General features: G+C 51.5%; 7 protein-coding genes, 1 long non-coding RNA gene and 1 pseudogene across 41 annotated transcripts in view; 2 read left to right on the forward strand and 7 right to left on the reverse strand.

The window, feature by feature from the left end:
- Positions 1-5,852: 5,852 nt before the first annotated feature.
- On the forward strand, positions 5,853-162,011 carry Macrod1 (mono-ADP ribosylhydrolase 1). Of its 9 annotated transcripts, none has more exons than XR_010063054.1 (11): positions 5,853-6,291; positions 13,685-13,786; positions 14,482-14,598; positions 133,231-133,260; positions 144,956-145,072; positions 145,425-145,546; positions 145,629-145,659; positions 145,775-145,848; positions 146,129-146,210; positions 146,493-155,763; positions 158,906-162,011. XR_010063054.1 is itself a non-coding variant. In NM_139337.2 (11 exons), the coding sequence occupies exons 1-10, from the start codon at positions 6,000-6,002 to the stop codon at positions 146,289-146,291; spliced, it is 972 nt and encodes a 323-aa protein (NP_647553.2). In that variant the 5' UTR covers positions 5,917-5,999; the 3' UTR covers positions 146,292-146,321; positions 146,493-146,651. The 9 variants fall into 9 exon arrangements, 8 of the variants coding, with proteins under 8 accessions (XP_006230739.1, XP_063137030.1, XP_038955867.1 ...); NM_139337.2 differs by lacking the exon at positions 158,906-162,011 and adding an exon at positions 146,287-146,321 and having other exon boundaries at positions 5,917-6,291; positions 146,493-146,651; XM_006230677.5 differs by having other exon boundaries at positions 146,493-162,011.
- Flrt1 (fibronectin leucine rich transmembrane protein 1) lies at positions 35,423-113,398 on the reverse strand. 5 transcript variants are annotated; one of them, XR_010056414.1, is made up of 5 exons: positions 112,727-113,398; positions 52,343-53,245; positions 41,064-45,164; positions 38,257-38,355; positions 35,423-37,352 (listed from the first exon to the last, which is right to left on the reverse strand). XR_010056414.1 is itself a non-coding variant. In XM_063271593.1 (3 exons), exon 3 carries the CDS (start codon positions 45,113-45,115, stop codon positions 43,091-43,093), a length of 2,025 nt encoding a protein of 674 aa, XP_063127663.1. In that variant the 5' UTR covers positions 45,116-45,164; positions 52,343-53,245; positions 112,727-113,398; the 3' UTR covers positions 35,423-43,090. The 5 variants fall into 5 exon arrangements, 2 of the variants coding, with proteins under 2 accessions (XP_063127663.1, NP_001102630.1); XR_010056413.1 differs by having other exon boundaries at positions 35,423-38,355; XR_005490962.2 differs by having other exon boundaries at positions 38,257-45,164.
- Positions 126,951-132,684, reverse strand: LOC108349688 (uncharacterized). Its single transcript, XR_001836076.3, has 4 exons — positions 130,652-132,684; positions 128,585-128,683; positions 127,469-127,554; positions 126,951-127,120 (listed from the first exon to the last, which is right to left on the reverse strand). It is a non-coding gene; the product is annotated as an uncharacterized LOC108349688 (long non-coding RNA).
- Positions 146,840-155,119, reverse strand: Otub1 (OTU deubiquitinase, ubiquitin aldehyde binding 1). Its single transcript, NM_001106332.1, has 7 exons — positions 155,037-155,119; positions 153,211-153,272; positions 152,908-153,006; positions 148,612-148,730; positions 148,329-148,413; positions 148,014-148,208; positions 146,840-147,883 (listed from the first exon to the last, which is right to left on the reverse strand). Exons 1-7 carry the CDS (start codon positions 155,092-155,094, stop codon positions 147,686-147,688), a joined length of 816 nt encoding a protein of 271 aa, NP_001099802.1. The 5' UTR covers positions 155,095-155,119; the 3' UTR covers positions 146,840-147,685.
- Cox8a (cytochrome c oxidase subunit 8A) lies at positions 161,742-164,063 on the reverse strand. Its single transcript, NM_134345.1, has 2 exons — positions 163,891-164,063; positions 161,742-162,063 (listed from the first exon to the last, which is right to left on the reverse strand). The coding sequence occupies exons 1-2, from the start codon at positions 164,002-164,004 to the stop codon at positions 161,968-161,970; spliced, it is 210 nt and encodes a 69-aa protein (NP_599172.1). The 5' UTR covers positions 164,005-164,063; the 3' UTR covers positions 161,742-161,967.
- A 9,062-nt stretch (positions 164,064-173,125) lies between these two features.
- Naa40 (N(alpha)-acetyltransferase 40, NatD catalytic subunit) lies at positions 173,126-190,519 on the reverse strand. 3 transcript variants are annotated; one of them, NM_001108518.1, is made up of 8 exons: positions 190,240-190,487; positions 184,589-184,684; positions 183,667-183,719; positions 177,469-177,564; positions 177,227-177,385; positions 177,002-177,085; positions 175,734-175,811; positions 173,126-175,494 (listed from the first exon to the last, which is right to left on the reverse strand). In NM_001108518.1, the coding sequence occupies exons 1-8, from the start codon at positions 190,243-190,245 to the stop codon at positions 175,353-175,355; spliced, it is 714 nt and encodes a 237-aa protein (NP_001101988.1). In that variant the 5' UTR covers positions 190,246-190,487; the 3' UTR covers positions 173,126-175,352. The 3 variants fall into 3 exon arrangements, with proteins under 3 accessions (NP_001101988.1, XP_038940000.1, XP_038940010.1); XM_039084072.2 differs by lacking the exon at positions 177,227-177,385 and having other exon boundaries at positions 173,129-175,494; positions 190,240-190,515; XM_039084082.2 differs by lacking the exons at positions 177,002-177,085; positions 177,227-177,385; positions 177,469-177,564 and having other exon boundaries at positions 173,129-175,494; positions 190,240-190,519.
- Hnrnpr-ps2 (heterogeneous nuclear ribonucleoprotein R, pseudogene 2) lies at positions 178,280-180,554 on the reverse strand (annotated as a pseudogene).
- A 22,505-nt stretch (positions 190,520-213,024) lies between the features above and the next one.
- On the forward strand, positions 213,025-220,462 carry Rcor2 (REST corepressor 2). 8 transcript variants are annotated; one of them, XM_063288027.1, is made up of 14 exons: positions 213,025-213,183; positions 214,610-214,847; positions 215,488-215,571; positions 215,828-215,908; positions 216,137-216,189; positions 216,280-216,441; positions 216,556-216,680; positions 216,767-216,839; positions 216,922-217,137; positions 217,801-217,929; positions 218,368-218,445; positions 219,076-219,133; positions 219,261-219,490; positions 219,571-220,462. In XM_063288027.1, exons 2-14 carry the CDS (start codon positions 214,721-214,723, stop codon positions 219,883-219,885), a joined length of 1,731 nt encoding a protein of 576 aa, XP_063144097.1. In that variant the 5' UTR covers positions 213,025-213,183; positions 214,610-214,720; the 3' UTR covers positions 219,886-220,462. The 8 variants fall into 8 exon arrangements, with proteins under 8 accessions (XP_063144097.1, XP_063144126.1, NP_001014016.1 ...); XM_063288056.1 differs by lacking the exon at positions 217,801-217,929 and having other exon boundaries at positions 215,515-215,571; positions 216,770-216,839; XM_063288035.1 differs by lacking the exon at positions 213,025-213,183 and having other exon boundaries at positions 214,718-214,847; positions 215,515-215,571.
- Positions 220,463-220,652: 190 nt separating this feature from the next.
- Mark2 (microtubule affinity regulating kinase 2) overlaps positions 220,653-280,201 on the reverse strand; it is a 65,205-nt gene continuing 5,656 nt past the window's right edge. For 2 of the 13 annotated variants that reach the window (XM_006230881.5, XM_006230879.4), the window contains exons 2-20: positions 235,596-235,775; positions 235,315-235,368; positions 232,527-232,575; positions 232,198-232,263; positions 232,009-232,079; positions 231,738-231,794; positions 230,894-231,130; positions 230,158-230,277; positions 229,949-230,048; positions 229,752-229,864; positions 228,748-228,880; positions 228,340-228,512; positions 228,034-228,131; positions 227,084-227,245; positions 226,299-226,556; positions 225,301-225,327; positions 224,405-224,572; positions 223,351-223,395; positions 220,653-222,756 (exon numbers count right to left, since the gene is read on the reverse strand). In XM_006230881.5, the coding sequence (XP_006230943.1) occupies positions 222,396-222,756; positions 223,351-223,395; positions 224,405-224,572; positions 225,301-225,327; positions 226,299-226,556; positions 227,084-227,245; positions 228,034-228,131; positions 228,340-228,512; positions 228,748-228,880; positions 229,752-229,864; positions 229,949-230,048; positions 230,158-230,277; positions 230,894-231,130; positions 231,738-231,794; positions 232,009-232,079; positions 232,198-232,263; positions 232,527-232,575; positions 235,315-235,368; positions 235,596-235,730 (2,427 nt within the window). In that variant the 5' untranslated portion in view covers positions 235,731-235,775 and the 3' untranslated portion in view covers positions 220,653-222,395. Of the gene's footprint in view, positions 222,757-223,350; positions 223,396-224,404; positions 224,573-225,300; positions 225,328-226,298; positions 226,557-227,083; positions 227,246-228,033; positions 228,132-228,339; positions 228,513-228,747; positions 228,881-229,751; positions 229,865-229,948; positions 230,049-230,157; positions 230,278-230,893; positions 231,131-231,737; positions 231,795-232,008; positions 232,080-232,197; positions 232,264-232,526; positions 232,576-235,314; positions 235,369-235,595; positions 235,776-239,964; positions 240,422-242,371; positions 263,541-280,201 lie in introns of those variants that run through there. The other 11 variants (XM_039088950.2, XM_006230880.5, XM_006230883.5 and 8 more) reach the window with 11 other exon arrangements.

Here is a 280,201-nt window from a genome sequence, read left to right on the forward strand (position 1 = left end):
AGTTTATTATGAGCTCCCTATGTGGAGTGAGTAGTCCTGTGTGTACCATCTCCCCAGGAAAGGTTTTGTCACATAACACGTGTGTCCCTGGCTGTCCTGGAACTTGCTCTCTAGACCAGGCTGGCCAAAAACACCCAGAGATTCACCACCTCTGCTTCCTTGTGTGGGGGTGCAAAATGTGCCAAGATACCAGCTTCCATCTACTGCATTTCAATTCGGTGAAATGTAGTTAAAAAACATCTATTGGGGAATTTAATTACCTATGTTTATAATTGGCATCCATTTTTTTAAAAGGAGCGAATCTGCAGAATTTATGAGTTAATTAAATATTAATCAAAGAATAGTAAAGCAATTGTTATTTTTACAAATATTGGTGGATTTATAAGTAGAAAACTAGCTTTGCAAGATGCATTTGGCTGTTTAAGGAAGCCTAGTTCCTTTTAGATGTCTACATTATAATAAACAGCATTAATTTAAACACAGTGGTAGGAGCAGTGGTAGGAGGCGCTCTGCATGAAAGCCTCTTTCTAATGTTAAACCCACAGTAGACAACGCCCCACTGGAGGACTCAGTATTCCGGAGACTTCCATGCCTTTGCTTCTTCTCCTAACAAATATCTATTTCCCTAATCCCAGTAGCTGGGAGGTAGAGGAGGGAGGGTCATGGGTTCAAGGTCATCCTTGGCTACCTCTATAGAGAGTTCCAGACCAGGGATTAGGGGTGTGATTCAGTAGAGTGTTGGCCCACCTCATAGAAAACCTTGGGTTTCACCCCAAGTACAGCATAAATCTGATGTGGGGCTCCCACGTGTTATCTCAGCACCAGAAGTGGGACAAGGAGATCAGAGTTCAAGGTCATCCTCTGCTAAACATCCACTTGGAAGCCATCTGAGCCAATGTGACCCTGTCTCAAAAAGCAAAAGATAAACTATGGAGAGCTTTTGGGGCTGCTTCTTGAAACTTGGCAGGAGCTTGACATTGGGCTAGGCTAAGGAAGTAAGCTCAGGCGAGAATTTGACTTTGGGCCAGGACAGGGAAGTAGGCTCAGATAAGGATATTTACATTTGGGTTAATCCAGAGCTCAAGGTAAACTCAGCAGTGGCATTTCTTTAATATTGGCCATCCTGATGAGCCCCTAGAAACAGTGACCACGGGACTTTGTGTATTGCCTTGTTTGTTCCTTGACCATGACCTGATCTTATTTTGCATGTACTTAGGTATAAAAGCAGACCCCAGAGAAATAAATGCACTTCAGCCTCAGCACTGGTTGGAGTCATGTCATAACGTTGTTTTTTTTTTTCTTTTCAATCCTCCCTCCTTCCCTGGAGACCCAGTTGATCAACTGAGCTGGCTTGGTCAATAAGTGACAAAAGGCCCGGCTCAGATTCTGTGAGGGCTCCCTCCTAGCATCAAGCCCTGCCTCTGCCCAGAATCCCAAGTCTTTGGCCCAGGAAGCTGGCAGGTGAGATGTTGGCTGAGGCCTTCATGAGGCTGCAGTGTGGGAGCAGCCCTGAGTCCCAGCAGAAAGAATGAGGGTTGTCAGCTTTAAATCCTTCGGTTCTCCAACTGGGACCTGTTTGCAAGGTATGCTGGTGTAACTGGCAGAAAGCCTGTGGGGATAACCAACCGACTGATTGGGTTTAAGGTCTCCTCCAGGAGATGAAGCCCATCCCTGACACTGCTCAGGTGACTAAGAACGGGAGACTAGATAGGTGACGAGTCTAGTGCAGAAGGAAATGCTACTAAAGTTATTTCTCCTGTGGTGAAATGAGCCAATTCAAACAGGTTAGAGTACCTACATAAAGGCAGGTATATTGTGAAACCATTCACTGGTCCCAAAGGACAAGGTCAAAAAAGTACCCATGGGGGGCTGGAGAGATGGCTCAGTGGTTAAGAGCACCAACTACTCTTCTAGAGGTCCTGAGTTCAATTCCCAGCAACCACATGGTGGCTCACAGCCATCTGTAAAGAGGTCTGATGCCCTCTTCTGGTGTATCTGAAGACAGCTACAGTGTACAGTGTATAAATGAATAAATCTTTAAAAAAAAAAAAGTAGCCATGGGAGGGAGGCAGGGGAGGGAAGAGAAAATGTGCACACAGAGAGAAGGGGAGAGATAATCCAAAATGTCTGGATTACACGGGAAAGAGCATCCTGGGGAGGGGAAGCCCAGCCCCTGGGCTGGGAAGTTCAGGGTAGAAGGGCATGCTCTATGTGGTAGGGACCAAGGGATGCTGGGAGAACCTGGAGGCCAGATACACTTTGGTATGTTAAGTATGTACCTCGGCTGCTAGTCTTGGGTCTGACTCTCAATATTCTGTTCTTCTAAAGGAATTTAGCAATAACACAACTTCTCATTCTCCACATTCTGCTATACTAATAGAAGGGTATCTTACTCCTGTAGTAGATGGGATCAGCAACAGGCCCCACAGCTGGACAGTGTGCAGTGAGTAAGAGAACATGAAACACTCAGCCTGAAATGCGGTATCTCCATCAAATCCCTCCCCCAGGGCTCAGGAGCCTTGTGAAAGAGGAGGCAGAATGACTGTAAAAGCCACCAGAGTGGAAGAGGGACACCAAGGAAACCAGGCCTACTAAAGATGGCAGGACTGATACACATGATATACAGAGTGTGGAGAGTTTTGGGGGCTGCTTCTAGAAACTTGGCAGGAATTTAACATTGGGCCAGGACACAGAAGTAACTCAAGCAGTAATCTGATTTGGGGCTGGAATTTGACTTTGGGCTAGCCAGGGAAGTAGGCTCAGTTATTTGGCCATCCTGATGAGCCCCTAGAAACAGTGATCACAGGACTTTGTTTATTTGTTTATTGCCTTGTTTGTTCCTTGACCTGGAACTGACCTCATTCTTCGCATGTACTTAGAATGGTATAAAAGCAGGCTGGAGAGAAATAAACCCACTTCAGCCTCAGCACTGGCTGAAGTCATGTTATAGTGTTGTCTAGTTGTCTTTTTCTTTTCAATTCCCTTCCTTGAGACCCGGTTGACTGAGCTGGCTTGGTCAACAGAGGTTGCAGTATGCACAGGGCCTACATGAGTCTGGATGGATCCCAGCACTGAGGGGGAAATGGACGCAAGCCCCAGCCCTCAGCCCAGATACTATCTCCAGTACACAATTGCTTGTAAAGGAAAAAATTATTTTCTCCAATGGAGTCTCCTTACAAGCCACTGCTAGGGCTCCATCATGGACTGCCAACACAAAACAAACCCAATAATCTTTTAGGAGGTCCCTTGTCTCATAATGCTTTGTCTCAGCATCAACTTTATCTTTCTATTTCTTCCTTACAGATACTCTCTCAGCGAGTTTATGGGATCTCTCTGTGTATGAACGAGAGCCTCTCTGCATCTACATGCTCTTCCTGTACATTTTCTTTGGCTTTTTCTTTTTTCCTTTTCTTTTTTTTCAGAGCTGGGGACAGAACTCAGGGCCTTGCGCTTGCTAGGCAAGCGCTCTACCACTGAGCTAAATCCCCAACCCCTTCTTTGGCTTTTTCTCTCCTGGTCATTTCTTTGCTTGTCCCTTCTCTTTTCTTTTCTTTTTTTTTTCTTTTTTTTTTTTTGGGGGGGGGCGGGGGAGCTGGGGACCGAACCCAGGGCCTTGCGCTTGCTAGGCAAGCGCTCTACCACTGAGCTAAATCCCCAACCCCCGCTTGTCTCTTTTCTAGTTTGTTTGGTTTTATTTTATTATGTTTTTAGATGCCTGTTTGTATTCTAATGAGAGTAATGAGAGAGGGGGGGGGGATATGGGTGTATAGAGAGTCAGTGAGGATCTGGGAGGAGTTGGAGAAAGGGAGGAGAGAGGGAAATGTAATAAGATTTTATTGTATGAAAAATATCCTTTTGGGGGGCATTCTAGACAGGATTATCTGTGTAGCCCTGGCTGGCATTGACTTGTTCTGTAGACCAGGCTTGTACTGGTCTGTCCGCCTCTGCCTCCTGAGTGCTGGGATTAAAAGGTATGTCACCACACCTAACTATCAATTAAGGGGGGGGGGATGAGGGCTGTATCTAGTGTGGACTAGGTGGCAGGGGTTCTGGGTATCCAGAGTCCAGGAGCTGAGCCCCAAGGGCATGGATTTCAGGCCATCAGTGGAAGGCAGCCTTCTTCTTAGGGGTCAAAATGTCTTTTGGGTGGGACCTTTGTCTTTTCCCAGAGTCCCCTCCCAAGTCTTTGGAAGGATGGAAGGCAAAGTGAAGGCCCTTCAAGCTGTCCACACTAAATCCTGGAACCTGTGAATATGGCCTCAGGGAAAGGGAAACTGAGGAAGCATAAACCAGCTAGCTGATTGTGGGCAACTACTGACTTTTTCCTGGATCCTGATTGGGCCAGTGTAAGCACAGCCTGGAAAATGGTAGATGGAGAAGCCAAGAGCAAAGTCCCCACCACATAAAAGATGTGAGAAGCCTGAACCATTGTCAGACTGCAGGAAGGAACTATTGGAAGGGCCACATGACCTCTGGCCACTGGGAAATCCTGGGACAAGCTCTCTTAGAGTTTCCAGGAAGGAATGAAGCCAGAGACATGTAATTCTGGTGACTTACCCCAGAGTCTTGTCTCACAAGAACTTAAACTGAGAAGTCTGCATTGTTTACGTTGCCAGGTTTGTGCTGAGGATTCAATAGGAGGGTCATTCACTTCGCTCTCTTTCCTTTTTGTTTTGTTTTCCAGGAGCTAAATCTTTATTTGAAAAGTTTTGGGAACAAGGTCTGGAGAGATGGCTCAACCATTAAGGCTGGCAAGAACAATTTGTAAGAAATCTTATGTTCGGGTGTTTTCCTGCCTGTGTGTTTGTGCACTACTTCCATGCCTGGTGTCTGGCAAGGCCAGAAGAGGGCGTGGCATCCCTTGGAACTGGAGTTACAGATGTTTGTGAGCCACCATGTGAGCTCTGGACCTAGAATTCTGGTCCTCGGGAACTGCATCAAGGGCTCTTAATTGCTGAGTCATTTCTCCAGTCCCAGGATTTAAATCCCGCCCCATCTCTCTCCTCTTTCTTTTGAAATAAAAAGTAGGGTCTCCCTGGGTTGTGGAACTGAGTATGAATAGTGGCTAACCTGGAACTCCTGACCAACCTCTCTGCCTTTAGAATGTTAGCGTTACAGGCATATGTCATTAAGGAATACGAGAAAAAAAAATGATCCTATTTAGTTCACCGGAGTGTTCCTATACACCCAGATTCATATTTTCTGTGTGTCTCTGTCCCTCTCTCCTTAATATTGTTAGATTGACCTGTTGACTGAAACAGGGTCTTACGATGTGGCTGCCCTGTTAAGTCAGGCTGACCCTAAACTTTCCTACGATCCTCGGCCCTCACCCTCCCGAATGCTGGGATTGTATGCCCCACAACGCCGGTTTGGCACCTAGGTTTCTTCCTTTCAAATCTCACTAATGTCTTGCTGGCTACTGTGGAATTCAGTAGGAGCCGCTTGGCCCTTGGAGCTTATGGAAGGTCTAGCTCTTCCGGCCATCTCTGCTAGGCGAAGTCGCCCCAACCTGACACATAGGTCCACTGCACATATTACCTCCCCTTGGCAGGCTGGAACCTGCAGCTGCTGTGGACCAGACGCAGAGCTGGGTGATGTGTAGGGAGCCAACACAAGTCCAGGTCTCTCTATGCTTGAAAAACACGCGATAGGGACCAAGCTGCGTTTTGAGCTACGGCAACTAGGCGAAAAGACCCAGGAGCCGAGGTAGGCGGAAAAACCCAGGCGCGGAGTGCCTTGAAGGTTGACTGCAGCCACCCTCGAGAAGACAGACAGGCTGGGTGCGCACGTGTGTGTACGAGTGCGTGAGCGCAGTGGGCCCGACTGGGACTACAAGTTCCAGAGTGCCCAGCGGCGCGCCGCCCGCGGTCTCTAAGCAGGTCGCCACGGGCTGGCACGCGCCACTCTCGTCCCAGAGTAAATAAGGGACCGAGCGCGACTCTCCAGAGCACCGTAAATAGAGTCCGAGTGGGCGGGGAGCAGCCCGGCACCGCCTGCTCATGTCGCTGCAGAGCCAAGTGTCCGGCCGCCTGGCACAGCTGCGCGTGGCGGGGCAGCTGCTGGTCTCCCCGCGCCCCTGGCCCGGCCGCTCGGCGGGTGGCCCGCGGCCCCGTGGCAGTGCGTACGGTCCCCTGGTGGCGCTGGGCCAGCACGGCTACTGCGCGTGGCCTTCGGCGGGAGTTGGGGCGTGGGGGGCGGCAGGGCGTGGAGCCTGGGTGCGCACCTGGGCCCCCCTGGCCATGGCCGCGAAGGTGGACCTGAGCACCTCCACCGACTGGAAGGAGGCCAAATGTAAGTGTGAGAGCAGGGCGTGGGTCTCCCCGGCCGAACGGCACTCCACGAGCACCTGAGACACTTGGGAACCCCCTCAGCCCACATCCATACCCAGCTCCCACATCAGGTTACCCCTTGACTGAACGAGTGGGGAAGGCGGTCTCACCTCAGCAGTGGTCCCCAGGAGCCCACCCCCCGACCCTCCCCCCGTCCCCACCCTCCCACCCCCGAGATCCTTTGGGACCTGCCGCCCTCCTTCATGCATGCACAGGAGGAAAACTGAGGCCCAGGGCCAGAGTCCACTTCCCCAAGGTCAGGCTGGGAGTGTGCAAAGGCAAAGTGTGGGAGCTTGGCCTATCAGGTAGGGTCAGATAGCCCCAAGAGTGGCAGCTCGGGTGTCGGCTTCTCTGGTAGTATGGTAGGTGCCCGTTTTGCCCTCCTGCTGGCTTCTGGCCCCTTGCCAGCAATCTGCCCCTTCTTGAGGGACTGGCCTCATAGAACTTGGGAGAGCAGGCTGACATCGGGCGTGAGCTGTTGAGAATCACTAACTCCCCAAAGAATGAAAGTATTTCCCCTCCTGGACGGGCATGCCAGGAAGGGGCCATGGGTCCTGGACGACCTAGTCTCTAGCAGGAATGCAAAGTGCAGAGTCCCAAATAGCCCTGAGTGGCAGTCCAGCTGCCCCTGCCTTTCAGCGCCAGTCCCTCCTCTATTACTCTGAGCGGATCCTCCTCCCAATGAGCGGCTAATGCGCCTGCCTTATTGGCTGGGCCACTGGTGGGCGTGACCACGGGGGCTGGGCCACCTGGGTCTCAAGCAGGGTTAAAGGTAACCTCAGATTGGTTTTAGAAAAGAGAAACTCCCTCTTGTTGCACGTCCGCACAGGATCCTGAAGCACTTGGCGGTCCTCTTTGGAAGCAGTCAGAACTTACCACTCTCTCACCCTTGGCCGGGAGGGAGTTGCGGTGCTGGTCCAGAATTCCAGCAGAGGGAGTTAGTGTTCCTCCTTAGAGTCCCGCTTAACCACAGGGAGCAGCAACCGAGGGAGATGGGGCAGTACCAAACCCAGTGTAGGGTCTGCCTCTATTTCTAGTCCAGCCCTTCTCCCCTTAGCTCCCCTTTCCTTGGTGACCCTGAAAACCAGCCTAATCTGGGAAAGCTGATAGGACCTGAGGTTCCTCAACTGCTGGACTGATGCAGTTTTCTCCCCTTCTCTGCCAAGCTGGGTCTGTGTAAGTCAGGTGAGCTGGTCCTTGAAGCTCTGGAGAATCTGAGCGCTACTTGCCATTTCCGGTGGGTTTATCGGGACTACAGAAGCCAGCGCTACTGTGTCTAGCTTTTAGGCTTTTGCATGGGTTCTGGGGATCAAATTCTGGTGTCTAGGCTTACATAGCAGGTGCGTTTACCCACCCACTAAGCCATCTATCTCCTCGGCCCTCATTCAATAAACTTTTACCTATTGGGGCCAGCCGTAGGATTCAGCAGTGAGTGGCCAGGCAACAGTCTGTGGAGAAACACTATGGTGGCATAGTCCTCTGTGCACATGAAGAAACTGTGGTGGCTGGGGCCACCTGAGCTGGGAAGGTCAGAGGTGGCCTATCTGGGACCTGAGGTAAAGCAACCAGCTGGGGGAGGGCATTCTAGGTTCAGGCAATAGGGCTAGACTTGGAGGAGGTCGTCCCATTGTGACCAAATGCAGTCCAGAGGCGCTGGTGACAGGGGCTGGGTGGTGAGACGAGGCCTCTCAAGTTTCAGGTACCTAGTGTGTGGAAGCAGGTGCTCCAAGCTTCCATGGCCTGGGACAGCAGGCTCTGAGCGTGGAAATGTGGGGTGGTCTGGTCTAAATCTTCCTTTTATTTGTTTTATTTATTTATTTGTATATTTGTTTGTTTGTTTGTTTATTTTGAAAGAGAATCTCTATAAGTCCTGGATGTTCTGGACCTTGTTATGTCAACCAGGCTGGCCTCAAACTCAGAGCTCTACCTGCTTCAAAGACTTTGGTTTTTTGTAAAGAAAAAAAAAAAAAAAAAAGGTTAGGGTTGATGCCACACACCTTTAATCCCAGCACTTGCTTGGTAGAGGCAGGCAGGTCATTCTGGTCTACCAAGTGAGTTCTGGGCCAGCCAGGGCTACAGAGTGAGCCCCTGTGTCTGAAAACAAAACAATAATCAAAGTCGTCCTCCATAGCCCAGGATGGGCTGGACCTCACTCTGTGGTGCACATGGACACATTATGACCTCTGTATAGTATGCTGTCTTCATGTACCATGTTTGGATATCCATTCTTCTGCAGACGGGCATTTGGGCTTCTCGTGCATTAAGTTACTCAGACGGTTCTGACACGAGTCTCTAATGGAATGTGTGCTCAGGGATATAACTAGATGAGGACTACATCTAGATGATTGCTTTCCTAGGTGATTTTCTGTCAAAGACTGGCACACAGAGTCACACGAGATTGATGTGTAGGCAGTTAAGGGTGGAAAAAAAATATAACAGCAGGGGGTGTGGAAACTCCTGGGCCTTTGGGTGGGGGCTCCTCACTTTTTGGGAAAGTCAAGGTACAGTCTTGGGGGTTGCTCAGTGGGACACACTCTCATCCAGAGCAGCAGTGCGTTAGTTTCTGCTTGTTGGTGACCACACTAATCCCAAGTAAGGGAAGAAAGACGAAGGCAGAAGGTCCCCATGCACAAGGCATGGTGAAGTAGCTCAGATCAGGGTGGTGCATATCTGTGCTCCTAGTACTCTGAAGCAGAGGCAGGAGGATTGCTGTGAGTTGGAGACTGGTTAAGCTATATAGCAAAGGGAAAGTAGGACCGTGGTGGCTGGAGTGGTGACCGATGAGAGGCCTAGAGCGAGGCAGGAGTGAGGCCTGACTTGCAATGACCAGTGCCTGGTCCTGCCAGCCAACTCCCACCTCTGGACCAGCCTTTCGAATGTGACCCGAGGCTGTGGGGTGTTCAGATTCAGAGTGTAGTCTCAGGCAGCTGGAGGCAGGTGCAGGCTGCAGGCAGCCAGCAGGAGGGTAGGTGGGAGGCAGGAGGGCAAGCAGAGGTGCGGTGCTTCAGAAGGGTTCGACCCTTCCAGCAGAATCTCCGTATGGGGTGCTGCTCTGTGCCATGCCCATTGCCTGCTGTGGTTCAGCTGGAGAGGTCTTGCCCACGGCTCAGCTTCTTCTTTACCTCTGTGTTGGCTGCCGGCTTCTCTAGATTCGTTACTGTTCCACATCAGGACAGCCACCAGGCCAGGTCCCCTCATCAGGAGACATGTAGGCCTTTGGGTTGGCCTTGTTTTTGAGACAGTATCTCCTATAGCCTAGGCTGACCCCTAACTCCCTATAGATGATTGGGAACTTCCGATCCTCCTGCCTATACATTATTCCAAACGCTGAGGTTACAGGTGTACACCACCAAGCCTGGTTTATAGAATCCTGGGGAACAAACCAAGGGCGGAGCCATGAAGTTTTGTCAGGGCAGATTTCTGCCAGGTCTGTTTTTACTGATTAGTTAACCTAATGCCCTTGGCTCTTGGGTACCACGGGCCCTCTCTCTAACTAGGACCTGTTTAGAAGACTGGAAATAGGGACTGTAGAAATGGCTCTGATTGCTCTTTTGAAGGACCTGGGTTCAATTTTTCACACCTACATTGAGCCTCACAATCTCTCTGAATTCTCCCGATCCAGGGATTAATCCTCTCTTCTGGCCTCTGAAGGTGCTAGGCTTGTAGGTGACGCACATACACACACGCAGGCAAAACACTCAGAGAATATAGTACAGTAAATGAATCTAAAAAAGAGTTACCTAAAAGGAAGACCAGACACCTTTAATTCCAGTAACCCGGAGGCAAAGGCAGGCAGATCTCAGCCTGGTCTACAGAGCGAGTTCCAGGACAGCTAGGTCTACACAGAGAAACCCTGTCTCAAAAAAGCAGAGGACTGGAAATATTTACAATGGAAGGCAGTTGGCTTAAGGGGACTTAAGCAGGGGCTATCAGGAATGTCTATCTAGGGCTTCTGTTCTAGCCTTGACTTCTTGTCTCATGCTGGGTCAGAATGCTGTACTGAAAAAGAGAAGGAATGTTGGTGCTATCAGAGTCCAGCAAGCCCCAGGGTCACTGCTGCATGCTCCCCGAGCCTCTATTTCCTTATCCATGAAATGGGACCAATAGCTCCTGCTGCTGTGTTGCAGTCACATTAGGGTGCCAGCCTAGAGAGCATCCCCTTGCCCATCTCTTCCCAGGCTCCTGTCCTCTCTGTGCTGGGCTCTAACAGTCCGGTCTGCATTCTCTCCCCCTGGTACCTTGGTATGATCTCAGTGCCTCAGCAGCAAATACTGTTGCAGGGGCCAGGACTCACTGAAGACCTGGGGGGGCCTCAGCTTAGTGTCTCTGATGGAGCTGTTGAGCCAGCATACTGTCCAGGCACACCTGAGAATCTCTTCCATGTTGGGGTGCAGCCTTGGCCCACTCCAGTGTGTACGGAGGCAGGTCCAGAGCCGCAGTGGGTTTTGTACTCTGTTCTCCGCTGCTCGTGCCATAGGCTTGGATGAGTCGCTGCTCCCAGGGGCTGGTGAGCACAGGTGATTAATGCCACAGAAGCCGCGCACTGCTGCGTTCAGGTGCCCAGCCTTATCAGCTGTGCCCACCTGGAGTTCTGCAGACTCAGCCTCCCGCCTCCCCCCCACCCCGCCCAGCCTGCCTCATCTCTCTGAACGATGTCTTGCAAAGTGCCATAAAGACACTTCTTAAAACACATCATTGAATTCCCGTTTGCCTGGCACGCTTTATGGCTCTGGCAGAGTTTGCTTCCTCCTGCCCAGCTTTCATGCCCACGAGCCTCTGGAAGCTTAGTCTGGGGTCAGGCTTCCCCATCAAAATTTACTGCGAACATCTTTTTACAACACCTGTCTCAGTGAGCCGTGAAATACTCTTCGCCTCTTCAAAAATGAAAGAAAATGAAAATGCATGTTTTACATCTTTTATAAAAAAAAAAAAACCTACTTGTGCTTTTTAAGTGTGCATCTGACTTGATGGAAGGAGGCAGGCAGTGACTGCTGTGTGTGGCAGAGCGGGCCTGGGAGGTGACCCTGAAAGATGGGACTGAGCTGAAGAATGAGTGCTTGGGCCTTGGGGCAGAGAAGCGTCTCAGGCGGCACCAAAGGAACCTGCCATGGCCAGGACCCTGTTTGGAGATGGGGACACAGCACTGGTGTGCTGGCCTTTCGTTTGTGTCTAATGTAGCCGGGGCTGGCCTTGGATTCCTGATCCTTTTGCCTCTACCTGACAAATGCTGGGATAACAGCCACCATACCTGGCCGATGTTGGCTTTTTGAAGTTGTGTATTTAGGGATGGGTGCTGACAGGGAAAGGCTGGCAGATGTCTCTGAGATCGGTGTAGTGGTTGGAGGCAGAGACAGGGTGCAGTGTCTGGGAAACAGTGCTGTGTTTGGACTCCATTGGAGCAAGTGGACCTTGTGAACTGTGGCCATCGAAGTCAAGGAGAAGGACGGGTCCACCCCAGGTTTCTTTCACCCGGGTGTGGTGAGGGCTGGATCATTCTGTCTCTCTGCTAAGGGGGTGGCATCATCAGATGTGTCTGCTAGGGGTCCAGGTGTCCTTGGGCAGTGGAACTCATGTGGTGCCAGGTTGGTTCCAGCCCTATCACATCAGCAGCTTCTGTAGCTGGTCTACAGTGGCTGGCAAGCACTTGGTCACCATGGCATCCCGGTGCCAGCCCCAGCTCTAGCCAGCTGGAAACGTCCACGCTTGATGGTGCCAAGGTTCAGGGTGTCTTTGGGCATGATAGCACACGATAACTAGTTTGTGGGGCTAAATAATGGCTAAGGCTACCTTGCTCTCCACCTGAGAAAGGCTTTCAGGGGGAGCTTGTGACGCTACAAGGGGACCACGCTGCAGTCCTGCTTTCTTTTTCTAAAGCTGTAACTGGTGATTGAACCTAGGACTCATGCATGCTAGCTAAGCACATTACCATTGTGCCAGTGTTCTTGGCCCACACACAGGGTCTTGATCATGGACCTTCAGCATCTTGGTAGACCTTGTCTCTGACCTAGAGAAGGAAACTGAGGCTCAGCCTTGCCCTTGAGTATAGTGGGAGCCAAAGGGGAATGGAAGCACCATGCGGCTTTTCTCTCCCCTCTGTTCCCCTTCCCTTTCTGCCCAGGCTGTTTCAGCTTCCCCTCATCACCCCCAGATGCTGGCTCTTGCCCCAGTGCTTTGTACAGGACTAGCCAAGGTCCAGGAAGGCATGTACCTACGTAAGCCAAGGCAGACTCTCGAGATTCTTGGTGGGAAGCCGAGAAGGAAATGGAGGGGGTAATGAGAAGAGGACTTGAGAGAAAACTGTCATTCCAGGCAGAACAGATGCAAAGACCGGAGGCAGGGAATCATCAAGATGTTTAAGGAATGGACGGGTAAACTGCAGGTCAGTGGGTGCAGGTACAGTTAGGAGGATAGGTTTGGAAATGGGGTGTGTTTTAAAGGGTCAGCTTGGGTCAGGTTTGGAACCCAGGACTTGGTGTTAGCATTCTACCAGCTGGTCTACATCCCCAGACTCAACTCTTACCTGTGTTCTGGTGCCATTTGTGTTCATTCATGTGACTTTGCTGTGTGTTGTCCCCTCTCTGGTGATGGTGAGGGCCAGCCACTCCATTCTGCTTGTCTCTGTTCGAGGGACCTTGGTTGGGCTGAGCCTAAGTGTATAGATGGCCTTGTGCCAGCAGGGGGAGCCTGTGAGCCATGAGCCTGGACTAAGCTGTTCTCCAGAAGCTCTATCCTGGTTCAAGGGTAGGTCTGACAGGGCAGAGGGACCAAGTTGGTGCACATAGAGTCTGTGAGCATGTGGGGGCCTGGGTCCTCTCTCACCATCTAAGTGACCTCAGGTTGCCTCCCAAGTCTCTGCTGCCTCATCTATGAAAATAGGAGCATTTGCCTGTAGGCTGCATAGGAACCATAGCCAGTGCAGGCAGGATGCTAACACTAGCCACTAGATCTGCCAGAGTCTATCGTTCAGCTAGTGACACTGTGACTGACAAGGGACAGAGCATCATCAACCTGCCTGGCTTAGTGTGTTCGAGTTTGCAATTGTTCTCCAAGGGACATATTATCCCCCTACAAATAAATGAGGGATCTAGAGAGATGTTTAAGGTATCAGGAAGTGGCCAGGTTGAATTCTAAACTGGGTTCTTGATGGCTGAGTGAATCAGTCCCTCGGTCTCCCTGGGCCTCAGTTTCCCTTCTTGAACAAAGACAGCAGGACAAAATGTTATGGAGTTGGCCGTGGTTCTGTCCCTGAGGGCTGCAGGAAGCACGGCTGCTAGATCAAATTATACCCTTGGACTCAGCAGAAGTCCTCAGGAGGAAGAGACCTAGCCTGACCACTCTCTGTCCTGCCCCTGCAGCCTTTCTGAAGGGCCTGAGTGACAAGCAGAGGGAGGAACATTACTTCTGCAAGGATTTCATTAAGCTGAAGAAGATCCCCATGTGGAAGGAGACAGCAAAAGGTACACGCCATTCCCTGGGCATGGACGACGCCCCCACCGCCTCCCCTTCCTACCCCCCTATTGCAGAACAGCTTGGGAGGATCTTCCAGCATCCAGGAGCACCAATTGAGTGCTCCTTACATCCAGGCTCTCTGCAAGTGTCACCTCATTTAATTACTAGCACTGCCTGAGGCCAGTTTGGTTTGCAATCCCATGACAGCATTAGGAAGCCAGCTCCAGGCCACATAAGCCATCCACCTTGGCTAACTCATTTACTGGGAATTAGGGTTTGATGCTGTGATGCACTTGCTTACAGGGGCATGCTGGGGAACTTCTGAGCCCCGAGAGTGCAGACCCGATAACCCATCCGTTCTCCCATCGCAGACTCTCAGAGATACCCATGAAATGGAGTGTGTGAGAGCAGGCATGGTGAGCATTCTGATAATCCCAGATGAAGAGTTGAAGATCAGTCTTGGCTGTGTAGTAAGTTTGAGGCCAGACTGTCTCAAAAAATTAGGAACAAGGTGGGGGCGGTGTATGTGATATCACTAAAGCCTTCTGGAGCATTGTTGTAAAGGCCTTATGTACACACAGTAGGTGTCATCCACAGTAGGATGTCATCATTAGCATCACTAGGATGGTCACTAGAACTCCGGCTCTTCAGTGACTCTTCCGTGAAGGTCTTCTGTGTGATTCCCTGACCCTACCTGTTCCAGGGCTGGCTGGGAAGGTGGAGAACCCCAAGTATAAGAAGGACAAGCAGCTGAATGAGAAAATCTCCCTGTTCCGTGGGGACATCACCAAGCTGGAGGTGGATGCCATTGTCAATGCTGGTGAGTGACTGGCCTGAGTTAGAGGCCTGGGGGGGGGGGCACTTCGTCACCTTAGGCCTGGTTGGTATGCCATAAATGGGTGGGCGCCACCTGGCTCCAGAGAGGCTCCTAGTTGCTGGTGTGGATGGCCTGCTGGCGCCACCGGAGACCAGCGTGGCTGCCACTTGGGCTCGTCTTCTCTTGAAGCCCTGACCTGCCTTCTGGGGGCACCTCCCTCTGCCAAGCTGTCTTGAAGCTCTGAGGCCCATTAGCAGTGGGGATGGGGGAGAGCAGGCTGGAATGGTGCCACAGTTCCCTGCCTCCAAGAGACCAGAGTCAACTCTCTTCATCCTAGGGCAGGGGTGGGGACTGTGACTTGACTGCCTCCCCACCTCCACCAGTCCTGCCTCACTCACTCCACACCTGGCCAGGTGAGGGAGCTCACAGAGGGAAGGGAGAGCCCAGAGAGGAGCCCTCAACCCTCTGGCAGCTCTCCAGTGCCTGGGCTGGGAGCTGCTCAGCTTCTGCACGTGATCTCTTCTTGCTGGCTTGGCGGTTTATTGTGATGAGCAGAGTAGAGGCAGCTGCTTCTGTGGGGGAGGGAAGGAGGTGGTGTTTGTCTGGTGGAGGTCTAGAGACTCTGGGAGGGGCTCTGGAGTCATCAAGAACTGGTTTCTAGGGTTAGTAAATCTAGCACGTGTGTAGGAACTTCCTGGAACAAGGTCAGGTGGCTTCCCTCCCTCCCTCATACAAGAGGAACAAATCTTCACAGGAACTATAGCAGGCAGTAGAGGTATCTTTTCCTATGATTCTGTGAATATCAGGGCAGAGCTCCTAGCACAGTGCTCCAACTCACAGGAAAAACTCCCTCATATCAGCCCCTCCCCTGTGCAGCCCAGGGCACCCCAGCCCCCTCCCCTGTGCAGCCCAGGGCACCCCAGTCCCCTCCCTGTGCAGCCCAGGGCACCCCAGTCCCCTCCCCTGTGCAGCCCAGGGCACCCCAGTCCCTCCCCTGTGCAGCCCAGGGCACCCCAGTCCCCTCCCCTGTGCAGCCCAGGGCACCCCAGTCCCCTCCCCTGTGCAGCCCAGGGCACCCCAGTCCCCTCCCCTGTGCAGCCCAGGGCACCCCAGGTGCTTCTAGACCTCCTGTCACCTGGCTTGCTCTGCCATACCTGGGTCTTGACAAGGGAGTAGGTTCCTCCAGGACAATAGAACAGGGAGCTGCTGATGCTGCCCACACCTCCTCGGCCTCCTTAGGTAACCAGGCACCCAACACAGGTGGCTGCTCCCTGGTCCTTTCCCTTAGTGATCTGGGTGGCATTTCTGGCAGAGTTCTAGGCTGATGCTTGTAGAGGACCAGCACTGGAACCCCCCCAACCCCCACACCTGTCTCAGGCACACAAGTGACGGCTGGCATTCAGTGCCAGAGAGAGCCTGGGTTATCTTTGCGTTTCTGCTATTGCCTCTGTGTGTCTCCCTGGAGAACCTGACAGGGTTGGTAGGTGGTAGGGAGTTCGACAAATCTATCCGACTGAAGACAGCCTTACCTGGTTTGCATACGCTGCACCAGTCCCTCGGGGAGAATGTTGTTACTCACCCCAGAGGTCCTCAGGAAGTCTCTTGGCTCTGCCCTGGCACCTGACCCTGCTGGTCACTGATGAAGGTGTGGGAGGCACCCAGTGGCTCTTTTCCTGTCCAGCTGTAAAATGGACAGTGGAAAAGTAGGTACCTTGTTTTGTGATTTCCTGGGCAGTCTGGCTGGTTTACAAGTGTGGGTTCAGGGACCAGAGTGTGTGCTAAAGGAGCAGGCGAGGACTCTGGAGGCTGCTGTATGGTACATGGATCTGCCTGCCAGCTCTTTCCTGAGGAGCTCTCCAGCGCTAGCTGAGCTGCCTGCCCTGGGCTAGGGCCCTGCCCGCCATGATGCCCCCAGGACGTTGCCTCCTGGGAGGTGCACCTGCCAGGCTTCTTTCTGTCTGCACAATGGGGATGATGGAAAGTGATCTGTCGGGTTGTCGGGGACACAAGGTGGGAATGACACTCATTTACCACCTGCACAGGAGCCAAGGGTTCAACACCTGCACTGGTGACACCATTAGCATCACGCTGAGTGCCAATTCAACAAGGCCAAGGACTTGCTGCCTCCCGGAGATGACCAGCCATCCCTTTTCTTGCTTGCTGTAGTGGACCCAATACCTCTTAGTGTGTTCTCTTGAGATGTTTTCTTGAAAGACCAGGGTCAGTCAGGATCCAGAATGCCAAGCAGTGACTGCAGCAGATGTTGGGCATGGGTTTCCCATGCAGAGTCTGCATCTCCAGTGTTTGATGCAGGTTTTGGCACTGGTCAGCGAAGTCCTCAGTGGCCTGGGTTCTCTCCCCAAACCCCTGGGATCTTTTGGGCCCTGGCTTCAGCCTGTCAGTGTCACCCACCAGGGGGCAGCAGAGATCGCGTTTCTGAGGAGCCCATAAATCAGCCTTTATTAGTGAAATAAAAGTCGCAGGCAATGTGGGGCTTTTCAGGGCTGCATAAATCTGCGTCCGAGCCTCGTGAAACCCATATGTGCTTAATTCATATGTAAAGTTTCAAGCAGGAAGAGAATGCGTGTCCATTAAATTCTATTTGACTTGATTATAATCATTAGCCGTGAATAATTGCTTCTCATTGCCGACCGCAGAGCCACCACAATAGGCGAGAGGAGAGAGCAATTATCTCGGGGTGGGAATTTTTAAATTTTTATTTTTGAAGCCAGGGGTAGCATTGGCCTGTGGGCATATGATAGCCTGTGGAGCACAGTGTGGGCTGGGAGTGGCTGGGTCTTGAAGTTCCACCAGGGCTTCCTGTGTGTGTGTGTGTGTGTGTGTGTGTGTGTGTGTGTGTGTGTGTGTATGTGTGTGTGTGACTGTCTGTCTGTCCATCCTCATTTCATTCTCACTTTGTCTTTTCCAGATGGGGAGGAATGTCCCCCTGGGCCTCAGTCCAGCTTCAAGAATGTGGAGGAGAGGGATGTAGGGGGAGGCAGAGAGGGCCTGTGAGGAAATGGGGAGACTTGCCGTGCGTGTGTGTGTGTGTGTGTGTGTGTGTGTGTGTGTGTGTGTGTATGATGTGGATGTGTGCTATGTGGCAGAGGTGGGATGCTGCGTGGGGCAGGGAGAGGAGGAATGCCGGGCTAGTGAGTGACAGGGCTGGCTTAAGGTCACAGGGGCAAGCCAAATTTACTAAACTTTCCCCACGGCTGCCTCATGGGCTGATGGCCAAGGCCATCAGGGCCGTGCCCAAGAGAGCCCCAAGCTCTTGCCATCTGTGCTGGCTATGGCTCCTGCTCACAGGGGTATGCCACATCCATCTTAATTAAATCGACCGCCACGCTGGCAAGATGACCTAGGGAGCCCCCTGTGGCCGTCCCCTCTCCAGGCATGGGAACCGCCTCTGTCTCTAGCTCTTCCTTTGACCCCTGGGACTGCGTCTGGGTTTCTCCACTTGGGGTGGGAGGTGTTGTGGCCTTTACAGTGCTTGCTCTTCTCTCTGCCTCGGGCAGTGGATGTGTCCTTAACCCCACGTCTGGGGTCTATGGGCGGGCCCTGGTCAGGAAGTCTGAACACAAAGACCCTCATTCTTGGCCAGCCCAGGGGTCCAGTGGCCCAGCTTTGGCCTTCGAGCCGTCTTGGGGCAGAGCATACATGAATGTCACATTTTGTGCAGAGACACAGGCGCTTTTCTCTCCAGAGCAGTCTCAGGCTTGGCCTGTGTGTCGGAGCACTGAGGCCTTTGGAGTGGAATCTGGGGGCTCCTGCCAGCGCCTCCCATCCCTCAGGTCCTCATCTGAGAGCCACTACCATGCTCAGGCCCCAGCCTGTGTGAGAGGGAGGATGACACATGCTTAGGCCTGACACACAGAGGGCCCCAGTAAATTAGTCCTGGGGAAGTCAGGAGCAAGAGCAGCTAAGTAGAATATAATGTGACACGGCGCCCGGGAGGGAGGGTTGAATAAAGTGTGCGCGAAGCCGCAGGGACCAATTAATTCTGCGAGGAGGTGGCGGGAGGTGAGTGGGTCACGGAGGCCTTTGAGGGGCCTGGGTTCTGGGGCCTGGCCTTAAAGAATGGGTGGGAAGCCATGTCTCACAGCGACAAGCTGGCCTCACAGGGAGACTTTTAAGCTGCTTATTTATTTAAAATAAGGCTTGAGTGGCACTCAGCTTAAGTCCTGGGGCTTTGATTTCTGAGAGCCTACCCGCCTCTTATCCCCACACCCCCACCCCACCGTCCCCAAGCCCATGTTTCATCCCTCCGTGCCGCCCTGAAGGGTACTGAGTGTGTAGAACAGCAGGCCTGACTCTGAGCATCTGGCCACCAGTGAGCAGCCACAGAGGGCCCCGCCCTGCTCGGGCTGTCCCCCAGCCCTGCCTGGGCTGGACTGGAGCGGGTGATTTAGAGACCGCCTTGATGGACTAGCAAGCAGGGGGCCGCAGGGACAGCGACTGCCTAGTGGGAAGTGATCTGACGCTAAACTGTCGCCGTAAATCGCTTTATCTGTCACTTCAGATTTAAATGTGTTTGCTGAGGCTTGCCGGCCGCCGACAGCAAAAAAAAAAAAAAAAAAAAAAAAGAAAAGAAAAGAAAAGGCTCCCCATCAGTATAGGCAGGGGCAGGGGCAGGGGCAGCGCTGGCCAGAGCAGAGCCCAGCCAGAGAGGCCACTATGGTTGCCTCTGCATAGGCTGCTTAGCTTAGAACTGTGGGGCTTGGCCCTGGGCAGCTCACCCTCTTTCTTCCTTTATCTTTCTCCAGCTCCTTCCCCTTCTTTTTCATCTTCTGTCCTTCCCTGTCTCCTCCTCTTCTCTTCTCATCTCTCGTCTCTTCTCTCCCCTTTCCCTCCTCCCCCCTTTCCCCATTCTTCTCCTTCCCCCAACCCTTGTCAAATTTCCACTTAGTCTCCACTGCAGCTCAAGGCCTCTTCTCCAGGCCAACCCTCTCCCCCACCCTTCCATGGCTCCATCCCATTTACAAGTCATACCCCCTGTTTGGCACTCAGCTTAAGTCACCCCACCCCAGCACTCAGTTGGTGACAGGTTCTATTCAGTGTCATGGCTGGCTGGTAGGAAGCAGTGTGAGTGGACAGTGAGCTTGCTCCTGAGGCCACTGGCCCCATGAGCCCTGGGGGTGGGGAGCTTCCTGCTGTCCAGTTGTCTTGGGTTCTGAGTCCCAGCCCCCAATACTTCAAGGACTGCCCACCCAGGGTTGCCTTGACTGGACGCTAAGACTTCCTGAGCAGGGAGGGCCCTCACTTTACAGAGTAAGAGACTAGGGCTCTCATGAGATCACAGAACCAGGTTAGAGTAGGGGCCCCAAGCCAGGAGTGATGGCACACGCCTTTAATCCTATCGCTCTGGAGGTGGAGGTGGAAACAGGCTGATCTCCATGAGTTCGAGGCCAGCCTGGGCTACATAGTGAATCCCTGTCTCAAAATCAGACAGACAAACAAGCGAACGAACGAACAAACGAACCCAAACCCCTTGTCTTTGACACTGGGATTTAAAGGGATGCAGCCAGCTTGAATTTTTTTTTTATACCAACTCTCGCTGGGTATACCCTGGCGTGGGAGCAGCATGGAGCAGGGAGGCCAGTCAGCAGACTTGAGGTCCAGCAGCCACCCTCCCTGTGTAAAGAAGCACCAAGAGGCCTGATGCCTCCAGAAGAGTGTGGCTCCTTTCCACAAGGTTGAGCCATGTTATATAAATTCATAAATGATGGATCCCTTCTGAATTATTGACGCCCCCTCCAGGGCTTAGTCCACTGAGGTGAGCCTGACTGGTGGGTAACAGGCAGAGGAGTCCTGTAAGTCCCTTCTGCCTCCAGATCATCTGCTGATATCCCACTGTGGGTCAGAACCCACCAGTCTGCTGTCTTCACGGGAAGTGAGGGGAGGGGCTCCCAGTGTCCTGAGCTGTGGTTGACTTTTGGTGAATAAAAGTGACCCAGTGCTGTTGAGAGCCAGCTCTGGGATCCCTCTCTCTGATCCAGCAGTAGCCCCACCCTGCCTCTCTGGGCCTCAGCGGAATCTCTTGGTTTCATAGATATGGACAGTGGTTACCATTCCTGGGAATTCTCCTGGATTTCCTGGCAGTGTGGGGGCCTCTCAAAGTGAGGAGAGAAGCACAGGACTCAATGTGCCCACATGCACGGTATGTGTAAACTCTGTAGTGGAAGATGATGAATAACTAGAGCTCAGAAAGGGATAGTGACCTGCTCAGGGTCACACAGCAGGAAAGTGGCAGAGTGGTGTGTCTCAAAGCCAGGCCCCCAGCCTCCCATCTCTAGGTTGCTATCACCAAACTGTCAGAAAACCCCCGTCAGAGGGCTGTAACTTGCCTGTATGGAGCGGTGGCTGGGGTACATTCTGTCCTGGGCTTCCTGACCTTGAGGCCACCTGGCCTCGGCTCCCACACCTGTGCAGCTGCCCGTGTCCCTGATGCTGTCCCAAGCACTGAGCTTATGGGAATGTGTGTGTTTTGAAATTAATGGCGACTATTAAGTTGGCGGAGCATGAAAAGGGCTGGAGCTGCAGCTCTTGGCTCACTCTCCTGGAATGATCCAGCAGGGACTGGGCACAGGCTGCCTGAAGCGACGGACCCCTGTATCCCTAGAGGACCAAGGCTCTGGCCTCAGTATCTGTCGTGAGGCAGACATGGGTGCCCCTCCTTTAGGGGGTACCATTCTCTGTCCTTCCTCCCAACACCCAGTCAGTGAAGACAGTAATGTTCAGGACTATATTGAAATGAATCTTCTCTCCAGACCTCCAGGGTCAGCTCCCATACACACTCCAGGTCTGGATCTGGCCTTCCTGGGCAGGACAGAGGACATGCCCCCAAGGAAGCCACATGACTGAAGTGGGTCCTATCAGGACTTACATCCAAGGTCAGAGCTGGCAGAGAAGCCACCTAAGGCCCCCTCTGCAGTCCTCAGGGATGCCTACCTCAGAGGCTCACCTTGGAAGTGCCTTTGTTGATTTTTGCAAATCCCCTGTCCTGCTGACACTCTAATTGGCCACTGTATGGTCCCCTCCTGTAGCCTGCAGTTGACATCTATCAAAGGGTGCAGTTTCTGGGGATGCTGAATTTAGGCCTGAGCTGGGTATAGGGACCCTGGGGTGGGAGAGGGAACACTGACTGCCACAGAGGGGTCTGCTTCCTCCACCATCTCCTGCAAGCTTTTCTACCTGTGGACATGCTTTTCCACAGGGTTTATGAAGGGAGCTCAGAGAAGAGAAGAGACTCCAGCCAGGGTGGTGGGGCCTGGAGGGTCCACCCATAATAACTAGTGCTATGTTGAAGGGTTCATTTTCCACAGGACGCACTGGGAGCTCCCCAGTGGTAAGTGCAAGTCTGAGAACTGTGTATCTGGTCTGTGAGGCTGTCCTGGGGGTGCTCAGGCTGTTTGTACAGTAGGTCACAGTAAAGATGCAGCAGTGCAGGGTCTAATGAGTCCCCAGAGCCGGGGACCTTGGGTGGAGGTGGCAGCCCTGTAAGGATGCTAGTCTCCTTGTCTGCAGTGGGAAGGTTAGGGATATGCTAGTTTGGGTCCAGGTGATTGAACTCAGGGCCTCGCTCTACCACTGAACGATACCCCCTACCTGACTTTGTCTTAGTTTTAGTTTGAGATAGAGACTATCAATAAGCTGCCTAGGCGGGCCTTGAACTCACTTTGTAGTGCCTCGAACTTATGATCTTCCTGTCTCAGCTCTTCTGGGTGCTGGGATTCCAGGCGAGCACCAAACCCATCTTGGAGCATGCTATTTATATCTGTGTGGAGGTGTCAGGAGAGGACAGCAGGGGAGGATGGTATAGAGCCATTCCGGGAGGGTGGATGGGGTTAAGCTGAAGCCTCCCCCCCCATAACATCCCATAACTATTGCCCCCCCCAGGGGCAACAAGTGGTCCATGAATAGCATCTCCACAAACTCCCCCATCTCGCCTCCTCCCCTTTTAGACATTATAATTGCCATCAAATGGGAGCGTTGGGGTGGCTCGTGGGAGAGAGTGCTGGCTGTCAGCTGTCCCCTGCCAGCAGGGCCGAGACTGTTTGATTATTGCCGGCTGGCTGTATCTCACACACGGTTTAAACACCATCAAACACTACATCCCTTTCGAGAAGTGAGGGCTCCCTCGCTGTGGATGTTGAAGAGAAACAGGGACATTAAAATCCACGAAGCAAATGGCCTAGAATTGACATTTGCGGCGGTGGGGAGCTCTGCTCTCCCTGTCAGAGAAGCTAAATCCCAATGCTGTCAGGCAGCAGGGAGCGTTCCCCACAAGGCTGGTAGGGAGCAGGTGGATTCAGCCAGAAGGGGACCAGGAAGAGCCAAGGAGGGAATTATATGGTCAATTGGCCACCTGTCAGTGCCCTTCTGGCCTTGACCTCTGTCTGTTCAGCCTTACTCTCTTCTGGAATGCTCCCCTCCTCCAGACAGCAGGGTGCTGGGCCCATGGATCTGGGCCAGGGTGTGGTGTGGCATGACTATGCCTAACAGAGCTTTGTTCAGTTTCTGCTGTTGCCTCTGAGGAGCTTTGTGTGCTCCATCGTGGTATAGTAACCCTCACGCTCTGCTTCTTCACCCGTAGACCCCAGAGAGATGTCCCCTAACAGGGAGACCTCAAGGGTCAAGGTGAACCACGCAGGTGCCTGGCAGGGAAGAGCTTGATGGATGGTGACAGCCACCATCAAGGAAGTGGATATGGAAGCTCGAGGTGACTTCTTTTTAAAGATTTATTTTTACTTTTAGTGTATGTGTAGGTAGGTGTGCGTATCTGTGTTTGTAGGTCACTTGTGTGTAAGTGTCTTGAGAGGCCAGAGAGGAAAAGTGTCAGATCTCTTGGAGTTGGGTTTCAAGCGGTATAAAAATGGGTGCTGGGAACAGAACCTGTTGCTAGAAGAGCGACCCTGGAACCTGCTCTGTGACCAGACAGGCCTTGTATTCAGAACTCAGAGACGCAACTGCCCCTGCCTCCCGTACTGGGATTAAGGGCCACCACTCACTGCCTAGCTCACAAGAGCTCTAAACTATCTCTCTAGCCCTAAACCTACTGAAAAACAAGTGCAATAAATCCAGGACCAGAGCCGACCCTGTAGTGAGCCTTGCATACAGCTTGCTGTCCCAGTATTGTGTGGGACAGAGCCACAGTGTGTGTGATCTTAACCCTCGAGAGGCAGAAGCAGGTAGATTTTTGCAGTTTAAAGCCAGCCTTGTCTACTTAGTGAGTTCTAGGACAGCCAGGGCAACATAGTGAGATCCTCACCCCCTGAAGGCAACCCCCACCCAATCGTCCTAGAAACAGTATAACAGTGACAGAAGAATCAACGGCCACTGGGGCGACAGCTCAATGAGTAACATTGCTTGCTACAGAGGCAGGGGACCCTGTACCCATGTTAAAAAGCTAGGGGGTGGCATATACCTGTAATCTCAGCTCTGTGAGATGGAGCTAGAGACATCCCTGGGGTTTGTTGGCTAGCTAGTCTAGCGAACTGGGTGAGCTCTGGGTCTAGTGAGAGACTGACTCAAAAAATAAGCTGGGAGACAGCTGATATCCACCTCTGGCTGGCACCTGTGAGCATGAGAACACACACACGCGCGCACACACACACACATGCAGGTGCACACATGTACACATACATGCATATAACACACAGGCACACACACAGCTGAGGAAGGCAGGGTTGAGGTTTGGAAGTGTAGCTCAGTGGTAGAGAGCTTGCTTACCATAAGTGATACCCTGGGTTCCATCCCCAAAACTGAGAAAGGAGGGAAGGAAGGGAGGGAGGGAGGAAGAGAAAGAAACTAAGCCTCAAGAGAGGGCTCTGTCCTAACATCTCCTTAGAGTATGACCCTTGCTCTTGGCACAGGTTCTTTCTGGTTCTTGCCTGGTTCCTTGAGGCCTTCTTTCACACCTGGCACCTTCCACTCATGCTGACCCGTGGTCTCGTCCACTAGGGTTCGGGACTTCCTTGCAGTCTGCTTGATTGCTGACATCTCACCATGGCTCCAGCACAGATGGCCCCTCAGAAGCGTCTTTATGCCAACCACTCTTTCTCCTTACAGTGTTTGCAGAACTCAGCTGGTCTTTTGTTTTGTTTCTGAATTGTTTTTATTTTGAGACAGGCCTTACTATGTAACCCCATGTAGTGGTTTGAATGAGAACGTCCCCCATGGGCTCTGGCATTTGAATACTTGGTCCTCATTTGTGGTGCTATTTGGTGAGGCTTGGAAGCTGTGGCCTTGGAGGAAGTGTGTCACTGGAGATAGTCTTAAGGTTCCAAAGCCTTGTGACAGTCCCAGTCTGTGCTCTCTGCCTCCTGCTTGTGGTTGGAGATGCGGGTTCCTGTCCCCACGCCTGCCACCTGCGGACACAATTACCTGCTATAATGAACTCTTCTGGAACCCTAAGGCCAAGCAAACCCTTTCTTATATAAGGGGATCAGGATGCTTTATCACAGCAATAGGAAAATAACTAATGCATCCTGTGTACACTCGCTCTGCAGGCCAGGCTGGCCTCAAACTCAGAGAGCCTGCTGCCTCTGCCTCCCAAGTGTAGGGATAGAAGGCATGTGCTGCCAGGAAACACCTATCTCCCTGCTTTTGGAGACAGGGTATTTCGTGTAGTGCTGGCTGTCCTGGAACTTAGAGATCCATCTTCTGTTCCCTGACTGCTGAGAGTAAGGAAAGCTGTGTGCGTGGCCTGTCCTCTTCTTTTGAAATGAGAGCCTAGGTTTTGTTTTTCATTGGGGCTCACCTTCACAATGGAGTGGAAGACGACCTTGAACTCCTGGTCCTCTCAGGCCTGGGATTACGGGGTGAGCTGGCACGCTCAGTTTCTGCGGGGATTGAATTGAGGACTCACAAATGAAGTAAGTGCTGTACCGACAGAGCCGCCATCGCTCAGCTGTTCTTTCCCCCACAGATGGCTTGCTCAGGGTACCAGAGCCCCATCTCACGGTTCACCTTCCCTCCTGATCCAGGAAGCCCTCTGCTTCCTGTTTGCTGCTGTGATTCCTGCCTCTCCGCCCCTGGTGACCTGGCCTCTGGGCCTCTTGTCTTGCCTAGGTCCACTGAGTCTGCCACTGTGATTTCCCTCACATGAGCTTGTGACTAATAAGGGTCCCCCCCAGGGGGCCTTCAAAACCTTCCCCTCCTTAACATCAGAGTTTAAAAATGTGTCACCATCGATTTGAAGGAGAGACTTGTTCCTGCTGAGAAAAGCGGCCTGGAGATTCGTCTCGCCTTAGGAACCGCACGGGCGGGCGGGCGGACGGCTGCATAAATTCCAGCAGGCCACCAAGGGCTCCATGCAAATGTGCACTGGAGCCCCTCTGGCAGCATGAGGTCCTGCCAGCTTCCATGTTGCTCTCAAGGGCTGCTCCCAACTCTCCCAGACTGACCTTCTGGAAGGCCTAGTATGGGAGGTGTGTGTGTGTGTGTGGGGGTGCAAATCCTCTCGTCCCTTCTCTCCAACTCTTCATTCACACTAACTATACACTGATGTAGTTACATTTCAAAAGTGGGGGATGAGTGACAAGGGACTCTGGGAGTGGGACTAGGCCACCTTGATGTCCCCTCCTGGTGTGGGACTAGGCCTCCCTGGCTTGGGAGACACCACCATCCTTGGTAAAATGGTATGTGTCCTGAAGGGTGGAGCTTGTGTGTGTGTGTGTGTGTGTGTGTGTGTGTGTATGTGTTTATGCAGGCCAGAGGACAGACACCCTCAGACATTGTTCCTTTGGAACCACCTATCTTATTTAAAAATTTAAAAGTCTCTTTACTTAGGTGCACACATGCGTGTGCATGCATATGCATGTGTGAACAGTCACACCACGATTTGCAGTGCATACGGAGGCCAGAGGATGACCTTTATGACTCATATCTCTTCTTCCACTGTGTGAGTCCTGGGGTTCAAACTCAGGTTGTGAGGATTGGCAGCAAGCATCCTTACTCACTGAGCCATCTGGGTTCTTGACAGTGTCTCTCACTGGCTTGAAGCTCACCCATCAGATGGGGTCGTTTGACCACTGAGTCCTGGAGACTCCCCTCTGTTTCCCTGAGACCTAGGTGCTGGGATCACAAGTGTACTCTACATATTGGGCTTTAAAAAAAGGTTCTGGTGACCTGAAGGTCTTGTTTTTAAAATACCCACTGCATTGAGACATGGTTTTCAGGGAGCCCAGGATGACTTTGAACTGCTCATCCCAACATCTCTGCTTCCCTGGTGCTGGGCTGACAGGCACATATCGTCACATCAGCTTGGTGGGAAGACTTCTGTCCTGGAATCCCAGTGTCTTTGTAATTCCTAGGCAGGGGCTGCTGAGGGCTTTGGGGTTACTCTGCCTCCAGGCACCTCTTCCCCACTCTGGTTGCTTATCTGTATCTTGCCTGCCCTCACAGCTCCAGCTTCCCCTAGCAACTTCTGAGTCCAGACCTACCCAGTAAAGATCCCACAGGGGAACGCATTAATGTAGGGACATGAAGTGACTTTTCTGGGGTCCTTATGCCTCCCTGGGAGCCCTGAGTGGACCTATCACTGAGGTAATGAGGAGGAGGCATGGAGAGGGCCATAGCAGGCAGTCGTTTGTGCTGGGTACCACTTGGTGAATGTCTGGAGGAGAGATGGGATCTGGAAGTACACAATAATCCAGGCCCACTGGGGAACCACCCTGTGCCACTGAAAGCTGTGAGCATGCACCCCAGTGCCTCTCTTTGCCCAGGAATTAAAGAACTTGTGCTAGGTCTGCTACTGGGCCAGCCTCAGCCTCAGTGGAGAGCTCAGTGGGAGACAGGGTGCGGGGGTCACCCAGGGTGCCAGGCAGCTTCTGATGGTTCTTGGGGAAGACAGAGCCAGAGAAGAAGGAAGCAGGAACTCGGAGGCTCTGTGGCTGCTGTGGGCCTAGGAGCATGTGTGAGCCTCCATTTGCCAACTGGGCAGGGACTTCTGCAGCCCAGCCTGAGCGCCTGCAGCTGCAGGATGTCCTCTGAGGACTCCCAGCAGTCATTACTCGGAGAAGGGAGGAGGCTTAATTTTCCTGTCTCCCTAAATGTTATTGCCTTTACGGGCTTTGGAAATCAGTTTTATGGTCTGCGTTATTTGTCCACTGAAATATAGGAAGCACTGGAGGGAAAATAAACAGCAGAGGTGCGTCAGGGCCTGAAGGGTCAGGAGGCTAAGGATGGGGCAGGGCTTATGCGTAAGTCCCCCTGGCAAGGGTCACTTTTCAGGAACTGCTGCAGCTGACAGAGGGGTTGGAAAGGTGTGCTCCGGACTACAGAGAGGTGTCTGGTCTAGTGTTCATTTGCCTGAGTCCTTGGGACCTGGCCCCTTTTGTCAGTGGGTCCCTGGAGCCATGCAGACCTCTCTTTCCCTAATGGCCAGCCTTTCTGCTGCTCCCATTGAGTGCCACCCAGGGTACCCAGCCAGCTGCTGGCAGGGAGCCTTTTCAGTGCATAACAAATAAGTCCGTTGGGGTTTGCCATGCAGACGTAGGCCTGTCGGGGGCTCCACCTGCAGAGAGCTCCTGCCAGAGTTAGGAGCTGGCCAGAGACGAGATTCCAGGACTGTCCCAGAGAGGTCCCCATGTTCTCCCCTTCCTAGGAGAAGGCTGCTTCTCCATGCCTCTCTGAATATGCAAACGGTAACTTGGAGTCCAGAAGAAAAATGTGTGGAGGACGGGCAGAGATGGTTCCCGGTAGGAGGAAAACAAATGGCCAGTAAACAAGGGAAGAGAGGCAGACTTTCGCTTGCAATCAAGAAAAGGCTAATTGAAAAAAGAGCATCATCCTTTACCCACCAAGGAGATGGCTGTGGGAGCACCCACTTAAGCAGGCGTGGCACAGTCTTAGGGAGTGGCTGTTTCTTTCGTGCCTCATGTCTCACACCAGCACATAGTAGGTGCTCACTAATGCTTGCTTTATGTCTGAAAACAAATGATTTGCTTCTGTGTGTATCAGCGCTACAGCTGCTTTATCCCTGTCTTCCCCACCCCCACCCCCTACACCCCACACTGGCTACTTCCAGCATCCCACCCCAGCTCCCACCCCAGCTCCCACCCCAACTCCTACCCCAGCTCCCACCCCAGCTTCCACCCCAGCTCCCACCCCAGCTCCTATGTGCTTCCTGGGCTGTGGCCAGTGTCCTTCTGGGCCAGGACTTACCTCAAGGGCATGGCTGCTGCTTCTGGGTTTTGCCTTCCCAGGGTACACTGCTAACACAGGGACATGGGATGGCAGACCTTGAGTTGGATGAGTCTGGTTCTTTTGCTGTTCTGTTTGTGAGACAAGTCTCACAGTGCGTTCTGGCTGGCCTAGAGCTCATTAGACCGGGCCAGGTTGGCCTCCAACTAACCAACATCCTCCTGCTTCTGCTCCCCCAGGGCTGGGATTAAAGGTTTGCCACTACGTGTTGGTCTGTGGTGTTCTTGGTTTTTGAGAAAGGCTCTGGCTCTGTAGCCCACTAGGCCTGGATTTACTGGGTAGCTCATGTTGGCTTCAAACGTGCAGCAATTCCCAAGTCTTCCAGTTGCTGGGATTGTAGCTATAAGCCATCCCCAGCCTTCCTGCTTCTTTCTGTTTTTCTCCTCTCCACTATAGCTAGAGATTCACCTTTCCTCCCTCCCTCCCTCCCTCCTTCTCTTCCTCCCTCTCTTCTTCCCTTCCTCCTTCCCTCCCTCCTTCCTTCTTTTTTAAGGACAAGGTCTCATGTAGCCAAGTTGGCTTAGAACTCACGATGATGACCGTGAACGTCTGATCTTGTTGCTTCCTGAGGTCAGGGACTATAGGTATGCCACACCCTCATGGTTTTATGACTGCATTCTCTCTCACCTCCTAGCTTTGACATGGGCCATTCCCGTGGTTGAGCGCACTCTCGTAGCTACTTCCTTTCTGGTGTACTCTGAAGGTCTCCTAGGACCTCTAAGAACTTCCCTCAACCTGAGTCAGATGTTCTCTTGTGAGTTGCATATTCAGCTATGACCTGTTTCTCCAGCAGCTCTGTGGGGGTGCCGGGGCTACAATGGAGGATCATGGGAAAGAAGATCTATACAGCTGGCATATGGCATACCCCAGAGTGTGACATAGTCATATGTCGTGTGTGTGGGTAGTCTGCTGGAGTGGCTTATCCCTCTGTATCACACTAGTATAGAAAGCTGGTAGCAGGTGGCAGTGCCTTTTCTTGCCAGCCCATCCTACGGAGTCCTCTGCAGAGCCTAGTGTGGCCTGGTCACAGTGGAGCTACTCTTGACGGGGAGCTCGTACTTCCCATGGGCAGTCCTGGGGAAATCTGGATCAGTTGTGCTTGAATCATCTTCCACCTACCCACCTGGTGTGTGGTACACCTCCTTAAAAAGGAGCCAGTGGGAGAGTTGCAGCCTGGGAGCTGCCAGCCTGGAGCTCAGACAGCCTGGGACCCCCTCTCAATCCTCTTCTCTTAGCTCACCCGTGCCGGTGCCCCTAGCCTCCACCCAGCCTTCTCAGTGCCTCAGACTGAGGCAGATGCCAGCTTTCTCTCTCACATGGAGGGCATGGGGCAACTTAAACCCATCTACCTCTAACTGGTACCCAGCTCTAACTTCTGCCTGGACCATAACACAGGCACTAAGTTATGGTGGATGGAAGGTTTCCCACAGGCCATACATCGTTCAGGGCAGTGGGAGACACCTGCTTCCACAGCTGGCTCCCGAGTCAACATCAGTCACTGAGGCCTTGAGCAAGCTGCGGAACTTGAGGCTAATAATAATAATAATAATAATAATAATAATAAAAACATTAATTGTGTTTTTTAGATAGGACTGGCCTAGCACTCTGTATGTAGCTGAGGGTGACCCTGCACCTCTGATTCCCCTGCTCCTCCCTGCTGAGGAGATCACAGACAGACACCTCCACTCCTGGTCTCTCCAGGGCTGAGGACGGAACTGCACCCCCTTTGGAACAGGAATAGGGATAAGGCTATAGTTCAGTTGGTAGAGTGCTTACCTAGCGTAGGTTAAGTCCTGAGTTTGGTCCTTAGCACTGCAAGGATAAATTAGGCATGGCAGTGCACCCCTGTGACCTCAGTACCTGGAAAGATGGGGGAAGCTTAAGGTCAGCCTCTGCTACATACATCATGAGTTTGAGGCCAGCCAGGGGTATGTGAGACTCCATCTTAAAAACAAAACAAATCAACAACTTGAAAGGTACTTGCTTATAGTGAAAGTAAGCAAGGCAACTGTGTCATGCTGCCTTGAGGGTGTAATGTGGTGACACATGGTGACAGATGCCTGGCGCCTGGCACCATCAGGCCTGCTGCCTTGCCTCTCACAGATGGGTGCCCCTTTAGGAAATCCCCTCTAATTATGAAGTTAGAAATCTGAATGGTCACATGGGGAAGAGGTACACACTCATTAGGAGGCTCAGGCACACAGCCTGGGCTACGTCAGGAGTCTCTCACAACCAGCTTCCTAAAGACAGCAGGGCTCAAGCAAGAACATCTCCATCCTCCTGCTGGCTGCTTCGCCTCCCAACTCTCCGGGAGTTGCTGTCTGGGGAGGGCCCACTCGGGAGCCCTCCTGTCCCCAGAGACTGCCCCCCTGGGGGTCCTTCACCCCAGGCTTGTAATCTTGGCTTTAAAGAGGACTCAGATCCCTTCCTCCTGCCCCCCACCATGACTAATCCATTCGCCAGGGCCCCAGTCCAAGAGAAAGCTAATTAAAGAATTTCTGCTCTTGGCTCAGTCTGGACTTTGAAGATTCCCCTTGGTCTTCTTGGAGTATATGAAAACAGGTGGAGAAAGGGGGCGTTGGAAAAGGCATTGGACAAACCTCCAGAGCCTCTGTGATAGGCCTAATCCCCCACAGCCTGAGAGCATCAAATCGTCCTTTCCCTGCTGAGGAAGGGGACATGGGCTGCTTCCCCCAAACACCCAGACTGTAGCTCCTTTGATCCCTGTTCTCCTGCATTTCCTAACAGTGTGGGGGAGCCATTAGGGGCCGAGGCCCTCCTGTACCTTCAGCTCTGGCCTAGAGAGGCCCACTGTGATGATGGGAGGGAGCAGGCGACTGTGAGGTTGGGTTCTGCCTCCTACTCTCTTGTTCAGAGGCTCCACAGGAAGATTGCCTGACACTTAATGGCATTTTCCTTTCACTGGGGACTGAACCCAGGGCTTTGCACATTTAGACAAATGCCTTACCGTGGAGCATCTCCGGCCCAGGAATATTTATTTAAATTATTATTACTTCTGAGGCAGGATCTCATGTAGTCTATCTAGGGTAGCCTAGAACTCTGTATGTGGCTGAGAAGGCCCTTGAACTCCAGACTCTTCTCCTTCCACCTCCCGAGTGGGATCATCTCCACTCTCAGTTTATGCAGTACTGGGAACTGAACCCAGGGCTTTGTAGATGCTGGGCAAGCCCTCTACCAACTGAGCCACATCCGCAGCCCAGAGGAGTTCACTAACCATCAGGGATATTTATTGGATACTTATGGGTAGTGACCTCTATGTGACATGGGGGCCCCTTGGCAGCTATGTGCTCTGTCCGAGCAAAGCCTGACATACACAGTTGCTCAACGAAGACCAGCTGATCATGTGGCTGGCTTAAGACAGACAGGGCTAATGCAACTAATGCTTCTGCTGCCTTCAGAAAACCTCCTGCAGGCTCTCTGGGAATGGATGGACCTGAGGTGCTCTTAGATGCTCCCTCCCCTTCCAGTAATGCCAAACCTTGGTGATACCCGGGGAAGGTAGGGGTATCTGATGCCACTGTGGTCATCTTCTCACCCCACTTCCCACTGGTGTGCCAGGGGGACGGAGGTAGGAGGGACACTAAGCAAGGGTCTCTTGGGGTGTCTGCCTGCATCATGGAAATAAAAATGATAAAAACCTGTCACTGAATTCTGGGTGGCAGTAAATTACTTAACACCTGAAACAGGTTGAAATGTGGCCACCGTGGCTTTTAATAAGCCCATCTCTGATGCAGCAGCTTCCGTGAGGAACCGGCCGGGTCTCTTCTCGAGGCATAATTTCATCGCGGCCCCGGCTTGGCAGCGGTGCAAATAAGATTTCACTTCCCCTGTAAATCTCTGAGGGGGGGAACGCAGGATTTCATTTGCGCTGTCAGTTAGCGCGGAGAGAGCCTATTTACTTTACTGCAGGAATAGAGGGTCCTTTGGAGAGGCAGGACACAGAGGCCAAGGGGAGTTGGCTGTGTCAGCACTGAGAATTGACGTGGGTGGAAGAGGGCAAGGAGGTGGCCAGTGTGTGGCTTGGGGAGCACAGATTGTCTGGAGTGCTTGAAGTAGACCAGCAGTACCACAAACACCTACACTGTTTCATGAATAGGAGACCGACTTCCGATGGGTCAGGGCTTTCCTAAACAGGGTGTTAGGAGTCCACCACAGGACATGGCTGTGGGGCTGGGGGTTGTGGCTTGGGGAGATGGGCCTTTCATAGGTTTGGATGCCACATGTCCAGGGAAACAGGTAGGTCTCCCTGTCTAGGAGGTAGGAGCAGGGGAAGGTTCTAGAATCCAGTGTTAGGAGAATGAGGACAGGAGACTTGGAAAGAGAGCTTTTAGTTTAAAGTCCAACTAAACAGTTGAGCAGGGGCCCAGGACCTTAGGGTACCCTTGGCTGCATTCTGGTTCTGGTTCTCCTCCTCTTCCTCCTCCTCCTCCTCTTCCTCTTCCTCCTTTTTTTTTTTTTTTTTAAGGTTTATGTACATGGGTGTACTGTAGCTGTTTTCACTGTTTTCAGACACACCAGAAGAGGGCATTGAATCCCATTACAGATGGTTGTGAGCCACCATGTGGTTGCAGGGAATTGAACTCAGGACCTCTGGAAGAACAGCCAGTGCTCTTAACCGCTGAGCCATCTCTCCAACCCTCCTCCTCTTCTTTTTTTTCTTTTTTTTTCTTTTCTTTTTTTTTTCTGGAGCTGGGGACTGAACCCAGGGCCTTGCGCTTCCTAGGCAAGCGCTCTACCACTGAGCTAAATCCCCAAATCCCCTCCTCTTCTTTTTTGAGACAGGGTTTCTCTGTGCAGCTCTGGCTTTCCTGAAACTCACCCTGTAGACCAGGCCGTCTTCGAACTCAGAGATCCACCTGCTCTGTGTGCCATTCTGGTTCTTACTGGACACCTGCCCCCATCCTAGAGTCATAAGTGGTTCTGCAACTTGTGTGGGAAAGATGAGGCCTTGGGCTGATTGGCTGGTGGTACCAGCAGCCCTTTTCTTGAGTGTCTGTTAACTGTTGGTCTGGGAGCCGCTTGAGAACATACCCATCTTCCCTGGCTTGGGGAGCTTTGGGCCCCTTTAGGTGTTGGTGTTGTCCCAGTGTCACTGTGTTGTGATGTAGTCAGCAGACTGTGGAGTGGGCTGGGATTTGGGGGCTCGAGATAAGGTAGAACCTGCCAGGGAATTCTCCAAGGAGCAGCCAGGGGCAGCTCTGGCAAGGCCAGCACCTTTCAGAAGAGACTGGAACTAATCTTGTCTCCTGTTCTTGCCTCAGGTGGTGAACGGGGCCAAACTCTGCATGTTCATCTGCAGAAACACTTTCAATGGGAACCTACCTCCTTAGAGGACTCCCAGCCCCAGCCACCACAGCCCCCTACCTCACTCCTGGAGAATCCTCACCACACTGCTTCTAGGAAGGGAACACTGCACCCCTAGCCTTAGCACATAGTAGGCCCTCAATAACTTTCTGCCTAACTGGCTGGCTAGCCATTTTCTAGAAATTCCTATAGCAGCCTTAGAAAAGACCTCAGGAGAGAAAGGGAGGCAGCTCTCCTGAACGCCCAAGCGTCTTAGAACTCAGAATCCTTGTTCTGGTCCCTAATGGTCATGTTGAAAGCTGCCTGGTTGAATGGTCCCCCTTGATCGGTTCCTGCACCCAGCACAATGGGAGGTGAGGTCGATGGGAGGGCTGGGAGCGGTATCTGTGGGGCCAGAGTACCCAAGGTCATCTCTGCAGGGGCTTCCAGCCACCAAGGCCTGTGGAGAAATAACAGCTTCCTTGGAATATAAGGGGAAACTCATTAACCCCCGCCGAGATGTGAGAGCAGATCTAAGGAGGAGTAATGAGTTCTTGCTTTATCTTAAACTTCGAAGGAACTGCTGTTGTTTTCATGAAAATAATTTTTTCCCTCTCCCCACCCAGGTGAGAGACCCTGGCATTGTGGATGTGGTGGGCATGTGCAGGGAACAAGGGACATCTTGAGGAGCTGAACCCTAGGGCCATCGGTGGGACAAGCACAAGCTCCTAAACGCCAGGGCAGTTCTGCTCTTATCTGGGTGCCCACATGGTTGCCGGAGCCTCTTAGGGGCTAATCCTCAGCACCTATTAATAACTCCCAAGTGAAGACCCTCTCCACGTTTGCATGTGTCACGGGGCTGCCCTGCATGGCTGACTTACCTTCTGCTGCCAGTTGTCCTCCCTCTTCCCAGCTCCTTTTCCTGGTCATTACAGAATCTTTTCAGTTGGCTTGTTTTGGCTTTTTCCCCATGCTGTGACAAGGTCTCAAGTAGTTCAGGCTGTGCACCAACTCATTCTGTAGCTACGGGTGGCCTTGAACTCCTGACCCTCCTGCCTCCACTTCCCAAGAGCCCGGACTACAGGTGCCGCCCTATCTGGCTCTTCAGCAGACATCAAATGCTTGATTCTGCCTAGGAAATACATTATACCCAAGAGTCTCTGCTCAGGCTGCTACCCCACCTGCCAGTGAACCCCAACAGCAGAGCCCCCCCACCCCATGACTGGAAACCAGGCCTTCGATGTTCAGGAGGAGCACGGAGACAGCTCCTGATGAGCTGGGCTGCTGAGCCCACAGTCGGCAGCAGAGAGGACTGTAAAAGTTAAATCTTTCTATTTATTTCAAGAAAGGACAAGGCAGGTGGACTTGGACATTTTATATGAAACAGACAAACAGAAAATAGGACCAAGTAATTAGTCACATTCATCTCAACATTGAAGTTTCAAGGCACCTACATTGAAGGAGGCCAAAGGGCGGTTCGGAGTGCACTTTGGTTTGTGTTGTTGTCGTGGTGGTGGGGTGTTCGTGTCGCCATTTTCTGAAAAACCCTCGTGTAGTGGTAGAGTCGGAGTGAAGCAGGTGGGCCATGAGGCTGGGCATAGCCAGGCCTTCCGGGGAGCAGGGCCTCCTCTGCCTGCCAGTTCCCAGCTGCAGCTGCTGCCCAAAGTGGGGGAGGGGGGTCCTAGCAGTCAGACCCCTCCCCCCACACTGTTCTGAGTCGCCCAAAAAGAAAAGAGAGGGACGAGCATCCAAGGAGCTCCAGGGTTCTGGTTTGGCTGAAGCAGAGCAGGGGCTTGGAACATTGGTAGTTCAGGGCCTGCCTCATTACCTTGGCTGGGCAGGCACCCCACCTTTAGCAAAGTGCCTGTCCATTCCCCAGAGGTTGGCCATGGCCCACCCCAGAACTGGGGACCAGGCTACACCTCCCATACCTGTCCTCACTTACTTGGCAATACCAGCAAGCACTCTTTGCACACTGGGAGGTCGGCTCTGCCAACATCTCCACTCTGCGGTCCTTTCGTGGGAATAGGGGTCCTTTGAGGTGACCTGGCTCTGCCGTCCTTGCTCACACCTGCTGGTGGTACTAGCCAGCACAAGCACAGGTCTCCAGAGCCTGATTGGTTGACTCCCAGCCTCCAGTACCATCTCTCCCCTTCTCTCTCAGATGACAAGCCTCCTATACTGGGCCTGTGGTTTCCTCCTCACAACCCTCAGCCTCACTGGAGGGGCTGGAGGACACTGGGACCTCACTTTTACACTGTACCCTAGATACCCAAGAGGCTTATAGGTTAAAGCCATCCTCAGGTGGCCATGCTGGGCTGGGGGAAAATACCTAAGGCTACTTTGGGGTTTTGTGTGTAGGGCTTACCCACGTTGTACCCAGAACCTTCAGAGATGGGACTGGTCACAGGGGGGGTAGGGGTGGGGACCTGCTACCTCGACTTCCATCCAAGGCAGGTTGAGAGCTGTTTGGAGCCATGGGCCCCTGGGGGAATGAGCAGCAGCAGCTCAGGGCCTGCTGCGGCTTTGATTGTCGGTTCATGTCGTGCTTGTTTTTCTGTCTTGAAGAGAAAGTCTGATTAGTTCCTCCAGGCGGGTGGCTGGGGTGCGGGGACTCTGCAGGGGTGGCAGGCTGTTGCCTTGGATCTTGTGTCTTATACCACCCTCCAGGTCTCTCTAGTTTTCTGCCAACCCCCCCTCACCCACTTGATGCAAATCCTGGAGAAGGGAAACTGAGTCACCCATTCAGCTTGGGGGGCTGCCAGATCTTGATGAATCTTCATTTCCCATCTGCTGGAGATACACCAATCCCAAGGCAAAGCCGGGTGGGCGGCTTCTGGGAGGAATTTCCCAGGTGAGCCCCTCTCCTGGCCAGGCCACCAGACAGGTGCAGGACAGAAGGCCCCTCACTGCCAGTCCTCAGGTCTTTCCCAGGAGCGGACAGATGGCAGGTGGGAAGAGGAAGTGGTAAGGTGTTCCAGGTCCCCTGCTGTCCTCAGTCCCCAGGTGTGTGGGCAGGGAAACCAAACAGCTGCTGAGTTGACTGTGATGGTGGCAGTGTCCTGGGAGTGGGACTGTGTGAAGCGGGGGCTGAGCCACTCGCCCGCTGGGCACACTGCCCACCACATACCCACAATTCCCTCCTGGCACAAGCGGACAATTCAGCAGCAAGGAGTCCTGATAGTGGTTTCAGAGAGCCCAGGGTGGCTTCCAGAAGCAGGAGCAGGCCCAGGCTAGAGAGTTGTCTGCACAAAGGTCAGGAGAGATATGCAGAGAGCTGATGCCCTCCCCTGTGTGGCACACTCTGCAGCCCCTTGTGATGGGAGTGTTGGAATAGCCCCAGGGACAATGGAATCCCCAGAATCAGGGGAAAAACATACATTAAAATCTGAGAGAGGTAGGGAGGATCAGAAATTTATGGTATTCTCAGCTACATAATGGGTTCGTAGCCAACCTGGGCTATGTGAGACCCTGTCTTCAAAGAAAAAAAAAATCAAAGGAGGTAGCCTGGGAGTATCAGAAGTCCAGTGCCAGACTCAAATCATCAGGGGTGGGGTTGGGTGAGAAAAAGAAGAAAAATGAAAGGTGGGAAGAGAGAAAGGGAGCCTTTTTGTCAGTTGTTTTTAAAGAAGCCAATACGGATATTTCACACAAATGATCGGGACACTTCAAAAGAATCCGTAAATGCTTAAAAAATGGTGAGCATCCCAACAGAGCCCCGGGCGCTGTCAGCTGGCTGGGATGGCTGGCTGGCAGTGTTGAAACTGCTGGTTACTCCTGGGTGTGAGGCAGCCGGGCTTGAGGGAACAGGTCCAGGGACATCCTGGGGCGTGCAGTACTGAGCCCAGCATGTGTCCTGTCAGTATCCCTCAGTACCTGCTGAGCACAGACTGCGGAAGGATGTCTTTGTACATCCTGTCCTTGAGGTTGTGATTAAAGCAAGTGTGGGAACCAGAATCTTCTAGACTAAGACCTAGACCTCAGCTCAGGCTGGAGAGCTATCAGTCACGTCCTCAGGTAACGCTAGGATGCAAAGGTCTTCCTTTGCTGGGCCCAAGCTTCTCTCTCCTGATCTTTAGTTTTCCCTTTACAGCTGACCTCACTCTTTCTCTGGCCCCAGAGAGCAGCAGGTCCCCAGCATAAGGATACAGGAAGTCTTGTGGCTCTGGAGTCTTACTCTCCAAATGATGGCACAGGCTGCTTCCTCTGATCCAGATGTGGCTTGCCATCTCTCAAGGCAGATTGACCCTAGATGACAGGATTAGAGACTACCCAGGGACTGACACAGCTGCTGTATGACTTGTCCCGGCAACAGTGACCCTTCCTGTTCCCAGGGCCCTGGTCCCAGCTATTCAATTTGAGCAGTCCTTAGAGATGCGAGCTCCTCAGGGAGCTAGGTAGGAACAGCTGCTACTCCCTCCCATACAGACCCGGAAAATGCCTGCTGTGTGGGCTGCCACTTGGGGCAGGTTCCTAACCCACAAAAAAATTCCCCTTTCCCTTCACCTCCAAGGAGTTTAATCTCTTCTAATCAATTTAGCAGACTCGCTTGGTTGTAAACGGTAATGATTTGCATTTTTGAGCCTTTTTATCCTCCTTACAAAAAAAAAAAAAAAAAAAAAAAAGCCTCCTTGCTCTGCTCTCTGGGAAGCCTGTGAATTGCTTGTTAGTGCTCACCCTGGCACCCATCCAGCCTCAGCATCAGCTGCTGTCACCTGCACCACTGTCTCTGTGAGTAGGGAACGTGGCTCATGAGAGGCCTGCAGCTCTGACCCTGGCTGTGACATGTCATCTGGCTCTTGGGGGACTCAGGCCACCATGCCCACTGGAGCCTGTCCCTGCTGCCTCTGCATAGCTCCCGGGCTGCTGCACCCAATTTCCCTTGTTGTATTTTTCATAAGCAAGAGGCTCCGAAGCCTGGCCTCCTCCCCGATGTGCTCAGTGGAAAGCAGATGTCTGAAGAGGGCTGGCTTCAGGACTCAACTGACTTAGGGAGCCGGGGTGGGTTGGGTGGGAAGGGTCCTAAGTGGCTCTGACTTTTGTTTCTTACTTGCCAGGGGCAGTGAGGGAGGAAGCTCAGGCTGGGAGGCCATTCCAGACACACTGCCCATCCCTTCTGTGGACTCAGTCCATAATGGCTCTTCCTACCCAGCATGGGTTCCCTCACTGCCCTGAGCCCATCAGAACTTTCCAGACTCAGCATGGAGAGGTTGCTCTCACAGGATCTTCATGAAGCAAGACTCTGCCCCAGACAACCTCCACCCTCACTGTAGAGATGGAAACTCACATTTGTATAACATGCTCCTTCTCCTCCTTGGGGCTGAGCTGGGCGGCTGATATACTGGAAACTCTGGGAAAGGGGTTCTGAGAAACCCCATGCCCACTGAGAAAGAAGAGTGGCACGGAGCAGGGGCAGGGATGGACTTCTAACCCCAGGAAGGGAAGGCTGGACTCCTAGCCACAATTGTCTTCCCAAGGCTGTCCTCCCTGCTAGCATTGCCCAGGGTAGGACGGTGCAGTGTCCCCCAACCTGTTCTCCAGGTCAGCATCCCCAACACAGGGCCAGGGCTGAGCTCCACGGAGGAGGAGGCAGGCCAGGAGGCAGCCTTTCAGGGAAGATGGAGGCTTCCTCAGGAAGAGGATGCAGATGAGGGAAGAAAGGGAGCTTTTGATTCACGTCATGTCTGCGGAATTGAGTATGACTAATTAATAGATTTTATTCTTAGTAATCTCTTAAGCATTCCATACGTTGGGCCGCACGCCTGAGCTGAGTCTACCAGAGGCTTCATTCGCAAAATGCAAATGCCCCGGCCCTGATGCCTCTCTCCTTCCTTGCCTTTTCTTCCCTTTTTTTTTTTAAAGAGGAAATTTAAAGTAAAATTGCCATGTAATAGAAAAAGAGATTCCAATCGCTGCGTCTAATTACCACGAAGGGTAAACCACTTAACCAAAGAAGTGTCACTGGCTTTCTTTTTTAGTTTAAACTTGCCTTAAATGCCACAAAATACACTCCCTGGAGCTGAGGCCACGGAGGTTGTTCTGGCTGGTTAGAAACCGTGAGGGTCAGGCTAGCCGGCCACGGACTCCCTATGGAAATGTCAGCTGCACACAGAGAGGATCCCATTGGCCTTCCAGTGTCAACCTGGCTTCCCTCACTTCTGAGGGTAGAGGAGGCTGGGTCCCCTGAACTCCTTCCACTGTATGTGAGGCCAAGAGCCAGGTTCTCCTGTCTCCTTTGGAGAACTGGGACAAAGGTCACACTTGGGGGCTTTCTGAAAGGACGCGCCCAAATGTGGTGCTGGGAACATAGCATGGTGTTGGGGTGTTTACCTTGCACAGTAGACCCTGGATTTAGTCTCCAGTATTCCTCCATCCCCAACACACACAGAATATAGGGTACTGGGAAAATGTTAAGATGAGAAGAGGTAAAAGGACACAGGAAGGACTCTTGGAGGGCCATGGCTGGGCAGTGTTCACTCTGATCAGCATTTAGTGCTCTTTAAGGGACAGTGCCAGCCTTGGGCTCTCCAACTGGGTATAATATGGAGCGAGCCCCTTAGAGCAGGAGGCAGATTTGGTCCTCAATCTTTGACATTCTGCCTGTGACTGCCCAGGCTCCTGGGGGTCAGGCTTACTGTGTGGTGGGGAAAGGAATTTACCATGGCCCTGGTGTTTCAAGCATTTGGCCCACAGGCTCCTGAATCTCCAGAAAGGGCCTCCCAGGCCCTAGGCCACCTGCTGTTCCTAAATGTCATCTTGACCACCAAACCCTTCCTGGGGTAGGAACTAGGGAAGGGGCCATGAGTAAGTCTATGGTACAGGGCAAGTTATAGGTCAAGGTAGGGGTGATAACACGCCCTCAACATACCTGTCCCTTACAGATGGTCTCCTCTGAGCCTGCCAGGACTAGGGTACCATTAGTGTCACTGGGGACCAGGGCGCATGTTTATACAGACCTGAATTTGAGGCTCAGGAACATTTCTCTCTTGACCTCATTATGTGGGGAAAATGACTTGGGATGAAGAGGAAGAAAGGTCTCCTTTGGAGTGATCCATGGCCCCTTGACCACTCCCTGGGGCTGGTGGGTTGGGGTCTCCGTTTGGTGTGATGATCCCTTGGGCTATGATCAGGAGCTCGTGCCTCTTTCCACTCTTCTGAGGCACCTGCCGGGTCTGTTTCTTTCTACCTCATCTCTTCACTGAAGGGCTAGTTGGCTCTTTAATGTCCAGCAGGTGGATGCCCCACCAGGTACACTTTGGGCAGCTGCCTGGCCTCTTCTTTCTGCCTTTTCTTTGGATGGAGTGGCAGAGGTCTTTTGAAAACATCAGTGTCAGGAGCTGGACCCCTTCTCATCCAGCTGCCCTCAGACCAGCATCTTCCCTTTGATGATTTTTTTTTCCCCCAGTGCAAGGCAAAGCGATGCAATGACAGATGGTGACCCGGGCTCCCCGAGTACAGGACGAAGCAGACATCAGAACCCCAGGCACCGCTCTTCCCTCCTTTCCGGATCTGCTGTCATTATTTTATCATCGTTTTAATCTCATGGCTCACCACACTGTGGTGTCAGTTGATAAATGATAACGACATTGATTCCACAGGGGGGAATAAAATCCTAGCTCTCTTGAGGGCCCTGGTCAGTACCCTTTGGGAGGCTGATTTTTTTTTTTTAACAAAGAAATCTGATTTTTTTCCTCTTGAGAACAGAGCCCCTGGTGTGAACATGGCTGAGATTCTGTGTGTGTGTGTGTGTGTGTGTGTGTGTGTGTGTGTGTGTGTGTGTGTGTGTGTGTGTGTACGCTGATGTTTCCCAGCGATTTTCTGAAATTTTTTTCTGGGCTTTGTTTGGGCAGCCATGGAAACCCAATAGGTCTAGCCAGCTGATGTGTGTGTGCACACATATATTTATAAAGAGTCCCTGTTTATAAATTACCTGTCCCAGGAGAAAGAGTAAACACTATTGTAAGCATGACATCTATTGGGGGAGGGACAGATGAGGGCACTGGTCATCAAGGGAAGCTTTTCTCGATATCAGAGAGGGGAATGGCCTGGCCTGGCTCTGTGCTAGCCGACATAGGATCTCCTACCACTGGACTGAGGCACCTCCCCTCCACCTACACACGGTCTACTTACTTATTCAATGATTTCTAGGAGAAAGCAAGATTTTTGCAATTCTATTGTCTGAGCAAATGTCACGGACTGAGCCAAGAAGTGCTGACAGACACGCAGCTCTATCTACCCATCCGTACTGAGACACAGGACTCGGCCGTAGGTGGGCAGACAGATGCACCTCCACGTGGCACGGAAACCACAGCTTTCCTCAGAGCTTCTAAGAAGCTCCGTGAGTGGGGCCGCAGTGCTCAGCATCGGAAGGAAAAGCTGGACTTTTTCTCTTTTAACTGACTATGGTATTGTTGAGAGACTATCCCGGAGAACGCCATATATCTGGAAAGGAACAGCATGGAAAAGACCAGGGAAGAGATTTCAGGACACTGTCTCCATAGCAAAAAGTCTTTTCCTCCCCTGGCTCTTTTGTGAGGAAGCTGAAAACCTTTCATTGAGTTGTCACCCGTGAGCAGCCAGAAGGACGGCTGCTTGGGGGAGGGGGGCGCTCCGTGGCTTCTGCTTCTCTCTGACAGCCCTGAATGGAGCTCGAGGTGTATACAAATGTTGTACAGGTAGTATAGTATCAATCTGGTTCAGGAAAAAAAAAATCCCAATCCAACCCAACCCTTCCTGCAAGATTATTTTTAGTCTTTAACTCTCATGATCTGGTATAAATTACATCTCCAACAATGCTGAATCCCCCTCCTGCCTTCTATGTATTTAATTTTTTTTTAAACCGCACTGTTGTGTTCTGCAAAATCACCAACCCTCCCCAAACTTTGCTTTCTACTTGGAAAGTCACGGTGGAGTTCCTCTTCCTGGCTCCTGGTGTAGCAGGGGGCTAGACAGAGCCACGTGATCACACCGGGGGCGGCTAGCTTCATGTGTAGGAGTAGTCCACATCAGGGATGCCACCTTCCCGGTAGCCTCGTGTGGTGCCATAGCCAATAGTGTGGGCTCCCTTGCAGAGGCTGCTGCCATTGGAGGGAAATATGGTGTGTACCACGTACTCCTCTTTGGAGCGGTACGGGTTGATGGGGAGCATCTGCAGTCCTGGGCCTCGGATTTCTAGGATGGAGTTATCCTTCTTGGTCCCCGATTCCATGTAGTCATCCTTTTTCCTGCTGCCCCTGTTGTAGACCCTCTCTCGGGTCAGCAGCTCACCGGCCCGGTGCACATACCAGCAAATGGCTCCCAGGACCAGGAAGAGAAATACAAGAGCCACGGCACCACCAATAATGCCAGCCAGGGGCAGCCCCGCCATAGGGCCAGCATTCTGTTCCTGATTGAGTGTGGTGGTAGGGCCATAGCTATCAGCTGTCTCTGCTTTGGCACACACAGGTGTCTCATCAGCCACATAGGTGTTGCCAGTCTCCATGGTGACCATACAGATGATGTAGGTGGACTTGGGCTCCAGGGCTGTCAGCAAGTATTCTGTCTTGTCCCCCTGCACCAGTGTCTCTGTGATAGAGCCCACAGCCGGGCTATGGCCCAGGCGCAGCCAACTGAGCCGAAAAGAAGAGGCAGGTAGCATAGCCTTCCACGTGATTCGGATAGAGTCTGCTGTCAGTGGCTTCACCTGGATGACCAATGTCTTGGCGCCATCTCCAGTGGCCATGGGGTAGTCAATGTTGGAGTCAGGGAGGCGCAGTCCTGGCCTCTTGGCCTTGAGGGTAAACAGAGAGCCCTGGGGTGTGGTGGCAGAAGCATGGTTGCTGGCTGTGGTCTTGGCAGCTGCATTAGCTGCACTGCCCTGTGACCCTGCCTCAAAGCACTCATCCATCTCACTGGTGATATCTTTGATGGCCATGCCCCGGACCTTCTCAGGGCCCTGGCACATGAGGCCCCGCACATTGACCACTGCGGCCCGTGCCTTCACCCAGTCCCGCAGCCACATGAGGTTACAGCCACAGAACCAGGGGTTGTTCCTGAGGAGCAGCTGTGCCAGGTTCCCCAGGTCATCAAACAGGCCTCGAGGCAGCGTGGTGAGGTTGTTGTTGGACAGGTCCAGCCTCTCCAGCTCCCGCATCTTGGCCAGTGTGTTGTAGGGAATGTGACTGATGGCATTGTCCTGCAGGTAGAGCTTCTGCAGGTGGGCACTGGGCAGGTTAAGGGGCGGGGCGGCCAGCGAGTTGCGTACTAGCGACAGCTCTGTGAGGTTCTGCAGGCGGCTGAAGGTGTCATCAGCGATGCGCTGGTTGGCCAGCAAGTTGCCATCCAGAACGAGGCGTCGCAGGCTGTTGAGCCCCTTGAATGCGTGCAGGGGGATGGTAGAAATGCGGTTGTCATCGAGCCTCAGTTCCTCCAGGGTGTGCGGCAGCCCCGATGGAATGCTGCTCAGGTGGTTGCGGCTCAGGAAAAGCAGCTTGAGCTGCTTGCTGTCAGCGAAAGCGTCCTCCTCGATGCTCACAGTGGACACGGAGTTGTCATCCAGGTGCAGCTTCTCCAGCAGCGGGATGCGAGCCAAGGAGTCCCTGGCAATGGTGCGCACATTGTTGTCCTGCAGATGCAGCTCTCGCAGGGAGCGGGGGAGATTGATAGGGAACTCATCCAGGTCATTCTCATATAGGTAGATGACCTGCACCTTGACCTTGGTCTTGAGGTCCTGAGGGATGCCTGCATTGTTGATCTGGTTGTTCTGTAAGTAGAGGGTGGTGGCGTCATCAGGGATGTCTGAGGGGATGGATGTGAGCCCCCGGTCATTGCAGTAGATGAAGCCATTGTCACAGCGGCACACTGATGGGCAGGTGGTGCTGTCGATGACCTCCGTGAGGAAGGCAATAAGCCCATAGCAGAGAAACAGCCAGTCCCGCAGGTCCATGGTGGCTGTGGTCATCACGACAGTGGCTGTGACAGTGGCAGCAGGTGTGGTGGTAGCGGTGGCAGCAGGGTGTGCCACCACCATGGTGGATGGCTGGTGGAGGCCTGACCCACCTAACCTGGAGCCTCAATACCTGCAAAGAGCACAAGATAAGTGTGCAGAGTGTGAGACAGTGTCGGGGCCTGGGGAGGGAATCATTAAGGTTAGGTCTTGCAGGGCTGAGGCCAGGCTGCAAGGGAGGCCTGTTCTGGAGACAGGTAAGCGGCCTGGCCAGGGTGACGCTAATGACTGTTGTTCACTGTGAGCCTCATCAGGAAGGTCTGGTTCTTGAGGGGAGCATTTACCGTGAGCTCACAGCCTGGCGATGAACCACCTGTAAGGGTCACCCGGACAGCGATTTAGGGTGAATTTCACAGATGAGCCATCATTTTCCACAGGCCCAACTCTGGCATGGAATTAGGGTCTGAAAGGAAAGCTTGCTTCTGGGAGGCTGTGAGCTCAGGAGGCGTGTCGCCAGAACCTTCAGGAAAGACACAGCCAGCGCTGTCACTGGTGGGCAGTGGAGAGCACTGAGCTCATTGTCTGGTGGTGAAACACCACGTCCTGTTTGTCACCCATGTGTTTCATACACAGCAGAATGAGGTGTCAACAGATCTGACTCCTGGCTCTGGGTTCTGGGTTTTCTTGTCTCTTTCCATACCTTGTCTTTCTCCAGTGGAAACAGCTTTCAGCTATTTATTTCAGGGCACACACACACACACACACACACACACACACACACGCATGCACACATGCACACACACGCATGCACACGCGCACACACATGCACGCACACGCACGCACGCACACACACGCGCACACATGCACACACGCACACACACACATGTTCTCCACTTACACATCAGTTTTCTTGATTTAAAGACATGAGACAAATAAAAGGTGGGAGGTGTTGTCGGCACGCTGAGGAAATTTTTCTGCAAGGTATAATTTCAGTTTTCACAAATAGAAAGATTGCAGCATAGAGGTTTTCGTTATTTTACTGTTCACAGTGGTAAAAAAATCAATTAAAGAGAAATTATCTTTCAATCTCGGTTTAAAAAAAAAAAGGTGCCTTCATACAGCTCACAAAGGTCTGCAGTAAAACTCAGGGTCAAGGAGGCTTTCGGGACACGGTGTAATAGCTTCTCAGACCCAATCCAAGGGCCTGACATGTGAGGACAGCTCTGAAGTGTGGCGTACGACCAGCTCCTGCTGAGTGGCTAATGGGGACCCACGCTCTAGGAACCAGGTGTCCTCAACTGCACCAAACGCTCCACCCCGCGCCTGGTCTTCTCTGTCTTTGGCAGTTGTTCCCACATGGCCACAGCCTGCTCACCCTACCCCACACAGCTCCCTGCACACCTAGCCCTTCGCCCCACTTTCTACCTTGCCCTGGGGTTCATTGTGGGGTCTTGTTTCACTGGTCACCCTCACCAGTCTGGGCGTCACTGCAGGCTCAGGCTAGGGCTTGCTTGTCTCCATCAGCCTCCTGTTGCTCTGTGTGAGGTACTGGCATCCCAAGCTGCCCTAGGCCTGACCTAATCCTCCTGCCCCTCATCACCTTGGAATTCAAAGCTGAAAACAGCATTACGTGCCCAGCGCTGGACTGACCCCTGGAGCCAGACCCTGCAGTCTGCGCTCACAGGCAGCCTGTGCAGCCTACTGTCAGCGTGTTCCTTCTGTGTCAGGCAGTCACATATATTATCTCACAACTTGAGGCCTGCAGTTCAGAAGGACAAGGGGCCTCAGCATCCTAAGGTCCCAGACACCCAGACCTCCAGCTGCACTCCAGTCTCCTCTTAATGGAGCCTGAAGGACCCATCACAAGTCACTTTGTGAGCAGAGACCAGGAGTGGGCAGAGGGCTTAGGCTTTTCCTTTTCCTTTTTTTTCTTTTTCTTTCTTTCTTTCTTTTTTTTTTTTTTTTCGGAGCTGGGGACCGAACCCAGGGCCTTGCGGTTGCTAGGCAAGCGCTCTACCACTGAGCTAAATCCCCAACCCCGGCTTAGGCTTTTCCTAAGCGGTTTCATTCTGTCTCGGAGTCTGGCTGGAGGACACACCTGCTCCTGGCCAGCTAATGGGTACTATCTGAGGGGCATAGGCAGCCTCTGCCCTTAGCTGTTCTGGGCCAGTGCCCTGAGCAGGACCAGACTTGTTAAGGCCAAAACCAAGGCTGCCACAACAGTCCCTGGTGTGGGCATCTGTTCTCCTCCTGTTTAGCTCATGGCCACAGTCCCCAGCCTCCCGAGGCTCTGCATCATAATAGAGTCTAAATTGCACCTCTCAGAGATGTTTGATGGATAATGGAGCAGCAGTGAGAGGCAGGGACCCAAGGCCTTTCCACTCCTCTATCTGATGCCCATCCATCTTGCCCAAGCGTCCCTGGCCACCCTGCTTCCCCAAGGCCAACTCCGGTCTCAGCCTGTGGCAGTTTCAGGCACAGGACAGACCAGGCTGGGGAGGGAGACTATAGCCTCTCTGGAATAGCCCTTAAACTGCCTGGATGCTTGGTGGCCTTTTCATCCCCTTGTTGTGTTTCATAGTTTATGTGGCCGTCAAATTAAACCTGGTAAATTGCCCGTCTTTTACGGGATCACTGGTCATCATTGTGTGATCACGCACACAAGTGTGGTTTGAGTTACGATGTGCCAGGTCTGTGACTGACAGCATGGTCCTCGTACTGCACTGGAGGGGTGCAGAGAGATGGCTCAGGCTGGTGGTCTCCGTTAGCTGAGGGGCTTAGGGGCGGGGGCTGGGGCAGTTACTGGCTCCTGACAATGGCCAGGACAAACTGCAGTAGGCTCGAGTCCTGCCCACACCACTTCAGGCAGTGTCCTCTCTGGGCTTCAGTTTCCCCATCTATGTATGTGGATGACAGTTGCCTGTATGTGAGGACTTAGGTGACATGAAGAGATCATGTGTGCAGAGTATCCCATGTGCAGAATGCCCTTTCTAAGTCTAGCCTATGTCCCATGGCTAACCACTTCTTCCTATACATGGGCATAGCCTCTGTGTTAACTGTCATTCTCTATCTGTCCTTCATGCTCTGTGCCAAGTGTGTCTCCTGTACCTGCACCCTGTTCTAGCCACTGAGAAATCAAAGCCTTAGAGAAGGAGAAATGGTGGGGCTGCAACTCAGCTTTCAGAATCTCAGGGCCCTTTATCACCCTAACATGCTGCACATAGTGTCATGCTTCCCCAGGGCCTTTGCACGTGCTATTCTTGCCATGGTGACCAGTATGGGCTTGCCTTCAGCCTCACAGGCCAGTATGCACTCCGCCTCCGGGCCTCAGCTCTCCTGCCTCCTCCTGGAAGCTTTCTCTGACCCTGGTCCTGCAGAGTCGAGCTCTGCTCTCACTCTACCTGACAAGGGGGGCTGAGCAGCATCTGGAAACGACCACCAGCTAGGGAGACTCAACTCCTAGCTGCACCCCTGTGGCCTTCCAGTGCCCTGACTGGATGTATCCCTCCAGTTTTGCAAGGGATAACTGGCTGAGACCACATGCTGGGGCAGCTCAAGGCCTGCCATGGACATACTATGGGGAGGTGACAGGTACTTCATGGCCGTTAGGGGACTGAGCTGGTTGGCCACATTCCCATAGGAAGCCAGGCTGGGAGGAGATGGAGGACTAGACAGACCACCCCTGCTTCCTAGCTGGCCCCTCTGCCCCTCTTTTTGTTTGTCAATGAAGACAGTTTTGATGCTAGGTATCAGACATGGTCTCAGCTCCCATTAGAAGCAGATATCCAGATGACCCTGGGCCTAAGGAGGAAGACCATGCAGACAGGGCCAGAGGCTCACAGGCTGCAACCCTGTGGCCTTCCCAGCCCTAACCCATGCCCTGGGCCTATTTTCTCTGGGGAGAAGGCCTAGCTGAATGGGAGGAGCCATCCCATTCTGCCCTGTGTCCTCACAAGCCAACCTGCACTCTGCCTACACCGGCTTCTCATCTTGAAAGCCAGGTGTCTGTCCTGTACTGTCCCCAGCCAGCCTTCTCTCAGTCTTGATCTATGTAGAAGGGTAGCTTCAGAACTAGGGCTTCATCTGTGAAAGAGACCAAGCATGGTTTACTCCTTGGGTTCTTTTTTTTTTTTTTTTTTTTTTTTTTGGTTCTTTTTTTCGGAGCTGGGGACCGAACCCAGGGCCTTGCGCTTCCTAGGTAAGCGCTCTACCACTGAGCTAAATCCCCAGCCCCATACTCCTTGGGTTCTTGTGAGGATGAAATAGGCGGCTTTTAGCTTGGCTGAGCACTCCCTGGCCACAGGGCGGGAGAGGTTACTTCATTAGCCATGTTACTTCACTGGCCCAGATATGTAAGTTATAGACAAGGCCCAGGAACGTGAAGCTTGTCCCAGCAGATGCCATGCGGGCACCTCCTGCACACCCTGACTCTCTAGCACCTTCTTGTCTTGGCTGCTCTGGGGTACCAGCCAGACTCACCCATCACCCCGAACAGCTCAGCCCCCAGGCCTTGTCCAGCAGTAGCTCTCAGCATTTCTACCGCCAGGGAGAGTCGGGGGCGGGGATTCTTTTCAAATCTAAAGTTAATTATTTTTCTAATTTCATGCCGCATGCATTATGTATCAGCTGTTATCGCTGGCAGTAATTGCAGACAGGTATGCAAATCCACCAGAGATGAACTGCGAGTTCACCTATGCGTGTGGGCCACTGGGTGGGGCTGGGCAGGAGGATGTCCTCCTTGGCTTCAGAGAAAGTGAATCGCTTTAAAAAACAAGACTTTCAAATTGTGTCTTAGGAGGTTAATTATATTGATAGCAGTGTTCGATATTAAACTATGCAGGGCCAGGAGTGGGGAGAGGATGAAAGAAGACACATGTAACTTTGTTTCTGTCTGTCTCACCATCACTTAATGAAATGCTCCTCCACCTTAGACTGCCGCCTGGGTCCCTTTGGAGTAAAGCTGGCTCCCATGGGACATAATTCCTCTGGGGAAGGGAAGAAAAAACAGAAGCAGATGTAACACCAGTGAGAGGGAGAATGAAGAGGGGACAGTGCTAGGAGGGCAAGTGAGTCCTCTAGACAGGGCTGGGTCTGGGTCTTTGCTGCTCAGCTCCTTGATTACCTGCAGGAGCCTAGAAAAGAGGAAGGAGCAAGTGTGGAGGAAGGGCTGACCAGAGAGAATCCCAGGCAGGCATGGAGACCAACCAAGCAGCCCTGCTCTCAGTGAGGATGTTATCTGTGATCTCCAGTTTCCTGGACTCCCATTAAGTGTCTGGCCCTCTCCACTGGACCTAAACACCTGCTCTTAAGGTGTGGTCCATCCTGTGCCCAGCAATAAACCTGGTTCAGAGAGGCTACATTAAAGATGCTTTGTGTCTGTGTGTGGGGACAGAGGTTGCTATGGGTGTATTTCTCTATTGCTCTGCACCTATTGGCCGACTGGCTGGCCAGGGACCTCCAGCGATCCAACTGTCTCTACCCTGCTCCAAGTGCCAGGGTTACAGACATGCACCACCATGCCTGGCTTCTGTGCGGGCGGGCACTGGGGACCAGACAGATCCTTATGGGTATGCAGCAGGTGGCACTTTACTGATGGAATCATTTCCCCAGCCCACACACTCTTTTGAGTCGACGAGGCAGGCTCTACAATCTAAAGCCTGGCACTAGACAGCTACAGACTTTGCCATCAGCACCACCCCAGAGGCCATGATGACTCGGGCGTTCCCACTACAGCTGTCCTGAGAGGCAAAAAGTTCTGTCTGAACTATGAAGAGCTGCCCATTCACCCGGCCCTCACGCTCACTGTCCAGCGCTCAAACTCAGCTGCTCTGGAGAAGCAGGCCTGAGAAGGCCTGGCTATGCCCCAGCTTGGTGGCCAGCTGCAGGTATATCACCAGAAGTGCCTATGTCATGAATGCATGCAAGAGTGGAAAACCTATAGACCCTGGGGGCAGGAGGAAGAGGAGGATTCTGAGCCCATCCATCTGCCCTTTATAGCCATGGAGGACCCTTCCCCACAGGGTTGTAAGAACAGACGATGGGACACGCCCTAGCTCACCAATATCTCTTGCCAGCCATCAGTAAATTGTGGCTTCTTTAAGGGTTGGGGGGTGGTGCAGGGGTGTCTCTTAGGAGTAGCTGGCCTTGTATACAGAGAGGCACATTCAAGGAGGGGACCTGCCCTAGTTTACACCACTCAACCAGAACTCCCAAGCCTATCCCCAGGTACCTCTGCCCCCAAAGCCCAGTGAGGCTGCACAGAGCCTGCTGAGCAGATTTTCCATCAGTTCTTTGAGCAACAGGATTGCTGGGAGGTGGTTCCTGTTTCCCTCTGGTTGGGTCTGGCCCCAGGAATCATCCCCTAGCTCCTCCTAGGGGCTGGAGGAAGTTGAAGAAGCAGAGAGGAGGCCCACAGGCAGGCGGGGCCCAGCTGTGAGCTTACGGCCCTGCTGCTAGGTTGTCGCGCCTTTATAATAAATAACAGCAAATAGCCCATCCGCAGGGCATCCTTCACGCCAGTGGCTAATAACACGGCTATTAATGCCCCCGCAGACGGCGTGCGCAGCGCACGGCTCTGACGGATGTCCCAGGCCCTGGCGCAGTCATAAATCAGCCCCTCTCCTGGGGCAAAGCGTGGGGAAGTGTCATTTTCATCTTGGTAATGAATTGGGGCTTCCCTGCCCTGCCCAGGGCGCTGAGGGGTTCTGAAGTTGCCAGGATTACTGTTTGCAGAGGTACTGCCCCTCCCTTCTTCACCCTTGGGAGTCTAGGCCTGGCCAGCCACTTGCTGTGTAGCCTCAGGAACTCACCCCACCACTCTGGACCTGCCTGTCTCCTCTAGCCAACAAAAGGGCGGTACTGGAGGCCAGTACAGATGTCGCCAGGTGGGACCCCTGACCCCGCCCACCCTGGATCTCTCTGGCCACAGCAGGGCAGGGTAGGTCCAAACAGAAGGGATCTTGCTAGTTTGAGGGTAACAGGTATCAAGGCTGGGGTTCTTGGTCCCCTAAGTTCTTGCCTAACACATCACAAGGCCTCGCTGTTGTCCTCTATGTCCAGAGCAGGTGGCCAGCAGCCTGGTAGGGAAAGCCCAGGAGGAGATAACTCTCCCTGCTGTGGCTCATTCCCGAGTGGTCCCCCTCATGCCTGAGAGAGTCCTACCCCAGCAAGCAGAAGGCTCCTGTTGGGGGGCCTTCAAAGGGCAAGACTCAGTTGTCCCCTCATGTGCCGTGCCCCCTCCAGGTGGAAGAAGGAGACCTGTCACCTTTCTGGGCCACCCGTGGCCCTTTTTCCCTTGCCCCAGACTCTTACCTCCTCTGCTGCTGCTCCCTGGAGCCACTGGGTCCCACTGTCCCACTGGTCACTGCTTCAAAGTTCCAGGCAGGCCACACTCACATCCTTGGCCCCATGTCACTGTCAGGCTCCAAACCACAGACTGCAACCCTGGGGCAGAAGGAGCACAGAGGCACAGAGAGGATGGAAGTCTTGTAGCCTTCCTTGTGGCCAGGCCTCAGATATGGCTGCAGGTCCCAAGCTGCATCTTTCCACCCTAGGCCACAGGTACTGATGGCTCGGCTTTCTGGAGTGAGGGTTGTGTGTCCGGGGTGCAGAGAGCACCCCCGGGGACTCCTGAGCAGGGCATGCCCTACAGTCCAGCACCAGTCCCCGGGGGGTGTGGCCTCTCACTGGCCACCAAGTCCACCACAGCTCTTTGTAACTTGGTCTTTTGTCCACAGGCTGCACCTCTCCTGAAATGCCCCTGCCGGGACTGCTGCCCTCTTTTCTTTACCAAGGTTTTTTTGTTTTTGTTTTTGTTTTTTTTTTTTTAAATCCCTTTAAGTCACTTGGCAGAATGGCTCAGTGCAGAGAGCGCTCTTGCGTGACAGAGCTGAGAGGGAGCCACTCTCCAAAGAATCAGTCTTCCTGCCACTCAGGCTGCATCTGTGTGTGTGTGGGTCTGTTACCCCTCTGAGGAGTTCAGATGTTCGCCTCAGGCTGCAGCCACCTCGCCTTGCCTCGCACTGCTGAGCTGTCAGGCCTCTGTGCTCCGCTTTGGGAAGCCACTTTGGGGGCAGGGGCTGGTCTGCTTGGCTGCTCCTGTTTGTAGAGAAGCTTCTGGAGTGGGTGAGGCAGAAGGGTAGGTTATTCCTGCTTCAGCCCTGGGGCTCAGCTGTCCAGAGTGGGGCCTTTCTCACCTCCTCCCTGGTTCTTCACCTGCCAAAGACAACACAAGTGATCAACCCCAAGGAAATCAAGAGCCACAGAGACAAGAACCACAGGCATCTATGGCCACAGCCCCATTGCTCTCATCCCTTCCCAGTCTGGGATTTGAGGGTTATTTTGTTTGTTTGTTTGTTTGTTTGTTTGTTTGTTTGTTTGAAACAGGATCTCATTATGTAGCCCTGGCTAGCCCAGAATATAGATCAGGCTAGCTACAAATTCACACATCCTCAGGTCTGGTTTTGGTTTGCAGTGCTGCAGATCAAAGCCAGGGCTCAGCTCACTAGGGAAGCGCTTTGCTGCAGAGCATATTCCTAGATCTGCATCCTTAAACAGGTACCACTTCCCTCCAAGCCAGGCAAGGGTCCGAGATTACTGTCTCCACCACTCATCCCTTTCTCAATCCAGGGAGTGTGTAGAGCCCTTCTGTGTAACTACTTGAAAGGACTGGGCAGGCAAGAATGAAGTTTAGGGGCTTGGCTAGATGGCTTAGTGGGTAAAGACACCTAGCACTGAGCCTGAAGACCTGAGTTCAATCCCCAGCAACCCACATGGTAGAAGGAGAGAACTGACTCTCACAGGATGTCCTTTGACCGCACACACAAAGTAAACAAGTAAATGTTGTAACAACAACAAACAACATTTGGGGAGTATCTGCCCGTGCAGAGCCACCCACCCAGCCTAGAAGCAGCCTCTGTCTCCCCAGCACATGCTCCCCTGACCAAATATCATTCGAAGGCTCCAACTGGGCCATTCAGGACTTGGCTTCCAGAAGAAGCTCCGCTTTTCTGGCTCCCTGAGGGCCGGTGAGGTAGGGTCTCCACTGTCCCTGACCTCTGTCCTTCAGCTGCCTGTCTCCTGTGGGTCAGACTTTCCACACCCTGCTGCCCTTTCTTTTGTAGAGACCTGAGGTGCTGCAGGCTGCCCCTAGAAATCCAAAACAGGACAAAGCTATCCCCTCCTGATTAGTAGCCAGCCAAGAAGGCCCAACTCTGATATCTGCACTCCTCTGCAGGTGCCCTGTTTGGACAGGGGCTTTGATGACAGATCTGAGGGCATAGGCTCAGCTGCCACCAGGGCACTTTCCTTTGTAGGACCAAAGGTGGCTGGTTCAAGGCCCGCTTAGTGCCTGCAGCGGGCACATCTATGGTGTGCCGAGCAGAGGTGGCTGTCCATGGCTGCAACCCGCAGGGAAGAACAGGGCATAAACATGGTCAGCGTAAAAGAAACGATGGGGTTGGGGGCACTCTCAGGAGCCTTTCCCAGGAAGCCAGATAGCAACACAGAATAACGAGGACCAGTCAGGGCTGCAGGTGCCAGGAGGCAGTGGGCACGGCCCCAGGCAGGCACGGCGTGAGGTTGAGCAAGAGAGAAGCCTGTTCCTGCAGAGGGGGCAGTGGTAGCTGCAGCCTAAGCCATTATTGCTATTACCACCCGCGTGATTTCATCCAATTATAAGCCATAATTTCTCTCTGAAAGCGAGGGATGGAAAGAGTCCAGTGAGGTCATCTGCCTTCCTGGACAGGACAAGGAAACTGTTTTATACTGCTAGAGGTGGGAGGTGGCAGCTAGACCACTGCACGCACACAGGATGGGGGCTGTGTCCTAGGAGCCTGCTATCCCAGCTTCCTCTCCTTAACAGACACAAACCAGAGTTCTTCTCTTGAAATCACAGGTTCAGAAGGAAGGCAGATTCATCCCACTAGATGTGTGCTTGACTCAGGCTCCTCCAGCCCTCAGGAGCTAATTGGTGTTAGGGTCCTTAAGGTCCCTGGGCCTGGTCAGCCTGGCTCACCATTGCAACCTCCGCCTTCCATATGGCCTTGCAATGCCCCCCTCCGCCAGTGAGACTACTTCATACAGCCCTGCATGCACTGACATCCACACAAGCATATGAACACACACATCACATGCAAAGACCCAACACAAACAGAAGGTGTACACAGACACCTGTATGCATCCCTGTACACATTTAAATCCATGCACATGTGCAAAAATGAACATGTGCACACATGTGGATGATTGCGTAGTTAAGATTTTCACACATTTGCACCCAGGAAAGCATGTAACACACTCCCCCGGGCATGCATGCACACTCATGAACACACATGACAGGACTGTGCATGTACCCACATTTGGAACAGTGCACACATGTGGCATGGGGGCCTATCCTTGCTCTGTCACCCTCCTATGAGAATTCTCATATGCCATCCCTCCCTCCCCGCATTAGGAACCCTCTCCCTGAATATATGGTCTCACAGTTATGTAACAAGGTAAAATGGGAGAACGTGAAGGCCTAGGGTCTAGCTCCGTGCCATGAACACAATAGGTATTTAATAAATGCACCCTGGGGATGGAAAGATGGCTCAGTGGTTAAGAGCACTGACTGTTCTTCCAGAGGTCCTGAGTTCAATTCCCAGCAACCACATGGTGGCTCACAACCATCTGTAATGGGATCCAATGTCCCCTTCTGGTGTGAAGACAGCTTCAGTGTACTTATATTAAATAAATAAATAAATAAATAAATAAATAAATAAATAAATAAATCTTTAATAAATGCACCCAGCATACTTCTCATGTTGCCTTCTCACTGGAGAAGAGTCTGAGTCAGGCTCTCCTGGGCCTGCTCGCTCCCTGACCCACTCTGCTGCCTCCCCTGAGTCCTCAGAGCCTCATAGGAACCTTTAGTGTGTAGACAGAAAGTTTAGCTAGGGTCTTGTTTCTGAAAGGGCCTCTCACGTATCAGAGATATGCTGGTTTTCCAAGCCAGCTTGGCAGTGCTGTGAGCCCAAGGCATTGTTAGGGCTCCTCTCACCTGTGAGTGCTTAGTTATGGCCACCTGCAGCCACTGCACCAAATGCATGTGGCCTGGAAGAAATGTGGAAATGTGCCTACAGGCAAGCACCTGACCCAGAACCCTGCTAGATTGAAAGGAACCAGGCCCCTGAGTGACTCAGTGCTATCACAGTTGTTAGCCAAGAAATCTGCTGGGCCCTAAGAGATCAGGAATGAATGGATTCTCCCCAGCCCCACAGGCTGCTGAGCCCCTCTCTCCTGGACTTTCCCTGTGCCCATATTCTGCTCTAGTCTCTGTACCAGCAAACCTCTTTTTTTTTTTAAGTCTATTGAGTAAAATCTTCCATCTGTCAGCTCTTGTCACACATGGTTCCTTTTGTTACCAACAACCCTGGTAGCAGTATTGGCAAGCGCTGGGTCCCTAGCTCCACTGTGTCCTTGGCATTTTGATCTGATGGGGCCATTCATACTATCATCCAGCAGGGAGCATGAGCTCTATCCTTTCCTTGTGTCTGTGTGGCCACCTCCCCTAAGCCTGGACTAGGCTGGTGGGTCAGGGAGGGACAGCCATTCACAAGCTGAGAAGGTGGTGGTGGGCTTTACAAAATTACTCAATCTGCAGGAGAGTCAGGGCTCCAAATTCTAGGCATCCCTCTTCCTATATCACACCAAGACCCAGTGAAGCAGGACTGTGTCACTAGACAAACAGGACTTTCAGGCCCCAGGTTTCTACCAAGGCTTTCTCGTGACATCCATCTCTCCATTTCCCCCTCCATCCCTCATCTCCTTCCCATCCACCCACCCATCCATCCAACCTTCCAATCATCTAACCTCCTCCATGTCGTCTACCTGCCTACCCACACTTATCAATCCACCCAAGATCCATCCATCCAGTCACCCACTTTCCTCCTACCCATCTCTCTGACCATCTATCCCGATAATGCATTCAACCATCCACACACCTCACCTAACAAACTCAGTCCCGTCATGCTATAGGCACTGTACAATACACTGGGGATCCGAGGACCCCAGTGCTCCAGGAGGTCTCAGCCTTGCGGGGAAGCCAGTGGCTAGCAGAAACTAGAGTGTGATACATAACAGCAGGCACAGCTCAGGAGAAAACGATGGATGTCGTGTGGCAGCTTCCTGAAGAAGATAGCACTGTCCTATGATTGTGGCACTCTATAGTCTCTCCTGACAGACACATGAGAGCTTGGTGGCAGCAGCATAGCCCACGTCTGTCCCTCAGGGCTTATTGCAGAATTCAATGGGTCTTTAGTTTTTCTGTTCATGCTGCCTTCCAGATCTATGCTTGCCGATATTAATTCCTGTATTAGCAATTAGCCTACCTGTTTTGCTTCAACCTCTGGCTCTTAGGGACAGGGTTTCATGTGCATGGTATTAATCAGATGCCTGGTGTGTTCTGTGCAAACCCAGGTGGGCTCTGCGGCTAGCCCATTTAGCCAATCACATTTGAAATGAAAGAGTGTTGCTGCCTTCTTGGGCAGAGCTGCCCTGTAGCTCAGAAGGCAGAGTTCCCATCACAGCCAGCAGGCTGGAGATGGAGTGAGCTGGGAAAGGGGGATTTGCTTTCGTTCGGACTACAGGCTGCAGGCAACATCTGTATCATATTTTTCTAGATGAAGGGGCTGTGATCAAACAGACTTTGTTCTGAGGCTGCTTACTGCCCCTAAGGATGGCCAGACACAGGGCCTGCTCCTTCTTCACCACAAAGGGTGGTCACTCCTCTTAGGCTGGTAGAGTCACCACAGTGACAGAACAGAGTGACAAGGACCAGAGGCTGCAGGCCAAGAAAGGGGCCGAACTGCTCTTAAAACAAGGCTAGCTCAGTTGAGAGCTGAGTAGGAAGAGTAATTGAGGCAGAGGGACAGCATGTGCAAAGGCTCAGAGAGGGAGGAACTGCACCCTCCGAGGGCTGACACCAAAGCTGGGTCAGTGGATGGCAGTGAAGCCAGTGTGGGGAAGGGGAACCTGGCTTGAGAGGAGCCTTGATCTATGCTGAGGGACCTGGTCTTCATACCAAGAGTGACAGGGAGCCTGCTGGGAGTGTCCAGGCAGGGACGAGGAGGACCCCACTTGCAATTTAGGCAAATCAGTTTTTCTTGTGTGAACAACTGGGGATACTAGGAGAAAGGGCTGGGCTAGGCACAGTAGGCAACAGGGTCCTGGGAAAGGAGCTGGCTCGGGAAGCCTCCGGGTTCTGCTCTTTGAAGCCATGCCTGCTATTCCGTGGGAATCAACCATTTTCCTTGCTGGAGAGCAGCTGAGTGCTCCTGGTAGCACCGTAGCGGGCCAGTCTCCAAATGGTTCCCCAGCCTCAGCCCTCGACAGTGGGTAGCACAACATGGGCTCCAGATGCTGTGGTTTGGCAGCTGGAGCCCAGCTCCTTTTCCTGCTCTGGAAGTAGGGCTCCTCCCTCTGCCTCTTCTTATGCTGCAGGCAAGGCCTGGCCCGGCATGGCACCCGAGGAGCAGTGGGCTGAGAGGGGTAGAGGTGAGAGTCTGCTTAGCAGTGTGAACCTTCCAGCCTGCACTCTGCTAGGACGATTACCTGACAAAAGGCAGGGTTTAAGGGACTGGTACGTGGTGCCAGCCAGGTCGAGGGTGCCAGCCCGGGAGTTTCCAGTCTGGACCATTGCCAGTCCCCACCTGTAAACACAGACACATCCGGAGCAGGGAGGCTAGCAGCAGTGGAATCTCATAGGTGCATGTTTTTCGCTGTATGCACACACAAGTGCATGTGTGTAGGCCAGATGGCAACCTCAGGTGTCATTCTTTGGATGCTGTGTGGGACAGACCTACTCTGGAGGTAAGCCCAGGACCTCTGCTGCAGAAGCCTCTCCCTTCACTCATAGGCAGCTGTGGTGACAGGTGCCCCGTGACTTTATTCCCACTCCCTGGTGCTGGGTGGCCATACAGAGCATGCATGGACAGACGCCACCTGAAGGGGTTGTTCTCTCTTGGATGATCCTGCTTCTGTAGGTGCCCAGGGTTAGGAAGAAAGGGGCCCCCAGATTCCTAGGATATGGCTCCCCAATGTAACCTCTCAGTGGGAGCGACTAGAGCTGCTACCTGGAAGGACAAGAACAGGGAGGAGCCAAAGAGGCCCTGGTTGCACAGAGTGGGCCTCTGACATTGAAAACCCGGAACAAGGGTAACGGAACTCTGGGGCTGCAGAGCCGTGAATGGGCACCAAGCAGGGCAGGCCAAGGGTGGCCGGGCTCCTGGACGGACAGATGGCTGTCCTAAGTCTCTGCAAGGAGAGTTCACCAAGGTGGCTGGGTCCATTAACTTGGGAGTTGGTCATGGAGGCCGTGGCCAGACATGCTTTGTGGCTCTGGGCCCCAGGGAAGGCCCGTGGGAAGCTGCTGGTCCTCTGTCCACCAGTGCCCAGTTAGGAGGTTTCTCTGACCCCCACACCCAGGAGGGCCTTGACAGGCCTGGGGAGCCATGATGATGAGTCTGGTGCCAGTAGCTAAGGTCAGAACCTCTTCCAGGAAATTGGCCCACTTTTGCCAGCAACATTAGTGGCTTCTTGACCCTGTCTACCCCAGCACAGTGCCCTCAACTGGACCCTTAGACTCTCTGGTCCCGCCTGTTCCCACCTTCATCTCTGAGCACTCGCACATGTCCCAGTGATGGACCACACACTGTAGGGGTGTGTGTGTGTGTGTGTGTGTGTGTGTGTGTGTGTGTGTTCGGTGGCTTTTGTTTTCTGGTGTAGGGTCTCACTGTGAAGCCTGAGCCCTGCCCCAATCTTCCTGCCTCCCTGATACCGAGGTTACAGGTGTGTACCACCATGCCTGGCTCACACACTGTCACCCTTCTCACTTATTTGTATGTGGGTAGATAGGCATATGCTGGTGTGTGAGAGTGAACGTGTGTGCATGTAGACGTACATGTGTGCATACATATGTGGTGGATGTAACCCAACCTGAGGTGTCACCCCTCAGAAGCTGCCCATCTTAGTTCTGGGTTTGAGACAAGGATCTCATCAGGATCCACACCCTCACCCATGAGGCAAGGCTAGCCAGTCAGCAAACCCCACAAATCCTCCTGTCTTCATCTCCTCAGTATTGGGATCACAAGGGGCACACTTCTGCACATGGCTTTATTTGTGCACGCTGGGGCTCAAACCTAGGGCCTCGTGTGTGTGTGTGTGTGTGTGTGTGTGTGTGTGTGTGTGTGTGTAGAGCATTTCCCAGCTCTCAGTAGATTCTGAAGCAGTGCTTTACTGGCCCTGTGTCTCAGTGGCTCGTGGGTACATGGTGGGTAATCCCTCATGGATGCCTTCCAGGGGAAAAGGCAATGGTGTGACAGGGATCCCAGGAGTCTGTTAGTACCTCCTCCAGCTGTTCCCAGCACGCAGAGGGAGAGGTAGGAGGATCAGAAGTTCAAGGCCCAGTCATCTTGGGCTACATGAGATCCTGTCTCAAAAAAAAAAAAAAAAGTTTAAGAAAGAAAGAATAAACAAAAGTTAGAAAGAAAAAAACCTTAAATCCTGCCTGCTGTGCCTACCAGGGACAAGTACCCTCTGCCCCCTCCATTTCCCCCCACACCAGAGGCACCTGAGCCAGGGATCTTTGTATGCTGGAGCCTCCTACCCTTCCTTCCTGTAAGCTGGCTCTGGGCTGGGAAGGCGGCTGGGAGCTCAGGCTGGGCCGCCAGACTGTTAATATTTACAGCCAGGCTCAGGAAGCCATTAGCTTCCTTTTCTTGTTGTTAATTGAAAGAGGAGAAAGTGGTTGTAACACTTCAAAAGGACTTAAAGCGCAGCCTGAGAGACCTGCTGAACTGGGAAGAAGGAGAAGGAGAGAGTGTTTCATAAATGCGGGCAGCGCCAGCCTCCCCTGAGGGTAGATGCGTCTTCCTCTTTGCAGCAAGGCAGTGCCTTCCCTCCAGGCTTCCTTACCGCCCCGCATTATGCGTTCCCTTTTCATTTGGGAGACTGCCTTAAGGAGAGAGGGAAGGAGGGAAAGGATCCCCGCATACTCTTGTTAATAACAAGCCTCTGTACAGCTATAGCTTAATGAGGCCCCTGGCACCACAGATCCAGGAGCAGCGGGGCCTGGCAGCTGCAAGCCACCTCCCTCCCAACCTGCAGCCCAGACTCAGGAGCATGGTAGAAGCCATGACTGGGCCCCCACCACCACCACCTGTGACCTTGGATATGCTTAGACCCACTGTGGACCCCGGCTGGCCAAGAAGGCTGTGGTTTGGTGGCAAATGGAGGATGCTGAGACATCTGGTAGACAATCCAGCAGGGAGATGCCTCTGGCCTCTGTGCTTGGCTCTCTCCAGTTGCTTGCTTTCCCCTGCACAAATGATCTTGCTGCTGACCCTGAATGCTGGGCTGTGGGAGGCTATGTAGATCTAAGCACTGTGAACAGCGAGGCTCTGCCCCAACCAGGCTGGAAGGGAGACTCTAAAGGGTTCCAGGTCACAATGTACACCATGGTAAAGGGCCTGCCTCGCATGTCAAGCCCTGGATTCCATCCCTACCACAAAAAAATGGGAGAGCCCGGGGAACTAGCTCAGTTTGTAAAAACGTGTTGTGGGTCAAGCATGAGGACCTGAGTTTGGTGACAGAAGCCACATCAAAAAGCCAGGTGTAGTGTGGCTGCTCCTGACCTCAGTGCCGGGGAAGTGGCCAGCCAACCTGAGGTTGTTCGAAGGTCCCCACTTGAACATAAGTGGGCACACACCAAGAACTCCAAAACCCTGACATTCAGGTCCAGCTGGTACCTGTCCCTCTTCCTGGCAGCCTTCTCTAGTCCTTCCTTGTTTCTGGTCTCCTTGACTTTGTCCACTCAGGCTCCCTTGCAACCTGATTCCTCTGTGCCTGGGCTCTGTCAGCCTCTGGGGTTGACTGTACCAGACCTGGGGTGAGAGGCCTGTTCCTTGCCCCAGTTCCTAGCTGCTGAGCGGGCTGCATCGAAGGAGGGAGGCACACTGAAGAAGGTGTACCACTCTGGTCACTCTGAGCTCCACCCGATGTGTAGCCACTATGCAGAGCAGGCATCCCAAGGAGATGAGGGATGAGTAGGCTGGGCAGTCCAAGGAAGAGGGCAAACCCTGCCTTGTATCTTCGGCCTGAGAGAAGACCAACATGTCTAGAAGCCCAAAGAACTCCAAAGGCAGAGGGAAAGAATAGCCTTTCTAGTGGCCAGTTATGAAAGGTCTGTCCTCAACCAGCAGAGGCTGCAGAATCATGGTGGGGGGAGGGGGCTGGAGTGAGGAGGGGGATATTAGCAATTAAGAGCTGCAGCAAAGACAGCAACTGAAGTTGTCTTGTTGGTGGCTGCTATCAGACCCTGCCTCTGTAACACCTGTTAGCCCCCGGGGTTCTAATAACCTTCAAAACAAATGCTCCGGGGGAGGGGGAATAAGGCCTGCTTCCAGCAAGGTTGCACCCCACATCCTCCGCATCCTTAGCTCACACCCAGCACAAAGCTGCCTGCTTACTCACAAGGGAGGGCTCTCTGAAAGGAAACATGGGGTCTGGACTGGGGCACAGGAAGCCACTCATTCTGGCCAGACACAGGCGCTGTCTTCAGCTGTCCCCTTTCTCTTCCTCCCTGTCCTGGATTCCAAGCCAGGCAGGCCCTCCAGCCACCCGGGCCTCCACACCCCCCTAGCATCTAGGAAGCCTAGAGCCTGTGCCTTTTGTGGCAGGGTTAGCACCTCTGCCCACTTGGCCCCTCCCCCCAGCGCCTGCCAGGCCCTGCTCCTTTGCTTAGCTTGACGGTCTGTTTGCATCTCCCCACCCCCAACCCCCTACCCTGACTGGAATACTGATTTTACCCAGTGCTATTTTTTTTTTCCAGAGCCAGGCAGAAGGAAAAAGCCAGTTCGTGGGTAGAAGCAAGTTAGAGGCCTCCATGAAACTCCTTCCACAACCAAGATCCCACTGGGCCACCCCAGAATGCCACCCATGCCCTAATGTAGGCCAAGGATGGCACCAGTCAAGAGTGCAGCCTTTTTAACACTCCGGGCATGTTGTTGGCCCCGGCTTGGGATAGCTGTTTTGGGGGGGGGGTCTCCTCAATTTTTAAATCAGCTTCTGATTAGCAGAAATTGGTGCCCCTGGGCCTCCACATAGAGCTAGTGTTCGGTGGTACAGTGACCCCCACAACCCCTAAAGCAACCAGAGTCTTGGGGATTCTGTTTTTCTTTCTGACATCCCTGAGAGAGACCTGGAGCCTCGCAAACAATTGGCAGAATGAAGGGTCAGCCCCAGATCACTGCATGACTTGAGCAATCCCTTGATCCCCTGGGCCTTCTGAACAAGTCAGAACAGCCTCACTTGCTGGGCTCCTTGAGATAAGCATATTCATATCCATGAATGCCAGTTTTCCTCATCAGCGATGAACAAGGCATTCCAGAGTCATGGAGGGTTTACAGAGCAGGCCCAGGCTCCACATTTCGAGCCACCAGTGCCACCCTAGGAGCAAGTGCTAGGGAGGCCAAGCAGTCTGACCCCCATCTCAGCCCCGAGAGGCTTTGCCCCAGCTTTCACATGTCACCCACTCCAAGCCCCAGTGCAGCATCCTAGCATCCCCAAAGTGGAGAATGAAATTATAGTGGCAAGAGACCTGGCAATACACAGACCACGACAAAATCAGCATCTTGGCAGAATCTCACAAGGTACAGTGTCTGCTGTCACACAGTGGGCTATCCCTACTCCCACTCAGTTCCATTCCTAGCCCCTCATGGTCCTGAGAGCAAGCTACAGCCTAGAACCAGCTGACTAGACTGCCCCGCCCTGAGGTGCTGAGTCCCAGGCCTGGAGCAATGTCCTTCTGCTTTGCTTCCTCTTCCAGGCTTTCCCAAGAACTCAGTTGCTAAACTTTGTCTCAGGCTCTGCTTCTGCCAACCCTACCCAAGATGAACCCAAACCATTTGCTGGGGACTCAGTGGTGCATCCCCACCCCTATTTCAGTCTGGTGATGGTGCCTCTACCACTGAATAGGGATTACTTCCTGGCCAGGCATGAGGCCTGGGCTGCCCAAGTGCTTGGGCTACTGGCAGCCCCGCCTCTAGCAATGCTCCCTGCTGTGTATCACCTTTCCCCTCCTGCCAGGCTTCCCTGCCCAGTCCCTGGTGCCTTAGCCACCTGTGAGCCACCTGTGAGCCACCTGCAAGCAGGCACAGGTGTCCAGGTTGGGTGATGAGCGGCAGGCAAGGTGGTTATTTTGCCGCCTTCCCTCCCTCAGGGGCCTCGTCATAAATTACCATCGATCCGCCGTGGGCTGGGCTGGGAAATAAAGCACTGGGCTCAATAATTGTACCCTGCTGCCCGAATTTACTTATTTGTGGCTTTCCTACCCACTAGGAAACGTAAGATAAACAACCGCTGACGATTAGGCTCCCAGACAGGAAAAAAACACACTCACTTCCAGGGACCATGGGGGCTCAGCACTCACTTCAAGGGACCACAGGGGCTCAGGTTCCACGTGGCAGAAATGCTAGCTTGGATTTAGTTTGCATTTTCTCGGCTCCTATCCGGGCCTCCAGAGCTAACTGGGACATGAAACCCCCCGGGGTGGGCGGGCGTGAGAAGTCAGGCAGGGAAGGAGCCTCAGCCCCCAGTAGGGCTCGGGTGGCAGGACTGCTGGGCCCCAGGCGTGCTGTTGTCTCTCCTTTTCCTTGCCCAGGAAGACAGTAAACTTTACCACACCCCTGGGGGACTGGTGGGCAGGGGTTAGAGTGTTTGCCTAACACGGCTCTGGAACTACACAAAGCCCGTGTGGTGGCAAGTCTGTGACCTCAGCATCTGGGACCTGGAGACAGGAGGAGCAGGAATTTAATCTAGAATCATCCACAGCAAGTTTAAGACCAGCCTAGGCTACTCGAGACCTTGTTTCAAAAAACAAAAAGAGATGTCAGGCAGTGGTGGCTCAACACCTTTGATCCCAGCACTTGGGAGGAAGAGGCAGGCAGATCTCGGAGTTCAAGGCCAGGTTCCAGTGTTAGGACAACCAGGACAGTATAGAGAAGCTCTGTCTCAAAAACAAACAAACAAACAAACAAAAAACCCCAAAATAAACAAAAAACAAAACAAAACACCTAAAGCCAGTCAGTGCCTGGTTTAAGTTTTCTGTTTCATAGAGGAGCAGAACCAGGCTCAGAAAGGTTTTAAGTATGTGTCCCGCCCCAGGTCACACAGCGCAGGGTTGATCCTTATCATTTGTCCCTCAGTAAGGGGGTACAGAGACCTGGGCTCATCCCCTGTCTCAGCAGCATCCTCATGACCACTTCAGGCTCCATGCCCCCACTACCTTGTGCCAGTGGCCAGGCACTCAGGGTGCCTGGGCTCACAACCCCCGGAGTGGGCAGCTGGACTAGGGGTTGGTATGAGTGAGAGATGTCGAGATGTCCTGGGAGCCCTAGCAGTCAGGGGAGAGGCTTGCCCTGCCTAGGGCCACATCCGTCTTGAAGCCCTATTTTAGAGCTTGGTGACTTCTCCGTTACAGATAGGGAAAGCAGCAGCTGGGGTGCCCTGTAGGCTGGAGCCAGGGGGTTTCTATGGGGCAATGCTGGAGAAGTGTTTACATCCTGGGGCTACGTGAAGCCTGCAATAGCAGGTATCATTCCTCAAGACACATCCACTTTTTCTTTTTGAGGTGGGCTCCCTCACTGGAATTCTCAGTGCTTTTGCTAGACTCCTGGCCGACCTCAGCCATCCACCTGTCTCTGCCTCTCCAGCCCCACGGTACTGTGTTCATTAGTTTCTGTTGTGGTTGTTCTTATGTGGGTTCTGGGGATGAAATTCAGTTCCGTGAGTCTCCAGTCCCTTTGTCCCCACAGCTCAGGCACAAATCAGTGCCTTGTCACACAGCCTTGCTGGGAAAACTCACATGAGGCAGGTGGAACAGAGTACCCACGGCCAGGACTGACCTGTTGTGGAGGTTTGTGATGGCCATGTTGGAAGCCCAGCAAGGGCAGGTGAGGTTCAGGTTACCGACTCCCAGAAAACCTGAAGCTCCAAGGACAGCGGTGCCCAAGGTCCCTCTGTCCTGAGGCTGTCCCTTTCCCCACCCTGCACCCCAACCCCACTTAGCAGCTGAGCCTTGTCAAGTGACGCACGCACATCTCTCCATCTCCTGGTTACTGTTCCCCCAGGTACCCACCTGGTTTCTCTCTGGGGAAGGTGGTGGTGACTTTTTATCCACTCACCTGAGCCACTTGGTCCCCAGGCAGCTCAACTTAATTTGTGCCAAGCACTTTCTGAGTAACAGAGTCCCCAGGGCCATGGAGTGAGGGAAGGACAGAGCAAGTGGTGGGAGACAGGATGAGGACATGTGCTGTGCTCTGGCTCTGGATCTCTCAAGCCTCTCACTCCTGAGGGACTGTCACATTGTACCCAGCCACCAGCATCGCTCTTGACCCAATCCAACCCAGTCTAGTCTCACTACCTCTGCCATCTCCAGAAACAGGGGTCTAAAGACTACCAGGATATAGAGCAGGCAGCCCTGGGTGGGTGTCCAGCTAACCACTGTCAATTAGGTATTTGTACCCCGCAGCCAAGTCAGGGCGTCCAAGAACGGGGACCATAAAGGGGGTCCTGGTCAAGCTCTTCAGAGCTTATGGCCTCTGAGGGCAGATATCAGATAGTTGTCAGGTAATGGAGCCCACAGAAGAGGAGCAAATGACAGCAGCAGGAGTCCCTGGCATGCTCTTCAAGGTGGCTGGAGTGAGCAGAGAGTGATGCTAGCAAGAGCTATGTCCACTTCATGACCTCCAAGGCCCGAAGGACAGCGCATCTGAGAGCTGGGTCCCAGCCTAGCACTCTGGATGCGAGTGGGGACTATGGGGCGTGGGGGTGTGTGTGGAAGGATGCTAAGGTGATAAGTGCTAAGGTGAGAAGTGATGGAGTACGATGGGAGGTGCAAGCCCCACCAGCACCTCTGAACTCCCAGGAAACGTGATCTTTACAGTTAAAGACAAGGCCCAGGTTGGGGCTCCCTCCTTTGTCCTGACCAGGAGCTCTGAGGTGCGGGGTGGTTTGTGAGTACAGCTCAGGCTGGGGGGTAGGCAGTAGCAGGGCAGAAGGCACAGTGATGAGCCTTGACCCAGGCAGGCACCATCAGGGAACAGCAGTGAATGTGGGGGAGGCTATGGGGCACATGGGGTGCAGGTGCCTCTGCCAAACAGCAAATCCCAGGCCCGGCTTAACTGCACCATTGTTTATTTTAATGTCTTTGTGGTCCACGTTAGGGCGCAGGTGAAATGTGGCTGTACCGTTTACTAGTGGGGACGTTAATTGCACACCACAGAGAACAACAAACCCACATTTGAGGTATAGATGACTATGGCAGCCCGGCTGACTGTGTGGGGAAGGTAGGTGGCTGAAGGAAGTGCTCTGTGAGAAGCTCGGCAGAGGGGAGGATGGGGATCAGCAGGAAATGTGGATGTCAGGGGAAGGGTCTCCTCCCAGCATGAGTGTCTCTCTTTGTATATTGTCAACTAAAATAAAGAACATCATAGCCTCTCTTGAGGGTCAGATAGGGCTGGTGACTACCTCTGTCCTTAGTACACACAGAGGAGCCACGGTGTACCAGAGGCAATGAAAATGGATTAGCATTGGCTGTCCTCCCAGTTGCCTGGGTTGATCTGGGTGTTGAAACCTCAAAACTATGGGTGTGATAACCTTCCTCCCTCCTTAAACATGGACGCACACACTCTATCTCCCTGGGGCAGGAGCGGAGTCAGCAAGGGAAAGTAAGGCAGACAGGAGAGGACAAAACACCCCAAATGCAACAGTAGCTGCACATGCAAAGGCCCTGGGGCGGGAGGGAGTCTAAACTCAGTGTCTATGAACAGTAGCCCAGTATGTCATGTAGAAGCAGTCTAGACTTCATCCAGAGGACAGGAGGGTGTCACTGGAGAGTGGAAAGCCGCAAGGGAGGATGGGGGGTGGGAGGGAGAGGTAGCAGTACCCCACACCATAGTGACTGATTGTAATCATGAGGCCACACACTATGTAAAAGGTCCTAGAAGGGAGTATATCAATGTGTGTATGTGTGAGTGAGTGTGTATGTGAGTGTGTGTGTGTGAATGTGAGTATGAGTGTGTATGTGAATGTGAATGTGAGTGTGTGTGTGAGACAGTGTGTGTGAGTGTGTAAGTGTGTGTGCGAATGTGTGTGAGAGTGTGTGTGTGAGGGAGTGTGTGTGTGTGTGAGAGAGTGTATATGTGTGAGCGAGTGTGTGTATGTGAGTGTGTGTGTGTGTGTGTGTGTGTGTGTGTGTGTACCTCCAACACTCCACTCTTGCCCCTGTATAGAGAACCCAGTCTCTTGGGGTATGTATGGCTGAGTCCTGGGGTACACATGGCCCACACTAGCTCAGCACAGACCTAGCAGGAGACAGAGTGCCAACCCCCAATCCTAGCACCCAGAGGGGTCCTTCACTACTGTCCTCTAGCAGACAGGTCACAAGGTCACTCACCATGTCCAGGACAGAAGAGGCTGCTGCCTCCAGTACAGAGACAACTTCTAGGGCCCCAGGGCTTTACCTCACTCTCCTCACTCTCCCTGTATCCCAACTATGTGCACTGCAGAGTAAACTGAGGCCCAGCGATGTCATTAGACCTTAGGCTTAGCAGAAAGGGCTTCCCTGTCTGAATTAGGACCTCAGCATTAGGATCTGAGTTTGATCCCCTGACTTAAAAAAGCAGGGCGTGGTAGGAGATCTTTCTTATGCCTGTGCTTGGAGGTGAAGAAAAGAGGGTCCCCTTGGGCTCACTGGTCAGTGTAGTCTAATTGGTGAGTCCCAAGTCAGCGGAAGACTGTCTCAAAGGGCGAGGGCGTCTGAGGACTGACACTCAAGGTTGACCCCTGGCCTTCATATATGTACAGTCATACACATTAGCAAACCCCAATTGCTGGGCGTGGCCCCACTGAATCCACTCCATAACTGAGTTCCTACTCTGCACATCCAGGCCAAGCCCTTTGCTGGCCCCTGTGGTCAGTGGCCTGTGAGTCTCAGAGCCTGTCTGTAGGCCACAGTCTCACTCCCCTAAACAGGCAGGCCCTTCAGCCCAACAGCCACTGGGGATGAGGGGACAGCACAGTCCCTGATCCCAGTGAGGCCATGCAACAGCTAGTGATGGGGGAGGGACTTGGAGGAAGATTTATGAGCTGGGTTAAAATTTAATTTGGGTGGAAGATCCCAGCCAGCCAAGCCGGCTGCCCCAGACAAATGGCCTCGTCCCTGCTGGCTCTCACACCCCATGCCAGCCTCCCCATTCCTCTCCGGAAGGCTGCCCGCCGCCCGCAGAGAAATCATAGCACCAATTTGATTTGGGCGAGAGCGTCGGGTACTGGGGCTTGTTTGCACTTCGGTTTACAATTGAACAGGACAGGTCAGCACCGGCTTCTCCCCGGGCCTCCCAGCCTTCCCAGGTGGCTTCTCTGCTGCTAGTGGGGCCCCTGCTCAGTCCACCTGCTCCCTACACTAGTCCCCAGCAATCTTGGAGGCTCCATCTGACCTCCCAGCTTCTGTCTGCCAAGTACCCCCAATTCTCCCCATGGCCTGATAAGCTAGAAGCTTGAATCCCATTACCATGCCAGGGAACTCAAGCAAGAGATAGAAACTCTGAGCCTCCATGTTCCCGTCTGCATAATGGGAACAGTGTCCCCATGGAAGCAGGCTGGATAGGGGGAGCTGGGACTCAAACATGGAGTACTCTGACACGAATGGCCATGACTCTCCAACAATCCTCTGGGCTTGCTCCCTGCCAGGGCTTCTCCTTTGTGGGCACGGTTTAGCAGCCTTTGTTCTTCCCAAAGGGCTGATTGGAACACTGCTAGGTCCCTAAGGATGAGGAGTAGGGTAAGAGCTCTCATACACAGCTATTTTAACTGAACAAGCTACTCTCCTTTGCCATGTGTTGGGTCCCTTCTAGTACTTTCCAAGTGGGCACCTGTATTACAGATATAAAGAGTGAAGCTCAGGGACAGGGGGGCAGGTGTACAGCCCTCTACCTCCCCAGCTCCGGTCCAGGGTGAGGGGACTGGAGGAGGCAGAGGCCCGACTCAGCAGCACCTTCCCCGATGCCCTGTCACTCACTCTCCTGCTACTGTTGGCAGAGATCCAGGCCCAGAAATAGCCATGTCACCTTCGGAGCCTGAGTCCTGGGCTGCTCTGCCCCAGGCCTGCGAGGGTGGAGAGCAGCAGGCAATGCAATGGGAAGCACACAAAGTCAAGTGCACACAACATGCACACTCCAGCATGCCAGACAGGGGAGGCTCTGGCCTCCTCCATCTGGCCTTACCTCCTCCACCAGCTCTATAAACAAGGCTCTGGGCAGGGGCTGACAGAGCGGGGTGGGGTGGGGCGGGGGCTGCTTCCCACTGGCCAGCACTGCCCCCCCCCACACCACACAGGATGAAGCCATCATGGCCAAGACACCCTTTTCTTTGATCTCTAACCATCCCCCAAGACCTTCAAGGTCCTTTCTTCAGTCACCCTGAGTCTCAGAGCCTGGTTTCATCCCTCGTTCATGCCATGCTCTGTGCCCATCAAGGCTGATGGGTCCTACTTGCTCTAGGCTGGGAGGGAGGTGTGGAGAGGCTGGGCCTGTCCCTTACAAGTGCAAAGCTAATCCCGCTGGTGTGGTGTGCTCAGAAGGGTGGAGAGATTAATGTGTCAACACATTTGCATTGAAGCAGGAACAGAGAAATGAGAAGCTAGCTCACAGTGAGGAGCTGGCTGAGGCTCTGCCAGCCAGCTGAGCTGGCCACCCACACCTCAACTCAGCCAGTACCCCCACCCCCACCCCACCCCACCCCCCAGACCGTGCCTTCCCAGCATCACATCAGTGTTTGGTAGCTCCTGCTGCCCCAGCCCTGACCTAGCATGGCAAGCGGGTGTGCCACGCCCTAAACTGTCTCCCACTCGGATCAGGACAGCGGGTCCCAGCAATGACCCCGTGTCAGCATCTCCCGGCAGCCTCTCAGTATTTACTTATGTGTGTATTTATTTATTCCCGGCTCGACTCTGAAGGATTTGCAGCACTTACAGAAATATAACAGGTGGATTCGGAAGGGAGTGGGAAACTCAGGCGGCTGGAGTCAAATCCTGATACTCACTTGGCCCCCCTTTTGCCCATGTTGTCCCCTCACCTCTCTGAGTGCAATTTGCTTTCCATAGAGCTGGGTGATCCCATACAGTGGGGTGATGCTCTAAGCAGGGTAATCCAGACCGTGGAGGGAAGGCCAAGGACACATGCTAATTATGGGGCCCTCCAGAGCGGAAGAGGATGAGGCTGGAGTGAGGAGACGCCACCCTGCATCTCTGCATCCAGCCCGAGGTGGTCACATCAGCTGAGAACAGTAGGTCTGCGGTCAGTAGCATGTACCTCTAGGGGTCTCAACTGTCTCATATGCCTGGTACAGAAATGCCTCAGGTTCCCTGTGGAGAGAGGCTCTGTGTGTCCCCACACAGGGTAGAGGAGGGCAGCACACTGGAGTCTTGTCATGTATAGCACCAAGAAGTAGACGTCCATCCACCTCAGCCTCACCCCAGTTTCCAACCTCGGAAGTTCACATCCAACTCCTAGTTCACAGTGACCCAAGCCCCTGGTGGTTAAGCTGTCTGAGCCTCCTTAAGCCAGACTCCTAGCTTCTCATCTTGCCTAAGGATTCCCCAAACTACCCTCTCCCGTGTCTCCTGGCTGAGAAGGACTCTCCCCAACCCCAGGGCGCAGCTACCCTCTTCCTGTCAGTAGTACCCCCATGGGGGCATCACGATCCTCGTGGGCCAGTCCCTGGTCCAGTCCTCCTGCATGCTCCAGCCTGCCATCTGTCTCAGCTCAACACAGAAGCCTCACACTTCTTAATCTAACTGTGTGAGCCACACATGACCAATTTATTGACCCAGCTGTGGGGACAGTGCAACCATTTGGAAGGCAGCAGGTGGAAACGCCAGTACAGAGGTGCAGAATGCTGCAAAACACTGACCACCAAGTGCCCGGTGCTTACCTCCTTGCCTTTCCCTGACCACCCTGAAACTCTACAAGGCAGCTGTTATGGGGAGGGCCTAATTGGCTGGGGACTTTGGTGTGTGGGATGCCATGTGGTTGATCTCCCAGAACCAGCTCTTGCCTCACCTCACCTGCTCAGGCCGAGTGGAGAAGCATTTATGAGTGCCAGCTGAACACAGTCTACTCCCGTTCTGTCTCCACCTGCCTTGTCCTCTTTGGCCAGGAACCACAACCACCTGCTCTGACAATACCCATGGCTTTGAGTTAGTCACATCCGTGCTCACAGAACCCCAGGTATCAAGCAGAGGCCTTGGAAGGCCAACGGCGTCCTGGGCTATTCTTGACACTCTGCCAACCCTGTCAGGAAAGTCTGGTGAGGCTAGGCCAGGCTACAGAACCACAGTAGGGTGATGTCACCAAGTGCCCCAACCATTGTGCAACTAGGGATCAAATAGCTCTTGGTGACTTCATTCTTTGTATGTTTATTTGTGTGGTGTGTGGACAGAGCCTGTGTCTCTGCACATGCTAGGATCTATCACTGAGCCACATCTCCATCCATGATTGACTTTAAATGATAAAGAAGGGTGCTTGGGCTTAATCCCAGCACTCAGGAAAAAGAAGGTGGATCTCTGTGACTTCGAGGCCAGCATGGTCTATGTAGCAAGTTCCAGGGCAGCCAAGGCTACACAGAGAGACCTTATGGGAAAGGGAAGGAGGAGTGAGTACACGGGAGAAAGACAGACCTTGAACCTTGGCAATATCACCTAATTGTGACCCAGTGCAGGGGCTTCAGGGTTGTTGGGGGTCGCTTTAAAGTGCCCCAGTCCTCATGAGTCCAGAATTTGCCTGCTGTGGCCACCTATCTTGTCCCCTGAGTAGCAGCTGGATCTCAAAGCCATATTGGACCCATCAGAGGCCTTCTTCTGTTCCTGCCTCCTCTTTCCCAACACCTGCTCCTAGGGTCCTTAGTGGTATAGATCTGTAGAATGGGCACTTAAGGACAGGGCATCCTGGATGGTCATACAGGCAAGAGCTGTGGTGCAAGCACTGTGTTACTGTATCTTAAACTTGGCTCTCTTTCTCAACACCGGCCGTATGCCACACATCACACATGCGTCGGTCAGGTGGCTTTCCCATGGCCCTTTGACTCAATTGCTTTTTTTTTTTTTTAGAAATATTTATTTATTTATTTATTTTTTAGTTCTTTTTTTCGGAGCTGGGGACCGAACCCAGGGCCTTGCGCTTCCTAGGCAAGCACTTTACCACTGAGCTAAATCCCCAACCCCCTAAATATTTATTTATTATATATAAGTACATTGTAGCTGTCTTCAGACACACTAGAAGAGGGCATCAGATCTTATTACAGATGGTTGTGAGCCACCATGTGGTTTCTGGGATTTGAACTCAGGACCTTTGGTAGAGCAGTCAGTGCTCTTGACCGCTGAGCCACCTCTCCAGCCCCCACGTGCTTATTTTTGTCCTCATTTATAGTAACAAAGCTGGTGCTGCTTCTTGGTATGACAGAAACACTCTAGGGTGTAGCTTAATAGATAGAGCACTTGTCTGTAATAGTCTAAAATCAGGCATAATATTTTTTACAATCTATGAATACATATGAATCTACTGAAATCTAGAGTTGAAGGGGCGCACGCGCGTGTGTGCATCATGTCTGTCTGTCTCTGTGCATTGCCACGTAAGTGCAGATACCTGGGGAAACCAGATGAGGGTGTCAGCTTCCCTGAACTTGGAGTTACAGAGATTGTGAGCCACTGGAATGGGTGCTGGGAACTGAACTCCAGTCCTCTGAATCAGCAATGGCCACTACCAGTCATTGAGCCATCCCTCCGGCCCCTAAGGGGTGAGTGTGATGGATGCTCTCTGGATTATAGCCAGCCCTCCATACCCATAGGTTTTATATCTGCAGATTCAAACCAGGCCTGGGTCAAAAGTACATGGGTGGGGCTGTCTACAGGCTGTGAGCAATAAAACTGCCTGTGCCTAACAAGCAAGGACCTTTTTCTTGTCATTATTCCATAAACAATACAGAGTGACAGGCATTTGCATAGCATTTACATTGTATTAGGAATTAGAACGAATCCAAACACAGTTTAAAGTATACAGAAGAGTACCGGTGGGTCGAGTGCAGATACCTTGACAGTCTACACAAAGCTCTGGCATCTGCAGCATCTGGTACCTCAGGAAAGGGGGCGCCCTAGAACCATTCATTCCCTGTGGATGCTAGGGGCTGGTGAAGCATTTTTCGTTTTCAAATGGCTTTAATGGCTAAGCGGCATTTGCCAGACCTGCAGGAGGCTCGGGGTCCCATCCCCAGCTCCACAAACATTTTTAAAAGATGGAGTTAGTAAGACAGTTCAGCAAGTAAACACATTGTCATCAAAACTGACTCATGGTGAAGGAGCATGATCACATGCTGTCCTGAACCTCCACACCAGCAAATAAGTAAATACATACATACATACAAACATACATACATACATACATACATACATACATACATGTATGTAGCGGTGGTCTGTTTTTAAGGCTTAAAATATGAAATTGAACCTAATCCTGTGCTCAGAGTAGGGAATTGGATTGCTCAGGGACGTCTACAGATGTGGGCCACCCAGGCCAGTTTAGCTCTTCCCAGAAAAACTGTTCCCCTCTCTCCTGACACACTGTCTACTGCTCCTTCCTAGGCCCTGGTAGTCCTCAGGCCTGGCTTCACCTCCAAAGGGAAGAACTCCTTCCTCCCTCTCCATCTCCACTCTACCGCCCAACCCGACTCCACCATCCATCCCTCTTCTCCAGAGATGTCAGGTGCACCTGGGCCCCACTGTCTAGTCCATCTCCCCTCCAACCCCAGTCCACCCTCTCACTGTATGCTGTAGTATCTTATCTCCACCGTCTGCTGTCCTACGCACGCACGCACAGCTTAACTCCCCCTCCCATCAGCCCCTCCTTACCAAGGACCTAAAAGCCTAGCCTTCCCTGTCTAACTCTCAGAGGTACCAGCAGCAGAATTGTGCACCATGTCAGGTCCATGAGTAGGTTACTGGGTTGTGGTGCAAGTCAAGGCCTCTCCCCTACTCTCCCACCTCCAACCAGCACACACACAGTGGTCTGCAAGGTTTTATTACAGAAAGGAAGGACCCAGTCCTGCTCCCACCCTGCTCTGGATTCTCCTGCCTGAAGACAGCAGAAGCCTGCACTGCTCAAGGCTGTCTACACAGCACAGCACGCATTAGTTGGCCTCTAGAAACCTAAATCAAATCCCACTTCACCCTTACCTTAGAACAAACCCATGGTCTTTGCCAGGGTCCTCCATTTGGTTACCACCCCCACTCCACACCTTGGCTTTCTTTTTTTATGTTCTGGAACTTGCCCACATCTGTCCCCACTGGGTGCCTGCCGGTCCTTCCACCAGGACACTCCCCAGCCATCCAGCACCTTGTCCTCAAGCTGGTCTCTGCCCAAAGTCACCATCTGCTGCCTCCTCGGCCTCAGTCGCCTATCTGAACCAGCCCCTTCAGATTAACTCTGGCATCCCTGAATGTGGAGCTGTCTCCCTGCCCTGTGAGGTCCCTGTGAACTAGGGACTGGGCACCAACACCCCAGCAGTGGTCTCTGCGTAAAACAAAGTGTGCCTACCTCTGTGACTCTGAGTGGTCCAGACCCCCTAGCCTGTGCCCACCCAGGCAGCTCCCCTCTGGGTCTCTCTGAGGCTTGGAGGACTAGCCAGGGCGGAATAACCAGATTAGCCTAAGCGGCTCCTCTTGTTTCCTCCAGTAATTGGATCGAGGCTGTGTTTCAGTGTGGCTGCATTTAATATTGTAATTCTGTAGCTGTCTCTCCGCTGAGCACAGCCACCAGGCACGGCCACGCAGGGCTGTGGGCAGGGAGCTCTATGCTAACACGGTCAAAAGGGCAGGAAGCAGAGACACTCTGTGCCCACAGCCACCACTGCTGGGCATGGCTGTGGAAGGACCCTGGGACTCAAAGGGCCCTTCTACTTCCCATGCCTGATATCAGGCCTGAGATGCAGGGAGAGTCCAGCCTCAGGAAGGCCTGGGAAAGGGACATCGTTGAGGTGCATAGAGCAGCAGGCCATAGTCCCCAGGAATCCAAACATGTGTTCTGTCATCACTTTTCTTGGAACACAGCTAAGGAGGCCTGCCTGTGGCCACAGCAGTCAAGAGCCCAGCCAGGTCTTGTATTTGTGGATACTCCCTGGGCTGTCACGTTGCTAGGTGACCCTAGAGACCTAAGCTTGGATGTTGAAAGAGCATCCAGGGACTAAAGGGAAAAGACATGGAGTAGTGTATATATGTCCCTTTGTGAATGTGACGACTACTGAGCGTGCCCATTGGTCTGCTGCTCTCGGTGAACAGATATCTGTCCCGAGATGGTGAGTCCACCCTGTGAACAACGCTGCTTACCCTCAGCCTGAAGTGCTGGGTCTTGGCTCCTCAGAGCCTGGATCATCAGTGTAGCTCAGTTGGTAAAGCGCTTGCCTGGTGTGCACAAGGCCCTGGGTCTGACCCCCCCAGAGCCACACAAACAAACAGGGACCAGTGCCACACGATCTCAAGACATAGGAGGTAGGAGCAAGAGGATCAGAAGTTCAGAGTCACCCTTGGCTACATGTGAGTCTGAGGCCAACCCAGGCTACATGAGACCCTGTATCAGAAAAGAAATGGGGCTTAGGGGGTTCTGAGAGCAGCGCCCAGCTGAGGAGCAACATGGTGGCTCTGTTCTTAGATGCCCCTCCAACAAGGATGGCTTCTGACGCTGATGCACTTAGGCCCTGTCCAGACGCCTGGTGGCAAAGACATGGCCCGCCCACTCGGTTGGTGGTTCCAGGTGGTTCTGAGCATGTCAAAGGCCTGGGGACCGTCGAAGGCCTGGGGACCGACCAGCTTCTTACACCCAAAGTGTGGTCCAGGCCCTGCAGGTCTCATTGTCACCCCAGATTATGGGCACTGGGACTTTGGGTCCCCCACCCCGCCACCCCTGCTTCCCACCCGCTCCACGTGACTGCAGTTGGCGACGGCTCCCATCCATCACTCAGCCCTATTTTTAGGAGGTGATAACCCAGCTGTGAAAATTCACTCCCTGTGAGGAAGTGAGCCTCAAGAGGGTGGTGAGGGAGGGTGGCAGGGTACAGGGCAGCCCACCGCAGACAGGGACAGAGGCTGGGGGAGCGCGCCTCGAGACCCGCACCGACACACAGAGGCCACATGGCTGTGTCCTGCCAGTGCCCACCGGCTCTGAGCCTTGGCTTCCCCAGATGTATAGTACACCTTCACCCTTGTCACAAACTGGCTCTTACCTCCCGGGTTCCTTGTGGATTCGAAAGATTAAAATACAGAAATGTGTTTACATGAATATTTCAGACAAACAACAAATGCTTTTTAGCCAAACCTGTCCTACACATTACTTGAGGTAAACTTATGCCACCAAAAAAAAAAAAAAAAAAAAAAAAATTTTTTTTTCCTCCCTGAAATTTCACTGTTTGGGCGCCTGGTATTTTATTTATGCCGTCTGCTGACCCTGCTTCCTTGGAGCAAGCCCCTCTCCACCCACTGTCAAACATGATCCTGCCCTCAGAGTGGCCAACAGGTGTGCAGCCGGCTGTCCCTCCCCACAGCTGCCATTCCCTCTGCTTTTACACAATAAACCACCCACCAGCATCCCAGACTGCCTGGGTCAGACTTCCAGCCCCCGAAGGTGGGGAGGCCAGCATTTTCCTGGGCTAGGTAAACTTGCATGCCTTGCCCTCCTCTCTGAGCCTCAGCTTTCCCCTCTGGAAAATGGGATAGTAAGTGTCTACCAGGAGATGCTGTTGAGTACGTGATCAGCTGAACCAATGAATTAAAGCTGCCCACAGACCACCACCACCACCCCCGCCGTGCCTGCTTCGCCCATTCAGCAGGACCTGGAGCCAGTCTGCAGTGTGTGGCTGCGGGTGCTGGAAGAGGTGAGGGAGATGCTCTGGGCGAGGTGAACCGCAGCACCTGCCATGCAGGGAAGGGCCCTGAGGCATCTGGGGAGGGTCCCAGGTCCTCCCTTGAGGTTGTGGAAGGCTGAAGCAGGAGGTGAGGAGGCCAGGATGCTGTGGGACAGAGGGGAGTAGTCTGTTGCTGGGGGTGGGGGACGGGGGGTGGGGGAGCAGGCCAGGAGAGAGCAGGGGGTTGGGGGGATTGCTCCCCTCCAATCTTACACCAGATTCAGGATGTCCCCTGTGTGTTACCACAGCTGTGTGAGATCTTTCACATCTGGTGGAGTGGGCTAAGAACCCGGAGTCAGAGTGGAGGAGGCAAGGACCAAACACCCCCTCCCCACTGCACCTTCGGTTTGCACCTGTCTGGCCCCTGCCAGCTAGAAGCTGAGTAGCTTTGGATTAGTTGCTTGACCTCTCTGAGCACTCGGTTCTCTGCTATGAAATGGGAAAAGAAAGCTGGTGATGCCTGTCATGTACCAAGCTGAGATGGTGCCCATGGAGTGGCTTAGACCCAAAGTGGGGTCCTGAGAAGATGGAAGGACCTCAGCAATCAAAAGAAGGCAGGGAGCCCCCCGTCACATGGGGCATTTCGAGGGTAGGGCTAGGTCTGGGGGGGCCAGGTCACCAGCATCTAGACATGACCCAGGACTCCCTGGGAGGACAAGACTGACATGTACTGATCATGGCCTTGAACCACTGTGAGCTGCCCCGTGGAGTTAGCCTCAACCCCTGGCTTCCCCAATGGAACCATAATGCCCAGAGAGGGTAAGGTGCTCCCTGGAGTCACAATGGCATCCAAGTTTGCCCAAGGCCAAGGGATCCCTATGCCCACACCTTCCCTCAGTTATGAACCCCCAAGTATCCTTTCAAACCCTAAGGTGCAGTGGTCAGGAGCCACCTGTCCTGGGTAGCCGAGATCTCTGATCAGCTGCAGGAGAGGCTCCCAGCCAGAAGTAGAGCCAGAGTCCGCCCAGCGATCACCAAATAAGTCTCTACCTCAAGCTTGGGACCTGCAAATGAGGCCAACAAACCCTGCTGGTTCACAGTGGGACAGCACCAGGCAAAGGGGCCTCTGAGAACTAGGGCATGCTGGGAGTGCACAGGCCCCTGGAGGAGACCCTAGTTCAGCAATGGACTGAGGTCTATAATGGGGGGGCTGCAAAAGGAAGTGAGGGACAAGGGTGACATGAGGATTATTTATCCCTTACTTTACTGTGTGACGGTGGGCCAGAAACTTAACCTCTCTGAGCTTCTTTACTTATCACACATGCCTGCTCCATGCAGGGCACTTGGGTCTTCAAAGCAACCCTTGGAGGCAGAGCCCCAGTACCTCCTTAGCCAGTCAGTTCTCCATCATCACCCAGCTCAGAGGTAGGCAAGTCAGATCAGGGTCCAGGAAGAGCTGTTGGGACTGTATGGCTTTGGTAGGCAAAGCTTTGGGTTTCGAGGCTGTGGGACTTGGAGATTATATGGTCTGGGAGCTACAGGGTCTTGGGGCTGTGAGAGTCTAGGGATGAGAGTGTAGGAGCTGCAGTGTCAGAGGCTGTGGGAAAGGCAGTGTCTGGTACTTCAGGGAGCTTAGTGAGGTGTGGGATGTGTGGTCTAAGATTGCAGGGGATTGTGGGCTCTGAGAGATCTGGGACCTGCAGGGGTCTGGGGTCTTCAGAGTCTGGGCCTATTGGGCTTGAATCAGTCTGGGAGTTGCTGACCATGGAGAGGGCCGCAGAGGGGCTGTACCACACGAAGTTAGAGTTTCTGGAACTGTGGATCATGGGGTTTTGGTCCCCTCCCAGAGCTAGAACTGAGTAGGCCTTACCTCCTTGGGAAACTGCAGTGTATACCCCATTGAGGCCCAGCTTTTACTCCCCAGGAACATATTTAGGAGGCGAGAACTCCCTCCCACACACACTTGCTTACCATCATCTGACGCGCCAGACCGCTCAGGCTGGCAGCCGGCACAGCTGTGCAGCTCCAGTGCCTGTCTTCTGGCCCTCGCCTCATACCTGTACCTGGGCCAGAACAGGCAGCCCCAACTCAGCAGGCGTCTGGCACTAATTGTGAATTAATAAGTTAATTAATAAATGCCACATCCGACCTCAGCAAATCCTTCCAAAACCCTCCAGTTTCATTCTGCCCATCTTAAGTATGCCAAAGTGAGACTTTTTTTTTTTTAAGCCGGAAGAAAAGCCAGGCAGGTCAAGTAGGGCTCAAAGGCAGATTTCTGAGACCTCAAGTCCACCCTGGGCTGCCTTAGGAAATAGGATGGGTCTAAGAGCAGGAGGACACAGTTGGAAGTATGGGTCACAGCCTCCAGATCACACACCTAGTTCACACAGCACATAGCAGGATCCTAAGAAGTGTTTCTGAATCAATGGGAATGTGGGAATATGGGGGAAACCCAGACAGAAGCAGGCAACAGGGGTCTGTGCCAGGTGCCCAATGGCTGTCAGAAAGCTGGATCTGCTTCTGACCCTTGTGGCTAAGTTTTAGCCCTTTCCTGGGCCACAGAACTGACTTGTCTACCCTGGAAAAGCTCACTGTGGGGACATGACCCTTACCCTAGAAAATGGCACCATCACCTGATACACAGGTGTGCAAGGAAGTGTCAGAGTTCACCAGTCGGTTCCCAAGTACTCAGGTTAGGGACCTCTGGGTCATACATGAGAAGCCCCAGCCCCAGCCAAGGCTCACACTCCCCAATTCTGAGAGCATCCCTAGTTAATGTGCTCTGGCACTTTGCAGATCTAAGCTGAGGCTGACCATGAATCCAGGGCACCAGGTGCAGGGTGCCTCATTATCTCTGCCCCAGAGCACTGGAGACAGATGACCTACACTGGGTTTCATTTGCATATAGGGGTCATAGGCATTTGGTTCATAACTGAGAGACAGCATATGTATTCTTTGCTATTTAGCAAATGTTATGTAATTATTTAAAAAAAAAAAACAGATCAGCTGGACCTAATTTTAGCTGCTGGGATTCCTGCCTTCGGGCATCCATGGCCTCTCCCGGCCCCTCCCAGGGCCGCTGAGGCTGCTGTTCCCGCTGCTCCCCAGACTGACGCCTAGTCTGTGCACCGGGTCAGCGTTGGTCCCAGCCCCACTTTAGGCCCAGCTGCAGCTCTCCTCACCCCTCCCCTGGAGCTGGGGGTGGGGTTGGGAGGGGCGATTTGAGTTCTGAGTCCATTCTATTTGGGCTCACATCAGCTTGTCTGCCGGGAGGATTTAGTGAGCGGCGGCTGCGGTCAATAGTGCGTTTGTTTTGCTATCGACCTGCCAGGCAGCTCCCAAACTGCCTGTCCCCCTGCCTCAGCTGAGGCCTCTCCAGGCTGCGGGAGCCGGGACCTTGGAATCATTGGAAGGACCAATCTAAAGAGGCTTCCAACCTCTTGGCACTGCCAGTCTCTGCCCACAGCCTGGCCTGGGTGACTCTCGGTTCACAGCCCCTTCATGGTCTGAGAGAGGAGGGGTACTGCAGTCACTGGCTCTGTCCGACTCTGGGACCTCCTGTTTGACAGAGAACCCCCACAACTACCAGGCTGGAGACTCTGGGACCTACTCTGTGGAAAGCACAGCCTGAGAAGATGGAGTGACATACCTCCATCTCTGGGGCGGAGCCCTGAGGCCCCTACCCTAGTTCAGCAGTCCTTCAGGTCTGGGACCAGCTCAGTTAAGAGCAGAGGCCATGTGGAGAGCCAGCCAAGGGGACTTGGCTTCTGCCCAGACAGCTCCCTCCCCTCCCACCTCCCACCCCACTACACACACACTCCTGTCAGAGGAAAGTTGACAGACTCCAAGTCTCTGACTTGCACTCATTCATTCATTCATTCATTCATTCATTCAAACATTACCAGGAAGCTGCTCTGGGTGGGGGCCCAGAGGTGAAGTCCACAGGCTGATATCTGGGAGCCAAGCACCCCACACAGCTGTGCACAGACAGAGTAGAAAAGGATGTGGGTTCCCAGAGAGGTCTGGGGGGGCTGCCGAAGCTGGGAAGGGCTGCTGCCAGGGACTGCGGGGGAGGGGGCGGGAGGGGGACCCATGGGAGCCTTGGTGGAGCCCTTTCTGCAAACAGTTCTGAGGGATGAGTGGAATTTTGACAGGGGAGGAAAGCACAGCAGGAGGAGGGCCCAGCGGGGGCAGAGGCCTGGTGCACAGCCGGGTGCACAGGGAAACAAGAGATGCACGCGGCCCCTCCGTGAACCATTGAGGTCTCTGGAGCGTGGAGCACAGCCAGCCCCTCCTTGTCTACTTAGCCAATCTCTGGAGGGCTCAGTCCCACACACCCCCTTCCCCAACTGTCCCAAAGGGGGTCCTCATCCCCTCCTCTTCTTCCCCTCCCCCTCCAAAATGAGAAAGAGGGGAAAAAAACTATTATTGTTCACGCCTCATCTCCCCCCAAAGTTATTAAATTTCATTCCACGAACAAATAAATCCATTTTTATTGCAGCAGGAGGAGCGGGCAGTGGTTTGACTGTTTTACCTTTTTTATTTTTCAAAGTCCTGTTAAATCTGCTAGGATCAGCTGGGAGGCCTCCTCTGCCCCGGCTCGCTCCTCCCTCCAGCTTCTCCTCCTCCTCTCGGCATAGCCTGCAGGGCCGGGTCCCACCTGACCTGCTCCTGTGCTCTCGTGAGGCCTCCCAGTCCCCAGCCTGCCTACCAGGCAGGAGGAAACGCCCTGCCAGCCTCCTGTTTGTTTGGCATTTTATAGTTTTCCTAACACTTCCCGCGCACACCTCCCGCAGAGCCCCTGATGGGAGGCATTGCCTGCTCCATTTTGCAAAGAGAGAAAATAAGCCGGGAAGCCAGTGGCTCCCAACCGTCCTGGTAGTTCTGAGAGCCCCAGGCAACCCCCCCCCACCCCCGCACCCAGGCTCTGACCCTCTCCTCAAGCCTGGCCTGCTTGGCATCTCAGACACTCTACTCAGTGCAACAGGGGGTCACACCTCCCATTTCTGCCACCTAAAAGCTATCGATCTCTGCACCCATGGCAGAAGCATCATAACAGCACCCCCATCAAGTCACCACGGGGAAGAGAGGCTGTAGGGACACAGCCAGTGGGTACCTTCGCCTCTCGCCATGCTGCTCCTGCCCAGACCTCACCTGCCCGCCCACTGCTCTGCAGTCCAGTAGCCGGTCATGGATGGGCTGGGCAAGGGTGTGCGGGAAACCTCCGAAACCGGATCTGTGCTAGACTCCCAAGATCTGCACTAAATTCCCTTCAAGGTTATATCCCCCCTCAACCATTTGCTAAAGACTTAATGACTGTCAATAAGATGCCTGTTGCACCAGCAGAGCCGGCAGCTAGCGGCTCCCAGTGAAACATTAGTGACTCCACTGCCCAAGCCGGACCTGAGTGTCACCACGCACAGCTGAGTGTGTACCCTTTAAGGAAGTGGCAAGGAAACATCCTCCCTGTGTCCGGTGTCAGGCCGATGCAGGTTGCAAGGGTGAACTGGTTCCTACATCAGGGGAACTCCACCTCCCCAGCTGGGACTCCCTGTGCTCACCCTACCCAATCCTGGAGTCAGCAGCAGACTCCAGAGTAGGCATCAAGACCTGGCTCTGACTCCACCTGTAGGAGTGGTCTGACTGTCCCTCTACAATCTGTCTATCTTGAGCCACTTGCTTTTTCAGGCAAAGTCTGGAGAAGAGCCTTAGGGCTCTTCTGTCCCAGGAGTGCCCCCACCCCTACCCAGGTGCTGACAGCTGACAGCTCTGTGCATAGCTAGGCTTAGCAGCGCCTTCCCCTCCAGGATGGGAGCTGTCTCCGGTGTCACATGGCACTGTGGCTCCAGGTGAAAGTGTCCATTACCTGCCACATACACCCCCATCCCTTCCTGATGCTTTTCCTGTTCCTGCCTCCCTACCCAAGGTCAGGGGAGGGACTGCCACAACACCCCACCTGTAATTCTAGGCTTCTAGCTCCTGTCCCCAACACACCCTGCATGGCTGGATGCTAAGGACTCCCTCTTTTTTTTTCCCTCCCCCTCTGATTAGCACAGGACACTATCAGACCAGACAGCATCAGGTAATCTTCCCTAGGGCTGTCTGTTGGCACCTGAGGCTACTCTAAGTAGGGGAGACGGGGCAGGGAAGCCCAGATGCCCATCACTTCAGAGAACCTCCGAGGCTGCCCTGGCTAAGGTAGGAGTGTTGCTGGAGGAACAGGCTTGTGACTGGCAGGACAAGGAGCAGGTCTGAAGTTACTGTCTAGGTAGACAGGCTAGCTGCCTGCAGCTTGAAGGGACAGGAGAGGCGAGGCCAGAAAATGCAGAAGCAAAGAATCCTGAGTACACAGAGTCCAGAGAGGGCTGCTGGTCTCAGTCTGCCTGTCAATTAGATGGGAGTGCTAGACTGGCAGCTTTATGGGGAGACGTGATTCCTTCTGTGGGAACTGGTCATCCCAGGACCTCATGCTTACAGCACGCTGTTTTGTGTCAACTTTCACTGTGCCCATTCCCCCTCACGGTCTTCACCCACCCCACCCACCCCTGCAGAGGAAGTTGCTGCAGGGCCCCCTCGTTTATAACTTCCAAGCCTGCCTGGGATGGTAGGTGGAAGTGTGGGACAGGCAGCCACATCTTCTAGTTTCCAGTTACCTGGACTAAAGGGGTCTCTGGCACAGCCTGGTGGGGGCATGGCACGTGAACAGAAGGCAGAAGAATCATCCACATCCCCCAGAGTGGTGCCTGCCAACTCAAACGCATCTCGACGCCATTAATTTACATTTTGATTCGACTTTCTTAATTTTACTTCAACTTGGTATGACTCTGGTTTGAGAATCATTTTAATGTATTTATCTGTGAGGCAATTTGTTAAATAACCCCCAAGACTCGGCGGTTTTCCGTCCTGAGCTTTTATTGCAAGGCTGTTTTAAATTAAATTAGTCGTCAGGGTCCCTGAGTGCATTGTAACGGGATGAGTTCACCGCCAGCCCACTCGTAAAAGTTGTGCAAACCTCTGGCTAAAAGTACACACATAGGAAAGCAGGAAGCAGTTGCTCTGCTGCTCAATGGCCCTGGGGGCCCTCAGGAGGGATGTGGCAGTGGCATAGCCACCCACCCCTTGTCTGTGAGACAGACTGCTCTGAGGGGCACCCCCAGGTCACAAGCTGGGGCTGTAGCCAGCCAGTCATCTCAAGAACAACTGTGAGATCTGTGCAGGCTGAGACAGTACCTTCCCCTGCTGGCTCAAGCCTCAGGCCACCAGCTCTGGAGATCCAGCAGGTGTGTGCTGGGGGGCGGTTAAGGGCTTGGTAAACTGTGCCATCACCCCCTTGAAGATAGCTGGGCAACTGAACCTGCATCCTGGTCTCTGTTTTAGGTCCCTAGCCACAGAGAAAACTGCTAGGAGCGAGGCCTGGCCCCCATTCCCTGGCTGTCCCCTCCCTCCTATGATCTGAGATGGCATCTGTGCCGGCTGTCACCTGTGTTGGGGGCACGGTTTGTGAGCCGAAAGGCGCAGGTATTGAATCTATATTTCATTTTCACGTCTGCAGCTGCTATTTTGTGCGATAATGGATTCCCTCTCCGCATCCTCCAGGAGAGCCGGGCAGAGGGGAGGGCTGAGTGCTGTTAATGAGGCCCCTGTCCTCTCCTGGGGTGCCTGCAGGGCCTCTCTCCCCACCATTCTACACCCATCTGTGTCTCCCAGGAACTGAGCTATCCTCCTCCCCACTACCCACCTGGCCACACTTCCTTCTGTCACAGCCTAGTTTACCTCTCCTTGAAGCCTCTCATTCCTCAGGAAGCCATCCAGCCCTGGGAAACTAGGGCTTTGGCCACAGGGAGTCATTTGATACATCATGCAAGTCTCATAATGGCCACCAGTAAGGCAGGGGGTCAAGGCACAGGGGACTCTGCAGTGTGTGGGGGACTTAGTAGGTGGACATCAGGGCTGTAAGTATAGAAGAGACATTAGGGCAAAAACCAGGCTTTATCTGCCAATTCTGGACCTTGAACCATATGATTCTGTGCTTCAAGTCACCCCTCTGTAACGTGTTCTCATGGATTCACATTGGGTTCGGTCTGGTGTTCAGAGTACCTCACACTCACGCCGTGGGCCCACTGGGGAGGCAAAGCACGTCCCTAGCAGCATGACTATCTTGATGTTTCTGTTGTTTGTTTCGAGACAGGGTCTCACTGTATATCCCTGGCTGGCCTGGAACTCCCTATGTACACTAGGCTAGCCCTGAACTAAAAAAAGATTCATCTGCCTCTGCCTCCAGAGTGCTGGGATTAAAGGTGTGTGTACTCTGTGCATGGTCTTTTTTTTGTTCTATATACAGTCCTGAGGACTGGATGCAGGGTCTTGCACATGCCAGACAAGCACTGTGCCACTGAGCTGCACACATCCCCAGCTCCAGAGTGCCTATCTAAATTCATCTTTCTAGGCCCTTGGCAAGGTCCTGTGCGTGCACTCAGATCAGGATGCCTCCCCTGGGATGTTCCCTGGTACCTCAGCCAAGGGCTCTGCTTTGGAGGGGAGGGAATCCTTAAGTGGCAAATCTGACCAGGTAAAGACATGGCAGACAGGGATATTCTCCAAAGTGGAGTGTCAGGTATACTCACAGGTGTCCAAGACTCCCTGTTCTAACCTCGGTCCAAACAAAAGCAAGCGAAACCTTCCAGGCCTAGTACCTTCAGAAGCAAACCCAGCCTGCTGAAAGTGCAGGGACAGGCCTGCCCCCCATCCCTGCTCACACTGCACCCACTCTCCATCTCTACACCTTGCTCTCGGAGCTGCCTGGATCCTAGGCCCAGCCCTTGTATTTCCCCTTAGACTCTGCTCCAGGGGGACCAGTTACAAGCATCACGGGTGGGCTCTGGAAGCAATCACCAAATGAAAGCTCGAACAAACAATGATCCAGGTCCGTGTGGACTTAGCTTTTGGCCTCTGAGTGCCTGAGGTGTTAGCCAGCAGCTCCCCTCTGGCAGCCTTTGCCAGGCCCGGCTGGGGCAGCTGGGGAGGGCAGTGGAGAAGCCAGAGAAAGGCCCTACCTTGCCAGAGGCCCAGAGCTTTTCGTCTTACTCTGATCTTGTAGGGATGCATTCTGGGTTTTAACAAGGCTAGAGAAGAGAAGCTAAGCCTTGGCAGCTGGCAGCCAGGCCTCAGGAGAGGGGCTGTCAGGCACACATGAAGCCCCCTGAAGGCCCACCCAAGGCAGGCCCAGGGCTTCTGGCTGTTGAGCCAAGAGGAAAAAAAAAAAAAACCAGAATGCCTGCCCCAGGGTCCAGAGGCAGGGGTCAGGCCCAGCCCTGACCTTGCTTCCCATCTATGGTTCATCAGGAAGTAGGGCCTTCCTTGGAGCAGGTCAGCACAATCAGTGCTGCCTGTGGAAGCTGCAGAATGGCTCCATTGCTTTCTGTCCCCAAGCCCATGGGCTGTGCAGTTTGGGATCCACCCCCCTCACTGATGTTTTATTCATGTAAACTCAGCCTGCATCTATGCTTAGAAGAGAAAATATGGAGACAGCGACAGAGACAGAGACCAAGGCCTCTGGGGGCGTGGGTGGGTGCTGCCCTTCCAAAGGGCATTCTAGAAAGATCTAGATGAGTTCTTTCCCTGAGGATGCCTGACAACCAGGGAGCTGGCATTCCATTCGATGGCACTCATTGTCACCTTTAGTCTCTCACCGGTTCCTTTCAAACCTCTCTGCAGCTCATAGCTCACTAGGGAGGGCCTGCATCCCCCGCCCTCACCCTCAGAAGCCACACTGGCTGGGGCCCGGGAGAAAGCGGGAGGCATTGTCTGTGCTAATTGCATTGTTAGACCGAAGGTGCTCGTGTTCGCCTGTCTAATTTGGGGCCTTTATTTAACATGATTGCTGGCTGACAGCCGGGCGAGGATCAGCCGCTGCTGCCCACGCTGCTGCGTCCCCACCACCCCTACTCCTCTGTCCCAACTTGCCACCCTCCACACTCCCGTCAGTCACTATCTTGCCTGCACCAGTTTCAGACAGCAGAGATGAGGGAGGACGGCTCAGGGTGAAGCCTCCCGACCCCCAAGACTGGCCTGGACTCCCCCCACACCCTGACAACTCTACCCTTGAAGAAAAGCACAAGGCCGTTCGCCCAGAAGTTCCCCACCTCCTGTGCAGCCCTACTCTACTGTTCTAAGGAGAAACAGATACATGGAGCCTGCCCCATACAAGGTTCCTCAAGCCAGTGTTGCTCCTGGGAGGAACACACACACACTACTCACAGTGGTTCTTCCGCTCAGCAAGGAGAGTGAGACCCAGAGAGGTTAAGTGACCAGCCCAAGGGCACACAGAGCTGTGGTGGCCTTTGTGCTGTTGCTCCTTGAAGGCTCCATGGAGATAAGCTTTTACCAGCTAAGGTCTGCCTCAAGTGACCTCACTGAATCCCTCACACCAAAAAACAGTGCCAAAGCCAGCCCCTAGCACATCCAATGCCCAAGCCCTGGATCAGGCCAGAGTACAGAAGAACCAGGCAGAGCTAGGTTGGAGGTGGCCCTCCTGGCCTACTTTGTGGTGGCCATATAGAGCCTTGTCCTGGTCAGGCCCTAGGAGGTGGACACCACAAAGCAGTTATTTCCCAAGAGGCTTCACTAGTGCCTGTGCCCTCTGTGGATCCTAAGATAGTTCCTCTACTCTGCGGCTCTGTGAACCTCCCCAGGGTGGGTACCAGAGGACACGGCCCCACTGGGCCTGACCTGTTGAGGTCTGTGAAGTTTCACTGAGAGGCATTTCATTGGGTCCCCTATTCCCTGCCCTCCCAGTCAGCTGCCCAGCTAATCCCAGGGTGTGGATTGAATATAAAATCCTAGACAAGCCCAGTCACTTCGGCACTTACCTACTGATTCATACACCTTGCACTTACGAAGCAACTACTGTGTGCTGGGCATCATACAAGGCTCAGGGCCTACTGCAAGGAGTGAAGGAAGACAGTTGTGATGTCCAGCTGTGGGAACCTCTGCTCAGTGAAGTCCAGGAGAGCATCAGAGCACAGGATGTACTGGCACACAGCCAAGAGGCCATCTCCCGAGGGGGGAGGGGCATAAAAGCACACCAGGCAGGGAATTGGAGAGTGTCTCAAAGGAATGAACAGAGCCAGATTTGTTTGGGAAAGAAGCCAATATATGAGGGAGAGAAAGCTGTGTGTGTGTGTGTGTGTGTGTGTGTGTGTGTGTGTGTGTGTGTGTGTGTGTGTGTGTGTGTGCCACACACACACACAAAGTCCAAGAGCATCTGATTTATTCCTCTGAACCATGGTGCTTCCAGAAGTCCCCTGTGGACATAGGTGGTTTGCGTTGATTGGCTGGTTAGTTGGTGTTTGTGAGACAGGGTTTCTTCTCTCTGTAGCCCTAGCTAGTCTGGAATTCACTATGTAGATCAGGCTAGCCTCTGCTATGGAGTACTGGGATTATGGGTCTGCATCCTCACACATGGCTGAGGGAGGGTATTTTAAAATGCAGATTCTGGGACCAGCAAGGTGTCTCAGTGGGTAGGTAAAGGTGCTTTCTTGCTAGGAAACTCTGATGGCCTGAGTTCAAAACCAGGACTCACAGGAAGGAGAGAAAGCAACCCCTGTGTGTGTCTAGACACACAAATAAAATAATTTTAACTTAAAAATAAATGCAAAAAACGAACAAATCAAGTAAAATTCAGATTTTGAGCCCCAGCTACAGATAATGTAGCAAACTGAAGCAGTGCCCAGGACCCTGCTTGGTCTGTTTTTGCTTCTAGACAGGATCTCACCGTACCTCAAGCCTGCATGGAACTCAGTATGTGTGGCCGGAGGGGAACAATGAATTCTGACCCTCTGGCCTCCATTCCCAAGTACTGGGGTTATGGATACACACCACCATGCCAAGTATATATGGTGCTGGGAATGAAATCCCAGGCTTTGGACATGCTAGGCTAATGTCCTACCAACTCAGCCACGGCTCCCTGCATTTTGAACCAGGCTTTGGTGATTCCTTACAGAGAGGTTGAGGGCACTGTGGGTCACGGGCGAGTGACTTGGAAACATGCTTGGTGTAAGAAGAACCACTGAGGTGCAAGCAGGCCAGGTCCATTCCTGTTCCCAAGCAAATGCTCCTCAACTACAGGCGAGGGGCTGAAGACCCAGTGGTGGCACGGCGTGAAGGAAGGGCAGACAGCGGTAAAGTCAGCGCGGGAGCATCCATCTGCCCTGACAGCCAGCAATTACACCGCGTGATCGCCAGATTACTCCAAATGCATTTATTACAGGGGTTAGAAGCGGGGGACTTATTTACTGGCAAATCCATACTCATTACAAGACTCAGCCTAGCCTAGACTGAAAACAGCTCAACTGAAACAAATAATTACCAAAGTCCTTCCAGCGCGAGGTTCTCAGGTGGTTGTGTGTAGGGGGGACACCAGGCCCTTCCTTGAAGCGAAGGGAGGCGGCGGCTGGTGGAGGATGCCGGGGTCGGCAAGGGGAGATGCTGCTGTCCTGCTGCGGGGCGGGCCGCCCTTGAGCCTGGCACTGCAGTGCGCATGCTTGTCAAGGTCATGAATATGCAAACGAATTCTAGGGCGGCGGCGGCCACGCCCTGCCTGGAGGGAAAAAGGAGACTTGGGAGCTGTAGGACGCTGAGGTTGAGCCTGGGGCATAGTGCAGGAGTTGCATTTTTCCGGAAAAATACAGAAAACCACCGTCAAGTTGTAGAATGAGTGAGTGAATGAATGAACGAATGAACAATAAACAAACTAACTAAATGTAAGCGGAGACAGCCCATGTCCCAGGTCTCTCAGTCTTAAGAAGCCAGTTTCTGGCACCCAGGAAAACCTGCCACACACAGCATTAGTTGTCAGGTGCTAGGTACTCTGGGAGGATGTGGTGTTGTGGGGTACAAGCAGCACAGTGGAGTTCCCATGCCCCAAATGCTTTCTGTACCCAACTTGAGTTAAAATCTTTCCGTTTTCTAGAGGGGAAAAGTGTTGAGGCACAAGCTCACTTCGCCCTTGACCTCCATATGTAACTGAAGATGACCTTGAACTCCTTTATACTCCTGCCTCCACCCTCCCAAATCCTGGGGATACTAGAGTTATAGACATGTACTTCCAAACCCAGCTATTCTGATGTCTTTCTAGGAAAGGCAAAACGAGCATTGGGCTGAAGTCCATCCTCCCATTTTACAGACAAAGACATTGAGGCACAGACCTGGCCGATCCTTCAAGTGGGCCCATGTAGAACAAGCACCCCCTGTACTCTGGGGCCCTGAACCATGGTGGCAGTGATCAATGCCTGCGTGAGGAGCTGTCAGGTCGATTGAAATGTGGGCCCAGCCTCTGCCCGCTGGGCAGATGCTGGCACCACCACCCAAGCCTTAAATATTCATTCACTTGACAGAACACTAATTAAACAAAGTAAGGTGCATTATTACTTGATTAAATTTTTTATTGGCAGCTTAATTGGTCTGTTAGTTGCCCCTTAGGGAGATGTTTCTGCTCTACCCCACCTCACCCCTGCTGTGTGGGAGGGAGCCCCCGGTCTCCTGCACTGTCCTTTCCCACATGCAATGACCGGGGCACCCCAGACACATCTTCCTCTGTGCCCCTGCCCACTGTCCCACACAGCTGACCCCACCCCTTGGCATCAAGGGCCCTTTCCTGTTGGATCATCTACAACCAATTTGCACCTGGAAGGGAGCTTGTCCTGCCAAGACCCCCGAGGTTCTCAAAATGAGTATCTGAGACCCTTTGGAGATGGGATAGATCCAGATTTCAGGGGACAGGCTAGCATGCACAGGATCCTAAAGTTTGGTCCCCAGAGCACCATTATCTGGGCAGAGTAATACAAGTCCATAGTCACTACAGTTGGGAGGCTGAGGATCGGAAGTCAAAGATAAGCCTTGGCTGTATAGCCCAGGCTACATAAGGTCTTGTATCCAAAAACAAACAACAAAAACCGGGCTTGTGGGGACAACCCAGGCTTGACTCAGCGCAGTGAGGTTGGCTGGCTTGGCCCTCTCTGTGCCATTTCCCCTATGGTCACACCCGAGTAAGGGTGGAAGTTCCAGGCCAGGAATGCAGCTCAGTGGTAGGGCTCCTGTCTGCTCTGCACAAAGCCCTGGGTTCACTTTCCTAATGTTGGGTGACGGGGAGCATAAGTAGTTTGTCAGGGGAGGCCTAGGGTCTCTGAGTACTCGGGGTTGGCCTGCGGAAAGGCCTGGGATGGCCCCACAAAGCAGGTGAGACCACCCTGCCCTGTGTAGCCTCCTTCCTTGGGACAGCTCCATCTACATTCCCTACAGAGAGCGAAAAGCCCAGCTGCTTAGCTACACCCCATCTTCCCAATATGCGTACCTCATACAAGCTGGGGACACAGTCATCCACCTTCAGTGGAGCTGAGACTGGCAAGATACCTCTGCACTAGGTAGCACCCTTACCACCATCTCCCATGACCCTCAGGCGCCAGGTGACCCAATCCCCCAACCTACCCTCTGGCACAGCAGAACAGAAGAGCCACAAGTTAACCTTAATAGCAGCTATGCACTGTGAACCTCCGTTTGCCCCGCTGCAAAACAGGTGCTTGTCCGAAGCCAGGGGAAGAGGTGGGAAAAGCAGGGCACAGCAGTGGAAGGCCAGCTTCTCAGCCACTTAGCAAACGGGAAACCCTTCTTTGGGTAGAAGAGGCAGGTAAGAAAATGGGGTCTTCCCAGAGTTGTCTTAGGTCCACGCATAACCCACCACTCCATTGTGGGTCCTGCCCACCCCAGCTGTCTTCTCCGCATCCTCCCACCCTCCAGAGAGGACCCAAGCCCCACTGAGGAATCATCTGGCTGCTCCAGAAGCCACTGCTGGCAAGCAGGAGGCAGGGTAATTGGCATCATGGGCTGAGTGCAGGAAATGAGTGGCCGCAACGGCATGGAGCGGGAAGCTCCTCGGTGTCGCTGGCCTCGTCTAGGACAGGCTGCCCAATTACAGGGCCGTGGCCGCTACACCAAGCAGCTGCCCGCTCCTCCGCTGCCCCTCCCCAGTGCCCTTACTGTATCTCCAGGCTGAGGAGAGGTCGGGGGCAACTCTCCAGGAAAGGCTTCCTGCCCTGACACTGTCCTCTCCCAGGTGTGCAGCCACAGGTGTCCTCTGAAGGCGGCAGGAATGGGGCACCCTGTTCACAGGCCTGCTCAGCTCTCCCGGCAGCAGAGGGAAAGGACTGATAGTAATTTTGTGCGTGGACAAGACTCCGGCATCTATCTGGGAAATGCAGTCACTGGGGGATGCGATAGGGTGTCATATATTAGGAAAATAGGACCGTAATGGGTTTTCAATTGTACACAACGCAGTCAGTATTACAAGATTACACTGTGCAGTACTTGGTGGCTCACAGATGGCTGAGGGACTCAAGTCCCAGAAGTGCTGAGCCTAGGGTGTGTCTGGATGGGGCTGGGGGACTGACTGGTAGCACTGACTTCTGAGCTCTGCTCAGACAATGGCAGGCACTGTGCTTCAGGGTTGGCCCTGTCTAAGTTCAAATCCCATGACTTCTCTCATATGTGTTCTGGTTTCCACGTCTGTAAAAGGAGGGGTGCACACACCTGCCTATAGGAGTGTGAGAATTAGCTGAGCTGTAGAGAACACGTGCTCAACAATTCACGCTCCCTGTCTGTCTCCTGTCCCTGTCCTGCACTCCTTTATGGGGAAATCTCCTTCTGGGTGCACAGAGGGTAGAGTGGAGTCCCTGAAGACCTCGAAGCCCAGTCTTCTGAACTTGACCTCCCAGGAGACGCAAGCCCTTGGTTTTGGGTCCAGGGTGCCTCAGGATGTCACCCCTCCTTCTTCTGCACAGAGCCACCATGACCTGTTCAGCTTATGGAGTCCTGGTATATCTTGTTCTTGTCGCTCAGCTTCCTTCGCAGCCAGGGCTTCTGAGGGCTAGATCTGTCCTGGCATCCCATGCCCTTGAAAAGGGACAAACATGGCACAGTGCCACTGACTCTCACTGGTTTTCAGTCTACCTGAGCAGCTTTGGCTGTCCCAAGCAGGAGCTATGCATGGACAGGGTAGATGAGAGGCCCTCCCTACCATCCCCACAGCCTGCTTACCTGTTCCTGGACTGCTGCCCCATGCCTGAATTTAGCACCCCAAAGCTACCCTTTCTCCTAACCCTATAAGCTACAGGACCAGGGTAGCCTTAGACTGAGGGTACGCTTCAATGGTCTATCCTTGTCACCACAAAAGAAAACAAATTATTCAGGGTGGCTTAGAGCCCCACCAGAGCCATCTGGAACTCAAATGCCACAGTAACACTCTGGAGATCTGTGGGTGGCCATGTTACAGCTGGCCCCTGAGGTCACAGGACAGGGCTGGGCTAGGATGTTGGGTAAGGAGAAGTGTCCTCCCAGAGTGTCTATCAAGTGAAGACCAGCCAGCCCAGAGACTAGGGCCTGAAGTCTGTTCTGTTTAATAGTGGAGGGAACAGTGTGTGAGGGGGGCAGTCCTGACACCTGTCAGACCCCTTACTTTTTTCCAGAGTTTATACTACCCCACCCCATACCACAGAGCCTCCAGCTGGATTCTCAGCTGTCCCTGGTGAGTGCCAGCCAGAGCTGTCTGGTATCACCCAGGCTCTGGCCCTCTAGGGCACGGGGTTGGAGTGCACCAGGGACTGGACTGGCTACCCACCTGGGCCCTGAGCTGTCATCTCCAGATGGAGCGCCGGGTTCTGTCTATCCATCCTTCTGTCCCTCTCTAGCAGAGCCTCCTGTTCCCACAGCTGCTCCCCCATCCCCACCAGCCTCATCCCACAGACAGCTTGGTGAGGACGTGGGTGTGAATTTCCATGAGAAGAGAGGCCTCCCCCCATTCCAACAAAGAATCATAGCTGTGCAGGGAAGCAAGGAGGGACAGTAGCACTCAAGGGAGATGCCCAGGCAATGAGGACCCCTGGTACGTTTGCCAGACAGCCTCAAAGGCAGGAAGCAGCATTTGCTGAGGTCCAACCACACGGCCCCATATTGCTGCGGGGGCTGAGTTAGACTCTGGATCCCAATCTCAGCTCCCTGCCAACCCATCCCACAGCCAGGACAAATCCGACAAATTGTGCTCCAGTTCCAGAGACACCCTGGGGACCAGAGGCCTGGGCCAGAGGTCTGACAGCAGATCCCTCATCAGAGCCTCCGAGAGCTTTGCATGCACAGCTGTTATCAAATGCCAACATGGCCCCAGTCCCACCCTGCCGTGCCAGCCTGCCTCAGTGACCCTGAGAGACTGTGGCACACTCAACAGTTACTAGCGAGGACTAGTGCTAAGAGCTGTACTCCAGAGAGGCCTGCGCATCTCCTGTTCTCTCTCTGCCCAGGGGAAATGGAGGCGGTGTGGAGGAGCCAGACATCCAACTGGCTCTCCATCTGCGACCATCATCTGTCCATGTGTCCTTCCACATACAGATGGGTGCTTTAGTTTAACGAGCCAGGCCCTGGAGAATGGCAGCCAGGGATGAAGCCTTTTCAGAGCTCACTGCCTCGAGGGGGTGAAGGAGACAAGGGACAGCCAAAGCTTCACACGCCCAGTGCCCTAACCCCTGCTCTCACTAGCCCCTTGGGGCCAGAAGCTGCCCCTCTCTCGCACACACCCAACTCCTAACAGACGTGTGTCAGGGGGCGTCAGGGGATGCCTGCTTGATGAACGGCAACTCCACCCACCCAGAACCCAGCTGCTTCCAGCTGGTATTTAAAGAAGTGTCCCAGGGTGACTGGCGCTCATTCCACCCACCCTGCAGGGTCCCTCTCAAGGTAAATCAAAGGCAAAGCTGCCAGCTACCCTTCACCCACGCACACGCTCTGCCCTGAGAGTGCCTGGGCTCTCAGGCAGACTCCGTGATGGGAACAGTAGACTTGGGGTCAGTGAAGCCCCACAGGTCAGCGTGAGGCTGACACTGGCTGGCGGATACAGGGAAACCTTCCCAGACGAAGGGGTGGGTACAGTAGCCAAAGTTTAGCAGGTTATTTTAGGGGATGCTGAGAATCACAGCCTGATACCTGCTAAGCCCACGCTCTCCCACTAAGCAGCGACCTCAGGTGAAGGAGGGCTATTACCTCTTTTAATAAGGAATACTAGAAGGCCCTAGAAACTGGTTGGACAATGCCACTCAAAGTGGTGGCCACATCAGAGGGAGGAAGGTCGCTGACAAAATGATTCTGTCATGGCGAGGAGGGGCAGGCTTTGTGGGGGTACAAGCAAGGAACAAGACAGCTGGTCAGAGTGGCAGCAAGAGAAGGGGGCTGGCCTGTTGAGAGGTGCAATTCTCTCTACCCAAGGAATGCTGAACCCATTTATCACATGAGGAAACTGGGGCTTGCACTGGTGTAGACAGAGCCCACCAACTGCCTGCATCCTGCCAGGTGTCTGGAGCACAGAGGAAATTCAAAGGGGTGAGGGCTGCTGGCAGCATGTTCCGGGGAACCCCACCCCCACCCTGTTGATATTTACTGGAAGCGTAGCTTGGATTTATAGAACTTGTGTTTCCAAAGAGCCCAGAGGCTCATCACAGGCCAGCGCTTGCTGTCCTGGGGGAGGGACACATCCTGCCTTCGCAAACTTGTTAATAATCCTCTTGTCAGGCAGTTCCTCCTTCGTCTAACCTAAATCTCTTCTGTCGTGGCCTGAGCCAACTGTCTCTGCCATGGCTTAGTGCATCCTGGAGCGGGCTCTGATCTGTCCTCTGCACCCCAGGGAAACATAAAGGCGTCTCTGAGGGTGGCATGCGTGGCCTTCTTTCCTGGTCCAGGCTAATAGTGGGCTCCCCTGTCCTTGGGGTGGAGGGGGAAGCACTCAGAAATGTGGAGCTGGTCTCCCATTTACATTCACAGACTAAGGTGACAGCTCCTTTTTGTCACAAGGATGCAGGTCTCCCTTCCTAAACCTGAACCCACTGGAGAGAAGTCAACTGTGTCTCAGGACCACAGAGCAGGGCGCTCCACAGAGCGGGGTGCTCCACAGAGCATCTGGCACAGAGAAAACCCTGGGTGGAGGTGGAACCGCCTGGTTCTGCTGGAGGGAAGCCGACTGTGCCAGCAGAGGTGGGTGGAAGGAAAACAGAGATAGGAACATAGTCTTGTACCTCAGCTCTGTCATAGAACCCAAGTGACCTTGAACAAACCCCTGCCTCTACAGGCAGGCAAGGGGCTCTGGTTGCCTTGGCCACAGGGTGACAGACCTCCCCCTGTCCCTGCTGGGCTATCCCAGAACAAGGAAAAGAGGAGAAAGTGGGGACCTGAGTCACTTACCTGGGCAACTGCCCTTGCTGAGGCCCCCACTGAGCCAGCTCTGTAGAGTTTCCTCTTCCTCTTGCTCCCAGCTCCAGCCAAAGTGTCTGAACTGCACTTAACCCTGCAGTCTCAGGCCCTCCTTTACTCCCCTGCCCAGGTCTGGGTTTCTAGCCACACTCCATGGGGGACACAGCCATCCTTGGCCAACGCTGGCTTCAAACAGTCCGAAGGAGGCTTGGCTTAGCAGCTGCCTCCCAACCAGCACCTTCGAAAAAGTACAGGCTGCAACAACTCCCCACTCCCACCCCATTTGCAGAGCCTGGCCTGGTTAATCTGCTTCATTAAAGGCACTAATTAATTGGCTTAATTAAAAGGGTAACCTCCAAGCCAGCAGATCTCCTCTTGATGAACGGAAGAGTGACTGAGGAAGCCAGAGTTGAATAGGTGCATCGCACCAACCCGGCTACAGCTCTTGGTGTCTGGCCTGGGAAACCCCAAGGAGACCTCAGTGTCCTAACCATTTGGCTGGACCCCCTCCCTCCCCTCAGTCAGCAGAATTGGAAACCCACCTTGAGCTGCTCAACTGCAGTTAGGAGCCCAGAACAGGCAGGTTGCAGGCAGTGACACTTAACAGGCCAGGAGGGACCACCAACTGCCATAGGAGGCCAGAACTAACCACGCTCTGCCTGTCTGGCAGGCAGCTGGGCCAAGTTATGGTAAGCTCTAGCAGGAATACTACTGGTGCTGTAGGAGGATCCCAGGGGGAACAGGGAAGGACCTCTGGAGTCCCAGCTTCCATTATCTTTAGTCAAAAGAACTGAGCTCAAATCTCAGCTCAATCCCAGGAACTGGAAGGTTGTGTGGCAAACTTCACCTCTCCCAGTTCCCCAAACACAGAACACCTGCCAGGGAGACCCAGTCTATTCCCTTTCCAAGAAGAGCCTACCAGGCTCAGCAGGAAACAGAGCTGGGATTGATTAGTCATTCCTGCCATGGGTGATGGTTAAGAAGTACAGGCTTGTGTATAAGAAGTACAGGCTTGTGTACCATTCTCATTCAGCCCATTCTGCCAGGCTCAAAAGGGCTAAGCGTGCAATCAGCTGAACATTTTCTGCTGTCACACGGAATCAGTCTCACAATACTTCAAGCCTTTACAGAGGACTCAGCTCAGCTCTTCCCTAGACAGAACTCACCTAGTTGTCTTCAACTTTCAAGAGAATAAGGCATTCCCAGTTAACACTGAGGTTCTGAGCTGGGCACTAGTAACCCTAGTATGTGGAAGGTAGAGGCTGAAGGATGGGGAATTCAAGGCTATCCTCTGCTATCAAAGTCAAGGCCAGCCTGGAACTCCATGTAAAGAGAGAGAGAGAGAAAGACAAAAAGAAAGACTAGGGCCTTCTGCCATGGAGTCACTGCTAGAATCATCTTTTGCTCTGAATCTACTCTTTCTCAGGGGAGGGAAATGGGCGTGGCAGGGCTTCCTCTAAAGATCTGTCACCTTCCCTAACCTGAGACCTTCTTTCTTCCCTAAATGTCACCCTTCTCTGACCTGAACAGCCTCTTTAATAGGTGGCAGTGTTGAAAAGATACCACACAGTGCCCAGGGACCACTAGTGGCATTGGAACAGTCACTCGCGGCCTCTTTCATGGATCCCCAAAGGGAAAGACTAGACCTCAAGTTGAGATAGGGTGCTTTACAGTATCCAGAGGAGTTCAGCCAACTCCTCTGTGGCTCCTCTGTGTGTGTGGGGGGGGGGGGTCATGTAGACAGAAGTCCAAGTGCACCCCAAGCCCTGGCTCATCTGATAAACCAGCCTCGGGCAGTTTGGCCCCTGCTAAGAGTAGCCTGGGCCAGCACTCTATTGTCAGCTTGCAGCTTCTCCATGCTGAGCCCACAGCAGAGGCGCAAGGCTGCCTGTCAGATCCGGACAGATTCTGTCTCTGCACAAACAGCTGTTCGCCTGCTCGACAGCTCTGCCACCCAGGAGAGGTTCCAGCAAGGGGCCCCGCCCTGTAATGATGAGACTCAATAGAGGCTGCCCTGAGGAGGGCGGGGCCACTGGGCGGCTGTCACCACCGCTTTCAGGCTGCCAGTGAAGAACAGGAACGGCCTCAGAGCCTCTAAAAAGCAAGGCTACTGTAAGAACCTCCAGGCTCAGAGGTTGGGCCTTGGGTCAGGACCTGCCTGGCATCTCTTCACGGGGACCTGTTTCCTATCATAGAGCTCAGGGCCTGATCCAGCAGATCCTAGCACCATACAGGGCATGGCATGTAATCAGGAAACATCTACTCTGGATAATGGTTACCACTGCGGGGTCCTCCTCAGCCTGGTCAGACTACAAGCCATGTAGATGGGGACCTGTCCACACCAGGGGATCATGGGGACAGATCTAGTCGGGAAGAGGAAGGGCCAGGACCAGAATCCAGACACTGGAAATCACTACTGTCATCAAGCTGAAGGCTGCAAAAGATACCCACCCAGGCCCACGAGCATCTGCCACAAAGCAGGACCCATGTGAGTTTACAAAGCTGCCCATGGAAGGCCTGAACACATCCAGACAGGCCAAGGGGAGCTCTAGATGTGGATCTCAGATCTGAAGCTCAACTAGATCTCTTGGTAGTCAAGTCCCTCAGGTCCCTGCTGTGGAAACAAGTTGCTAGTTTGCAACTACCTTCTGAGGTTGGAAGTCGAGGGGGTGGGAGGAAGTGCCAGGGTTGGAAAGGGGCCCCAGAGCCTGCACCTGTCTGCCCAAGAGCCTCACTTCCCACCTCCAGGAAGAGCCCCAGAAGGAGCAGGCCCTCACACCCACCCTTGCTATAAGAGCTGCTGAGTATTCATATGAGAAGCATTAACTATGTATCATCTGGCATCCAGACTAGGGAGGCTGAGAACAATCCTGCAGCCCAAGGATTGGCCCTTCCCTCAGGGTGTGGGGCTTTCAGCCTGGAGCAAGCTTTCCCAGGGAAGATACAAGAAGCCTGCAGGGAGAGAGAGCTAGACCGCAGTTCGCCCTCTCTACAGAGGACTTTACCCATGGGTCTCATACAGGCTCAGCATCAGTTCATAGATGGAGAAACTGATCCTGCACAGGCTATGAAGGCAAGCTGGTTTGCAGCCTGTCATATATAAGACCCCTAAGATGGGGCTGGAGAGATGGCTCAGTGGCTAAGAGCACTGGTTGCTCTTCCAGAGGTCTTGAGTTCAAATCCCAGCAACCACATGGTGGCTCACAACCATCTATAATGGGATCCGATGCCCTCTTCTGGTGTGTCTGAAGACAGCTACAGTGTACTCACATGCATAAAATAATAAATAAATAAATCTATTTTTTTAAAGACCCCTAAGATATCTTCATCCCCACAAGTCCCATACTCTGGCATCAACAGGCCCACCTTCTACCCTGAAGGCCTTGACACACAATAGGTTCTGGGGTCCTTCCAAGAGTAGGACTGACCTCAGTCCACCTAGTTCTCCATAATTCCCTCCATTCCCCCACCCAGCGCTTTACCCACAGAGTTCAGACAAGATACCATGATGTCAGGGGTTCAAACACAATCTACCCATCACATCCAGACAGGGGCACAGGCGACCTGGCCCATTCCTGAACAGAGGATCAGAAGTTCAAGGTCTAGGGGTTGAGGATTTAGCTCAGTGGTAGAGCGCTTGCCTAGGAAGTGCAAGGCCCTGGGTTCCGTCCCCAGCTCCGAAAAAAAAGAACCAAAAAAAAAAAAAAAAAAGAAGTTCAAGGTCTAGGACACACGAGACTCTGTCTCAAAAATCTGGAGGAGGGTTTCAAGAAGGACCAGGTCTAAGCCCCAGCCCTGGAGTGCTACAGTGCTACAACCTGTGCAAGCTCCCTAACCTTTGAGCCTCTCAGCTTGTTCAGCTCTGAATGAACAGGAGAGCTGTGTCACCCCATGGAATCTGAAAACAACAACAAATGCCTTCCAGAGCCAAACATGGCAGCGCCCCCTGCGTGGCAGGAAATCTTCCCTCACCATCAGTGCCACAACTAACCATTTCATCCTCTATATTGTCCCCATCCCCACCTGTGCCAAGTCTGGGCTCTGCTTCCACAGCTAGATCTGTGAGCAGGGTGCTCCTGGGTCCCCGCCTGGTAACACAAACCACACCCATCCCAGACTTAGGACAGATGGGGCAGGAGGTCCCCAGCCTCCCACAGATAAGGGCCCCAGTCCTGTTGACCTCTAGGGTCAGGGCAGGGGCAACATGCTGGCACAAAGGCTGAGCTGTCTGTGCCTCTGGCCTGGCAGCTGCCCGTGGCTAGCCCTTTCGCCACAAAGAGGCCTTTGAGCAGCGGCTGGCGGGAGCAGTGCTCTCCTTGAAGGCCCCCGGCTCTCACAAGCCCTGACTGTCTGGGAGTCCATCCACCAGGGAGACAGCTGCGGTGGGGGCAGGGTCCAGGCCCTGCCCTGCTCCTGGGCACATTGTCACCTCAGCCTCTTCAGCATCATCCTAGGATGCCCTGCCAGGGCAGGCAGCAGGCCTGAGATCTGGGCTTGGCCTCGGGCTGGCAGGACAGGACTTGACCCCCACAACTGTGGGCCTCCAGAGAGGCACAGGAAGTGTCTGTGGGGTTGGGACTCTGCCTTCCTGCTTCCCTTCCTGTTCTTGGCCTCAGCTTTCCCACCTGTAAAATGGAACCTCCAATTTAACTTGGACATTTCAGAGACCAAAGAGACCCTCACTTAACACTCCACTCCAGACAATGCATATAGTGAGATCTCAGAGAATGCCAGCCCAGCTGCTACCCCACCAGCCCCACAGCTGCTAGAGGTGAAAGTGGTACAGGAAGGGGTCCCAAGGCAGAGACCTGTCTGTCGTCCCCAGTACCCCTCACTCTGAGTCTCAGGTTTCTCCTCCATAAAATGGGCTGATGGGTATGGTGGCGCACACCTATATTTCAAGTACTTGGGAGACTGAAACAGGAACTGCCATGAATCCTAGGTCAGATGGGCTACAGAGCAAGTCCCAGATCAGCCTAGGCTACAGTCAGACTCAACCTCAAAACAAGCAAACAAGGGCCAATGAGACAGCTCAATGGGCACTCGCTGAGTAAGCCTGGTGGCCTGAGCTCAATCCCTGGAGCCCATGTAAATCTGCACACACACGGACACACAGGCACACACACACATTTTTAAAATATAATTAAAAAGTAGGGGTTGGGGATTTAGCTCAGCGGTAGAGCGCTTGCCTAGCGAGCGCAAGGCCCTGGGTTTGGTCCCCAGCTCAGAAAAAAAGAAAAAAGAAAAAAAAAAAAGTAAAGGGAGCAGTTTAAGATGAGCTAACGAGGGGTTGGGGATTTAGCTCAGTGGTAGAGCGCTTGCCTAGGAAGCGCAAGGCCCTGGGTTCGGTCCCCAGCTGGGGGGGGGGGGGACAGAAGTTCTAGTTTTTCATGGATCAGTCAGGTAGGGCTTCCTGTAGGCGGTGGTGTGTGTGGCTAGCTGTGGCAGGAAGCACACGGTTAAATGCAGGTAGATGACAGCCATACTTGAGCAAAGGTGTAAGAAGAGGAGGTAAGGCTCGGGGACAAGCCAGGTCTAGGCTGGGTAGGCCCGAAAGGCCAGGCTCAAGGTTTTGGACTCAATTCCTCTAACTAGAGAGCTACTGATGCTCTCAGAGCCAGCAAGTGATCGGATTGAGCTAGACATTTTTGAAAACATCTGGCTGTGGCTGAGAGGAGGAATAAGCGGCCGTCTGCAGGGGGCCAGGCCCTCACACACTAGTGCAGCCTGAGCCTGCTAGGCCTGTGAAGGGCACGTGGGAGAGAGGAAGGTTGTAGTCCAACCCCTCCTCCTGCCCTTCTACACCCGCCATGCCTAGCAGCCCCAGGGCACTGTCACACCTAGTCCAGGGGACACTTTGGGCTGGATCTAGCCATCTTTATGCTGTCTGTTTTCTCAGCTGTCAGGAAGGGAGGGGCCTTGGCGTCTGTTTCCATAAAGCCATTCTGCCAGCTCTGTGTGTTTGGTTTTGCTTCGGTTTGCTTTTCATATAAAGGGGACAGAACCCAGAGTCTCACCTTTATCACTGACCCCGACCCCGACCCCGACCCCTACAGCCTGACGACAAGCTGCTAACTAGAAGGTTGTGCAGGAAATGACCCTGCCCTGGGCTTCCTCACTGTGGCAGGGAGTGCTGAAAAGGAAGAGAAGGTGTGCCTTTGGGGACCAGAGGTAGAAGCCATACCAAGGGGAGTGACCCATGCTGCCCCTGTCACTTGGATGCTGAGCCTAAGTTTAACTGAGGTTGGGAGGGTTAAGTGAGACTTGGGACCGACCCACAGAGCCACTGCAGCCCACAGGAAATGGTCACCTGGGCAAAGGACTACTATTGCACTGTTAGCCTTGAATTCCTTCCCACCATTTACAGAGGGATGCCTGAATTTTGGTGCTCAGGATGATGACCAGAGACCCTAGTCTGTCCCCTCAGAAGCCAACAGGGCTGCTGCTACCCAGCTCCTATGTGTGAGTCCCAGGAATGAAGCTCCCAGGGGCGCCGCACGCCACAGCTGAGGATTAGCTTGCCAACAGTGAGGGTCCTAGTGCCATCAGCTCTCCAAAGACTCAGCTCCACCCCCCACTGTGTCCACCCAGCTGCCCCTCCATGGACCCTCCCTCCCTACTCTGGGACTGGGTCTGAGAGAGATCCAGCAGCCAGAGCGAGTGTGGCACATCCTCAGGAGAGCTGCCCAGCAGCCCAGCTCGGGCTGCAGAAACTGGCGGAGTAAATAATGACATTTCCCCCTCTCCTCGCTCTTCGCCCCTTTCCCTTCCACAAATAAATTATCAACATGCCCAGGTCCCGGCGGAGTGGAGCATATCTTGGGGAACAATGAAAAAGCTTTTAATAGGATTCCAGGAGCTGCAGCCACTCGTTCGCCACCCTAATGGAGATTGCTCTGTGACCGCAGGCCACTAGCGCCCTCCCAGGACCCTTGCTGCCCAGCTCCTCCCCAGGGCACCAGCAGCGAGTGGCACAGCCCAGTCGAGCCACCTGCTGACGTCACAGGCCAGTGGTGTCCTCAGCAGAGTGAAATACCACCCATTGTCCCTCTTCCTCAGTGTTACCTTTGCAGCCGACTTCATTCCTCTGTAAATCCTTACTTTACCCCCAGGATACTCTGATCCCATCATATATTGAAGGGAAATGGAGAGCCGGTGCTGTGAGTTGTCATATGCTGGCTGTGTGACTTCAGTCTGGTCACAGTCTCTGACTAACCCTCAGTTTTCTGCTCTTTGAAATGGGGCAGTTCTGAGGTCTGATGAGAGATTGTATTTTTTTTAATTTTTTTATTTATTTTATGCATATGAATACACTGTAGCTGTCTTCAGACATACCAGAAGAGGGCATCAGATCTCATTACAAATGGTTGTGAGCCACCATGTGGTTGCTGGGATTTGAACTCAGGACCTCTGGAAGAGCAGTCAGTGCTCTTAACCACTGAGCCATCTCTCCAGCCTGAGAGAATGTATTCTTTAGAGTCTGTACTTTGGGAGTTATGCAATGTGTGTGTGTGTGTTTATATAGTAAGCCCTCAGTGACAGTAGCACGCTGGTCCCAACACTTAAAAACTACCAAGTAGATCCAACAGGGTCCCTTTTGGCTTAACTCCAGGAAGCCATCCTTAGCAAAAAGTGACATCCGGGCTTCACACTCTGTTTCCCACTAACGGCTCTGTCCCCCGCCATGTCCTCAGGGGTCAGGTCCTCTCCAGGGAGTTCCCAATACCCTCCTCTTCACCCTCTTCATCACGACCTCGGCCTTCAGGGTACCATTGATTCTGCTATGTGCTACCTCTGGGTACCAGACCTGAGCAGCTCAGCAAATGCCCCATGGGCCAACCTACTGGGGACTGTGGGGTGTTGTAGAGGCAGGAGGCTAGCTCTCTGGAGCCCTGGGGAGGTCAATGTCCTGGCACTGCACCCAGCGTGGTCTGGTCTATCTTTTGAGTTCAGGAACCTCCGCCATGTTCTCGCAAAGGCCTACAGCATGCAGTCTTTGTATGGACCCCAAATGTGTGCTTGGTTGCCCCATTTTATTGGTGCGGAGACTGAGGCAGAGAAGGAAAGTAGGGTAACGAGGGCACTCAGCTGACTAGTGACAGGCAGGATTTGAACCCAAGGCCAGTACCCAGCACTGTTATTCCACTCCCTGGCTGTGTGGCAGCAACCCATCCATATGGCCTTGGGCAATGCTTGCCTTTGCTCTGTGTCTCACTCTCTTCTCAGTAGGAAGCAAGCAAAACCCTGCCAAGTCAGAATGCCCTGGAAGCTGAGGTGTGGTGATGCCCGGGTCCTCACTAACCAAGTCTGAGGGGGAGTTGAGAGCTCAGGTGACAGATCTGGTGATGACACTGGGACCCTTGGAGGCCGTACTGTTGAGTTGAGTGGGGAGCCGAGACTGTGAGCAGGGTAGTGTGCCATCTGCCTGCCTGGGGCAGACCCTCTCTGACATCTTGTTCCTTTGTGTTCAACACCACTCCAGTGACAGGCCCCAGGTACAAAGACCATCACTATCCAGGGCAAGCCAGTGAGGGCCGGGGGGCAGCAGTGACCTGCGGGCAGAGAGGTGGCTCACCCTCCAGAGCTGGCTCAGGATGGCTCGGGGAAGGCAGCCTGGGAGAGTCCTATGCTCCAGTGAATGCAAGAGCCTGCATGTAAAGGCAAGCGTGTTCACTGCATGTAAAGGCAAGCGTGTTCACTGGAGAAATGTAAACCTGGGCACAGCTGCCTTGAGCTCCGACCTGGCCAGGGGCCTGGGACTTAACCAGACTCCACCCACATACTGCCTGAGAAAAGGAACAAGGGTGGAAGGGAACCTCACTTGGATCCCACTGACCCCTACTCAGTCACCCAGGTCAGTGACAAGAACCACTGCATCCCACCCCATACTTTAACTAGACCAGATAACTTCAGTTCAGCTACATTCCCATGATCCTCTGCAACCTGCCACTCCCCTGGGGTAGGATGATGCCGCTGGACAGGTCCCACATGGAACCCAGGGTCGTGGGTCCCTTGGGCAGGTCAGTCTGCTGGCATACCCTGAACTCACCACAGGCAGGTCACGCACAGAAGCCTAAGGTTCAACAGCCTTGTCTAGAACCCTGAGAGCCAGCAGTGAGCATGACACCCAGGACCCTGCTCTGCCCCATCCTCCCTGCTCCTCCAGGCAGCCCTTGGAACACTGCCCCCAGGAAAAGCCCATCCTGGCGCCCACACCCAGCAGCAGTGTTTGAGGACACTTCCCAGGCGTCGCCTGTGGGGGAGGGGTGGAAAGTGGAGGGCTGTGGGGACAGGTTCGACTAGAGCAATTCGCTTCTGGAGATAAATGCCATTTCCTTCTAAGTCATCCCCCTCTCTCTTCTCTCCTTCTCTTGTGAACGATCTCCCTCTCTCTCTCTCTCTCTCTCTCTCTCTCTCTCAGTTTGCTAAATCTGTTGTAATCTGGTGCCAACGATTAATTCAGGCAGAAGGAGGGAAAAGGGAGTGGGAAAAAAAAAAACGGCCGCCACAGAGCATCGTCTTCAGCCTCCTAGGCAGGAGCAGCCAGGGCTAGTGCCTCGTGACCCCAGCCTCTGTTACAAAGCCCTCCCACCCTCCCTGCTGCTCACCACAAAGCCTGATGCATCTGGGCCCCCAGTCTGAGTTCTGTGCTCTGCTTGGGAGGCAGTGTCCCCTAGTGGTTAGCTGAGCCCTGCACAGCTGGGGCCTGGTACCTCAGAAGACCTCCTCCCTGGTGCCTTCACCCCTTCATCGTTCGAATTAAGCCCCCCCCAAGCCCCACTTCTTGGCCCAGCACCCCCAGCCCCTACCTGGAAGCCCCTTAATCACCAGATGCCTTAACTCTGTATCATGGCCACTGCCCTTGTCATGAAGAAGCCCAGCAGGCCCTAGACAGCCCATCACTGTGCAAACACAGACACAGCTTTCAGTAGAGGGAACCCATCAGGCTGAAGCCCTAAATGGGCCAGCCTGGGTATCCCCAGACAGGAAGATCAAGAAGACAAGCCATCAGTTCCAGTCCCCGTGCAAAGACCTGAGGTCATCTGCCTTAGGACAGCCCTGAGTCCCTTTGCCCATAAGTCTCTCATTCCTGTCCTTCCTGGTGACTCACCTTACCTGTCTTTCTCCAGACACATCCTCTCCAAAAGCCTCCTCCACCCAAGCCTTCCAGGTGGGAGGGTGTGTGTGGCTGAGGTCTGACCCCCACACTTGGCTGCCAGCTGCCCAGGGGTACAGGGTTTTGCTCTTATCACTGTTTTGAGATAGGGGCTCACTGTGTAGTCCTGGCTGACCTTGAACTAAGTAGCCCATGCTGCCTGGAGTCTTCTGAAACCCTTCTGACTCAGCTCCCCAAGTGATAGGATTACAGACGCGCACTATGGTGCCCAGCTTTAGGACCCAGCTTTAGGACCACCTTTTTGTTTACTTTAAAAAAAGAAAGAGGAGGAGGAAGAAGAGGAGGAGGAAGAAGAGGAGGAGGAGGAAGAAGAGGAGGAGGGAGAGGAGGAGGAAGAAGAAGAGGAGGAAGAAGAAGAGGAGGGGGGAGAGGAGGAGGAGGAAGAGGAGGAGGAGGAAGAAGAGAAGGGGGAGGAAGAAGAGGAGGAGGAGGAGGAAGAAGAGGAGGAGGGAGAGGAGGAGGAAGAAGAAGAGGAGGAGGGAGAGGAGGAGGAGGAAGAAGAGAAGGGGGAGGAAGAAGAGGAGGAGGAGGAGGAGGAAGAAGAGGAGGAGGGAGAGGAGGAGGAAGAAGAAGAGGAGGAGGGAGAGGAGGAGGAAGAAGAGGAGGAGGAGGAGGAGGAAGAAGAGAAGGGGGAGGAAGAGGAGGAGGAGGGAGAGGAGGAGGAGGAGGAAGAAGAGAAGGGGGAGGAAGAGGAGGAGGAGGAGGAAGAAGAGAAGGGGGAGGAAGAGGAGGAGGAGGAGGAGGAAGAAGAGAAGGGGGAGGAAGAGGAGGAGGAAGAGAAGGGGAGGAAGAGGAGGAGGAGGAGGAGGAAGAGGAGGAGGAAGAGGAGGAGGAAGAAGAGAAGGGGAGGAAGAGGAGGAGGAAGAAGAGAAGGGGGGGAGGAGGAGGAGGAGGAGGAGGAGGAGGAGGAGGAGGAGGAGGAGGAGGAGGGGTTTCACTTTGTAGCTCTTGGCTGGCCTGACACTAGCTATGTAGACCAGACTGGCCTCCAACTCACAGGGATCTACCTGCCGCTGCCTCTGCCTCCTGAGGGCTGGGACAGAACTGCTTTTGTTCTGGACTCTTGTCCAAGAGCCCAAAACTAAACCTGGCTAGTCTTAGTTCTCATAAGTGGATGAACACATGAAGGAACAAGCTGGAAAGAAGGGAATACAAACTGAATAAGACGGATGTGTCTTATTCTCAATGTCCCTTCCCCTGGGACCTCTTCTAAGTCCTCCCCCCATGTCCACCACCTCAGCCTCTGCTGAGGACACACCCACAAACGCCATGGTGGGAGTCCCAGAGCCAGGGCTGTAGTAAATACAACAAATATCTTTCCAGGGAGCAAGTGGAAGCCCCAGGATCCTGACATCATCTGCTGAGTGACTGGCCCTGGGGAGCAGCTGGGCTCTGGGGGCCAAAGGCAAGTCACAAACAAAGCTACCCAGCACACAGGCAAACACAGGCCTGCAGACACAACCACCCTGGACCCTGCTGTCCAGCTGCTGCCAGGGAACACCAAGCCCGCCGGGAGTAGGGAGCAAGGTAGAAGGACCGTTGTTTCCTTTGTCAACCCTGGCCATCCAGGCTGCCTCTCCCAAGCCCTTGCCAATACTGGGTGACCCCCTCTTTACAGCAAATGACAGAATCCAACTACCCAGGCCCAGGACAGAGTCAGAACTGATGGGGCAGTCTGGGTTCTAGGAGAGGTATGCCCAGACAGACAGAGTCACATAGACAGAGCCCAGACAGTGTCACATAGAGGGCCAAGAACAAAGCCAGGACTGAGGGTCATACTACCCCATATCCAAAGCCCTGGGCTTTCCCTCCTGGGAAGCTCAGACTGGCAAAGTCTCCTTACCTCAGGACCATGCCCACCCTGTCTCTCATACAGCACAGCTCACGATGTGCCTCAAGTTGAAACTCCTCCTGTGGCCTTGGATCTTCCCACTGTCACTTGGACCAGGAGGTACTGGTGTAGAGAACCCTGATATCAGGAGGCATTGGTGACTGTGATAGGGACCTAGCAGTCCTGCCTGCTTCTCCAAGGCCTAAGAAGCAGTAAGTACATGCCCACAGCGAAGGTGGGAGCAGACTACAAGGGACTCAAGTTGCTAAGCATGAACTCTGCTGGAGACTTCCAGGGTTCACCCTCACAGTGGCTGCCCCAAAACAGGCTCCATTACTGCCTCACTTCCCAGGTGAGGAAGCCCAAGCCCACAAAGGTCAGTCTTGCTGAAGGCCATCTGGCCAGGCAAAGGGTCCTTCCCAGAAACCACCTAGCTCCCCAAAACATGATGCCCTGGGATGACAAGATGTTTGATGTCATTTCCAGACCCTGGGATGAGCCAGCTCAGTAGGATACCTCCTGGCACAGCTCCTGCAAGCCCCACCTCCAAGAACAGGCCACTTTGCAGGCCTGATAGAGTGTCAGAGCTAACTGGAAAGGGGTGGCCAACAAGTCCCCAAGTCCTAAGGGGCATGCAATGAAACCCCTGCCCAGCTCCCTGGCACTGTGGCTGCCTGGTGCCACTTGCCTGCATAGTATCTGCACAGGAGAAGGTGGCTATGCCCAACTACCTCAAGAGGTCTGGTCACCACAATTTCCCTGCAGCAAAGCAGTGACCCTTTTTTTTTTAGGGTTTCTCTGTGGAGCCCTGGCTGTCCTGAAATCCCCTTTGTGGACCAGGCTGTCCTCAAACTCAGTGATTCATGAGGCTCTGCTGGGATCAAAGGCGGGCACCACCACGCCCTGCTAAGCATCTGCCTTTTTACATCAGCCATAGCACTGGGCCTTTGCTAGCAGCAGCCTTCTCGAGGTCTGCCTGTCTCTTAAGACACCTGAGGAGTCTGGTCCACCAGAGGCTCCAGTCCCTCTCTGGCCGACTTTACCTAGCACCTCTTTCCCAGTCATTTGGCACACTGTCTTGCCCTGCTCTCTCATTTTTGAGTCATGATGCTCATCCCTCCCCACAGGTCATAGCTATACCCTTCTTGGCAGGTGGGTTCCCAGAAGGGAGGCCACAGACCTGGGGCAAATAGTATAGCAAGCAGCATAGGCTAGGTCACTAGGACTCAGCTCTGTGAGTCTCCAGGCCAAGCCCCTGCCTGCATAGCCTGGGCACAGGTGAAATGATGCAGACGTGGCCCTCCTGCCTCTACTACCTCTTCTTAAACAACCTGAGTGGGGGTTGGGGATTTAGGTCAGTGGTAGAGCACTTACCTAGGAAGCGCAAGGCCCTGGGTTCGGTCCCCAGCTCCGAAAAAAAGAACCAAAAAAAAAAAAAAAAACCTGAGTGGATCTGGGGGGGACGGACCCTGAGGGACTCTGAGGGAGACACAGTTGCTAAAAGCCCACATGAAGCTAGCTGTATGGAGGAGTATGACCCCTTAAACTGCCAATATCTCTATACATTCTGCCCTTGCAGACCCCTGAGCCAAAGAGCAGGGCCATTAAAGACTTGTAGCAAGTGCACATGCATGTTACAAAGTAGCCCCTGTTCTCCACTGAGGTCTAAGGAGTAGTTATAGCAGCCATCTGTAACAGGACAGAAACACCGAGGCACACAGAGGGAGGACTTGCAAGGTAGAGTGTGATATATGGACCCAAGTAGCCACATGGACTAAGTGAGGTCAGGATGGCCATCATCTCTGCGTGTGGGCTGCTGAGCACAGCCTGCCTGCCTTCCAGTCTCCTGGGAGGTTTTGCCTATAATCTTTCAGAGAAGCAAGGTGGGATATGCATGCCTAGTTCCTCCACTCCCCCTCCCCCACATGCATACACTCAAAAAGCAAGCCTGTCTCACTTCCCGCCTGGCCTGTAGCCCTGTCGATCTCAGCTCTTCCTACCCCACATCCCTAGACCTCCCAGGGACCCTTCACAGCCAACCCAGTCAGGCAGCATCTCCTCCCAGGGACTGGCCCTGGCAGCCTGGGCCATTTCCATTTTAAACCTTCGGAGGAAGCCCTGAGCAGTCGCCCACGGCAGGCACCAGCTGACAGGTGATGTTTGTGCCTCTCCTCCTGGGGCTGGCAGGAAGACACGCAGTTGGCTTTCAACTCCAGAAACCTGAGCCTGGAGCCCCTGTGTGCAGCCGCCTTCCCCCGTGCTTGCAGGGAGGGGAGCCCCAGCCCACATCCCTCTTCCAGGAGACTCAGAGGTCCTAGGTCCTGCTTTGCGTACACCCACGCTCCCATCGAGACAACCTTCCCCCAACTCCTAAGCTACCTAGGCATGGAAAAGGGTGGGGCTGGTCTTCATCCCCCAAAGGATGCAAGAACGGAGATGAGACAAGGCTGGACCTTGTCACCCCTCACCTCTGTTCCTGTGCCTTGGCTTTATTTATTCATATCAGACCTCTCACTTGGGCCTCCAGGGCCTGGCACACCCCAGCTGAGCTGTGTTCTCTCTTAACCATATGCCCGGGAGAGCTTGGAAGCCCTCCCGGGGCCCCAGGAAGCCTGGAGCAGCTCCCTGATGTCGCTGCTTCACAACTTTGTCCTCCTCAGAGAGCTCTGATCAACCACGGCTCCCTGCAGCTGGGCAGCAACGCTCCCCAGCTTTCCGCCCCTGGGCCTCGGATCCCCACGAGGAGGGGCGTGCTCGCGGTCTATTGCCGCCTTGTCTAGGGAGCTGGGAGGTGGGGGATCCTGCGCTGTGCCCCCAGCCCGTTAGTCCCTCCGTTCCACCTTTGCAGCCGCCAGGTGCACAGTCTCAGCCCCCGCCGGCACCAGGCTGCCAGTCCACAGCGCGCGCAGGGAGGGAAGTTGGAGGCTGCCTATGCCCCCCTTGAAGTCGTTTTAAAAATAAAACCTCGCTCTAACCGTGACTCACGCGGCTAGTGGGGACGGGAACGCGGCGCCGGGGCCGGCCCGCTGCCCTCGCCAAGCTCGCCCCTCACCCTCCTTTTCCCGGGTGCGGGGCAGGAGCTGGGACCGACCTGCTCAGCTCGTCGGCCCCCGCGGGCCCCGCTGCCATCCCCCGGGCACAGCCAGGGCTCGGCTTGGGGCTGCAAGCGAGCCCCCGCCCTTTCCAGCCTCCGCTCAGGGGAAAGGAGCCGCGGGCCGCGAACCCCGCGCCTCCCGGCGGCCGGGCCAGCATCACCCGCTCTGGGTTCTTGACTCCCGACCCCCTACTCCCCGAATCCCAAAAACTGTACGTCCCCCACCACACCGGACCGACTCCGGCGGCGCGATCCGGCCCGATGCGTGCAGCGCGGCCCCCGCCCCGCACGCCCCAGCGCCCTGTCCCGACCCCCGGCCCGCGCAGCTTGCCTTACCTGCGTAGCGGCCGGGGAGGCGGGTCTCCTCGGGAAACTTTGCGGCGACGGCTGGAGCCTCAGGGGTTATTCCAAGGAGCGGGCGGGAGCCCCAGCCGGAGGGCACCCAGGGGGGCCGGGGAGAGGAGCCCCCGGCGCGCGACGGAGCTCTGTGGCGGGCCCGGGGCGCGGGGCGCGCGGCGGCGCATCTGCCCAGCGAAGCGGCGGGAGGAGTGCGCGGGGTGGCGCCCGGCGGCTGGGTGCGTGTGCCCGGGCTGTGCGCTCAGCGGGGCGAGGGCAGCGGCGGTGACGGCGGCGGCGGCGGCGGCGAGCAGGGCGCGGGGAAGCAGGCTGTGCGGCCGCCTCTCCCCTCGCGGCGGCGGCGGCGGGGCTGTGCGTGCAGCGCGGAGCGGGGAGGGAGGGAGCGGAGAGGGAGGCGGCGGGCGGGGAGAAGGCGGCGGGGGCGGGGGCGGGGGCGCCGCGCTGCGCACTGGCCGGCGGGACCCGGAGCGGGAGGCTGCGCCGCCGCGCGGGGACTCTGGCCCAGCCCGGGAGAAACGGCGTCCGTGCGTCCCCCTCCTCCTAGCCTCTGCCAAAATGTCTGGGATGGGGGTGGGGGAGGACGAGTTGGGGAGCTGGTCCCCCCTAGGGACTAGGGGGAGGGAGGCTCCCAACACCAGTCTCAAGGGCTAGAAGGAGGATGGCAAGAGAAAGGGGTTCTGACTCAGGCGTCTCCTCCCCCTACATCGATCCTCTCAGCACCTACTCATTCATCTGTCCATTCATTCATTCATTCGTCCGTCCACTCGAACATTCATTCACAAACAGAACCCACCTACTCTGCGTGCTCAGGTAACCCCATTCCTTCTTGCCAGGTGCCCCTTTCCCTGCTCAGACAACCCTCCCCTCACTTGAGTCCCTCCTGCACAAGCCCTCTCTAAATTCTTTGCTTTTCTTTGAGTAGGACCCCCTTCCCCAAATGGCTGGCCTTTGAACAACTTAGCTATCCTCTAAACCTCTGTGTCCTGAGTATAAAATGGGAGCATTAGCCCCTAGGCTCCTGGAAGGTTGAGGAGGATGGGGGCGGGGCTGACAGACGTCGTTTAAGGGAAAGTTGTATGTGCCCTGGGGACGCAGGGATGGATGAACTAGACAGTTATTTAGCAGGGAAAGTACCCATACGAAGCCTTGGGAACACTAACATCTCTGTGCCCAGCCTCACCTACGCCGTGCAGACCTTGTGACAGAACTGGGTGGTCCCTTACAGACTTAGTTTTCCCCTTGGGTGCTACCTACTCTGGGTGAGTCCTCAACTCTGCTTAGACTACCTGTGAATCTTCCCCACAGCTCCCGGACCCATCCCTAGACCTCCATAATCTGTCTAGGACCCTACCTGCAGACCCACTCCAACGTCTCGCATCCCACCACCCCAACTCTAGGACCTTCCAGAAGCCCAGCCCAATCTGTACTTCTTTCCCTTGCTCCTGAGGGATGGCAAACTGCCTGTCTAAAGCTGCCTGTGTCACTAAGCCTTGTCTAACCCCTCCCCAGCAGTCTTTGCCCCTTCCCACCTCTCCTCCTCACCTCCCAGCTCCCTTTCTTCCTTCCCTCCCTGGGTTTGTACTCAATTCACTGAACAGCTATTTTTTTTCCTCCCAATTTTTATTTATCGCCCAAACAGCATTATACCAACAATAAAGGAAGGGGAAAAAAATCACCCACAATGCCACCATCCTGTGGCGTCAACAGCTTCCCTTCCGGGCTCGTCCAGGCACAAAGCTGGCCATAATTTTCACAGAACTGTGGTTTCCGTTCTACCTGCCTAGACCCCCAGATGGACTCGGGGCTCCAGGGCTCCATCTCCACTATTCCTCCATTGTGTCTCTTAGCATGTGGCTTAGAAATTGTGTCTTCCTCCTTTCCTAAAACAACCCCCCTTCCCCTCCCTGCCACCCCATGCCAGGCACCAGGCTGGTGCCAAGCAAGCATTTGGCCTTGTACTGAGGTGGATAGTATGGATGGGGCTTGACTTGACATATCACACTTAGATATCAAAATATCACCTTCCCAATTGTGGCTTTAATGGTTATGTGATGTTCCTTCCCGCTGATGAACTGTAACTGGCTTAGCAGGATCTCCTGCACACAGTTCAGGGAAGCTCACTCTGTTGGGTACCAGCTAGGACACCAGGGAGACCACCATGAACCAGGTTGCACTGGATTCAAAGCTGGGATTCCAGAAAGGTTACCCAGGACATAGTCATCCCTGGACAAGAGCTATCTGAAACAGGTTTCTCCATGTGACCCAGAGACTAGGGCCAAGTCAGCTGTGACACCAGAAAACTTCCTAGAAACAGTGGCTGTTCTCCTGGGGCTTGGGGTTTAGGGGTGGCGGGCAGGAGAAGGATTGCAGATCAGGTGCAGCTCCTGCCGCCCATTGCAGAGATGAATGCCATAGTGAGAATACCCAGGTGCCACTGAGGAAGAACTCTTGGTCGGAGCTGGGGATCAGAGTCAGGAAGACCATGAGGGAAGAGGTTGACAGGGACCACCAAGCTGGTGTGCACAGACCTATGGACTATGTAGGAACTTCACTCTGGGAGAAGTGGGGCATCAACCAAAGACTGTAACTCCAGGACAGTGAGATGGCAGCTGAGATCAGTGAATATAGTTTGTTCAGTCCACAAACACGTGGTGAAGCACAGTGTGTTCTAGGCTACAGGAGGACACAGGATGATGGTGAAGGATAGAGTTAGTCCTGGGAGCGGGGCTCTCAGCATTGACAGCAGTCACCTAGTGACACTTGGTGACTTCAGCCTTGAGTTCTCCAAGCCCCAGTTCCTCCACTGGGGAGGAACAATAACCAGAACAACGTCCTGCAGTCCTGCAGCTCAGAGTAGGCCCTCCCACCAGGCACCAAGGTCAGCCTGGCCCTGTCCGCAGCCTCCTCTCCCCAGCCTCTCAGCCACCACTTACCCTCTTAGGGGTGGGGGTGTGGCTTCAGTTCCACAGATTGTGCAGCAGCCAGTGACCCTCAGCACTGTCCCATCCTCCAATTTCTTATGCTAATGAGGCCACCACAGACTTCCCAGGGCTAACGTGACAGTCAGGAAAGATCCTAAGATGTTTTCTATACCACGAATTGCCTAGACTTGGCATTATTAGACTGTTGTCAGCCAAGGCTGGGCCAGTCTTAGCCTGTTCTGGGCTGGGGAAGGATAGGATCTCTCCCACTGCACATTTCACCCAGCATCACCTGGGACCTCCTCTCTGGGGATTCCAGAGACTCATGGTCACTGATGACCTGGCCTCTCTGAGCTCCAGTGATGCCCAGGGCATTCAGGGACATTTATGTGGATTTGTGAGCTTATGGGCTATGGGGTAGCTATGCACACTGCTTCAGGAACTCCTGGCTGGCACACCAGCCCTCACCTTCCAGCAACACTTCTGGTCCAGGTCTCAGCTCCACCGTGCAGCTTCCCTTCTGCCACCCTTCGCTAAGAGTTCCTGTTGGCAGAGTACTGAGGGTTGAAGCTTCTCACAGACGGTAAGGTAGAGGACTGGGGTGGTGTGTGAGTCTCAGGGTAGTCTTGGAGAGCAAGACCCTCAGTGTAAGATAAGGCCCTAGAGAGTGGGATCCAGGAGCAACCAGAGAGCATACGTCCAATATGATGAGGCCTACAACTGAAGATGGGGACTAGGACAAGGGGACCTTGAAGAAGGTTAAGCCAGGGGCAGCTGCTGGCCAGGATCCATCCACTGAGCTGGCTCCTGTCTGAGTTGAGCCCCACTGATCCCTGAGACAAGGGCCCCACTTTTTTTACTCTCTCTCTTCCAAATGACTTGCCCATAAACCAAAGCCTGGTTATCCCCTCCACCGAGTCTCTCCCTGACTCCTTGTCTTTCTCCTTGTTGGGGCTATAAGTAAATACCATGGCCTGGGTAATTTATAAAGAAAAAAGGTTATTTAGTGAAAGGGCACATCTAGTGTAGGTGTTCTTGCTTATGATGATTCTACCATATCACGTGGTAAGACAGAGCAAACTAGCCAATGTATGTCTTTTTTCCTTCTCTTTCTTGTTTGTATGTGTTGTTTTCTCTTTGAGACATAGCCTCACACAGCCCATGCTGGCCTCAAACTGTCTATGTAGACAAGGATGACCTTGAACCCCTGATCCTCCTGCCTTCACCTCCCTCACCACACCTGGCTGTTTCTCTCTCCTTAAAAAGCCACTAAGTCGGGGCTGGGGTGTAGCTCAGTGGTAGAGCATCCTGAACTTCAAAAAAAAGGGTGTGGGGGCACTAATGCCATCATAAAGGTCCTATGACCTCCTCTAACCCTAGTTGTAGTCCAGAGACCAATACCTCTAAACACCGCTTTAGAGATTAAAATGTTTTATTCTATCTTTCCTGTGCTAGAGAAGGAAAGCCAGGGCCTTCTGAGTGCTAGGTCAGCAGTCTAACACAGAGTTACAGTTGAACGACGGTCCTTGGTTTTGTTTTCAGATCAAACTAGGGCTGGCCTTGAACTCCTGCCCACTGGGATTGCAGGTGTGTCCCCGTGCCCCATTTGTGCTGGGGATGGAACCCAAGGCTTCAAACGCACTAGGCAAGCACTTTGCTAACTGAGCCACATCCTCAGTGTCCTCCACATGAGCCTTGAAGGACAAGGACTACAGCGATAGTATTTCCTTGTTTGTATATTGTATGTGTGGGTTCAAGTGTGGAGCTCAGAGGACAACTTCCAAGAGTCTGTCTGTCCTTCCAGCAAGTCATTAGGCTTAGCAGCAGCTACCCCTACCCACTGAGCCACCTCACTGACTTTGGTGGTCTGTCATTGAGTTTCTCTTTGTGACAGGCTCTTGTGCCTTTTGTGACCCCACTTTTTTTTTTTGGTTCTTTTTTTTCGGAGCTGGGGACCGAACCCAGGGCCTTGCGCTTCCTAGGCAAGCGCTCTACCACTGAGCTAAATCCCCAACCCCGTGACCCCACTTTTTTATCTGTTAGACAGCACCCTCCCTTATCAGAATCCAGGTAGCTGATAGAGTCATGCCTTCCTCCTGGATCACAGTAAATTAGCAGATGTCACAGTGAGTTAGGCCCAGGACCTCTAGATTCTGGGATGAGTGCCTTGGGAGCTCTTGCTCCTTTTGCCTCTGGCCATATGAGCCAGGGGTCTGATGTCCCACAAGTTTATAGGCCTACCAACAGGGACAGCACTGTCTGCTGATGCTAAATAAAAGGACGGTCATCATGCGGAGCCAATTCAGGCAGCAGTGACAAAGCCATCCCAAGGCCAGCTGTGATCATAACACCACTGGGACACAGGAACCACTGGGAACCACTTAGAATGACTGTTCCAAGGACAGAAGTGTCCAGATCCCAACTCAACTATCAGGGTGTGTGCAGGGCAGAGTCTTGGTGTGTGTGTGAGGGCATTCATTGGGACAGCTGGGAGAAAACTCCAGAAACTATCAGAAAACAGGCTTGTGCTGGAGACAGGATTTTTCTGACAGCCTGTCTCTCCAGAAGGACCAGAATGGAGGCTGCCAGTCCCAAGTTTCTCACACAACCTTCCTTCCCATGGGAGCCTCCTTTTCCCCTCTGAGTGACATTACCCCCACCCCAAGTCTTTCCCTCGGGGCTGCTTCTTCCTTCCGACCATTACTCCCAGCAAAGGACATGCTTTTGATGGTCCTTGAAGCCTCATTTACACATCCAAGTCCAGCACACAGATTGGAGCTGCTGCTCAGAGAACAGCGTGTTGAAAAAGACCAGCATGTGTAAGAATCAGGGCTAGATGGTGCCTAATCAGAGGCCATGCCTCTTGGCAGCAGAGGAAAAGTGACAGGCTAAAAGGGAGTAGGGAAGGGGCTGTTATCTGGGAGAGATAAAGGCAGGACCCCAAGACAGAGGAAGCCTGAGGGCCCCCCTCGAATCACCCCAGCAGGGAGAAGAGAAGACAGGTTGGTAATATCAGTGTCTGGGCTATGTACTCCAAGGCTCCTACGGGCCCCAGCCTGTGGTGATGTCCTCTGCCATAGTGGCTCTCTGGCCTCTGGGGAGGGGGTTGGTTTTCTCTGCTCCTCCTCACATGCTCCATCTACCTCCTGTCCCAGTCACAGTGGCTTTGTGGGCTCCACAGGCTCAGTACCTAGCTAAGCTATCAGGGCCAAGGAAAACCTTCCCGGGACTGGAACTCCAGACACCTTCCCTCAGACTTCTGGGTCCCCTCTGCAGATTCAGGCATCACAGGTCAACTGAAGCCATCACAGGTGGCACCCTGGGAGGGCCTAGAGTCAGAGGGATTCCTGATAGGAACTCAGGGCCTCCTCTCAGAGTTCTGATAGTACAGAGCTGGGGCAGGAGACACAGACATGTTCCAGACCCTCATTTGCTATGGGACAAAGTGGCAGAGCAAAGGGCTGCTGGGCCTCAGAACACCAGACCTACGGGTGCTGAGCCAGAGTTAGGGGTTGGCTTGGCGGGCTCACTTAAACGTCCTCACCTCCCAGGCATCAGTGCTCCAACCAACTAGCTGGACCTGGCAGGTTTTAAGCTTAGAATACCGCTGAGGCTGGGCATGTGAGGAGCCATAGGAGAAGGGGGAGGGGAAAAGGGCCAGTGCCAGCCATGGGGCGGGGTGGGATGGTGTTGCCAGGCAACCTCCACGAGGCTGCCACCAAGGAGGGATCCTTAAAGAGCTGAGCAGAGAGGCTGGGCCACTGAGGGCTGAGGCTGGGCCTGCATACCAATGGCAGCCACACAGGTCTCCTCCCTCCTCCTCCTCCTTCTTCTTCTTCCTTCTTTCCTCCTCCTTTCTCCCTCCTCCCTCCACAAAGTAGAGCTGGAGCTTGGATATCAGGAGGACAAAGAGGAAGGCATCCGTGTCAAGAGACTCTGGTGCTGTCAGGGCAAGGGCCAGGCTGAGTTCATCTCAATCCCCACAGAGAAGCCTTGGATGTAGTTAGATGGCCTACAGCACATCTGACACCCTCCACCCTAAAACCCCTTAACATAAGTCCTAGAGCCAAGACTGGGAGGGAACTTGGCCTCCTGGGCATGTCCAAGCTGACCCCAGCATTAGGGTCAGACATAACAGGTATCATCTCTTCTTGACTGAGCAACCTTAAGCAGTTTTTGTCCCGGGAACCCTGAGGTGACCACAGAAAGCCATCAGCTCCGAAGAGGAGATGGGTCCCTGACAAAACTGTTTCCAGTAGCAGAGAAAGTCCTTCTTGTTGTCTAACTTGAATTCTCCTTGCAAAAAGCAGCCCCTGTCTTTCTTCTGTCTTTACTGCTTGCCTGGCTTCAGACAACCCTGTGTTCAGAAGCAATAGCAGTGCGGACTCAGTTGGGTGGCTGCTTGTCCCTTCCTCCTAGGATCCCTCCCAGCCATACAGGGCAGCTAAGTCTCTGAGGGTGAGTCTCTGAAGCAGGATGTCTGACCCAAGTCATAGACAGTGTTTTGTGCTTATGGGTGTCATCTGGATAAGAGTCCAAAGTTGTCCCTGGGACAAAGGAGTCCTATGGAACCCCAAGAGGCAAGGGGCCTGCACTGGGTGGGTACAGGGGCGCTGCCCTGTGCTTCTATGGAGCTCTTCCAGTTCTACCTTACAGCACAGCACAGCCTTCCATCCAGCCCCAGGCTCTAGCACTTCCCATGGCTCCCCACGGCCACAGGGAAGAACCTTGGTCAGGCTCCCTCTGGCCTCAACTGAGTCACAGTGGTCTCTCCAGAGCTCCCTCCCTGAGACCCAGGGCCTCATTCTTCACTCTGTCCGCACACTTCGCTGCCAGACCCCCCAGCACACAGACACAATGTCTGTTCAATGATAAGCCATCAGCCTGCTTGGTCTGCAAAGGGTGGTTTTGTCTGGGAATGAGATGACTCTGAGTTCAAATCCCTAGAACTCACATTAAACAAAACAATACAAACCAACAACAATAATAACAAAATTGGGGCTGGAGAGATGGCTCAGCAGTTAAGAGCACTGACTGCTCTTCCAGAGGTCCTGAGTTCAATTCCCAGCAACCACATGGTGGCTCACAACCATCTGTAATGGGATCTGATGCCCTCTTCTGGTGTGTCTGAAGACAGTGTTTATATTTTCTCATATAAATAAAAATTAAAAATTAAAAAAAAACCAAACCCCCTAGATATGGCCACAGGTACCCCTGTTACCACACACTGTGAGGGATGAAGACAAGAAGATGCCGGTCATCTCAGGTTTACTGAGAGATGTTGTATCAACGGAGTAAGGCAGAATGGTAGGTCAGGAAACAAGGGTTCTACTCTGGCTTCAGCATGCACTCCTCACTGGTAAGCTATACACGCTAACCAGTTACTATTTTTAATTTTAAAGACTTTGGGGGGGCTTGGTTTTACTGGGGATGATGTTTGTGGCCTCAGGTTCCTAGGCAAATGTTGAATCACTGAAGAACACCCTACATCCCCATGTCAACCTTTGAGACCCACAAATGAGCCCTTCCTGCCACAGGCCACCTGCTGCTAATAACCCACCAGGCAAAGGAGAAAGTGAGGCCTTCGTGAGGCCAGGGGGTCAACTGCAAAGGAAATAAACTGTGATAAGAGGGATGTGCAGAGGGTATTTTCGTGCTCAGGGGAGGCTCCTGGAGGGAGGTGACAGTTCTACTGACACCTGCTGGATAAGACATAGCCAATTTAAGCAGAGCTAGGAGAAAGTGAGACACTGGAAGCCATGTGTGCAAAGGCCCTGGGGCACGGCACAAGCACGCCAGACCTATCTGAGGAAGAGAAAGGAAGACAGGAAATTGGGAGGAGCGAGTATAGGATTCAGCCGAGCGTTCATGGAAGAGAATATGGATTTTATTCTAAGTATAATAGGAAGCTATTTGAGAGGTTAAAGCAGGAAAGTGACACGATCTAATTTATATTTTAAAATGATCATCCAAACAACCACTTTGGAGAGCAGTTTGGCAATAACTAGTAAAGTTAAAGATGCCAGCCTGCCCAGAGAAACGCCGGCAGACAAATGGAGTGGGCAAAGAGGCCAGGCTGGGCCACCCCTCTGCTCCTGGAGAGAATGGGGGTTGCATGGTGGGTTATCTCCGTGGGAGCATGCCCCTTGACAGCACAAACCCATCCAAATGAATGCCAGGGCTTACATACAGGAGAGCGAGATAGATACTCACCAATCCTAGAAAACCTTTTTGCAGGGCACACACAGCCAAACTGGATAAATAATAATTTGTTATCTGGGACAGTGGTGGTGTTTGCCTTTAGTCCCAGTACCCGGGAAGCAGAGGCAGACAGATCTCTGAGTTCGAGGCCACCCTGATCTATAACATGAGTTCCAGGGCAGGTAGGGCTAACAGAGATACTCTGTCTTGAAACCCAAACCAAACCAAACCAGTAAAAGCAATAATATGTCATCCCAGCACCTGAGAGGGCAAGGCAGTAGGCTAGCCTGGGCTATCTAGCAAGACTGTCTGCAAAAAGGTCAAAGAAGAAGCCTGTGTAATTACAGGGCACTGGTGGTCTAAGAGAGGGGCACCTCGCTGTTCTGTAACGTGTAGGTTTGCTGTTGAGGCTGGGCCTTAAACTAGGTCTTCCCGCCTCTGTCACCGCAGTACAGAGCTTATCAGAGTGCACCGCTGTCCCTGTTTTCTGCAGTGTTAGAGACTCAACGTAGGCCTTCCTGTATGTTAGGTAAGAATACTGTGAAATAAGGTATGGCCCCAGCCCATGGGATGAGTTTGTCAGGCTCAGTGGTAGATCTGTTAATGTTGCTATTATTGAATACCAGAGGCTGAGTGACTTTTAGAAGGAACAGAGATTTATTCCCATGATGGTTCTGTGCCTGGGAATCCCAGAGTATGACGCCAGCATCTGTAAGGGCCTTGTGCTTTGTCCTTATGGGACCCACTGCATCTCTTGGCAAGGCAAGGCAAGATGACAGCTTCAGTCACTCTTCCTCTCAGGAAGCCACACGTGTTGTTGAGTATGGTGGCCCACACTTGTAACCCCAGCACTTAGGAGGTGCAGGCACCAGAACTTCAAGGCCAGTTAACAGTGGAGACCCTTCCCCATGGAGCCACCAGCACTTTAATTAGCATGTGTTCAGGCCTCAGCTACAAAGCTAGTTTTAAGCCAGCCTGGACCACAGGAGACCCTGTCCCAAAAATCAAAACCACCACCACCACCATCACCACCAAAACACCCAAGGTTTTTTTTTTTTTAAAGCCAAGCCTCAGAGAGCAGAGGCCCACTGGAGGTCACCTGTCTTTGGCCATAGTAGGGTCTACCTAGAGCTAAGCAGAGGGCTCAAGACAGCCTTGGGGATGCCCACAGCAATGGACAGGGGTCTCTAGCCTGGCTTTGCCCCACCCCATCCACTTGCTCTAGCTCCCTCCTCTCCCCGTTGGCTGCCCTAGGTCCCAGCCCCTCATTCCTGTGGATCTGGATTCCTGAGCTGGAGCCGACACCCGGCTGGCTGGGGCCCAAGCCATCTCCTGGTAATTGGGTTTCAGGGATGCTCTCGGATATGCTAATGGCAGGACAAGAGTGCTGCCGGGGCTCCTGGGGGAGGGGAGGCCTGCTGCAGCTGGGGGTCTGCAGCCCTACAGGACTCCATGGGGGAAACCAGGCTGCTGGATCCAATCCCAGCCATGGGCGTCCCACCCTCACAACCCTGGGCAAGTCCCTCAACCTCTTTGAACCTCCTTCTATGCACAAGTGGCAAAAATGACAGGAATCCGTGCAGGGTCCCTGGGGACAGGTGGGAGAAACGAGGCCACTGGAAGCACCTGGCTGAAGCCGCCCAGAGGGCTCACTGGCCCAAGGCTGTAACTGTTCTTTGGTTCTGTGTTGATGGTCCCAGCAGGTGTGTGAACAGGGACCCTGCAGGGCCTGAGGCTGAGGGTGACTTACCTCTCTGGCTGCTTATATTGTCCCTAACACAAGGCCAACCTGGAGAATGGATGCCAAGAGTCAGCTGAGCTGGAACTAACTTGGGGCTGCTGACCTTTGGGCTGGCGAGGGTTATCCAGGAGCTCCGAAGCCCTGCAGTGGCAGCCCAAGGAACCCAGGCAGGAAGGGGTGAGGCCCAGGCCCAGGCAGGCTGAGACAGCAGCCAGCTAACCTACTTCCATCTCTAAATGTCTGAGTCGGCCGCTTTTTTAGGGACGGGGGGGGGGGGGGGGATCCTGAGGCACAGGAATGGAGACCACAGAGGGGGACAGTCAGGGTGAACAGGCAGTGAGGCTTCATGAAGGGGTGAGATCTGCAACCCTCATTCGAGACTCTGGGAAAACTGAGGAAGGAGGCCGGGGACTGGAGGAGAGCGGGCTCAGATTTGGGCAGTGTGACGCAGGCATGTCTTGAGTTAAGTTGTGTTTATATTTTATTTCATAATTATATTTTATATCTGCTCAGCCTGGGAGCAAACAAGCCAAACCATTGTGAGGCTTGGTAAGTGTAGGCTCCAGAGTTGGACCAAGCAGAGTTTGGATCATGTTTCTTCTACCTTAGTGACGTCAGGTCAAGAACGTATCTGAGCCTCAGTTTTCCCATCTGTAAGACGGAGCTGCATATCCAACATGGCCCCACAGCTCTCCCTAGGAATTGGTAAACCTGTCTTCATAGTTTTTCACCTTCTCCCAGCACCCTAACTCTCATGCCTGCCTGATCCCCAGCTATGGTATCCGTGTGTCCTCTAAAGGATCATGTGAGCTAGAATCCGTAGCCCCAAATCCACATACTGATGGTGTTTGGAAACAAGCGCAGGGCCTTTGAGAGCTGAGTAGGGTCAGACAGGGTCATGAGGATAGGGCCAACGGTGGGGTTAGCAGCTTTTGTTTCAGTCGAGATTACATGTATTCCAGGTGAGCTGCACTGTACAGCCAAGGCTAGTGTTAAACTCTGGTGAGCTGCACTGTACAGCCAAGGCTAGTGTTAAACTCTGGTGAGCTGCACTGTACAGCCAAGGCTAGTGTTAAACTCTGGTGAGCTGCACTGTACAGCCAAGGCTAGTGTTAAACTCTGGTGAGCTGCACTGTACAGCCAAGGCTAGTGTTAAACTCTGGTGAGCTGCACTGTATAGCCAAGGCCAGTCTTCTGCCTCCTAAGATGCTGAGGTTACAGGCGTCTGCCACCACACCTAAAGGCACAAAGGCACCGTTTTGTTTGTTCTGTTTTTGTTTTTGGGCATTCCTACTTTAACATCAGGACCCATGAGGGCCTGATTAAATGACTCCTTCATCAGCAGATAAAGACACAGAGGGAGGCCCCAGATCACAGGTCAGAGCTGGGGGCTGTAAGATCACCCCTGGCAAAGGACAGGGCACTGGCTCTTTTACTCAGGACTCTGTCCTGAAGCAAGTCACTTCCATTTCCCCGCCTGCGAATGGGGCAGGAGGGGGTGGGACAGGAAGGGGTTTGTGTCCATGTTAGGGTGGCTGTTGAAAGCCCGTGTGACAGCTGGCTGGGGATAGATTTGGTAAGAAATAGCAGCTCTGTGCCCCACAAGGCCTTCTTCTTCCTGTGCACTGCCAGGCCCAAGCTGACACACCTTGAAGGACAGTGACCTTGGCCTGGGGGGACAGAGCTTTGTCCAACATGGTGAGCGCTCGCCCAGTTGGAGGTACCTTTGAAGTCTCTTGTTTTATCTTCAGAATCCAGCACACTTTACATCCTATTCCATCCATGGGTGTTTCTAATCTAAAGCATGTTTTAAACGACTCACCCTCTTGGAACACGGATCTCAGCCGGAGGCCTGTGGGAGGAGGGGAGGAAACAGCGCCTTCCCCTGAACAGAGCTTAGGGGGCAGCTGTCAGTCTATGTGGCAATGGGACAAAGCCTCCACAGAGTCCTCCTTGTAGGTGGCAGCCTTGCTGACAAGCCGTGAGGACTCTTCAGGAGTGAGACAGGGTCACGTGGGCAGGCTGACCTCAGCAGTGCCTATCTGAGGCTGTGGCTCCCAGAAGCACACCCTGCACACGGTCAGCTCCAAAGGCCCCTGGCCTCCCCTCCCCTCTGGTTTTCCCTCTTCTTTCATGTTACCTTAGCCACAGGCCCCTATGCTATACCTCCAAGCTAGGCTTCTGCCTCAGGGTCTTTGCACAGCCATTCTTCACCTGCTGTGTGTTTCTCAAGCCAGCTTCCCCATTCAGCAGGTCCTTGCCACACATGAGACAACCTGCCAGCCCTCCCCTACCTTCCCTTTGATTGCCTTCATGACCTCTGGTGCTAACTAATTCTGGTTCAAGTTTATGCCTGTGTAGCTACTGTCACCCTGGAGTGAGCTTGGTGCCAGCGGGGGTCCACCTTCACCCCAGTGCTCAGCTCTCAGTAGCAGCAGAAAGATCTTTGCTGAAGCTGAGGTCTGACTCACTCAGGAGCAATGGAAAACAGGCCAGTGAGGGCTCAAGGGCTGAGGGGAGCAGCTCCAGTTCCCCGGCTGCTCGAGGCCGGTGAGGCTGGGATGCCATGCCGGGACAAGGTGCACATACAGAGCTCAGGCAGACGACATGTGGACGGAGCAGCCTCCTGGGGCATGTGCAGAGGCTGTGCCAGCTTCAAAGTCACCGCTGTGCCTGCTTGCCCAGACTTTTCCTGGCCCAGGCACCTGCTCAGCGCTTTCCTCGGGTCACTGGTAACTGACTCTCTTCTCTGTGTCCCCCTCTCCCCTCTCCCTCAGAGGGCCACCCCCTCCTCCCAGGCATGAAGGACTTAGTCCCTGTCTGGGAAAGCCAGAAGGTCACTCGGCGGCTGCTGGCCTCGGACCAGAGCTTGTTGTAGCACCATTTCCTACTCCTGGTCTCCCTGAGGGGCTGGCTGGTGAAGAGCCTCACGTGGGGGAGCTAGGTTTAGTCCACGTGCACCCCACACAGTGGGCTGAGTGACTTGGTGTACACAGTCCTTAACTGTCCAACTCTTTCAGCAGTCATTGCTGAGGTCTGGCCTGGGGGCACACCTTTAATCCCATCAACTCGGGCAGCCGAGGCAGGAAGATCAAAAAGTACCAGGCCAACCTGGGATACAGAGTGTGTTCAGACCAGCCTGAAAGTGAGACCCCGTCTAGAAACAAGATAATAACTGAGCCTTGGTAGCACACGTCTTTAATCCCAGCACTCAGGAGGCAGAGGCAGGCGGATCTCTGCGAGTTTGAGGCCAGCCTGGTCGACAGTGCAAGTTCCAGGACAGCCAGGGCTGCACAGAGAAACCCTGTCTTGAAAAACCAAACAAAAACAAAAACACCAATGAGCTGGGGATGTGGTTTAATGGGAGAGCACTTGCCTAGCATGCAAGAGGCTAATAGTCAGTCCCCAATACTGAAAAAATGTCCCTCGACACACCTGCTATGAGCCAGAGCTCGGTGATGGAACTGCAGGTGTGGCATTCCTGATGTTAGTAATCAGACAGCTGCTTATCTGAAGAATAGGGAGATGTAGGGATGCTGGGGGGGAGTGTAGGGATGCTGGGGGGGAGTGTAGGGATGCTGGGGGGAGTGTAGGGATGCTGGGGGGAGTGTAGGGATGCTGGGGGGAGTGTAGGGATGCTAGGGGGAGTGTAGGGATGCTGGGGGGAGTGTATGGATGCTGGGAGGAGTGTAGGGATGCTGGGGGGAGTGTAGGGATGCTGGGGGGGAGTGTAGGGATGCTGGGGGAGTGTAGGGATGCTGGGGGGAGTGTAGGGATGCTGGGGAGGAGTGTAGGGATGCTGGGGAGGAGTGTAGGGATGATGGGGGAGCAGATGGGAGCCTCAGACTACAGGTATACCTGAGTAAGTCTCCTGGAGAGGGCAGGGTGATTTCTTCAGGCACAGTTGCTAGACCTGAGAACCTGGAACTTGGCAGAGGGAGGCACTAAGAGTTGGGAGAGAGATGGAATAATGTGTTGGTGGGGGCTTGCCTGGGTCCCATTCTATATCCTGAGAACAAAGGAGGAGCGCTCCTTACTCATGAAGTTCAATGGGCTCCTGTTGACAGGTTTGGGGGTTACTTTTTTTTTCCTTGATGGTGCTGGGGATGAAACCTGGGACCCTCCTGCATAGGGAGCTAGGCTTTACCTCTGAGATATACTCCCAGGCCTGGGACAGTTTTAATTGGGAAGCTGAGATAAAATAAAATTGGTTCAGGGGGCTGGAAAGATGGCTCAGTGGTTAAGAGCACTGACTGCTCTTCCAGAGGTCCTGAGTTCAAATCCTAGAAACCAGATGGTGGCTCACAACCATCTGTCATGGGATCCAATGCCCTCTTCTGGTGTGTCTGAAGTGTACTCATATATATTAAATAAATGAATAAATAATTATTTTTTTAAAAATTGGGGGGTTAGGGATTTAGCTCAGCGGTAGAGCGCTTGCCTAGCGAGCGCAAGGCCCTGGGTTCGGTCCCCAGCTCCGAGAAAAAAAAAAAAAAAGAAACAAAAAAAATTGGTTCAATTTACACTGTAAAGAGATCTCCCCTCCCCCACTGTGGCTCAGGGCTACCTCTGGGAAATGGTGGCAGTGTCTCCTCAGAGAGGTGAACAGTGCATATGCCTTGTCCAACAAACTCACAGCTGTCATATAGACTCTGCGCCTTAATTCCCCCACCCTACCTCCATTAAAAACCATTTTAAAGGGCTGGAGAGATGGCTCAGTGGTTAAGAGCACTGACTGCTCTTCCAGAGGACCTGAGTTCAATTCCCAACAACCACATGGTGGCTCACAACCATCTGTAATGGCATCTGATGCCCTCTTCTGGTGTGTCTGAAAACAGCTACAGTGTACTCACATAAATAAAATAAATCTTAGAAAAAAAAACATTTTAAATGCCATTATGTGACTTTTCAGAAATATATTAATATTACAACATTTAAAAACATTTCCTGGGGACTGGACATGGTGGCTCTCACCTGTACCCCAGGATCCTGAGGCAGAAGGATCAAGAACTCACGGTCCTTCTCCTTTAGGTACATACTGATTCAAGGCTAGTCTGGGCTACATGAGCACCCCTAGACAGAAAGACAGACAGACAAAAATGAGACATTCCTGTACAAGTGAAGCAAGGCAGGGTACCACCTTTGTCCCTGAGCTTCCTCTGATCTTTAGTGGCACTTGCTAAACTCTCGGGGGTGGGGGTGGGGGGGCTGGCCCTCTCCCTCTCACTGGCCAGTGGCCACCTGCCAGTACCTAACTAGGCCAAGAGCCCGGCCACAACTTGGAAGTCCCTACTCTGCAATCCTCAGGGATGGCAGTCACAGGGCAGAGTCCGGCCAGGGCCTGAAAAGGTGGAAGAGAGGTGGCAGGTCACATGAGCTGAGGGTGAGCACAGCAGGAAAAGAAGGTAGGGAGAACCTGGGCAACAGTGGGAGGCTTTGAGTGAGGCACCGCAAATCTCAGTTTTCATCGGTCAAAGGACTTAGCACTGAGTGGCGTGAGGGGCACTTCAAGGTCACGGGACTCAAAGCCAGCTGGCTAGATTCAGCAGAGTGTGGTAAAATCATCCCCATACCTGTCCGCGGAGTCTCATCTGCAGTGTCGATGAGATGACAAGCAGCCCCTACAGGGGGCAGGGGATCAGGTCTGTCTTAAAATCAAACGTGTGCACGCTGGCCTAGACCTGTACCCTATGATCTAGAACTTACGCGCCACCAGAGGTGAGAGCTGTTTGACCCACTCTGCTCTGCAAAGCCCCTTGTTTAAAAGCTAGATGCTTAGACTGGGCATGGGAGTGCACACCTCTAATCCTAGTACCAGGGATGGAGAGGCAGGAGGATCGCTGCATATTGAGCTTCAAGACAGACAGCCAGGAGCACACAGAGAGACCCTGTCTCAAAAATTAACAAATAAAAAGCTGGATACAGGGAGGAGGAGAGAGAGGGAGAGGACGAAGGGGAGGGGGAGGGAGAGGATGAAGAGGAGGGGGAGGGAGAAGAGGGGGAGGAAGAGGAGGGGGAGGAAGAGGAGGGAAAGAGGAGGGCTGAGGAGATGTTCGGCAGTTAGAGCACTTGCTGTTCTTTCCGAGGGTTGAGTTCAATTCCCAGCAAGCACAAAGGTGGCTCACAATCGCCCGCTGAGGGACTCCAGCAACTCTCCTGGCATCATCAGGCACACACATGTGACACACACAGACACAGAATAGTAAGTAAATCCTTTAAAAATAAGATAAAAGCTGGGTACTGTGGCATGTGCCTGTGTCCCTGGCTGTTGGGAGTCTGAAACAGGAGAACTGTCTGAGCCCAGGAGTTGTGGCAGATTGGGCAGCATAGTGAGACTGTTTATCTCGAGATAAACAGACATCTAGGAGTGTCATTTAATGCTCCCTTAATGTGCACAGAGTCCTGAGTTCCATCTCTAGCACGGAATAAAGGAAGCACCGGGGTTCACGCCTGTAATCCCAGAACCCCAAAGACAGAGACAAGAGAATTCAAAGTTCAAGGTCATCCTTGGCTGTTTAGTAAGTTTGGGGCCAGCCTGTGCTGTGTGAGACCCTGTTTTTAAAAACGATAAACAGAAACAAAAAGCCTCTTTTAATGGGCAAGTTGGCTGATCACAGATCCTCTTTTCAGGCCAAGAAGGTGCCAGGCTTCATCTACCCTTGCAACACCTGGCCCATCCCAGGCCTATCCCTCTCTCAGACCCTGACTGGGTGGACATCAGGCATTCACTTGCCTCTCTCCCGGGTCAAGACCACACAGAGCCTGGACTTAGAGCGTCAGGGAGGCGGGGTTAGTGTCCTCTTTGACTGGGGTCTGCTGCACCCAGCCCAGGTCTTGGCCCCTCCTCTCCTGCCCCAGCAAGGCTTCCTGCCAACCCATTTGGCACTGTGCCCTCTTTGAGCAGGAGCCAGCTTGTTTGCAGCCGGTGTTAATTAAGAGAGAGGTGGTGGGGGGAGGTGGAAAGGGCCGTGGAGGGCAGCTTCCGACAGCCGCCAGCGCTGCCCCAGGGGCTCAGAGGGCTTGAGTCAGGCCTGGACCCACCTGAGATGCCTCATCTCCCACTGCCGGGTTCCCACGCGGGGCTGCCGGAGTGCGGCCTCTCAAGTTTGCAGCCAAGCCTGCTGGGCGTGGAGCAGTTGAGGCTGAGGTAATAGAGGCTCCAGAGTGCTCCTCCTTGCTTTCAGGAAGTAGGTGTGGCCAGGAGGTGTAGCCAAGTTGTAACCTTAACCCCCCCATCTTGGTGGCCTGCCTTCCAGTTCAGAGAGACTCAGATTTAGTCTTCGTTTATTTTGAGCCAGGGTTGGTTTAGAATTCTTTACATAATAGAAGATGACCTTGAACTTCTGATCCTCCTGCCTCCACCTCCCAGAGTGATAAAATTACTGGCATCAGCTACTATGTCTGGTATATACACAGAAATCTGTATATCTGGAATACGTGGTTGAAAATCCAACCCAGGGCTTCCTGCACTCACAAGTCCATGAAGTACTACCGCAGCTCCTACCCCAACCCTGCCTACACCTTCACTGTCCCCCACCCCTTCCCCAGCTTCAGTTTCCTCCTCTGTAAAATGGGAACAGGAGGCCCTCTCTGGTGGCTTGGCTGTGACGATAAATGGGGTACTTTGCGAAGAGCAGCAGCCTATCTTGCTAAGAATGGGGACCAGAATGGGACCTCTGCACTCTACCCCTTCTGTGATCCTTGTTGGCTGACCTCTGACCTGGCAGTGTCTCCCAGCTAACTTGCCTACAGGCTCGGCTGGCTCCTTTCTCCGTTCCCATGGCCGCTGCTTGGTTCTAGGAGCTCCAAGCCGCTCATTGCCTCTGTATCTTAATTAGCTGCATGTATTAATCTTGAAAGTAACGTGGCAACTTGCAGCCCTGGGTTTTCAGGCTATGGAATTAATTATTCCCCAAGCGAAGAGCTGTCAGGTCTGGGAGACCAGCCACTGCGAGACACCACTTAGCAGCATCCATAGCTTCCGCAGAAAAGCCCTGGGCCACAGTCTGGCCCCTAACCCTAAAGCAGAAAGCCCAGGAAGGTGGGGTAAGAGTAAACCCTGGGAGGAGCTGAAGATCCAGCCTTGGAGCCAGCCCCTCTAGGCCTCTCACCTGGGCCTCTCACCTGGGCTTCTCACCTGGGCAGCAACTGGGTCTTGGGGGACCTATAGTCTCCCCTAGCTCTTTGTCTGGTTGGCACTTAGGCACGCAGACCTTGTGGCCAGAAGAGGACACCTGAGCAGGAGCAATCATCTGCACAGCACTAGCTCTGGCAGAGGGGCTGCCAGTCTCCCTTACCTATGTCAGCCACAGGGCCACATGGTAAGGCAGGAGGGGCAGCCAGCCGGGCAGAGAAAAATGTGGCTAATCGGGAAAGTGTCGGCCATGATGGCCGTCAGGCCCACTCTGCCTGAGGGACCCCCATCAGACCAGGCAGAAAGCAGGACACCTTCCAAGCAAGGCCAGAACTGACTCCTTTTCATGACCTTTGACCCAACCCTGTGTGCTGGAGTATGGAAACCGAGGCCTGGAGCCAGGCTGCCCTGCTCACCATGTGCTGGCTGGCACTCAGACTTCAGACATGGCCCGGGGCATGGGGCCTCCACAGTGTACTCCAGACTCTGTGGCATCCTGCCTCCTCCCTAGCTGCACATACGCTGCCTTCTCTCTTGTTTTTCAATTAAGGTCTACACAGTCCTCACTGTCTTAGAACTCACTGTATAGACCAGACTGGCCTCGGATTCAGGGATCCATCTGCCTCTGCCTCCTGAGAGCTGGGATTAAAAGTGTGTGCACTGTGCCCCATGTGCACTTCCCTCTGGTGGCCTCTAACTGTGTTACTAGGCAGCCTGTGGGCCATGAGGGTAAGGACCATGCATGCCTCCCCACACCTACGCTGAAGGCTGAACACTTCTGGGTCTCCAGGAACACTGTAAAGGAGAACAGGAGGAACACTGGCCGGGCAGTGAACACCCACAATTCCAACACTCAGAGGTGGAGGCAGGAATACTCTAAAGCCTTCCTCTGCTCCACAGTGAATTGAAGCCAGTCTAGAATTCAGGAAACTGTCTTTAAAAAAAATAAAGGGGGTGAGGTAGGGTCGTGGTGGTATGCGCCTCTAATCCCAGCAAAGGCAGGTGAATCTCTGGGTTCGAGGCCAGCCTGGTCTACAAAGAGAGTTTCAGGACAGCCAGGGCTGCACAGAGAAACCCTGTATCAGAAAAAAAGTAGGGGTGGGGAACAGAGGGGATCAAGATGGTTCAGTGAGTAAAGGCATCTGCCACTAAGCCTGACAACTTGGATTCGAACCACAGGATGAACTCTGTGGAAGGAGCAAGTCAGCTCCTGCTGGTTGTCCTATGTGCTACTTCTGGGTGGTCAGTAGCCTTGGTGGCCTTCCTGTGCCCCCACTCCCTGGTCCCCTGTAAGCCCAGACCCAGTAGGATCTCCCCAACCCCCATCATTGGCTCTTGCACGAAGGGCTGGGAATCCTATACCCAGAGTCTCAGGGCCCAGGCTCCCCACTCCAGGCTACCTGACTGTCCCTCTTTCCCATATGGCCCCCGCTTTGACCCCTTCCGCACTGCACCTAACCTGGTTTTGTCTCTTTCTGTCTTGCAGCCAACAACTCCCTGCTTGGAGGCGGAGGGGGTGAGTACACAGACCTTCCTGGTTCTCCTGTGAGGTTAGAGTAGGGGTGAGGTACGAGTCCGGTTTTGGTTTTGTCCTTCAGTCCTTCAGGACCGGACTGTTTCAGTGGTGTGCCCATTGATACAGCTAGAGGCCGGGCTTCTTTGTAGGGTGACCCCCACCTGAGCTCAAGCCTCCGGACTTGTACATGAACAGGCTGGGGCGGAGCCTGCTGCAGGTAGACAAAGCCTCCCTGTGTGGGGCTAGCTTGGCCTTTGAAAGCCCCTTGTGAATTGTCCTCAGCTTCTCACCCCCATCTCTGCATCTTATCCATTTCTGCACCGAAAAACCCCAGGTGTCCGCCAGTTAGTACCTCAGGCCAGCACAGGGCAAGCGCTACAGCACGTGATAGGGAAGGGGTGAGAGACGGGACGAAGGCCAATGCCGCAGGTGCCTCTAGAGGGGCAGCCCTGTGGCCCCACATCTGCCTCGACTAGCCTCCCGCCACCCACTCAGGCCCTCAGCCCTCAGCTGCCCGGCAGCCACTGTCTACACAGCGGCAGGATGATTGGTGAGCCAGGGGGCAGGGGTTAATGCGCCGTGGGATAAATCCCGGGGGCCATGTTTACGGCAGCGGTGGCGGGGCCCAGGCCAGGTTTTAAAAGGGGGAAAAATAAAAGGGGCAGCGAGGTCAGGAATAAATAAGCACAGCGCTAAGAGCTGTCGGTGACCAGCCAGGATGCAGGGGGCTGTTTGTGACTGAGGATGCTTTCCCTCCCTCCCCACTCTCCTCTAGCTGTCCCTGTGGAGGTCACCGCTTCCCAGGATGGGGATTTGGTGCCCATGGATAGGCCCTTGGGGACCTCTTTGCAAGCCTGCCCTTTAAGAGGAACAGGTCCCTCCCCCTCCGTGCTTGGTGACACCATGCTCCAACCACAGTACCCATCCCACGCCCATTCATTCATCACTCTGTGCTCAGTGCCTGTTGTGTGCAGGACTGTGCACACAGACGACAGACGGGCCCTGACAGGGTAGTGGTAGATCCAGGTATGTCAGGGCTCAGCCAGAAGGGCCTGCTCAGCATGAGCACCAGGGACCTTTCAGGAAGGACGGTAGGGCCTGGACTGACAAGGAGAGGTGGAAAGTGGTGGGGACAGACAGGTAAAGGCCCAGAGATGAAGGGAGCAGGGTATTGAGGAGCCTTAGCTGACCAGAGGCCTCAGGTCCCAGCCAGAAGGCCAGAAGAGCAGCAGGAACACCTTGGGAGGAGCTACAGTTTTATCGTTTCCTCTGGGGAAGGTAAAAATGAGGGAAGCATGAGAGCCTCTCGGCTTGCTGTTCTTGACCTGCTCAAAACCTTCACACCCTTCAGAATCACACCTAGGGCCCTCACTGTGTCTCAGAAGGCCCAACTACCTCTCACACTCACCTCTGTCTCAGACTCCAGGCCTTTCCCACCAGGCTACAACCACACCTGCCGCCTGCCTCAGGTGCACTCTGCCTCAGGGCCTTGGGGGCCCCTGCACTGACACTTCCTTCCATCCTTCTCTAGGGTTATGTGGGGTCCTGTGTCTACTCCGCCACAGGGCTCGGCCCCTGGGGGAGGCGGGATGCAGGACATTTGACTGTGCTTACCCCATGGCATAGTCGGGTGGGTGTCGGGTTGTAGGGAAGCTGAGGGGCAGCACGATGGGGGGGTAGGATGAAGGGGGGGCCGTGTGGAGAAGCACAGTCTGAGGTGCTGGACACAGCTGGGGGCCCCTGGGCCTGCAAGGGGGCCGGGCTGTCAGGTTCTCAGGCTCTTGGGCATCCAAGCATCGCTGCTAGATGCAGAGGAAGAGTTGAGGATGGAGTTGGGGTCTGCGAGCTGGATCTAGCCCATGGCCAAGGGGGAAGAGGGAAAAGAGGGGGAAGAGAGAAGTCCAGGCTGGGGAGAGTCTTTGGCTTAACAGCAGTAGGCTTAAGCTTGGTGGCAGCCACCACTGGGAGCACAGGCAATTAGACAGCAGCTCTGTAGGCGAAGGCCTTCTCTGTGGCTCCCCACTGCGGATCCGGATGAAGAGGTGGTCTGTGGTTTTAAGGCATTTATTGTCGTGGTGAAAGGTGGATGAGTAAAACCGTACCCCGCTTCTCAGGGTGGGCCTGAGATTAATACCTTTTGCAGGGAGGACTTGGGTACCTCATTATAATGGAGGTCTGTCTTGAGCCTACGTGACCTGTGGTCACATCCTCTACCTGTGGAGGATCTTGGGGCATTGCCCTTATGTGACTGATGGCCACAAATCTGTGGAGGGCTGTGGCTAGGGATGGGGCTTGTTTTCCCAGGAGTCAGGTGAACTGCCTACAGTCCCTTAGGGTCACCAGGGTTGTTAGCATTCTGTCTAAGCTCCACCCTAACAGTTACCTGGCAACAGCCAGGTATGCCTGACTCTATAAAAGGGGCTGCTTGCCCCCTCCTCACTCTCTTTGTTCTCTCTTGCTCTCTTATTCTTACTCTATTCCCGTCTCCCTTCTCTCCCCATTCCCCTCCACCTTCTCTACACATGCCCATGACCGGCCTCTACTCTTCTCCTCCCCCACCCCTGCCTCTGCTACCCTCTTAACTCTGCTCCCCATGCCCTGAATAAACTCTACTCTATACTATACCTTTGTGTGGCTGTTCCCTCAGGGAAGGGATGCCTCAGCATGGGCCCTCAGAGGCACCCCTTCCCCACACCTCTATAGAACATATCCTCCCCTCTTTATTTTTTTATAAACACATCAGGGGTTTCTAGCCTTTGCTTAAACGGGAACCAGGGTGTCTTTCCCGGTCCCACATCCTTCCTCATGTGTATGTGTGGAGAGAGGGTGGGGGGATGCTTTTCCTGAGGTTCTCAAGTGTCTCCATTCCCTCTTACAAGCCTTTACTTAAATGCTGGTTTCCCTGTGGCACCCACCCTGACCACTGGCTGAGGCTGCAGCTGTCCACCCTGGCTCTCACTCTGCTGTTGTTGTTTTCTGAGAACCACCCTCCTCCTACCACGTAGCAATTCCTCATCACTACCTTCACTGCCTTCTGTCTGTCCCTCTGAAAGAAAGGAGTCACCCGGATATGGGCCTGGACAGACTCTCCCATGAAGGGAGGGACTCACCCCAAGGGTAGCACGGAGAAGTAGGCTGGGCAAAGGGGTGGCTTGCGGATATCCCGGTGCCTGTCTTAAACCAAGGGATGCTCTGGCTCCCTTTTCAGCCTTAGGGGTGCAGGGAGGCTGGCTGGTGAGGAGATGGGTGGAGCAGTGACCCTGAGTAAATAGACTGTAAGTCCAGACTTTCATCTAAATGCAGCCAAGATTTATGGAGCCTCTGTGGCTAGGGCTGGGATATAGCCCTGCTAATAAAACTGAAGCAGGTGGAGGTAGAGGGCGGAGCTGTGGAGGGAGGAGGCAGAGCCTGGTGGGGCCTGGCATCTGAAGTTGAAATGTAGCCTGCCCGATACCTGGACATGCCCCTTCTTCAAATTTGACACATCTGTTACCCCATCACCAACCCTGACTCCTGGAAGACCCTGGGACCTCTCGTGGGGGCCTGAAGTTCCTCCTCTAAGAGCTCAGGTCTTTACCAGCTTCTATCTGTCCTCCAATCAGGACAGCTGAGGTAAACCTCGTCCCTTCAGCCACAGGCCAGCAGATACAGCCAAGCATCCTGCTGCGACGCTCTTGCCCCTAGCTCTGGGCCCTCGGAACATACTCATACCTTACAGTGCTCCACTCACTCTACCTCCAGAATGTCCTTCCTGTGAATCAGGACCCAGGATGCTGAGCTCTGGAGCCCCTCTCGGTGGCCTCTGCTCAGCCAAGTGGAGCAGACTCCGTGCTCTCCTATGTGTCTGCTCAGGACTGAGGGGCAGACAGTGGGTCTGTGGGTACCTACTCTCTGCTGGGACTCAGGACTTTGCACTCAAGTGACCCAATTTAGAAGTAGGTTTCTCAAGCAAAGAATGTTGGGACTTGGGTCTTAAAGATTGAATAGGAGCTTAGCAGACCAGCATGATGGAGGGAAAGTGATCTGAAGGCCTAAGGAAGTCCTAGTCTCCTGGTGGAGCTGGCGACCACCTGGGCCACTCTTTCCTGTGCCTCTGCCCCATCTCCCTGTGGAAAGCCAGTTATTGGCTCAATAAAAGATGTCCGAAACACTCTCCTATTGTATGGTAAGGAGGGAGGCGAGTCCTAAATCAGGATAGGGATCGACAAGGCCCAAGCACCTCAACTGTTTATTAGCACTGAGATGTTTACTTGGCGATGAGGAGCCGGCTTTCTCGGGGAGATTTGTGCGTTCTTTTTCAATTACCCCTCGTCTTTCTCTGCCACTTTTGCACTAAAGGGATAATAAATGTATCGGAGCATTTCAATTATTCATCTAAATCATGACTGCGCCTGCCATGGCCAAGTCTTAGTGACAGATTAATTCAGGGCCGCTGCCTCTGCCGGCATGGCCACCATCTCTGCCCCAGCCAGCCAGCGCCCCAAAGGGCCAACTCTAGGAGCCAGTTGGGGTCAAACAGGTCCTTGGCAGGAGGGCAAGGCAGGCTAGGAAGGGGGAAGGAGCCCTTGTACTCATCCTCTACCCCTGCTTGGGCCTTACAAGTAATCAGCCCCACCGGAAGCTATGGGAGCTCGGGATCTGCCCATCTGTCCCCACATCACCCTCCCCCCCCCCCAGGCCACCTTGCACTGCCCCACCCCTACCACCAACCACATCCCAGCACCACATGCTGGGAGAGGCCAGGATGGTGGAGCATCCCTTACAGCCATCCCCTGGCACAGGGCCTTTGTACCTGCTTCTCCTCTGCCCTCCTGCCCAGACTCCCTACCTAGATGATCTCTCCTGCTGGCCACACCCCAAAATCTAGGGATGGACAGCCCGCCATGTGTCAGCACTAACTTAAACTAGGCCCCGTATTCTGTTGCCCTTGACATTATTCAAGATCTGTTGGCCCCCACGCACACCGTCAGACCACTTAAGGCGCAAGCACAGGTGGACTGTCGCTGTGCCAAGCCTGTGTGTGCAGCCCTGTCCTCGCTCTCCTCACACAGTCTCCAGCCCTCAACGGCTGGCTGGCCCTCTCTGTGGCTCCTTTCCCGTGTATTCTATCTGCCTGGATCTTCCGTCCTTTCTAAGCCGCTCTCACTCCCTTTGGCTCACCATCCCTTTCTATCGCCTTTTACTCTGCTTTCTCTCTCCCCACTCTCCTTTGTCCTCCTGAGGATTAGCGAGGCTTCTGAGCATGGGACCCCAGTGTGGACTTCCTGCCAAGTCTTTGCAGGCCGCTAGCTAGCTACCGTCCCTGCTGCTAATCTGAGATTGTTTCTGTGGCCTCTGGGAAAGTTGGCATTGCTGCCCTGATGAACGGTGGCCTGACTCAGTGGATAACATGCCCTCCATAGCCTGTGGGCTGCCTCGGTGCTCTGGCAGCCAAGGTGTGTGAGGCTGCCCCACCCCTCTTTGACCACCTGTGGGACTCAAGAGCAGCAGGTAGCTCGAGAGCTCCCAAGAGCCACCCAGGAAGCTTAATGGTTGCACTGAGAAGTGTGGATCGCAGGAGGGGCCATCAAAACTGGCTACATACAGGGGGCTGGAGAGATGGCTCAGGGCTGAGAGTTCCTGAGTTCAGTTCCCAACAGCCACATGGTGGCTCACAACCATCTGTAATGGGATCCGATGCCCTCTTCTGCTGTGTCTGAAGGCAGCTAGACAGCTACAGTGTACTTACATATATATTAAAACAAGCAAAAAAAAAAAAAAACCCAAAAACCCCCCAAAAAGCCCCAACAACAACAAAAACATTAAAGGCTAGCTGCAGCCTGAGAGTTCTTCACACTCAGCGGGGCACATGTGTTAAGCTGATCCCCTGATGCCTTATCCACACTTCCTGCCCCCCAGGACTGCAGCCCTGCATCCCTGCCCCTGTATTCACAAGCTGGGACTCTCTCGCTCCTCCTCCCGGTATATTCTATTACCCGGGCTTCAGTGTCCTATGCTAGCCGCACATTTTGGACCACTGAGTGGGTGTGTTCACACCCCTCCCCACCTCCTGCCCTGGTCCGTCTTCTCATGTCAGCCCCGTTGCCGCTCCCCTGGTAGTGTGACACACAGAGCTGGCCTGTGGCCACCCCATTACACGTTTGCTATGGGGACAGCATATACCTTTCCAGGGCCGGAGAGTTCAGACTTGCTGTCAGAGTTAAGTTTATTGTAGATTGGCGTGAGCCACAAAGGACTGAAGGGCCGAAAGCGATAGGTCTTTCCTCCCCAGGCGGAGGCCCTGGTTCACCAGCTGCCCCTTCCGACCATCACTGCTCTGGAGAACAGTGCCATGGGAAGCTCCTCCCCCTGAGTGACACAGGGGCTATCTGCAGCTACATTTTGCAGATGAGGAAACAGAGGCTCCCTACCCTACCTATCAACTGGCCTACCAGAGTAAGGAGAGTGTGAGAATCAGTCCTTCTGGCCCCTGCCTCATGGCCACTGCACGCATGCCCTGCCCCCCCGCCCCCGTAGGCAGGATGCCACCAGGCCCTGTGCACGGCTGCTGTGGATCTTTAATAACTGGAGTGATTGCGCATGATGAATGAGGCCCGTGGTTGTGTACATAATGAAGCCCTAATGTTTTCAAATCCCCATTTAAGGAGCTGATCTCACCCCGTAATGAATGTCAGATCACATTGCAGGAGTATGGACCATCCGTCTTCTCCCTGGGGCGCCCACCTACCTGGGCACCTCCAGGATGCAGCCTCTGGAGGGTGGGCTCTGTGTCCTTCCCTGGGCCCAATGTAGGCCATGTCCGGAGCAGACATTGGAGGAGGGCTGTCCATGGAGTGAAGGACCAGAGAGGACAAGCAGAGGCTGTCTGTTTGGGTTCTAGCCAGGCGACATCAGTGTCTTGGTTTACAAGTTCTAGCCAGGAAGAGGAAGAAAGTGTGGTGCAAGCCAGGAAAAAAGGGTCCAGGACCCAGTGGATCTCCATAGACCTCTTGAAGGTTGGAGTTCAAAGGTCAGCAGCTCAGGACTCTGCCTTAGCTCCCCATCTGCTCAGCCAGGCTCTCCTTCTGAGAAGGAAATAGACAAGGACCAGTGCACAGGGTCTGACTGGCAGCTGTATGCTACACTAAGGTGTGACTGCTGAGAGCTGTTCCCAGGCCAGAGCCCAAGCAGGACTGACTGTCCAGATGGGGAGAGGTTCCCTATACCTTCCTGGACAGAGGACCCTGCCCCTCCCACACACAATAACCAGGCCCCTGCTCTTGGCCAAACCAGGACCATCTATCTAGCTGTGACTATTGACAGTGCAATAAACAAAGGAGCAGCCTCCTCCCAAAGGCCCACATGAAGCAACAAGGACTTGCTGACTGCTGAGGAAACTGAGGCACAGAGAGGTAGAGAGACTGTACCCTGGAGACACGATGAAAGAGCCCAGAAAGGGGGACTTGGTTTGGAAAACTCCTTGTCTGTGTCTGCAAGGCCAAGTTGGCTGTCACTCTATAAACTGGATCCCCCTTCCAGGCTCCTCCTTGCTTTTCACCTGGTGGGGAGTCCACAGGAGGCCAAGATAGGCAGGGCAGAGGTGAGAGCTATCCAGAATCCTCTCTTGCTCTGTGACTCATAGCTATGCCTCTCTGAACCTTTGCCTCCACTTCTTGTAAGACAGGCCCTAGCCCTAGAGACCTTGGCTTCTGTTCCACTTCCAGCTGTGAGATCTCGGAACGTTGTTGACTCCTCCTGGCTTTCAGTTGCCTACCTGCTAGTTGCCTCCTGGCCTACATCAATGTCCCCTACAGATCTTTGAACAACTAGGCTCTGAAATTCAGAGAGATTGAATAACTAGCCCAAAGTTACCAGCAATCTTTGGCCTGAATTTGGGGAGAGAGAAATCCCAGTAGGGGATGTAACAGGGCCAGCTCCACTGAGTGGCAGAAGGGAATGGGGATAGCTGACCCTTTGGCAGGGGTGCAACTGCCCTCTGAGTCCCCTAGGCCACTGGCTCCTCTTGTTCCTGTAAATAATTAATTAGCCCCTGCTCGCTTGTTTGTTTAGCGTGAGGAATGCTCCCCCACTGAGACACATTTATTGCTGAATAAATTTAAATATCTAATCTTCCTTCATGAATATTACAGCACCCTAAATAGAAGCCAACAGTCCTCAGCGCCTTGCTGGAGTGGTCCCCACTGGAGTGCACCTTGGTTGGTTTGCAGAGGGTCAGGCTCCAGCCCTTTCCTCCTGTCATGAGACAGCTCATACCAGCCCCTGTCCCTCCTTGCTGGGGAGAATTGTACTGGAACAAAGAGGGTAGAGTCTTCTGAAAGTCCCATGCTGCACTGCACGTTAGGTCTATCCACAGTTACCAGGAGGACGTCCCTTCGCATCTCCCAGGCTTTGAGGGACTGACTAGACAGGAGGGGAAGGGGCTGGGGTTCAGTGAGAGGTAGGGGTCAGTGAGAGCATTAGCAGGGAGAGGCCTGGGACAGAAGAGCCCTGAGTGGCCAGTGAGGCAACAGCTAGTGTCTCTGAGAGCACCTTGGTGGGTGGCAGTTGTATACAGCCCTATGGACAAGCTGCACAGTCCAGAAACGAGGGTCCCCAGAGCAGATACTTTTCTAGGGGATGTATTGATTCAGACAGAGGATGGGTGCCAGACTGCAGGGATGAAGAGGGCAGGGAGACAAAGATGGCAGAAACAGTTGCCAGCGGCAAATAAGCACTGGTCCACTGAGGGTAGCAAGGTTGGAAGCAAAAGCAGCCACATCATGGTCCCAGTAGAGTCCCTGAACCTTCAGGCCCCAGGGCGTAATCTGTGCCAAGTTTTAATATCTGGGCCTCAGCTTCCTCTATAAAGAAGGGGTTGGGGGTTGGGGATTTAGCTCAGTGGTAGAGTGATTGCCTAGCAAGCGCAAGGCCCTGGGTTCGGTCCTCAGCTCCGGAAAAAAAAAAAAAAAGAAGGGGTTGGCAGTTCCTTGGTGGGGTATAAGGCTCCAACAAGACCATCTATGGGTCTGGCTCAGCACCCCAAGGTACTTACTGCAAGGAGGAGGTGTAACGGGGAGGGATGAAGGCTGACAGCTCCACCACAATGGAGGGATGCTCATATCGGACCAAGTAGACAGAAGGATGCTGACCAGGCTTAGACTGAGCTGCAGGCCTTGGTGTTTGCTTGGTGAGAAAGGACTTTACCATTTAGTCTAACTGGCCTCCCTCTGCCTCCCAACTGCTGGGATTAAAGGCGTAAGTCACCGCATTCTTCCCTGGTGAAAAGGAAACTACTGTGGGACCGACATCAAGGCTGATGCGGGGACAGGTCTTGACGGCAGACATCCAGAGGAGGTGGGAGGATTGGGTGGGAAGGAGGGGCCATGCAGCTGAGATTTAAATTCCAGGGCCAACCTGTTTGGGGAAGGATAACACAGATATGGTGGCCAGGGCCTCATCTTTGGTTTTGGTCACAGTCATGTGGCCCAAGTCCTATTTTAAAAGTTGGGAGAGGGCTCCTGTGTCAGTTCTCTGTGCCCTCACTTCCCCAGGTCTGCCCCAAAGGACTGGCTGCAAGCTTGTTCCTTTTTTTTTTTTTTTTTTTTTTTTTAAAGATTTATTTATTCATTTATTATATATAAGTACACTGTAGCTGTCTTCAGATACACCAGAAGAGGGCATCGGATCTCTTTACAGATGGTTGTGAGCCACCATGTGGTTGCTGGGAATTGAACTCAGGACCTCTGGAAGAGCAGTCAGGTGCTCTTAACCGCTGAGCCATCTCTCCAGCCCGCAAGCTTGTTCCTTTGAGCAGGGTCTGTATTTCACATGATCCGATAGCCAGCCAAGGTCACCTGCAGGACACTTCAACTGGAGTAGCAGGTGGTGGAGTGCCTGGAGGCCGAGACTGACAGTCTGTTATGATAGGGGCTAAATCACTTTGCATCTGATCAAGCCCAACACTGCTTACCTAACAGGTATTAGAACCTGACTTCAGGGGCCGAGAACACTGTTGCTCTTGAAGAGAACCCAGACTCAATTCCCAGACACCACATGGTGGCTCACAACTGTCTGTAATCCTAGGAGGAGCCTACAGACACAGTGAACATACATGCATGTAGGCAAAACGTTCATACACATAAAGTGACGTAAGTACATCTAAAAAAGTAAAGTAAAAAGAATTAGAGCCTGGTATATCCCCCAAGCCCCTCACTCAGAGTGGAGGAAGGAAGGTTAGGAGTTTAAGTTTAAATTGAGGCTAGCCCAAACTACACGAGATCACGTGGTTCAAATAAATACCAAACCACAACAAATATGAGAGAGAAAAAAAGGTCAGTTTACTTGGCACTGAGGTGCAGCTCAGCAGTGGATTGTGCGTCCTGAGTTCAATCCCTGGTACCACCCTACCCTGCGACATTTATTTTTCCAACATCCTATGAGGTGGGCACTCCATTAGACCCAGAGAAGTAGTGATGTGCCCAGGTTACTCAGGCTGCTCACCCCCAAGCCCCATCGCTGCTGTTCTGTACGGTGCTGGGTCCTCTGTGACCCCCACAACAGTTACTCTGTGGATTTCAGGCTTCGCACAGCCTCCAAACTCTCAACACCCACTCTGCAGCAGAGGAGAGCAGGGGGCCTGAAATATCCTGCCCTGAGCCATTCCCAGGGCTCCCCAACTCTGGGAAACCACCCAGAGTCAGCTCTGAGGAAAGTTTTAAATTAAGTGTAATTGGAAACAGGAAACAGAAGAGAGAGGGGGTGTCCTGTTGGTGTGCCCTGATCTGAGCCAAGAAGTTAGAGGGATGCAGGAAGGAAAAAGGGTCTCATGTTAGGAGTCTGTAAAATGGAGCCAGGATTGTTTGTTTGCTTGCTTGATGCCAGTGCAGCCAGGTACCAGGCAGTAGACCTTCTCAAGGACAGGCCTGGGCTCCATCCGCCCTGCCATCGCAGGGGCCACTATTTGCAGTTGAGATCCTGGTAAAGCAGGAGAAAATCTAGAGCAGACGGGGCAAACCGGTACTTGCCTCAGCCTGTTTGGGCAAAGCTACATGGTTCTTGGGTGAGTCAGTGGCAGAGCTGCCTCTGGGCTTCTGCTGGCTTTGGAATATAGCAGCATTAATAGTTGTTTATCTGGGCCTGGGTCCCCAGGGTCACGGAGAATCCCAAGAGCCTCCCTTGGATAAACAAGCCCTGAGCCTGGCCTTAGTTAAGCAGGATGCACTAATGCTAACGAGTCTGCTAGTTGCCCCACCAGGGTTTGAGAGGCTACAGACACCTGAGAGGCCTGGTCTAATGGGAAGGAGCTGGAAAAGCTAGGCTCAGGCGCAGGATTGGATCTGCCATTGGAACTAGGCGGCCTCGGTTCCTCAGAAGGAATTAATTGAGGCTTGGAATTTGAAACGGCCTTGTCAAAAGGTGGGTTTTAGGATCCCACCAGATTCTTAGATCTGAATGACCTCAGGACGGCGCTGCAGGACCGAGAAGCCAGAGGGTGGGTCAGGCGCGCCCCCTGCCGGTCGCCCCCGTCTCTTCACTCCAGGGCTCACAGCAACTCCTTGGAGCCTCAGTTTCCCTAGATGTGAAACAAGGAGTGACAAGAGCAGCCTTGGAGAGAACTTCGTGATGCCAAGTGGGCTAATGCATAGCCTTGGAGTTTCTTGGGATTGGAGTGGGATGCAGGGGAACCCGACAGCTCATTTCTCCCGGTCCCCTGCAGTGGACGGCTGCATTCATCGGGCCGCGGGATCCCTCCTGACGGACGAATGCCGCACCCTGCAGAACTGCGAGACCGGCAAAGCCAAGATCACTTGCGGCTATCGGCTGCCAGCTAAGCGTGAGTGCTCGAGGGGAACTGCCCACAGCCACAAGGGGGCGTCTTAACGTTAAGTGTAAGGGCCTGGCCCCTCTGACACCCCAGACAGTAGATGGCAAGGAACTGGAGCTGCAGCAGGGAGAAGAGCTGGAGATCGAAAGGGCAATGTCCTGGGTTCGGTCCCCAGCTCCGAAAAAAAGAACCAAAAAAAAAAAAAAAAAAAAAAAAAGAAAGGGCAATGTCAAGGTCTTCCACCACTTAGCAGTGACATGCTGGTGGGCGGTCACTAGTGTGTGCTGCGAGGATGAGGTCCTTCTGGAGAGATGGCAGACGAGACCTAGGCCATCTGACTGAAGTCATTACCCTACCCTAGATGTCATCCACACGGTGGGGCCCATCGCCGTGGGCCAACCCACTGCCAGCCAGGCGGCTGAACTCCGCAGCTGCTACTTGAGCAGCCTGGACCTGCTGCTGGAGCACCGGCTGCGATCGGTGGTAAGAGTCAACTAGGGGCAGGGGCATCAGCGAAGGCCCCAAGTGATCAAGTCCCCATGTTGTCTTGTCCTCTCTTCGCTAGGCTTTCCCATGCATCTCCACAGGCGTGTTTGGTGAGTCTGGAAAGCAAGGCCTGGGGTGGGCAGTGCCTCCTCTCCCCACTCCATTCCCCTTCAGGGAGGTGGGCGGGGCGGGGCCAGACCTGGACTCACCAGACCCCGCCCTCAGGCTACCCCAATGAGGAGGCTGCGGAGGTAGTGCTAGCTACGCTGCGCGAATGGCTGGAGCAGCACAAGGACAAGGTGAGAGTCGTTGGCAGTGAGGCCGGAGCAGGGGTGCTAGCGCTGAGTTGACGTGGTGGGTTGGTACCTGCCCTCCCTGAGCCCACTGCCTAGGCCAGGCTTGTCGTGAGATGAGATGGGAAGGAGCGAGTGTGCAGCCTGAACCCCTTCTATAAATGGTACGGTGAATTCTCAAGTCTCCTGAGGTGAACAGTGCACCCATGGTAGTAGACACCCCGCAAGGGCGGGTACATTTGGGGGAGCACACAGTACCAGGACTGCGAGATTCTCCCTGGTACAGGTGGATCGGCTCATCATCTGTGTGTTCCTGGAGAAGGACGAGGGCATTTACCAGGAGCGCCTGCCCCATTATTTCCCAGTAGGTATGTGCTCTTGTTTTTCTCCTGGCCCCCCTCCCCCATGACCCCGGGGCATCTCTCACTGTCCTCTGCCTTCCAGCCTGAGGCTCCCACTGCCCACCCTGAACAGGACTGGTAAGCAGGGCCTGGCCTGGTGTGGCCGCCTTACACTACTAACCTGGCCCTCTAACACCCGCTCAATTTGCCATTGCTTACATCCATGCAGTGGGGCGGTGAAGGCAGGGAGGCGGCCCAGGGTCTTCCAGAAGTCCTCAATTCCCTTTAACCTATCTGCTCTGCCCTCAGACCCACCTGGGCCTGGAGGACCTCGTTCTCAGCTCTGAGAGGTCTCAGAAGCCTGCAACTTGTTCCAGCCTGGCCACAGCAGGGTTCTGCCCTCACCCCGAGCCTGTCCTGCCCTGCCTTTAAGAAGCCTCCTAATAAAGCTGTCTGGTTCAGCCCTCACTGTCTGGGTCTGGCTGGTACCCTCCTCTTCCCCACTTCCCCCACTTCCCCCCCTTCCCCACCTTCCCCGCCCTCTCCCAGAGGAAGGTAGCTTCTGGATGGGATGATGTCTTGGGCATCTTGCTTCAAGAGGCTCCAAAAGCCCTGGGTGAGCCAGGAGGGTAGATGCATGGGCCAGACAGCAGAGGCAGCGGCAGCAGCACTTCACATTTATTGAGGGCCTGCCCCCAAGGAGCTCACAGCCTGGGCTGAGACCCCACATGTGCTGGGGGTGGGGAGAAGGCAACGAGGCAGGTAATGCAGATATGGCCCAAGCAGAGGGGGTACAGAGCAAGCACAGGCAGGGGCTCTGGGAAACAGGTAACAGGCAAGCCCTACTAGAATGTTTCTCTCACACCAGGTCAGCTTCTCCAAGGGCCCACTGAGGATGCCTAGCTCCTCCACCTACTCTAGGCCAGTCTCCCCCCATAAGCCTCTCACCCCAGGACTCCTCAATCATGCAGACCCTGAGGGTGGGCAGAGAGGTGTGATCTGGGGCCCTGGCTAGAAGTGCTTTGAGTATGGAGCTTGAGAGCTCTGGTCAAGTTCCCAAGGAACTTCCCACAGTTCCCACAGGAACCCTGGGGAGGTTAAAGAGAAAGGGCAGAAGTATGGGTAGAAAGCAGAACTTCAAGAAGCCAGAAGGGGCCCATGGAGGCCTAGTCCCCTTCAAACATCTCCTGGCAGGAATGCCTGGCAGTACATAGGTGGAAGCTGGGGTACCTGTCTTAGGGAAAGGGACAGCCAGACACACAGCAGCCAGCGGGCAGGTAGGGAAGGGCAGCAGAGCAGGGAAACGCACACTCAGGCTCACCACCAGCATCCCCTTTAATAAAACATGGAAGGTTCTATGACAGGAAAAGGGAGGAGTGAAATATGACCATTTACAACCACACAAAAAAAAAAAAAAAAGAAAGAAAAAAGAAAAGAAAAAACCCTCTGTACATGTCTAGCGCCTGGCAGGGGAGGCAGGCAGGGCGCGGTAGGCCAGCCGGTCATTTGTAGAGGATATCGTAGTGTCCAGGTCGGTAGAGCAGGTAGACCTTGGGCTCAGAGCCCTCGGGGAAGACGTGTGGATTGGTGGTGCCGCCCTCGCCGCGGTCCATGTACTCCACCTGGATGGACACACTGAGGGCCTGGGCCAGGGCGATGATGTGGATGTGGTCGCTCTCCTTGCACATGGGTTCCACCTCCTGTGGCACAGGGGCAGGTCAGGCCTGTCCCAGGCCCCCTCCCCCAGGCCCCACAGCTCACCCTGGCATGCCCCACCCCGACACAAAAGAGAAAAGGAGAGCCCGGGGCAGAGTCGGAGAGGAGTGGCACCTGCTGGCAGAACTCCTTAACAGTCCGGCCACCCTCTATGAAGTGCTCGAAGAACTTGCTCTCCCGCTGCAGGTAGCCTGAGGTGAGCAGTCGCAGGTAGACCACAAGGTAGTCTGAGGTGCTCTGGTCGTTGAAGGAGGCCAGCAGGTCAGCTACTGAGGTCTGCTTCTCCACCTGCTCGATAAGGTCCATGAACTGCCCCACCGAGAGACAAAAGGTAAGATGAGGAAGACAAGTGACAAGAGGGCTCCCTTACCATATCCTGGAGAGCCACCCTTCCTGTTAACCCAGTCTGAGACAGGTGGGCTCACTCACTGTGTTGTGGAAGTCCTCGATTGTGAATTCAGTGAAGCCCTGGGACACCAGGTCCTCTTTACTCTTGGCAGACACGGCTTTGAACCTGTACGTGGGAAGGAATGGGAAGCCCATATGGGCTCCTCAGCTGGCAGAGCAAGGCCCTAGCCAGCCCAGTCCTCCCTAGACAAGGACACCCACCGAGCTCAAAAAGAAGCCCCCAAGCAACCCACTGATGGCTGGCCTAAGGCCCCGACTTCCTTGTCATCAGGAGAGGCCCAGAGCCCACAGTGGCTGTTCTCACCGCTGCAGTTCCTTGCTGTCATCGAGCAGTGCCTCCAAGTGGGAGAAGCCAAACGCTCGATAGAAGCAGTTCCCGTCGGGCCTGGTCTTCCGTATGTAGGAGTACTTTTTGTGGAGGTCCTGCAGAGGAGCAGCCCAGCTTAACACTCCCCAGCCCAGCAAACGGCCATGGCAGCAGGTGGCCACCAAGCTCCAGGTTCCCACCTCCTGGCTTCTGAATGGGGACACCAAGTCACCATTGGTGCAGAGTCCTCTCCTGGAGGCTCCTGGAAGCTATGCACTTATATGTCAACAGTTGTATGTCACCAGCTGCTAAGCCACATGGGTGACGCTGCTAGAGGTTGGCTTAAAAACAGGTAACTAAGTCTGTCCTTGACTAATTTCAGCTTTTATGGTCTTCAAATGCAAGCGTGACAAAGCAGGAGAACAGGACAGGCCACATCACCAGCTGCCCTGCTCAACAGGGCTCCAGAAACACAGGCAAGGTCTCCCCAGACAGTCGGAGAAGCTAAACTAGCTCCCCACACACTTTCACCTTCGAACCTCACTGGCTGCCCACAGCAGGGAGCTTTTCTGCTCCCCAGGACACTGACTCACTCCTAGTGCTGCTCGGTAAGCAAGCCTCTCACCCACCTGCACACCCCTGGCCCTGGCCACCTCTTGTGCCTGCACCTTCCTCTGATGACTATCTTCAGACAACTGTCAGTAATGAGTGTCCCTTCACACTGAGAACATGGCCCTGACATTTCATCTGCCACTAGGCCACCCCAATATTCACTACCAGCTCCCATCCTTCAGATTCAAGGACATCTCCCTACCAGTTTTGACTCCAGAGGCATATAGGATCCAGGTAGGCCTCCCAATACGAACGGAAACTCTTGTGAGAGGGAGGCTTTTATCTGGCCAAAGTTAGGAACAGCCTAGAGCTGCTGTTCTCAGCCTTCCCCAGCCTGGCCTGGGGAAGTGGCAGCATCTCCTTTTTACCTGGTGTCTCCCAGACCACCCCTCAGCTTTCTCCACTCTGAAGGGTACAGCCCCACCAAAGGATTCAGTAGCCTCCTTCAAGACACCTGCCAGTTCCAACGACCCAAAACAGGCCTCCTGCCTGCCCTATAAACACCAGAGGTCTGACAGTATCTTCACCTCTTAGTCACACATACAATATTTCCTTTCATTTTGGTTTTGAGAAGTCTCATTTTGCAGTCCAGGCTAGCCTTGAACTTGCTATAATATTGCCTCAGGCTTCTGAGTGCTGAAATTTCAGACCACCAAACCTAGATAGAGTTCCACCTTAGATGCTCTGCCTCCCTACACCTCCTCACCGTCTCAAACATCTCCACTGCCACAGCTGGCTTGCACCAACCTGATCTTCAACCCAGCTTCTAATTACCTCAGAGATGGCCCACTTCTGCCCTGTCACATCTACCAAACAGTAGATCCCTTAGGCTCCTCCTTCACACACCAAGCACCCAAATGCATCACTACACAGGCTATTCCTGGTCCATCATGCCTGCTTCCTGTTTTACTGCCAAAGCCCCTCACTATTCCCTCTTCCTCCACTGTCCCCTGAAACCTATTTTCACCCTGAAACAACAGTAACCTTACACCTAAGCCTTCTTCCACCCTGAAACCTGGAAAGAACCCAGACACTCCCAGGCCAAACTGGCTTTCATGGAGGCCCCAGCCTGCCCAGATGTCCACTTATTAAACTACCTCAAACCCTGCTACCTTTAGACACCCTGTCACTTGGCATCTCGCTCCTGTCCATCAAGTACATCTTTCATAGAGGCTCTTGCCCACTGCCCCTATTTAAAATACTCAGCAGGGCATAGATGCATATGTCTTTAAACCCAGGACTTGGGAGGCAGAGGCAGGAGAGTCTCTGGAGTTCAAGACCAGTCTGGTCTACGTAAGCAAGTCCAAGACATCCAGGGTTCTGTTACACAGAGAAACCCTGTCTTGAACAAAGAGAGAAAGAGAGGAAGAGAGGAAGAGAGGAAGAGAGGAAGAGGGAAAGGGGGGAGGAAGGAAGGAAGGAAGGAAGCAAGCAAGCAAGCAAGCTAGCTGGCTGGCAAGCTGGCTCAATGGTTAAGAGCACTGACTGCTCTTCCAGAGGTCCTGAGTTCAATTCCCAGCAACCACATGGTGGCTCACAACCATCTGTAATGGGATCTGATGCCCTCTTCTGGTGTGTCTGAGGACAGAGACAGTGTACTTATATAAAAATAAATAAATAATGTTTAAAAAAAAAAAAAAAAAAAAAAAAAGAGCACTGACTGCTCTTCCAGAGGTCCTAAGTTTAATTCCCAGCAACCACATGGTGGCTCACAGTCATCTGTTACGGGATCCCATGTACTCTTCTGATGTGTGTCTGAAGACAGCTGCAATGTACTCATATAAATAAAAATAAATAAATCTGAAAGGAAGAAAAGAAAGAAAGTGCAAATTCTCCCACTCCTTTATTTCTCTCCACTGTACTACCCATCTCTAACGACCAAATTTTGTGTGTGCGTGCGTGCGTGCGTGCATGTATATGTGTAGTGTTACAGGGTTGGGGCAGGTTTTGCTCTATTTAGCCCAGGTTGACCTTGCTCCTCTTGCCTCGTTTTCTCCTGAGATTAAAGACATGCTGTCCACCACACATACCTTTTAGTTTGTGTATCTCTTGCACTGCCCTGTCAGCATCACAGGAGCAGGACTGTGTTTCAGTCTGCAGTGTATGTAGCACCTCTACTGCCTGGCACTGTAACATGACCACTATGCTAAGGCTGCTCAGAGTCAGAAGCTCACTGGGCATACTGTCGGCACCCTGTAGAGGGCTCCTGTCCACTTCCTCACACCCTCACAAAGTCCACTCCGCACAGGAGCCAAGGACACACCCAGCCTGGTTTTGCTATCACCCAGGAAGAACAGGAGGACTTAACAGAAAAGAAGTTTAGGGGTACTGCAGTGCTTGGCTGTAAACAGCTCTCTTCAGTTTGCTAAATGACTCAATGCTAAGAACCGAGGGTGTCCTGTTGTTTTTACAGGGCAGCTCAGGAGAACAGGTGGCCCTGGATGACCATCACTCTAACTGGCCACATGGGAGAGGAGGAACCTATGCTTTCTAAGCACTTACCGGGCACAGCGGCACTCAATTCAACACCCTCCCTAAACTTGCCCCATGGGCTGAAAATAACTCTAGCCAGAGATCCAGCCTTGAACAACTTGTCACACAACTGCAGAGCACAGATCTACCGGACTCAAAAGTCAGGGCAGAGCCTTAACCCCCTCACATATATTCTGGAGAAATCCCAAATCCCTGAGCAGCAGGTATAAGCAGATCAGACTGCAGACAGCTGGTCTAGGCTGAACAGGGGTCATTTAGTTCACGCATTTCCCCTCAGGTGCTAAGGATGGAACTTAGAGCCTTGCAGATGCTGGCTCACCCTACTACTGAGCTGGCTGCACCTCAGCCCTACACAACATATTAAGTTCTGCCAACTGCCAACAGCTCAGAGTCAGGAAAGCTCATGAACTTTTGCTTCTCTGGCAACAGGGAAGTAACTGTGGACACTCACTACCGTGCCTGGCTATTGTGGAGCTATGATGCCCTCCCAGTAAACCTGTCAGGAAGCTTCCTTCTTGCACTGCCCCTGTAAGGGAGTTTATCTGCTTGGCCGCCTGAAGACTCCAGCTGCAAGTAGAGGCCATAAACACCTATGGTCTTTGGAGGAGGACTGGAGGGAACCATTTCTTAACCCTTCAGGCTGTCCACTAAATACTATTTTCACCCCAGGGTACAGTCCAACCTCCACTGCTCCCAGCCTCTGGGGTGACTGGTAAAGACTGCCTAAGTTTGTGTGATGCAGCAGGTACACAGAGAAGGCCTGTCGTTCACAAAGATCCAGCAGCCAGACTATAGGACGGGCCTCTATGACCAATCTACCCATCCCAATACCAGCGAGTTTGGCCCCTGGCTGGCTCCTGAGCTGTCAGTGCCCGCCCAGCCTGCACCTGGTCCCACCTGAGCATCACGTACCTCAACCTTACAGCCACCCTACAGGAAGATGCTTTCACTGTCCCTATTTTACAGATGAGGACACCCAGGGCTCAGAGACACTGAAGGACCTGTCAAGAAGACAGCTGCTGAGTGGCAATCTGATGTGAATGGAGGTCTCAGTCCAGAGGCTGCACACTTCAACAACTAGCAATAGGAGGTGTGCCCCCCCCCAACACCCAACCCTCTCAGACATTAGGCCTGACAAGAAGCAGGGCTGAAAGAGGCTCCCTCCTGCCCCTCTGGCCAGGATCCCACCTTGATCTTCTGTTGGTAAATGTTGTCATCCTCAGCATACTCCTTATACAGAACTGAGAGTTCCAGTCGCTCTGACACCAGAGGATTCTGCACAGCAATCTGCAGGGAGGCAGGAGATTGACTAACCCATGTCTAACACCTACAAAAGGGGTGCTGGGCTGGTCATCCAGTGGCACAGCAACCCCCATAAAAGCATGAAGTGCCTAAAATAGACTTGAGAGGGGAGGGCTTCAAAGTAGACATTAGGCCTCAGGCCCACAAAGCCCTCAGCTACTCCCTCCCCAACCTTCTTCAGCACCTCACCTCTTGCTGAATCCGGTCTTGCTGAGCCATAATGGCTTCATCATAGGCTAGACAGTTAACACCTAGAAAAAGGAGAAAAAAAGAAGTGCCAACCAAGGGTTCCTGTGGGGTCTGACTATCTCAACAGCAGGCAGCTTTGGCAGAACAGGTCAGGAATCTAAGAGCCTATGCCTTACACCCCACTGTGTATTCTTAGAAAAGTCCTTCCCTCTTCGAGTTCTCATCTCCTCATCTTTTGAAGGTAGCTGGATATGGTGTCATTTGGGAGGCTAAGGCAGGAAGACCACAGGTCTGTGTAGCCAATCTCTAAAAAGGAGCAGCTAAGCATCACAGTGCACGGCTGTTAAGTCCCAGCAATTGCAGACCAGACCAGGATGCAGAAGCCTAGGAATTAAGACATCAGCTCTGCAAATATGGCAAGCCTTTATCTTGGAAGAAAAAAATAATAGGGCTGGGGTTGAGGCCCAGTGGTAAAGATATATTTGTCCTGTGGGTATAAAGCCCTGGTTTCTATTTCTAACAACCTCAAGAAATAAGTAAATACAAATAAATAAAATGACAATGTAAAGATCACCCCCAAGCTCTCCTGCAGCTCCCTGCTTTCTATCAGCACTCTGTAGCATCTTGGGAATGCTCTGGGGAAGGGAGCCTCTGGGAGAAAGCAAGATGAAGGGGTGGTGCCCTAGGTAGAAAGTAAGCCTGCACTTTATTGAGACACGCCCTTTGTCCTTCTGTGGTCCCATGTATGCTCACTTTCCAAATTAAAGAAACAAATAGAGAAATGACTCCATCTTGTCCAAGGTCAAAGGTCATAATGAGCAAGTCCACATTTGCACAATTTCAGCCTGAGCTCTTGGACATATCACTTGCCACTTAACTATAAAGCCCTCTCCCCTCACTGGCAAAATGGATTAATGCCGTTACCTTGATCCCATCATCAAAATATGCTGGGATTGTGCCAGCAGCAACTACTACCTAAGCACTCTCTTGAGTTATCCATGGATTCAGGACGTTCATTCTGAAGACTCTAAGCAGCTACTGTAGGAGTCAGGAGACACTAATTCTAGTCCTGGATCCTTCTTAGATGTGATGGAGAACAATTTCTTTCTTCGTATCTGGGTTTCCTAGCCCTCAACCTCTAGTATGTAGTGTGGAGTTAGAGTAGGGTGTGCGTGTATTGGCTTTTTAAAGCCAATCCTTTGGGGCCTGATTATTCCAAGTTCTCAGCTGAGCTTCTCACCATGTCCTAAAACGGGACAACCCCTAGAGCCCAAGTTCTCGGTAGACAGGGAGAAGGTGTGACCAGTTTTTGTTTTTTTTGTTTTTTTTTTTAAGGACCAGGGATCTAGGAAAACAATGCCTGTTCAAAGGAGCCGGAAGGCCAGAACAAGCTCTAAGGAAAAGGGCCGCCAATGGCATCCAGAACGGCCCACCAGGGACTTCGTCCTTGGAAGCCCGGCGTTACTCAACGCCTTTCAGCAGCTCCGGCAAAGGCGGGCCGGGCCTAGGCCTCGGCTAGACTGCGAGGACTCAGGCGGGCAGACTGCGGGAGCCAGCCGAGGCCGCGGTACCGGCGGAGGCGGGGCGGTCCAGGCCCCGCCCCAGGCGTGCGCGAGAGGCCGAGCCCGGGCCCTGGCCGCCCCGCCCGGCCGGGGGTCGCCGCGGCCCTGCTTCCATTGTGAGGGGGAGGGGAGAAGACGTGGTGAAGGGCTCCGTCGCACGCTACGCCCAGTCCCCGGGGCTCTGCCTCCCCGAGCTCCTCGGGAACGACCAGCCAAGGCTTGCCCCCGCTACCCCGGGCAGAACATCCTTCCCTCCGTTCGTACCTTCGGAATCGCTGCCCAGCGGCTCCTGCTTCTGCTGCTGAGGTTCCTCCGCCGCCATCTTTAAACAGCGCTGCACTGGCGATCGCTTCCGGGTTATTAATTGCCCTCCTCCCGGAAGGGAGCCCCTCCTTGTGGCCCCGCCTTCGCAACGCCCCTAGCAACAGGCTCCCTTTGGCGGTTGTCAGGGCCTGGGCTGCTGCTGCTGCCCTGGGGAGCTTAGGGGCTAGAGTCCTCGGGAGAAGCGGATGGACCCAACGCACGCTTCCACACTTCCACTTTCCCAAAGGTCCTGGGGTGCTAAGGACCTCCTTGAGTCACTTCTGTTTTCTGTATACTGAAGTTTGAAACGCAGGTTGTGTAACTGAGATAAAGAACAAGATGGAATTAAAGACACTAGAAGGTTGATCACAGCTGCGAATGCATTCAAGGTACTGGGCAGTAGCTGCAGTGCGGAGCCACTACAGGAAGAGGTGACAACCTTCTGACGCCCTTCGGAGCCCCGAAATCGCGGCCTCTCGCCTCTGACCACTGAGCCTGTTCTCTACAGGCTTTGAAGACCTGTTTCCAGCACGGAGAGCATCTTCCTTTGATATCAAAACCAAAAGCCTCGACCTAACTTTGGCTATATGTCCTCCTATCTGAGAAAGCAGAGCCATTTAAAAGCGTGGACTTGAGTCCATAATGCGAACACGTGAAAGCTGGAGACATGGAGGGTCAGGAGTTCAAGGTAATCCTGGAGTTTCAGGCAAGGCTTGGTTGTTTTGTCTCAAACAAAACCTGTGCCAAAAAGTGGCCGTCCTTGCTAACTTTTGCCAAAGCTACCTATTTTCTTTGGGTTATGTCTCCATTCTGAGAAATGGATACTCCCATTTGCAGGTCCTGTGTACCCAGAAAAGCAAACACCAGCGAGTTTGCAGGAGAAGGCATTTACTTCTTGATAGCACAGCTATAGCTAGCACTGAGCCACAGAGACTCCTTTTACCCTCCAGAGTAGAGGTCCTTGTCCTGACGAGTCCCAACCCCAGCTCCTATATGGACTCCTTAGTCCAGGAAATAGAGGCCAGGGTGGAAAAGCTCTCTTCAAGATTAAGAAAAATCAAGTACAGGCTAGGCATGGTGTCTGCCATTAATTCCAGTACTAGGGAGGCATGTGGATCTCTGAGTAGAGGCCAGCTTGGTCTACAGAGTGAGTTCCAGACTCCAGACTAAAGAGAGAAACCCTGTCTCAAAAAAAAAAAAAAGAGTGGGGAGGAGCCAAAAAGAAATCGTGTCCTTTGTTATCAGCTATCATTGGTATTGTGTCTATAATGTGTGGAAGGCTGTGTGTGCCGAGGTGCCTGTGGAATAGAGCACAACTTTTATAGAATCCGTTCTCTCCACCTTTATATGGGTTCTGGAGGTGGAACGTAGGTTTTCAGGTTTGTATGGCAAACACTTTACCCATTGAGCCATCTTTCCAGCCCTCCTCTTTTATTTATTTTTTTTCTTCAAGATTTATTTGTGTATGTACATGTACCATATGCATGACTGGTGCATGGGGAGGGTCGAGGTGGAGTTAACAGTAGTGTGAGCCACTCGACCTGGCAGTGATCCTTCTATAGTGAGAAATTGGAAACCAGAGCCTCAGTTTATAACTTTTTGAAAATGTTCACTTATGGGGCTGGAGAGATGGCTCAGCGGTTAAGAGCACCGACTGCTCTTCCAGAGGTCCTGAGTTCAAATCCCAGCAACCACATGGTGGCTCACAACCACCTGTAAAGAGATCCAATGCCCTCTTCTGGTGTGTCTAAGACAGCTACAGTGTATTCATATATAATAAATAAATAAATCTTTAAAAAAAAAAGAAAATGTTCACTTATTTATTTTATGAGTGCTTTGTCTTGATGCACACTGAAGAGGGCATCAGATCTCATTACAGATGTTTGTAAGCCACCATGTGGTTGCTGGGAATAAACTCAGGTCTTCCGATGAGCAGCCCACTGAGCTATTCGGCCCCCAATATATATTCTATATTCTTTTTTTTTTTTTTTTTGGTTCTTTTTTTCGGAGCTGGGGACCGAACCCAGGACCTTGCGCTTCCTAGGCAAGCGCTCTACCACTGAGCTAAATCCCCAACCCCCCAATATATACTTATTAAACATTTTTGTCTGCGTATCAGTATGTAGGAGGGTCAGAGGACAAATTCTCTCCTCCTATCACGTGGATCCACTAAGCATTGCACCCTCTGAGCCCTCGCCTCTTCCCCTAATCTATAACTTCTCTTAATAGCATCTTTGGCATCTGGTTTGGGGGTTTGGTTTGGTTTTCAAGACAGAGTTTTTCTGTGTAGCCCTGGCTGTCCTAGAACTCTATAGACCAGGCTGGCCCCGAACTCAGAAACTCACCTGCTTCTGCCTCCTGAGTGCATGTGCCATCACTGTCTGGCTTTACTGTTATTGTTTTGTATCAAACTTTCTAAATGATTCCCAGGTAACTTTGGTTTTTTTGTTTTTTTAAGATTTTTTAAGAAGAGGGCATCAGATCTCATTACAGAAGGTTGTGAGCCACCATGTGGGTGCTGGAATTTGAACTCAGGACCTCTGGAAGAGCAGTCAGTGCTCTTAACCACTGAGCCATCCTCCAGCCCTATTTAAACCTTTCTTAAGTTGCTTTATTTACTTAAGAGATCAGGATTGAACCCAGGGCTTCTCAAACACTACGCTCATGTTCTCCTGCTAAATCACATTATCAGTCAAATCCTTGCTTTCATTTTCTATTTCATACGTCCAGGTTGATTTCCAACCCATTCCTGAGTGCTGGGGTTACAGATGTACACGACCATGCATGGCTTGCTTTAGCTCTTGTCAATGCCCGTTTATCTGGTGGTTAGCAGCTATTCTCTTATTCCCAAACCATCTGTCCTGCACCTTTCACCACTTCCTATCTTCTGACATCCCTAAGCACATAAACCTCACTTGCAGACTCGCCAATAATCCCTGGCACATCCTGACACGCTGTCCCTGCCTCCCAATTCACAAATCCACAAATGTCCGAAGTCAGTGACAAAAATAGGCAACACAAAGTTGGGCTGCTGGCTCAGATCTGTAATCCCAACACTCAGGATGCTGAGACAGGAGAATTACTGAGTCCTAGGACAGTCTGGCCTACAGATTTAAGCTCTACCCCAGCCAGGATAGCAGTGTCAACACCTTTATCAAAAAGATTGTCATAGTGGGGGGGCTGGAGAGATGGCTCAGTGATTTAGAGCACTGACTGCTCTTCCACAGGTCCTGAGTTCAATTCCCAGCAACCACATAGTGGCTCACAACCATCTGTAATGAGATCTGATGCCCTCTTCTGCTGTGTCTGAAGACATCACATACATAAAATAAATAAACCTTAAAAAAAAAAATCGTCGTAGTGGCTGGGAAGTAGCTCAGTGGGTAGTGTATGCCTCAAAATCCTGAGGACCTGAGCTTTGATACCCAACACCCACATAAGGCTGAGTGTGACAGCACTGGAGAAGTGGATGCTAGTGGATCCTAGATCTTGTTCGGCCAATCTAGCCAATATGGCAAGCTTCAGGTCCAATGAGAAACTAGGCCTCAAAACATAAGGTGAAGAGTGATTGAGGAAAATGTCTTATGTCACACACATACTCGGAGAGAGAGTCACCCCATGGGCTAGAGACATAACTCAATGGGTAGGATGCTTGCCTTATTTTATCCCCATTACCACACAAAAATTGAGCATAGTATTGTTGCCTGCCTCTAACTCCAGCTCTCTGGATGTAGAGAACCAAAAGTTGGTGGTCATCTTCAGCTACATAGCTTGAAGCCAGGCTGGAGTATATGAGACCATGTGTTAAAATAAAATAATTTCCAACACAGGTGGAAGGGTTGGTGGCTGACAGCAGGCAAAGGAGCAATATGGCACAGAAGCAGCCCATCTGTGTCCAGAGTTAAGGAGCCATGAAACCTCAGCCACAGAGAAGCAGCCTCTCCAGGGGATGAGGCCGTGTAAGTGACCAGGACAAAAGGGACATGGCCTTGGGAGGGTAGGCTCTCCTTTCTGGGGTAGACTTGTAAGTTTCACAGGGCAAGAGCAGGGTCATGTGGGAACCAGAGAAAAACCAAGTGAAGCTGTGCCCTTGTGCCCACAAGGGTCTTGGGATGAAGTGAGCACTGCACAGGCCATGCCTGCAGAGCTGAGCAGGGCTAGATCATGGGCAGTTCACTGAGTTGACAATGGCCTATAGGATCCCAGCCACTGAAGCAGTGGGGAGTGGAACAAGGGGGCATGAGATGAGTTCTTCCCACACTCCTACTTGGAGACCCACTTGGAAATGTCATACATGCAGTTCACTGTGTTGTCCAGAGGTCTAACCAGCTGGTACAGCAGTCCTGATGGCACATGACCCAAGAACTCAGCTCTGGAGATGAGAACTAAAATCCAGGTGCCCTTAGGCTGCGTCCTCTCCAGAGGCTGAGAAGGAATCCATCTCTTCCTTTCCATGGGCTTGGCCAAATCCAGATCCTCGTAGCTGCTGAAGTCTCCCAATCCTTCAGGCAGTAAACTGAAGGCTGTTTTCAGCTTCTGGCCACAGCATTCCTTAGCTATAAAGTGATATCCAGCAAGGATGGGCTTGTTTGCAGGGCGTGCCTGGTGACCATATTAGGCTAACCAGATAATCCAGGATAATCTCTCTTCAAGGCCTCCAGAACCTTAATCACATCTGCAAAATCTTCTTGGCCATTTAAAATAACTCCATAGGCTCTTGGGATAAGAGCTCTGACATTATCCTGCCTGTCACATTATCTTTATTTTGCCACGCCAAAAATTGAAACAAGATTGAATGACTTGCTAAGGTCACACAGGAGTCTCCAAACCCTCAGCCCAGCCCATTATACACCAGACAAGACACAAGATACGGCTCAGAGCACAAAGCCTAACTTTGTAGGACACCATTAAGGATAGATCCCTGACTGGGTGAAAGAAAACCAGTGAAAAGTGAGATACCAGGTCTGTGAGGATGATTCCAACCGTAAGTCAGTGGGAAATCCTAAGTCCTCCTTCAGTCTCCAAGCCTATTGCCCTGCCCACCCCCAACTCCTCCCCTGAGATGTTAAGCCTGCTTAAGGGCTCAGACCAGGATCTGGGAGCTTACAGCCACTTGGCTTCCCTCTAGCCTGAACTGACTGAAGATAGAGCTCTGGTTTTGAGCAGTTCTTCTGTGACAGGGTGTCAGTCATCTACTTCTTGAGTTCCAAAGGCACAAAAATGGGAAATAACTAATCCCTGGCAAAGCAGTGATGTTACCATAGAAACTGGAACAAAACTCTTCCAGTATTTCATGCATCCTCGCTTCAAGGTAGCCGTGGTTCTAAGGCATAATCTGCATGGACAGAATAGGTCCACACAGGTGAGCCCTCTTCTGGCAGCAGAGGCCTAGCAAGGAAGGCCCTTGCTACCCCATCCACCACCTTCACTTCAAGGTCAAGAAGCTGACTGACTTCCGGCCTTCTCCCCACTCTGGGAGCTTCAGTGAGCAGGAAAGGGTCACAGTGTGAAGGAGACAACTATGAGGCCACTGGCAAGAAGCTGCTTTTGAGGTCATCCCTTCATTTTTATAATTTATTTGGGGGTTTGTTTTTTTTTTTTTTTTAAGTGATAGTGTCTTACTGTATACTCAGGCTGGTCTGGAAAAGACAATCCTCTAGTATCCAAGTGCTGGGTGTGCCACCACACTGCATCCCTGAGGTCCAGCAGCAGCATCCTTCCTCCTGGCTGGTATCCCAAGCTGGGCCCACCTCGCAGCATTCCTCCCACTCTGACAACAGGTTCAGGAGGCTGGTCCACAACTCCTTCAATCTTAGACACCAAAGTTGGCTTGTGTTCAAGGAAACAGCCCCTCAGAAAGCAGGGAGCCCTTTCCTACCCTTAAGGAAGGATCCTGGTCTTGGATGTAGAGGCATTACCAAACATCAAGCAGAAAAGCCAGAGGAAAAGGGCTGACGCTTCCAGAAAGAGGGCATTAGAAAGCTGTGTGTAGGGCCTCAGCTCTCACAGCAGCTGTTCCAGCCTCATGGCCACAGGGAATACTTAATGGAGCAAACCATGAAAAGTGAGAAAAAGCCATTTCACTCTCTGGGGAGCCGGGGAGCCAGAGTGCTGTTCCTCACAGATCCTGACAGGATTCCAGCTTGGCAGGCATTGCTTCATACATACCACATGGCTAGAGAAGCCATCTGCAGCACCCCCTGTCCCTTCCCCAGGCTCCTCCCCAAAAATACTGAGGAAGTACAAGAAGACCACTCAGCTGCTGAGCATTTGCAGAGCTAAAAGAGGCCCCAAATGTGACATAAAGTGGTAGCAGTGCCCAGCATAAACGCCATGGGTACCACCACACCCCTACTTGCAAGATACCGCACATGGACATCCAAACCAGGAAAGATGCTTGATAAAGGATCCCAGCTACAAATCTGGCCTATCCATGCACACATGCCCTTACGGGAAGCCAATGAACTCGGCAGGGATAAGCATCCATGGTTTCCAGAAGCTGAGTCATGTAAGTGAAGGGGAGCAAAGCTGGCACACCTAACAAACCTTAGACAGCACTGGGGCCTGTACCAGCCACATGTCCCTCGGTGGACCCCAATCCAACGCCATCCTCAGTTTGTGTGGAAGCAGAAGCCCAGTGCAGGAGGACATGATGTATTTCTGGAGCAAGGTTTAAATAGACTTTATTGTTACAAAGGGGGACCCCATCAAGCAGAACCAATATATGTGGTCCCAGTTGTCACCATGGAGACATCGAGAGGTCATGATTGCAGAAGAGGTGACTGGAATTGAATAACATGATCCCAGGGTAAGCCAGCCAGGAATGCAGGAAACATGATCAAGGTGGGCTGGCAAGAGTGGTCTAGTCAAAGGATGAGGGAAGACGCTCCCTTCACTCCCGCTTCTTGTAGCTTTCCAGGTGTGACAGGACCCAGCCCGCAGGTAGAAGACAACACACGAAGCAGGAAGTGAGCCCAATGGTGATATCCTACATAGAGCACAAGAAAGAAGGATCCCTCAGGGCAAGGATTCTGTAGGCACTTCAAGTTCTGGTAGTCCGTAGGCATGGGGAAGCCCTTCAGTGAACTAGACTAGGCAGAAAAAGTCCAGCAGACCCACACTAAAGAAAACTTGGGCCTGAGGTCAATCCCCAGCACATAAGAGGGAGACACAGACACAGAGAAGGATGGAGGGGACATTGTGTCAAGCCCATTTCAGCCTTGAAATAAAGGTCCTTGGTTTTTTAAAAAAGATTTATTCATCTGTTGGGGGAGGGGTACACAGGCAGGGGTCTTACTATGTAGCCCACCCAGGCATGGGCTTGAACCTGAGATTCTCCTGTTCCAGATGCCCCAGTCCGGGAATTGCACTCACATACCACTATGCTTAGTGGTGTATGTGGGGGCAAAGGCCAGAGCTTGATGTCTGGCATCTCACAGAACAGCTCTCCAGCTCAATTGTTTTTGAGACAGGTTCTCTTACTAACCCTGAAGAGCTCACTGTTTTGGCTAGAGAAGCTGACACAGTGAGCTCCAGGGAGGCCCCGCCTCTCCCCTACCAGCACCAGGCTAAAGACTAGCTCCTGCTACGGGGCCAAACTCAAATCCTCATGTTTGTCAGGCAAATACTTAACTAGATGAACCACTTCCCTGTGTCCTTGTTTTTTTGTACAGTTTCTTTGTTTTTTGTTGTTTTGTCTGTACAAAACAGGGTTTCTCTGTGTAGCTCTGGCTATCCTGGAACTTACTCTGTAGCCCAGGCTAGCCTTGAACTCAGAGATCCACAGCCTCTGTAGCAGAGGTGCTGGATTACAGCACGGGCCACCACTGCCCTGCTGGGTTTTTTCCATCTTTTAAAGATGTGTTTTAAAACATATATTTTAAAACACATCTATATTTGTGTGATGCATGTGTGAACACTGATATGTGTTTACATGCTTGCCCAAGGCTAGGAGAGGATGTTAGATCTCTTCCACCTGGAGTTACAAGCACCTGTCTTGTTACATGAGTGCTGGGACCCAAACCAGTCTTCATGAGACTATGCAACAAATGCTCTTAAGTGTTGACCCACCTCTCCAGCTCCAGCTTGTTTTGAGGATCTCCTTATGTTGCCCAAACTGGTCTGAATTCCTGAGCTCTGTCTTCATGCCTCAGCCTCCCACTAAATGGGAGTAAGAGAGGGCATGACTTGGTTGTCACTGTTTCTTCAGTGGCAATGCTTTGGTACTACCCCTAACTTAATGCCCAAATGTCTGGATTCAGGACCCATTGTCACTTAAAACAAAAGAGCTCAAAAAAGCGAGTGATGAGGGCCTGGGCTGCGGTGTAGCTTTTTTGAGGGAGTACTTGCCTAACACAAAGCCCTGGGTTTGGTCCCCAATACCACACAAACCAAAACTGGTGGCACATAACTGTAATCCCAGCACTAAAGAGATTAATCGGTTCAAAGTCAAATATGGCTAGCCTGGGCTACATGAGACCCTGTCTCAATAAATTAGTTTTGAAAGTAAAAATTGTCCTAATATCTAAATGGTCTTACATTTCTGGGAACCCCAAAGACCTGGTGGGTACTCTGCACCCTGCCAATTACTAGGCATTTTCTCCCACGCAAAAAAAATTAAAAAGAGAGACCGGTTTAGAGAGGCCGAACAGCGAGTAAACTGACCGGCTGGCAGTGCCAGGAACTTGGGAAAAATAACTAGGGTTTAGGAGCAGTCGAGCAACTTGTCTCATCCACGCCTTGCAGACAGGCCCAAGCCAATGTCGCAGGCTACCCCAGTTCGCCCACCTCCCCGCTCCCGCTCCGTCCCGCTCACCAGGACCCCGAGCTGCTCCCGCGGCGGCTTCGAGTGGACCTGAGCCCGCGGCACCATAAGCCGCCGGGCCGGGCCGGTCAGGCTCCTCAGCAGCAGCGGCGTCAGGGAAGACATGACGGCGCGGAGTGACCAAGGACAAGGACCAGCCGAAGCCCAAGGTCAGGAAGTCAAGATGGCCGCAATAGCCGGAAGTTCCGGCGCTGAAGTTGATAGACGCCTCAGCCCGGAAGTATTTCGGAAATGACGTCAGGACAAGTCCCTGGCCCGCCTGGGCTGTTTATGGCGCGCTCCTTGAAACTACCAACCAACTTTATCCTACCACAGATGGGAGGAGAAATGAGACACTTTTGTCCCGCCTCCACTCCTCGAGAGTGACACGTATAACCACCCAATCACACAACCGAGAAGTCTATTGAGTTCTTAACTCCTCCCTCCATTCATATAACTAGGATCCTCTCTCTGCCAGCACTCAACTAGTGACTCCAGCTTCATAACAGTACGCCTCTAGTTTTAAGAACATTGTTTTACTTTATGTTTTGTCTGCATGTGCATCTATGCACGACTTGCATGCAGTACGCAGAGAGACCAAAAGAGGGTGTTGGATCCTCTGGAACAGGAATCACAAGCAATAGTAGACCTGTAGGTGCTGGGAACTGAACTGAACTGTTCCTCTGTAAGAGCAGCCCAGTGTTTTTAGCTACTGAGCTATCTCTCCAGCCTGAGACTCCAGTCATTTACTATTTTCCTCTCAGACACCCGTTTCCACATAACTGTTAACTGTCCTTAACTTCTGCTTCTCTCCTTTTATGTGTGTTAGGATAGTTTTGGTTTTTTAAGGTCTCTGGTAGCCCAGGCTGTCCTAAAACCGTATAGATAAGAATGACCTTGAACTCCTGATTTTTCTGCTTCTACTCCTATGTGCCACCATGCCCTTCTCCCTCTCTTCTTTATCTGTGTTCCTTTTGCCTTTATTCCGTTTCCTCCCTTCTTGTTTTACTAAACAAATACCTGACCAAGTGGCTTCCCATTGCTTTCTAGACCAGTCCCAGATCCTGGGACTTTTTTTTTTCTTTCTTTCTTTTTTTCAGAGCTGGGGACCGAACCCAGGGCCTTGCGCATGCTAGGCAAGCACTCTACCACTGAGCTAAATCCCCAACCCCCTGTCTTACTTTTCAACATCCCTTGTGTTTGTCCTTGCTCCTGGGTGACTCCTCCACCCCTCCAGATTTTGGACCTTTTTACATTGTACCTAGGACACCTTTTCTATTGTCCTTTCATCATGCGTGCTCAACACCCTGATACTGATATATGGATACAAATTACTATATTCAACAATACTCGGCCCCAGTGGTGGGCCAGGAACTGTTTAAACAATGTACAGAACAGGTAGACAGGGTTCTTCTCCTTCGGAAGATTAACAATAAGCAAACATTTATCTATGGAAAAAATAAAACTGCCATATATTGTGGGGTATGACAGTGCACACCTTTAGTCCAAGCACTTAGGAGGCAAAGGCAAGCAGATCCCTATGAGTTCCAGGCCAACCTGGTCTACATAGTAACAGCCAGGCCTACATAGACCCTGTATATAAATAAACAACAGAGTTGTCTATTAGGCAGAGTCTTTGGATGCTACCACCTTAGGAAACTTGGGCTGACCACTCCGGACCTTTGCCTCTTCCACAGTCTGCAGCAGCTATGGTAGTAAGAGCCTGTCACAGGGTGGGTCTCTATCCAGACAACTTAAGGCAGTGGCTGTCTGGTTACCCACACCATCTCCCAAAATCTGTAGGCACTTGAATGTACTGCCTCAAGTAGGCAAAAGGCAAGGTAGGAACGGGGTAGGGTGAGCCTTAGGGCCAGGACTCTACTAACCACTCTCGTCTGTCTTCCTCACAGTACCGTGAAGCTAGCTGCTAGTGCTTCTGTGAAGCTTCAAAATAGGAAAACAGGCCACTCAGGATGTACAGCCAAGAAGCTGCCAAGCAGGATTCCAGAGGAGGTCTGTACCTGAGGCCACACAACTGCACACCTGCTGGAGCAGAGAAAGGAGTCTCTGGAATTCAGGAGGGGCCTGTCTGTTTAAACAAGGTCTTATGTATCCCTGGCTTGAACCCCTGGGTAGTACAGGCTGACCTTGAACTTCTGATCTTCCTGTCACCATCTCCTGACTGTTGGGATTACATGCCTACACCACCATGCCCAGTTTACACAGGGCTGAGGATCAAACCCAGGGATTCATGCAAAAAATTTGACCAAATAAATTATACAACCCTAGCCCTTGAGTTCAGAGTTTTTGTTTGTTTCTTTGTTGTCAGATATACTGAGACAAAACTGGGCTCCATGGTCAGTTTTCACACTGGTACTCTCCCCCTGCCCCAATCTCCTGGATGCTGGAATTACAGGAATCCACCAACTCCAACTTCAGGAGTTCATTTTACATTCAAGGTCAAAAGTGTCAAAGTCTGTGGCAAGGATGGGAGCATGGAGGAGAGACAGGGAAGGCTCTGAAGGGAACCCCAGCTGCTTGGATGAGGTGGTAGGGGAAGCAAAAGGTGACAAAGGATCTAGGGTGTCTTAGAGGGCAGCTGTCTTGTGCCTCCTCTGGTGTGTTCCCCAGATTAACCTGGTCTAGGTCTATCCTTAGTCACTAGGCCCTGCCTTTGCATTTCCCCTGAGCCCTGACAACAGCCTTGGATAGATGTCTCTAAATTCCTCACTTCCATCCCTTGGGTCATGGTTGGAGTCGCTATCACTGGGAAGAGACTGGGCAAGGCCATTCCTGCTGGCTTCTCAGGCTCATTGGGTTCTAGGAAACAAGGGAATGCTTTCTAGTTGTAAGCACAGCTAGGAGACAGACCTGGGAACACTTTAGGAAGGCTTCATGGAGATTGGGACTTTGAGATAGATAGAGTGCTTTGGGCTCTGTGGCAGGGTTTCCTCAGGCCCCTGTGACAAGGCTTGTCTTAGAACCCCCTCAGTGAGGTAAGAAAGTAGAACCAGAACTTGTTTTCTGCTGAATTAACACCAACAGCTCTGCCTTCTTTATCCCCTTTGCAGCCAACCCTTTCAAAAAAACACCCGGGACAATAATTCTACAGGAGAGGTGCAATGGGCCGGCAAGATGGCTCACTGTATAAAGGTGCTGCCAAGTCTGGTGACTTGTTTGTTCCCAGGACCCACTACCACAAGCTGTCTTCTGACCTCTGTATGTATGCTATGGCATGTGCACTCACACACACACACACACACACACACACACACACACACACACACACACACGCACAAATTTGATTATGCTTGGCCCATGGGAAATAGAACTGTTAGGAGGTGTGATCTTGTTGGAATAGGTGTAGTCTTGTTAGACAAAGTTTCACTGTATAGGCAAATTTTGAGGATTCCTCCTGCTGGAGACACTGACTGCTCTTCCAGAGGCCCTGAGTTCAAATCCCAGCACCCACATGGTGGCTCACAACCATCTGTAATAGAATTCGATGCCCTCTTCTGGCACTCAGGTGTATGTACATGCAGATAGAGCAGTCATACATTAAATAACTCATACATTGAGGGCTCCTGCTATGTTAGGCTCCACCCAGTTCAGAAGACAGACTTTCTCCTGGTGCCCTTCAGATCAAGATAAAAACTCTCAGCTTCTCCTGCACTATGTCTGCCTGTACACTACCGTGCTTCCTACCATGATAATGGATTGAACCTCTGAAACCGTAAGCCAGCCAAAATTAAATGTTTTTTTTAATTTATTTATATGTAAGTACACTGTAGCTGTCTTCAGACACACCAGAAGAGGGCATCAGATCCCATTACAGATGGTCGTGAGCCACCATGTGGTTGCTGGGAATTGAACTCAGGACCCCTGGAAGAACAGTCAGTGCTCTTAACCGCTGACCCATCTCTCCAGCCCCCAAATTTTTTTTTTTTTCCGGAGCTGAGGACTGAACCCAGGGCCTTGTGCTTGCTAAGCAAGCACTCTACCACTGAGCTAAATCCCCAACCCCCAAAATTAAATGTTCTTAAGAGTTGCCTTGGTCATTGTGTCTGTTCACAACAATGGAAACACTAACACACACACACACACACACCTGCAAATAAATGTAAAATAAATAACCAGGCACAGCCACATGAGCCTGTAAGTCTAGTGGTGGGTGGATACGGACAGGGGCCAGACAGCCTAGATGAATGGGAAAGCTTAAGGTCAGTGAGGGGTCCTGTTTCCATCTTCTGACCTCCACATGTGTGTAAATGTGTGTGTACCTACACACGTCTGTGCATAAACACACCCTAAAAGGGGCTGAGGTTGGGCTGGAGAGTGGCTCAGCAGTTAAGAGACTTCTTCCACAAGTCCTGAGTTCACATCTGTAATGGGATCTGGTGTGTCTGAAGACAGTTACAGTGAGTGTACTCACAGCTAAAATGCACAATATTTAGGGTTAAATCCCTAGTGATAAAAGTAATGGGACTGGAGAGATGGCTCAATGGTTGAGAGCACTGGCTGATCTTCCAGAGGACCCAGTTCAATTCCCAGGGTCCAAAACTGGCAGCTCACGACTGTCTGTGACTTTGGTCCCAAGGGATCTGATGCTCTCTTTTGGATTATGTGATCACTGCACAAATATTGTGCACATATGGACATGTATGCGAAAGTCCTACACACAAAGTTTCTTGTTGACTTTCTTTTCCTTCCTTCCTTTCCTCCTTCCTTCCCTCCTTCCTTTTTTTTAAAGATTTATTTATTACATATTAATATACTGTAATTGTCTTCAGATACACCAGAAGAAGGCATCAGATCCCATTACAGATGGTTGTGAATGACCATGTGGTTGCTGGGATTTGAACTCAGGACCTCCGGAAGAACAGTCAGTGCTCTTAACTGCTGAGCCATCTCTCCAGCCCCTTCTTCCTTTTTTAAATGAAGGTCAAACAGGATAGAATATACCTTCTTTAAGGAAGAGGCCAGTCTGATTTACAAGCCAGCCAAGACTACACAGTGAGAGACCGCTGTAGGGGGAAAGCAGTACTAATGGGTCTCATGAGCACTGTGTGGAGACAAAAGGCAGACATCAGAGCACGCATTGCAAGGCATAGCGCTAGGACATGACCACAGTCCTTGCAAGTGGGACCAAGCCAGAAAGACTACCTCAAGTTCCAGCCTTGGCTGTTTAACAAGATTGCTCCCTGCCCAAAAGTAGGTAGGTAGGTAGGTAGGTAGCCAGGTAGCCAGGTAGGTAGCTAGGTAGGTGGGTAGGTAGGTAGGTGGGTAGGTAGGTAGGTGGGTAGGTAGGTAGGTGGGTAGGTGGGTGGGTAGGTAGGTGGGTAGGTGGGTGGGTAGGTAGGTAGGTGGGTGGGTCGGTAGGTGGGTAGGTAGGTAGGTAGGTGGGTAGATGGGTAGGTAGGTGGGTAGGTAGGTGGGTAGGTAGGTGGGTGGGTGGGTAGGTAGATAGGTGGGTAGGTAGGTAGGTGGGTGGGTAGGTGGGTAGGTAGGTGGGTGGGTAGGTAGGTAGGTAGGTGGGTAGGTGGGTGGGTAGGTGGGTGGGTAGGTAGGTAGGTGGGTAGGTAGGTGGGTGGGTAGGTAGGTAGGTGGGTAGGTGGGTGGGTGGGTAGGTGGGTAGGTAGGTGGGTAGGTAGGTGGGTAGGTAGGTAGGTGGGTGGGTAGGTAGGTAGGTGGGTAGGTAGGTAGGTGGGTAGGTGGGTAGGTGGGTAGGTGGGTAGGTGGGTGGGTAGGTAGGTGGGTAGGTGGGTAGGTAGGTGGGTAGGTGGGTAGGTAGGTGGGGAGGTGGGTGGGGAGGTGGGGAGGTGGGTGGGGAGGTGGGGAGGTGGGTAGGTAGGTAGGTAGGTGGGTAGGTGGGTGGGTAGGTGGGTAGGTGGGTGGGGAGGTGGGTAGGTGGGTAGGTGGGTGGGTAGGTAGGTGGGTGGGTAGGTAGGTGGGTGGGTGGGTAGGTAGGTGGGTAGGTATTACTTGCCTCAGGCAAGTAGCTGGGGCTAAAGCTCAAGCTGATAGAATGACTGTCTAGCATGCACCAAAAAAAGCCCTACTGTCTAGCGCTATATAAACCTGAGTTGGTAGCCCATACCTGTAATCCCAGCATTTAGGAGGTGGAGTCAAGAGACTATACCATCCTCAAGTATGTATCAACTTTCCAACAAAATAGGGATTTTAGATGGGTATTTTTGAAATTTTTGTTTTGGACCTGGCTGGTCTGACATTTGCTATGTGGACTCAGTTGGTATCATATATCATATTTATAACAATTTTTCTGCCTCTGCCACCCAAGTGACAGGGTGATAGTAATATATACCACATCAGGCTTTGTCATTGTTGTATTACTTTTCTAGCTGCGATGAAACACCACGACCAAGGCAAGTTAAGATGCAGTTTATTTGGGCTTACTGTTCCAGAGGGTTAAAGGCCATGAAGGCGGAGTAGAGGCAGCAGGTAACAGGTGTGACGGCTTGAACAAGGCAAGAGCGTCCCAGAAGCAGGCATGATGTGCCTAGCTTTCAGAGTTCAAAGCCTGTGCCCCGTAACACAGTTCTTCACACCTCCTTCACATAGGCACAGGGCACCACTCACTGGGGACCAAGCATTCAAACTTGAGCCTATGAGGAACATTCTCATTTAGACCATCACGTCTGGCATTCTGGGTAATCTGTGCTTGCAAGGACAAGGAGCACCATTCCTCACCTGTGATTGCCCATCAAACTGATGGCTTCTACCCCTCCCCCTTCCCAATCCAGGACAGTAGGGAGAGATGCTAGGCCTTGAGGATGGGCAGAGCAGCTGGTCCACTGCCCTGCATCCTCCTTACACTCTTGTCCTCAGTGCCTGATATTGATACCGGTAAGATATATATTGACCAGATGATACCCCGTGTCCATTCTAGCTGGCCCTAGACACCACTGGACAAACAGCCAGGAGAAAAACCAGGTGACCTTTCCTCCAGTTTAGAAGGGCTTCAGCCTAGCAGATGCTGAGGCTGCCACCACAGCAAAGTCCTTTTGCTGCCCCTGCACACAGCCACCTCCCTGACTACCTGATCCGGAGCTGCTGAGGACCTCAGCTGTAGCTCTCCAGTCTGCTCCTAGTCTCAACTCTCCTCAGCATGTTGAATGGTACAGACATGAACCCTAGGGCTGGCAGAAAGAACCTACGCTAATCTTTAGGAACTTACTCTGAGGTTCTCACTGATGGTAAAGGTGTCTGGTCCTCCTTACATCCATAGGAAACTAACTTTCTAGGTGAGTAACAGCAGGAGACACCAGGGCAGTTTCAGGATATGCCCAACATAGGGCCATACAACGTCCTGGCAAAATCCAGCAGGAGGGGGTTGGGGATTTAGCTCAGTGGTAGAGCGCTTGCCTAGCAAGCGCAAGGCCCTGGGTTCGGTCCCCAGCTCCGAAAAAAAAAAAAAATCCAGCAGGAGGCAGAGAACAGGGCTTAGCTCTCAGTTACAACAGAGCTGGTTTAGGAACCTAAGCAGGCAACAGAGAGCAGAGTGGGGTTGGAGAGGGGACAGTGACAGTTGGAGAGGGTCCTGGAGGTGTTTGCTCTTCCTGGACACAGCTGTCACCACACTCCAGGTATCCTGAAATGGCTCGACACATCCACTGGGTAAGCAGTGAGGTGTCAGTGCAATGGCTTCCCTCTGGCAAACATGGCTGTCTGGCCTGACAACCTAGGATGGAGACTAAAGGAATGGGAACAGTGGGGGAACGGGGCTCCCTCCTACACTCACGAGCTGCAAGCTGAAAAGAGGACATCTTGCCCTGCTAGCCCATGTCCAGGCTCTGCCACTTTCTTTAGGGAGGGCTATGGCAAGCAGTTTCACCTTTAAATTCTACCAGCTATGGGACAGGACCCTAAAGGATAAACACAGTGACGTGTGCAGAGCATTCTTGGGCTAAGTCTACCCTGAGTATGTCTGGTCTCACCAAGCAGGATCCCCACCTACCAGACTGAGGCTGCCATACTCCCCTCCACATTAAGCCTAATCTTAGGCAGTAGAAACAGCCTGTGTTGCTCAGGGATAGAGTATCTCAAAGAAACCTTTAAACTTGGCAGTAGTGACTACCGGGTAATGGATGACCTACCCAAAAGGCTCACAACTCACTGACTTCCAGCCAAGTGAAGCTGGCACTACAGCTGGAGGGACCAAGCAGCAGCCCCAAGAGCTATACCACACATGGGAAAGGCGGCAAAATGGGGTACCAATGGCAGCTCTCCTAGGCCTCAGACTTGTGTTGACAGGCTCCATTGTTTCAGCACCACTTGCCATCCCAGGCAAGATGATGTTCATTCAGAGAAAATCACCTCAGTTTAAGTCAGATGTGAAGACAAGCTGAAGGGCACCACAGCACTTGAGTGCTGGAAACAGGACTGGTATGAGTTCAAGGCTAATCTGGCCTACAATGAGTGCAAGTCTGACCTAAATACATAATTGCCATTTTTTCCTTGAAAAAACAAAACCAAAGCCAAGGACTGGGCTTGTGGTTCCATGGTAGTGTACCTATACTTAGCATGGAAACAGCCACGTTCCATTCCCAACACACACACGCACACGCACACGCACGCACACACACACACAAACTTGAGGGGCAGAACACTCACAGGCACTGCACCAGCCATGCCCTGCGCAAGCTCCCATTTGGGGGGAAAGGCTCCAACTTGCTATTGCTGACCCTTCTCCCCCAGATCTGCCTAGGCCCCCACCTACCGCCACACTGACCAAGCATACGGTGATGTTCTCTGTCACAGGAGCTCTGAGCTCCAGCTCTCAGGACCACTTTCTGCCTCTGAACCTGTGCCTGGCAGAAGCCCAGCTTGGGAAGCAAGCTGTGAAACTCTGTCCTGCTACACTTTGCACTCTGTGAGGAGCGACTTCAGAGTACTCACTGAAAACTTTGATGAGGAATATTCTGAGTAACACAGCAAACACAGCGACAAACTCATCCTTCAGCTCACTCAGAGCTCTGAACTCATGTCTGGGCACTGATGCCCAAAGTCAGTGCCTGGCTCAGGGCCTGCTCCAGGATGCCAAGCAGACAGTGTTCTGAACATCCCTAACCTCACCCCATAACTTCTGGGAAATGGCACAAACACAAGCACTTGGGCTCCATGAGACTTCCTCTGCAGGAAGGGTGTGAGGCCAGAACAGGCTCGTGCCTCCCAAAGCCAAAGCTGGCCACCCACTGCCCATGGCACCCACTATCTGGACACCATCCCAGCATCTGAACAAAGTATCTTTTTATTAATGACATACAAATAAAATGGGTACAAAGAGAGACTTTTTCCCCTTTGCTTCCAGTGATAACAAGCTGCTAGGAAAAAAAAATAAAACAAAATTACCTTCCAACTTTGATCTTAAAAACAAAAATACCCCCCAACCCTCCAGAAAGGGTTAAAAAGAACCATACACATTAAACATCAACAAAAATAACCTGAAATGGAATAGGTTCACTAAAACAAAACAAAAACCTTTAAAAACCATTTTAACACACCTGGAACAAAAAACCAAAGAGCCTGGTACAGTAGACTAGACCTGCTGTTTCTCAAAATCGAGAGGTGGAAGAAGGAAGATGCCTGATAAACCACTGGGCTTAACATCCACAGGAGTAATCTGGTCTTGGCCAGCATCCCTCGGGTCCAGTGAAAGATCCTGAAGGGCCCTCTGGGATGGGGCCTGAACAGGGCAGGCACTGAGCACCATAAGAGTCCTGGTGCTGGGTGTCCAGTAACGGAGACAAGACACTCAATTCACCTCACATGGGTTTACACTGGGGGGTCCTTCTGGACCTAAGTGGGAGGTATCAGAGATTCATGATCTAAGACAGAGATCAGGAAAGAACTCTTCCAAGCATGTTCCTATTCCATGATTCTTGGAAGGAGCCTACTAATTCCCTCTGGGCAGCCTCAACTCTCACCAGAGGTATAGCCCCCCCCCCCCCCGAAGCTAGCAAGCCAGACAAAGGTAGACCTATCCCAGTGTAAGCTGCAAGGCCTTCTCCAAGGCAAGGCTGAGGCCTAAGAATAGCATGGGGTGCTCAACAGAGGACAGACCAGGTAAAAAAGGACCCTCTATGACCAGGCTACTGCACAAGCCAAGGATCTGGGTGAGAGGTGGTGACTGCTTTGAGGAGACTTGCCACAACAGATAGCCTGAGTCAAGCAGGGGGTCAGGTGAGCAGACTCTGAGGTCAGGATCAGAGTCTCAAAGAGCAACTGCACAAAGGCAAGCTCTCTCACATGCCTCCCAAGGCGGCACTCGGGGATGGCAATGGAGAAGTGGCAAGTGTGTTTTCCTAGGTGAGGATTTGGTTTTGCTTCCTTGAAGAATAGGATCCAGAGGTCAGAACAAGTTCACATTCTGAGCCTGCATCCCCTGAGGAGGAGGCCTTCTGGCTCTAGCCTGCCACTTAGGGTGACACCCATGACAGGAAAGCAGTGGTGGCCACTGAAAGGCATCCCAGGGAAGCCAAGACAACGGCATGAGTGCCTCATTGAGGCAGTGAGGGATGGGGCTAGGGAGAACAGGCAAAGGGGCCTGCTGCTGGCTGGGGCTCCTCAGGCAGGGAGGGTGGCAGGGAAGCACCCTACCTTCAGAGAGCTATCAGCACCAAGAACAGGAAGAAATGGATTCATATTCTGGGGGAAGACGAGGGGTTCCCTGATGTTACTCCCCTTGAGACTAAGAACAGAGGTATCTGGACTGAGAAGGAGGTGTGAGAACAGGCAGGACTTTGACTTCCTTCTTGAATAAAAAGGTCAAGTCAAGATCATGAAAATGCAGCAAAGTCCAAAGGCCCAGAGAGGCCATATCCCTATGACAAACATGTAAGTGAAGCTCTTCCTGGTCTTCTCTGCCTTACTGATAGTGATGGAGGCAGACTCCCTCCTGAAGTTGACTGGTCCCCTGAGACGCTACCCTGTGGATCTATAAGATCACGGCGCAAACCCCTGCACCTTAACATCAAGGGCTGCATGGTCTTTGAAAGAGCACTTTGTCCACAGAGAAAAGATGTCCAACGTGCGCTGTGCGCCCAGATTTGCATCCAGTCCTTTCTGGGGACCAGCAAACCCCAGGCCTTTACAAACTGAGTATGAACATTCCATTTGTCCGTATGGGGCATGGTGTGCAGCCCTGTCAGGAATCCAGATGCAGACAAGAGGGAGCCTTCCATTTTAGGGGCCCAAGAACTAAGTAAGGAGGCAGTTACTACACAAGGCGGGGCTTGATGGCCAAGCTGTCATCCGCGCAGCACCCTGTCCTCGGTGCTCCCTCCTGGCACTCTTGCTTTTCCAGGAGGGAGGTGGAAAGGCAGTGGGGTCACTGCTCCCCAGGGTTCTGTGTTCTCAGGATAGGCCTGGCTCATGCAGAACTGGCAAGTAGCATAAGACCAGGGGAGAGGACAGGCCTAAGGAGAGTGACTTCCCTTGCAAGTGGTTCTAGGAGTTCAGTGGCAACAGCCACCACAGTGCCCGCCCGTGTGGGAGTGCTGACTGTCCCCAAACTTGGTCCTCCGGCTCAGGATCTCATAGGAGCAGTCCTCCCCACAGCAACCAGACATGCTGGGGGAAGAGTCATCAATGTCAAACCTGCACGACAGACAGAGAAAGGCCTGGTGTTGGGAAGCTCAATGCTTTGCTCTAACAGTTCTGAGACCTCTGGGATGGGGAATGAGGGCTAAGTCAGAAGGCACTGCAATACCATCTCAAAAACCCCAGAGCCTGTGGGGCACTGACTAGAGTCAGGAGGAGAACAAGCAGGTACCCGGGAACCAGCAAGAGGACCACCCTAACCACCCTGAGGGACCACACCAGAGCTTGTTCCTTACTGAAGTGCCTCCCGGAAGAACTGATAGGCGCCATGATTGTGTTTAAAAACAGTTAACATCACCTTCTTCATCTGTGTGCTGGAAGAAAGCAGAGGGAGCGTCTTTTAGAAACAGAATCAAACAGTTGGCTCAGTACTGTAGAACACTCGGGTCTTCCAGAGGATTGGAGTTTCCTTCCTAGCCATAGCCACAGGGTAACTCATATCTACCTGCTTGTAGCTCAAGACCTAGTCTCTCACATCCTTCTGGCCTCCGTAGGCACTACACCCACATGGCACACACACGCACACACCAACACACACACATACACACGCGCACGCACACACACATGCACACACCAACACACATACACACAAACATACACAAAAGTGTGTATTAAAAAAAGGTTTGGGGGTTGGGGATTTAGCTCAGTGGTAGAGCGCTTGCCTAGGAAGCGCAAGGCCCTGGGTTCGGTCCCCAGCTCCGAAAAAAAACAAAAAAGAACCAAAAAAAAAAAAAAAAAGGTTTGGAGAAATGTCTCAGGAGTTGCAGAAGACCTGGGGTTAAATCTCTAGCACTGATATTAAGGTGCACAACCATCTGTAACCCTAGTTCCAAGGAATCCGATGCCCTCTTCTGGCCGCTAAAAGTACCAAGCACCAACACAGTGCCCATAAATACAGGAAAAATATCCATATTTTTAAAAAAAATCTCAAAAACAGGCATATTGGACACAGTTTCTCATGCCTACAACATCAATGGTTGGGAAACTGAGGCAAGGGGATTTCCCTGGGTTAAAGGCTACCCTGTGAGTGAGACCCAGCCTCAAAAAACTAAAACATATCAACAAAATACAGTGAATAAGCAGGGGCAGAGGCAGGCGAGTATCTGTGAATTCAAGGCCAGCCTAACCTACAGAGAGTTCCCGGACAGCCAGGGCCACACAGAAACTCTGTCTCAAATAACAGAAACTCTGTCTCAAATAACGAGGGGGCGGGTGGGGTGATGCAGAAACTAAGTTCAGGTCTCCACTCTCTCCTACTTCTTTCTATCCTTCCTCCAGTCTGCAAAGATCTTGGGGACCCTGACACTAAGCCCCTCCTACCACAGCAGGTTGGTCAGAGTGCCTCAGTGTCAGGGGTCTGTCCCACTTGTCCTCTTAACGTAGAGTCACAGCAAAGCAGGTTCATCTTCCTGACAGGGTCTAGATGCCTTTTTCCTTGAGGAAGTCCAAGGAAACCACCTCCTCAGTGCAGTTCTTTCCACCCAGCCATGCCACAGCCCCTTACCTGTTGGCCATGAGCTGCAGGATCTGAATGAGGAACTTCCCTAGGCCTTTCCGTCGCACCTTGCTTTCCAACTGCACTTCATAGCTAACAGAGAAAGCAGAGGACTGAGTGCCTAGACCCAATGGAGGAGCCTGCAGCCTCAGGCAGGCCCTAAGCCCAGAGAGGGCAGCCGGCTCTGCCACTTGCTTTCCTGCCCTCCACCCCACCGTAAACCTCGGTTCCTACCAGTACAGGACTTCATCCCCGCACTCCACATCAAATCGGAAGTGAGAAAAGGCAACTGGGATGGAATTGTTTTCCCAAGCAATGAGGTACCAGGCTCGGTCATCGGTCATTTCCTCCCGTTTTTCTCGGTCCTTCCAGCCCCACTCACTTTGCTCATACCTGGGGAGTTGGGGCAATCAGGACAGGGGGCCTTGGACGAAAGCCATTGGGTACAGGGTTGCCCTTGGTAGGGCCATGCTTACATCGTCTGCATATTGGTTTTGGTCAGGTCGAAGGCCCAATCCACAGTGGCTGGCTCCAATCCAGACACTCGCTTACATTCAATGGAGACATTCAACCTGAGAAGCAGACAGGAGGCATCAGGCCTGGGGCTCTCATCAGGACACTGCTATTCCTTCCTGAATGTCCGTCAGGGAGGCATGCCAGTCCCAGGTACCCTAAAAGGGAAAGCCAAGTTTTCCAGACCTAGGATTAACAACTGTTATCATATGGCCGCCCTCCTGCCACAGGGCCCATTTCCTGGACTGCTTTGATCAGACTCCTCTGTCAACTGCTCTCTTTCTTGGCTACATTTTTGCTTTCCCATACCTGCTCAGTCCCCTCAGTTTCTAATAACACACCTAATAATATGTTACCAGAAACACTGTCTCCTAGCTGACTGTAAGCACACGTCCCTCTAACTCTAACCTCTGCCCTTCTCTCACTGGACTGTCAGAGGCCCAGGTCTCTCTTATCCACCTGTCATGCCTTTAAAAGCAGTTGGACGACCTGCACCTTTCTTTTTTTTTTTTTTTTTCTTTTTTTTTTTTTGTTTTTTGTTTTTTTTTTTTTGTTTTGAATAGATTTTTGAGTTTTATTGAAATCTTACATGAACAAGAAATTGGAAATACAATCACATCAAAGAACAAATTGTCACGGCTTTGACGTTTAAGCCAAACAAATTTTGTAGGGCAGATTTCAAAAAGGTGTGGTTATAACAATTTAAAAACACAGTTAACCTGCTTCTAGGAATGCAAAACATACAGTCATAGGTTATTTTCAATACAAGGAAACTTAAGTCTGTTTGCTTTAATTCCTTAAAAGTACTGAGACAAAGTACTGTTGTACTTTTATTTACAGCATACGTCATACTCCTATGTAATCTATTCCACATCCAAAACACAGAACTGTCCAAACCAAAGGCTCTGCAAAATCATGATTTACAGTTTGTTCTGAAGCTAGGATGAAGCTTGGAACGGTAAAAGCATTGTGACCCCAGAATAAGGGACCTCTGCAAGCCCAGTAATGTCCGAGAGCATTTAGAAAAGAAGAAAAATAAGAAGCCTTGAGAATATACACAAGAGTGACTTCTTCAGCTGAATACAAATGGCAGCAAACTGCTACTTAAAGATGAAACAGTTACGCCAATTTTGTTTGAAGAATGTAGATCTAGAGCCAATCGGATCTTGACAGAATCGTTTACAAGCCCTCACTTGTCTATTTCCACTGTTGCCCATAAGTATCCTGATAAAATTCTTGGTTGTCATTATTGTAACCATAGTTACCAGAATAGTCACCACCTTGCTGAAGCGGCTGCTGAGCGATGGGTTGGGAACCCCAGTTCTGTTGGTTGTTGGTCTGACGACGTTTGGAATCAGGCTGGTTGTACCCATCTGCCTTTCTCTTGCCTCCTACATTGCCCCCTCGATTGCCCCGAGCTCCACGAGAACCACGGCCTCTCTGCTGTTGTGCAGGACCCCCTCTGCCACCCCTTGAGCCTCTTGGTGGTCCCAAAGGTGCCCCCCTCTGTGAATAGCCAGCTCTACCTCTTGGAGGTGGTGCTCCCCGCCCCCTTGGTGGTGGTGGAGCACCTCACCCCCCCCTTCCTCCTCCTCTTCCTCTTACTGCATAGCCATCATCATAGCCGTAGTAGGGATCTTCATAGCCTCCACGGTAGTCGTGATAATCATAACCATAGTAATCATCATAGTAGTCTTCATAACCATAGTAATCTGGAGGGTAGCCATATCCACCTCTCCCTCCGCGACCTCGACCTCTCATTGGAGGCGGCATTCGGGGAGGAGGGTGATAATAATAATCTTCATACGCAGTGCTTCTGGAGGCCTGTCTAGCAGCTTGGCGCTCTTTCCTTTTCTTGTCTGGTGGCTTAGCTAAGACAATTTCAATTTCTTCCCCTTCTATTTCTTTTCCATTCATTTCATCCATAGCCTTAACAGCAGCTCCTCTGTCTTCAAAATGAACAAATGCATAATCTTTCAACTTCTTCACTCTCTCCAGTTTTCCAAATTCAGAGAATGACTTTTCTAGTATTTCTTCTGTCACTGTAGTAGCCAGGTTTCTCACAAATAAAACTTTTACCTTTGCCATGACTTCCGGATCCGGTTCTTCCACGGGGTCAGCCCACTCAACTGTAACTACATTTCCCCACACTTTGACTTTTCCACTCATCAGCCGGCGTCTGGCTTGTGCTGCTGACTTGTGATCCTCATATTCAAGGAAGCAGAACCCCCGATTCTTCTTTTTGTCATCGGGTTGATGATAGAGAATAACGTCCACCAAACCCTCTGTGACTTTACTGAACTCTTCCAGAATATTCTCTTTAGTTTTATTCTTTGGAATGGATCCAACAAAAAGTCTGTTGTTTGCCACAGAAATGCACACTCCCAGGTGTTTACCAGGGCGAATCTCATAGCTGTCACACAGTTTAACTGCTTCCTGGGCGGCTTCCTTTCCACAGAAGGTGATAAACGCATAGCCTCTGTTCTGACCAGAAAGTGGATCCATCATGAGGCGTAGATCCCAGATAGGACCAGCCTTCTCAAAAAGGGGCACCAACTCATCCTCATACAAGTCTCTTGGAATTTTACCTACAAAGACCTCTGTTCCAATTCCTGGTTGCACACCTGAGTACACACTGTCTGGTGGAGGCCCACCATACTTCCTCTGTCCTGTGGTTACATCCAAAGTATAACCAGTCCTCTCGAGCAAGGCCTTGATCTTTGCTTCATCAGGCCCTTTCGTGGACTCTTGTACCTTGCTGCCTTGTTTCTCTCTTTGCCTGTAGGTCTTCATAACTCCACATAAAAATGCACTTTTGTTCTGAACATGGGATAAGTCGCTCTCTTTGAACTGCTGCAGCACAGACAGAGCTCCTTCTTCATTAAATTCCCTGAGAGCATCGATTGCTCTTTCATCAAGATCGACATAAGCTACCAACCCAGGGCAGAGCGGGGGGCCGGCAGCCTGGCCCGTGAGAATCAGCGCGAGGCGCTTTGAAAACGACTAGAAATGGCGCGCGCGCCACCCCTTTCCCCCCTCGACCTGCACCTTTCAAGACTGAAACCAAACGCCCTTCTGCAGCCCCGTCCCATGTGTCTGTTCTTCTTCCCCTAACACCCAATGGCGACGGACATCTCATCACACAGGCAGAACAGGTCTAAAGCACTGCTCTACACATTAAGGCCCCTCTTTCCAAGGAGACTGAGAGAAATTAGTCCAAAAAACTCTAGTTTAAAAAAAAAATGTGGGGGGGTTGGGGATTTAGCTCAGTGGTAGAGCGCTTGCCTAGCAACTGCAAGGCCCTGGGTTCGGTCCCCAGCTCCAAAAAAAAGAAAAGAAAAAAAAATGTGGGAAGGAGCTGGATAACGGCTCCGCAGTGAAGTTCAGATGCTGGCTGCTCTTCCAGGGACACTGAGTTTGGCACCCAGCACCCACCTCATTCATTGATGATGGCTTCTAACTGGAGCTCCAGATGCCCCTGGCCTCAGGACACTTGCATTCATGTGCACATACCCACATACATACATACAATTTGAAATGAAACAAATATTTATTTAAGTTACTGGGTGTAGTGGGACACACCTTTAATCCTAGCACTCAGCAGACAAACAGACTGACCGTGGGCAATCAGCCCAGTCTGTACATCAGGTCTACAGAACACAAGCTCCCTCCACGCCAGCCAAGGCTATAGTCTACACAGTAAGACCCTATCTGGAAAAACATAAAGCAACGTGTGTGAGTGAGAGAGAGAGAGAGAGAGAGAGAGAGAGAGAGAGAGAGAGAGAGAGAGTGAGTGTGTGTGTGAGTGTGTGTGTGTGTGTGTGTGTGTGTGTGGGGTTGGGGTGGGGGGGTATGAGTGAAGACCCACTCGGAGGTCAGAGGACAACTTCAGGAAACAGGTTTTCTTCTACCATAGGTATCTGGGGATCAAATTCAAGCCATCAGGCTTATGTGGCAAGCACCTACCTGTGGAACTACCTCATCAGTGTTTTTGTCTGTCTGCCCACTAACCTTTTTTATTTTATTTCTTTTTGACACAGGCTCTCACTATGCACCTTAGAGTAACCTTGAACTCTTCTGCTTCGGCCTCCCAAATTCTAGAATGATAGGTCACCTGTCTAAAATTAAGCCTTTAAAGAATTCCCATACAGCATCTTTCACGAGCCTTTGACACAATCTTCACAATGGAAGTTCCCACTGGAATCAACTGTCATCTCTGCTGACCAGAAAGACCTTAACCTCCTGTCTTGGAAGAGCCTTCCCTCCCAAGTATCAATCATCCAAACCCAGCACTGCACCCATTAGCTAGAAAACACCCAAAGGTCAGCCTACATTCATCTGTACTTTTTTATTTTTGGTCTTCCCAGGTAGCTCGGGCTGGTCTTTTTTTTCTTTTTTTTTTTTTTTCTTTTCTTTTTTTTCGGAGCTGGGGACCGAACCCAGGGCCTAGCAAGAGCTCTACCACTGAGCTAAATCCCCAACTTCCTCGGGCTGTCTTGAATCAGTATGCAGCCCTCAAACTCACAGAAACCCCTCTGCCTGAGCTTCTCAAGTGCTGTCATGACATGCTGAAGAAGGACCACAGCTACAGGAACCATATGAAATGCAAGCTACGGAACAGCTAACCTACTATGTGCCTTGCCTCCGAGTGGGTCCAGATTTCTGGAAGTCAATAGACACACAGCACATAAAAAACACTAAGTAAAACCACAGGAGAGATCTCTAATCAGGCCACGACCTCCCAGAGACTGAGGAACAAAGCTGCCACAGGAACTGTTATGTGTCAGACCCCAGATGGGAAGATATGGTTGCCACGTAGCTGTAAAATGCCACAGGGCTTAGGAATTTATGCAGCTGCCCCTCTACACCTGTTCACATCTCCTCAGCACACCTCAACACTTTCTAGCAACATCCTTATTTCCAGGGACAATAATGAAAGGTCCAACCACTCTTTACCATAACACAAAGGAAGTGTGACCTCTGACCTCTCTGAGTCAAGGGAGCACAGCACAGAATAAAACGGGAGGGCAAAGGAAAAGGGCCTGCAACTTAGATCCAAATGCCACCTGAGATGGCAGTCACAACAGCCATATTTACTGTAGGCAGGCTCCATGAATCAGCGCTTTGGGTCTAAGCCTTCTCCTAAGGAGAACCATTAGACCCCAATATTTTTTTTCTTTCTTCTATTTTGCTCTTTAATTTTTTAAAAGTTTTGTTTTATGTATATGAGTACACTGTAGCTGTCTTCAGACACACAGAAGAGGGCATCAGATCCCATTACAGATGGTTGTGAGCTGCCATGTGATAGCTGGGAATTGAACTCAGGACCTCTGGATGAGCAGTCAGTGCTCTTAACCATGGAGCCATTGTTCTTTGATTGTTAAGACAGTATCAGTGCCTTACTATATAGTCTAGACTAGTCTCAAACTCATGATCCTTCTGCCTCTCCAAGCCAATTTTTTTTTAAAGATTTATTTATTTTTGTGTATGTCAATACTCTGTCCCACTCTTCAGACACAGACAAGTTTTCTGTTGCTGTTGTTCTGCTCTGTTTTTTGAGACTGCCACCTTTATGTATTCCTGGCCATCTTGGAACTCACTTTGTAGATCAGGCTAGCCTAGAACTCAGAGATCCACCTGCCTCTGCCTTCTGAGTGCTAGGATCAAAGGCGTGAGCTACCACTGCTCAGCTCAAGCCAAGTTTTTGGACCCATTTCTGATTACAAATCTAGGCAAGCCAGGCTAAGAACTTTAACCAGTGTTAAACAGCCAGCATATTATATACTATATACTCAAGGAAGAAGCACTGAATTGGGAATCAGAAACTCCTTCAGATGTGAGGGTACTGTATAAACCCAGAAACGTTATTCATATTTTCTGAGCCTCAGGTTCCCAATCATAAACTATGACAGCAGCCGACAAGTTTCCAAGTCTTATTAGATTCTTTGAACAAAGAAAGATATAAGTCTTAGAAGGCTATCAGTGTGCACTCATACAACCTCAATTACACACAATGCTTGCACACCCATCAATTCCCGAATCACCTTAACTGGGAGACTGACTGCATCAACCAGAGGCAACAGCAGTTGCTGCTGTCTCGTAAGGGAGAACTCTGGAGAGTGGAGCAGCAGGTGACATGTGGAACGCTAAGCCCAACTCACCCATTGCGGTCGTACTTCTTGAAGACTGGGAACGCCTCCAGAGGGTCTCCAAGCTGTGGACAGAGGAGACACAGACGAAGGAAGACGACACTGATGAGGACGTGGGAAACCACCAATGTGGTGAAAGAACAAACAGCACCGGCCTGGGGCACAGTGCCTGTCCCCGTGCCACTAACCCAGGAAAGAAATGAGGACTGCTTAAATATCTCAGGAGCAAGAGTGCCAACCACCTACAACTGACCGTCACCAAGATAGAAAAGCACGACATTGCAGAATATCACTGCAAAGGCACAGCCATTTACCAATGTGGAGATTAACAAAAATTAACATACTGGGCTAGAAAGATGGTTCAGGAGTTCTGCACTTTCAGAAGGACTGGGCCCATTTCCCAGGACCCATATAGGACAGCTTACAACTTTCAGTAACACTAGCTCCAAGGGGTATTAAAGCTTCTGCCCCTACAGACACCTACATTCATGTGCACCCCCTACCCCATAATTAGGAGGACATGTGAAATACAGCATGATGCAGATGTAGGAAGGCTACCAAGGCCGAACTCTTCAGGCTCAGTGTGAAAGCTCCCAGCCTCCCTCCCCCAACTGATCCACATCTAACAGTCCCAGGGACCAGGCCAGTGAAGCCGCCTTGGGTGAAGCAGCGCTTACAGTACCCATGGGCAGCCAGGAACCTCTGAAAGAAGGAAGGGTTAAGAACCACATGCCATGTCTCAAGAGAGGGTTCCTCACCCAAACAATCTCTGCTTCAGGAAGACCTGTATCATTTCCACACAACCCTCAACACCTGAGCCAACCACGGCCCCTCCTCCCAATCCATGTGGGACAGTGCCACAGATCTGCCACTGGGTGGCGCCAAGAAGTCAAATAAAGAAGCAAACTAAAGTTGAGGGAGAACTGAGAGTCACCCTGTTGGCTGCATCCACTTTGGCACAGACCGCGTCCATGGCTGCTCTCTCCTCCAATCGCTTCTGCTTCTTCTCTTTGGCCTTGCTCGACTTTCTCTGCAACAAGAAAAACACCACCACTGGAAGGGCTATGGCAAATTCCGTCAGAGGAATCCAAGGGGTCTCGAACTGGTTAACCTGACCTGAATGTGTGGCCCAGCAGCAGATCTGCACATTTACTTAGGAAGGCAGCTCCTTCCTAAGGAGGAAATGTTCACTCTCAGGAACATTTAGGGGAACTTTCTGGGGTCTGAAGTAGCCCCAGGCAGCATTTCTTTAAAGTGTCTTCTGACTATGAGACACAGCCCTGTGGAAGCAATTCAGAACCACTCCCAGAAGCTCTGCCCAGCCCAGGCTAAGTGGCAGTCACACTATGCACCTGCTGATGTCAAGTGTGGACTGAAGGCCTCATGAGTTCACCTCAGGGCAGAAGTCCCACATGGTCAGCAAGACCAAGCTGCAGGGCATGATGGCAGGGTGGGAAGAGAAGTTGTCCCTTGTATCTTAATCAGACCCTATGTGAAGGCTAATATGGGGCTCTTTCAAAAACCCCTCTTCTCCCTGCTTTTTTTGGGGGGCACAGGAAGAGGGTGGTTTCATACAGTAGCTCAGGCAGGCCCCCAACTCAGCAGTAATCATCCTGTCTCAGCCTCCCAAGTGCTAGGATTACAGGCGTGAGCCACAACCCCCACTTTTCATCAAAAGTTGTTTTCTACTCTTTCCCTGCTGGGTCCTAGAACAAAACCGCATCATGCCCTGATCTAAGAGTAAAGCCTCCAGTCCTGCCTGGTGCTATTGTCACCAGGGCAACAGAAGGGTGCTTGATGATGCCTTCTTGCTCACCCTTCCAGGGAGGACTGGACAGCCCAGATCTCCTGACTCCGGCATACATCTCCCACAGCTCACTGGAGAGAGGTCAAATACCGCCAATACCAATGTGACCATGGCACTGCCTGGCCCCAGGATAGGACATTGAACAATACACATTCACATGAATTGAAAACCAGCTGTTAGGGGCTGGGGATTTAGCTCAGCGGTAGAGCGCTTACCTAGGAAGCGCAAGGCCCTGGGTTCGGTCCCCAGCTCCGAAAAAAAGAACCAAAAAAAAAAAAAAAAAAAGAAAGAAAACCAGCTGTTAAACAGATGGGTAAGCTCCAAAGCATAACTTCAGCCTGGATGTTCAAAGGAACAGCACTGCTTAGCGTGAGCTTCAGCATCAGAAGGTTAAAGAATTAAGACCCTGACAGGCAGATGCCAGCACCAGCTACTTCCCATCACTGTGCCAGGAGCCAGGCTAGCTCTCATGTCTCACCTCTCCTGAGAGGAAAGGCACAGAGACTAGAGCACGTTTCTGTTGGTCTCTGTGGTGCTGGTAAGGATAGAGCTCAGGGCCTTGTGCATGCCAGGCCAGTGGTCTAGCATTCAGCTATACCCCCAGCTTGAGGCTGTTTTCAGAGTGCAAATGGAAACAGAAGTGGTCCCACTAACAGGTTTCCCAGGACTCGTTTTCTCTTGAATATAGGCTTCAGCACCACACTGAAGTCCATTAACAAAGGACTTTCACAGAAATACACAGGTCAAGGCTCAGAGCAGAAGCCATTCTTCCCTTTATACATTAAGAATCTGAGGCCCAAAGGAACATGACTCATGCACAGATCCCCAGACATTAAGTGGCCAAAAGGAGACAACCTGAGGGGCCAGGCCACAGAGGCAGCATTTGTCTCCATGGGCAGAAGCACATCTAGACTTGAACTCGGTCACCAAAGAGATAAAGCTGGGGGCCTCAAGCACACTCAGACAGCCACTCAGCAACTGATTTCTTCATGTCCATTACCTGGGAACCAATTCCCAACAGTGCCACCTCATATACCACCTCCATGCTAAGGTGGAGGCAGGGAAAAGAGAAACAGTAGATAAGTCCCCAGAGCTTCACCACAGAGCATCAGGAACATGAGTTTTCCATCAGCCAGACAAGGCCATGCCCCACCTTCCACCCCAAATGACCATTTGAACATCTCCAGGGAAACTGGGATGCTAGCCTATCTTCACCTTCGCAAGTAGATTTAAGCTCCCTTCTCCATCCTGCCAAGCCAACAGACTGTAGGACTGCTGGGCTGCCACATAACACACTGTGGGGCGAGATTAAAGGTGCTGGAAACCAGGATTCCCAGGATCCCCAAAGCACAAAACCTGGGTTCTTCCACAACATCTCATTTCTGAACACAGGAACACGGTTTCTGAGACTTTTGCAGGCTGACTGGCAAACCAGGCAACCCTCAAAATGAGGCCCAAGGCCACCACCGAGGAGACTGAGATAATGGACAACACTCCTTAAACACTTGGCCACTAGCAGAGTGAGGGGTGGAGGCAGGCTGGGCCACACAGGCAGGGGCTCCTCTGCAACTCCAGCAAACACCAGTCAGAGTGGTCTCCCACTGTTCCAATTAGCGTCACTGAAGCCTTGTGGAGGTAAGGCTGTCCTACAGGGACGCAGGACAACTTGCTAATTAAAGTGGGAAATAAGCACAGTGAGCAGTAAAGCTTCTTGTGGCTAAGTGTCTCTCCCAAGGGAGCTTTATATAATAAAGAGTGTGGGCTTCTGAGTCCAGAGACCTGGATTTGATTCTCAACTCTTTCACTTAATAGCTGTGACTTTAGGCATGTTACTTAAAACCCTTTTGGCAAGTTATTCAATATGTCAGAACCTCAGTTTCCTCAACCATAGAACAGAGCTAATAATTCCCACACCAATACTCAAAGGGCTGCCTTATAGATAAAATGGTACTATGCACTGGATATAAACTCTTTCTAGCTATAGATATGCTAGGACCAAAGCTTATTCACAGCAACTATGTCACACTGAGCTACATCTTCAGCTTTAAATGGTCCCTGTTTACAGGAACCCACTAGTGTCAGATACTCTGCCAGTGCATTCTTTGAGGGGGCTGCAGGATCTCCTATAGCTCAGGTTGGTTCCTAACTGGCTATGTAGCTAAGGATGACCTTCTGCTCCTCCTGCCTCAACTCACTCAGTTTTTCTGGTTCTTTTTTTTTTTTTTTTTTTTTTTTTTCCCGGAGCTGGGGACCGAACCCAGGGCCTTGCGCTTCCTAGGCAAGCGCTCTACCACTGAGCTAAATCCCCAACCCCAACTCACTCAGTTTTATGAGGTGCTAGGGATCAAACCCAGTGCCTCATGCATGCCAGGCAGGTACTTCATAGAACAGCTATATGCCCAGCCCTCTGCCTCTGCTTTTCTGAAGAGGATGTGTTAGACAGTGGAGCTGTGAGAACAAGTTACTAACTCAAGTCACAGAACCATAGAGTTCTGGCGGGTCTTACCGACCTCGGCTGGACTCAGCTCCACCAGGCCGGGGTAAATCTCTACCTTACTTACCAGTATGTGTTCATTCAGTGTCTACGAACAGGAGGCCCAGACTCAAATTCAGGCTTGAACCCTAAAGTATACATCCCTCCCGTGACATCACACGTGGCTCATGTTGATGCTATATAAATACTGCTTTCCCCAGAAATACTGATCTCCCCTTACCAGTCTGAGGTTTGACATCACTTAGACCTCAGGGTCAATGCTTCCATCCGGCTGGCGCTAGCAATGAGAGAGACGTATGCTCTAACTCAAACCCAGCGAGTAGCAGAACCCTGAGAGGTGCTGTTCCACCTGCTCCCACTATCACTCAGCCTGGGTAAAGAAGTGGGGTACTGCCTAGGGTAATGGGTGGTGATTACTAGGAACAACTTCTAGCTATGCAGGTGGGGCACGGAGGCGGGGCCGGAGGAGAGTGATGGGAGGATTCCAGACTGGATCCAGTGAGGGTCATTCAAGTCTCTACTGCCTTGAGTTTTAGGTCAGCAGACAGACTGATGGAAGTTGTTGTGAGAAACATCTCCACAGTATGAGCAACAGATGGGAACCCAAAGCAAGCCAAGTCTACAGTGTACCTGAGCCCCATGACTTCAGTGCCACCAATGAATAAGTCCAGAACCTGAGACTTGTTACCTTTTTTGCTGAGGGCTTAGTCTGCAATGGCTGACTCTGGGCAAAGAGTTAATGAGTGACACTAGAAACTTGATTTCATTTAGTTTCAACTGGGGCCTGGGATTGCTCATTAAAATCCAAGTTAAATATGCCAAGGGCTAGCCTTGATTTTCTTCACATTAGGTAAACAGGAATAAAAAATACTGCCTGAACTATCGCAAATGTTTTGGGAGGTTTGGGGGTTTTTGTGAAGATTGAACTCAGGGTCTCACATATGCTAAGTGCACACATTACCACGGAGCTATAGAACCCCAGACCACCCAAGTCTTGTTTTGACATGGATTCCTAAAAAAGTGTTTGACACAAGCTAGACTTTTTTTGTCTAATAAACTGATTTGTTTGTTAGAGAGGGAAAAATCTAGGTTAGAGACAGTAGGGACAAACCCAATGGGATAAAAATAGCATCGGTCTATTTTGGATCACTGAAGTGAGGTTGAGACTATAAGTAAAACAGCAGCTACCGCTTAAGGGCACCTAGTGGGTTATTTACATCCACTTTCTCATTTATTTCCACCACCATCCTAAGAGGGAGATCACATGCATCACACCAACAGGAATAAAATCAAGCAAGGCCCCATCACCTGCAGTGTCATGCCGCTAGTCATTAAAGATGGGGCTGCCACTGAGGCACATCTAGTTCCAAAGTCAGGACTCCCTAAGGGTGCTGCAAATTCCACACGAACCCTAAGGAGAGCTCGTTACATTTCTAGGAGGTGCTTTTACCCAACCCTAGATCTGCACATCCCAGGAAAGGGCATATAAATGCATCTTCTTGCTGTCAGACCGTTAACAGGTGGTTGCTATCCTTCCAGGCTGGGACTATTAACCATCCATCCTCCCGACTCATCTGAACGTCTCCACCCCCTCTTCCATTGCAAGCCACCTGCAGTGATGTGACTAAGAGCAATCCAACTTCTAAGATCCACTTTACTGCAGCCAGAAGCTGAACGGGCATGCTTGCGTGGAAAGGCAGGCTATGTTTCATCTGGAGCAGGAGGAAGCTGGTAGCGCCGGTTCAAAAGTGTAGGGCAATCGGCTGGGTAGAGATTTGAGCAGCGGGAAGCAAATGCCATAGGGACTCCGGAGTCGCCGGATGGGGTCCAGAGCCCAAGCCATTACCAAGCCATTATCAGTGTGACCTTGGCCATGCGCCTTCTTGCCTCCCGGCCTCAGTTCTCTACAAGTCCGGGTGACAGGAAACCGCTAGGACCGTGACAGCCAGATGATGGGTGTCTTCAAGGAGCAAGGGGCTAACGTCAGGGACTCAACAGGAGCTCGGGAATGGGGAGGCCCTCTCGGGGGTCAGAGAGGCAGGAAGGGACAGAGGAGAGGGGGTGTTGAGGGGGAGGAAGAAGAGGATTCCCGGAGGATTTCTGGGCTAGGCTCAAAGCGGGGACTTTTACAATGAGGCGTGGGGCAACTCTGGTCAAGTGGGGGCCGGGGGTCACGTGAGGCTGTAAGGGGGTCACGGTCACGTGAGGGGGTTCAAGAAACAATGAGGACTCAGAGGATGACCTGCATCTGTAGACTTCCCATTACTTCTCCAGTCTCACTTACCCCCATGGTGGCGGTGGCGGCGGCGGCAGCGACCCTCGGCTCCCCTTCTAGCACTTGCCGGTAGGGAGGCGGCAACGGCGGTTCCCGATCGACAGCGAAGCGGCGGGCCGCGCACTACGCATGCGTCTCGCAAAACCCCCGCGCGTCCTAGCCGGCCCCGCGCCGGCGCAGAACCGGACAAGAGTGGGCGGCGAGCGCGAAGGCGCGCAGGTGGAACGGTTGCCGTGCGCGCGGAGGGCCTGAGAACAGAAAGGCGGGAGGCGCGGCGGAGCGTCGCGCTAGGAATGACGCGCACGCGCCGGCCCCGCCCCCTCGACAGTTCGCGTCTGTAGCTATGGCAACGACCACGCGGAGCGGAAGGGCGCGCGCCGGCCCACAGCAGCTCCCCTTGGAGCCTCTTGGGCGGTAGTGCCGGCTGCCTTCGCCCGGGCGCGCGGGCACAGCCAAAAGTCTGGAAGCCTTCTGGCCTTCTAGAAGCTGACCCTTGGCATGCCTTTTCTAACAAGTTCTGTTATTCCTTCATCCTGCTCAACATTCATTCACACAACATTAAGGTGTACATACACTGTGCTAAACCCAGAGGATTCAGAAGTTGCTGTAGTCCTAAACTTCGCTGTTTATAGGGAAAACGGGCTTGTAACTCCTGTGTAAGTGTTTTTTTTTTTAAAGGCTGCTGTTAAAATCAGGTGTTCTGGGTCCTATTTATTTCAGTTTGAGCAGATGTCTGGGTAGTGTGACCTCCACATGATCTGCATGGGACTCACCTGGGGAGATGGAGCAATTTGCAAACCCTGGGACTAACCCTGGAATCTGGGGTGGAGGTGCGAATCAGAGTCTTAGCTTTCTTGTGATTTTTATTTTGTCTGGCTTGGCTTGGGTTGGTCCCCATGAACCCCCAGCCCTGTACTGAGGGTCAAATTCAAGGTTTCACACCTGGTAGAAGAGTTCTGTTACTGAGCTACAACCCCCACCCCAGAGTCTTCACTAGTGCATAAAAAAAATTAGAACGCCCTCGCTCCAGTCTTAAACCTAACGGATTTTTTTTTTCTTTTCTTTTTTTCGGAGCTGGGGACTGAACCCAGGGCCTTATGCTTGCTAGGCAAGCGCTCTACCACTGAGCTAAATCCCCAACCCCTCGGATTTTTCAGATTTTAATCATTATCCTACATTTATTGCTCAGAGAAGTTGTAGCCCTGGCAACATGCAGTCGGTGCCTACTGCAGCGGTAGGCGCTGTTTCAAGCAGCAAACAATACCAAGTTGATGTGGTGGCTATACCGGTGATCCCAGTACTATGGAGACAGAGGTTGGAGGACTGCTTAGAGTTGGAGGCCATGGGGCTTTCGAGATGGCTCAGAGATTAAGAGCACTGGCTGCTCATCTAAAAGAGCCAGGTTCCCAGCACTCGCAGGGCAGCTTAGAACTGTCTAACTCCAGTTCCAAAGGATCTGACACAGTCACACATACACCGTCAGGCAAAACACTACACATATGATAAATAAAAGACACTTTTCTTAAAGTTTGAGGTCATATTGATCCGTGTAACAAGTTTTAGGCCAGGCCAGCCTGTGCTATCTAGTGAAACTCCTCCCAGAAAATAGGAAAAGGAAATGAGAAAGAAGGGTCCGGGGGATGATAGCTCAACAGTTAAGACCACTGGCTGCTCTTCCGGAAGATGGGGCTTCACTTCAGGCATTCAACGAGTTGACTCACAGCTGTCTGTAACTCCAGTCCCAGAGGATCTCCATAGACATGGCATGCACACGGTGCCTAGAGATAAGCAAGCACTTATACGTAAAATAAAAATAAGTGCTGGGTGGTGGTGGCTCAGGCCCTTAACCCTAGCACTCGGGAGGCAGAGGCAGGTAGATCTCATTAGTTTGAGGCCAGCTTGGTCAATAGAGCAAGTTCCAGGACAGCCAGGGCTATGCAGAGAAATCCTATCCTGAAAAACCTAACTAACTAACTAAATAAAAAGTTTTTGAAAACTTTAAAAAAGCAGAGAGAGAAAGAGAGAGAGAAAGAGAGAGAGAGAGAGAGAGAGAGAGAGAGAGAGAGAGAGAAAGTATCAAACAGGAAAAAAACACTGCTGGTATTTTCTAGAAAGGAGAGGATAATAAGCCAAATAAATAAATAATAGATACAGAATATTATGTGCGCTCAGTTACATAAAGGAAAGTATAGCATGCATCGGGAAAGGATTTATATCTAGGATGCTTAGAAAAGTCAACACAAGGTGGTGGTAGTTGAAACAAGATCTTTAGAGAGTAAGAGACCAAGTCATGAGGAGCAGACCAGGGCATTCCAGGTTGGGGATCAAAGAGCCCAAGACATTTACCTGCAAGTGGGAATCCTATTAGTTAACACTCCGGTATCAAGTACAGTGTGACCAGAGCAGACAGGATCTGCAGGAGCATGATATGAGGAGGACTCAGGCAGGTAAGAAGGGTTTCCTTTGGAGTTCATAGGTTTGCAAAGACTTGGGGATTTAGACCACTGCTGGAAAGTTTGAGTAGAGGAGCGGCCAGATGACTTAGGTGTTCTGAGGCCCACTGGGCTGCCAATTTGATAAGGGATATATAGTTTAAGCAAGGTTCCAGGAAGAGGAGTCAGTGCTGTAACCAAGGCAAGGAGTGAGAGGCCCCACCACAGTCAAATGGGAAAAAGTCAGGGGCCAATGTGCACTGAGAGCAGAGACAGGAGGATTTGCTGCAGAGTGGGTGTGGGGTGCAAAGGAGGTATCAAGATCCATCCCTTCTGGGGGTGCGGCGGGGTGGGGAGGAGCAGGAATTCTGTATTTATGTCTGTTTGTTTTTCAACACGGTTTTTTTTTTCTGTATAGCCCTCGAACTTGCTCTGTAGACCAGGCTGGGCTCAACTCACTGGCCTTGAACTCAGATCTGCCTGCCTCTGCCTCCAGAGTGCTGGAATTAAAGGCATGTGCCACCACTACCTGACTAGGAATTCTATTAAATATTATATAAATCCACCAACAAAAATGAAAAACATAAATGAATCTGCAGTCGGCTCCTTACCTGGAGGTAGGAGAATGTGCTGCTGATGGTCACAGCTAACACTTTGGAGACCAGACCACTAGGACAGGGCACTGAGGTGGGTGGATAGAGAGGACTTCTGAGCAAACTTTTGGAGGACAAGGCAGGAGTCCAGCAGAAAAACCTTCCCATGGCTGGCTTTTCTCCTGTCCTCTCCTGAAGTCACTGTCATGACCAGCCCTTTCTCTACTGATCCCGTCTCCACATGCTTTCTGCTACCCTCACCCTACTCTGTGGGACTCATCTTGCTTTTGGGTTTTTGCTGTGTTGGCAAGTGAAGGCAGGGCACACTGATTCTCCTGTAAGCTATATCCCCAGCCCTACTGCAAGTAATCCATTCAACCCCTCCCTGACCCAAGCCACCCGAAAAGGCCCAATATCTGATTATTGTCCCCAAGGCAGCATTTTCTCTTGGTTCTTGCCTTGCTCAGGACTTCCTTGTGCTTGGTCTGGACAGAGCCTGCCTTAGAGTCCGACCAGCCTCCTGGTAAACCCCTCCCTCCCTTGCTGCCTTAGAGTCCAACCAGCCTCCTGGTAAACCCCTCCCTTGCTACCTGTTTGTTTTCTTGCTTAACATTTTGTTTCTTCTCCTTTCTTTTCTTTTTTAGTTTTTCAAGACAGGGTTTCTCTGTGTAGCACTGGCTGTCCTGGAACTCACTCTGTAGACTAGGCTGGCCTCAAACTCAGAGACCCACCCGCCTCTGCCTCCTGAGTGCTGGGACTAAAGTTGTGTGCCAGCGCCACCCAGCAGTTAACTTTTCTAAGACTAGACTTCCTTATTTGTGAATGCGACCACTACAACAATCCTCCTCTTCCAAGGGTGGTCGTGATGATTAAATGAGGGCTACAAGGCCTGGCAAGAAAAGGCTCTCCTTCCCCTCTTCTCTGACCGACATCCTCCCATTTTGAAGATGCTTTCTGTGAACACCTCATTAACCATTCCCCTATGGTTGAAGAACCCCTCCTCCATTCTCATTCTCTCTGACTTCATGGGCAGGGATATTAATCCCTGGTCTCTCCCATGTCTGGAGGGTCTCTGGCAGTTCCTTCTACCCGCCTGCTGGATTTCTGCCATTTTTCTTGACAATGGGTCTCATGTAGTCCAAGCTAGCCCCAGATTTGCTACAGAGCTCAGCTGTCCTTGAGCCTCTAACCTTCTTGAGCCTCTGACCTTCTTGCTGGGACTTCAAGGTGAGGCAGCACACCTGACTTCCCTTCCTCCCTTTCTTCTAAAGCAGCGGCTCCTCCAAACACCTGTAGGCCTCAGGCACCCATTTATTCTCCTGCTCAATGTTGCCTTGTCCCAGGAGTAAGAGAGGGAAGGGTGTGCCTGTGTGTGTGTGTGTGTGTGTGTGAGTGTGTGGTGTGTGTGTGTGGTGTGTGTGTATGGTGTGTGGTATATGTGTGTGTGGTATGTGTGTGGCTATGTGTGTGTGGTGTGTGGTATATGTGTGTGTGGTGTGTGTGTGACGATGTGTGTGTATGGTGTGTATGTGGTGTGTATGTGTGTATGTGTGTGTGTGGTGTGGCTGTATGTGTGTGGCTGTGTGTGGTGTGGTGTGTGTGTGTGTGGTGTATGTGTGTATGTGTGTGTGTGACTATGTGTGTGTGTGGTGTGTGTGTGTGTGTGTGTGGTGTGTGGTGTGTCTGTGTGTGTGTGGCTATGTGGCTATGTGTGTGGCTATGTGTGTGGTGTGTGTGTGTTTGTGGTGTGTGGTATGGTGTGTGTATGTGTGTGTGTGGTGTGGCTGTGTGGTGTGTGTGTGTGTGTGGTGTGTGTGTGGTGTGTGGTATGTGTGTGTGGTATGTGGTGTGTGGTGTGTGTGTGGTGTGTGGTGTGTGTGTGGTGTGTGGTGTGTGTATGTGTGGTATGTGTGTGGTGTGTGGTGTGTGTGTGTTTGTGGTGTGTATGTGTGTATGTGTGTGCGTGTGTATGTGGTGTGTATGTGTGTATGTGTGTGTGTGGTGTGGCTGTATGTGTGTGGCTGTGTGTGGTGTGGTGTGTGTGTGTGGTGTATGTGTGTATGTGTGTGTGTATGTGTGAATGTGTGGTGTGTGGTATGTGGGTGTGTGGTGTGTCTGTGTGTGTGGAGTGTGTGTGTGTTTGTGGTGTGTCTGTGTGTGTGTGTGGCTGTATGTGTGTAAATGACAGGACGACCTCCTAGCCTACCTAGGGGTACAGTGAGAATGTGAGGTGAGCGTCCCCTGACCTCCTCACTCCTACCACCCCGTGCTTCAGCCCAGAACACACTCAGGATTCCTTCCTAGCTTTCCTGTGCTCTGCTTGCCCTGGCTACTGCGACTCTGGAGTCGCTGCTCTACAGGTTTTGCAGGGAAGCCACTCTCCTTTCTGCTCGCATCCTACCCACTCTGCATTGCAAGCTTATGGCTCCCCCTACTCATGCTCAAAAGAGCCTCATCAACTCCAGTGTGATTCTAATCTCCTTACGTACTCTCTCTCCTTCACTCCACGCAGCCCTGTTTCCATGAGGTGAACTTCTAGGTCAGCTAAAGGCCTGTCAGGGAAGCTGTTTGTCTGTAACCCCGGACCTGAGGGTGAGGAAGCTGCACGGTGAAGTCAGCTTTGTCTTCCCTATTTAGTCCTGACTCCACACCACACATCACAGACATGGCCCCTTTTGCTCTGACTTGGTTTGGGTGCTCTGGGGTTTGAACTCAGGACCTTGTGCATGTTAGACAAGAACTCTGCTACTGAGCTACATTCCCTGCCCTCTTCCTAAATTCTGGATTTTATACAGAAACCCTCTTGCCTCCTCTTAATTCAGATCCCAGCTGAGGTGGTGGTTGCCTTCTCTCATTCCACGTGCCTGGCCTGGGCACTCCACCGAGGGCTTCTATCATTCTTGCCACTTCCCCTGTTGCCCACACGTACGCCCATTTTTTGGAGACAAAATTTCACATAGCTGATGCTGCCCCACATCTATTATGTGGTTATGGATGACATTTAACTCTTTAGTTTGCTTGTTTTATTTTGCTATTCTATGTATATGGGTGTTACATCTGTGTACATGTGTGTCTGGTACCTGAGAAGAGCGCACCGGAGCTATGAGCAACTGTGAGCTGACATATGAGTGCTGGGAATTGAACCTAGGTCCTCTGGAAGAGCAGCTGGTGCTCTTAGACCCTAAGCTATCTTCAGCCTCAACATTGAACTCTTGATCCCCCTGACTCTGCATCCCAAGTGCTGGGAGTGTGTCACCACCGGGTAGTGCTGGCACTCAGACTCCCGGGGTTCCTACTTGCTAGGCCACTGCTCTCCCTACTCAGCCACATTCCCAGCCTCCCGCAGCTGGGAACTGTGCCTTTTCTCTGCCATTACTTTTAGGGCAGCGGATTCAATACCCAACTCCAACTTAGCACTTACCTGACACCACCACTGAACCTGGTCCCCAGTTCAGTGCAATGTCAGAGAACTGTTTCAGATGCCAAGGTCAGTAACCCTAACCCTCTGGACCTTGGGACCCAGCGGGAACCTGGCAGACAGCAGGTACTCAGTGAAGTTCAGTAGGAGGACAGGTGGCAAGCGTGGGTGCTATTATGAGTCACCGAAGAGGGAGCAAACTCTGCAGATGACATGACACCTGAACCACATTTTCTTCTTAAAATGTACTCTCCTTATTGATGTTGTTTTTGAGATAGGCTCTCACTGTATAGCCTCCACTAGCCTTGAAATATGTAGACCAGGCTGGCCTCAAACTCACAAAGATCCACCTGCCTCTGCCTCCCTAGTGCTGAGCACCACCACGCCTGACCCCTTGACCATTCTTTTTTTTTTTTTTTTTAAGTCTTGTGTTCAATTCTTTTTTTTTTTTTTTTTTGTTTCTTTTCTTTTTTTTTTTTTCGGAGCTGGGGACCGAACCCAGGGCCTTGCGCTTCCTAGGTAAGCGCTCTACCACTGAGCTAAATCCCCAGCCCCCCCCCTTGACCATTCTTATTCCAGTTAAATCGATGGTCACAATTAACCAGCACAGTGTCCATCCCCAGCGCCACCAAACAAACAACTATGTATTATAGCCTTTAAGTATGAACTAAGTAAACTTTACAAAACAACTAGCCAGCGATAACAACAAGAAAAGTAACAGCCGGGGTTGGGGATTTAGCTCAGTGGTGGAGCGCTTGCCTAGGAAGCGCAAGGCCCTGGGTTCGGTCCCCAGCTCCGGAAAAAAAAAAAAAGTGATTAAGGGACTGGAGAAATGGCTCAGTGATTAAGAGCACTGGCTGCTCTTCCAAAGGTCCTGAGTTCAATTCCCAGCAACCACATGGTGGCTCACAACCATCTATAATGGGATCTGATGCCCTCTTCTGGCACACAGGTGTACAGGCAGATAGAGCACACGCATGCACGCACGCACGCACGCTCTAAAGAAATCTTTAAAAAGAAAATGAAAAAGAGAAGACAAAGTGATTAGGGGTATTGACTGGTCTCTCAAAGAACTGGGTTAGATTCCCAGCTCCCCACAACCATCTGTAGCTCCAGTCCCAGAGAATCCCATGTCCTCTTCTGGCCTTTGTGTCACTGCATGTAAGTCCACACAGAGACATACAAGCAGGCAAAACACTCAAACAAACAAACAAAAGAGGGCTGGGAATGAAATTCAGCGATAAATCAGTAAGTTACCATATGCCATGCCCTGGCTTCCATTCCCAGGGAGTGAATTCCCGGCTGGTCCTCAACTGCAAGTGTCTCGGGCTTTGCTCCTGCACTGGGATGCTAAGGAGGCAGTAAGTAGCAGCTGGATTACAGGACAGCAGTCTCCGGCCACCCATGGGAAGGTGTGACACTGACAGGAGTCATGTTAGTCACTGCCCTTGTCACTGTGACAAAATACTGAAGGAAACAAGCTAGGAAGGATTTGTTTTGGGTTATGGTGTCACGGGTCTCCTCACAGTTGGCTGGCTCCATGGCTTTTAGGCTTCCGTGAGGCAGAGCATCATGGTGGCAGCAGAAGTGGCAGGGGAAGGAACATGTTCATCTCATGGTGGCTAGGAAAAAGAAAATAGGGGAGAGGAGGCAGAGGATGAATGAAAGCCAGAGACAAAATATACCTTTCAAAGGCCCATGCCAGTGACCTCCTTTCTCCAACCTAGCCCCACCTCCTAATACCCAACTCAGCCAAGAACGCATCAGTGGGGTCACCCATCCATGGCCCAGAAGCCTCTCAGTGCTAGCAGCTGGGGACAAAGCCTTCAGCACATGATTCTTTTTTTTGGGGGGGGGTTCTTTTTTTCGGAGCTGGGGACCGAACCCAGGGCCTTGCGCTTCCTAGGTAAGCGCTCTACCACTGAGCTAAATCTCCAACCCCAGCACATGATTCTTTTGGAGGGATACTTTATATGGTAACTTTAACAACTGTGCAGTGTTTATTTAGTCCCTTCCTCCCTCCCCCTTCCTTCCTTCCTTCCTTCCTTCCTTCCTTCCTTCCTTCCTTCCTTCCTCTCTTCCTTCCTTAGTTGGTTTGCTTGCTTGCTTTTGGTTTTTTGAGAAAAGATTTCTCTTCTTATCCCTGGCTGTCCTGGAACTCACTGTGTAGACCAGACTGGCCTTGAACTCAGAGATCTACCTGCCTTTGTTGCCACATGATGGGATTAAAGGCGTGTGCGACCCAGGTTTCTACTTCCTTTTCATGGATGGAAACCAAGACTAGAGGGAGGGGCAGCCAATTCCCAGCGTGGGCCAAGAGGGAGAAGTCCCAGTTTGAGACCCTTTTAACTTTTTTTTTTTTCCGGAGCTGAGGACCGAACCCTGGGCCTTGCGCTTGCTAAGCAAGTCCTCTACCACTGAATTAAATCCCCAACCCCCCCCCCTTTTAACTTTTTTTTTTTTTTTTTTTTTTTTGGTTCTTTTTTTCGGAGCTGGGGACCGAACCCAGGGCCTTGCGCTTCCTAGGTAAGCGCTCTACCACTGAGCTAAATCCCCAGCCCCCCTTTTAACTTTTTAAACAATCATTTATTTGTTTATTTGCTGTATAGTGAGACAGGATTTCACTGTGTAGCCCAGACTGGTCTAGTACTCATAGATATCCACATGCCTCTGCCAAGGACTGGTATTAAAGGTATTCACCACCAAACCCAGCTTTCTGTACCTTTTGCTTAGGTTTAGTTTATTATTGTTGACTGTCTGTCTGTCTATCTGTCTCTGTCTCTGTCTCTCTGTCTGTGTGTGTGTGTGTGTGTGTGTGTGTGTGTGTGTGTGTGTGAGTGTGAGTGTGCCACACGGCTACTGCACACATGTGGGCATTAGGGGATAACTGTGAGTCTCCTTTCGCTGGGATTCCAAGAGTCCACGGATTGTGAGGCATGTATGTACAGAACCTTTACCTGGTGAGCAGTCACAGAAGCACCCGTTCAGGGGACAGGGGCTCCTGGATCCTAGGCTGGCTTCCAACTGACCATACAACAGAGGATGAACTTGAAGATGCGGATGTTCCATCATCTGCCTCCTAAGTCCTAGAATGGCCTGTTTAGTTCTCTGTGCAGCTAACTCTGGACACACCATCACCCTTTACACTGGTTTGTTAGGTCAGCTTGCAAGAGCCAAGCAGCACACACCAGAGGACTCAAACCACAGAAGTTCATTGGCTTCCAGTTCTGGGATTGTGAAGTCAGGACTGTGAAAAGAGGCACTGTGCTGCTCTGTGGGATGGTAAAACCATGCCAGGAAGTTTGGTAAGGTAGAACAGGTTGAGACCTGGGGGGCACACACCTGAGGCTTAGACAACTCCCCAGCCCTGTCAGACTCCTGGCATGGAATATGCACCATGCTTCTCACGTAAAAGAAGTGTGTCCTATGATGATGTAGACCCAAGACACAGTTCTCCATGCTAATGAGGTACCTAGAGGCCAGGAGGGCTTAGCCAATAAACTTCTCTTCCCCAGATATTCATCCCTGCAAAAGGTATTTAACTTCAGGTCCACCCTGAGAAGTGGGTATGGTACATTGTGCATCCATTTTCTGCCATGAAGGACCAATAAACTGTTTAGAACCATGGACCGTCTCTTTCATCAAGATCAACCATGGAGATCATAGAGAAGCCATAGAGAAGGCATTCAACTACAGAGCCACAGCTTAATTCTCCATAGAAGGCTGCTCTGTGCTCCCAGTCACAGCCACCACCGAGCCTGCCTCTGCCAAGTTAAGGACAATCACCACAGGGACAAGACAGAGCTCCCCTTTCCCCCTGCCCCAGGGTAGATGCTGTCCCCAGCCTGAGGGCCCCTGACTCTGTTCTTGGCATCCCAGCAACAACTGGATGTCTAAAAGTCTGAGAACCCCACAGCCTGGCTTGGTCATAGGCCCGGGAACCCCCAAAACCAGCTCCAGCTTTCCCACATCTCAGACTGTGCTGCTCCACCCCTGGAGGGGTATCTCTATGCTTCTGAAAAGCCTGGCACCTCAGTAGGGGCTGCGTGGGATAAGCACAGTCAAACTCCCCACAGTCCACCTCCCCAGGAGGCCACCCCCAGTGGTGGAGCCAACATAGAATCGCACTGCTCCTCTTCCTTGTTTCTAGAGGAATTTGACTATGCCACATAGTGTGCCCTGTGTGGCTTGGCTGAGTCTTACCACCACTTTCCTTAGAAATGTCTGCCTGTCTGTCTATCCATCCATCCATGTATGTATGTATGTATGTATGTATGTATGTATGTATGTATGATCTCTATCTATCTACCTACCTATCTATTTATCATCTATCTATCCATCTATCTCTATATGTATGTATGTATGTATGTATGTATGTATGTATGTATCTATCTATCTATCTATCTATCTATCTATCTATCTATCTACCAATCTCTATATCTATCTATCTCTATATATGTGTATGTATGAATTTATGTATGTACCAATCTCTATATCTATCTATCCATCCCTATATCTGTCTATCCATTCATCTCTATATGTATGTATGTATCTATTATCTATCTATCTATCTATCTATCTATCTATCTATCTATCTATCTATCTATGTGTTCAGGTTAGGAGGGCATGTGCCATAGTATAGTTTAAAGGACAGAGGATAACTTATAGTAGTTGGTTCTCTCTTTCCACCATTTGGGCCCTAGGATTGAACTCAGGTTGTCAGGCTTTGTGGTGAGTGCCTTTGCCTGCTGAGTCATCTCACCCCGATTTAGTTAGTTTTGCTTTTAAGCAGACCAGATGGCTAGTTTTCTGTCAACTTGACATAAGCTAGCATCATCTAGGAAGGAAGAATATCAGTCGAGGGGTTGCTTCCATTAGTCTGACTCCTAGACATGTCTGTGAGGCAGTTTTCTTCATAGATGATTGGTGTGAGGGAGCCCAGGCCGGGGTGAGCAAGTCATGAAGAGCAAACCAATAAGAAATGTTCCTTGTGGCCTCTGCTGCAGTTTCTGCCTCTAGGGTCCTACTTTGAGTTCCTGCCCCGACTCTCCTCAGTGATGGAGCTGACCTGGGAGCTGTAAGAAGAAATGAGCTCTTTCCTCACCAACTTACTTTTGGTCATGTTTTTATCACAACAGAAACCTAACTAGGACAGTAGCATTGCCTAAAACCCCAGCCCTTGTGAGGTTAAGACCAGAGGATTGGAAATCTGCCCATTGACACAGAACAGCAACAGTTCCCACCCACCCAAGATGGGATTTCTCTGTGTACCCTGGCTGTCCTGGATCTCCCTCTGTAGATCAGAAAACAACAGAAAAACCCTATCTCTAGCATGAAGGTGCTCAGTGGTAGAATGCCAAAAGGCTTGGCATGGTAGTCTCCACCTCCAGTAAAAAACAAATAAACAAATGACAAAAATAATGGAACACATAACAACCCAGAAGGGCAGGGGCTTGTATCTCATGCCTGGAAACCTATCATCTGGGAGGCAGAGACCAGGACGATATAGAGTTAAGATCATCCTTGACTACATATTGAATTGGATGGATTTGGGGCCAGCCTGGTCTACATAAGACCATATCTACTTTATTTATTTATGTATTTATGTATTTTTTTACATCTTTTTTTTCTCTTTTCTTTTTTTTTTTTTGAGCTGGGGACTGAACCCAGGGCCTTGTGCTCGCTAGGCAAGCGCTCTACCGCTGAGCTAAATATCCAACCCCTATTTATGTATTTATTAATGTATTTATTTATTCTCTGCATATCTCTGACTGTCCTGGAACTCACTATGTAGACCAGACTGTCTCTGCCTCCCAAATGCTGGGACTAAAGGCGTGTGTCACCATGACTGGATCAAACTTGAACTCTTAATCCTCCAATCCTCCAAGTTTGGGATTTCAGTAATGTGCCACTGTGTTTAGCTTTTTTTTTAGATTTATTTAGTACACTGTCGATGTTTTCAGACACACCAGAAGAGGGCATCAGATCCCATTACAGATGGTTGTGAGCCACCATGAGGTTGCTGGGATTTGAACTCAGGACCTCTGGAAGAGCAGTCAGTGCTCTTAACCACTGAGCCATCTCTCCAGCCCCACGGAACTATCTTAACAGCAATCCACCATTTTGTGCAGTGCTAGACATCACGCTTGGAACTGTATGAATCTCACACAGGCTCTCCTTCAACTGAGCTAAAATTACGAGCCCCAACACCAGGATTTTGGAAGGAACCCACTTAAACCGTAGTCAGGAGGAAGTGTTGTAGTTGAGGGTCCACAACAATGCCCTTGCCCACACCCTGACACACAGCATCTTCTGTGCAGTACTGCCTGTCTGTTGTACTACGATCAGGAAAACATTCCTTAAGACCCACAACCGTGACCCAGAGGTCAAAGATTTTCCTGATCTAGCAGTCAGCCTGCTGGGACAGGTAACCCAGCACAGATAGGCAAACTAAGGGATGGTGGGATGTTTACAGGTGTGGTCCAGTCATTCAATTAACAAATGCTTCCTGTCCTCCTCACCTCCTCTCCTGCGCTGCACGGTCTTAGCCAGAGGACACTGCCTGGCACGTGGCCCGGAGACTGCTGATGGGGATTGTGCTCTGCAGCTTGCTTCAGCAAGAAAGGCTGCCAGGAGGGATTAGTAATGTCTGCCACCGGCATGAAATGGGATGGCAGGGAGGCAGATGGAAGGAAAGAGGCCAGACACAGAACAAATGAGGCACAGAAAGACTGTGACTTTAAAGGGGACACCAGGGGCTTCAGGAGCTGAGCTATGTCTTCTTCAAGATTCCTGCACTGAGGTCCTAATTCCCAGCACCGCAGAAGGTGGCCTCCTTAGAGTTAGGCTGTTTTATTTTGCCTGTGGTTTTTGTTTGTTTGGTTGGCTACTTTTGGTTTTTCCAGACAGGGTTTCTTTGTATCCCTGACTGTCTTGGAGCTTGCTCTGTAGACCAGGCTGACCTCAGACTTGCAGAGATCCACCTGACTCTGCCTCCTGAGTGTCAGGATTAAAGGCATCAGTTGCGACTGCCTAGCTAGGCTTGGTTTTCTTTGAGACAGTGTTTTTCTATGTAGCCCAGGATGTCCTAGAACTCAACTATGTTGACTAAGATGGTCTCAAACTCAGAGATTGGTTTGTCTCTGCTTCCCAAGTGCTGGGAGTGAAGGCTTACACCATCAGTCATAGCTTGTTTGAGTGCTTTAAAAGCACTTTCTGTTTTAATTTTTTTATTATTACATTATTTGTATGCCTATAGCAAACCGTGGTGGTCAGAGGACAGCTTTTGGGATTGGTTTTCTGTTGTGGGTTCTGGGGACTGAATTCAGATTCTCAGGTTTGGCAGCAAATGGCTTTTCTCTCACCAGCCCTGTTTGTAGTTTTGTTTCTAAAAGAGTCTCAGCCTCTTTCAGTGGGTGTCACACACCTTTAATCCCAGCACTGGGATTAACACGATCTGAGTCCAAGGCCAGACTGGTCTACAGAACTAGTTCTAGGACAGCCAGGGTTACACAGAGAAACCCTGTCTTGAAAAAAGCAAAGAAAGAAACATGGGAGGAAGGAAGGAAGAAAGGAAGAAAGAACGGAGGAAGGAAGGAAAGGAAAAGAAAGGAAAGAAAGAAAAGGAAATGAAATGAAAGGAAGGAAGGAAGAAGGAATGAACAGAAAAGAAAGAAAAGGAAAGGCAAGGCAAGGAAGAAAGAAGGAAAACAAAAAAGAAAGAAAGGAGTTTAAAGCCAGTCTGCTATATAGTGAGTTCAAGATGGGTGAGGCTACTTGAAACTTTGTTTCAAACAAAACAAGAGAAGAGAAAGACAGATACTGAGAAAGAACAAGAAGCAGACAAACAAACAGAAAGACCCAGAAACATAGAGAAACACACACACACACACACACACACACACACACACACAGAGAGAGAGACAGAGGCAGACAGAGACAGAGACACAGGCACAGGCACAGAGATAGGGAGGATAACGACCTAGGGCTCTGGCTGGGCTTGGTATCAGCTCCCAATTCCTCTCTTCTTCCAATGTCTGTGGTCTGTGGTGACCTGAGCCCTCAGCCGGCGTCTCACCTGTTCCAATAGGGTTTCTGGGAGAGTAGCAGAAAAGATAACCCAGGTAGGCCCACAGCACACAGTGGTTGGTATTTGTAAGCATTCAATTCACTTGCTTATTCATCCACTAATTTATTCAATAACAGCTATTGAGCGCCCGCTGTGTACTTCTGCTCATTAGGGTCTGGGGATGGAGTGTGAAAAACTAATAGGCACTTCAAGTTCATTCTTATTTCTATGATTACTGCAAGTCTTTGGCTTCGAGTAGCTCCTGATACGTTTGTGGAATAAAGGCAACCTTGGCTCTGAGGTGCCTGGGGACCTAGCAGTGTGGTCTGGGGAGTTAGAAGCAGAGGAGGGGCTTCCTGGGGAAGCAGACCTCAGCAGGCCCGTGTTGAGACTCTACTTTGTCTATACAACTCTTGTCTGATCTAGGAAGCTAAGCAGGGTTAGGCCTGGTTAGTACTTGGATGGGAGACTCTACCTTCTGCCACTTGTCCTGGAAGCCTATGAGGAACTGGGGGTGCTCAGGTGGGAGAGACAGCAGCCTCCTCTGTCTGAGCTCATGGTAAACAGGTCAGCGGTACTGAAATGGAGAGGGCACAGATATACTAGACAAGGTGACACCTGAGCTACATTTGAAGGACCTGTTGGTCAGCTGCATTACAGGGACCAACCACACACCCAGAGCCTGCAGGGAGCACAAAGGGTTCCATGCTGGGATGACAGGGTGGCTGCGGTCAAAGCCAGAGGACCAATGTGGACAGCTGTTTCTGAGACTAGTTTTAGGTAGCAGAGAATAATGGAGAATGGTGAGTGCCAAATGTATTGGCCAATGAGAGGAAGACTCACAGGTGCAGGGGATTCATGGGGGTTGGCCAAGGGCTCATATCACCAAGGGGCCAATGTTTTCCCATCTCTTCAGGGTGCCCTTGAATATGTCGCCTTTATTCTCCTCTCCCTCTTTCTCCCTCTTTTCCTTATTTGTGCATGTACATGTATTCGTGTGTGCACATATATGCGTGTGTATGTCAAGGTTAAAGGTCAACAGTGTGTCTCTTTCTCAATTGCTCTCCAACAACTTATTTATTATTATTATTATTATTATTATTATTATTATTATTATTAGTAGTAGTAGTAGTAGTAGTAGTAGTATTTTCTTTCTTTCTTTTTTTTTTTTTTTGGTTCTTTTTTTCGGAGCTGGGGACCGAACCCAGGGCCTTGTGCTTCCTAGGTAAGCGCTCTACCACTGAGCTAAATCCCCAACCCCGTAGTAGTATTTTCAAATCAGGGTTTCTTTGTGTGTCCTTGGCTGTCCTAGAATTTGCTCTGTAGACCAGGTTGGCCTCAAACTCAAAGATCCACCTGTTTCTGCCTCCTGAGTACCGGGATTAAAAGCCACCACCATCCGGCTTCCGACCTATTTTTTTTAAAGATTTATTTATTTTTATTTTATGCACACGAGTGTTTTGCCTACACTTATGTTTATCCACCATGTGCATGCAGTGCCCTGGGAGGCCTGAAGGAAGCATTGGATACACTGGAACCGGAGTTGCCAGCGCCTTGTGGGTAAGGAAACCCTTTGGAGGATCAGTCTGTACTCTTAACCTCTGGGCTGTTTCCAGTCCCTGCAACTTATGTTGAGAGCTGGAGCTGGACAGCAAGCCTCAGGGATCCTCTTGTCTCCCCCTCCCCAGTGGCGGGGTTACAGAAGCCTAACATCAAAACCAGCTTTCTTGTTGTTTTAGAGACTGGGTTTCTCTGTGCAGTCCTGGCCATCCTAGAACTTTCTCTGTAGGCCAGGCTGGCCTCAAATTCCTAAATCTGCCTGCCTCTGCCTCCCAAGTGCTGATATTAAAGGTTCGTGCCAGCAACACTCAGCTTTTAAAACTGGTTTTTTTAATTTAATTTTTATTAATTTTTATGTGGGTGCTAGGTGCTAGAGATTGAATGACTACACAGTGAGCACTTTACCAAATGAGTCATCTCTCCAGACCCATCACTCCCTCTCCCCCCATTAAAGACAGTTTTTGCTCTGTAGCCCAAGTTGGCCTTAAATCCTGGATCCTCCTGCCTCAGTGTCCAAAATGCTAAGGTTACCGAGTCGTGTGCAACCAAGCTCTGTTAGTTGTTCGTTTGATGTGTTGGGGATGGAGCCCTCTTGTGCAGACTAGGCTGAACCAATTCCCCATACCCCTGTATTTGTTATGGAAACCGGGTCTCAGTACACACCCCAGCCTGGCCTTGAACTTACCCTGTAGCCGGGTCAGGTCTTTCGCTCTGCTCTTTCTGCCTCAGTCTCCTCAGAAGCTGAGAGGACAACCTGTACCAATAGCTAGTTGGCTTTCTTTTCATTTTTAAACATTTCTTTACATCCATTTTGTGTGTGTGTTGTGAGTGGTGTGTGTGTGTGTGTGTGTGTGTGTGTGTGTGTGTGTGTGTTTTGGGGGGAGCATAAATGTGTCACAATGCATGTGGCAGTCAAATGACAATTTCTAAGAGTTGATTCTCTTTGTCTATCATGTTTGCTCAGGGATCAGACTCAGGTTGTCAGGCTTAGGAGCAAGTGAATATATCCATTGAGCCATCTTGTCCCTGCTAGCTGTCTCTTCTTGAGGATCAAAGACAGCCACTGAGGGTGGGGGTGTTGCTCAGCTGGGAGAGTTCTTACACAGGTAGCATGCGCAAAGCTCTGGCTAACATGAAATAAACAGGCATTGTGGTACATGATTGCAGTCCAAAGCACTCTGGGGGTGAAAGGAGGTAACAGGAGCAGGACAAGAGATTGGCCTGGAGTATGCAAAGTCCGAGTTCACTTTCTCTGTCATAACAAAGACACCATGCCTGAGGGTAATTTAGTGAGGAAACGGTTTTACTTCACCTGACAGGTTTCAGCCCATTAATGAAGAAAGTCAGGCAAGAAGTCAAGGCAGGAACTGATGCAGAAACCATGCAGGAATGTTGCTTATTGGATTGCTCCTCTATGGCTTGCTCAGCCTGCTTTCTTAGGCCACTTGCCCAGGGGTGGTTGAGCTTTTCCATACCAACCTTTAATCAAGACTATATCCTCACCGATAGGCGGACAGATCAAAACACTGGAGGCATTTCCTCAGTCAAGGTTCTCTCTCCCTAGAGTACAACAGCTTGGGTCAAGTTGGCAAACAAAGGGACAAAATCCTCACAGGACACACTTTGTGTGTGCCATGCTGAGAGTGTGGAAATAGGAAGACAGTTTGCCAGACTCAGGGTTTGTTTTTGTTTTCTACCTTGTAGGTCCCCCTTTGGGGGGTGAACTCAGGTCATCAGACTTGGTAACAAGAATCTGTACCCACTGAACCAGCTTGCTCTTTTGTTTTGGGGACAGGATAATGAGAAGGGGGACTGACTTAATCTGGTCATGTTTTAGGAGGATCACTCGAGCTGTAAAATAATAGACAGGTTAAAAGTCTAGAAAATGGCTCGGTGGTAAGAGAACTGGCTGCTCTTTCAGAGGAACTGAGTTTGATTCCCAGCACCCACACGGAGGTTCACAATTGACTGTAAATCCAGTTCCAGGGGAACCGATGCCTTCTTCTGGCCTCTGAGGGCACTGCATGCACATGGCAACAGACCACAGGCAGGCAAAATACCCATAAACATAAGAAAGAAACGGGATGTGGGGCAGATTAGAAAAGAGCTTGATGGGTTGGGGATTTAGCTCAGTGGGCCCTGGGTTTGGTCCCCAGCTCCGAAAAAGAGAAAAAAAAAAAAGAAAAAAAAAAAAAAGAAAAAAAAAAAAAAGAAAAGAGCTTGAGAGGAGTCAACAGCAGTGGGGATGAGGCTGGACAGTGGGGGAGGAGTCAACAGCAGTGGGGATGGGGAGGGGCAGTGGGGGAGGAGTCAACAGCAGTTTGCAGAGTTAGGACCTGAGAACAAAAAGAGGGGGTCACAGCAGGCAGCTGGTGGTGAAGCTTTTGTGGCCAGCTTTGCAGTCTTGAGGGAGTCTGGGGCTAGAGCTGGGTTGAGGACAGTGCTGGGGCTGCCAGAAGCTGGGTGGTAGCATTGGAGCCTGGCGAGTTGGGAGACTCAGAGCCCCAAGGAGTAACCACTGAGGCTTTGGAGACTGGTGCCCAGGTTACCCAGGGCAGAATGACCCCTGCCTAATACCTCTGGCATTAGAGATAAGCACACTGCTGGTGACCTTGGCAGACAGTTTCTGTGGTGTCACTGCTTGGCTTGGGGAGTGAGTGGGAGGTGAGGACAAGGATAGAAGGGTGTGAATAACCCTTTCAAGAAGCCCAGCTTGCAGGAGGGGGGCAGCAGTAGCTGGGAAGAGAGGCCCTGGAGGAAGAGGCTAGAGAGAGGAAGGGGACAGGGGTTTGGCTACAGCCCAGAAGCAAGGATGAGGCAGATTCCTGGGTTGCAGGGAAAGAATCTTGAAGAGGTGGGTGAGAACTGAGCATGGTGAGATGTTCCTTGGAGGGGCTGCCTCTAGGACTGGTGTTTGCAGGGCGGCAGAGGGATGTGGGGCTCCAGGTTATGCTCTGGGGATGTTTAACAGACCTGTTTGGCTGGACAAGGCACAGGCTAGGAAGCTTCCCAGTACCGGGCGGGTAAGCTTTGCAGGAAGACAGTAGGGAGCCGTGGAAGGTGATCGAATGGGAGCAGGCCCTAATGGAAGAAGAAGCCTTGAAAACATTCTACTGGACTAGGTGTCCATGGTAGGAATCTGGAATTGCTGGTAAGTCTACAAGGAAGCTGCAGATTGTCTGATGTCACCAAGGAGGAACCTCTTGGCCAGAGGTCAGACTCAGGAGTCCCTCTGTGGGTCTGTTAGGCCAGAGGCAATGGCCTTAAGTTGGTCCCCAGTGTGTGGGCTACCTCATGCAGCAAGCAGTGAGCCTATGGCCTGCCTGCTGGGGTGCTGTGCGGGCTCTTGGCTCCACAAGAACAGCAGTATTGAAGGACGTGCTTGCTGGGTTCCACCTGAGATGCTATTGGATCCTCTTTAATAAATGATGAGGTGAAACTTACTCCCTTTTAGAAGCGGAGGAGCAGAGGGTCAGAGAGGGCAAGTCGTTCATTTATGGCCACACAGCAAGCAAGAAGCATAGCAGGGAGTCCTCCTAGATAGGAACTCTCTGTCCTGCTCTGGTCCTAGCACATTTGGAGTAGAGGTTCTGGGTAGCTCTTGGGCAGGGCTTACTGGGAATGAATCTAAGGTTCAGTTACTCCTATAGCCCAGGGTGGAGGTGGCACCAATGGCCAGGTCCCCAGTCCAAGAACTTGGATTCTCAGGGTGCCATCCTCAGCCTCCTTGGGAGGACAATCATGCCCTGGGGAGGTCTGGTCTGCACTGCCACCACGAGAGGGCGCAGCTGTTCCCCAGGTGAGGGGGAGGGGCCAGTTACTTCTAAAAGCTTCTGGAACTCAAAGCTCGATGCTGGGAGGCTTCTGTCTGTCGACCAAGACCTTCGGACCCATCCCCCCTTGTGCTCCAGACACTTGGCTCCAGATATCAGATCTCCCTAGCCCAGGGGATCAGGAAACCTGGGGTCCAAATCTCTGACTTGCTAACTACTTCTGCTTGGCCCAGAGCCCCCTTTAGCCTCTGAGCTGAAGTTGTGCCAAACACTGGACTGTCACCTTGCATCATTATTATTTTTGCATAAGTGGGGGTGGGGTGGGTGTTGCTGGAAGGAGTGTTGATCACCAACAGGGCCCAGAGATAGGGAGGCAACACCTTGGGTTCCCAGCCAGCCAGGAAGCCCCCAGGGGGCACAGAGGGATCTGAAGGAAGCATTCCTAACTAACACTGAAGGAGCCCAGGAGACTTCTCTAGGCTCCTTCCACTCTAGGACTCCACTCTAGGACTCCTCCCCCATTCACCTCCTCCAAAGAGGAGCATCTCCTCCCCCATGGCTCTACCAGGTTTCTGCCTGGGTCCTCCACTCTCCTTCCTTCACCCTAGGCCTACCAGCCTGCTTCCCTCCCCAAGTTTAGCCCCTTGGCTGTGTCCACCGAGGGCCTGGCGAGGGTCCCAGGCACCACACCACAGCAGCCAGCCTCCAGCCTCTGCTCGGGACAGTCCCAGTCTGTCTGGCAGGGCTGGCAGATTAGGGATTGGCTGCAGCTGCCCCCGCCTTTAAGAGGAGGGGAGGCCCGGTGGCTCACCCAAGGTCACCCTTCCTTTTCTTTCCCAGCATCCCTGTTCAACCCCTGTCCCTCTGCCTCACCTTGAAGAGGGAGGAGGCAAGATGCCCAGCAGGTCTAGCACACAGGAGCTCAGCAAAAGGGAAAGACAGTGGGCTCCTGAAATCTGTTGTTTCCTTTAGCAAATGCTGAGTGCCTGCTGTATGCTGGACTCTTAGAACACAGCCGTGAAGACAATGCCACAAGCTACCAGGCACGTTTGTGTCTGTGAACCAAGTGGTAAATCGATGAGCTGCTCTGCTCTGGCTGGACGAGAGCAGGCTTTCCTCTGGATCTGAGGGCCCAGGAGCCTTTCAGAGCCTAGGCGAGAAAGGCAAGCTTCAGGCAGAGACCTGTATGGGGCCAAGGAAGGCCCCAGCTCCCTCCTCAGGATGAGCACAGGGGATAAATGTGCCTGGCTGTGGGCTTGGGCTTGCTGTGAGGCAGTCTGGGCCCTGGCTTGCATCCCTTAGAAGAAGGCAGGGCGCTGTCGTGTTCGCCTTCCCTCCCCTGGGCCAAGAGTAGAAGCTCATCCGTCAAAATGGCGGGAGAGCATTCCCGGGAGACCTGAGCTCTAGCCAGGCTTGCAGGTGGCCTCGGGGAGGTGAGGTTCTTGCTGCTTGCTTCTGAGCTTCCTCAGGCTGCATGAGAGGAGGGGCTGGTCTCTGGCTGGCTCGCTCCCTTATCATACCCCCATATTCCTGGCCACGTGGCACCTCTGCACCCCATGCCTGAGGGAAGAAGATTCCTGACCTTAGGACTTGAGGAACTAGAGTGGGTGGGACCTGGGGTACCGCCTGGACTCGGTTCTGTGGCATAACCACACCCCACAGTCCCAGGGCCGCAGGGAGGGGGAGCTGTCTCTTTAAGAGCCTCCAGGCTGCTAGGAGCAGATGGCCAGACCGGCCGGGGCCCCTTGTCCTTTGTGTGCCTTCTCACAAAAGAGGGGGCCAGCTGGGGAGGGGGCGGCTGCAGCAGGTGGGCGGGGTGGGACCTTGCCTCTCTCCTGCGCCCTTGCAGTTTGAGGATGAAATACATCATTAAAAACCAGTCACTTCTCTGCACCCTGTGGCCCCCACAGTTGTCCCTAAACTCTGACGCCCCTCCTGTGTTGTGTCTCACCTCTCTGGCAGAAGGCTCAGTGTATCTGTATTTTTGAGGCTCTCACCTCAAAAATAAGTAAATAATAAAACCTCTCCGCCCTGCCCCCACACCAGAGTAGGATCTTCCTTTGGTGTGTGTGGGCGGGGGTGGGGGGTCTGGCTCCAGGGATGAGTGAGGACAGTATTGGGTCCGGGTGTGTGGGAGAAATGGCTGTAGGCCAGAAGGGAAGCCAGTGGCTTGGGGTCCTTGCTAGGCCTTGTGCTGGGGTACCTGGGGCAGCCCTGGAGGAAGGAAACAAGAACTGAGCCTGGTGCTTGAGGCCTGGGATAGGTAGGGTCTTGGCCCAAGATCCTAGGTTCTGCTATGGAAGGAGGCAAGTGGAGGATGGGGGACCCAATGGAAGCCTTGACTAATGGGTACCAGAAGCAAGAAAGACGCCATCACAGGAGAGTGTGGTGTGCACAATGGTTGCTAGCTAGGCAAAGGAATAGAAATAGGAACACCTCACTATAAAGTACAGGTGTTGGGGGCAGGTCTGGCTTCCTGCCACTCATTTCTAGGGGTCACTGGAAGTCGCTTTGCCTCTTGGAACGGACTCCTTCAGCTCAGATTGCCTCTGGTTCATTTTTTTTTTTTTCCCTTTGTCCCAGATCTCCCCACCCTGGGGCTTGGTGCCCAGCTCATGATTTAAGGGGAGGAAAAAGGCCCCATAACCCTGGCCCAAGGTGTGGCGGGCAACGTGGCCGCTGACTGGGTGGCCCTATGTGGCTGGACAGTGCTGAAGTCGGGCGGGGTCGTGTCTGACTCTGCGGGCCGAAGGCAAGGATCCCCCAGGAACAGGATGCCCCAGCCAGGTCGTGGCCTGACCACGGGACCCGGGCCGGTCGGCCACAGCCAGTGGGTGGGGGCAGGGATCCCCGGTTGGGGCCAGGGCTGCTTCTAAATTTAGGAATCTGATTACAGAGTGGCCAAGGAAGGGAAGAGAGAGGAGGGTGCGAGTGCAGGCTCGGCTCGATCTGGGCATAGCGGGTGTGCCCGGGTAGAGGCGTGTCCAGGAGTCCGGGCTCCCCGTGGGAGGGACGGCGGGCGGGGGCTCCGGCCTGTGTGAGCTGCAGCACGTGCCCCAGGCGGCGGGGACGGGCACAGGCGCAGCTCACAGGCTTCGAGCTGCTGCCGGTGAGTGCGCTGGCTCTTTGTGTGCCTGGCAGGGTGGCTGGGTCTGGCTTTGAAAGTCTCTGCCCACCCCCTCCCCCAACTCCGTCTGTGCCTCCCAACCCGCTTCCCTGTCTGTCACTCTGCCTGTGCCTGTCCGGGGGGAGGGGGGATGCTGCTTCCAGCTGGGGTGACAGTGAACCCAGTGGGGAGCTCGTCCCTTTCAGCCCAGACCTTGCCCTAGAGCTTTCAGGCCCATTCCTCAGTCTTTGATACTACTGTTTTGGGGTGCAGACTGCAGCAGTTGAAAGACACTAGGGTGACCCCTGGGGACCCACAAACCCAGCAGAAACCAGGTTCTAGCCCAGTAGCTCTTGAAGAAATTCATCTTGCTCCTGTCCGGCCTCCCATCCGCTTTGGCCCCCAAGGGCGCATGAAGGGGGGGGTCCCCTGCGGAAGGGGGGGCAGGGAGTTCCTTGGCAGGAAGGGAAATGGAAGGAAAAGCTGGGCTCCACCCGGGCGGTCGGACAGGCGGTCTCTGGGCCCCCGGGGCAGGCCACAGTAACCAGACCCCACTAGTGTGTGGAACCCGTGTGCTTGTGGGTGGGGCTGACCCTGGGCTTCTCCTGGGGGGCACTGGGGTCTTCCCAAAGGGGACAAGTCTGAGAACTCAGAGACACTAGGGGTGCTCCCTTGGGGGGTACGCGCTCCCCATTCCGGTCCTGACCCCACCCCCTGGAGGTCTAGCCCCGGCCCCAGGCCCCGCCCCCAGGGCCCTCCCTCCCACCCCAGGGCCAGATGTTCAGCTGGCGGAGGCATCGGCTGGGGGAGGGGTGCTGAGGCCGCAGCCGGCACTACTTCCCTGCCAGCAGCTTCATTGTGTGCGCGAGGAGCGAGCGGCGGCGGAGAGCGGGCGAGCGAGCGGCGGTAGCGCGAGCGCGGCGGGGCGAGCGAGCGCGCCGGGGAGGGTGCGAGGCGGCGCCCGCGGCTGCGCTCCGCCCGCCTCCCGGCAACTCTGCTCCAGCGCCGCACGCCGTGCGCGCCGTCCTGCCGCTGGGGCTCCAGCCCGCTGGCGTGGTTGCCGTGGGGTCGGGTCGGCAGGGTTACCACCGTTGGGGACCGGGGCATCCTCAGCACAGCCGAGGGGTGCGGAGTCAGCTGCGGCGGCCTCTGCACGGTAGCCCTTGCCGGCCAAACAGCGTGGGCAGGCGCCCGGTGCAGCTCCGGGTCTCCCCGAGGGCAGCGCGCCCTGACTCTCCCCGGGGGAGCATCAACCCCGAGGGGCGCACAGAGCGAGCGTGCCCCCGGCCGCGCCGTCCCCCACGTACCCCCACTTCTTCACAAACTTTTCTGCCGTCCTCGCCCGTGGGGGTCGCAGTGAGCGTTAGGGCTGCCCTCCGGGGCCCCGACCTCACGGACCCTAGCCACGCTGACCTCCTGCCTCTCATAGCCTCACTGGCGACCCCTCCAGGCCGGGCCGGGCGCAGCACTCCAGGCAAGCGCGGCAAGCTCCTGCGCTCTCCAAAGGATCCCGTGCCCCCCGGGGCAGCAGGGAAGGGTAATGCCCTCTGTAATGGAGAAGCCCAGTGCGGGCTCCGGGATCTTGTCCCGAAGTCGGGCCAAGACGGCACCCAACGGCGGACAGCCGCACTCGGAGGATGACAGCAGCGAGGAGGAGCACTCTCATGGTGAGCCCGATGGCCTAGGGTTAAAAGCGCGCTGGTCCGGGGAGGGAACACGGAAGGTGGGGAGGGGGAGAGTTGGGAACCACAGATGGTTTCTGCCGCTCCTGGATTGCAGCCTCAGCCTTCTCGTGCCTGGTGCTGCCTGCACGGGAAATCTACAGGCTGGGCCCTTGACCACCCACCTCCCCTCTGCCCCCAGTCGCTGAGGGAGCTTAGAATGCCTCACTTGGATGGATTGGGTCCTCATACCTTGCAACCCTGCAGGGGACTGAGGTCTGATTGGACCAGGGACTGGAAAGACACCTCCATGCGGAGCTGTGAAGCTCATGTGGTGGGGAGGAGCCCCGAGCTCCCTACAAGGCTGTGGTCCAGATCTAGGGGCAGCCCTCCAAGCTCCCACCCCAAGCCAGAACAAAGCACTTTGCTCTGGCCTGGGCTTTAAAAGTGTCCTCTTAACCTCCCCTTCTGCCCATGGTCATGACTAGGCAGGGTCTGTCTCTCCTAGCCCCCTCTGTCTCAGAGGGTAGCTGGGGGGACTATCAAGGAAAAGTGCGTCTCTTGGAAGGTTGGGTCCCTGAGTGGTCAGGAAGAACTCCAGATCAGCTACCTCCCCTCACTGTATCCTCCCCCCACTTCCCTGGAGTCTTGACTGCCTCCCCTGGCTCCACAGACAGCATGATCCGAGTTGGAACCAATTACCAAGCAGTAATTCCGGAGTGCAAGCCTGGTGAGTGGCAGGACAGACATGGAGGGAGGGAGGGAGGGGTGGTGGAGGCTGATGGCTTGGCCTGCAGCCCCACCTGGGAACTCTTGGCTGGCTCCTGCTTGAGGGACAGGCGGTGGGCGGGGTGGGTGGCCCCGTGGCACTGTTACTTTTCCTGCCCTGCCTTCCTGTCTGGGCCTCACCCCCCAGTTTGACTGTGCAGTTCAGTGGTCTCCTGTTTCTGTGAGTGCCACCAGGCTAATTCCGCTCTTCCTTTTAGAGAGCCCTGCGCGCTACAGCAACAAGGAGCTGAAGGGGATGCTGGTGTGGTCACCCAACCACTGTGTATCCGATGCCAAGCGTGAGTGGGGTGGGCCAGGGTCAGGCTCAGTCTTGGGAGTAGGGTTTTAGCTCCTGTCCTAAGGCCAGCTCTTCCATAGAGGTGTGTGTCTGCCCTACTTACAGGGAACCCTGGCAGGAGCATCGCTGCAGCCCAGCGGCTTGAGACCAACCTGGGCAGTATAAAGGGGGCAGACGAGTGGTCTCCACTCTGGGGACTCCCCTGTGACTCTCCTCTTTTCCCCTGCAGTTGACAAGTACATTGCGATGGCCAAGGAGAAGCATGGCTACAACATTGAACAGGTGGGCTAGGGTACTGAGGGATGAGAGTGGGACGGACCGGGCAGGCGGTACTGCTGTGGCAGAACCTGAGCTGCTTCTGTCCTGGGCCAGGCACTTGGCATGCTTCTGTGGCACAAACATGACGTGGAGAAGTCACTGGCTGATCTAGCCAACTTCACTCCCTTCCCTGATGAGTGGACGGTAGAGGACAAAGTGCTGTTCGAGCAGGCCTTTGGGTTCCATGGCAAGTGCTTCCAGCGGATCCAGCAGATGGTAAATAAGCCTGTGTTCATGGCCCTCGGAGTGCTTCTCAGCCCTTAAGTCCCAAACATCCTGCCTGGGGCCAGAGTCTCAGGTGGACTCGTGTCTCTGGCCTTGCCTCCCCAGCTCCCTGACAAGCTGATCCCCAGCCTGGTGAAGTATTACTACTCTTGGAAGAAGACCCGAAGTCGAACTAGTGTGATGGACAGGCAGGCCAGGCGGCTGGGTGGCCGCAAGGACAAAGAAGACAGGTGGGGGTGGGGGTTGCTGGTGCGGGCAGGGGGCTGACAGTACCCTGGTTGGGCCTTCCCTCATTTTGTATCTCGCTCTGTGTCAGCAGTGATGAGCTAGAAGAGGGACGAGGAGCTGTGAGCGAGGGAGAACCGGATACCGGGGACCCCAAGCGAGAGGTGAGGGTCCCTAGCAGCTCTGCTCTGCCCTGCTCAGCCCTCAGCTTGTCCTTGGACTGCACGAGATATTATTTCCCTTCAGCCTCTGCCATCCAGACCTCTGAACGCACGGCCTGGTCCTGGGAAGAAAGAGATCCAGGTATCTCAGTACCGCCACCACCCACTTCGAACTCGGAGACGTCCGCCCAAGGGCATGTACCTGAGTCCTGAAGGCCTCACTGCAGTATCGGGAAGCCCAGACCTTGCTAACCTCACACTCCGAGGTCTCGACTCACAGCTCATCTCTCTTAAGCGCCAGGTGGGGGCCCAAGAAAAGGAAGCCATGCACAGGGGGGCATCAGTTCTTGAGACCTGTGTTGGGGCAGCTTGGGTATAAGGGAAATGGTGCAGGGCCAAGCCTGGCTCTGTCCCACAGTCAGGGACTTGGTATAACGACATTCTTTTCTGCTTTGTGTGTGGGGGTTGGGGAGGCATATGTGCCACGGAGCTCATGTGGTTCTCTTTCCACCTTTACATGATTTCTGGGGATCAAATTTAAGTCTTAAGGCTTTTTGGCAAGCACTTTTACCTTCCTGTCTGGCCAGCCCCTTGGCCCTTTTTTTTTTGGACTGGGGACAGGGATTCTTCTATCCCGGGCTAGACTCAAATTTGCGCTGTAATAGAGGATAACCTTGAGTTCCTGACTTTACCTCTACCCTCCGAGTATTACAGGCGTGTCCTGTCATGCCTGTCTATGAAGTGCTGGCTGGGGACCTTGCATACTAGACAAACACTACCACTGAGCTACTCCCTAGCTCTTGTAGGCATCAAACATAGAAGACTGTCCTTGGCTACAGAGTGAATTCGAGGCTATCTGGGGATACATTATCTCATTACCTTGTGTGTGGGGGAGGGGCTCGCACATGTATGGTGTGGAGGTCAGGTGGTTTGTAGGAGTTGTCTTTCTCTTTCTACTCCGTAGGTACTGGGGATCAAACTCAGGTCAGAACTGGTGGCAGGAAAGGGTGTGCCAGATGTAACATGCATGTATATGATATATGTGTCAGCAGCATGTGTGCCATGGTGCCCATGTGCTTCTTTCTACCTTTACGTAAGTTGTTCTGGGGATCAAACTCAAGTCTTTGGACTTTGGCAAGCACTTTTACCCGCCCACCTGTCTCATCCCTCAACCTCCTGCAAGCCCCAAGCAAGATCTGGTTGGTCTCAATAAGAAAGCTGGATGCTGTGCAAGCACTTGTAATCCCAGTACAGGAGGATTAGGAGTTCCAGGATAGTCTTAGCTATATAGCAAGTTTGAGGCCAGTGGGCCCCCCCCCCCAAAAAAAAAAAACCCAAAAAACAAAAGATAACTGCCCACAAAACAAAACAAAACAAAAAGCTCAAACTAAAGAAATGCTAACATGGTTGAATACCAGTGCCCTGAGGTTTGAGGGAGGAGCAGACGGGTAAGGACTTGGGTGAGTTGGGTGGTGTTGGCCTTCCTTGGGTCCAGAGGTGCATGCTTCTCTCTCCATTTTGGCCTTTATAGGTTCAGAGCATGAAGCAGACCAACAGCAGCCTCCGCCAAGCACTGGAGGGTGGCATCGACCCTCTCCGCCCCCCTGAGGTAAGGCTGTTCAGGTTATTTGGGTGCAAAAGGAGGTTTTTCCCAGTGGCAGGACGGGAATGGGTAGGAGAATCTGCCTAGGAAGCATACATTTTTTTTTTTTTTGGTTCCTTTTTTTTCGGAGCTGGGGACCGAACCCAGGGCCTTGCGCTACCTAGGCAAGCGCTCTACCACTGAGCTAAATCCCCAACCCCCATACATTTTTTCCAAAACATTTTTTCACATTTATTAACTTGGGGGCAGTGAGGTCAGAGGGGTGACCCAAGCCTTAGTGTGTATCTGGGAGTCCAGGAAAAACTTGGAGGAATTAGTTCTATGCTGTGGATCCTGGGGATCAAACTTATCAGGCTTAGTGGCAGAAGCCTTTTACCTGTTGACTCTTTTTTCATGTATGTGAGTGTTTATCTGTACCTTTGTAAGTGCACCACACAGATCCATGCTGCCCACGGAGGCCAGAAGAGGGCACTAGATATCCTAGGTTTTAGATGGTTGTGAGTCTGTCGGAATGGGTAACCACAGGTTTTCTGTTGGAGCTGCCAGTGCCCTTACCGGCTGGTCCATCTCTGCTCCCTCCCTCCCTCCCTTTGCATAGTTTTAGTTTAACGGTCATTTATATTTCTTGCTTTCCAGGCCAATACCAAGTTCAACTCCCGCTGGACCACAGATGAGCAGCTTCTGGCTGTACAAGGTGGGTCAGGCCCTGGCGAGGTGTATCAAGAAGCCTATAGACCTTTTACCTTTCCAGGAGCTGAAGGTGGGAGAGTAAATGGTTCTGACGGGCATTTACAGTCTGCCACCCTTTTTGACCCTTGCAGCGATTCGTAGATATGGCAAAGACTTTGGGGCTATTGCAGAGGTGATTGGGAACAAGACTCTGACCCAAGTGAAGACCTTCTTTGTGAGCTACCGTCGCCGCTTCAACCTGGAAGAGGTGTTGCAGGAATGGGAGGCTGAGCAGGATGGGGCCCCCACAGCTCCAGTCCCTGTGGAAGAGGCCAGGCGAGGGGCTCCTGTACCAGCCACAGCCCTGGAAGAAGATGACGAGGTGAGCAGGGGGTTAGGTGAGTCTCTAAGGATGTTGCGGATGTGCAGGGGCAGTCTGCTCACCCTTTTCTCTCCCCTCAGGTCCAGATTACATCTGTCTCAACATCAGTACCCCGATCAGTACCCCCTGCTCCGCCCCCACCTCCACCACCCACCTCGCTTTCCCAGCCTCCTCCACTGCTGAGGCCACCTCTGCCCACAGCTCCCACACTGCTCCGCCAGCCACCTCCCCTGCAGCAGGGCCGCTTCCTGCAGCCCCGGCTGGCCCCCAACCAGCCTCCACCACCTCTCATCCGCCCTGCCCTGGCTGCCTCTCGCCACAGTGCCCGCCCTGGTCCTCAGCCCCCACCTACCCTGGTTGGAGCCCAATTGGAGCCCCCTGCACCCTCACTTTGAGCCCTGAATCCTCCACTGCCCAGGGGCTCCTGAACCCCTTGGCTGGGTATCTCTGGCAGCACTAAGGATAGAAGGGACTAGGGCTCTTGCCAGGTCTTTCAAATACCCAGAGCTGCCAGCTGGCACAGCTTGGACCTGTGGGTTCTGCATGTGTTCCTGGCAGTTGAGCTTGTAAACCCCCAGCCAGGGGCTAGATCTCAGGGCCTGCAGGGACTCTGGCTTCCTGGCTGTGACTGGAATGGCTGCCTCCTTGCCTGCCTGCCTGCCTGCCTTTGGAGGGCTTGGCCTCTGGGCCTACCCTTTGTGTGTGGTAGTGACTGAGCCTGGGGGCTGAGGGAGAGCTGGTGTGTTAGCTGGCCTCACCCACCTTTCCTTCCTTTTAGCAATAAGTCAGGTGCAGTGGAAGGGGACTGGGGTGGGCATGGCAGAAGCCTTGTGGGAAGAATGTTGGGAAGCTGTGAGGAGGCCCACTCTGTCCACCCCCAAAAGCTTGGAGAAAGAAGGGTTGGGGACTTACACAGACATGGGTTTATTTTTCAACATTTTTTAAAAAGAAATAAATGCAACCTTAAATGTATGAGTCTTTCATGTGTGCTGTGGGTGTGAGGTAACTGGCCACCCAGCATTAGCCTCCACCAGGACCTAGACAGTAACCAATTCTCTTCTGCCAGGCAGGCAGGCGGGCGGGCTGAGCCACATCTTGCCCAGGGGTGGGGGGTGGGGACTGGGTCCCCGCCCAGCAGGGAGAAGGAACAGGAGGCAGCAGCTCAGATTCCAAACATTCTCTTTATTACGTGTTTGATCCAGAGGAGAAACTAAGTGCAGGGTGGGGAAGAGGGGGCTAGGCAGGGAGGGGCCACCTTGCCTGGGTGTCCTGGCCCCCACCCCTTATCTTGGGAGCCAAGCCATGCCCTCCTGGCCCCCTTTGGAGCACCCGGGCTGTTCCGTAGGGCAAGAGGGGAAAGGAGAAGCCCTTGGTCTGAGCCATAGCCAGTGGAGCACGGGGCTGGAGGGTTGAGGTTGGCAAGGTTTCTTCCTGGAACCCAAGACTCAACGTGTTGGTGAGCCTGACCTGGCTTGGGAGCCAGGGTGATGAACAGGGGTGGGAGTGACAAGACGACAACTGGGGCAAAGAGTGGAGTCATCATAAATCAAAAAAAAAAAAAAAAACCAAAAAAAAACAATAATAATAATAATAAAAAATAAAAAATAACCCATCACAAAAAAAATGTACAACTCAGGTGAGGGCAGGGGCAGCCTCTGTAGGACTTCCCCAATTTCTCAAGAACTGAAACAGCAGAGAAATAAATTAAGGGATGCAGTGGCCACCACCAGCCAAGCGCCTACAGTCACCCATTCACACACTGGCCTCAGAGGTTAGCAAGCAGGAGTTACTTTGCCCCACCCAGTGGAGGACAAGAGGCTCCTGGCCCTGCCGCCCAATCCAGCCTTCCGCCAGGCAGCCATGGAGGCCCTGGACAGTCTCCTGAGAGGAGGGGCGGCAATGCCAGGAAGAAAAGGCAAGGCTGAGAGATGAGAACGGTGCCCAGATTAATGCCAAGGAAGGGGAAGCGGTAGGGGGATGGTGAGGGGCTGTGCTTTCAGACAAAGACGCCCAGAACGGAGAAGCTGTGTCCCTGTTCCCAAGCGGCCCCCTGGGGGCTGAGAGCCCATGGCGCATTCCACTCCCCTTTACCAGAACTGGGGGTCAGCCCCGCCTTCCACCCGGAGAGGTGGGGGAAGATGGCACAGACTTCTGAGAAGGGGAGCGAATGTCCCCACAGCAGCTCATGGGAGGAAGTGCCCAGCTCTGGGGAAGGCGGGCAGAGGACATGGTATGGAGGGAGCCAGGGTCCCACTGCTCACCCTCTCCAGGGCTGTGCAGTACCCCCACTGGGCCCCAGTATAAGGCCCATAGCCCAAGGGCCTGGGGGCAGGGGAAGGCCACCTCTGGTGGGTCGCTTGGAGGGGAAAGCAGTGGGGAGAGGGGAAGCCCAAAGTGGGCCTGGCGGAGGGCCTGCAGGGAACCCCACCACTCTTGCCTGAGAGTGTTCCAGCCCTGAGCCATCCTCCCAGGAGCCCCACAGATCCAGTCTTGACTGTCCCAATGGGGCAGGGAGGAAAGGTGGCCGCTGGGATTTTTTTTCTTTTTTTTTTTCTTTTTTTCTTTTTGGTAATAAAAATTTTCTTGGTTTAGGCGAAATACTCTGTGCAACCGCAGTACCGAGGGGGAGCCCTGCCCCCCCAACCCCTTCCCCTTCCTTTGCCTCCTGTACGGGGGTAGAGGGGAAGGGAGAGACTTCTGGGCAGGGGTGAATGTGGGAGGAGGAACCACCACTTCCCATCCCCCACAAACATGGAAGAAAAAACTGAGAAGGGCCTGGAAGGGGACAAGTGCCAGCAGGGGAGACACACCAATTCATCCTGCAGTTTTTCTCCCAGGGGGATGCAGGTTTGGCCCAAGCAGCCAAGTCCACTGGTGGGCCTCTGCCGCCCCTCCTGACAGCCTGTTAAAGCTTCAGCTCATTGGCTATTTTGGAGGCAATGTTTTTGAAGGCCATGGAAGTGCCCGATATCCGCTTAAACCGAACACCGTTGAGAGACAGCCGGGGCAGTTTGCACACCTCCATCTCCCACTGCACAAAGTTCTCGTGGCCGGGTGTGCCATGCACGCACAGCAGCATGTATCGCTCGTGCAGCTCGCTTTGGCAGCTGTTGGCGTCCAGCACCTTGCGGATCTCCCGCATCATCTCATTGGGCTCCATAGAGCTCGTGGTCTTCATGCTCCAAGTGAAGCGCAGGGAACGAGGCTTGGCCTCCCGAAATTCTTCCTTTTCCTTGTCAGTGCCTCCACCGCCTACCACGTGAGGTCTGTGGAGAGGGTAGAGGGAGGCTAAGATGGGGGCGGAGATATCACACCCAGAGGGGAGCCACCCTGGCAGACAGACCCTGAGGCCAGAGAGGAAAGCAGGAAAGAGTGCAGCAGCGGCTGGAAGAGGGAGCAGTTGGTCCCTTGTCCTGGAGTGGCACTTGGGACATGGAAGGCCTCTGGCTCTTGTCTCTCAGGATGGAGGGGTGAGAAGAGGCCAGCTGGGGTAGGTGACAGTTCCATGCGGTTACTGGTTCTTTCTTTAGGGGATCAGGCAGGAGACAAGTGCACTGAGCAGCATCAGGCAGACTGCCCTCCATGAGGAGGAGGATGGGGCAGCAAGGCCAGCAGGGGCGGGAACCTGGAGTGCCCCCACCCTGCCAGGGCTCTGGTTCCATAATGTGCCAGGACCCAAGCAGGGTCCAGAACTACTGCAGGTAGATGTGGGAAGGGAAATTCTCTGAGGAAAGGGGCCCCCAAGAAGGAGGCAGGGCAGAATTGCCAGAGAAAGCCAATGGCCAGAGGAAGAGAGGAGCAGGAGGCTGTGGCAAGCCTGGCGGCCTGGGCAGTGCCAGTGCCGGCTCCAGCCCTCTCACCTGAGCGTCTCCACTCGGTCTTTGCTTTCAGGTTCATTCAGGTTCCTCAAAAAACAGAGCGAGGGAGAGTTTAGTCTGGGATCTCTCGCTCCTTCCACCCTGCAGGCACACCCAGGAGAGCTGGGTCTGGGGACATGCCACCAGTGGGGTGGGCAGGACCCACGCCCAAAAGCTACTTGTCAGTCATCTGCAGGCTAACACTGCAGTGCCTCACATGGCAGCCTGACTGCCCTTCCTGACAAGGAACCCCAGCCAGGGGGCTGTCCCTCCCCACAGCCCCAGAGATCAGCTCTGGGGAGGAAGGAGTGGCTGTGCAGGCACATGTACCCAGCACACGGCCCAGAAGCAGCAGCTCCTCTTCCAGCAAACACCCAGGCTCAAGCTTGTACTGGAATAGGAGGGCTGGGAGCAAACTTTCCTGCCAATAACGGGTTTCAGAACCTGCAGACGGAGGTAAAGGCCATACTGTCTGTCTTAGAAGATGGGAAGCCTCTGAAGAGGCTCTGTCAAAACTGTTCTTCAGCAGACACCTGGGCCTGGTGCCTGAGGCCCAGTGGGCATGGTCACTGTGCTACTGACTGACTCCTCTACTGCTGGCTGCCAGGCGGGCTGCTCACACAAAGCAAGGACTGGGCAGGGCTCTAGGGAGGTGAGAGAGTTCTGGCCCTGCTGAGCGGCTTCTCCAGCGCCTGCCAGGAAGATGAGTGCCCAGAGCTGGAATACTGGGGGCTGCAGGGGAGAGGAGGGACAAGAAGGAGGAGAGAGCAGCAGCAGCACATGTAAAAGGAGCAAGAAGACACAAGACACAGATGCCAATGAGCACACTGTGAGCAGGGCCCGGGCGTGCAAAGGAAGGGCTCCGGCTGCTCTCTCCAGGCCCCTATTGGGCAGCCCCCTGCCAGCCATGCAGTGAGCTGGGGTGGGGTGGGTAGGCAGGGATATCTCAAGATCATATCTGGCCCATTTCTCCCTCAGTTGGGGAGCCAATGCACCTGCCAGGCAAATCCAGAGTTCCCAATCTGGCCCTCGGTCTGCAGCTTAGTACCTGGCGTACCTAGGCCTGCAGAGGACATGGCCAGGCTGAACAAGCCAGGCTCTGTCCCAGGAAGGGAGATGCAGGAGCAGGGTGTGGGCCTCCTGCTGTTCCACCAGGGCCTGGCGGCAGAATGACCCCTGCCTGAGAATATCCAGCTCTTGGCTCTTTGGCAGGCTCAGGCGACATCTGGAGGAAACAGCCCAGAGGAGAGCAGCGTGAGCGCCCAGATGCTGTGCCAGGGTGGGCTGGGTCAGTTCTGCAGCATCCACCAGAAGGGGGTGCTATACTACATCTATAAGGCAAAGGCTTTGGGGGCCTGGAGGAGTCAGACTAGCCAAGGGACCCTAATGTCCCTGTAGTACCTCCAAAGTCCTGTCATGCCACAGTCCATAGGAGACAGGTCATAGCCCTGAGGTTCAGCAAGCCCAGGACACCCCCAAATGAGACACCATTCCAGATGCGCCTCAACCCGATGGAGCTTACTTGTAGCGCATGCACACAACAAGGGAAAGGGCCAGAAAGGGAGCCCAATATGACCCAAACCTGGGTGGGTACAAGAACACAATCTTAAAGGGAGAGTCCCTGAGGTCTCTTCTCTTCTGAGGACAAGCACCTACAGACCAAGGGAGGTCCCTCACTTTCAAAGCCATTTGCTCTGAGGGACCTAAAAATGTCCTCTGGGGGAACATGTATTCTAAACCCTGCCAGTGTGAAGGGGCAGGGGTAAAAGGTCAGCTTAGGGCTGTGGCCCCACCAGAGAAGTCATCATCCCTTTAAGATAGCAGACAGAGGTCCACATATACACAAGGTCAGCAGAAAGACAGGAAGCATCAGCCAATGGGGAGTTAGTGATGGAGGCAGGACAGACACAGACAGACAGACAGACAGACACACAGAGCGGGCTCAACGCCTACCTTCTGGCAAACCTGAAAGACAGATTTCTAAAAAAAACAAACAAAAAAGACAAAATAAAAAAGGAAATAAAACAAAAAAACAAAAAACAAAACAAAAACAAACAAAAAAGCCCAACCCCAATCAAACAAACAAACAGAAAACAAAAAACTAACAAGACGGTGTGTGGACAGCAGGTGGGAGGGGGCTTTCCAGGTTCTAGGGTCTCCCCAGTTTTAGAAGAGCCGCTCAGCGAGACCAGAGTCCTGACTTCAGGTCTGCTCGCCCTGCAGCCTCATTGGCATCTGGTGGCTTGGGTGTGTAAGGGATGAGCAGTAGGGGTGGGTAGGTTTGCTCTCAAAAGGTCCCACTTGGCTCTGGGGACAGAGTACCCAGGAGATCCCACGGCTGATCCCAAGCCACCTTAAGCCACTCATCTCTCTCTATGATGAGGGCTCAGGCATGAGAAACTCATGAAGAGATTTCCCACCTGGGTCTAGGCCAGGAAGGCACTGGAACCCTGGAGCTGCAGGAGAGGCCACTGCAGCCCTCAGCAGCCATTTCATTTGAGGGCTTTGCCCTAGGAAGCCCTGGGGCAGAAGAACATAGTTAGAGCCAGACATTATCTACCTGTGGGAGGGCAAACAGGGGAAGGAGGTCAAAGGGGGCAAGAATAGACTAGGAAAATCTTGTCAACCCAGCCTGGCTCACGCCTCATGACTTTGCAGCTGCGTCACCAAATATAAGTTTCCATGGGAACCCAGGAGGGAAGAGGGGGCTTTTATTTTAGCATCTGAGTTCACACTCCCCTAGAGAGGAGGCGGCATCGCCCATCTGCTTGGGGCCATCGAATGAGGGGTGCCTGAGAAGAGCTGGGGAAAGGCCTAAGAGGATGAGTCTAGGTGCCTGAGATGTTGACGACAACCCTCTTTTCCAGACCTGCTAAGGCCACAATCCCAGCTCTGTTATCCCCACCCCAACCACCACACAAGTGGGAAGGTCTGCTCCCAGCCCCTCTCACCTGCGGACAAACTTGGAGGTGAACTTGCTGAAGATGCTGCCAGAGGCCCCCCGCCGGCCCTGGCTATGGCCAGAGGGTGAGGCTGGGGTCACACCGAAGGGCAGATTCTGCTGGTCCCGCACCTGTCGGAGCTGCCCAGCATGGAAGGTGCTTCGACTGGACACACCCCGTGGGAAATTAGTTCGGTCTGGGGCTCCACTACTGCTGCTGATGTTGTGGGCGGAGGGGGAGGCGACAGGGACACGCTGGGGGGCTGTGCTATGGGAAAGAGGTAGGGGCAAAGGCATATGTAAGGAACAGGAAGCCACCAGTACTGAGCACAAGTAGTCTCTGTGATGGGGATGGGGAATGCCAGGGCAGGAAGCAGCCATCACAGAGGACACAGACAGAAGGGACTGACCACTGAGGACAGTAGTGAGATGGTCCAGGGAAGGAGGGAGGGAAGGGAGACAAGGAGGACCCATGTATGCAAACAGTACAGGCTGGATAGAGTTGGCCCTGAACCTACAAGGGGGACAATGAGAAGCCTTGAGTCTGTCCCTAAGGAGGTTCAGAGCAAAAAGCCTTCCATCTGGAGCTTCAGGACAGCTTCCTGTACCCCTGTTGAGGATTGAGGAAAAGGCCTTACTAACTGTGTCCTAGTTTGTGGGTGTAGGAACAGAGCTGTTTTCTTGTAGCTAAGATGACAAAATTGAGGCAGCCCCCTCCCCCCAGGTGAGAAGAAACTGTAGGGCAGGGTGGGACAGGCCAGGGGACAAGTGCATCAGCTACCCCAGCACACTTGCCTGGGCCGAGGCACCTCACAGTTACTCTCCGTGGGGGGCAACCCAGAGGCCTTGTTGGGGTGTACGGAGGCAGACATGGATTTCTGGTGCTGGCGGGGCCGGGCCGCAGAGACTGCGGCAGAAGCAGAAGCCGTGGAGGCCCGGGACCCTGGCATGGTTAGGCTAGGAGACAAAAGCAGCGGAGAGGCCCAGGTTAAGGTGAGATAAAGAGCCTGGGTTAGGAAGCAAGGGCAGGGCCAGAGTCAGAGCTGTAGCCTCAGCAGATGCAGATCAGGCCCAGAGAGCAGCTCCAGGACAGTGAGCTACAGAAAAGCCATTGTAAGGAGAGGGCTTGGTGAGTAAGCAGCCTGGGAGGCCAGAGCCTGGGAAGAGAAAACCCAAAATGAAGAAAAGCTGACAGACGGCCACTGTGTCCGGGCCACGTTGGTCTCCTAGGAAATGTGAGAACAAGGATTCTTCCCTCTGAACAAAGGACAGGATGTTATTAAGGAGAAACTTCCATTAAGCTAGAAAGAGGTGGAGCCAGGATTGTAATACACCAAGCAAGGTGGCAGGCAAGGTGGGGAACTCTGCTGCTTCTGAGGCCACAAGGAAGCCTTTAGTAGGGAGCCCCTCAGATGGATACTATGGGCTCTGTCCTGTGCTAGGGCCCAAAACACAAAGCTATGTACCTAGACAGATAAGCAACGCTAGCCCGCTAGCCGTGGCTGTGATCAGTTTAGTGAGCTGCTCACTGGTACCCTATGCTTGGCAAATGTCAAGGATCAGAAGACAGGAGGGATGGCATGGAGCAGGGAGGGAAGGTAGATGGCTAGACTGAACAGAGCCAGGACAGGACTCTAGGGACATTGCTCTGGCGAGGTAGAAGATGATGCTACTGACAGGAATCACTGCCGACTGTGAGATGTGAACCCCAAGAGCATGGTACGTAGTTCAGTCCAGATACTCACCTGTCTTTACCATTCTGGATGGAGGCCTGGCCAAGGCTGGCCCTGTCCAAAAGTGGGGAGTTCCTGCTTCTGTTTGTGCTGGTGGAGAGGACGCTGTTCTGTGGGAAATAGAGGGCAAGTACTGTGTCACAGGAGCCAGTGCTGTCCAGTCAGGCTCTTCCCCAGGACCACTGGATGCCCTTGTCCCAAGCTGCTCTGCAGCCCACTTTCTACAGTAAGCTCCGGGACAGCCGAGGACCAGGCCTCAGCAAGGGAGATCAGTGGACAGGAGGAGGCCAGGGCTGGGGGGAGTAGCTCATGGCTTACTGTGGAGGGGGTAGGAGTGGTCTTCTTCCTGTCCAGGCCAGGCAGAGGGCTGGCAGGCACTTTGGCGGTGCTGCTGGCTTTCCGCCCTGTCTCTTCCTCAGGCCGCTTATTTTCTGCGTTGTTACTCTGAGTCTTCTTAGAGTAGGAATTCGAGGTGGGAATGGCGGGGACGGCTATGGGGCGATGTAAAATGGGTAAGGCTAGGAGTCCCCTGCAGACCCACTGCACGCTTGGCATTTTCTTGGACCACAGCCCCGTTCCAGATGTAAATGGAGGGAGTTATTAACCTGCCCATGGCCATGCTACTATGAAGGAGCTAAACCAGAACTGAAATGTAGCCATCACCCAAAGAACCTATAAGGGTTCAGGAGAAAAGTGTCTTGACTTGCGAGTCCCAAGAGCACATACCCTGGTCACTGGAGCGCCGCTGCTTGGGGTTGGCAGAGACGCTGCGCTGAACTTTGTGGGATGGAGATGGGGCACTGCTGTTGGTTAGATCAGCTGAAGGCCGGGGCTTTAAAGTGATGGTGTCACCTTCCAGCTGCAAGAACAAAATATATGGCTTCAAAGGAGAGTGTGAGTCCTGAGGAAACACCTCCATACGGACATGCGTGCACGCCACACCCCGCCCTTCCATAAGCTCACAGTAAACTTCATCTTACAAGACTAATACAGACCTGATCACTCATGCGCTGTATGTCAGAAACAAATACGCGAAAGACATGCAACCCCAGAAAGCCAACTGTTCACTCAGAGAGGACTATTCATGCCTTCCTACCCAAAGGTGCATATATGCCAACAAGATTACACACTAAGAATACTAAGAGACTCATCCCTTCCCTGAGAAGCAAACCAGGGCTCATACCAGGTGCCATGGAGTTATCTGTAGTGGGAACTAAGAGGGACCCTACCACCGCCAGTTTAGGAGGCTGTCAGTGTAAACAGGCACTTAGAAACCCAAACTGGCAAAAGAACAACCCTAAAGCTACCAGATCCACAGCCAAGACAGACCTGTGGCCAAAGAAATATATTTAGATACAAGTTCCAAAAAGAGGCAACACACTAGGGAAGCTTCCTGTAAATCAGATATAGATACACACAAAAACCTAGACATGGATGGTTCCAGACAGACAGAGAGTATTGGCCCCAACATGGAACTTCCAGTCAGACCACCTCAGCCCTTTCTGATCAATACAATGAGCTCAACTCACCCTTCAGAGCCCAAGCCTGACCTTCCTCACGACTCCTGCTCATTCTCTGAGGGCCTTACCCACCATGGCTAAGGCCTCATGTTAATTAAGCAGAGTATATGTATTTATGATATGGGTTTCTGTCCTTATCAGGGGTTAAAGGCTGAGTGCCACCCACGGCACAGGTGGCAGGTCAGGGCATTAAAAACGGGAAGCACGCACCTCAGAGCTCTTGTAGCCAAGGAGCAGATAGGTAGCCATCACTTCGTTGTACCTCTGGCCTACCAGCGAGTCCTGGATCTCTTCCCGTGTGTAACCCATTGACACCATCAACTCTGGTGGTTGGGGGAGGAGGACAGTTAAGGCTGGTCTGTCGCCATGTGTGGGCAGGCTCTAGCTCCCAGCTAGCACAGCCTCACCTGTCCGCCGGGGATCCTTGTAGTCAGGGAGTGGCTCCACGTAAGGCTTTAGCTCGTCATCCTCATGGCCCACATTCATCCACCGATCTTTCATAATTTGCTAGGAAACAGAGGGAAGGGCGAAGTGCAGAGGTGGAGGACTCAGCATGGGGGTCTCCATGGGAACCTCAGGATTTTTGTTTTTGCCAGCTGGACTCTAGGCTGCTTACCTCCAAAGTGCCTCTCTTACTAGGATTAAGTATGAGAAATTTCTTAAGCAGATTTTCACAGTCCGTGGACATGTAGAATGGAATACGGTATTTCCCCCTCAGTACCCTTTCCCGTAGCTCCTGTGGTTAGAAAACTTAAGTTAACCCCAGGCTAAGGGAGTAGTCTTACAACCAAGATCCAGATAAGCAGACATTGGCAAACAACAGAACTCGGCTCCCAAGTGAGGCAACAAAGCCTTATGTACCACGGACCCTCCTAAAGTGCTTCAGGGAGGTGGACACATATTATCTTCAAAGACAGGATTGAGACTCTTAATTCCTTTGTGCTAAACACTCTTTTTTGTGGATAGGATGTATACATGCCATGGTATGGGGGGGTCAAAGGACAACCTGCAGGAAGTTGTCCACCCCTACTGGGCATCAAGTTTATCCACTAAGCCACCTTTTTAGCCTACTTTTGTTTGTTTTTGAACTATCTCATTGTCCAGCCCAAGTGGGCAAGAAACTCTCTAACTCTTCCTGCCCTGGCCTTTTCTGCTGCTGGGGTTATAGGAAGGGTCGCCATATCCAGCATGGAAGATTATTTAATTTTATTTTTCTTGGAGGGCCTTTCTCTGAAGTTCTGGCTTAAGGGGAAAAAAAAAAATGGGTAAGTGAAGTTAAGAGGGCAGACATTAAGACCAGAGGCTGAAAGGAAATGAAAAATAAAATGCTGGAAGCCTGCATTTCACTCCACCTTGAGGTTCTGTCCATCAAAAGGCAGGGACCCGCTGACCAGTGTATAGAGGATGACGCCCAGGCTCCAGACATCCACTTCAGGACCGTCATACTTTTTGCCCTGGAAGAGTTCTGGGGCAGCATAAGGAGGACTACCACAGAAAGTATCCAGCTTGTTCCCAAAGGTGAATTCGTTACTAAAGCCAAAGTCTGCAATCTTGATGTTCATATCAGCATCCAGGAGCAGGTTTTCTGCCTGGGAGGGAAGACGGTAAGCATCAGAGCCCCAAGTAGAGAACCCTAAGACCCCGACATAGGCAGGATGGAGAGGAATGGGAGAGCCACCAGAAAGTTATCTCTAGTTTCAAGCTTTCTCCACCTCCAGGGCAGGCAGGATCAGTCAGCACAGACAGGCTGGACAGGAGGAAGGCACAAAGCTGGGATCTGTGGGCCTGGGGATCCTGGGAGCCGCATAAAGCGTCAGAGTAGGCCTATGTTTCATGGTCATGCCTGCAAGTTCTTTTAGCAATGAGTTGACTCACAGGCAGTGCAAATATGAGTACCTTGCTAACATCGGTAACAAGCATGTGTGTCTAGAGAACAGCTGTGACATTAGAGTCACATCACACTCTTTTCTAGATCAGCTGCCAGGCTGCCAAAAGGACCAGGAAAGCCTGGAGTATTCCTGTCACACCTGACACTAACAAGGGCAAAGCATCTATGCTTGCTAATACCATGGTGTGAGCCTAAGTCTGGGCACAAGATCCTTCCTAAACATTTCCAGGTCATCTCTAGTAAGTAAGTAAGTAAGTAAGTACCACCCAGACCCACAGGAAGACGTAAGAAATATGAACACACCTCACCTTTAGATCTCTATGAACAATAAACTTCTGGTGACAGTACTGCACAGCAGACACTATCTAAAAGGAAGGAAGGAGAGTTAGCCTGGGGTCTGAAAGTGAAACACAGGGGCTGGCAGAACTGTTGCTGATGACCTATTTTGAAATTATGTAAACAAGCAGAGGATGAAGTACCTTCTTCTAAGGCCATCTGCCTGCTCAGGCAGCTACTCTCCTGTGCCAGACCCCAAGAGGGCAGGGCAGGGCCTATAGCTCAGAGTGGAGACACACCCACCTGGCGAAATTTGGCTCGAGCTTCTTTTTCTTTCATCCTGCCATGGGCCACTAGGTAATCAAATACCTCTCCTATAAGAGATGAGATGGTGGAGTTCAGTGAGTGGGGTGGGAGTAGGGAGTGGGCAGGAACAGGGAGGGGAAAGACACAAGGGTGGGAAACACGAGCAAGTGGCAGTGCCAGACCTACCGCCACTGGCATACTCCATGACAAGGTAGAGCGTCTTCTCAGTCTCGATCACTTCAAATAACTTAACTGCAAAAGAGGGTCTGTGTTGGACTCAGAAGGCACATGTTACACTGTGTCCAGACTTGCTAAGGACCTCTTGAATCATCCAAATTCCTTAGGGCAGCCCAAGAGCCAAGATGTAGCTCAACTGTGAGTGAACCTTCAGAAGCAGTCTGACCCCCTCAGGATGGAATCCACAAGGCAATGCGCTACAGAGAGGGACGCCTGTGTGGATTCGGGCATGTGAAGCCTTGATGAGGGGGAGGAAGAGAGGTGACCGCGCTTCTCACCTATGTTGGGATGATTCAAAACCTTCATTATTCTTACTTCTCGGAAGAGCTGGAAGGGAAGACACATGGGTTCATTTCATGCCTGCCTAGAGACTTTAGGTCCCTTTAGAGTCCTAGTGAGGTTTCTTTTTCTTTTTTCTTTTAAAACAGATCCCCCTCTCAGAGAAACCAAGCTGAAACCTATGGAGAGAGGGAATGACAGCAGAGGGATGAGGGAGCCGAGCTAGCTCGCTCACTAACTTACTGCTCAGACTTTGCCCTCTTCCACACCCATCCAAATCTAACCTCAAAACAGCAGTCAGGTGCCTCTGCAGGGGAGAAGAAGCCCAAGCTCCTCTGTCAGCTCAGAGTCCAAACCCTTGAACTGGCCTGGTGACCAGAGAGGTGTTCCAAAGGGATACTGTGTCATCTTTTGACATCAAGATGTCAGGGGGCCTGCACTGGAGATAGGCCTGTCTTTTCCTGAGTCTCTGAGGTAGTAACAGAAGAAACCACCCACTCCTATATATAGCTGATGCCAATTTTAATCAAATCCACCTCCACACACTCACGCTCTCTTTGTAAAACAAAATCAGGGGCTCCAAACCATACATTTCCATACTGAAAGATGACAGAAATGAACCTCTTCCCTGCAGGCAACAGAACTAAAGGAGGGGTTTGCAACTTCCCAGACTTCATTACTTATGTAAGGAGCAGAACTGGTTGGTTGGTTTGTGGAGACACAGTTATTTGTCTGGGCTCCTAATTCAGGATGTAGTTTTATAGAACAGAGGAAAAATGGCTTCCCTACTTCAAGGGTGTCCCAGAGCTTTGGTGGACCGCAACAAAAGAAACTTGCTTCAACTTTCCCCTCGTCAGAGCCCAGGTTTTTCTCGTTCCTCTCTCATCCACCAGTGCTGGTGGGAAAGCAAAGCTCCTGGCCACCATCTCAGAGTGACCAATGGGGACAGACCTGAGATGGTACCCAGAGCCAGTAGTCACTCTCCCATTCTCAAACATCTCCATCTGCTATGGGAAAGCCTGGAGCCTAGAGCTTTCTAGGCTTATCTAGACCTTGAAGGGCCACTGTCTTAAAAAAAAAACTCCAATGTTAAGTAAGGGACACTGCTAAAAAGAAATGTAAGCAGAGCTGACTGTCCAGAATGAGACTGGTCTTGCTAACAAAGCACATTGAAAAAAGGCTTTTTAAATGGCTATATTTCTGCATCTTGGGGTGGAAGCAGGAGGAACAGGCATTTAAAGGATATCCTCACCAAATGGTGACTTCAAGGGTCGCCTGGGCACATAATACCCTGTTTCAAAAAATAAAAAAAAAAAAAACCAAACCAGACTCAACCCCTCTATTTGTCTGACACTGGTACCTTCCAATCAGGAAGAAGTGGAAAGAAAAAAAGAGGTAGGGAATGAGATGGCTTGGTTGTCAATGGAAAGGAACAGAGTGAGCAACAATGAACAGTAAGCCACAATGCTCCAAGGCCTAAGGCCCACTCCACGCTAGCTTTACCTTTGCAGGTTGGAGCCAGTGTGGCAGGGACATGCATCCTCCTTTTCCTCCATAAGCTCTGATAATAACCTGGTGATGACCATATTGCTTCTGTTGTAACAAAATCCCTTCAGGGCTAACAAAATTTGTGAACACCTTGCTTCTAGTTGTCAGCATGCCAGGGCAGTCACTCTCCACTCTACCTCTGGGAGCAACATCCTTCCTAACAGCCCCTGGCTCTTCCTCCTTCCTCCTTCCCTGTGGTCATCTACATGGATATGTCCCTCTAGTTCAGCCACTGTAACAGGCTCATGAAAAAACTCGCTTGGCCCCAACAAAGAACCAGGTCTTAGGAAAAGTGAGCAGGGGTCAGATACAGTCAGTACAAAGGAAGACTGATTAACCTGAGTAAGAGGCTCCCTTCCCCTCCTCCCAACCCCTGTCTCCTAAATGCCTTTAGCACAGGAGGATGAGGGGACAGAGTGCTTCCAGTTCCGTCAAGTCACTTGCAAGGTGCTCCCCTTCTGCATTCAAAGTCTCCCCTTTTCTCACGCACAGCACACTTTATAGTTTCTTTAGCACATGTCTCTATTTGGGGGTTGTCCCACAACCCAAGGAAGACCTCAGTTAACAAGGGAAAGAAAAGTTCAACTTCGTCTAGCAAAAGCTGCTTAGTCACAAAGTAAGCATTCAGCAAGAGAGCCTAGAGATCAGGGATGATGCAGACAGCCTTCCCTGTGTGCCTGCTCACACACACTTAGAACCAAGTCTTCCATATCACCGCTCTGAGATGGAGCTGGCAAAGATCAGGGGTAGGTTCTGCTTTCTCATCCCTCAACTTCTAGGGCCACTCCATTGGATCAATAGGTGTCTGGATCTGCATGTACTTCTAGCAATGCTATAGACATGTGTTTCTGCAGAGACCTGGACACAGGCCAGGAGATAACATGATCAGGAAGTAGGTCAGACAGGGCCAAGTGGCTGGAAGACTTCGGAAGAGCCCATGCTTGTAGCCAGGAGGCCTACTGGATAGAATTGCCACAGGAAATCCAACCAGAACCATAGGGAAAGGGCAGAAGGTCTTTGGGTGTTTGTTTTTCAAGACAGGGTTCCTTTGCATAGTGCTGGCTGTCCTGAGGTTCTTCTGTAGACCACACCAGCTCTGCACTCTGAGAAACTCCTGTCTCTTGCACCACTACCACCTGGCTTGAAGGGACAAAAGTTTTAAGGAAGTAGTGTTGCGGGGTCAGCAGATCACCGATAAAAGGAAGTCTTAGAAAGGGATGGGAGGTACTGGGAACTTACTTTCTGCAGGCTGGAGGAATTCAGCTGAGTCTTGTCAATGATCTTCACAGCTACCTGAACATGAAACAAAAAAGCCTACGATCACTTTCTTGACCAGACTATACCAGGACTTGATGCTACTTCTCCTTTGGATTTTCTACTCCTTTTCATGCTCGGCTCCTAGCATACCTATGAGATCTCACTTCTGCAGATAAACAAGGCTAGCTGTAGCAACCAGCACTGCCTGTTGGGAGTGTCAACAGGATAGGAGCTGCTACCATGGTCCCAACCCCAGTGCTCACCTCTTTCCCCGTCAGGATGTGCCGGGCCAACTTCACTTTGGCAAAGTTACCCTTGCCAATGGTCTTAAGGAGTCTGTAGTTGCCAATATGGGGCTGCTCGTCAGCAGAGGTGGCTGAGTTGCGGCCCCGCAGCATGTTGGACTTACTGCTGGGCTTGGAATCAAGGTGTCCCAAGGTGGGCTGCAGGGTGGAAACAGACATACCTTTACAGGTTGCCCCTCCAGTTGTCTACCACTACCCTCAGCTCTGAAAAAACTGCCAAGAGGCCAGGTGCAGGGGCAGACTCCAAAGTAGACTGGCAGGGATACAAAGAATCATAATGCAGGCAGAAGAAGACAGGGAAGGGCGTCACAGCCAGTCTTCACTGCAAAGGCACACAGCATAAGGTTCAGGGCTAAGATCCTGTACTCAGAGCTCTGGACCTGAGCTGTACCTCATCAGCATTACCAAACCCCCAGTAACCCCCATCAGTAACCTAGTGAAGCCTCTGCCCTCATCATAGCCGGGGGACCTTGTCACACTCCAAGAATGCTGGCTCTCAGTTGCAGGAGCACATGGTCTAACCACTTCAAAGTCCTCAACACCCAGATCTTAACATCAACCTCTACTATTCATTCTTTACATTTGCTTATTGATGTGTCCAGTGAGATTGGAAGCCCAGGAAGACAGCCTATAATATTCTTTATTCGCATCATACACCTGACAATACTCAGCAAATCACTGTCCAAGGAATGAATTCAACAACTGGACTGTATAGTGCAGCAGCCTAGCCTGCCCTGCCCTGCCCTACCTGCCTATATTCAATGGTGCAAGTGAGCTGTGGAGAAGCAGTAGTTATATACAAAGAATAGGTATGATGCACTTTCCTGTGCATCAATGATCCCAGAAACAAAATTCTCAATGCTAGAGGGGAAACAACTCAAATGCCTATCAACTGATGAATGTGGCCTACCAACACAGTGGAGTAAGGTGATCTATGAAAGGAAGCATGGATACACACTGCTCCACCAAAGAATCTTGAAGACAGAGAAGCTGGCCACAAAGGACCATTCTAGCTGACGCTATCTTTGACTGTCCAGAACACACAAACCTAGAGAGGCAAATGCAGAGTCATAGTTACCTAGAGGGTGGCAGAAGTTTGAGGTGATAGGTAAAGAGCATGGCATTTCTCTGGGGATAATGAAAATGTTTTGAAAGCAAACTACACAAGGTTTAATAAAAGTCACTCATCTGTACTTTGAATGGGTAGATGGTATGTGAATTATACTCCAATGTCAAAGGGAATCTTTCACCCCTGTTTTGAGTCCTGATTCACCTTTCAGAGAACATCTGAGCACACTGGAGAGTTGGTTCCACAACCCGAGCCACAGCCAGGCAGAGCCCCCTGTCTTTAGGGAGACAGTGTGGAGGGCAGCAGGTTGACTGGAGATGGCGGGGCCCAGCTTTCCCCTCAGATCCCCTCCTGACTCTTAAGGCTTTAAAAAATTCCCTTTCCTCTAATGTGTCCCTGTGCAGCAGCTGTGCACTAGTTTCCCTGATTTGCTAATTCAGACACCAGAAGTCCTCAGATATGGACAATGTAAAGGCCCCCTTGACCCCTACACACAAACCTAGAGAGGATGGTGCAGATTCTTAGTCATCTCTGTTACAACTCAAGTCCCACCGTGCCGATCTGTCGCTGTCCCAGCAGAGGCTGGACAAATAGATGTTTTTCAAGCATTGCTTCATAAACCTTCTCCAAGGACCCTGGGGCTCATACTTGCAAGGGGGCGGAGGGGGAGGGAGGGAGGGGCAGTTCTGTCTGCAGCTAGGCCTACATGATACTTTGAAATCAACCACAGGTCTCAGAAGCCTAGCTTCTAATGTCTCCTCTTCTTAGCCCCATCCTCCCTGACAAACTGCTATTCAGTGCTCCCCCTGCCCTCAGGGTACCAACAACTAGAAACTGTCCTTCTGCCTTGGCTGCTAAGTGGGCACATTCCCCGGCAATTTTCTTTTCTTTCTTTTTTCTTTTCTCTTTTCTTGTTTTTAGTCCTGGAGCTTAAACCTGAGATCTCTCATATTCTAGGCAAGTGTTCTACCAATCTAATACCAGACCCTTTCCTTGACAACTTAAAAAAAAACTTATATACATGTGTGAGTGCCTGAGTTTATACACTGCATGCGTGGGTAAGCCCATTGAAGTCAGAAGAGGTAATTGGATCCTCTGGAACTACAGTTAGAGGCAGTTGTAAACCACTATTTAAACTGAGGTCCACTCCAACAGCAGTATATGCTCTTAACCTCTGAGCCGTTGCTCTAATCCCTTGGTAACTTTTAATATAAACTCCTGTGACACCCCTTTCCCGAGGGCAGAAACCGAGGACAGCAGGAACTTGTTAGGGCTGAAGCCCAAGGACCTGTGATTCTCACTCTAAATAAAGGTGAGAAGCTGGACCCTGAAGCTGGTCTGTGGGACAGGCAGCATTCCCCTGGGCTCAGCTGCAGTTATATGTCAACAGCGGTATGCATGTACGCCTGCCTTGTGCTTGCTTCCTCATGGGTTAGGATTAGCAGTGTAGACAACTAGACACAACCCCCCAGAGTTCAGATCCTAACTGCTACTCAGCTCAGGTTAACGAAAGTTAACTAGGCCCATCTATCCAGGTCTGAATAGGTGGATGGAGTGGCTAATCAACATCTTCCTGAAAGGGGAGAGAGAACCACCCCAAGATGACCTGTGCTGGCATACAGAGTAAGGTTCGAGCCCTAGCTACTCACCTACTAACTTTAGTTTCCTTATCTGTAAAGTGGCAATAAAACATTTCCTACCTTTCATTGGCAGATGAGAGGACTGTTTTAGCCAATGTTAAATAAAGAGCAACCATCAGGCAGCCTAGGTTACAGAGAAAGTTCAAGGCTGGCCTAGGCTCTCATGAGACCATGGTTTTTGGCTTTTAAGCAACTATTATGTCTCCAATGCTATTGTCAAGTCCTCCTGTCGGACACCTTTGGGACTCGGGCTAAGTCTCCTACACCAACTCTGGTTTCACAGAGATGTTTAGGGTGACAGAGGTCCAAGCTAAGCCCCCTGCTAAGTCTCCAGGCCTGGTGAAATGCAATCAGAGCTGTTTGTTGACTATCGAGGGCTTTCTTAAAGAAGAGGGACTGGGCACCCAGGTGGAACAGCTGTGGGGCTGGATCCTGGCACAGTCAGAGAGGGCTCTGGATTAGGACCCAAGGAAGTAAGCCAGATCTGGTGTCTGCTCCTTGGTCCCTCCCCTGTTCCAGTCACCAAACCTCTCTTCAGATCTAAGCCATCCAATACTTAGGACTTAAAACCAGTACTTCTCTGACCCCCACGATTTCTTCATAACAAAAGATACTTTCTAGCAGAGAAATGGGGACAGGATGAGGAGAACCCATTGGGAAGAGCACAGAAAGATGTTAGAAAGTAAAACTTTGTACAGACAGTTTCTTGAGCTAAGGATCCAAGTGAGGTGACTTCCACCCTCTCCTACTGTTGCTCTGAGGTAAGACAGTGGGGTGGGCACTATGGAGAGAGAATTCCCCTCCTCTGGTTCAGACCAGGCCCATCTATCCAGGTCTGAATAGGTGGATGGAGTGAAACCTAGCAAGGTCTGGCTAAGCCCTGCTCCCCTCCCCACACTCGGCCTCCCTGTTTACAGCAGGATGTACACCACCAGAGCTATGGCCCATATTTACCCTATCCAGGCCCCCAGCTTCTTCAGTCAAAGAGTCCCGGATCTAGAACAACAGTCATAAGAGCTCTGGGATTAGTGATGGGCAGAGGGCAGAGTCTCCCATCTACTAGACCCACTGAGAGTTCATGTTACCAGGCTTGCCCGAAGACAGCCTCCACCCAAGGTCCAGCACTGACTCGGCAAGGCAGGGTCCCTGCCCTAATATAGGAGGCTGCCATCAGCTATTCTCCTCTTGAAAAGCCATGCTTTGGGGGCTAGGTACACAGGGCTGGTATACTGTGGCTCAAGTATACTGTGGCTTCTGCAGACTAGACTGGTGGGGGCAGGGGTGGGTGGGAGCAGATACTTCCTGGTCAAACACAGAGTAAGCTTAAGGGAGATGGAGTAAAGAAAGGCCCCCTTGGGCTCTTGTCCTAGGTCCCAGCTGGACTCCCACTACAATATCCCTTCTTCTACAGCCTGTTTCCTTGCCTCTGGCTGGTGAGGCCAAAGATCTTTTGGTATCTGCCTGTTTCCCTTTTCTCCTTCATAGCCAATGCCTCTTTGACATCTGGATGCCCTTCCTAAGAATCTGACTGCCTGGTTCTAGTGCCCAACTCCACTTAGCAACTCTTCCAACATTTTCTTTGAAGGATAGCCCCAGGGGCAAAACGGGGAAAACATACCCAGCCGGAGAAGGGGACAAGGACTACCAGCAACTTCCATTCAGCAGAACCTGTCAGGCAGCGAGGGCAAAGTACAGAGGCCGGGATGAGCCAGGCCCAGGCAGGGCGGGGGCTGCCGGCTCAGCCAGCCACCCTTACTCAGCCAGCACAGGCCAGGCGACACCTTCCACCACCTCCTCCTCAGTAAAAAGCGTAGCAGCCAGGCAGAGTGGTTCCTGCCTGGGAACCTAGACTGTGTCGCAACCGAAACCACCACTAGCAGAAAAAGAGAGACTGGGTTTGGCAAAGAGAGCTACAGGGACAAAGCCTCTGACTTGTTAAGGCTAAGTAGCCAGAAAGAGTGTACAGCCCAGGATGGTACATCGGTAGTGAGCTGGGAGGAACGGAGCAGGAAGAGATGGGCAAGCAGGAAGGGAGACCTAGGGGGCGGGTTTAAAACAACTTCCTTCTCCCTTCCCCCTCCCTCTGTCCCCGGAAGCGGGCTGCCCCACCCTCCCCAAGGTGCTCTGCTAGTAACAGCAGCTGTAGAGAGTGAAGAGCAGACTTCAGACTGGGCTGTCCTAAAGCCCTTATCTCACCTGCGGCAACAGGTGAGCAAGACCTAGGTAGGGGCAGATCAGCAAGGCCTCAACATGGCGCAGACCGGGTGACTCAGATGTGCTAACTCAGACTAGTGACCAGAAAACCTTGCCCAGTATCAAAGCAGATTGGGTGCAAACAGACAACCAGTAACCCCACAGTGGCAACTGGACCTCCTCCTTCCTCAGACTCAGCTCTCAACCTCAGCATGCTGTACTTAGCATGCTGTACAACCTTAGCATGCTGCACTAAGACACCAGACACCAAACTTCAGTGTAACTTCAGGAGGGCTGGGGGACATGTGCAATCCCTCGAGGATGGATAAGCTCGAAAAAGAGCCCTAGGTGTGACAGAGAATGAAAATCTTCTCCCTAACTTCTGCGCAAAGTCCCTCCTTTTTTCTAGTCCTGCTTCTGCAGATCTGTCCTTAGGTCCCCTACTCACCTTAAGCACCAAACAACAAAATCCCCATGATCTGCACGTGGGGGACTTTGGGGCAAATTTCTCCTCTTGCCACTGACAGTGTCACACTTGCAGCCTCTTTGCTGCTCTGCAGCACACCAGGCTAGGGTCTTTCTCGTTAGCAGATCTGTAAAGACCTCGTTGTGGTTATCCACTGGCCCTCTAGGTAAACACCCGAGGTTCCCTCTCTGTCCTCTTGGCACTAAGCACACATCTGAGAGACCATGCCACTCAGGAGAGCAGAAATGTCTACCAGACATGGAGCCTCTGTAGCCAGAGTTTGGCTGCTTTGTGGGTTCTTCTTTCTTCCACCCTTCTCCACGCTTTTTTTCCCCACTCTTTCAACCCTCTAACTTTAGACAGGAGAGAAAAAAGAACAGAGAGAAAGAAAAGAGATCTCTGACTATAATCAGGGGTCAGAAGGGGGACAATGTTACTGTTAGACAACTTCCTACTAGGGAAGTCTGAAGGACTTCTCCAGCAATCTGATTTCTTCTTGTTTCTTCTTTGCACCCGACTACTAAACAGACTGCAACCAAGAACAACCCACCCACCCTACCTACCACACCTACCTCTTGGGGTCCTAGCATTTATATCCCTCTAAAAAGTCCCCAGAATTCCAAACAGATGTAATTGAAAGAAACTATCTGCAGTTCGCAAACTCACACCCCTGCTAGATGGAGCACAAGGCAAATCATAGTCAGTTACTGTGGACATTCTGAAGCAGGCCCACATCCTACACCTGGGATTAAAAGGAAAATATATTCTTGTATTTCTGAGGTTTTTAAAAAGAAATCAAAATTCTAAAATTGCTTTTACAAGTCTCCTTTGCCTTTGAGAAACTGCTACAGGTTACAGGACATTCCCAGGGTTCCCCAACCTCTCAGTGGAGTTCAGGGACATTTGCCCCTCTTACCACAGCAGCACCCATAATTCAAGTCAGGCCCTTTTCCCAGTCTTGCTCCAACCTTTCTTGATGAAGATTTGGTCTCATCCCCCCACCCCACAAATGAAAACAACCCCCCTCTCCACGGGTAGTGGGGGGGGGCCGCTCAGGGACAGTGTAAGGACAACAAGAAGGAAGGGTGGACAGTCTCACTGACATCGGAGGTAAGGGCTGATGGAGGGGCTGTCATGGAGCACCCTTCTCCTCTCACCCCAGTAGGCCCTGGTCTCAGAAAGAGAGTAGGAACGGATCCTGGACTAAAGCTTGCCCTCGCCTAGGACCACCTGCCTTCCCATCCAATGGCAGACTCCTAAGTCAGGGCCATAGCAACAGTTTCATTCCCCAATCCCCAGACTTTGCAATGTGACAGAGTTGGTATGAGAAACTGGAGTTTTGTCAACTGAAGTACCAAGTACTGACCTTCTAAGAGAGAAGCTAGGAAGAAATGGGATAGGACTCAGATGAAGTAATGGGGCTAGACAAGTCCCCAGGCTTAACTGTCATTCTCAACTGCCAATAGTCCATATACCAGGAGCATTCTGGGTAGGAGAGAACATGAAAACTGTGCTCTGTACTTACTTGTCGGGAGCTCTTCCCTCAAACTCCTTGAGACATGTTAACTTGGAGAACACCTCCATTACCCTATCATTCTGTTGGAACAAGTCTTCAAAGGGTTGCTTGCTTTCTCTAGCCAGGGTAGATGTCTCCTGGACTATGAATACCAGCAGATCATGTAACCTAAGCTATCAATGTGGTTTACTAGTCAACAGTTTCTGTGCTACGACCCACATCCCACAGAAAGGAGAAAAGCGGGGCAGCCTAGCAGTGAGAGGTATCTGCAGGCCACAAAGCCTCACAAGCAGTCGTCAGAGCCTACTTGAGAAGAGCAGGCAGCATGAAGTGAGCTGAGAGCCTCTCACCCCTTTCATGTCTGGAAGCCATAATGACCAATAATTCTCAACCTCCAGTCTTCAGGGCCACTAGAAATAATGGACCCCTCTCAGAGCACTAAGGATTCTACTGTGCACCCAATGCTCACACAAGTTTCTAGTCCCACCTCATCCCTGAAATCTGTTCATTTGTTTCTTGGGCCACCGGTGCTCAGAAAGTCATTATAAAGTCAACCTGTGTAGATAGGGTCATTTGCAAAGTCCACTGAGCTTGAGCACCTGCCTTCCTGAATGAAAATGAGAAGGTGCCTGGACTCCGCCTACTACATAAGATGAGAAGGTGCCTGGACTCCGCCTACTATATAAGATGTGGCATGAGAGCAGGCGGGCTCGGGGGCGAACCGAATCTCTGCTACCTACACGGCTGACCATGCCAGAGCAGGGTTAGGGTGAGTCTTCTAAACTGGAGCCTAAGGAAGGATGCCCATTTCACAGGCTACGAGAATACCCATGCTTGCCCCAGCCCCTGGCTTTCAGTAATGCCTTGGTAATGTTTGTGGTTATCTCTTTTTATTTCTGTTTCTCACTCATAGGCCTTGAGGAGACCTTCAATCTCCAAGAACTTGACTGTAAAAACCAGTGTAGGTGAGCTGATTCTCAGTATTCTGGAATTCCTTCTAGGACAAGGAAAAGCCAAATCCCTGCTATAGCAACACTATTAGGCAGAAGACTTTTTCCTTATAAGAAGTCACTTTCCAAGAGGCATTTAAGAGAGAGGATGGCCATGCTGCTGCCCACTGTATAGTGCAAAGGAAAATGAAGGTGGTCCCGCCAGGGTACTTCCCTTCTTGTTAGTGCCTTAACTCCTTCCTTCCAGAAACAGCCAACATACCAGTACCACATGGTGCCGAGGGCTGGGGAAGGCTCACATTGCCAGCCTTGCACTTCATTTGGCTCCTCCTGTACCAGTGGGTTACTGTAACCATGGAGACCAGTGAGTTCCTCCATATCACAGGAGAGCCAGGCTGCCAGCAGCCTAAGCTTTGGAGGATGGGGGTGGGGTTGAAGCAGGAGGCAGCCAGCAACATAAAGGCTTGACTCACTTGACAGGGAGGTAATGGATATCACCGGTGCAGCTGAAGTGCGGGGCTCCCTCTTAGGCTCGTCCTCCTTTCTTTGAATCGGGATTTGTTTCTGATAAGTATCTAGATTCTGGGCTTGCACGGCCACTTCTGTGCGGTGGGAAACTGCCACTGAAGTTAGACTTGCTGTACTTTGGCCGTTTCATAGGACACAGATGTACACATATTACAGGGAGGGGAGGGCTCCATCTAGTATACAGTACTCTCCTTTGAGCAATCCAAGAAGGGAGTTCTGCTCCCCTGTTAATCTCAAAGTTGGACACCTTGATAGCTAGGAGCCATTCCCTTCTCTGGGCTTTAGAGCACACAACTTGTATAGTTTCTTTTTCTGTCCCCAACAGCTTAGCTCCCTTCAAGCTCTGCAAACTCAGATAGTGTCTTGTCTTCATGTGAGCAATAAATAGTGCCCACACCTAACGAGTCCATGTCAAAGTACTTGTAGAATACAGTACGCAATTTCTAGATCTTTACAAGTTGCCTTCCCCTGACAAGAGAAGAGGAAGGAAGGTCAAAACTTCTTACCAGAAAAGCCATTTCCTCCCTTTCAAAACATTTGGCTTATTTAGTGTCTGTCCATAGGAGGGATTTTGGTTTGTCTTATTCATAGCCCAGAATGCCTAGTACAGTGTTCAATAAAATACTAAATAACTGTACAGGGTGAAGAAGAAAATGTGTTGGGGCTGGAAAAATGGTCTGGCAGTTAGGAGTACTAGCCAGGTGGTGACGGCATATACCTTTAATCACTCAGGAAGCAGACAGGAAGATCTCTGATTTTTAGACCACTCTGGTCTGAATTTCAAGGCGGCCAGAACTACATGGAGAAACCTTGTCTCAGTGGCTGGTGGGGGGGAAAAAGGCTTGCTGCTCTTGCAAAGGACACAGGCTTGGTTCTTAGCACACACATCAGGTTGTCCACAACTGCCTGCCACTACCGTTTGGGGGAATCTCATGCCCTTTTCTGACCTTCTTGGGCAACTGCACATATATGGTGTACATACAGATACGCAGAGACACACAGCTATAGCTAAATAATATAGAAATCTTTTCTAAAAAGGCAGACAGGTGTGGTGGCATATGTCTTTAATTAATCTTAGCACTAGGGCAACTCAAAACAGATCTCTGTGATTTCAAGGCCACCCTAAGCTACACTTGGCATTCATGTCCACCAACCAGGGCTACATAAGACCCTGTCTCAAAAAGGAGGAGGAAGAGAGGAACGTGGGGGTGCACGCAAAGAGAGGAGACATGTTGGGAGGGGACGGGGATGTAACTCTTGTTAGAAAGCTTGCTCAGAATATGTGAAGCCCTGGATTCCACTCAAAGCACAGTATAAAACTGGACACAGTGCCATATTCCTTAGCACTAGGGAGGCATAGGTGGAAGCAACAGAAGTTCAAGGTTTTCCTCCACTACATACAAAGTTCAAGACCAGCTTGGACCGGATAAGACCTTGTCTCAAAGGAAGAAAAGATATTGAGGAGTTGAGTGTAGTAATACACACTTGTAATGACATCATTCAGAGGCAGGGGGACTGCAGTGAGTTCCAGGCTACCTTGGGTTACTGTGAGCTCTAGGCTAACCTAGTTTACCCAGCAATAGCTTGTCCTAGGATAACAAAACAGCAACAACACAGTGAGGTGGTGCAGCGGCTCAGGGGTCTGTGTGAGGTGATGCAGAGGCCTGGAGGTCAGAGTGAGGTGGTGCAGAGGCTCGGGGGTCAGAGTGCTTGCCATCCATGCCTGGACTGTCAAAACACCATCCTCCAGAACCCACGTGGGAGCCAGGCACATCTATATTCCCAACATCCCTATAGAAAGATGTGAGGCAGAGACAGGAAAACTGCCAGGAAAGCGTATGAGCTAGCTAGCCTGGTGTCTGCCACAGAAGAAACATACACAAAGCCCATGGGTTCAATATCAGCACTGTAAAAACTGGATTATAGACAACTACAATCATCAGAAAGTGGAAGCAGGAGTCTGAGTTCAAGAGAATTTCCTGTCTAGAGAGCAAGTTCAAGGTCAACCTACAATACTTGACTCAAAAAAGAGGAAGAGTTAGTCTTCAGATCATGTTCCCAGCTTACGACAACCAAGTAGGCTCTTGCCCACCAATGGATGGAAGGGAGTAGTCAGTCACTAATAGAAACTGGAGATCACAACAGCTATGGGATCAGCAAGGCGGCATATCCCATCTGCTCCTTGGCTCCCTGTTTCTTCAAAGGGGAATCCTTGCCTCTCAAGGCAATCAGGCCTCCCACTTTAGATGGCTCTTCTTTCTGCCTTTCTACATTCAATCCCTCCTGGTTTGCTAGGAAAACAGCATGTGTTGCAGAGAGAAGAACTATTTCAAAAAAGCTACTGATTAGGGAAGTGACAACTACTTGTATAAAGGCTGCAGGAGATATTAGTATTTGCTACATGGAGAGTGCTGCTGTAGTATTTCCTGCTTAAACTGGTGATCTGGTTGGTTACAGGCCTGTCAACCCTAGGATGCTCCCAAAATGCTCTGTCCCACTACACAGAGCTGCATTCCCATCCTGTCCCTCCCCAGAATGCCTCCTGCTACAGTGAGGCACGCAGGAACTAAACACAGCAGCAGCAGTGGGGAGCTCAGTGACTCACCCAGCACACCACCTCCTCCTCCCAGAATCTCCCGACTTCTCTTGGGGCTTTGCCAAAGCAAAGCAACAAAGAAGCATGAGATTTAAAAAAAAAAAAAAAAAAAATTAAAAAAACAAAAGACTACCTCAGCATTTATGCAACAGTCTTTCTACCTGGTACAGACTTAACCTTTTGCTCTTGCCTTGTCTAATGTGGAATCCTTATGCAGGTTTCATGCCTAGGAATACAGCCAGCCCCAGGCTAGGAAGCAGGCTTCCAGGTCTTACCCAATTCCAGCAGCTGCTGGAAAGTGCTGAACAAAAACCATGTCTCTTTCCCACTTCACCTTTTCCTACAAGAATAAAAACTACTACCTTCTACCCCTGCAAGTTCACAGAGGAAAATCACCAGGGCTGTTCATTGTCCCAGAAGTCACTGTGGCCAGAGGTCAGCCTGAGAAGGAGAAAGGTTTCAGAAACCACCCAAGGCTGTCACTAATCCCAGCCTCACAGCTGCCTCCATTAGACCAGACTTTGCACAGTGTGGCTACTCCCTGGAAGTGACTGTTAAAACATCCAAGCAGTTGCACTTTCCATTAGCCAGGCTCTCTCGCCCTGACAGGCAGAGAGGTAAACAGCCAACCAGAATGGAGAACCCGAGCTGTGGAAGGGGTCTGTCAGACAGAGTAACCCTCACTGGATGGACATCCTGGGCACACCTGTGCCTCACAGCAGTGCAGTGAGGCTTCCAGCAAGCACCCTGAGGAAGACCAGGGACTTTTCATCTTTGTTGTTTGGCACCTGGGACCTGCGGTGTATGCTAGCTGTGGATGACTAAGGTTTGAGAACGCTCAGACAAGCACAATTGGCCATAGTATGTTCCTCCAGAAATTCCCTACTTCTTCTAAGTTCCCTTCTAGGAGCTGGGGTGGGGTTTGGGGGGCGGCACGGGGGAGTTCAGTGGTGTGCTGGCTCTGCCATGAGCCTGATGATGGGCCCCTGTCCAGCAGTGCAAAGGTCCCTCTGATTGGTCTGGCTGCTCTCTGGGTACCATAGACACAGTCCCCAAATCTTCCAAATCTTGGTGACAGTGTGACACAGAGGGCTTAAACAAGGATCCTTCAAAAACTCTTGGTGTGGCTGGAGCTTGCAGTGGAATAGGAGAGACTGACTGAGGAGACATAAACCCAGACGGAAACCAGCATTTTGAGTATCTGCTGCCTTACAGAAGACAAGAGCTATTGCAAAAGGAACAGGGAAGAAAATGTCCAACTAGAGGGAGGGAAGTGAGCCTCTGACAGTGTCTTGATACGCCTGGGGCCAATATTCTTCGGAGCTGGCTTTCTTATAGCATAACCAAAGCAAGGGGGCTGTTTCTATCTGCCATCCTGGGCTGAAGGCAGACATTGCCGTATCTTGTTAATAAGCAGCCAAGGTTGAAACAGGTATCTTGGACAAACTGGTTGTGGAAAGTTAGGTGAAGAATGGAAAGCTGAAGCCTCCCTGTAAGACCCAGTCCCTCAGCTTCCCATTCTCAGCCTAGAGTCAGAGGGGTGGGCAAATGTTAATTACTGACAGTAATGGCCATTTTGCTTCTGGAGAGGCCCTAGCCACAAGTACTTTTAGCCAGGGACTACAGTGTACAATGTAGACCAGAGTCATCTTTTACTACATGTGCCTTTTCAGAATCCCAGGAAGACAGCATGACTATCCCGGCTTCCAAGAGAAGTGAACAATGCAGGAAGAGCCAGTTGAGCTAGGTAACAGCTCTGGGCTTCCTGGCCTCTGACAGGAACCTGTAGGACCATTGGTGTGAATTAGTATGTGTGCTGGGGGAGAAATGGGTCACTTTGGGGTCGTGTTAGATGGATTGTTGCACAGACTGAGAGGATGTTGGTTTATTCTGAAGGAGGCAGGCAGTCAAGTCTGTAGCTACCCACTTCTGAATTTGCTGAGGGCAAGGAAGAAAAGAACCCCAAGAAAGGAATGTGAATGCCATATCTAAAAGGAAGTTCTAGTTGGCATTGAGCATAGAAAATCTACCTGGAATTACAATCAAGCTGGGCATAAAATACCACTGTACCCATCCCATTCCTCTACCCAGTTCATGCTACCCATCAAAGACAAAGAGTCTAGCAGGAATAAAGAAGCTTCAACATAGAAGTCTTAAAAACAGTAAAGTCAGAAATGATCCAAAATCCAACTCCATCTCAAGCTCTCTGAATAATCCTGGCCTGTGCTAAATGCTTAAGATCCAGCCGTCACTACTGTAATTCCATGCTTTCTACCTTAGCTTCTGTGTTGCCTGAAGTCACAGCCTGACCGTCTTTACCCAGTAACCACCACAGACGCAGTGCACCTCCAAGAAGACATGGCTCTTCTCAAATAGGCCCAGAAACGTTCTGTAGCCAGAGGCCAAGTTCTGGTTATCTCATATAACTCAGATAGGGACTTGGGTTTCTTACAGAGCCGGAGACAGCTCCGAGCAGCGCAACTGTTTTATTCTTTCCATAAAAGGCCATGCCATGCTCCCCTGACAAAAAGCACTTTAAATAAAAAATCCCACCCTACAAAAACCCAGAGCACACCACAGTTCCTCAGGCACAGTGTTGCCAGTCAGCCAGGACTTTCTAGATATATGGGTCTGGAAACTGCAGATGAATAGTCACAGCAGGAACTATGACTAGTGTTTCAGACACATGTGCACTTGTGTACACACACACACACACACACACACACACACACACACACACACACACACAGCATGGGTACACTCCAATACCTTACTAAAAGCTCAGGCTTGTATGTGTCTGTCATGTGTGATGGTGAGTGTTCAGCTCACTCACACCTGACTGTCCCTGCCTTCCAAGAGGCATTCTGTGGCAGCCAGGCCATCACCACATGCCCACCACTCACAGATAACTGTTTAGGAAGATATGATTCGAAGGTATTAATGCTGTTCTCCTATGAACTAGCTGGCAACTGTCTCAGACAGTTTCCTAAAACAGCTGAATGTCGTGTCGTGGACCCCTATAGACAAGATCTGAGAACAGGAGAAATAAAAGAAATGCTAAAAGTCAGAAGGCTGAGATAAGAAAACAGAGAGGAAGGAAATACTTCCCAGTCAGAGCCCTGCTCTGTGGACTCTGACACTTCCCACCTGACCTCACTGAGGAATCCCACAGACATTCCTTGGCAGACCTGTGCTTCCTCCTGGAATCTCCCGTTTTACCTGGTCAGCTCCACCAGTTCAAATGACTGTGGATCTAATGCTGATGCTGGTTTACCCACAAGAGATAGCCAAGGTCGTGTGCACTTGTTTATAAGCAAAAGGATTAAAACGACCTGTGGGGAGAGGAGGGGAGGGGAGCAGAGGGGCAAACCTTCGACATGAGCAAGCACTGAGAACACAGTATAGAGGCCTCCTGCCAAGAAATCGTTTGCTTAAATACAAGAAACAAAACAAAACAAAACAAACAAACAAACAAAAAAACAAAAAAAAAAAAAAAACTAACAAAATGCCAAAGCAGCTACCTACAGCAAACACTACTCACCCTGCCCCCGCTCTATACGTGAAGTTAGTTTGGCTTATGGGGAGAGACGGAAGGCTAAGGAGATGAGTGACATGAAGCTTCTAAAAGCCCCAGGTTGTTCAGCTGTGCTAGTGCACACCGGTAATCTTAAATCTTAGAACTTAGGAAGCAAAGGCACGTGGATCCCTGAGTTCAAGGCCACCCTGGTCTAGTTCTAGGTCAGCCAAGGTTACATAGTGAGACCCTCTCTCAGGGGAAAAAAAAGTCCCAATTTGAATAACTACCCAGAGGCAAAGCATGTGTGCATCTGGTGGAGGGAGGGTTTCTATTACTTTACTTTTACTCAGGTGCTGGAGCTCAAACTCAGCCAAGGCCTCTATCACTGGGCGGCACATGCAGCCCAAAGATGACATATAATAGCAGGTATATACTTAAAGGGAGTTCCATTTTCAGAGAAGCAAACTCTCAGCTAAAAGCAAAACCAAAACAGACCTTCTAGTGATCACACCTTGCCCTAACCAAAGTCAGGACTGCTAAGCCAAAGAAAATTGCCTTGAAGTCAAGCTCCAGGATACACTGCTGTGACAGCAGTCAGGGTCATCTACTGTGCCTGGAGGTCAACCTGAGAATGACGGCCACCAGTCAGACACAGGCAGGGAAGGCTCTGGGCATTTGGCCTTTGTTCCAGGCAATCAAGCTGCAGAAGCTGGCTTCTGGCTCTGCCGCCACACCACTCCTCCCCAGCTCCAGTTTCCATTGACCCCGAGTAGCCAAGCCTCCTACTCAGCAAGCTGGGGCTCTGCTTTAAGTACTCACAACTGCCAGCAGGAAGTCATTGCCAGTGGGGCTTCCTGGCTGACCACAGAGGTCAGCAAAAGACTAAGGTGGCGGGCGCTGCCTCTAGCCAGCCAAAGGGAGAAGAGATGAAGCCACTGGCAGTCTGTGCTATGCACCCTACCACATCCCCTTTACAGCACAGGGACAGCACTTCCCAACCTCCCCACAGTCCTGTGAGACAGGGAAGGCACCTCCTCTACCAGCTGCTACTAAAGAAACAATGTAGTGTTGGCAAGATGGCTGAGAGGATAAAGGCACTTGCTGACTGGCCTGACCATCTAAGTTTGGTCCCTGAGACCTACACTGTGGATAGAAGGAGAGAACCTACTCCAGTCACTGTCCTCTGACTTTCATGAACACCTCATGGTGCACCCACACACCCTATTGCGAATACCAAATACATACAATTTAATAATAAATTTTATGAAGTTACTTTTTAAAACAATGAAAACTTGAATATAACATCCAGTTACATTCAGTGAGCTGGGCATAACATCCAGTTTAGCTGGGTGTGGTGGTGCACACCTATAATCTTACCACCTGTGAGGCAGAAGCAAGCAGATCTTTGTGGGTTCAAAGCCAACCTGTCTCAAAAAACAAACAAACAAACAAACAAACAAACCACCCAGCTTAGAGATTTATAAGCCTGATTAAGGGGTATTGTCCTGCAAGGACAGACAGCAGGAGTGTGTGGCAGTATTCTTTATTTCCCAGGATGTTAAAGAACACAGTAGCCTCGGGCACACCAGCCTGATGCCTGGGTGAGGTCACCACTGCCTCTAAGGAGCCCTAGGTCTCCACTGACAAGAGAATCAGTCTGCTAGTCAAGAAAGTGCAAAGCTCATACACTCACTGCCCATTAATCTCTTCCACATCACTGCTGTTGTGCAGAGCAGTGAAGCAGGCAAGCTGAGGCCCGCTCAGAGCTGCTCACTCCAGTTTGCCTGGCAGCATGGGAGTGGGGAGGAGGAGGAGGAGGAGGAGGGGGAGGAGGAGGAGAAGGAGCAAGAAAAGGAGGAGGAGAGATTATGATTCTCTATTTTCAAGCCCCACCCCAGAGGCCAGGAAAGGAAGCAACTGTGTTCCCACTGCAAGATCTCCAATCTCTAGCCACTACAAAGCCAACTGGCTGCCTAAGAACTCTGGACAAGCAGCACATCAAACAAGGTGGAAAAGGGAGGGGAACCAACCTGAGTAGAAGTGGGCTGGGCTCCTGCCAAGAACTTTGAATGGATAGGAGATCCAAACTAGAACATTGCAGGTGTATGCTCTCTGGGAAAAGGCAGACTTACATGATATGCAGCATATCAGTGGAGGGAGACAGGGAAGCAGTGAAAGCTGCCTCATGAAGCCTCCAAGGCAAACACAAGCTGCCTTCTAGCCTGAGGTCAGTCTCTCATGCTTTGCCCTGTAGTATATAGCATGGTCATCTTGGTTATCTCAAGTAAGATCTGAGCACTGTGACACTGACTGAAGGATAAGAGGGAAGAGAGAATCGTGTTATCTGTGCTGTGGAATCCTGTCTGCAGTCAAGTGTGGAGTAGAAGCTATGAGGCTTCTGCAGAGAAAGGAGGGTGCTTCCCCACCCTAGAACAGAACCCAAGACTACCACAGAGAGGTGCTGTTTGGTGACAAATAGGAATGTCTGGGGTGGTGCTGGGGGCAAGGCAGTCACTAGATTCCTCTTTTTCACCAACTACTACATCACATTGATCCCCTAGAACCTTTAGTGGCAGCCAAGACCCATGAGTCATTCCCTTTGGAAAAGGGAAAGCAACCCTGATCTCTGGCGTCTCCAGCTAACCCTGCTGCAAAGCAGTCTCCCACAGGGACACAAACCTCAGACAGCCCACTGTCCATATATACTAACCTCTCCTCCCTCCGTACAATATGGCTTGGGATGGGGGAGGAAGCACCAAGAGAGCATTCAGTCAACAAGGTCCTCATACTAGGGATAAAAGTCAGCCTCAAACATGCTCTTCACACAATTCTGTCTCAAGCTGGTAGGATGGTTCAGCACACAAAGGTACAATACCAAGACTGATGACCTGGGATGGATCCCTAGAAACTCAATGGTGGAAGGAGAACCAATTCCTCCAAGTTCTCCTCTAACCTACACTGCATTCACATACACAAAACAAAAAGGTAAATGTATAAAAATAAAATTCTCTCTTACCCCTTCCTGCACACAATCAACGTATACACCCAACACATCTATGTGGGTGGGTATACTCTACCTGTATGTTTTTGTTTATATACATATACATGTAAAGTTGATTTCCAAGTGGACTCAGGCTTCCCAACCACTTCTACTGCTGTATGATGGGCTGGCTTTCTTCCTTTCCCGGACAGCAGCCAGGCCCTAGACACCTATCTTGCAGATCTGCAGTGTTTGTGGGCCTCCAGGTTTTGCTGCAGCTTTCCTCCTTCCTCAGGTTACTTTCCCTCTGGAGAGCTTGCACCCTCCCTTCTGGTGAGCTAAGGTCAGACTCTCCCATCAGGAAGTTTCCCAGGCTTCCACTTAGCTTCCTTAGCTGAGTATCAACTGTACCCGCCATCCCCCAACCCCAGGCATTCTCAGCTTAGCTGTAGGGACTGCACTGCTCACAGGTTGGACTCCTTTGTAACTCTGAGTGGTTATCTTGTTCAGCAGGCCCAGGGAAGTTTTCCAGGACCCAGTTACTTCTGTGTTCTTGGTGCGCTGGCACAGCAGCAGCAGTCACTAGCAGGGACTCCAGAAATGCTTTCCTAAGTCAAACTGGAATATTACGGGGTCATATCTCCCTGACCTCCTCCTTACCTAACAGCCCTTAACCCAGCTCTGATCCATATGACCCTTTTGACCTGAGCCAAGGCTGGAATGCTGCTGCCTACTGTTAAATCCATCCCCTCGGGCCTTCTGGCACCTAAATGGATACAATCCCTGGCAAGAACCCAGTGTCTTTGGTGTGTAGAGCTGGGCCCTGCTGCCCTTCCACCTGTCCTTTCCCAGATCACTTCCTGACACGGAAGTCTACTGGCCTTCTAAGGAGAGCTTCCATTAAAGTAAGGGATATGGAGACAAGTATCAAGGGCCCCAAGGGAGATCTATTCAAGACCTAGATCTGCCAACAAGTTACATAACTTTGAACAAATCATTCTCCCTCCTAGGACCTGTCTCCATACTTGTAAAGGCTCTGAGGATCTGTCCAGAGTGAACAGAGTTCTTCGTTTGTGCTCAAGCTTCCTAGGCCTCTCCCTCAGATGGAGGCAGGAAGTGAGAAGGGGCTGCCTGTCATGAAGCCCACTTCCTGATTTTGATTAATATCAAGTGAGCCTGCCAAGAAGCCTGTCTTTCTAAGGAACCTTGTCCAGCATGCTATGGACACTAAATCCACACGCTGAGAAATTTTAGGCTAGGATTGAAAAAAATAAAACATTTATTTCTAAACTCAAGGTGTTAGAAGGATTCGCCTCTTTCCAAAGACTTCATCTGCCCCATATGTAAACTCCCCACTCCTCCCAGTTAGGAATGTGGCCACAAGGCCCAGGGCAAGGCACTATGACACAGTCTATTTCCCTCAGGCCTCCAGGCCATTCAGCCTTAGGTGAGCAGGAAGCCTTCGTGCATGCTCAGGGCCTGGCAGGCAAGCAGCACACCCAGCAAGCTGAGCAGAGCCTGCCCCCACCCGCATGATTCCCACAGTGGCTGGCTCCTGGGTGGGGAGCTGCCTACCTGCAGGGAGCAGGTAATCCTTGAGGAGAAACTGATTTGGCAAAGCCCAGCAAGCAGCAGTTTCAGTCTCCCTGCCCAGAGTGGGGGAGGGAAGCCAGGCCCAAGCAGACCTGTCTAACAGGTCCTTAGTTTTACCACCCAGTCAGAGCTTTCCTCCTGGGTTCAAACAAGGAGAAGCGAAAGTCAGTCTTACGAGGAAGGATCATGTTTTAAATCCTGTCTATCCATGATAGTCCTGTACAACCCTGACCTCCTCACAACTTTTGGTCCATTTAGAAAAGCAACTCAGGGCTATCAAGATAGCTCAGCATCTAAGAGCACTTGCAGTTGTTCTAGAGGACCCAGGTTCAATTCCCGGCACCTACAACTATCTAAAACTCCAGTCCCAGGGGATTCAATGCCCTCTTCTAGCCTCTATTACACAGGCAAAAACCAATTAACACAAAACAAAATAATTAAAAAAAAATATTAGAAAAGGAACTACCCACAGTCTGAAGGTCCCCATTTCCTCAGATCTCTGAACTAAGCAAACAGAGGCCTGGTTAATACTCAAATGAAAGAAAAGCAACTGATAAGTTCAAAGAAAAATCTGGGTCCTCAACATCAGCGGTGCCGGGTTGGTGTGAAATCAGGGCTTCCCATGCCACACTCCTGAGCCCTTCTGCCCTATAAATATCTGCAGCTTCAGCGCATGAGGTCTGCTCTGGACAGGTCTCCCAGTACTTCTTGGGCCTGTCTCCGAGCACAGGGGAAGGGTGAAGCCAGTTAACCAGCTGTTCAAGCATCCGCAGGGAATGATCCTAATGCCAAGAACAGAGGGCTTGGCTTTCTGGCTCTTGTCCCTACTTCAGGAAGCCAGACAGGGATTCCTTAGCAGAGCACTCTCTCCTGTGGTTTTCCCAGTCCTTAACCAGCAACAGTGTAAATCGTCCCCCTCACCCTTCCTTTCATTTTCAAAAAGCAGTTCTTTTTCGGCCAGTGAGGCTGCCAAACCCTACAACTTGAATTCAATCCCTAGAACTCACACCATAAAAGAACCAGCTGACTTCTGAAAGCTGTCTTTCGACCGTCATACTCCCCATCTAATATAAACGTTCCCTCTGCCACACACACACACACACACACACACACACACACACACACACACACACATGTGCGTAAAATATCATTATATTGCAAAATCATTTGCAATAATTATTATATTTAACATACTGATTAAAACGTTTGACAATAGCCAAAGAACTCAAGAGAAACGAGTGTCTGATTCGTAAGGCGAGATGGGGACATTTCCCTGAGGTATACTATAATGAAGAATACCCATGTTGCAATTTTTATTCTTGCAGTGATGGGACTAAAATGCAGAACATCTCCACCAAGGCACACCCTCAGACTATTTCTTATTTTTCATTTCACAGATAATTCATTAAGAGCTGACTGTATGAAAAGCACCCTATAGACTTTGGAGAAAGGGTTTTACAGACAGGTTAGCAGGCAGGCACAGATACACAGAGAGACACACACAAAAACACACATACACACACAGTATATGCTAGCCTTCAAAAGAGTTAGCAGTATACAGATTACAAGCCAAATCCAGAAACTGAAGTTATAGTCAGCCCCTTCACCTAATTTATTAGTGGTCTGTGACCTTTAGTTATTATTCAGAGGAACAGTCAAAGACAACCTTAGACCTCACTTTGAGTGAGAACCATCAGTGCTGCCAAGATCTGCTTAAACCTGAGGCTTGATGAATTCGGACACATAGGGATTGAGCCGGCTCTGTAAGGGTCAATATATACTGACAATACAGTGTCAGTATTTATGGACCTTCCTTGTCTTTTATCACTATTTGAACTTCAAAGCCAAGCCCAATAATAAGGTTATAAAAAAAAAACTTTTTAAAAAGCCAAAAACTTTGCTCTAGGACTGGCAACAAGGCTCAGTGGGTAAAGGTGTTGGCACTAAGCCTGAGGACTTGAGTTCAATTCTTGGAACCCACAGTGGAGAACTGACTCCTATGGGCTGCCCTCTGACCTCTACATGGACATTGCAGCACAAAGGCCGCCATACCCACAGGCATGTGTGCACCCCTGACACATAATAAAAATTTAATAAATAGATGTAAGCAAAAAGTTGTTCAGGATTCAGTCATGGAAATAAAGACAAAACAGGAGCTGAATGAGTTGTCTTTGTAAGGACTGGGAACTCAAGTTCTGTACCAGAATGCCCATCTCAGCCTACATGGCTGTGACTAGCATGTTTATAGATTTTCATTGTCTCCCAATGGACAATTATCAAGTCTGGTTTCCTTCCGTAATTCCTGTTCAACTGGCAAGAGCCCATCACACTGTCACCACTGCACGGGTTCCCCTCTGTTGCAGAGCTCCTCAGTAAGGAAGCAGGGAGAAATGAACAGAAAGAAATAAATTCCTGAGATACATATATGATTCTATGTCATTTAAGGAAAGAAAGGTGGCACACAAATCGTTAACTGCTGTACTCAGGAGTCAAAAGCAGGCTGAACCTTATGTTTGAGACTAGCCAGGTCTACATAGAGTTCCAGGACAGCCGGGTGTATATACAGTAAGACCCTGTTTAAAAGAACCCCCTAGCCCAACTCCAACCCGAAGCTGCAAAGGAGCATGCCCTTCATCTCTGCTCCTAGGAGGTTGTCTTAAGGTTACCATTGTTGTGCTATGGCCAAAGACACTTGTGGAGGAAAGGGTTTACTTCATCTTATACTTCCAGGCCACATTCCCTCACTGAGGAAAGTCAGGGCGAGAACCTGGACACAGGGGTGCAGCTTACTGGCTTGTTCCCCAGGGCTTTCTCATAAATCCCAGGACCACCCTGACTGGGGCTGGCACCAGCATCCTGGTCCTGCCCGAATCAATCACCGATTAAGAATGCGCTCCACGGCTTACCTACATGTCAGTCTTAGGGAGCCATTTTCTCAGGCATGCCCACCGCTTTTCAGAGAACACTAGCTGGCATCAAGTTGAAACAACTAGGACATCAAATAGAAGCAGTGAACACCAGGAGTTCAAAGTCAGTCTCACTTACACAGCAAGTTCGAGGTTAGCCTGGGCCATAAAAGGCTCTATCACAAAATAAAATAAAATGATATTTTAAAACAAGTCAGAGCTAGGGGCTATCGCTCACTAAGGAATACCAAGGTATGTACTTGGGCTCTGCATTTGATCCCAGGTCCAATAAAGAAGGGGAGGGAGAAAGGGATGGAAGGGATGGGAGGGGAACAAAGGGAAGGAGAGAGGCAGGAAAAGTAAAATACATTGGGAAATGCTTGTGACTTCAGCATTCAGAAGGCCAAGGGAGGAGTGTCATAGGCATGGAAGTCAGAGGTCAACCCTAGGTGTAAATCTCAGGCATACCATCAACCTTGTCACTGTTTACTGAAAACAGTCTCTCACAGCTCTTGGGCTCACATATTATGCTGGGTTGGCTGGTCAGCAATACCCAGAATCCTTCTGCCTCTGTCTTCCCAGTACCGAGATTACACCCACACTACACCTCACCTAGTGGTTTTTGTGGCTTCAGGGGCTCAAATTCAGCCCACTGACAAAGCCAACTTTCCCTGTCCCTTTTCTCTGATCCTAAAACCAAGACAGGACATGCCAAAGGCAATGGCAACACCTATAGTGGAGACTACATTGGAAGCAAGGGCCACGTGATCCCAGCCTAGGCAAAACCAAAACAACTGGAAAAGCTGCAAAGAGGACTGATGTAAATCACATCAAAAGAAGACCCCTTCCTGGATTAAGCAGGAATGGGTGGGAGTAGATGAGGGAGGGTGGGTGGGTGGGAATGACTTGTCTAAAAAGCCTGTCCTTCATCGACCAGCTGCTTCTCTGAAATGGCTCACGGGGAAAGTGTGATGAGGGAAGAAGAGTCCAAATGCAGAGGAGGAAGTCAACAGTTAAGTGCTACTGTGAGACCCTTATACCATGATCCCATGAAGGGCCAATTCATCAGTGTATGACACTCTGTCACTAAGGGATTGGCTTCAACTGCCTAGATTTGGCAGCCTGCCCTGTCGGCTGCTGCACTAGCAGTGTCTGTGGTTTCAGAAGGCAGTGTTTGCTTCTGAAACATTGTCTTAAAAATATATTTCAGAAAAAAAATATATTTCAGAATAAGCATCATCCATTCCAAGACAGAAGGAGGGAATGAAAACCAAACCAAATAAAGGAACCTGGTGCTGCCAAACACAAAGGGCACACTGGAGGGAGATCATGGTATGAAGACACACTACTCACCACAAGCACCAAAATGGACGCCAAAAGCGACTCAGGATTGCTTACTACCAAGCTAGAAAGCAATGTGGCTGGGCATGAAGTTATGTATTTGCTATGTACAGAGCTCTCAGTCTGAGGCACAACATTAAAGAAAAGAATAACTTTTAATCTCAGCACTCAGGACCAGAGGCAGGCAGATCTCTGTAAATTCAAGGCCACGCTCATCTACATAGCAAGCTCCAGACCAACCAAAACCAAACCAAACCAAACCAAACCAGACCAGACCAGACCAAACCAAACCCAACCCAACCCACACAAAAAGGAACAAGAAACTTGAGGGCACAGAAGTGCTAATGTGAGATTAGTGGAACCCCACACATCGCCATCTCACCATCTCAAGATCAATTCGCATTGCCCAAATACATTTATTTATGGGGGGGGAAGAAAGACAAGCCATGGATGGCTCCACATCCGCACAAAGGACTGTCGCCTAATCAATTAGCAGCCATACCTCTCTGCCAGCATGCCATCAGTAATTAAAGCTCTGTGCTTATTTTCTCTGGGAATACAAGTACAGAAGGGCAGAGCCCCTATGGACCTAACCCATTATGACAGTCTTTTCATTAGCAAGGAAAACACTGCCATGTGCTCTCCAAGGAAGAGTGGCTGCATCATTGAGGAGTACCTGAAGATACCTGAAGACACAGCAGAGAACACTGAAACAGAAAAGTCTGTGGGAGATGGGTATAGAGAGGGGACATTACTCAGGACAAAGTCAGCTGGAACAGAAAGTCAGTGAACCTCAAAACATCGTGTGCAAATTTGGGCTTTTCTATTTTAACAAACACAGGTGGGCTCTAAAGACTTTGGGGGTGCAGAGGGAGTTCATCAACTTCTGACACCAATGATCATACCTATCTCAGCCAAAGGGACGCACTGGATGATTACACTAAGTAGTTTGCCTCTTTACCCCATGCTAGCATCTTCAAAGACAAAGTTAGACCCACAACTAGATAAACCACATACACTCACAGTCAATCTGTAGCAGCACACACAGCAAGTACTTTCAATCACAATTACCGTTGTCTAGAAGGGCCACGTACACTGTGGCAGAGACCAGCTTCCGGAGACAAACATGAACCAGAGACCAAGCAAATACACACAGGAAAAGCTGGCATATTATACAAGGCAACAAGCTAGAGAAGGTCTAGCAGGATGCCCAGAGTTCAACTCCCAGGACTGAACTAAGAAGTTCCCAAATGCATGGTGGCCTGGCACTACCAACTGTGGTGCCCAGAGCTGTAAAGAGAGGAGCTGAGTTTGCAGCCAATGGACAGAATTACACACAGTTAAGCTGTATACACAAAAGCCTCTTTTTCTTTTTTAGGGCAGGGAAGACTGCTTTAAAAGAAGGTGGGGGGGGGGGGCTGGAGAGATAGCTCAGCAGTTAAGAGCACTGACTGCTCTTCCAGAGGTCCTGAGTTCAAATCCCAGCAACCACATGGTGGCTCACAACCATCTGTAGTGGGATCCGATGCCCTCTTCTGGTGTGTCTGAAGACAGCTACAGTGTACTCACATACATAAAATAAATCTTTAAAAACAAAACAAAACACTGTCCTTGCTGTAGGGTCCATGAGATAGGGAGAGAGACAGTAGCAAAGGGAAAGCCAGGACGAATGAGGACTATGACACACACGCCCACTGTCCTCAACTGAGCCAAGAGCTGCCCATGCTGTGTTGTGTTGATTTACTCCTGCCTTATTTGTGACAGGTCAAAGACAGAAAGAAACAGCTGGGAGTCTGCAACACACAGCTGCACCACGAAACAGTGCTGATCCTAAGAGAAGGGCAGGTGGAATAGCTCTGGTCTGAAACAATTGAGGACATATTGCTTGGGACATTTGCACATGTAAGAGATAGCTTGGGGATAAGACTAAAGTCTAAACATGACACTTCATGTGTCTTTAAAACAAAACAAAACAAAACAAAACAAAAACAAAAACACAAAAAAACATTTAGCCAGGTGTCATGCAGGCCAGGTTGACTTTGACCTGTGAGCTTTCTGAGTGCTGGAATTATATATCAACTACCATGACATTGGTTTATGCTTAGTTCAAATTGTACTTGGAATTGAACCCAGGGATTTGTGTATGCTAAGCCAACACTCTGCACCGGCATCCCCATTTTAATTTTCTTTCTTTGAGACAGATTCTTGCTCTGCTCTCTAATTCAGTGCTTCAGTCTCAACCAGAGTTGGGACATAGCAAGTACCACCTCACTTAAGTCACACACTTATCTTTCCATAAAGCCCAAGGTAAATTTTATTTTGTTACTTTGTTTTGTTTTTTTTTTTGTCTTTGGGAGGAGGTCCCCCACCCCCACCCCCACCCCCCTAAGGGCTGAGGACCGAACCCAGGGCCTCAAGCGCTCTACCACTGAGCTAAATCCCCAACCCCGGGAGGAGGTTTTGGAAATGAGGTTTTGCTATGGCTGCCCTAGAGCTCACTATGTAGACCAGGTGTCCTCAGATTCTTAAAGACCCGCCTGCCTCCAGTTCCTAGTACTGGGAGTAAAGGGTTGCAACCTCACAGCCACACGTGTTTTATTCTTGAGAAAGGGTTTTTCTTTTCTTTTTTTTTCTTTCCTTTTTTTCCCCCTTGAGTCAGGGTTCTCTGTGTAGCCCTGGCTGTCCTCGAACTCGGAGAACCCATCCCCTCTGCTGAGACAGGGCTTCAGCAATTGGCCCTGAGTCACAAAGCAGTTCAAGAGGACCCTGAACTTCTGACCCTCCTGTCTCTAACTTTACTGAGGTAAGGGGTGCCTCGTTTAAATACCATCTTATACAAGTCTTTTGGAGTGCCTGAGTTTGAACTAAAACTTTTGTATGAGCTCAGGTTCCCATGTGGAGTTTATCTTTGTGCTTAAAGAGTCAAGAGCCGGGCTGGAGAGATGGCTCAGTGGTTAAGAGCACCGACTGCTCTTCCTGAGGTCCTGAGTTCAAATCCCAGCAACCACATGGTGGCTCACAACCATCTGTAATGAGATCTGATGCCCTCTTCTGCTGTGTCTGAAGGCAGCTACAGTGTACTCATACAATAAAATAAAATCTTAAAAAATAAATTTAAAAAAAAAAAAAAAAGTCAAGAGCCTGGGGTTGGGGATTTAGCTCAGTGGTAAAGCGCTTGCCTAGCAAGTGCAAGGCCCTGGGTTCCGTCCCCAGCTCCGAAAAAAAGAAAAGAAGGGGGAAAAAAAAAGTCAAGAGCCTTCCCCTGGTGTCTTGTAAAGGACCTAAGTCCAGATCCACACCAGGCAGTTCACAGCTCCCTCCAACTCAAGCTCTGGGTGGTCTGTTGCCTTCCCCTGGTCTCCAAAGACATCAGCACATACACGGCACGTGCAGACAGACACACGCTGCACATAAATAAGAAGTAAATCTTTTAAAAAAGAATTGTATCTTTCCTTTTCCAGTTCTTGAGGCATGGTTTCTCTGTCTAGTCAAGGCTGGTTCTGAAATCTATCTATCTCTCTCTCTCTCTCTCTCTCTCTCTCTCTCACACACACACACACACACACACACACACACACACACACACACACAGCGCCTCTGCCTCCCAGGGACTTCAGATGCACTGTGCTTCTCACTTTCTTTTCTTTGGACAAAACTGAGGTCACACCCTATAATGGCTAGTTCAGAAAATGACAGCCATTCTGGACCACCTCGTTTATGGCATCAGACCAGTGATCTAACATCTCTTGGCCTATGTCCTTCATCTGAGGAGTGGAGAAAATAACAAGACCTACTACCTCACAGAATAAGTGGGTTAATGGATGTAAAACAGCTAAATAAGGACAAAGTCGGTTCTCAGAAAGTGGAGGTTATTATAGGTGTAGATAAAGACATTTAACCTCAGAGGCAAACAAACGAGTGGGAACGGGTGGGGGGCTGTCTGTTCTTCAAGTACTCGTCCATTGCTTTCAAACCGAGTTTCCCAACAATCTGGAACAGAGTTCTGCACTTGGAGGGCCGCCCAGGAGATACCATTATTGAGTCACTGCGGTCTTTGCTAGTAAACAAACCTTAGAAAGTGAAAAGTCTCTAACATCTATATAGACCAATGGTCAAAGAAAAAATAAGCTCACGTCTAGAACTGATATAAAAGCCATGGACTAGGAATACAGCCCAACAGTAGAGCACTTGGAATGTGCAAAGCCCTAGTACAATTCACAGCACACACAGAACAAACCATATGTAATTCTGAGTTTGGGGGGGTGGGGAAACTACTTTGTAGAAAGCTGAGGCCTATGGGACTTGCTGAATGCAACGACCGTCCTGCCACTCTGTTTATAGATGAAAATCAATACTAAGCTCTTGATTAAAATTTTGTTTTGCAAAATGATTGCAGAGCTGGTGAAGTAGTTCCGCAGTTAAGGGTGGCTGAGGTCAAGCCTGTAGCTCTACTTCCATCCCAGGTTCCATATGGTAGGAGGAGGTAACTGCCTCCTGCAAGCTGTCCTCTGATTTCTACATTACACACCATACATAAATATAATTTAAAGTTTTCCAACAAGATATGCTTCAAAGCAAAAAATATTAGTTTAAAATTTTTTGCTTGTCTAGATGCGGCCGTGATGCATACCTTTAATCTCATCCCTTGGAAAGCAGAGTCTGGTAGATCTCTACAAACTCTTGGCCAACCTGGTTTACATATAGAGTGAGTTCCAGGATAGCAAGGGCTGTGGATAGAGACCCTGTCTCAAAAAACAAGCAACAAACAAAAAACCCAAACAAACAAACCAAAAAGAAACAGAGAGAGTGCGTTAGTCAAGCTTAAGTTAATCTGAGCACTTGGGAGCCTGGTACGAAGTGAGTTTCAGGCTAGCTAGAGCTACACTGGAAGAAAGGGGCCTTTCTGTCTCAGAAAGAAGACAACAAACAGGTTAGCTGGGGGTGCAGCTAAGCATGGGGGGTTTAATTCCCAGCACTTCAAGAAAAGAAGGGAAGAAATGAGAGAGGCTGAGAAAGTAAAGGAAGGAGAAGACACAAAGTATGCAGGCTCTTCAGCCCCAAAGAAACAGACAACTTGGTATGGGGCCTAAAGATACTGCCAGACTCCAAATATCTGAGGCAACAAAGCTCTTCAAGGATGAAAGGGTGCAATGCAAGCTTTGCAGTTTTCAGACTGGGAATTGACCAATAGCCAACATATAAGCCTTAAAAAAACATGTTATAATGAAATTCAGGTAAGCCAAATGATCTTTTTTAATGGAGTTTTTAAAAGGCCAAAGCTATGCACTCAGAGCAGGAAATAAGCCAACTTTGATCAAAGTTCCCTAGGTCACTGAGAACTGACTTCCTCAGCTAGAATGACTGCAAACTAAGGCGGCAAGTGCCTTCCTGAGGGCAGGTCAGGACTCTGGAAATCACAAAACAAAGGCTTACAAATGAGGCCATAGCAAATCGAGGACCAATCAAGGGCAGGGCTGATGAAGCTGGTTTGGGTCATGTTCTCACACTTGTTACAAGGGTTTTTTTTTTTTTTTTTTTCTTTTCTTTTTTTCCCAGGGCTGGGGATTGAACCCAGGACCTTGCGCTTCCTAGGTAAGCACTCTACCACTGAGCCAAATCCCCAACCCATGTTCTCACACTTGTGTCTGGAACACTCTCCACCCCAAACTCTTGCCTTCACACTGCAAAACGCACAGCATCGAATAGCTTTTGTTCATTTGGCTTACATCTTTCCCTAGTGGTAGCATTAAATTAAAATAGGCCTTGGACACAGCTCACTGATAGAACACTATTTGCCTACCATGTATAAGGCACTGGGTTCTATTACCAACACAGGAAAATTAAAAGAGAAAACACTGAACGATGGATTCCTTTAAAGTAAGCTCACTGACCTGAGTACAACAACAGAGGGCACTTCTTATGAAAAGTAATTTTGGGGCTGGAGAGATGGCTCAGTGGTTAAGAGCACTGACTGCTCTTCCAGAGGTCCTGAGTTCAAATCCCAGCAACCACATGGTGACTCTCAACCATCTGTAATGAGATCTGATGCCCTCTTCTGGTGTGTCTGAAGACAGCTACAGTGTACTCATACACAAAATAAATAAATCTTTAAAAAAAAAAAGAAAAAGAAAGGAAAAGTAACTTTATTTCCCTTTTGTGTAATTTTTTTTTTTGTTTTTTTGTTTTTTTTTTTGTTCTTTTTTTCGGAGCTGGGGACTGAACCCAGGGCCTTGCGCTTCCTAGGCCAGCGCTCTAACCACTGAGCTAAATCCCCAACCCCCCCCCCCTTTTGTGTATTTTAATAGGGGAGGGGTTGTTTGGTTTGAGACAGGGTCTCTCTATACAGTCCTGGCTAGACCTCCAGCTCACAGAGATTTTGCCTATCTCTGCCTTCCAGAGTGCTGGGATTAAAAATGTGAACCACCATGCCTGGCCAGTAATTACATTTTCCAAAATACTAAAACCAAAGTGAATTAACTGACCTTTGTTATTTTTTAAGATTTATTTTATATTATATATATAAAATATCTATTATATATTTTCTCTTGTATATTTGTATATATAGCACATTCACACCCGATGCCAGAGGTCAAAAAGGAGAATGGGGTCACCAGGACTGGGAGTTACGGTTGGTTTTAAGTACTATGTGGGTGCTGGAAATCAAACCCAGGTCCTGTGCAAGAGCAGCCAGTGCTCTAAGCCATCTCTCCAGCACCACTAACTAAACCAGAATTAACCTTCAACATGAACAAGAGCAACAGTGCTCTAAGCCATCTCTCCAGCTACTAACTAAACCAGAATTAACCTTCAACATGAACAAACCCTGAAAAATTACACTTTGAAATCAGTCAGACATAGGACAAATCAATGATTTACATGAGGAATTTAGAATTAATAGGGAATAAAAGAGAAATAGAGGTTGCTGGGGCTGGAGGAGTTGGAGGAGTTACTATTAGTTAATTAGTGCAGACTCCATTTCAGATGATGAAAAAGTTCTAGAAATCACAGTAAGGCTTATGTAACAATGTGATCTACTTTAATGGCACAGTACTAAATAAAAACAATTATCAAGCCAGGCAGTGACGTCAGAAGACACGGGCAGGCCGTTATCTGTGAGTTTGAGGCCAGCCTGATCTACTGAGTGAGTTCTAGGACAGCTAGGGATACACAAAGAAACTCTGTCTCAAAATAAACCAACCAAACAAAAATTATCAAAATAGGAGCTGGAGGGATGGCTCAACAGCTGAAAACACTGTCTGCTTTTCCAGAGGACCCAGGTTAGTTCTAGCACCTATATTCAAACTATCTGAAACTACAGTCCCAGAGGATCAGACTTCTTCTGGACTGTATGGGGACCAGGCACACACATGGGTATTAACATTTACGCAGACAACCTACCACATAAAATTTTTTAAAATTTAATTATCAAAATAAATTTGTTATAATTTTTACCATAGTAGGAGTGGTACTGAAACACAAGGTCATAAGAAAATTTCAGGATAGCATAACTGAGAAACGGTCTATAAAATAAATGACTAGCATTCTTCCCAAAGAGCCATGGCTGGGGCAACAAGATGGCTCACAGTGTAAAGGGCTGGCTTTCTAGAGGGAAAGCATAGGTCTGATGCCCAGAACCCACACAAATGCCACATGGATGTGTCAGCCCACATGGAAGCTCAGTGCATGAGAGGCAGAGACGGCATCCCCAGAGCAGGCTGGCTAGCTGGACACAAAAGCTCAGTGGTAGAGCGCTTGCCTAGCAAGCACAAGGCCCTGGGTTTGGACCTCAGCTCCGGAAAAAAAAAAAAAAAAAAAAAGGCCAGGAATGATGGAGACAGAGACAGGAGGAACCTACAGCTGGGCGCCCATGCCCCAGTAAGAGACCGTGTTTCACAGAAGGTGTACAGCTCTGAGGAACAACACAAAGTTCACCTCTGGCCTCCACACACTCACCCCAATACAACATGAACCTACATGTCATATACACACATGCACCCCACACATACACCCAAACCCTATATATGTAGACATACAGAAAAAGAAGTGTAAGTGAAACAAGCTCATTTTAAGGAAACAGGAATAATTTATCTTTAATAAAAGTCTATTTTCTGAACTCCAACTGAACCTGTATCTCATGAGTGTACTTGAGGAACTGGCATGGATCAAAACCCACAGGCAAGGCTGGTGCTCCTCTGGCATGTGCAAAGTCCCGGGTCTGATTTCTAGCACCAAAAAGTCCCCAAACCAAAACCTTTGCAACCTCAGAGGAGGTAAGGATGGGAGCTGATTATACAAAAGACAGAAAGACTGAAGTTCTGACATAGTTACGCAGAAGGGTGATTAATACTGAATCCTATAAATCAAATGGCTAGTAGGAGTTGAATGTTCTCATCACAGAAGTGACAAATGTTTGAGGTGGACAACCAAAAATATCCTGAGCAGATCATTACATAATATATATGCTAAAATGCATTCCATCCTATTAATATGCAAATCATTTTGGAGGCAGGGTCTTGCTATGTAGCCGAGTCTGGCCTCCACATCAGTCCACATGCCTTAACCAGCCCCATACTAGGATTACTGGCATGCACTATCACACCTGGCTAATACACACATATATTTTTGTTCAATGTCATATTTATATATTAACATATGTATTTTTAGGGATTTTTAAAGTTTTTTTTTTTTGTGGTCCACACCTTTAGTCACAGCACATGGGAGACAGAGGCAGGTAGATCTCTTGAGTCTGAGGTCAGTCTTGTTCTATAGAACAAATTTTAGGATGGCCAGGGCTACACAGAGAAACTTGGCTCAAAAGAAAATATTATTTGTGTGCATGCATGTAGTCTGTATAGGGGTGAGTGCACATGACTGCAGGTGCCAGAGGAGGCTAGAAGTGTGAGATCCCTGGACCTGCAGTTATATGTAGTTGTGAGCTACTCAACACGGATGCTAGGAACTGAATTTAGGTCCTTTGCAAGAGCAGTACAAGCTCTTACTCACTAGGTCATCATCCCTCCAATCCCTACAGATGTAAATATTTAAGGACTGAGGATGCGGGGTACTTGCAGTACTAGACCCTCCCAAGAGGAGACTCTGTGGGCTGTAACTCGGTGATGGGTAGGGAAGCTATCTGAATATAGGAGGCTCTGACCTCACACTCCCAGCGCAGTAACAACATGGAAAACTACTTCAATCCCCTGCCTGAGCCTCTTCCTGTGTTGGACCGCAGGCCCAAGTCACCTTGGCAGGTCACACATATCATTTTATATCAAGCACTATTCATTCACCAAAATAACAATAAACCCAGTACATGTTTACACAAACTACTCTTTCTAGGGAAACATCATGTTTTCTAAAACAACTGAAATTTGATTAAAAGTGTTACCTTTAATATATCTACCTTAATGACAGACAGGTGACTTCTTATATCTACTGCACTCAGTGTTTCAAAATCTTATGAAATGTGCAAGGAAATCCAATTTCATATGGACATAAAGATGGAAACAGGACTTTAGCAGTCTTCCAAACACTGACTCAAACTCACAGAGTAGGAGCTTTAAAGGTTAGTCACGGGCCAGTAAGGTGGCCCAGCTGCTACAATGTTTGTCATTGGGTCTGGCATCCTGAGCTCAATGCCTGAAACCTGTAACGGGGAAGAAGAGAGCCAACTCCTGCGGTTGTCCTGCACTCTGCATCCCCACCGCCCCCACAGACACATGCACACACTCATCCAATCACAACGGAGAATCCAAAACTACTGATGAAACTTCCGTACACACTAATTAAGTCATGTTGTCCTGCACTTTTACATACTGGCAATTTAGAAAACAGTCTTACACTAAATAGAGAAGAATTTTCAAATGTTAATAGTTAACAACAACAACAACAACAAATTCACATTAAATTTGGTGTCAATCTCATCAAAATAATCTGACATATACAGATTTTCCAAAATTCCTTTTTGCTCTGTATGAGGTAAGTCTAAGTACAGTCTAAGTAGGCAGCCCTGGCTAGTCTGAAATATGCTTTGTAGATTAGTCTAGCCTCCACCTGAAACCCATCTTTCTTTTTTTAAAAAAGATTTGCCCTTTTTATTTTTTTAAGATTTACCTATAGCCAGGAGGTGGTGTTGCACACACCTTTCAGCCCAGCACTAGGGAGGCAGAAGTAAGTGAATCTCTGTGAGTTCGAGGTCAGCCTGGGGTATAGACTGACTCTAGAACAGCCAGGACCACACAGAGAAACCCTGTTACAAGAAACTAAAAAGGAAAAAGGAATAAAACCAAACCAAAAGTACCGTACCGTGTGTGTGTGTGTGTGTGTGTGTGTGTGTGTGTGTGTGTGTGTGTGTGTGAGAGAGAGAGAGAGAGAGAGAGAGAGAGAGAGAGAGAGAGAGAGGAGAGAGAGAGAGAGGAGAGAGAGAGAACCACAAATGAGGAGGGTAACCCTGGAAGAAGAGTAGTGAGTGTCCATAACTGCTGAGCCATCTCTGTAGCACCCCCACTTCATTTTTTCTTCCAAAGAAGTAAGCTTTTATTTTCATGTTTCTCAAATCAATTTCACTTTGGAGGGATTTGTTAAAGACACCAAAGTCCCATGTTTCATCTGGCTCTTCTGATTCTTTCTTGGCCTTAGTCTTGGCTGGGCTAGCCTGGGCTGCTGCAGCAGCAGAGGCAGCACAATCAGTGCACACAGGTCAGCCAGGTGTAACTCAGTCTCCACAAAGCCAGGGCCACTGACATCCACTAATGACACAGCCTAACCCTGAAACAACAGTCAGGTAGCCAATCCAGCACCCCAAACGTTAATTTCTGCTTGAAAACTTGACATTCATTTTGTTCAATTCTAAAAATACTTCCACTAAACTTTCCACAATCGATAACCAGTTTGTAAATCAGTTATTATTTCAAGTTCAAGTGAACCATGTAGGGCTGGAGAGACAGTTAAGAGCACTGACTGCTCTTCCAGAGGTCCTGAGTTCAATTCCCAGCAACCACATGGTGGCTCAGAACCATCTGTAATGGGATCTGATGCCCTCTTCTGGTGTGTCTGAAGACAACGACAGTGTACTTACATAAAATAAATAAATCTTTAAAAAAATAAAAAATAAAAACAAAAACTCACAAATGACTCAGGTAGCTGGTCTCTCCATCACCCATGTGCCTTTCTATCACAAGACAGGAATACGCTATGATACTTTGCATTTACTCACCAAGAATATCAGAGACACTATTACACCTTGTCTTTTAGACAAGGTCTTTCTATGTTTGGTTGAATTGACTCAAAAATATCCTGAGCAGATAATATATAATATGTGCTATCTACCTTATAAATATACCCTCCAAATATTATTCTGGAGGCATGGTCTTGCTAGGCCTAGACTCCATGGCAATCCTTTTGCCTTAACCACCCACATGCTAGGATTGCAGAGAAGCACTAACAGAGCCAGCTAATACATACATTTGTAGTCAATGTCTTGTACTTATCCACTGAAATATACACTTAAAATATTTAAAACTCGTGTAATTGTACATCTGTGTGTGTAGCAACTGTACATCTGTGTGTCTGTGTAGCAGTATGTGTGTAACTGTACATCTGTATGTCTGTGTAGCAGTATGTGTGTGTGAGTGCCAGCTGGACAAGGCCAGAAGGGCAGGACCCCAGGAGCTGGAGCTGTACTGCAGTTGTGAGGAAGCTGGCTACCCTGAATCTCACAGAAATCTATTTGCTTCTACTGCTTCACTGCCCCGCCCCACTCCACGCCACCCCTACTCCCAGGACAGGGCTTCTCTGTGTAGCCCTGACTGTCCTGGAGCACACTCTGTAGACCAGGCTGGCCTCGAACTCCAACTGCCTCTGCCTCTTGAGTGCTGGGATTAAAGGAACATGCACCATACCCAGCAAAGGGTCCTTTGTTAAAGGATCAAAGAATGAGAAATCACTACCTGTCAGCGTTTCATCCAGGCCACTCTCATATACAATGGCTTTTCCTTCCATGGAAAATATGGAGCTGAACCAAGGACCCTGGCCACTGGCAGTTTGGTGCTACCACTTGCACCCTTCCTTAGTGGGTTTTCCCTGCTATTGCTTTTACACCATCAGTGTGAAATGGGAGATGAAACTATTCCAGGGTAACTTATGAGATTCAAGAAGTCAAAAACCATTGGGTATGGTAGCACACGCCTTTATTCCCAGATCCAGAGAGGTAGAGGCAAGGCAGGTGGATCTCTGAGTTCAAGGACAGCCTGACCTATATAGTGAGCCCCAGGTCAGACATGGCTAAAGAGTAAGACCTTGTCTCAAAAAAGAAAAAAAAAAACAAAAAAACAAAAAAACAAAAAAAAAAAAAAAACCAGGGTTGGGGATTTAGCTCAGTGGTAGAGCACTTGCCTAGGAAGCGCAAGGCCCTGGGTTCAGTCCTCAGCTCCCGGGGGGGGGGGGGGGGGGGGGAGACATAAACAAAGTTCTTCACTCTTTGAATATGCAGCATTGCTGTGTGTGCTGCTGAGAAAGCATAGAGGAGAAAGTCCTCTGTGACAGCTTGTGGGTGCTGATGGAGCACCCTGAGCCCTCTGTACATCTGCTTGTGTGTTAGTTGAAAGAAAAACTGCAAATACAGAGCCACAGAGAGCTCAGCTGGAGGATGCAAGTTCTGTGCATGGCAGCCAGGTAAAGGGGCTTACAACCACCTGCAACTCCAGCTCCAGGCGACCTGATGCCGGCACTCATGTACATATACCCACACATACAAATAATTCCAAAACAACCAATATAAAATCTTACAGGTCTGTCATCAAGACATTAACCTGGTCTTTGTGTATAAAACTCTTACCAAATTCCAGTTATATTAGAAGCAGTGCTGCCTGAGCTCTACTGACTTTTCACCCACTATTCTAAGTAGCAGTACGTCTCTTAGTTACAGAGGTGCCTGTCCACTCAAAGCAAAGTAATCACTTATTCCATACCATACCAGTTTCAGGAACTTTTTTGGTGATTCAAGACAAGGTTTCTCCATAGTCCTGGCTATCTAGAGACTCAGTCTGTAGAATAGGCTAGCCTCTAGTTCAGAGATCTACCTGCCTCTCTGCTTCCCAAGTACTATGTTCAGAGGGGTGCAGAACTACACCCAGAACTTTTTCATCTCTTCTTTGAAAATCTGAAGAATTTGGTCTTTTAAAGCTCATAGAATGTAGACTTACTATTCAATCTCTTACTTTAAACTCTGAAGGACTGATCTTGTACCTTACCTAGCACTGTAATACTACACTATTTTGTTGCTTAAAACACACTATTAATGCTTACAAGTTGAAAAGACTGCTTCATTATCATTTTTCTCTATTGTAATTATTTGTTTATGTTAAGAAAGGGTCCCATGTATCTGAGGCTGGACTCAAGCTGACTCTATAGCCAAGGATAGCTTTCAACTCCTGCCTCTACCTCCTAAGAGTTAAGATTACAGGGGTTGGGGATTTAGCTCAGTGGTAGAGCGCTTGCCTAGCAAGCTCAAGGCCCTGGGTTCGGTCCCCAGCTCAAAAAAGTTAAAAAAGAGTTAAAATTACAGGTATAACCCACTACTATCAGGATTACAGAATGCTGGGAATCAAACCTAGGACTCTGTGCACCCTTAAAACACTCTTATCAAGTCAGCTATTTCCCCTGCTCCTGGATATCTTTTCTCTCCCAATATTTTTAAAGAAGAGTTACATAGATGGGTTGAATCAGCAAGTTTTCTAATTTCCTTTTTGTTTTTGCTCCCTGAAGCATCTCATTGGTCCTACTTCTATTTTTTTTTTTTTTTTTTTTTTTGGTTCTTTTTTTCGGAGCTGGGGACCGAACCCAGGGCCTTGCGCTTCCTAGGTAAGCGCTCTACCACTGAGCTAAATCCCCAGCCCCCTACTTCTATTTTTTTAAGCCAACAATTCATACTTGGGAATAGAAGAAACATAAGTTTTTATCTATTTTAAGGATGAAGTAGAATGAAATGCTAAAATTAAAAATTAAAAGGTCTAAATTAGAAGTTTTTCCAAATGTCATTACAACTAAGTTTCACAAACTATTTTTTCTTGTTGTTTCCTCGGGTATCAAGGAAATGTAGCTTCTAAAACAATGACTTATAATGAAATTGATAAGTGATGGAAAGTATAACTAAACTGGATTAATAAGGACACAACTGAAATTCCAAGAACAAACTGAGTTCATTATTGAAAACTCCATATTTGTACCTCAAACTATTACTCTGAAAATTCTTGAAAACACAAGAATGCAATAATTTACCTCTCATGAAGCATCATTTAGCCTCAGAAAACACCAGTTCACACTAGTGAGGAGATAGAACAAGGAGTCAGGGGCCTAGGAGATGGCTCAGTAGGTTACCAGTTGCCATGTGAGCCTGAGGACCTGAGTTCAGATCCTCAGCAACCATGTTAAAGCCAGGCATGGCCACACATGCATATAACCCTAGTATTACATGTTACAGAGAGAGACAGGCAGATCTAGAGTTTGCTGGCTAGCCAGCCTAACCAAAACATCAGGCATCAGGGCTTCAGGTGAGAGACCTTGTCTTAAAGAAAGCAGTGAGTGACAGAGCCAAACACTGGCCTTCAGCCATATTCATGGACACACACACGCACACACACACATGTATACACATAACCCCACACATTAAAGGAAAAAAAAAATCAAGCAGTGGTGGCACAAGCCTTTAATCCCAGCACTTGGGAGGCAGAGGCAGGTGGGTGTCCAAGTTCAAGGCCAGCCTGGTCTACAGAGCAAATTCCAGGACAGCCAGGGCTACACAAAAAAACCCTGTCTGGAAAAACAAAACAATCTAAAAGAACTTAAATACTGTGTTCATATTTCAATAAAAGTAATTTGACCTGAAGGGCTCTAGGTAACACTTAGGACTTCCAAGCCGCAATGAAAACCTAACTTAACATTGAATTACCCAAAATTAACAAGCACTACCCCATAACAAGACCTATCTAAACGTACAGCATACCTGACAGGTCTGAGGGAATAGTTTAGAACTGGTTTAGGACTTTGTCACCAAGGAAACTAAGATGCTCTCTCAAAGTGGTCAGCTCGACAAGCGTGGCTTTACTAAGGAAGGGAGCTCCAAAGGCATATAAAAGAACTTGTTTTTCTGTTTTGGTTTCTTAAAAAAACTCAAAAATATTCTAAGAATATAGCTCCATTTCAGTCCCAGGTGTGGGATATGGGGTTGTTTAAGACTGTCCGGAGCAGCTGACTATGATTTGCCTCATGCTCTAGCAGGGGTGTGATTTTGCCAGCTGCAGGTCGTTTCTGTGATTGTGTGATGTTTGGAATTCTGGCGGGGTGTTGATTGGTGGGTTGTTGTTGGTTGCTGTTAAATAGTCTTGTGCAAAGAAGAAACAGGAAGAAATTAGAAACCCTGATGGCAGAGATCAAATTTGCCCCAAGGAACTCAACACCCTTAATCATTAAGAAGCAGTCTAAAGATAACATCACCCCCTTTCCGACCCCTAAGTCAAGAATCTCTTTCCTTTCCTCTCTATCCTTTTTTTCTTTCTTATCTAGTGTTAGATGGTTGAAAGAGTGGAAGGGAAAAAAGGGTGGAGAAGGGAGAAGGGTGGAAGAAAGAAACCACAGAGTAGCAAAAGGCCAGCTACATTTTTTTTTCATTTTCTTATTTTTCATTACTATTGTTCTCCTGTGAAATAGGACCTCTGTAGAGCCCAAAGGCCTTGATCTCCCAATCCTCTGCAGGAGCCTCCAAGTGCTAGGATTACAGATGTACACCACCAATACCTGGCCTTCTTCCCTGTTTTTGTTTGTTTGTGTTTGGTTTTTGTTTTGTTTTGGGTTTTTTGAGACAGGCTCTTGCCATGTATCCCTCAATCCCCCTGCCTCAGATTCTGAAGTGCTGGTATTAGAGGTGTGTGCTATGATGCCCAACAGGAACTTGTTTCTTAGAGCAGCAAATCCAGTGCTGGGCACGGGGCTCACTGTCACTGTGTTCCAAATGCTCAAGGCTTTGGGTGAGATCCCTAGTACCAAGAACAATAAAACCGCCTGTAACTCTGCAGAAATCAAAGCTATGGAGGACAGGAGCAGGTGGGCCTGGGATTCAACAACTATAAAGAATCTCTTTCCTGAGCTAGAGAGCGTGCGCAATGGGGAGAGGTGTTTGCCCCCAAACTGACAACCTGATTAGATCTCCAGAACCACAGTGAAAGAAGAGAACTGACTCTTCAAAGTTGTCCTCTGATCTACACAAGCACTGTAGCATGTATGCATGTACCCACACACATTAACTCTACAGCTGGAGAGATGGCTCAGTGATTAAGAACACTTAATGTTCCTCCACAGGACTCAGGTTCAGTTCCCAATAGCATCTGTAACTCTAGTTCCAGGGGATCCAAAGCCTCTTCTGGCCTCTGAGGACACCAGGCACACAAGTAGTGCAGTCACCCATGCAGACAAACACTCATAAACATAACATAAAATTACAAACAGATGGGGTTGAGGATTTAGCTCAGTGGTAGAGCACTTGCCTAGCAAGCACAAGGCCCTGGGTTCGGTCCCCAGCCCCGGAAAAAAAAGAAAAAAGAAAAAAAAATTACACACAGATATACACTCACACACAACAACTGGAGGAGACATGGCACAGCACATCCGTAATCCTCACAGAAAAGGCTGAGGTCAGATACCAAGGGCAGCTTGGGGTACATAGCAAGACCTAGCATAAAAAGCGGGGGAAAAGCCTTTCTTCAGGAGGGTAAACAGGTAAAGAAGAGTGGGACAACGGGACAAAAACCTGAGATGACAGGAACATGGATGGACAGGATAAAGGGGAGTTCAAATACACCAAACAGGAAAGTCAATAAGAATGTGGCAAGATGGTAGAGGGTGGGAAGGAAGAGGAAGCACAGGGAAGAGCTGCTGCTGAGCTTTAAGCGAGGCTGCAGTGTAAAAATCCCAACAACTCACTTTCTATCCTGACAGAGCATTCAGGCTGCAGAGACACTAAAACACTGATAAACAAGGAACCAATGTAGACCACAACCTCAGCCCAAGAGTCCAAGTCCACACTCACAGGCTGCACCTCTTCATCCGTTTGAAAGGGAGGTAACAGGAACCTGCCCTTGAAGGCTGCTCTGCTGAGGAAAAAGAAACCCTCAATTGCCTGCTAAGTCCCACGTGGTCTGTAAGAGAAATAGCTTTCTCTAATAGCCAAAGGGTCAACACTCAGCACAGAGAAAGGGACAGTGGTGAAGGAAAACCCTGCATTGAGGGTTAGACCTGGAGTGTGGAGGAGTATGTGCCCTCTAACACTGGGGTCCCAAGTCTGGTGTAAATTTGGGTTGGCCTTCCAGTTATTAATAAGCCTGCATACTCACCAACAATATTATTGATGACACAGAAATATGGACAGGCAGTCAGTAGTAATTTTGATTTAAAAAAAAAAAACTATTACTGAAGTTTAAAAAAAAGAGGAGGAGAAGAGGAGCAAAGAGCTGCAAGGCATGGGGACCACACAGGTCTCTCTGTGTCACCCTGCTGACCTGGATCTCACTGGGGGATCAGGCTGGCCTCCAACTCAGAGATCCACCTAGGATTGAAGGTGTGCACCACCGCTGCTTGGCATGATTCTACCAATCCTAACTTGTTTTGTTTTGTTTTTGTAATTAGCTGTCTGAAAGATACAAAGTGCAGTTGCACAGCTTCATGTGCTCTTTAAAAAAGTATGCGCGCGTGTGTGTGTATGTATGTGTATGTGTGTACTCAAAGAGGACAAAAGGTAGTGTCTAATCCCACAGAACTGGAGTTACAAGTGGTTGTGAACCACCTGATGCTAGGAACTGAACTCAGAAAGAAAAGAAAAAGAAAACACACCTATGGGATGGCAATCACTGGGAAAGCCAGGAAGAATAAGAGTTCTTTAACCAATGGCAGAGAAATTCTACCATGCATCCCTTCTGCTCACTTAGAGCTGAGTTCTTCAGAGAAACATACTTAGTTGTTCAACTGGAATAGTAGTTAGGACCCTACACCCTTCTAAGAACTTCACATGCTCACAGAGCTTACAAACACATCTACAGACAGCTGTTCTGTGTTACTTTTGAGATAGGATCTTGCTAGATAGCCTAAGATTAACTTGCAATCTTATTGCCTCTGTCTTCCAAGAGCTGCACCATAGGAATGAAGACAGGTACCTGTCATTACCCCACTTCACAAAGACCAGTGGCTGGGCAGAAGGGTGTGAAAGATGCTAAGGGCACCATGGAGGCCAACCATGATTCCAGGGAACTTAGCCACAAAGCCTGCTCATAATTACACCAGGACCGTGTAATGAATCTCAAAACATACTAGGATCTCTTAATTCTGCTAGAAGCTCACCTCAATGCTATGCTACACCAAGCAGGCCAAAGGAGCAGACTTCCTATGACTAGAGAATCAGTCATTTTGAATGTCTGTGGAGGGCTGGAATGTAGGTCAGAGTGCTTGACTAATATGCAGGAGGCCCTGGGTTCAATCCCTAGCAAGGAAAAGAAGAGGGAAAAAAAGGGGGGGAAAGGAAGAAAAGAAAGAAAAGAGAAAGCTAGAGAGCTCAACACTACTAAGCAACAACACACAAGTGACCCCAAATACTACATGCAGTGACAGTGGAGGGGAGGTGGGCACAAAGGAAAGGTACAGAAGGTGGGAGGAGGAGAAGGAGGAGTGCACCCTGCATCTAAGATATCAGTAATAGAACTCTGGGCAAACAATTCTCAGAACACACAGGTCACTACAGAAGGAACAGAAGCAGCCAGCCCATAGGTTTACAAATAGCTTAAATAAAATCACTATACTTCCATACATTAGCTTTTCTGCTTTTGAGGAGACTGGGAAAACATTCCTGCTCCACCTCCCAGTACTGGCTACTGAGTCTTAGAACCTGACTTAAGTCTACTACCTGAGAAAAACTCCCTAGAACATCCAAACAACCGATAATTCAAAAAAGGCAAAAACTATGGCTAAGTGCCTGTATGTTGCCAAAGACCAAAAGCGGTGCCCCTCTAATCCTCCTGGAAGCCTGGGGCAGTTGGCACCACACAGTACACACTCAAAGGGTCTGATGTCACTGAGTTTAATGTCCACATCACAGGAATCAGAACTCAGGATTCCCAATTCTCTTCCTCACTTCAAAAGAGGAACCAACCACAGACCCCAAACCCTTCCTTCTGGACAGTCTGACCTTTTGACAAATGAGTGGGAAGAAGAAACTGTACCTTAGAGCTTCCAAAGAGAGTACATAAAACAGACAATTGCTTTGACGATCAGCATGGGGTGCAGGAAAAGCCCCCTTTCAGAAGAGGAGATCCAATCCCCATACTCGCTGGGTACTTGCAGAGGGTGGGACGTTGTTTACAGAGGTCATACAAACTCAGCAGCTTGTCCAGTCTACAGGAGGCAGACCTCTGTGTTGCCAATTTCCCAGAGAGGACAAGGGAAGATAGGCTGGCCCTATGCAAAACCAGCTTGACTGGTTCTACTGTGCAGCCCAACGCCTGCTCCACCTACTTCACATGGAGAAAGAAAAGGCCAGAAGGGTGGCGAGGAGCAGACACTGAATACACCTCTCTCCCCCTTTTCTCCATGTCTACCTCACCTATCCCAAGGACCCCAAGCCAGTATGGGCATCCAATTCCACCTATCTTACCAAAACCTATGCCTTACCCTTGGTTTCACACACCTAAACTTAATGATTTTGTACACACCCTGCTAATGAGCATATCTCTAAGTAAAAGTGAGTATAAACCCAAAGACAAGACACTGTGGAAAGAACCTACAGACAGCAATGCCAAAGACACACAGATCAAGGGACTCCCCAAAAGGAGGAGGTGAGGCACTGAGCAGGGCAAGAAACAGGAAAGCCCTCCCCCCTTCTGAGAGCTAACTGGAAACAAGAGGCCAGATACTCTTGGTACTGATTCAGAATTGGTGGTCCCATCCCAATCTAAAAGCAACCACAAAGGCTGGAGAGATGGCTCAGAAGTTAAGAGCACTGGCTGCTCTTCAGAGGACCTAGGGTCCACACCCTCTTCTCACCTTTTCACGCACCAGGCATACAAGTGATACACAAATCACAGGCAGACACACATACACATAAAATAATAAGAAAAAATTTAAAGTCCATACCAGAAAAAATACCTCATTAAATACTAATAATTTTTGTTTTCATTTGTTTGAGACAGAGTCTCTCTATGCAGTCCTGGCTATCCTAGAACTTGCTATGTAGACCAGGCTGGCCTCAAACTCACAAAGATATACCTGCCTCCACTGGGATTGAAGGTGTGTACTACCATGTCAAGATATAATAATAATTTTTTAAATTAAAAATTAAAAGAACATCTGGGTGGTGGTGGTGGTGGTGGTGGTGCAGCATGGCTTTAATTCCAGCAATTGAGAGGCAGAAGCAGGCGGATGAATCTTTATGAGCTTGAAGCCAGCCTGGTCTACAGAGTGAGTTCCAGGACAGCTAAGTCTATACAGAGAAACCATGTCCTAAAAAATAAACAAAAGAGTTGGGGATTTAGCTCAGTGGTAGATAGGTCCTGGGTTTGGTCCCCAGCTCCAAAAAAAAGAAAAGAAAAAAAAATCACAAGTGAACAAACAAATAAGTAAATAAGTAACAATGGTATTTAGTGGCTTATCCCAAAAGGTTGTGGTTGGGGCAGTGTCACTCTAAGCAGGGATAGCCTGCAGCTTCCAGTGCCAGCATGGGGAAAGAGTGAGTTCCTCCCCCAGGAGCTTTGTAAAGGCTTATTCTTCCTTGTGCTGAAACAGAAGGGGAAAGCACGCAGCTAACACTTCAGTGACTCACGCTCATGTTTGATAAAGGCTGGGAGAAAGCCTGGAGAATCCAGGCTTCAAGTGCAAACCGACAAATCCTGGAATCTCCCATGAAGAGAAGGAAACTCAGTCACCTATCCTGTTTGTCATCTTGCTGAGACTCCAAGGCAGGGCCAGGTTGAAACACCACCCTTTCCATGTAACTCTGAGTTTTTGCTCTGATAGGAAAGCATCAAACCTGGCAGCAGCAACATAGGTAGAAGGGAACAAAGCAAGCCCTCCATACGTGTCCCCTCAGCACAGAGGCCAGCCAAGCAGCTGGGACCACAACTTAACTAAGCAGAGGGAAGCGGCTGAGCCTGGGCCTGGGTACAGCAGGAACCTTGATCAGGCGGCCTAAGGGAAGGAAGATGACCAGGCAGCCTCCTGGCTCTTCCCATCTGTTG

Source organism: Rattus norvegicus, chromosome 1, assembly GCF_036323735.1.
Source record: "Rattus norvegicus strain BN/NHsdMcwi chromosome 1, GRCr8, whole genome shotgun sequence".
In the NCBI taxonomy this organism is placed as follows: domain Eukaryota; kingdom Metazoa; phylum Chordata; class Mammalia; order Rodentia; family Muridae; genus Rattus; species Rattus norvegicus.

What these genes read in the sequence shown, in the direction of transcription:
- Macrod1 (XM_006230677.5), top strand. Translation starts at nt 6,000, where the DNA reads ATGTCGCTGCAGAGCCAAGTGTCCGGCCGCCTGGCACAGCTGCGCGTG. An exon ending in CTATCGGCTGCCAGCTAAGC is followed by an intron (nt 145,073 to 145,424) that starts GTGAGTGCTCGA and finishes ACCCTACCCTAG; the next exon opens with ATGTCATCCACACGGTGGGG. An exon ending in AGCACCGGCTGCGATCGGTG is followed by an intron (nt 145,547 to 145,628) that starts GTAAGAGTCAAC and finishes TCTCTTCGCTAG; the next exon opens with GCTTTCCCATGCATCTCCAC.
- Flrt1 (XM_063271593.1), bottom strand. Translation starts at nt 45,115, where the DNA reads ATGGTGGTGGCACACCCTGCTGCCACCGCTACCACCACACCTGCTGCC.
- Otub1 (NM_001106332.1), bottom strand. Translation starts at nt 155,094, where the DNA reads ATGGCGGCGGAGGAACCTCAGCAGCAGAAGCAGGAGCCGCTGGGCAGC. An exon ending in GCTGGGCAGCGATTCCGAAG is followed by an intron (nt 153,273 to 155,036) that starts GTACGAACGGAG and finishes TCCTTTTTCTAG; the next exon opens with GTGTTAACTGTCTAGCCTAT. An exon ending in AAGACCGGATTCAGCAAGAG is followed by an intron (nt 153,007 to 153,210) that starts GTGAGGTGCTGA and finishes GCCTCCCTGCAG; the next exon opens with ATTGCTGTGCAGAATCCTCT.
- Cox8a (NM_134345.1), bottom strand. Translation starts at nt 164,004, where the DNA reads ATGTCTTCCCTGACGCCGCTGCTGCTGAGGAGCCTGACCGGCCCGGCC. An exon ending in GGGAGCAGCTCGGGGTCCTG is followed by an intron (nt 162,064 to 163,890) that starts GTGAGCGGGACG and finishes TGCTCTATGTAG; the next exon opens with GATATCACCATTGGGCTCAC.
- Naa40 (NM_001108518.1), bottom strand. An exon ending in AAGAAGTACGACCGCAATGG is followed by an intron (nt 177,565 to 183,666) that starts GTGAGTTGGGCT and finishes TCTGCTTCTCAG; the next exon opens with GTTGAATGTCTCCATTGAAT. An exon ending in AAAACCAATATGCAGACGAT is followed by an intron (nt 177,386 to 177,468) that starts GTAAGCATGGCC and finishes CCAACTCCCCAG; the next exon opens with GTATGAGCAAAGTGAGTGGG.
- Rcor2 (XM_063288023.1), top strand. Translation starts at nt 215,316, where the DNA reads ATGGTCATGACTAGGCAGGGTCTGTCTCTCCTAGCCCCCTCTGTCTCA. An exon ending in CCGGGGACCCCAAGCGAGAG is followed by an intron (nt 216,840 to 216,921) that starts GTGAGGGTCCCT and finishes ATTTCCCTTCAG; the next exon opens with CCTCTGCCATCCAGACCTCT. An exon ending in CCCTGGAAGAAGATGACGAG is followed by an intron (nt 219,491 to 219,570) that starts GTGAGCAGGGGG and finishes CTCTCCCCTCAG; the next exon opens with GTCCAGATTACATCTGTCTC.